At 44.1% G+C, this 257,433-nt stretch overlaps 1 protein-coding gene across 2 annotated transcripts; it reads right to left on the bottom strand.

Moving 5' to 3' along the window:
• Positions 1–43,142: 43,142 nt before the first annotated feature.
• KCNB1 (potassium voltage-gated channel subfamily B member 1) lies at positions 43,143–242,727 on the bottom strand. 2 transcript variants are annotated; one of them, XM_054045859.1, is made up of 3 exons: positions 242,641–242,727; positions 240,301–240,995; positions 43,143–46,039 (listed from the first exon to the last, which is right to left on the bottom strand). In XM_054045859.1, the coding sequence occupies exons 2-3, from the start codon at positions 240,865–240,867 to the stop codon at positions 44,024–44,026; spliced, it is 2,583 nt and encodes an 860-aa protein (XP_053901834.1). In that variant the 5' UTR covers positions 240,868–240,995; positions 242,641–242,727; the 3' UTR covers positions 43,143–44,023. The 2 variants fall into 2 exon arrangements, with proteins under 2 accessions (XP_053901834.1, XP_053901835.1); XM_054045860.1 differs by lacking the exon at positions 242,641–242,727 and having other exon boundaries at positions 240,301–241,041.
• Between the last annotated feature and the right edge of the window lie 14,706 nt (positions 242,728–257,433).

The following is a 257,433-nucleotide window of genomic DNA, read 5'->3' as shown; positions in this document are numbered from 1 at the left end:
TTTTTAATTGTATATTACAGACTCTCTTAGTGGACTAATGACTCTCAGTGAAATGACTTCATCTCAGTGTAGCAAGATGGGGGGGGGGGGAGGGCTTATGCTTTGCTGTCTCTGACATCATCTGTGAGTAACTGGCCTTTGTGGCCTCCTCAAAGATCCTTTCTGTTTTGTGGACAAAGACATGCTCCTTTTGAGGAATGACGTATGAATAAATAACGAGTGCAGTATTTGTGCTTTTGCAGTGAGTCATTTCTCTGGATATAGAAGTAAGTCTCTGTCTGTCTCTCTCTCTTAGAGTTATGTGATAATAGTAACACTTATTGGAAGGTTTTAAAGAGGCCTAATCCTGCACCATATGGGTCCAAAGGGAGTTTTGCTATTAGCTTCGGTGGCAGCAGGCTCAAGTGCATGTCAGTAGCATTTTTCACTTGCAAATTAGTGCATCCAATCCTGTGAGAGACCAAACCCCCACGTCCTGCCAGGTGCTGGGAGCCATCAACTCGTATTGCCTTCAGTGAGTGCAGTAGTGAACTCAGCATTCATTCAATATAAAACTTGTGGCCTAATTAACTTTCTCTACAAAAATTCTATTCAGCCCCAACCAACTCCTAATCTTGCAAAGCACCCCTCCCCTATGACTTCACCCACCAGCCAACTAAGTGTATGTAGACTGTTGCACACAGTTTAGATTATGGTTAGAAAAACGTTAATGAAATGTTAACTATACTACATCTGTGCATTAGAATACACATTAAAGAGGTGGTTGTGTAAAACTGTTAAGCATTTATTACTAGAAATCTCGTGTGGGCTTTGTTGTGAGACTTTCAGGATCTAGTGATTGCCACATGCCATAGTGACAAGTGCAGTATGAAGACCTTGATGGACAGAGATATATAGAACCTCCTCATGTCAGCTATGTGAGAGTAACTGTGAACACTGCTGTCTTGTTGGTACCGATAATTCTATTCTGTCCCAGGTGAGGTTGCAAAGAGATGCTGAACCTGATCCTGCAAGCCCTTCCTCTAGGGAACTCCCCCTGGTCTCAATGTGAATTCCATGCATGGAGGGCTTGCAGGATCAGCCAGTTAAGTAAGTGCAAGGAGCTTGGTGATGGGCTATGGCCCCTTTCAGTTCTACGTTGCTGGTTCAAGTGAAGCTCTGATAGACTGGAAGTTGCCACCAGCTGAAAGCTGTTCAGTGGCACATGTGACATGAAGTGGTCAGGTGTCCGTAGTATGAAACACTACCTGAATGGGCCCAAATGGGCAACTTTCTAGGCAGAGTCAGTGAAGACCGCGTCAGTGAAGACAGCAATGACTTATGATCCATTGAAGTCTGAATAAATCCCTCATCACCCTCAAGATGGTACCTTCGGCTCATGACTGAGGCACTTGGGTGAGATGACGACTTCAAATCTACAGGGCTGTCAATCTTGCACCACAACACACTCTCTCTCTCTCTCTCACTCACTCACTCACACACACACACACACACACACACACACACACACACACACACAAAACAAGAAGGGACTGTTTCCCATTGTCTGCCCCCGGTTTTCATCAATTTGAACCTCAAACAAAGCTACATTGAGGCTACATTCCATAGTGATGGTACCACAGCACATCCCTCAACATGTCCCAGAAGAGGGCAGTACCAGGCACCTGTTTAAATGCTGCCCCTGAGACACTCTCACAAATAAGCTATTGGTGAGTTTTGGGAGGGGAAAGCACAAATATTGAGAAAGAGAGACATGTATCCCATTAGCAGGAGAGGTTAATGGAAGTGATGGGCCAATTTCCCTAGCAATGACAAATGGATCCCTAGTCCTGCCTGCTGCCCCCCAGGGTTTTTATCACCATCCATCATCATAATCTCTGTAACATCTTAGAGCCTAGATCTAAGGGAAGACAAAGCTACTGGAAAGCCCATGCTAAATATTGCTGAAAAATGGCTTCAGATGGCAAAAAAGACAGCCAGCTTCCTCTTGAGCAAAAGGCTGTTTACTAGAGATGACAGTTGTTCCCATGACAACACTGTGAGCCTTTCACCATTAGGTGTCAACAGGAAAACAGCTCCTGCAGTGAATGGATGACACCAAGAGCCTTAGCCCAATAACTCAGAAATCATCCTGTTGGTCAAGAACAATCAGGAACTGTTCCTTGTGCATGTGTGCGGGGTTCACTTGTTAGCTATGGGTCTTTGGAGCAGTGAATGAAGGAAAAACCACAAGAATTCAGCTAATTTATCAAAGTTAAAAATAAAAGCCTCAGTGACACCTTAAGATGTTTGATTAAAAACCATGTTCTTCTGCCTGTTCCCCAGCTTTTTCCCCACTTAATTTTCTATGTGCTTGGGGCTTAGGGGGATGGGCTCAGTGGAAGGCTAAGGACTCTTTTCCTCATTGAAAATTTCAGCTTTTCATCAAAAACTTTCCAGCTTTTGGCAACTGGAAACCAAAAATTTAAGGCCAAAAACTGTAAGTATTTGGCCAAAACCTGATTTTCCTCTCACCTGGTTTTGCCTGGAAAAAATTAGCTTTTCAGGTCTTCGGCTTTTCAGTGAAAAGCTAAAAATGTTCAAGGGGAGCAGACACTTTGCATGAATACTTTAATGTTATTGAAACTGTCACAGTCACAAGCCAGACAAAACCACAGGCCACTTCCAGAGCAGTGTAGAGGCCAGTAAGTTATTTCTATGACAGAGGGGTCTGTAGATGGCAGGTGAGAAAGAGAGGCCCTGGGAATTTGTCATGTGCATTGTGTTCTGGTCTTTTAGCATAGTCTGTGATTTAGCCAGTCTTCTTCAGTATTGAAACACAAAGCAGCATAGGATCACACCTTACCATGGGGCCTTCATTGGTGTTACCAACTCTTGTGGGAGTCTCACAATACTGTGTTTTCCTTCAAGCCCCAGCTTCTGGGTTCATGTGAATGTGAGAATACCAGCTTTCCTTTTAAGGGAAAAAAGGTAGGTTTCTAGCGCTGATAATTGTGGAGAAAAGTTTGAAAATGTGACCCAACTGCATGTGAAAGGCTCAGAAGCTGGAAGGTAAATATAAAAACTCCAAATGTATTTTTTTAAAGTAATCTCAAGATTTTTGGGGGAGCAGAGTGGTTAATAAAGGATTAATACTGCTTCATGTGTGGAAAGGTTTCATAATTACTCTGCTAATGCTAGCTTTGAGAATTTGACATTTTTTGTCTTTTAAAACTTGTTGGAAACTTTGTTTTGGATTAAATTTTCCCTCCTACATTGGGGTTTGTGTTTTGGTAATGAACCTTGTGGCAGTTGCTCAGGGGATGAATCTCTCTGGGTTACTGAAACCTTTAGTTAATGTTATAAAGCACTTTCAGAATGTTAAGCATTACACAAAGTTCTAACCGTTACTGTTAAGGCCTTAGACTCATGTTGTACAATTAGTTGCTGTGGAGATGGCTGTCATGTTGCAAACAGAGGGTTATAATTGATGAGGCTAAGTGTCAGGAGTAGAGGAGATTCCTAACCAACAAAGATTATTTTGTTCTGTAAATATACATCTCTTACAATTAAAAAAAACCCCAAACTGACAAAGGAGAAACTAACTCTTTCACGCCCCATTTCCAGACTGAGAGAAATAGATTGATTTCTGAACTGACTTCAGTGTTTTCTATTAGTCACCGGATTTTTAAATCTAGGAGGGACCAGGATATTCAGGGACTCGAAGTCGCCAGTCTACGCTGTCAAGGATAACTTTTGTCCTGTGACATAACCACACAACTCTCAGTGGGACCTGCACAGGCATACCAAGGGCAGGATCTGCTTAGCTGCTTGTTAAAAATGTTCTCCATGCTATAAGAATAGAGGGAAGGCTGGAAGTTGCAAACCTGATGCTATCTATCCACATACATGTAATGAATGATCATAACATTATCCAGTTCTTTTCTTAAATCTAGCCATGGTATTTGATCTGATGACTTCATGCAGCAGTGAGTTCCAGAGGTCACTCATGCCTTCGTTAAAGAAGTATGCTATTTTCCATTACAGGTTGTAAATTTACTACCTCTTTAATTCCACTAAGTGCCCACTTCTGAGTCATCAGGGTAGAAAGGCTGTTTCCACAATGAGGTCTTGCCTCTGCTGAGGTCAGTGATACTATTTTTCAATGCATTAGGTTTTGCTGTTACTTTCTATGCTTAGTGCTTGTTTACCTGTGTGTTTTTGTGGCTTTTCATACCAATGACTGTGTGATTGAATTAGGGTGTGGGAGAATGTCAGAGCTAATGGGTTCTAGCTTTCTCTGCCTTTAAACCAATCCTCAGCCAATTTTTCATTTATTCCTTGACTCTGCACTTCAGACACTGACCCCTGAGGTGGAGCTAATGCCACCACTACTGTTCCTGTATTTTGCAGACAGCAAGTGCTTGGCACAGTTCTATTCACCATAAGTGCTATTGTTCTTCCACACTGTTTTCTTGTGAAAATCTATTGAGGGAACTATGACCTACTTCACAAACCATGTCCTCTGCACCGCCAGTGTTAAGACCATTTGGGAGACCTGCTGACACCTCTATGACCTCCTGGACAGAATTTACTGAGTCTTACTAGATCTGCAAACTCAGTCATATGGGTAACCAGAGCTCATGTTTCAGAACATAAGACTCAGTAGGGGTCTTATTTTTCCTCCATGGAAGTTCAGCATTGAACAACTAACTCTGCACATTCTGGATTTTTTTTTTTTAAACCTTCCTTTGAAGTAGGGTGACCAGATAGCGACTGTGAAAAAATGGGACGGGGTGGGGGGTAATAGGCACCTATATAAGAAAAAGTCCTAAAAAACAGGACTGTCCCTTTAAAAACGGGACAAATGGTCACCCTACTCTGAAGCATAATCTATTATCCACTTCTGGGGGCAGGATAATGGACTGGAGGGTCTGATCTGGTTGGACAATTCCCATGCTTCTGTAAATAATCTGCCATTCCACTAGAATGATGCTAGTTCCAAGAGTTCAGTGTATTTTGGATTTTCAAGACTGCTATTTTTCATCTGTTTGTTTCAACTCAAATCTAATGTGAATCCAGCAGGCTGGTACAGTACAGAAAGGAACCTGTGGGAAATGCACTAATTGGAATGTGATTTGAGGTAGGAGTTTAATGCAGAGAGGACAGGTAAATGTGTTGTTTCACAGATGACGCTAAAGGCACAGTTGACCACAATAAAATACCTAACCCCTACACAGCTGCCTATGTCCATGAGGGAAGAGCTATGGTACCCCCCCATCAAAACGTAACCCTGGGAGCCCTAAAGGGAAATAACTCATTGCAATGTACTTGCTACCCCTGGCAGCACTAGAGTTGCATTCTGCTGAGTTTCTCTGCCAGATGTATCCGGCTCAGGATGGGTTCCAAACTGTGAAAGTGCCTGGCTTTTGTGTGCTAAGCTCCTCAGCCTTTAGTACTCTGCATACTAAACAAACTCATAAGCTGTTCATTTTCCTAAGGCAGAAGAGCTGAAATATTTCCAAGAAAAGTATCACTATTTATCATGCTGGGCAAACTAGAAAGTCTCAACTCTACAGTGTGCTGCAGGTCTCACAGTGAACCAAACAAGGTGCGTGCACACAGGTGGACACACACAGAGTGAATGAAGAGGACGGTGAAAATGGTGCTAATCTTTTTTTTCTGCCTTTAATGGTTAAATCAAATGTCAGGGAGCTGTGCTGGAAACTATTCACAAAGGGAACTGGGAGGGAGCAGCAGGACTTTAGCCAGACAGGGAGGGTACCCCTAGGAATTAAGTTGTCACCAGTTTGGAGGCTACCAGAATGATTTGCAGTCTTCACACATGGCTCCCTTCAGAATGCTGGTGTCAGGAATGTCCTTGCACAACAAGGGGCCATCAGCAAAGGGCTCTGAAACGCATGTTAAAACACAAACGTTTCAGGTACATGACATAGTTTATTCCTGGTGGGCCAAGATTCTTTGCTTCAGAAACTTCTGCCTGTTGGGCAAAATGGACAAAATGAGCCTTTCTGGAGTATAAGGGGCAGTGACTGGCAGGTAACAGAGGAATCCGAAGGAAAGTCTTCCTGGTGTTACACCATTCTTTGAGACCGAAAATGAGCATGCAGAAAAACCAAACCTAATGGAAGAGAATTCACAAAACTTTAATGTTTTCTAACTTTTTGTTGTTGGTGGTAGCATAGATACTTCTGTTTAGTAAATCCCGTAATGAACTGCAGATTCTTTTGTGGCAGCAGCTTAAAGTTTCACAATTCCACTCCTAGAAGTCAGGAAGAGACATACGTATGGTCACAACACCTACCAGCAGAGCTGAAGGATACCCTTCTCCTGAGAGCTGGGCAGGAGGTGTTGGGAGGTGCTAGCTAAGGACTGTGGGTGGGGAGCTGCAGGGTGGGGGCTCCCCTGAGCTGCTGAGTCCAGAGACTGTGAAAGGGGAGGGGGGACTGAGGAAGCAAAGTTAAGCCCCTTCTCTCCCCTAGCCAGAGAGGACAGGAGAGGGATTGCCCAGTCAGCTAAACTGGCTATGCTGGGGATAGTGGGAGGCAGGGGGCTGTCTGGGAGGATGTAGGTGGTTTGGGGGCTAGGGGTGCCTGCAGGAGGCAGGGAGGATTGTGTGAGAGGTCGGGAAGGTGGATGCCTGCAGGAGGTGGAGAGACAGGAGCATCTCAGTTCATTCTCACCTCCTCCCCCATGCACATATCTGTCAGGTGTGGGTACCAAGTGACCAGCCACCCCCTACCTGTTACTCGCTAAATCCAGCGAGATGGGAGGCTCCTCCTCTTTCGAAAGATCTGGTACTCCTGCCGTGCATGTGCGCAGGGACCACTCCAAGCCAGGCAGCCATGCGGTTTGCCTGATCCAAACAGACTATACCAATGTGGTTCACACCAGGGTCTACATGGGTGGTTAGAGTGCTCTCCTCTTCACGTACCTGTGGACCGGTCTGCAGTGCCACCCAGACAGCTGGCTAGTTTGCCTATAATTAGAGTGGCCTCAGCTTATGGTAGCGTGCCCAGCTTTCGCTCTACCCCTTTGTGTATGCATTGTTGCACCTTTCATTATGCTATCTCATCATTCATTGCACAATTATTTCTTGAAAGACAGTATAGCAGACAATTAGATAGCACTATGTAAAACCTGTTTGTTCTTGTATATGCAGTCTATATTCATTGTCATAACAGCTCAATAGATCTTTAGTAGTTTAGACATTTTACATGCACTCTTCTCTCTCTAAGGTCTGTATTTCAATAATTAAGGCCCCTTATCCTTCAGACACTTGTACACATGCTAACTTTACTCATCTAAGTAATCCTATTGGCTTCAATGGAACAACTCTCATTAGTAAAGTTATTTGCAGTGTTGTAGCTGTGTTGGTCCCAGAATATTAGAGACACAAGGGGGGTGAAGTAATATCTTTTACTGGACCAATTTCTATGGGTGAAAAAGGAGCTTTTGAGCTACACAAATTCAGCCTACTGCTCAACACGACTGCTGAAGTTCAGCATGTAAGTCAGTGTTTGCAGGATAGGGGTTTTACTCAGCAGCCATGTGCAATTTATTTTATTTTCCAGTCAGCAGCATCACGTTCTTAGATGCAGTTCAGGGAATGAGGCGGGTAACCACCAAGTTCATTAATCTCCACACACATGCACAGCATGGCTGCCTCAGATGCAGCTCAGGAGATGAAGCAGTTAACTACCTAAGACTTGGTAGGGGTGAGGAGGCAAATTCACTCATGTCGTAACACCAGAGAGGTACCACCACCTGGAGAGGCTTGCATGTCCTGCTTCACACTGGATTCTCTAGAGACCAGCAGACAAAGAAAAGACTTTTGGATAAATAGGCTGAGTTTAAACTAACTCAGGGCCTGCTTTCTGTTCTAGCAAATGGACAGGACCGTCTGTCAGACCAAGGCCCCATTCCTTCCTGGGAAGGGTTGGAAGGACTTGACCTATTCATGGGGGGGTTCTTGTTCTGAACAAAGGGTATTCTGAACTTGTAACCACAGAAAAACCCCTGTGTGGGGTTTTAAAGACTGACTCCTACTAGATCCCCTGCTGTAAGTAGGTGGTGTGGGGTGAGGGGAAAGTCTCTGGTAAGCTTCTTAGCATGCATGTAGGTTCTTCTATTATTTTAATGTTTTTTCTGTAATGCTTTCACTTTAAGAATAAATGTGCTTGCTTAGAAAGGGCTGTGTGGTAACTTAACTGTGGACAATTACAGCTGAGGAGAAGGCAAAGCAGGGCTGCTTAGGCCATCTGGCTTGCCGGAGATATGCCAGTGATGGGAGGGAACTGTGCAGCCAGGTAAAAAACCTGGTCAGGATGGAGAGAGATGTGACACTCTAGCCAAGAGAGGTGATAGCTGAGGAGACTGAAGCCAAGAGTGGGTGCCCTCAAGGGATCATGAGGGGGAAATCCAGGTGCAATTGCCCTAAACCGTGACAGTCTGTACATGCCAGCAATTTTTCATTATTTATATTACAGTACACTTAATCCATAGTATGCTGTGCATAGTTTACTGTGTGTTTTTCATATTTATTATTTTAAATCTGCCTACACGAGAGTATTACATGATGCTATAGTTAAAACAAAAAGTCGTTCTGTACTATTTGAGAAATAGTGTGTGCTCATCTAATTAAAGACTGTATGGTAATTAGAGCTGGTTGCAAATTTTTGATGAAAATCAGAAAATAAAAAGTTAATCCTTTTCCACCCCCCATTCCTATCCCCCACCTGCTCTATCTCACATCCAGACAGTGGCAGGGCTAAGAAGTGTATGAGCTTAACTAGGTCATTTTCTGAATTTTAAATGCGTATTGATGATCCTGTACCGTTCTTTTAACTTCATTTTTTAAACAAATGAAATTTCCTTTTTTTTTTTTATAAATAAAGATTTAAAAAGAAATTCAATAATCTGGAAATACTGAGCTAGGCACCCCCACACTGCCATGTCCCGTGCACTCTGTCTGACCAACATCTCCTGTGCTCTGAAGGAGCTATGCAGCTTTTTATCTGACACGATGCTAAACGACCAATTTGCTGCTGCTTCCACTTTGATTATCCAGGGCTTTTAGCATTTATCATAGACTCTAGAGAGGGAAAAGACCTATTAGATCATCCTGCCCAATGAAACAGTGTTCCCTGAAGCTCATTTTATTGTGCTTTGTCCAGTTTGGTATTAAATGTTTCAAGTGAGTGTCTTCTGCTGCCTGCTGTATTTCATTGTCAGGAAATTTCTCCTGTAATTCAGCCTATATTTTCCCCTTCTTAATGTCTTCCCTGTCCTCCTCGTTTATAGCCTCCTCTACCACATGAAATTATTCCTCTCCATCACTGGTGTTTGCCAACTTCAGCTAGTTGTAGACTGTTATCCTGCCTCCCTTAATCAAACCATACACGATTCTCTCCTTTAATCTCTCCTCACAAAGCAATCCCCCAGTGTCCTGGCTCTTCTCTGAACTCCCTCCAGCTTGCTCAGATCTTTGCAGGCAGTTGTCCAGGTGTGGTCACCCCAGAGCCATGTGGACTCTGGAAAAGGACTGTTACCTGTCTTTCTAAATGACATGCTCTAATTCCTGGGTTAGCAAATCCGTGTGTGTGTGTGGTCACCCGCCCTTTTTTTATGGCTAGCTGGGATGGTGGGGGAGCAGGGAGGATCCTAAAACTTCTTTATTATAACATAGGGCACTGTAGAAAAGATTGAGAGCCATCATGCTAGTTCAATCCCAAGTTATTGGGCAGGATGTGGTAATCACTGGGTTAATATTTTTGGCCTGCGTTATGCAGGAGCTCAGACTAGATGTTCACATGGACATCTCCTGGCCTTAAAATATACTGTTGAAAAACTTGCAGCCCCTGTGAAGGGAAAGCAAAAGTGGCTTTTAGCCAGCTTTGCACCCTCCCGATTCTGGGCTGCTCTAAAGCCTGAAATGTCCCAGCAGCCCGTCCCCTCCTGCTCACGGATGGCAGCTCATCCAGAATTCCCATATCATGAGAAGTTCATCCCTTCCTGCTTCCCTCATGCTCTCTCCTGCCTACTGCACACCCCCATGCTGGGGCGGATGTGTAGGACAGCTGTGGCTAACAGCTGTCTGTAGCTGGGGAATTCTCCACTGTTACAGGGGTGGGAGTCTCCTTTTAGTGCAGTCAAAGGCCAGACAAACTCAAAATGATGCTCTAGGCTGAAACTCTTTATTATGTGGATTATAGTTGTACTGGCATAATGTGTCACAAGAAACTATACCTCAAACCTTCGAAGTAGGGAAGTTCCTCTGATCACAGGGCAAGTGTAAATATTCCCTTAGCACACCAGCTGCGTGGCTTGATTTTGTGTCCTACAACAAACAGACGGATGGCAGATGGGAGCTTTGGGTTTGAGAATTCATTCAGTTCCATTAGGCTGCTTTTCGACATTCAGAATTGCAATATTAATGGTGGTTAACACAGGTTTCCTGGAAACAAAGATGACAACTTGAAAGCAAATACGTGAACTAAGTGGATATGTTTGTGGGTGTGAAGAATAGTGGAATGTTTACAATAATTGAGAGGAGGCTGGTGACCAATATTTCTACAAGTGTTAAGACAACAGCGCATCCTACGTGTCTCAGGTGGAATCGCAACCTCGTCCAGTGGTACGCCTTTCCGGAGCGATGGGATTTGAAGCAAACGATTTAAAGAAATATTAAATGTTGGGTTAGAACTGCAAAGACCTAGATGTGGCACTTGCTTAGTGTAGGGAAGGGGATGACGGTAGGAACAGTGAGATTACTGATAAGAACTGGTGAGAGTAGGAAGCCGGTGAGCAAGCCCTCTTTAAACACAAAACACTTCCATGCTAATGGCCCTTAGGCAAACTTTCTCTGCAGTGAATGCAGAAATAACACAGCTCTCTGATGGTCTCTGCTGCCCTCCTCTCAGAAAGTGTCCTTCCATTCACTGAACTCAGTGGGATGTAAATTGAAATAGGAATATTCAGCAGCACAAGCAGGGAATCACAGCCTGGAGAGCGTGCTTTAGCTGGGCATGGGAAGAGGGGAATGGAAAGAAGCAGGGATGAGCTGTTATAACAAGGGAGCAGGAATGATGGCCATACACTGACTGAATAGCCAGCCAGATGATCTTAAACACCTAGCTAGTGACGGATCTGCAAGGAGGCTCCATCCTTTGGGGATTGGTCTTGTTGATGATGAGGAATAGAGGAAGGAAACTGATGACATGGTTGTTTATCTAAAGAATTGTTTTAAATCAATAAGTCCAAATGCATTTACATTCAAGATAGCACGTCTCCCCCTAAATGCCTTATTACATAGGGATGTAATAGCTGTACCTACATTTATTTTATTAGGAATGGTTTCTTAAACAGTTATAATTCAGCAGCCAGCACTACACAGCCATTTGCTTTATATTAATGGTTGCACATTTCATTGCAAATGGCCTAATGAGTGTATTCAAGTCATTTATTGTGAAATGTGGAAACCCTAGAATTAAGTAAATGCATTTTCCAGAGTTATAATTGTACTGTGCTCGGTACATGCTGTAGACTATTTGTGAGCTGTGTATTCAAACCTGTACACTATTGATAAGAAGCATGTAAGTAGAACAGGGGTGGGCAAACTTTTTGGCCTGAGGGCCGCATCGGGTTTCGGAAATTGTATGGAGGGCCTGTTAGGGGAGGGGGTTGGGCCTGGCCCCCACCTCCTATCTGCCCCCCTTCCCCCCCCCCGGACTCCTGCCCCATCCAACCCCCCTGTTCCCTGACGGCCCCCCCCAGAACCCTGCCCCATCCACACACCCCCACTCCCTGTCCCCTGACTGCTCCCAGACCCCTGCCCCTGACTGCCTCCCGCTGCCCTATCCAACCCCCCGTCCTTCCTGACTGTCCCCCCGGGACCCCTGCCCCCATTCAACCCCCTGTTCCCCCCCTGACTGCCATGACCCCTATCCACATCCCCACCCCTGACCACCACCCCGAACTGCCCTCTAGCCAACCCTCCCCACTCCCTGCCCCCTTACCGCGCTGCCGGGAGCACCGGTGGCTGGCGGTGCTACAGCCACGCCGCCGCTGCCACCATACAGCACAGAGCACTGGGTCAGGCCTAGCTGTGCTGCCCCAAGAGCTCACAGCCCCGCCGCCCAGAGTATTGCGCCAGCGGTGGAGCGAGTGAGTGAGCTGAGGCTGTGGGGGAGGGGGAATAGTAGGGGAGGGGCCAGGGGCTAGCCTCCCAGGCCAGGAGCTCAGGGGCCAGGCAGGATGGTCCCGTGGGCAGTAGTTTGCTCACCTCTGAAGTAGAGTATAAATATGGAGCACCCTGATAGATCATGAATATGAAAAATAAAGTTCCTGATAGTTTTCTTCAATCAGGAAAGTAATTTCAAGAAAAATAGCAGATTTGGGCCCTACAGCTGTAAAGAATTTGATTACACTTTAACACACATGCGTACCCTTCAGTCCAAGAAAAAAACCCAACTCACACAAACCCAACAACTTCAGCAGCTCTGGAGGGCAAAACAAGGTTAGGGTTCACATGAAAGATCTGGATATTGTTCAGAAGCAAGTCTTACTTCTATTTACCTTCTTGCTACTCAGTTCATCTATTCAAGATTTTATAGCAGGCCCATGACTGTAGTGTCTTGTAGGTGCCCAGGGTGAGCTTGTAGTGGAGGCAGTTATAAACTGGAAACGTCTCAGCTGGAGTAGTTGAGACACTTCTTACAGAAGTACCTTTCACAGCAGAACTGTGTTTTAAATTAATTTTCCATTTTCTGCTAGAAGAGTCCACTGTAGATTCATTTAAAAAGCACTTAAGTGAGTTAGGAGCTTAAGTCCAGTTTTTGAAAGTGACTCAGACTGCTATTTTCAAAGATGCCCAAAGGAATTAGGTGCTAACTCTCGTTGGAATTCAATCAAAGCTGAGCATCTAACTTCCTTAGGTGCCTTTTAAAATCCCAGCTTTGGGATTTAGGAGCCTAAGGGTATGTCTACACTGCAATAATACCCGCAGCTGACCCATGTCAGATGACTTGGGCTCACGGGGCTCAGCCTTCAGGGCTCTAAAATTGCAGTGTAGATGTACAGGCTTGGCCTGAAGCCCAAGCTCTTGCACCCCGTGACTGGGGATGTTTGGGCTCCAGCCTGAGCCCAAACATCTATTCTGCAATTTTATAGCCCTGCAGCCCGAGCCCTGCAAGCCTGAATCAGTTGACATGGGCCAGCTGCGGATGTTATTGCAGTGTAGACATACCCTAAGTCACAGAGATTTTTTTCAGTGAGACTTAGGCACCGAAGGGCCAGATTTTTAAAGATATTTTGGTACCTAAAGGTACATATTGGAATTTTCAAAAACACCTAAGCTCATAACGTCATTGATTTCAATAGGTACCTAGGCACTTTTGAAAATCCAACTAGGGACATATTTCCATCTTTACGTGCCTAAATACCTTTAAACATTTGGCCCTAAGTGCCGAAGTCACTTTTGAAAATGAGATTTAGACTCCTAAATCACTTGGGCACACTTTAAAATCTTATCCCAAATCTCTATTAAGAACACAAGAACGGCCATACTGGGTCAGACCAAAGATCCATCTAGCCCAGTATCCTGTCTTCCAACAGTGGCCAATGCCAGGTGCCCCAGAGGGAATGAACAGAACAGGTAATCATCAAGTGATCCATCCCCTGTCGCTTATTCCCACTAACGACTAGGATTTTTTTTCCTGATAAACAATTATGAGTTAGCAACAATAGACCTGGTGACCCTTGGATGGGCCAGTAACAAACTTGGTAAGGGATTACGAGGGGAGGAGGAAATGGTCTATGAAAATTTGTCTGACTCATCTCTTTCCTAAACACTGTGGGGCTTTCTGATCTACTCTGTGGGGCCCTAGTCACCCAAATAAAGTTAGTGGTATAAGTGTTTGCAGGTCCTGATTTAGCACAGTGTTTCTCTGTACTGAAGTACTATGATTTATGTGCACTGTGTAAGTGCACACAGCACTTCACAAAACATAAGGGAAAGTTCCTACCCCAAAAAGCTAACACTGTAACTTGAGGAAATACAATATACAGACACCAGTTCCAGAACCAGTCAGTGGGGAGACTTTGGTGATGAAGTGAATTAACATTATTAATATTTTATTTATTATTTATAGTGGGGGTAGAGCCGACAGGCCTCCGACAGAAGAATTTATGGGAGAAGAGAATTTTGAGGCGAGGATAAGTGCACTGGATCTGATTCCAAGCCCACTGAAGCGACAGAGAGACCCTGAGGTTGGATTTTTCAATGGAGATTAAAGGAATTAGGTGCTCAAATCCCATTGAAATTCAATGGGGGTTGGGTATCTAACTCCCTTAGGCTCCTTTAAAAATCCCAGACCCTAATGACTAGAATTGTGTTAGGATTTGACTCTTAGTGCATGGGAAGTGTGAAGCTGATCTGTGCATAGTGGATGCCCTCAAAGAAAAGGTGGAGCCAAGAGTGAGAGAGAAGCAACAACACACACAGTCAACATCACATTGTCAAATATTTGTTAAAGGTGAGGTGGAAGGCTTTCCAAAATCTAATATGTTTAATATCCCGACCCACTATCCAGCATGTCATCTCTCAAGTCACAGATACATTCATTTAAAAACAAATAATTGGAGATCAGGACTAGTCCTCTATTCACTTGGACTTTACATCCATTTGTCTGCATTCTTTGTAATAGAACCAGGTGGAGATGGTCAAGGTTAATAAGAGAATTAATTTTAGACAAGATCCCAGGCATGTAGATAGTTTCCTTGTAATTGGCTATGGTAATAAAGACTTGTCTGATATGCTCCTTGCCTTGATCTTCACATCTATTAATTATTCTGGAACAGTTCTAACTGATAACTCATTGGCGGTTTCTGCTGCTGTTCTGAAATGATACGGTTGGCAGGATGGGCCCAGACACGCACAGTTAATTGGGTTTTCTCAGAAGGAAATTACACAGTATAATAATGTGCCCAGGGTACCATAGGAAGTGTAATTTCTCATTGCCTTGGTAAATAGGGTTGGGAGGATGCAAGTTTAGGATTGCAAATTGCTTTAGAATTTATTCCAGAATTGCAGCTGTTTAAAAAAAATAACCCCACAGAGGCTGATTCACACCCTCCTCCCTGCCCTCCCTCCTGGCCAAAACCATTGTTTTCTCCATGGCTTTGATGGAATCACATTGTTTGTTTTTTTTCTAATTAACTTAACTGCTTTTTCTGTCTGGTCACACACTTATAATGTAGCCTTCTTGCTGGGTGGTTCTTTATAGGTTTGACAGAGTCGGATCAGTGGATCACGTTGACTTTAGATTTCTATCTTCCTCCCTCCCTCTTTCCATGTGCACACACTGGGACTAATCCATTGCTGTTATAACTCAATTGAAATCAGTGGAATTACAACAGGGTTTCATCTCACTCTTGTTTCCAGCAGAGCTGCTTAAAATTTTATAAATTTAAATTTTTGATGAAAAAATTTCATTGATATTTTAAATAAGAAAAAAGGGATTTTTTCGACACAATTTCCTGCCCTGTTTATTGACCAGCTCCAATGGGATAGTCATTATGATAGCCTTTAAGTGCCCCCACAATAATACTAATACTACCTGTCTGTCTATCTGCCCAGACTGCATCTCTTTTGCTTACATCTTCTTTGACTTTATAGTTGTCCCAGAGTTGGATTCCCATGTGGTGCTTTTTGGTTCTTATAGCGATGCAGAGCTGGGCCAATGAAGAGGAAAGCCTAAGTCAATTTATCCTGCTTGCTCTTTCCTCAGAATTACTGTACTCTTCCTCTCTTCACTCAGCATCCTTTGCCAGGCTGTCCCACTATCTACAACTCCAGTCTTTTTCACTAAAATCTTCAGGTGGCAACCACTGTGACAGTTCTTGGGGTACCCAGGACAGTAAATCACCCCCTGCCTCCATGTGTTAGGGAGCTGTCACCATCAGCCTGTAACCTACTTGAGCACTCTCCTGTGGGCTGTGCCAGCCCTGACTGAGCCTTGCAGGTTAACAATAGGTGCACCCCAGTCCCCGAGTCCCCTGGAAATGTTCCTCTGTCATATACAGCCCCTGACATTGGCTACTCACAGAAATCCCAGCCCCTCTGCCCCCAAAGGAACAGCGTACTCCAATTTAACCTTAAATCACCACTCTGTATAATGCACAGCACTTATAATAAAACAAAAAAAGGTTTATTTACGAAAGAATAGAGATTCCACTAGAAACAAGACAGAGACTGATGGATACAAATGGTTACAATACAAAACAAAATCTGAAAATGCAAACTAATGACCACGCTTATTAATAGTTGCATTTCCTATGTAATAAAGTAGCCCCCTCCTCCATTCAGTCTTTTGCAGAGCTAGCTGGCTGGCTTCACCGGAATGAATTTTTCATAAAACATTCTGCTCAACAAGATGTCTCCTCAGTGAATGGATACAGAGTGCCTCTCCCCACTCTGTGTTATAATCAAACAGTATGTTCATAGACAGGAACTTCCCACTGTCTGTTACAATGTTCCTTTTTACCCTCCAAGTGGTTTCAATCGTTTGCAGTTGTCTCTGATGGTTTTCCATTGACTGCTCTGTGATGGGGCAATGGTAGACAATAGAAGCTTGTATTACCTCACCAGCTGAGCAGGGAGGTATGGCAACTCCCTCCTGCAAGAATAGGCCATCACTGAGTAGTATTACTCCCTGGTGATGCTTTTAACTTTACTGCCATGAAGGCATAAACTTCAATATAGTTACTTTATGTCTTAAATATTACTCATACACACATCATGCCATAATTATGAACATCGATAAGTTGCAAGCTTTCAGTAATTTTTATTACTGAATTATAGTAATGTTTAGGAAAGTGCCTTTGTAACTGACCCCACTTGGGTCCTCAGAAGGGCTTGAACCTGGGACTAGAGCAGGTCAAAAAATGCTGGGTGAGCAGCTGCAGCTCTAAGTGGACATTTTTCAACTGGTATCTGCTGTCTGCTTCCCCCCTCCCCCATCTTCCAGCTAGTAAGTATCTGTTATGTTAATTACTTGTTATAGCTGAGGAGGTGGCATGTGCTCCCAGGCAACCTGTCTCACCAGTGCCCTGTGACCCCTTTACGCAAGCATCTGCATGCCCTCCCTTGGGCAATATCATCAGACAGGAGGCCTCCTACTAGACACACAGACAGCTCTAGATATCCTCCACCAGAGCCCCTGACATGGGGCATTCTCAGGCATAAGGGAGTGTGCAGGGATCCTTCTGGGAGCCAGAAGAGGTGTGGCTATGGCAGTCCTGCCCCCAGCTATTCCATGACTGTTGCAAGGTCCATAGGGACCTTGGGCAGTTGGATGCAAGACAAGCATTGCCCAAGAAAGACCAGAGGATGGTTTGGCCCTCAGTCGCCTCAGCGTCAGCCTCTGCACAGCACAGAGATGAGCTCAGCCCAGAGATCTAACTCTCCAGCCATCTTGGATTATCCAGTATCTTGGATCTTCCAGTAGCTCTTCAGCTTAGCAGCTCTCTGCTCCATTACACATCAGACCTGAAACCCCTTTGAATTTCCCCTTCAGTTTCTGCATCTCTTTGTAACTGTGCTGCAGATGACCTAATAAACCTTTGCCATTTCTCTATGTTTAATTGAATCAGGGCTGGGGAAAGTTACTGGATTGACAGCCCAAAAGGTCAGTCATCTATTTATCCAGATAATAGGAACAGCACTGACTTCTATTTATTCAGACAATAGCTCTCCTCCTGCTGAACTGCAGATATGTCCCAAGCATAACCTGCAGGGTGACAGGAGAATTCAGCTTCCACAGACCATTCAATCATTGGATTCTTTTCTGAGGCTGCAAATGAGGGTGCCAAATAGTATCCGGTTTTGTGATGTGCACAAACCCCTGTTCGCCCCTGTTCATTGGGCATTAAACTCATGTCATTTAACCTCCTGAACTTCTCTTAGATGTTAACAGTTTTAATCACCCCCGATCTGGGATGGCTTTGAGCTGTCGTCTCAGCGCTGGAAGGATGTGTGTGTCCCTAATCCCCATAATACACACGCTTTGTTGTTGTGGTTGTGAAGCAGTGAGGCCTGCTACACACACAACATACCTGACACCCAAGTGAAGCAAGGAAAGGTACAGTTTAGCCACATAACAGTGCATACCTTCTACTCGCCTTACTGTTACCACAGCCTGCACCCTTAATGGTGCCAGTCTTCAACAGCCTCTTAACCAAACTGTCCCTTCCAAACACATGGCACTACCCTTCACTGTGCTATGTCCTCCCTGTTGATGTGAGTTACGTATTGCTGAATGGGGGGGGCCTGTCTGATGTGACACCCACATTCACGTGCACCCAGAGGGAGGAAAGAAGGACTATTATCCCCATTTAACAAACAGGCAACTGAGGCAGAGGTGGATTAAGGGACTTGCTCAAGCTCACACAGGAAGCATACAGCTTGGCCAGCAGTTGAACCCGGCTCTCCTGAGTCCCAGGCCGGTGCCTCATCCACAAGGCCATCCTTCTAATCCAGTCGGGAATAGTTGCAGTGCAATAAAACAAAGCTTTAGATAGGAGCTAATATTGATTGAAATAATAAAGCAAACATAGGATGCTATGATGCCATTTGCCATTTAGTGTAACATCTTGTTAACACCCTCCCCTCCCCACCTCAGGCAGATTGTAAATTGCCATCACTTAGACATGCTGAGAGGCATTTCTCCACTGCCCTCCATGCTGTAAGCTGACGCTGTCTTGTTGGCAGCCAGAGAGGAGTGTGAATGCCAGGTCTTCCTCCCATCTGCTAGTCACACACTTGAGCTGGCAAGCAAGTGTCCGCGGCTGTGATCGGGTGTGAGGCTGCCGTGAAAATTAAGGCGAGGAAAACAGGGTTCTGATCAAATAAGAACAAGGCTCAATCTTAATCTTTGCTTTGAAGCAACCGATACTGGCACAAGCAGACACCTCCCTGCCTTCTCCATGTAACCTCAGCAGGCTCCCGGCCCTTCTGTGAACCAATCTCTGAACAGCCCAACTCCCCACATGTCTAAAATCAAGTGCTTAAATATTTTTGGATGGAAAATAGCTATAAAAATACAAGGCATACATTCCATTTACTGATTATTAAAAAGACTGCAGCCTGGCTCCAGGGCTGGCTCCAGGCACCAGCCCAGCAAGCAGGTACTTGGGGCGGCCAATGGAGAGGGGCAGCACGTCTGGCTCTTCAGCGGCAATTCGGCGGGGTCCCAATTGGACCGAAGGACCAGCCGCTGAATTGTCGCCGAAGACTAAAGCAGCAGCGGTAGAGCAGATCGCGATCGTAGCTTTTTTTTTTCTTTTTCTTTTTGCTGCTTGGGGTGGCAAAAACCCTGGAGCCGGCCCCGCCTGGCTCCCTCTAGCCCTTGTGAGGCCCCAGTAGATCTCTTCCTCCTTCCTGTATCCCTCCACAAGCTCCTGACCTGGGATCTTTCCATTCCTATGCCCCACCCTTTCAAACTTCTTTATATTTGAGCACTTGGCATGGCAGCCTGTCGTCTGGTCCTTGCTCCAGAGAGAGGTTCCCAGGAAGTCCAGGCCAGCAGCCTGTTTCACCCAGCTCTCTGAGCGAGTCTGTGGTGTGCTGGGTGTGCGCATTGGGACAAGAAGAGTAGAGGCCTGCTAAGCATGCGTGTGCTATGTGGGGGGATGTCCGAGAGGAAGGGCTGCAGGAAAGGGGCATTTGAGCCAGGCAGCTGTTGACAGGAAATGATTCTATGCCTCATTCACTTTCCTGACACTCAGCATGTTCTTTCAGCAGCCAGGTCTTCCTCTGCTCAGTTACTGCCATGAAGTAGTGCCATTTTTCCACAGTGGTTTTTCCCTTACAAAAGTGCATAAGAAAAGGGATGCCTAAAGTGTGTGAAAACCTGGCCCAAAGTATAGAGAACTCTTATGTTATGGCAATAAAATTTAGTCCACAATCTTTGACTGGAGCTTTGTTTTTGGCTGCCTGGTTACGTTAAATGTTTATTTGCAAACCCCATGAAATGTTACAAAAGCATTTTACACTCACTAGATTAAACGGCTCAAATTTCAGAACGTAAAACAATTTCTAGCTGGGAATGGGAAGGAATCCACATGTGCAGCCTCAGACACAATACTGCACACTTCACCAAGGCCATTAGAGCTAATTTGCCTTTCTCTGAAGTATCAGATACTGCCAGAGGAAAGCTATCCAACGAGGTGGACCTGCTCTGATCTGGTCTGGCAGCTCCTATGTTCCAAGGGTATTTTACATTTAGAACATTTAGTATAAAAAACCCATTTGGAAATCCCACTAGTGCTCTAGTGGATGTTCAGTGGGTCTGTTCTCAATGCACAGGGGCTCAGTACTGCTCTTCTTTACACATATGTAGCCCCATTGAGGTTGCAAGCATGTGACTGAGATCAGACGGTGGCTGGATCTCTGTAACAGCTGGAATAATGCAATGGATACATGAGGAAGATTTAAGGGTTTCCATTGATGCTAGGAGCTCTGCCAAATTGAGAACAAATATACATGACACTCTTGTGGATTTTACTAAGAACATGGTTGATGGTTTTTTTTTCCCAGTGCTATCATACAATAAAGACTGATGTCTGGGAGCTATTGAAATCATTATAATTGTCTTATGGAGGAAAGCAAATGTAATTAAAAGAGACAGTAGCAGTTTTTTATATTCAAAGCATAATGCTTTGCATTTGAAGGTTAGTTTGGTGGTTAGCACAGATGGTCCAATCCTAGAAATTTAACCTGATCTAATTTTGGTGTCAAATTGCTGAGGGGAAAAAAATTTAGTTCCCCATCTGATGCCATCTGACACATGTGGAGAGCTTAATGGGGGGAAATTAGTCAATGGAAGCAAGAGACAGCATTTAGGGATTGAATGGGTATGCCAGGGAAAGCAGGAAGGAACTCAGCAATACACAGTAAAAACCAGGGCCCACTTCAGTATGGCAATCAGCACCATGGAGAAAGAAATGGGGATGTTGTTATCTTAGGCAAGTCTGTGCATCCATCCTGCTACCTCCCCTAGAGATGGAATGAGATGGGAAAACACAGCATTGAATGACGCAGCCTGCAGATGGCATTTTTGCTGGTCACGAGCTGTTCAGCCACATGTTCTCCAGGACAATAAAATCAGTCATGTCCTTTTCTTTCTTTGCTTAAGTGATGGATCTTCTCTCTGTGCTGTAAGAAGAGGCGTTCCTTGGGTTGGCCAACAGGTGCCAGGATCGAGCTGTGTATTAGGGAGCCTGTTGAGCAGAAAGAAGGCAACTTGGCAGTGGAAATAGGTGGTGGAAAGGTCTAAGCCTCTGCAGCACCCAGAGTGGCAGTTTCACCTGGTGGTGTCGTGGGATGCGGGTGTGGTGAGCAAACTGTAGGGCTCTGTTTATGTGGAGAGGGAGAGAAGGGGCCAGGGCTTGGTGAATGGTGTTAGCAAAAGTCCACAAACTGGGTTGGAGATCTTCTTTTTTTTTTGATTGGACTAGAACTGGAACCCACCTGATGTGGGGTGGTTTCAGGATCCATTTTACAAAGGCTTAGCCCTTTGGTGTGCTGCAGGGATACCATTCTGAGGGGCTTTCAGAAAGACCTTTGAGAGTCGTGTACATAGAGCATAATTAGCTTCATATTCCCCAGAGTGCTCGGGAAGGTAAGTATTTGGGGGGTAAATAGTTATCTTGGTCGCTAACGAAAGTTGCCATCTTAGGGCAGCACTATAAAAATATATCCCTAAACCTCTGATTTTACTCTAGCCATATTTCCAAATTTTATAGATCAAAAAAGCAGGATGTGATGGGAGGGAAAGAGTTAAGGGCAGCAGTAAAGCTGCCAATTTTTGTTTCATCTCCCGAGATATCAAGGAGGATTTTTGCTGTTGCTGACTAATTTCTGAACACACCAGCAGTAGCTACAGGCGACGTTATCTTCATGATTCCCAATGAGCAGGTTTCACTTATTCATTGATTTGAACATGATGATATACTGTGGTTTGCAGCAGTTTAAGACTGATGTAACTTATGATCTTGAAGGAGGCAAAAAAGAACTATGTTACTGGCAGCTATGGAAGAATCTCACTTTGAGCAAGAAACAGAAGCATGTGCAATAATTACTGATGGGTAAACCCCAAATTTTGGGCATGGGGACAGATCCTGCACAAGGCTGTGACGGCAAATTGTTGTAGCAGAATGATTCTCTAGCAATGAGGAGGTTTCGGATGCTTGATCCACTCAGCAGGGGACACCTCACCAGGGTTTATTATTTTTCCTTTCATAATAGTAATAATGCACCTATTAACTTTTTATAACTTTTTAAAAGTTTAATTCTAACTTAGATCAAGTGCACTCTGGAAACCGTCTGAGCTAAACGTCATGGGTGAAATCCTGGCCTCGTTGAAATCAATGGGCGTTTTGCTATAGATTTCAGTGGGGCCAGGATTCCATCCCATCTTGCCAACAAGTTATATCACTCAACTGAGCTTAGACCCAGACTAGAAGCATGAATCTGAGTCCACTGTCTCATTGGTTGACCTGGAATCTTGAATTTGAACACCCCCATAAGCGGGAGAGAGAAGGGCTGGAATCCAGACCCACACCTGGATTCTGAGGCTTGTGAAAAGTTGGGGAGATTAGAATGAAAGAGGCAGTTGTTCTGATTAATTCTCTGGCTCTTGGTTGGCAACCCAGGGGTATTGCTAAGAGACTGAGGAATGTGTCATAGGAGAGAAAAAGAGAAGCAGATGGTGGATGGGAGTTATAGTGGGAGGAAAACCCAATTAGAAGTCCTAGCCTGGCTTGTGGCATGGATCGCTATCTTGCACCCTGGCTACCTGCCAGGAAATGAGAAGGACCCGACTTAGCACCTGTGATTGGGTTAAGAACATTCTCCTTTCAGTTAGAGACTGATACTAAGGAATCTTCTCAAAACTTCCAAGAGATTCTGTTCATTGGGAGACAGAGAGAGAAAGGGAGAGAGACTGAGCAAGAAAAAGGGTAGATTAGAAAGAGAGAGAGAGAAGGTAGATTAGCTGCTTCCATAATACAAGTTTGTTATTTCTATACAAATTGTTTCCTGGAAGGATGGTTTTGTGGTTAAGGCACTGGACTGGGACCCTGGAGATCTGTGTTCTACACCCTCTTCTACCACAGGCTTCTTGGGCAAGTCACTTAGGCCAAAAATTTCCAAAGGGGCCACTCATTTTGGGTGCCTCAGATTTTGGTTGCCCAAACTGAGACACCAGGGGCCCGATTTTAAGAAGGTATGAGCACTAACAACTCTAATTGATGTCAGTGAGATGAACACGCCACGCCTCACTTTCCCCATCCACAAAATGGGGCTAGTGACTTTCTTACCTCGCCTGGGTCCCATGAGGCTAAATTCATTGATGTTTGTGAGATGGGCGGATACTTCAGTGCTGAGTACCATAGAAAAGCCAATTCAATAAATAAATTAAAATTTGTTTTCAGCATAACTGATGAGACCGGGCAGGCTAGGCGCCATTTGGCATTCAAAAGTGTGACGTGAAAGCTGTAAGAGATCCCTCTAGCACGTGCTGGAAGGAGCTTTACAGCCAGAACAAATGAAGGGCTGGGAGTGTTTGCCATTGTGAGTTCTTTCCTTTTCATACGCCTGCTCAAAAGCAAGGAGCCTGATTCGAAGGATGAGCTGAGATTGGCTCATCTTGTCCTTGCTGGAAGGATAAATACATTGTCAAGCCCCCTCAATAAGTCACTCCAGGCAGAGTCCCCGGCAGTCCCTTTGTCCTCTAGTTATTTAGGGTCAAGTCCTGCCATTCTAACTCAGGGCCGGCCTTGAGGGGATTTCAGTATCTGCTGAGCATGCAGCTCCAGCTGAAGTAGATGGGAATTACAGGAGCCCAGAACCTTTCAGGAGTGGACTGTGGTCTTTATTCAGGCGTGAAGCCCATGGGAGTTCAGCCCGGGCAAAGATCATAAGCTTTGGCCCCTAATATTTGTCTTTTAGAAGTTCTGGTGGGATAATACCACCTGGATGTGGGTTGGGCAGGGTTTCCCTGGGATTTGGCCCAATTCTGTGAAGTGCTCAGCATCTTCATTTCCACTGGGAATTGAGGGTGCTCAGTTCCTTGCAAGACTGGGCCTGTTACTGGCACTGACTGCTCCCAAGGCAGGGTGAAAAATTTTCAACTTGAGTTGGCCTGAAACTGAGTCAACAAAGGGGCATCTTCTTCACTGCCAGGGATGAATGCTCTAGAACTTGCTGTCTCCCAAGGGTCAGATTAATTCTGTTGCTCAGCTACAGACACGTGGCCTTCATTTAAGAGAGTGAGGAGTGGTGTTTGTTCCCTGAATGTCACAAGCCACGCTGTCTAAGGAATGAACTTTAGCAGCCATCCAAGCTTAAATCAATCTCACCTGTCCAAGTGCTGTCACTGCAGCTCAGAGCAACCACCTGATGGATCGTTGGGCTGTGGTGTGCTGCAGGACTGGGGAAAGAGGAAAAGAAGGAGGGGTTCGAGGGAAAATACCTTTGCAGTTTTCTTAGCAATTTCCTCAGCTGTTATACTGATAGTTTGGTCCCAGAGTGCTCTCTCTCTTGTAATCTAATCATTTCTTCATGCTGAAGAATTATTACCAAGGCAGTTTCAGCACAAGACCCAAGTATACAACCATGTTTCCCAAATTCTGAGCTATCCACCTCTCAGTCCTTTGGCTTACTTACCGACCTTTGATTTCCACCCCTGTTCCACTCTAATCCTTACATTTTTTATTTGCTGTGTGTTTAAGTGTCTCTCATCTGCTCATGGAAAGAGGCAGATCTTCTCACCAGCAACATTTTGCACAACAGATTTCAGAAGGGGAAATGAACTGCTCCCCAACTGAAACACCAGCATGAATTTAGGGGAAGCAAAATGCAATAGCTCATATTAGCATGCGGCTAGGACCATATATCTCTCATGTATTGTTTTGGAAACTTGTTGGATTTTTCATGACCATAGGTGAAGTCCAGGCCCCATTGAAGCCAATGGCAAAATTCCACTTAATTTCAATAGGCCCAGGGTTTCAACCCATGTCTTTTTAGCTGCTTTTAATGTGATTTAGTTGCTGCAGATGGGGAGGAAGGTCAGCACCAGGTGGAACCAGCTCTCTGTGGAGTGCAAGTGCTTTGCAGGTCACTTGTAGTCTCTGAACCACAGGGTAGGAAGTGGTGTAACAGTGATTCAAATGGATATCAAACTGCAGCCATGTGGCACAACCTCTTTGCTTCCAGTAGCAGTGAAATGATTGAAGAAAGAAGACTGCCCGCTGCATGGAATGCTACAGATGCAATGTTAGGGGATAAACTAGATTTAGAAACAATGGATATTGTCTCTGTAAGAACAGAGGCTCATGATGGATAAATTTACGTGCCTGGCAAAAGCCTGACCCATGTGCTGACTGACACTGCCCTTGTTATGTGGACTGTTTTTCCAGTGGATGGCACACCACAGGTACAGAGAGCTGTCTACTTATTTTAACTGGTTCTACACTGTTCAGTAGGTTAATCTGGCACTGAGTAACTTTTTCAGCAGTTTTTTCCCCCTTATGATTTCTTCATCTGTGTCCTTGCAAGCCAAGAGTGAGAGAACAATGGAACAACAAGCTCCTGCCAAGGGAAGGCTTAGGGTCAAAGCAGCAGGTCTATCATACCATGGGAATCCAAAGTCTTCTAAATCACAGCTCTCCTGAAAAACTCATCCTCTCCTTTCAGATGGGTCCTGGGAGAGCTGCATGCCTTTCAGTCCAAGATCTGCTTCCAGGGCCTGGTGCTAACCTACAAATCCCTCCTTGACAATACCAGGGAATAAATTCTTCCTCCACAACCCACCACAATAGTTGTGTTTCGGAAGGATTTGTCAGCTGCCAGCCATTTGGGAGGCTTTCACCAGCAGCAAAGTACAAGTGTCCGTTCCTACACAGACTTGGAGGGGCTCTGTCCTTTTTCAACAATAATGGCTACTAGGTAAAATCATCCCAATGGATTTCTGATCCTGAAGTTATCAACATTAACGGTCAAGGATAACCTGCTTCCTCCCTATTTCAGAAAGGCCACAGCATCCACCCACAGTGAGATGACTTGTCACACCATCCCAATGATGCCTTTTTGTCTCATTTTTATAGGGGCACTTGGTAGTGCCCCCTATATTTAGTCTGCCTAAACTTTCCATTTCCAAGGATTCTTGGCATCTTTTCTTTGAGAAGTGCTCACTGCTCCATTGTTTGCAGCAGCCCTTTAATATTTGGCAGGGGGAATCTCCTCAAGCTACAGAGGTATTTTTTCCCCTTTCCCCCATGAAATTCTGTTCAGGTTTCGCTGAGCTATAAGCTGTTAAAAAAAATCACCATTACCCTTCTCTCGCTTGTGTCCCTCAAGCAAATTTTGGTTGTGTTCCAAATAAATTAATAAGTGAACACTAACATTGCGAAGTGCTGGACTCACCCTGCTGCCAAGGCAGCAGCATGAGCAGATGAAATTATGCTGGGAAGACCTGCTGGAGCAGTTGGATGGGTAAGAAGGCTGAGCTGGGCTCCCCTCACCTGGACCGGCCCATAGCCCCAGTGGCATCTCTGGGGGGCGCCACAAGTGCTGGAACTCCCCCCAACTCCTCAGGGGCAGAGGAAGAGAGAGAGAACTGGGCTCAGCTCCCCACATATCCAGGACCCAGCCTCTGGCCCCATGAGATCATCCTCCCACTCTGGGATAATATCCTTCTCCTGCTACTGCCTGATGTTTTGAATCCTATAGCTCAAGCAGTAGCAGTCGGTGCTGAAGGTTCAGGGCTCACATGTTGCTGTTTTTGCATCATGGGGATAGGCAAACTGTTACAGTTATGCACAATGGACTTTTACCTTTAAAAAAAACCCTAGGAAATTATGTACAAAAAATCCACATACAATAATATTATTTAAGTTGTAAAGTCAAGAACTCAAAAGTTGCAAAGTTAGCACTGAAATGTCAGATTTTTGGATGTCTGTGCAATCTTAATTTAGCCTCCTTATGCATATACATTCTGATACAGTTTTTAATTACACAATCAGATGCTATTTCCCCCCCCACAGGACTTTTGCATCATTCAGGGCACATGATGGATGCACAAGGGGGCAGAATCAAGGTTGCATGGACAACCATTAATCAGGCATGTCCTTATTTTCTGTTGTTTGACTTTACAACCTAGATAACATTCTTTTAACACAGATTTTTTGTTTGTAATATAAGACTAGCTTTGGTGGGTGACCTACATACTCAGAGTGTGAAGAATTTCAGCCCAACTTAGCAAAAATGAACAATCTGTAAGGAAATGGCTGGGTGTTCTGGGAACCCTTAGAGACCCCACCAAAAAGCTTTGGGAATAAATTAGTGAAAACAATTTCAGAGCAGTATGTAGCTATAGCAGAAAAGGAGGCTATTTGCATATTTCATTTATTCTTCTATTACTGTAGCCAGTTTTTGATTCTGAAACCACTGACACCGCAGTCTTAATAATGCTGAGCACTTTACAGCCGCAAGGACTTAATAGATATTAACCACTTATTCCCCACAACACTCTTCTGAAGTAAGTGTGTAGTATTATCCATATTTTACAGATGGGGAAACCGAGGCAACTAACTTGGCCAAGAAATATCAAGCAATCACAGAAAATGTTACTGTTAGACATAGGGAGAGAACTCAGGAGTTCTTGGGTTCCAGTGCTATGCTAAGGCTACCAAACCATTTTTGATTCTCCTGTAACAGGGGATGAATTCTGAGACTACCCTTAAAACCCTTTTGTTGTATCCGAAAAGAGCAAATCCTAAAAACTGCTGCTGCTGTACAAGTTCATTCTGGAATTCCTCTAATAGCTAGTTTGCAACCAGTCTCTCTTTTGGGCATGGTCCAGTCAGTACTGTATCAGATTCCAGCCTACAGTTATCACCCATCAAAACAGAATACCAAAGTCACTTAGTCAAGAACCAGGTGCCTACAATATATTACTTTCTTTTTCCTTTTAATTTTTGTCATATACCTTTTATATTTCTTGGAATGGAGACGTTGCACTTCTGAACACAGTCTGAAATCGCCCCAGCTAATGAGCTCATTTATATTAATAAGAATTCAATTTTTCCTCTTATCAAGGCTCCCAGCAGCACAGACAGAGGGGCTACCCCTTTAAAGTGCTGGCCTTCACACGCCTTATAGGAGCTCTTTACTCTGTTGAAATGCTGTTTGTTAGGGTATGTTATACTTCAGTGTAACATAATATTTCACGATGAGATTTTTTTTAGAGCGAGGCACAGGTGTTCTGGACAAGAAAGGGGCTTATTTTCTGTATATCATTGAACAACCCACTTAATATCTGTCGTCCAACGGCCAGCATCATGTACATTTACAGTGCTGTTAGTAAATATTTATCTTTTAGTGTGCTTTTTATAGCAAACGCTCATGATTTCTTGACCAGACATTGCAGAATCCTTTCTGTTAGCCAAAAGTGCTGGCTAAACTCTAATGTTAAAGAGGGTTTTGTTTTGAATAAATGAATGGCTTTGTCCTATTAGGCCTGTACTTTATTATCCACTCTGCTTTACTTTGAACTTTAGCTGACTCTGGTGTGCTAGCAATGAGTTGAATTTTAGCTGGAGTGTTGCATGTTAGTAAAGAATGGACTGTGTCCTCTTTTAACTCTACACTCTTGACCCTTAGGAAAATGTCCAGAAAGGAACCACTTGTACCCTACATGGGGCAGGTGTTGTTTGTAATTAATAAGATAATGATAATTGAAGGATGCTTTTAGCTTATCGGGAATTACTCTAACAGATTATTTCTGTCATAATGGCTTGGTTATAAGAGATCTTTTGTAATTGATAAAATAGTGGATGGTTACCCACCTGTCTTTAGCTTATCAATTATGTAAATCAGATACCATGAAAGATCAATAGTCTATTTTCTTTGTCTCTTTTCTGTGGACACCTATAGTAGTATATAAAGCGATGCCTTTATTATATATGTATGTTGTATTGGAGAAAATGATGAAATTGATAAGGGGTGCTCTGTAATTGATGAAGTTAGTAATTGACAAAATGGACAAGGAACATGTGGTATAGCAGGTGTGTTTTATAATCAATATATCAGCATGATATTAATATATGGAGTAATGTCTAAGTATTAAGAGTTAATTGTGGTCACAGATGGTCCTAGCAGTGATCAATTAGTTGCAAATATCATTGGCTTATTGATTCAAAATAAGCTCAAGATAGAGAGGATTTTTCTTTGTTTTGAACAGTATATAAGAGGTGAGTTTTAGGGAGCGAACTCAGGTAGGCTGCCTCATTTCTCCATTTTCAGATTTGGTAGGTAGGTTTCCTTTTCAGTATTCTGTATAGTGCTCTACTGTATTAAGAATTGCTTGATTGTCTTATTTAAGTAAGACTTCAGCTGAGTTAGTTGTTTGACATCATGACTTATTAAATCTGAACACGCAAGAGTGTTATATTAATGATTCATAATGAATAAACAAGGTTAGAATAAATGCTAAACCAGCTTGTTATGAGCGGGGACATAGGAACCCAGGAATTGCTATATTGGATCAGACCAATGGTTCATCTGGGCCTGTGTCTGACAATAGCCAGCACTAGATGTTTCAGGGGAAGGGGAAGAAAACCCACACTGGCCAAATATGGAATTATCTGCCACTAAGGGAAGCTTCTCCCTAAACCCTGTCTGTTGATGTTTACCTTATGCCTTGAAGCAATGTACCTTCTAATTTTTTTTTCTATCTCATAGAACTATGGATGCTCTTATTATCCATATATATGTCTACTGTCTTTTTTTGAAGCACTTGGGATGTCCAATCTTTGCCCAACAGAGGGGCATATTAGCAACTTCCCAGAAGCCTGATGGCCCATAGCGAACTGGAATAGCCACTTGGAGCTACCTTGCTCTTTAAGATGGCATTGAGGCCTGTGAAATTAACAGATCCCCCACGTGGAATATTCCAACACAATCCTGCCAGCGTTACTGTAGTTAATTTTAATTGGATCATACATTTCATTGCATAAATGAATGCTCTGAAGGGAGCAGGAATGCATTTTCCATCCCAACTCACACCCGCCCAGATACAGCACTGCACAACTGGTCAGATAGGTTAAGGGAGAGACTATCACTTTCCTACTAACTATGCGTCAAGGGGCAGACGCTCAGCTGGGTAAATGGTCATTGAACAAAGTCAATGGCACTATGACATGTAACATGCTGTTTCCTATTTGATTACCAGTAAGTATTATTAACAGCATAATTACTTATAAAATCAAATATAATTAAAAGGCAGTAGAAATCAGGAACACACTGTAGATTGTCAGTGGTAAAGAATGTGGATCCATTGTTGAATTAAATAAGGGGCAAAATTCGCAGACACATGGTTGGCTTACTTTCTGCTTTGATGGTTACATTTAGTTCACTGGACCAAAATCTTTGCCTGCTAAATAATTTGCTTCTTGTTTCTCATTTTTATTGATCTCCTTGGGGATGAGGAAGGAAAAGAGAGAAAGAAGAATGTCCCATTTTAAAAATACATGCCGTCCCCCTCCCCTCCCAAAGGAGTTTTCCCTCAGGAAAAATGTTGACAATTTTTTTTGCTGTTGAATAATTTCAGGTTTTCATTAAAAAAACAAACTGGAAAAAAAATCAGTTTTTGGGAACCATAAACCATTTATTTTTCCACACAACCAGAAAATTATGTGGTTTTCAGTTGCTAAGAATCTAAAACTTTTCAGGTTGTTCGTTTGTCAACAAACTACCCCGCACCAAAAAAGTCAAAGAAAACAGACATTATCTGTGAAAATTTCAGTTCAGTTAAAAAAACAAACAGTTTTTCATTAACAAACCATTTTGATGGACTTGCCTGCTCATCCAAAGGCCCAGTGTAGCTCGTTGGTTGGTTTCCATGGCAGTAAGGTGAACCAAAGGATGCTGGCGGTTCTGCCACTGGAGACCTATCTTACCTCAAATGAGAAAGAACTGGAATGAAGAGCAGTCTGGCTTTATTCTGACTGAGCTATGTGCCACCTCAGTTGGAGCGCAAAGGTGTGTCCCAAAGAGCCTTTAATCAGTGAGTGCCTGTGCTGCTAAGGAGTGTGTGGTAGGGGAGAGGAGATTGAGCCAATAAAAATGGCCACATGGGTTGGGCTAGGTGCTTGGTTCCTCCTGCTAAATAGCTAGTTATTCCTCAAAAATGGGGTCTATATCGAGTCACTTGCATTTCAGGAGCTACAGGCCAAATTCATTCCCAGTGGAAACCCCATTGACTGCAGTGGTGGTTTTACACTGAAAGGGTATTTGGCCCTCGTTTAAAAGAAAAAGTAGTACACCCCACTAAGGTTATTAAATGCCCCCCGGCCTCTAGAGCTCAGTATTTACCTGCTAGAAGGTTTTCCTGCTGTTGTGACCCTTCCGTTGGAAAGGACCCAGATTACATTTTTAGTGAGTGATTATAATTGCATTATGCAAAGCATTACATAATATAGTGATTTCAGAACACAGGGAGAGCTGGAGGCACCATTACAAGGAGCTTTTATACACTTTAGGCTCTTTCCCCATAGACAGGCTGCCAAAACACTGTGCAGCTTTTCTTACCATATGTGCTGATTTCTCTCTCCCTCCTTCTGCACAAAATTATGCTTAGGAGTAGATGGCACTGAGCCACTCATGCTTTGAAGCTGTTCAGTTCACTTGTTCCTTTACTAGTAGGGTTATGTGCTGTGCCTAGTAATAAGCTTCCAGTTTAACAATCCATTTTCTAAACATTGGTGATTATTGGCAAGAGGAGCTAGTGCTTGACTCCGGGAGCATAACGTGTTCTCTCACTCCTTTGCACTGGTACCTCCGCTCCAGCACACGGCGAGGAGCAGACGCGGCAGAGCTGCCACGTGCTCACTTAACAGACGTGTGTTGGAGAGTTGGGAAAGCTCCACCTCTTCCCTTCCCCCTCATTCCCACTCCTCTGGTAGCCTAGTTACATTGGTGTGTCAGGCGCACACAGGGTGCCAGCTATGGACCCAGTGCATCTGTCCATGGCGCAGTGGGCAGGACAGTGACTCCTCAGGCTAACTTGTAATAGTTAACATGTTTCAAAAATGGGCCTTTTGTCCTTAGAGGCACCATCCTGGAGCAGAGCTGTTACATCAAGAACCCTTCATACCGCCCCAATTTTGTTAGGTCTAGAGCAAAGGCCCTACAGCACCCTTCACAAATGAAAGGGGAATCCCTCTGCGCCTCAGGTTTGAACTATACAGAATCTCTGAAAGGCAAGGTTCAGATCCTGGTGGGGCTGACTCAGTCCTTTGATGCAGATTATTATTGTATGGGTGGGGGGGCAGTTTTAAGACGTCTTTAAACTGAAGCCCACGCTGCTGTGCTGCATGGATATTGCTGGCACTTTAAGAGCACGGGTTCTTGGTAAACCCTTGCAATGGCCTCAACCAACCATCCCCCTCCTCTCCACTGGTGTGAAGTGCACCACACTCTATTTGGTCACCATTCTTTACTGCTGAACTGTTAAAAACATAATTTAGCTACCTGTGTTAGCTCACATGCATATTATTATTATTAATTATTATTATTATTATTAAAGCGACCCATTCCCTACCCAAAAGAGCTTATAGTCTAACTAAGCTAAACATAAGATACAGGACAATGGGTCAGGAGTGGGAGGACAGTGAGACTAGTCGTGAGGAGAACAAGGGAGGCTGGCTTGCCTGGAGAGCGGGTGCTTGGCAGAGAAAGACAGGGAGAAGAAGAGGCTGCATTCCATTTGTGCTACACGTATGAAATAGGTAAAGTGCTTTGGGGTCCCTTTAGAGCTGTGAAATCTCATTCCTCTTTCAAGCCTGGCCAGCATTCCTTTTCTCAGTGCCATTTAGGGTGACCAGATGTCCCGATTGTATAGGGACAGTCCTGATTTGGGTCTTTTTCTTATATAGGCTCCTATTACACCCCACCTGATTTTTCACATTTGCTGTCTGGTCCCCTAGTGCCATTGTCTAAAACTAGGGCTGAGCTATTGCTGAGTGTGTAATGGCTAATGTTTTTTTGCCGGGATCTAACTCCTTACTTTGGCCATTGCCTTGACATACTGTGGCAAAATTGCCACTGTATTGTGCCCCCTACTGGTGAGAGATGGCACTGCAAAAGTGGTAGGTCAGTTTGCCCCATCCAGTTGTTGGCCTATTTTGGCTGTTGGCATCGCCTGATCCTCCAGCCAAGCCTCCTGATCCAACCCTTCACTGGACCTCAAAGTCCTTAAATTACAGTAAAACAGAAAATAGCAAAACCCAGGGTTTCAGGAAGGCTGCAGTTCTCTGATCGGCTCCTGTCTTCAGTTGGGCTTCCAACTCAGAGCTCAGTGTCCCAGGCTTCAATCATCCCACAGCCCAAGAGCAAAAGCTTCCATCTACCTCTTAGGTGACTTGCTTCCCTGGCTTTTCTTCCAGCATCCTTTTGCTCCTTCCTTTATGAAGACTCAGTCCCTCCCTTGCAGGTTTGATCACCAAATAGGCCTAATACTCCTCTAGGTGCAGCCCCGTGGGTTAACTGGCCTCTTAGGCCACTTTAACTCTTTTTTCACGTGTGTGGGGATATACCACCCATCACACATATGACATACTGAAAGTATTGAGAGTTCTCTGAAAGAGCCTAAGTCCCTTTGTATTTTAGCCGTATGTTTGTGGCCAGCTGAGTGCATTTTGATCAAAATAAGACAAGCCAGGGTAAAACTGGCTCTAGCAGGACACACACAAGCAGATTGTAGTGATCAATGAACCACAAATTAAACCCTTTAAATGCGTAGTACCACAGCCTGCTTACCACCAACAGCTCCTTTTCCTCATGCTCTTTTTTAAGTTGTTATAGTCTTTTATGTCAATAGACTGTAATAGGTCTGGCAGTGTTGTGGTCTAGAATCTGGATTTTTCCAATCAAAACAAACAATTTCTGTACATTGGCTTTAATTAGGGTAAAAGAATACTTAGTGCTTCTCACCTTCAAAGGACTTGACAAACAATCTGCCCAACCTGCCAAACCCCACAAAGTAGGCATGCTCCCAATTTGACTGATGTGGAAACTGAGGCGGAGCGAAGACTAGCATAGGATCACATAACAAGTTAGTTCCAGAGCCCATATTAGAGCCCAGACATTCCTGTGCTCAGATTATTAGACAAGAAAGAAGAAAAAATCAGTGGGAAATGTAGCCAAATTCTGTCAGAATTTTTTTTTTTTTTTTTTTTTTTTTTTGGAATCAGGGGTTTTATCTGAAATTAAAATTGTAAATTTGTAAACTTTCTCTTGAGTCCTAGTGCTTCGGTCTAATAATGTTAGATACTATCAGCTAGTGTGATACTCAAAAGATCATTTAAAAAACTTAAACTGAAAAGAGACTAAAAAAACAGAAGGCAGCTATTCAAAAGTGCCTATGCACATAATTTGACCAGATTTGACCATTTGTGCATATATGTATCCAATTTACATGTGCAAATGTGGTAGCTGCATGGACAAATTAGGTGCACAATTGTGCATGTATTGTGTACCTTTTTTGCCAATTTCCACATCCAGAGCTCTTTAGCTGCCAAACTCTGCTGTCATCCCATCTGCTTGTGATCAATCCTAACGTCAAGGTCAAAGCTTAAAAATGACAGGGCTCTCATCATTATGCTCTCCAGTCTGGTATCTGTAAATACATCACTATTCAGAATGGAATATTGTTTGGCGAGTGGTCTGTTTCACGGAGATGAGTTGTGGCTAAATTAGATCAATGTATATTTCAATGTACATTTCTAAAACACTTAAGTCCAGGAAGTTAGGTGCCTAAATACTTTTAAGGATTGGGGCCTTAGGCTCTGATTCAGAGAAAGCATCCTTATTCAGGTAAGCACTTATGCACACATTTAACTTCATGCATATGCTTAAGTCCCTTTGGAGTCAATGGAACATAAATACATGCTTAAAGTTCAGCATGTGCTTAAGTGCTTTCCTGAATCAGTGCCCTAGATATGGGAAAATAGGGTACTGTATAAAATCTGCTGTCAGTTGCAATGGTTTCAAGTAGCCTGAATCGCTGTGCCAATTGACCAGTTATTGTAGCGTTGGCCAGTAAATATGACCATAAAACAAACCAACCAAAGGCTCAGTTTTATCCATACCTTTTTATTTATTTCTGCAGTAGGGGACCATTGCTTTAAAATCTGTAGACATTTGGACATATTTTACAAGACAGTACAGTTTCTGAATGTCACACATGGATCACAGTTTCATACCACTACATGCATATAAAGACATTGATTTTTTATTTTTTTTTAAATTATTTTTTACAGAAACAACTGGAGTGATCGATAAACTTCAACAAAGAAGGACTAGTTACCAAAAACAAAGAAACAAACAAAAAAAACCCCACACCAAACCCTCCCTCTCCCCTCCCAAAACGTAAGACTCTAAGTGCACTAGTATATGGCTAATGGAATCATAGTTACCCCAAAACATAAGGGTCTTGAGTAGATATTGCTCAAATGGTGAAAAAACATCTTCTGATGCGCTGTCCCTTAGTGTGACCCCATCTAATAGAATGAACAACACATGCTGGCTGTGCAGAAACTGCTGGGGCAGTAGGACATGCATGGCAACAACTACCCTTCAATATACATTTTGGGCCTAATTTACTAGTGCCTCCACTTTTCCCAGGTATAAAATGACTAAACATGGAGTGTCAGACTTGATATTTTCTGCCCTTTCTCACTATCATTCCATCCAAATCTGCCAGGAGAGTCCCAGGAATTTTTTCCAGTTTTTATTTGGTGTTAAATACCAGCTTTACTGTTTAAATGTTTTTTTAAAACCTGTGCCATTTCTATTGCACCTTCGTACTGGTTAGTTTGTATGCCCCTCATTGCCCTCTAATGAATACAATCAGAACTGCTCATCTGTGGCTCATAGGCCCTATATTGCTAACGGAGAGTGTGTTTGCTGACAGGATGAGGGCCTGTGCTTTTGGAGAGGAGGAGATTTGGTCTATCCCTGCAGGCACTGAGAAATTCTGAATGGGTCTGATTTACAGCATAGTGAAAGACAGCTGTAACTTCCCTAAATAGTCATAAGTTTGTTACAACATGGTATGTCTTTAAGCGCACAAAGAGTAGTGCATCTTTAGATGTTTTCTCTCCATTCAAGAACCACTTCACTGGACTGTTTAAAAAGCAGGACTCTTCCATGTTAAAGTTGAGTACAGCAGATCAAAATCTTCTAATGCCAATAATATATAAAAAGGTTACAATTGGTACAATTTAGGAGCTGTGGCTAGCCTTTCAGGCTTAGGTATTAAGAATCACTCCTTATCATGGCTTCAAAGTTCAACGTAATATGGAGGATCTGCCACGGTGACAAACCAGCAGGGAATGTTTTATTGTGAAAACAACTCTGTACACCAACCATAAAAAAGCTGGCAAGGACTGAAAAGTGTCCTATCCCTCAGGGCTCAAACCAACAGAATATAAAACAAAGCTGGTGGTCGTATGAGGCAAAATGAGCTCAACAGTACTTCAGAAACAAGCTAGAGGAGGATAAACGACAAGAAATATGTCAGGGACAGATCAAAATTGAAATACTGCACAAAAACCATGAAGTACCGCACATAGCTCAGAACTGATGTGTCCTGACATGGTCTTAATTCAGATTAGCAAGGAAACTAAAAGGTGTGACCCAATCAAAGTAACTGATACAATATCTGTTGGTAACTACTCCTACAAATCAACAAGGCCTTGTCTAAAGTCCTGATACATTTTAAAAATAGGGGGTGAAATTTAGTCCCATTGACGTCAATGTGAGTTTTACAATTGACGTCAATGGGGGCCAGGAGTTCACCCAAGATGATCTTGCACATTTAAAGAGAAATAACAGAATGATCATAAACCAACAAATCTGAATGAAATGATTGTCACTCTCTTTCACACACTTCCATCTAATTATTACTGCTTTTCACCTCCCCCTACCCAGACGGTTTTCGACCAGGTGTCTTCCATCCCTGAGATCACACAAAGCCTTTAGTTTTCCCTAAAATATATTTGCTGGCATCTCAAAAAGATCTGAATATAGTGGGTCTTTGGTCTGAGTCCAAATTTACTTATTTTATTTAATGCAGCATAGCTGCAGTGTTATAAGCATCCCTTTAAAATTTCAAATGTTTCTCCTTGCTCAGACCTACGAATATCAATATAATAGTATTCATCTCTATTTTAAAATGAAAAGTATTCTTTTCTAAGCTGCTAACATGATTTATTGTGCGATGAAGCCAGAATCAAGAAAAGCAAAATTGAGCCATATTTACAGATATGAACAGTTGTGGCACCTGACCATTGGTGTCAAAGGACACTTATTGGTGGTTTAAGTAACATCAGCAACAAAGGGGAATATGAACTTTGAGCTTTCAGAAGATTTCTTTTGTCTTGCAGAAAAATAACTTTTCTTTAAGCCCCAAAGCCTAATTATATTGGTACATGGCTGAAAAACACATGCTGGAAAACAATCACCTTTTAATTGGTGAGATAACTGGCATTTGGATGTGTTCTTTTCTAATGCAAGAGAGCTAGCAGAGGGTCAAATTTAACATTGGAATAAGCAAATGCAACTTACTGCAGTGGTGAATTTGGTCCATAACATGTTGAGTAAACCAAGTATTTTATTGGTATGCCCGTTTGGATGGCATTTTATATGATTGTAGATGTCAAATGTGCAGGGTTATTGCGTTGGCTAGTTGGAGGTGTGTCTCCCTTTCAGAAAAAGAAACACACATTTTCCATTCATTTATTTCTGCTCATGGTAGCTGAGCCTTGTTAATGTATAAATCATGGGCAAGGCAACCTTTGCTGGTCATTACAAGCTTGTTCATACTGTGATTGCTGATTATTTATACATTGTCAAATGTACAGATTTCTAATTAAATCATGTTTCAGGTTTGCTCTCTAGAGTTGCAGGCATATACGAAAATTCCACAAAGAGACCATAGCTGTGTAAAGATAGAGCTGGGCTAACAGACGGTACTGCGCTAGACTTTCAACTCTGGAAAGAAACTGCCAATGTGCAAAGAGTCGCCTCTTCTTAATTTTATGTTTAAACATTTGGACCAATTCAAAAAAGTAATATTTGTGCATAGATTTAGGGCCAAAGCTATCCAGGCAAACTCCCCATTGACTTCATGGGGCCGTGAGATGGTATATATCAAGGCATTTGTTTTTCTCTTGTATTTTTGTTTCATTGTAGGTGACATTGTAATTGGGGAGCAGCAAAATGATTAAGAAGAACTAAGTACATGGACAAAACTTTGCCTTAACCAAACCAAAATCCAGTTCCTTTCTGAAACTTGTATATTTAGGAATTTGGATAAATACATGTTCTCCACAATTCTTGATTTTGCCCAGGACAGAAGGTGGCAATATCAAAATACAAAAACAATTGCTTGACCCTGCAGTCTTTACTTAGGCAAAACTCCCACTGGGTTTGGAATTTCAGTGGAACTTTATCTGAATAAAGAATACATCATCAGGTCTTCAGGTTGGACAAGAGCCTAAACTTTCAGTTTTGGTGCTTATCCCAACTCCATGGCTAAAACTTTTGTAGTTGACTCCATCACTAATTATAATGATGATGGTGATTTACAAATCTAGTCCCTTCTACACACAGGGAAATGTAAATCTGAAAAAACTCCACTGAAAGCAAAGGCTGCAGTTAAGGGTTGAAGTCAGTGGAGCTCCTCCAAATCTACACCATTGCACTTGTGATCACTGTCTGGTCCATCCTCTCTTTTTCCAAGAAAACACATCTCAGTTTCCATGTACTGTCCCTTCTATTTTGTTTATTTTTAAGGACCACAAGCAGGAAAATACAAATACAAGATGACATCAAAGAGACTCTGACCTTTTGCAGACCTACTTCAGGAGGGATGTTTCAGGTGTTCTCAGAACAGAGACATAACAAAAAAAAAACACTCAGGAAATCAGCTATGTAAATGAACACCAATAGCTGCTAATATATTATTCTGTAATACAAAAAGAAGAAATTTGACTTGTTTGCCCTATTATAAATTTGCTAAAAATACAGATCTATATTTATATTTTATATATATAATATTTAAAATCTGAACAGAAAAATAGACTACTCTGGAATGCATGAAAGTCACATGACTTTTCCATACATCAGATACTTATAGAGCCAACACAATGGCAAACAGACGGTATAGAGGTAACTAGAACATCTGTACTTTAATCAAGAATTATTTAAAGCCATATTCTGCCCAACTGGGTGATTCTAAAGCAATCTAAGCTAATGTTTGGTTCATTTTGGTTACCGTAAGTGTAATAATTGATAAAATGTGAGAGCTTTGCTAAAGAAATAGATATATGGGATGCTCCACCTCCCCATTTTGTTGACTGAGCTATATTGTACAACATAAATGTCATACAGTTTCCATTGTTTCATTACCTTACCCAGGAATTCTACTATTTGCTTAAAATGAGGTGTTTGAGAAGTCTGGTAAAAACTATTGGAGATAATGTTATGCAGAACTTATCAACAAAGAGAACCTGGCATTAGCAACCTTGTCTTTGTAATGAGTTTTAAATACCCTTGTTATTTATTATAAACTGTACCAGCCATAATTCTGTCAAAACATAAATATACAATAGATACAAATATTAACAATACATTACAATTTTACAGAAGAGAATACTGTTTTTCCTTAAAAATATTTATCATATTAGCTGCAAGGGAAGAAAAGGCTACAGTTTATCACAGCCATAGTTGCCAAAGAGACCAACCACGTAGGGTTGTTTCTACGTGACGTGCACAGATTAATATTCCCCAGGCCTTTGACACAGTATGATCAGAAAGAGAATATGTGTTCCACTGGCATTCTTTCTTCTTCTTCTTCTCTCTTATTGATTCTTGAACCTTTCATAAAATGTGGGTTTCACAGGAGATTCTGTTTTTGTTTTCCCTTAAATGTGCTTAGGTGAAGTTTCTAAGAAAAGGCACTGAGAAATCTACTACAATAAGTTACTGTTGTTTTCCTTTGTACAAAGCTAAAAGTCAAAAAATCTTTTGCCTCCTGGTTAAGAAAACTGCACCCATTCCTTCCACAAATATATATATATATATATTTAAAAAAGTTGTAGATTGCGTAAGATACAAGCAAGAACTCAGACATCATGTGCACACAGTCCTTTCGATTGTGATGCCCTTTGCTGCAGTAGATAAAACTCTATCAGCTTGCTTGACGCATGTTACACAGTGAAGGACCTGAATGCCAGATATTAGTGACTGATCTGCAGACTTTAGCTTGATGCAAGAGATATTACATATTTCTCCTCCAATTTTAGAAGATCGGGGAAACATTTATCAAATGAACTGTAAAATGAAGTTGCCCTTTAAATACCTATGGGATTTGCATTTTCAAAGCACTGCCTTTTCTTCTGTAATGAGTACAGACTCTCAGTCTAGCTTAGCTTTTCATTTGAGAGTAGATTTCCCAGTGCTTACATATATATATATGTATTATGTACACACACGCACACATATATATAGATATATATTTCTTATTCAGACTTTATTTCATTAAAATAAGTTAATCATATTTCATTTTTAACTGGGCACAAAATAAGAGCTACATCTTCACACACAAATAAGAAAGAAATGCTCTCCAAGCATATTATATGCTTAATTGTACATTATTCTCTTTCTATAAGAAATCTATAGGACTTTGGCCATTAAGACTTAAAAGGTAGAAATTTAATGATACTTTTGACAGCCACTTCAAAAGTGATTCAATAAAATGCTACTTTAATGGTAAGACTAAATAGACGAGATAAGGTGTGTGTCAGATTTGATCACACAAGGCAGAGAGAGAGGGCCTTTGGTTACAAGGAGAGTTGCACCAGTTGTTTTTATTAAAAAATGACAATTATTGAGCTATACATTTTTGTCAGCGCCATCTATAAACCAAATACATGACTTTGGATGAATGTGTGGTAAACACTACAGTGTATGCCTATATTTAAATATGATCACTTTTCTGATATGTAAAATATGACTTTTTTTACATGAAAGCATCAGCTTTAAAAATATTTAAATTGGAAATCACTATTATTTACTTTATCAAAAAAAAAAGTTATTTTTCCCTGAATTATTTTTTTTTATTTAATTTTTTACATTTGTGCTGATGGCAGACGTGGCTGATGACTGAAACCTCGAGACTGCTCTCTTTAAAAATTCACATTTCCACTCTATGGCCTAGCAGCCCATAGAATCAATCAATACTTAAAGCTTTATCTGCTGGAAAGTCACTTTAACTTTACTTTCTAATAATTACTTAGTCTTAACAAGTATCTCAGCAACACACTACATTAGTTCCCCTAAGTATACTTGTATTTACGATGGGCCAAAGCCTGAAGTCCTTAGTCAGGCAAAATGCCCGTTCAAATGAATGAGTTTTGTTTGAGTGAAGAACTGAGTAAAAACTGACTAATGATCCCTCAGGAATTGGCCCTATATAAGTGCTCTGAAGATGCTTCTGTACGGACAGGTACTTTTATTTATTCTGAGTACCTGCTGTGTAACATTTTGCATGGAATTAGGTCTGTTCTCCTGTCACTAGGCTAATTCTTGAGGTCCTTACTCAGTTTGTTCTGTCTGTCTTCTCACTCAGGAAATTTCCCAGGATTCAGCCTTATTAAGAAGTGAGTAAAAACTCTGAGGAAGAACCTCAAGCTCTAACCCAACATGAGGAGAGTAATCTGGATAATTGCTCTGCATACTGAGAGCAGAATCGATCCAAATATGTGTACAGTACTGTTCCAAGTACAGCCCTAACAAAGCTATAGTTACAACCCATAACAATTCCTAAAACATACATGTGCTTATTGCTTTCATCTGTACGTGCTGCATTCATTGTTACTGATAGACAGAAGTATAGTATAGACTTGACAGACAGTGACATTCAGGACCAACCAACAGCTATTTTGCAATAGAAAGGAACAAAATGCACCAGACCCAGGTAGTTTATCTTCCTAGAGATGTAGAGTATTCTTTATAAAGTGACACTTGATATTTATGTACCAAGACCTTGTTACATGCAAATAGTTACACCTCACAGCAGGTACTCATAAATATGCATCAAACTCTTATTGATATAAGTTATTTACAGTTTAGCTTTACAATAGAAACAGACAACATAAAGTGTTACCATCACAGTTATCACAGGACGGATTGTGTTTTGTTACAGGTGTGTAACAAATCACAGCCATAACAGGAGGCACAAATGAAGATAGTGCTTGTTTAAAGTGCTAGATTCTTACACTCTGGTTGGTTATTCCACCTTCACACACAACCCCCCCCCCGCCTCCCCCCCAAAAGTAAAATAATAAAAAAAAACCCCTCAACAGAAAGTGCTTTTTTTTAATATTAAAAATTAAAGAAAAAAATATTTTCTACACAAGTCAAATAACTTTATAGAAGGACAATGTTTAAAACCTAAGCTGGTTGCTGTTAGTTGCATTTGTTTAAAACGGTCATTTTTAAGAAAAAGATTGAATATTATTGAGCGATTTGACCTGATTTGCCTCTCACTTATATCCATTTTACACTAGTGTAACTTCATTGGTTTCAATGGAGTCACTCCTGATTTCACCAGTGGAAGTGACAGCACAATCAGGCCTGTTGTGTATAATTAAATAAGTCCTGGTTTTGCATATTTAGTTAACACTTGCATATCTAGTCATTCAACATCGACTGAGTGCAAAATGCTTCAGACTGACTCATTCCTCTCCTCCTACTTATGAGCTAGATTGAGGCTGACCCCTAAGTGAATATGGAAGTCAGAATGGGAGGGGCACAAGGAGCCATCACTGCCACTCTTTACATTCTGGAGTAGGGGCTAGCTGCAACACAAGCAGTATACAAGCCTAGAATGCCTGGACTCTCCAAACAGGGCAGCTCCTGGGTCCCTGCCTTTAGCACAGAACAGGCGGTATGGGGTAATGGACTAGTAGTAAGAGGGAGCATGTTACATCCTGTAAATGTGTCGAGCTATCACTCGGTGCATTCTCCCGCAGAACCCTGGAAGAATTCTGTCTGCGTCAGCCAAAGTGCCCCTGGAGAGTCCTACTTCTGCACGGCCCCTTCACACTCCTCCAGTGTGGGTTGTGGCTTAGAAGCCCCTCTATAGCCCCGGATTTGGTATTGGTTTTAGCAGAGAGTAAGTGCAAGTTTCACTACTTTCTAGGGGGTGTTTTAAATTAGATACAAGTGGTGCAACTCACCCTGATGATATTTCAAAATAAAACATCAGGTCCTACAGTATCTGGAAGAATTAAACACACACAGGGCATTTTAATAATTTATTTCTCTAGATCACTGTTATTTTAAATAGACATAAGCTTAGATTTACCCATAATGCAAGTGTTCCCTGTTACCTTTAGACACTGTATCCATCAGAAAGAAAGATGCAGATGGGGCTATTTGGAACAACTGCCCTGAAGCAATAAGTATTGTGTTTCTAATAACTTTATACCAACCCCAATAATTTGGTCCAGAGTTCAAATCTGGCTGCCTTGGTCTCTTCTATGGAAGTAACACAAACCAGATGTTAACACTTCCAAAAGGAGATCCATTGTACAAGGGGAGTTGATGTATATTTGGTCAGGCTGACTTCAATGAAGGACATGAAAGGAGATCAAAGTGTGAGCAAGACTTGCAATCTTTATTTTCATTGATATTTGTAGGATGAATCAGGCAACATCTTTATAGTTGTTCCAGAGAAGGATGTTTTCATAAACCCACACCAGGCCTCCCCTCAGACTTTTAGAAACAAGTGGCTTGCTTCAGTCAAAGTTCATGCCATGCAGAAGCTCTCGTTTGTTGTGTTGACTGTAAAGACATTCCTTTCAATGTTCAACAAGTTTTTTGGAGCACATGTCAGATGCGTTGATCGTGGGTGTTAGCATGTCCTCCACCACCTGGTAATATATGGACCTCGGGTGAAATGTGATTTTCTAGTCTGACAGTCTCCTGATTTCCCTGGGTTTTTCCAGTGATACTTTCCATGGAGTAAATGCAGTTTTGCCCTATACATTTTGGTGAAGTGGGTAAAGCAGCACTCTCTAGATGGTTCTTCTCCGTTCTATAAATGTTATCTTTTTGCTTTAGATAAGCACTGTTTGTAATATTGTATTTGGGACTTACATTTCCTGGAGGGCTTGAGTCGTAAAGCAACTGACCTTCATCATCAGTGTCAGCATCTATATATTTATGTATGCTGGCATCGTGAAAGTTGAAAGCTATTGCTATCTGCTTCTCTGGCGACGTTGGGGGTGTTCTAGCACTCGCTGTTGTGTAGATAGAAGTTTCTGGACTGACTAAAGATCGATCAGAGAGTAAGGAATTGTCTGCAGCAGCAGCTCCCCTATTCTTGAGAGCATCTGGATATATTCTCAGTACGTTTGATGCTGGTACTAATGTGCTGTTGTCATCTTCCATAAAGTTGACTTTCAGAGATCTTAATTTTAAAGGGTTACTGGCTTTTACAGAACTGTTGGGACTTTCTATGAAAAATGTAGAGCGGTGGCTGCCTTCTGGCTTTGGGTTTATCTCCATGAACCTGGTTCCACTTCCCTCTGCCCTGATTTGCTCCTGAATTGGATTAACACCTCCTTTGCAGGGAAGTGTAGCAAGTGGACTGTGGGAGAATTTCCCAGAGTCAGGGAAATCTGTAGCACAGCTTATAAAACTGTCAATGCTTGACATGCTCCTCATGTCAATGATCCCGTCAGCACGGGTGGTCAACAAAGGGACCGTAGGGCCAGGAATGGTCTCCATTTCTAGCTCTTCCTTTTGCTTTCCAGGGTGGCCTGTGTTTTTAGTGTTGAGGTTTGGCTGTGACTGAGTCTTTGCCATTTTGTTGTACATGTCCTCCAACTGTTGGACATTCAGGTGCTGAGGGCTGGAAGAGGACCGGGCCTTTTCTGGAGATCCTTGTTCCCTAGTTTCAAAAGATTTACTGGAGCTAGTTTCAGAGAGTGTTCTCTTGGTCCATTTCCACTTGCTGGGGGATAAATGATTGTCCTGAACTTTATCCTTTTTGCCTGTGCTTTCTCCATTCTTTTCAACCACAATATCCATCAGTTCTACACTACGGGCAAAAGCATCCTTCATATTCATGGAGACAATGCTGCCATTTCTTTTTGCTCTTTCAAGTGCTTCTCTGCGCTTGATGGCTTTCTCCTGCCTCTTCTGCTCTTTGTAGAACTCAGAGAAGTTATTTACAATGATTGGGATGGGAAGAGCAATCACCAGCACCCCAGCAATGCAGCACAACCCTCCAACTATTTTGCCTAAGAGAGTTTTGGGGTAGATGTCTCCATAACCTACTGTTGTCATGGTGATAGTTGCCCACCAGAAGGAAGCGGGGATGCTCTTGAATTTTGTATCATCCTCATCTTTTTCTGCAAAAAAAACCAAGCTGGAAAAGATCATAATGCCCATGGCCAAAAACAAGATGAGTAATCCAAGCTCATTATAGCTCCTCCTTAGAGTAAATCCCAAGGACTGTAAACCGGTTGAGTGCCTGGCAAGCTTTAGAATTCGGAGTATCCTCATGATACGAAATATCTGAACCACCCTGCGTACATTTTGGAACTGAAGTACACTTTTGTTTGATTCCGTGAGGAAGATAGTGACATAATAGGGCAAGATAGCTAGCAAATCAATAGCGTTCAGGGGGCCTTTGAAAAACTTCCATTTCTTAGGTGAGGATAGGAACCGCAAGAGGTATTCCATTGTAAACCATGCAATGCACACTGCCTCCACGTGGGCAAGCTGAGGGTTATCTGTGGTTTGTCCAAATTCATCCGTGCCTTGTAGTTCAGGAAGCGTATTAAGTGACAAGGCTATTGTAGATAATACAATGAACATGATGGAAATGATGGCCAAAATCTGCAAATAAAAGAAAAACTAGTTAGTTCATCTCAAAAGATATGCTCCAATATTTATCCTCACTGTTAATAATATACAGGATATTTTCACTGATGTATCTCAGGCTAATTCTGCCATTAGTGCGGCTCCCATAAATACAACTTAACAAAATATGATCTGAAAAGGGTTGACTCTGCAAACAGTTTTTAAATGTGTCTTGTACACAAAGAAGGTTGAACACAGATATTCCAAACCAATTTGCTCATCTCTACCTCTTCAAGGCACTTGTATCAGATAGCCAAACTGTCTGGAGGATTGTGAGATAATTCAGAGGAGTAGCTTTGTATTAGCCATCCACAAGGTACCCATTAAAGTCCACCTGTAGATGAGAGCCAGATTTCCATCCAATTTGGGGATGCAATTGTGTACACAAAATGCATGTGTAGTAATGCACCCCATTTAATGTACAGTTAACATAATTGTGTTCATTTGGTAACTGCACATGCATATGGCTAATAATACTCACTTGCATGTGTAAGCCACACATCTCCTGGGTGTGGTGCTCTGTCCCCTCTAATGGCACCGAGACCACTTAGAGATTAATGAGTCTGCTACAGTTTTAGCTAAGGGTCATGTGGCTTTTAGCTCATGTGGTAGAGGCTCATGCATTTAGATCCAGAGGCCTCAGGTTTGATCCCACCCGCCGACAACAGGGGTCTGTTGGCGTTACACAAGCACAATTATACCATATATGCCACATTTTGAATGACTAAAACCTATGGAAAACTGTCCTGACTGGTTTGAAAGCAGATAAAACTTTCCCAAGACTTTTAAAAGAGATTTTAGAATTCCAAAATATTCCATATTTTGCCTGATCAGCTATTCGAACTCATCATCATAGCCTGGGGAGACAGCTAACTTGCCTGTGAAAATCAAATTACACAACTTTGAGGGCATCAGGTCAGGTCAGCACCCACTTCCAGAGAGCACACCAGCCATTAGGAACCCATTCTTGGGACAAAGAATGCAATGAGAAGAAGAAAATGGCTAGGGGAAAAAAGTCTGTCTGTTCCCGAATCACTGATTGTGAAGAGACTAGGAAGTGGTACAGTGCTGGATTACTCTATGCTCATTACAACTTTAAGATTGTGTATCTGAGCTGTCCACCCGTAGCTGTTGTATACAGGCATTACAATGGATTACATTCACTTTTTTTCTGTTTCCCTGCTTTCAAGAGCCGATGACATTTTCTTTTAACTTATTTGTGGGATGTTCTAGAGTTGACGGACAATTTGAGATGCACCTTCTCTTGGTGATGAATTAATTCTGCTGCTTGCTAACTGGGTGAAAGGATATCTTGTTTCTTAGGCTACTGGCAAAATATGGAAGTGCATTCAAAACATACATGTCTATGACTATTTTTATTTATTCATTGTGCTGCAAGGTGATCCTTTATGCTTATTTTTCTGCTACTCTGCTTTAAAAACAACATAAAGTCAAAAGTTGCATTGGCTAAATATACCACAGTATACAATGAATTATAAAATCCCATGGAAGGACTTCAACACACTGAGTTGAAAACATGACAAAGAACTTACCCCCTCCCACCTCCTAATTTGACTGGTTAGAAATGTTAGCCTTGCTCACAATGACACTGTTTAATCAGTTTCAATGAGAAAGCATCAAGAACTACCATTAGGAGCATTAGAGAAAGAAACTCTTACATATCACATTTTCAACTGTAAGCAGTGCAAATACCATAGCAATCAGGATGCCCCAAGCTTTTGAACACATCTGCCTGCATGGACAAGAGCTAAAATGGAAAACGGTGCAACGCAACCCTTGCTGCTGTGGCAGAAGCACCCATTTTCAGTCATACACACCGCACCTGACTCTTATTCAAGGAGTAAAAAGTGGATGTGTTCTGCAATGCTTGGAGGCATTGCATGAGTTGGGCTGATGCAGTACACTTCAGCTGTGGTTTTGGAACAAAAGTAGATTACATATGCCTTGAAAACAAATAGGTAAAAGAGACACTGCCAGGTAATTTCGGCTCCAAAATGTAGATTTCTATGTTTGTTTGTTTTTAAGTGTTAAAACATCCATTTGTAATTTTAAAAAGTTTTCATGACTTTTTGCAAAACAATGTAATGCAAAACATTTTTTTAAAATTGGCTAAAAAAAATCTCCCCTGTAAAATTTGTAACCCATGCAGCCAAATGAAATGGAACAAATGAAGAGAACAAATGGTGAAAAGTATATTGGAGTTTTACAATTCCACCACTAGCAGTAACTAAGGTATTACTGGCAACATAGGTAGGAAACTTCCCCTTTCTAAGTGTTTCTTTCTACTGTGGTTAAATATAACTTTATTGTTAGAGAAATGGAAATGCACGAGTCACTAGAGACAAACTACCAACAGGAAACAGCTTAGAAATGAATGTAAATAGGTGTGTGAACTGAGAGCCAGTCAGAGGTAATCAGGAATACAATCAGACCATGAACAACAGAAAAGAAACAAGGAATAGAAAAGAAACAAACTACTCCAGCCCATACACAACTAATTTTTTGTTTTGGTGAACAAGGCAGTGAAACATTTTGATCAAAAATATTGGCACACTGAATTATATAAAAATGAACCCTCAGTTGGCAAGAAGATAATTTCTTCAGTGTCAGCTCTGACTTGGCATTGCTTGATAGATTTTAAGGCCAGAAGGGACCACTACTAAGGCCATGGCTGAACTACAAATTTTAGTTGACACAAGTTACGTCAGTGTACAGAAAGTGTGGTGTGCACCATGGGTAGGTAGCTCCATGTAGCATGTGCTACCATCCAGTGTGATGCCTTTTGGGAACTTTTCTCAATGTGTTGTGAGGTAGAAATGACTCTTATGGGAATCACTGGGCGCTAGGGGTCATATTCCCAGCTTGCAACTTTCTCCATCATGCCATCTATATCCCATAATTTTGTTGCCTTTTTTTAAAATCCCACAAAACCGCGCAGCACTTCTCAGTGTTCACCATCTCTGGCAGAAGCATGGAGCACACAGAGCTCTGCACTGTTCTCATTAAGGCTTCAAATACAGAATGCATGATTCTCCTGTATTTGTAGACCTGTAAGAAATACCACACCAGTGGGGGAAGTGGCAACATCTTCAAGGACAACTTGCTAAGGGACATAACAAAACAATCAGGTCAAGGAGGTTTGTGGCATTCACAGAGCAGCTGCAGCTGGTGAGCGCTGCTTCTGGGCCTGAGAAATGAGCACTGTCTGGTGAGATTGCATCATAATGCAGGTTTGAGATGATTAGCAGCAGCTGCAGAACTTTCGCCACATTCCCAGATCGGTGTGCCAAGCTAGCCCCAACCCTCCAGCATAGGGATACCAAAATAAGGGCTGCACTGACAGAGGAGAAGCGAGCAGCGATCACTGATCCAGAGTTTCAAGTGGCAGCTTGAAACTCTGGATTGCTTCCGGTCAGTGAGAACTCACTTTGGAGTCAGAAAATCCACGGTAGAGGCCATTGTTATGCAAGTGTTTAGGGCCAATAATGATCTCCTGCTACCCAGGACTGTGACTCTCAGTAATGTGCAGGACAGATGGCTTGATTTACCGCAATGGGGTTCCTGAACGGCAGCAGGTGATAGATGGCTCACACATTCCTATTTTGGCACAGACAACCTTGCCACAGAGTACATCAACAGAGAGGGCTACTGTTCTGTGGCTATGCAAGCATTGGTGGATCACTGGGGACACTTCACCAATATCAGTGTGGGCTGGGCTGGTTAAGGAAGATGCATGATGCTTGCATCTTTAAGAATACAGAACTGTTCAGAAAGCTGCAAGCAGGGACATCCTTTCCCAACCAGTGGATTACCACTGAAATGCCAATAGTAATTCTGGGGGACCTAGCCCCTTTGGCTCATGCAGTTGTATACCGGCTACCTCACAGCACCAAGGCAAGATTTAATTTCTGATTAAGCAATTGCAGAACAACTGTTGAATGTGCTTATGATAGATTGAAGGGACGCTGGCAGTGTTTATTCACTAGATTGGATCTCAGTGAGAAAAGTATCCCAAAAGTTAGCTGTCTGTTGTGCCCTGGATAATATTTGTGAAGCAAAGGGGGCAAAGCTGCTGGAGGGCAGAGGTAGAGCAGCTGTCTTTTAACATAAATTAATGGAATGGAACTTTAGAAGTGGAAAGGCAGCAAACATTTCTATTTCAGTGCACAAATGCAGCGGCTACACAGACACCAGCTGAGACTTGAGAAGCAAGTGGTGATCTCACTGTGGAAGCTGTGGTTTTCCTTGCTGTTCCCCAGCACAAAGTAGTAGGGATAAGGATGTGGGCCATGATGCCATGTGGTATGTTGGGAGGAGGGAGGGGGAGGTCAGGGCAAAGGGACCAGTGACCATGAAACTGTCTGAGGCCTGAAAAGGGTGAGGAATTCTGGGATTTTTAGACCTGTGGGTCAGCCAGAGTCTGCAGCATTTGGGTTTGCTGTCTGAGAAGACCCATTTCCCTCTCCTTGTCCTGCTGGGACTCCTGGACCTTTATGCTGGCTGCTCTTTCTTTCTCCATGTTGTTGGTCATACTGTCCCCCAACCCCTTTGTTCGTGGTCTGATGCAGCACTAGCTTGCAGGATCTCACTGAATGTGTCCTCCCTAGTATTCCTCTTTCTCCGCCTCATCAGGGTCAAGCATTCTGCGGAGGTGGTGGGGGCACTCCTCCGGGCCACCATGCCAGAAGCTGCTGATAAAAACACACAGATGTACAACTGGATTTACAGTCACAATGTAAAGGGGAAAATAAGTTTCACACCTCCCTTCTCTTATTCCCATAAACACATTTAATAAGAAATGATTATTGACACTTTAGCTTTGGAGTGCCTTTCCATGGCACTGGTCTCCAGCTCCCAGCCAGGTGAGTAGGGCCTTCCAGGGTTAAGTGCAGGCGAAGGATTTTCTGTTTCATGAAGCACTAAAATTTCAGTCCCTATTCCATGGGTGTGAGCACAGGGTAATGGCATTGAATACTGGAACTATTTTCCACAGCTGGTGGTGATTTGAGCTAATACCTAACTCCTGAGGGCAACAAAGGCACAGAGACCACAGCTACTACTGGCATCCTGAAGCCTTCGGGACTTATCTACCACTAGCCTGCTTACTGCAATGGTGCCTGGCAAACTCATTGCAGAGTGGCACGGGACCCTGTCCTACCATGGAGGGAGAAATAAGGCAGCCATCCCTGTGGGAGAGGATTGCAGAGAACCTCCATGGAAGTTTAAATCGAGATCTCTTAAGAGGATAAAAGGGACATCCTTATGTACATAAAAAAAGTGCTCTGCATGCCTCCTTCCCCCACCCACCCCGCCTAATCCAACAGGGAAATGAAAAGCAGATGCCCACTCTATTTCTGTTTGTTTTACTGCTACTTCTCCTCATGTGAGTAAAACACTGAACAGTCGATACCTGTGTCTTGTTAACTTGGCGATGGGCTGGGTGCCATCTTTAAATTTAAACATGGTAAGGAAAAATGCATGCACAGAGTTACCCAAATTCCTTTCTTCTTCATCAGGCTCATATGTGCTCATCTGGTAGGACTGGCTAGACTGAAGCAGAGTCTTGAACAGGTCCTAGCTCATGAGATGGCTGGAGCCCACTGCTGCGTCTCCCTCCTCCCCCCCTTGCTTTTCATGGCAGGGATGTCTATCTTGGGCTCCTCGGGGGTATTCAGAGTGGTCTGTAGGTGGGATCTTTGTCAAGAACGGCATGCAGCTTGTGGTTAAAGCAGCATGTCCACTGGCCATCACCAGATCCAGTGCTGACCTGCCTGTCCTTATGGTATCCCTTGTGAAGTTCCTCTGCTTTCACACGCCTGTTGTACCTCTTTCCCAGCATCCCCTGAGCAATCTGTTTGTAGATGTCCACGTTTCTACAGCTGCACTGCCTCTTCTTCCCACAGGCCCAGAAAATCCAATATCTCCTGTTTACTCCAGGCAGAAGCGTGTCTAGTGCATGGAGCTGGCATGGTTGGTTGGGCAGTTGAGCACAACAAGGTTGAGTTGGTAAGTATGTTTGCCATGCTGAGCAATCAGGAAAAGGCATTTCTAAAACATGCTGGGGGAGGGGAGGAGCCTAAAAAGGGATGAGCCCCGTAGGCAGTGGAGTTTATAACTGTGACCAGAGTAGTCTCTGTCGCAGGGCATGGTGCATTGTGGGACAATGTCTGGAGGACTATTAGGGTCAACACAGGTCATGCAGTGTTTACACTCACACCGTGTTGACCTCAGTAGGTTGACCATGGTTCCACTTCATTCGGGACAGTGATATTACTGCATCACTGTAACTGGGTGCTTATGTCAGCCAGAGACAGATCTTGCTTTCTGTTGTGATATGCACAAATAGGTTGATGCAAGGTGATTTATGTCGACCTAACTTTGTAGTGTGGACCAGTCCTTAGTCTGACCTCCTGTACGATACAGACCTCTAGACTTTCACCTAGTAATTCCTGCAGTGGGTGAACTATTCTTCTCTTCGATATAAATGAACATTAATAAGCCCAGTAGCTTGTGGGATGAACTGGACATAACTTTTAGAAAGACAGTTTGTTAGCTTCTCAAATGAGTCAGCTGTAGACAGCAGAATGGAACCCAGGCATTCTGGCTCCTAGTCCCCTACTGCATGAAGAACTGCAGTCTGGGGAATCTAAGCAAAAGAGCAGTATGTGATAGCAATGGGAATGTCCACAAAGGATGGAAGAGGTGCAAAAAAGAGTCAGAGGAAGACCAAAGGGCTGGAGGGGCACAGAGAAGGCTGTGAGTGCACTTAATGAGACAGGGGAAGATTAGGAGAAAGGCACCCATGCAGAGGACTGGTGTACAGCCAAAAGTCTGGAAGAATGCTGGGATGAGGAGACACATGCAAAGAGAGGCATAGTGGAATCACAGGAAGAAGGCTCAAAGAGTTAGGGGAGCAGTAGCTTCCAAATTCAGACTCAAAAGTTGAAGTCAGATATTCCAAGAGGAAATTGAATGAAATCCAGAATTTTACTATTTCAGTATTGTTATTTATTTAGTAAAAGTGCTTTCTCAAACAGCAAAAAAATGGCATTGTAAATCAGTGAATCATTTCAGGTAAGACCGTTTTAGTGTTCCTTGTTGAGATTTCTTTGGTGTGACCCAACATTTCTGAATAAGTTTGGGATGTTTTAAATGGTAATTCCTCATTGCTTGATGGGTTTAGTCTCTACCTATTATATACTGAAGGATTTATTTATAAACCTTGATATGTCTGGTGTGTTTATGTCCTTTACCTTCAGTTCAAATATCAATCACTGCACTTTTACTCATTGGATTGCATCCAGCAATAATTAGTGTCGCATCTTTTATTTCTTTGGATATACTCTCCTGCTTTGAAGATCAAGGCAATGCCAGTGAATGTTAATTTGAAAAGTAGCGCCTTAGGGGGTAGAATTTGTTTTTGGTTTATCAGCTCTGGTCACTGAGCTACGCAGTAAACAAAAGAAGCCATTTATCATTTCTCCTGCAAGTCACAGCAAGATGCCACCTAAACTACTAAGCTATATGATTTCCCCGTTTTTGATCTACAACCATTCTTTGTCTTTAGGAAGCCCATTAAGCTATGAGCAGCTTTTAAAATTAAACTTGTGTAAGCTCTCCTGAAGTGGGTAAAAGAATTTACATCCTGAAATATACACAGAGCTGTCAGGGATAACATTCTCTCCGCTCTCTCTGATTTATCACCATGGTATCTGGTTAAGATGGACAACAGCTATCAACCAGTGAACGCGTGCTAGTTGAGCAAACTCAGATCTAGCTGTTGTTATCAATTACTGAGCAATGACTGTGTTTGGTGCTATACAGATCTAGTCCCTATTCTGAGGTGATTGCAATCTGAACTTCTGCTATACTACAAAAATCAACCTGGGAATATTAATGTATCCCATCACAATTGGAATGGGCTGTTTCAGGGCAGTTTTGAACATGGTCAGGTCCTGTCTGTAACGCAGGATAGAAGTGTGTCTTGGCTGTGTTGGAGAACAGAGGTGTTGCCATTTGGTTCTGAAGAGGGAGGATGGGGTGTGATATGGGAACCATCAGCACTGGGAACAGAGCACAGAACATGAGCAAAGATGTCAGTGAAGGAGCAGGGAGTATATGAGATGGTGTCACAAAGGGAGGGAGAAGCTGCAAAGGAAGCAGTGAGGGTCAAGGACACATCAGAGAGAAGACAGAGGCTGCCATGGAAGTGGGGAGAAGGTATGAGAAACGGGAGGGGTGGGAAGGGGACCATTAAGAAGGCTCCACTGCTTCCCCCTAACCCTGTGATCATGGATCACACTTTAAACAGCCTGCTGAATCAGTCATGATAAAGCCCTTCTGGGAGAGATAGGCATATCTCCAGGAGTTCTTTCTCTAGTGGACAAACCAGGCCTCTGCAACACTATGTACCTGGGGAGCTCTGGGCTCATGGCAGCAGTAATTGCCTTTCCATTCCATTCCCAATCCTACCTACGTCCCCTTCCTTCTTCCCCACTCCTCCTTTCAGTGTTCACGGCTGCCTGGTGGACTTACTACAGGCTGGGAAAAGCCATTAGGTCCAATTGTGACATAAGCAGGAATAATTCCACTGAGGTGAATACAGTTCTGGCTGTGTCTGCCTTTGACGACTGGAGCCCAGTGTCCTTCAGATCTGCTCCTGAGCATTAACCCTCTTACCAACTAGTGAATCGGCTGCATATCTTCATTTCTAGATCCAAACGGTGTCTCTGTTTCTCTGTGCTACTGGCCTGCAGCTTCACTGCTATAGTATTTGAAATCCTTCAAAAAGACGGTGAGTGATTTAGCTCTGGGGAAAGGTCATGGATTGACAGCCCTGAGGCTGAAGTCCTTTGCAGCAGAAATGCAAGCTCTTCTTACATTGCACAGACAGCTGGAGAGGTGAGAGGGGATTTGATATCCCTGGCCTAGTCAGTTCTCTAGCTCTCGTGGGACTCTGTTTAGTATTATTTTATTGGTATTGCCGTAGCACCTAGGAGCCCTCGTGTGGTAGTGCCAACAGGCTCCAACCAGGATGAGGGCCCCATTGTGCTAGGTGTGGTACAAAACACATCGTCTGAGCTAGTCCCTGCTCTGCAGAGCTTACAGTCTAAATACAAGACAGACAAAGGCTGGGAGTGTGAATCAGAGGCATAGGAAGGGGAAGTGACTTGCCCAAGGTTGCACAGCACATCCGTGGGAGAGCCAAGAATGGAACCCACATGCTCCTGACTCTCTGGCCACTCCCCTAACAGCTAGACCAAGGCATCTGCCCATACCAGGTGCCCATTCGGGCCAGTTATGGCAGCCCTAACGGTCCAGGTCTGAGTGGATCTGTATCCCCAATACAGCCCAACAAGCTCACATACCCAATTCACATATAGTTGATATAACGTCAAACATACAATTCCTGCCAGGTAGGGTTTCAAGCCCCTTCAGCTAATTCATCTCGCATGTAAGTGTTCTCTCCCCACCAATCCCCAGCCTCCTTTCACTTTGTTTAACCGTGGGCTGTTATGATTCACCTGCCCGAAAGCAGCATAGATTTTGTTAGTTCCAATCAAATACTTCTCCAGGCATCTGCCAGAAGGTATTGGATTGCACTGGCTCTTAATGATATTGCTGTATTGGAATGTAAGTTTCAATAGATAACAGGCAGAATTCCAGGGACACAAGGAGGCAGTAGAGTCCAGAAAGCGTTGCCTATCCTAAATTGTTCCCACCATTGCAAAGATTTAAGTGAGCAAGCCTCTGATGGAATTTCTGTGACTGTTAGTGATTAATTAGTGCTAAGTAACCTTGGGGGAAAGCAGAGCAAGATTTGTTAATGAATACAAGCACGCAAAATGCACACCTATTGTGTATGTGTAATTATCATGTGTGCACATATGGGCTGGTTATGTGCAAATGAGCCTAAAAAGTCAACTGTGCACCCAGTCTGTGCATGCAACTGCTGTAACCAGGTCCAAAGATGCACCGCATTCACATCAATGCACAAAACTACTATAACCCTGGGCAAAGATGTTTCACATTCCCATTTGTGCACCATGCTTGTTCTTGAAAATTTGGCACGAGCCCCCTAATAAACCTGTCATGGTGATCATTCTTGAAACACTCCATTAGTGCCAATTCCTGCTCACTTCCTGTGAGTAACCCCAGGGGATCAGGATCAGGCCCATTGACCTTGTGGAGGCCTAGTGATACAGGCAAGATGAGCAGGGCTTGGCCCTTGGACATGTCCAACCTAGAAGGAAATCTGCTCAAGAATTTCTTGCTTCTCTCTTCCCCTTCCTGGCAGCAAAAGTTTGCAGGCAGCAAAAATAAGGAGCAAGCGCTTTCTTTCAGTAGGGAATGGGGTGAGTCTTAGGGAGGGAGGGATCTGGTGAGCATTCAGGCCTTGGGATGCTTATCACAGATTTATTGTTTGTTATTTGTATTGCAGGAGCATCTAAAGGCCCCAGCTGAGATCAAAGACCTGAACATTTCAAAGCAACCAACCGGATCTGGATACCCAATTCTCACTAAAAGGAATGGGAGATGGATGTCCATATTCCGTAGGTGGCTTGAAAAAAATCTCAGCTGAACCTTTGGAGCTTTTTCGGCTAATGGCAACATGCCCCCCACCCCTTTGTGTGTGTGCTTATATTTAGTAGTGAAGACGATCCAGCATGGGAGATGAGGAGAGAGAGAGAGCGAGTTGGCATTTGAAAATAGATCCAGTATTCTTGGAAATACAGTGAGAGAATTGTAATGTAATTGACAAGCCCAATAGCGCTTTGGTCTAATGCCTTTTTTTTCCTTTTTAAAGCTCCAGAGAGGCCTGCAGAAAAATAAACTTGGCACCAAGAACAAGTTTCATTCATGAAACCTTACACTCCATTTGCTAAGGGATTTCCCCCTTCAGTCTTCTTAGTTCCCTAAGGAAACAATATACTTTTACTCAGTATAGTCCATGGCTCTATTTCCCCTTTACCTCCATCCCCAACTACAAATAGTTCTCTGTCTACTCTAGAGCTAACCCACCTTTGGAAAATACAGAGCAGTGTGTGGCAGGAGTGACACCATGTGTCGTCTACATGCCAGGGCTATGTTGTAGATGCAGCTGTGCAATCCAAAAGTCCCTGAGGCTAGTTGCTCAGCCATGGTCCATACCAATGTTGGCTGTGAACACAGGCACTAGCCTGAGACCCCTGCAGTCCCCATGAGTTAGTGGTTTAAGGACAAGAGCAACTGCTTCAGGGGTCAAATGGGGGCAGCTGGTGGCAGTCTGGAGAGCTGGTACTTTTCTCCCCGCAGGGTGCCAGCTTGTGCTCAATGGGACTTAAGCACATGGTGAAATGCTTTCCTGAATCAGGGTCAAAACAGACTCCCGTTCATAAAGTAGGACAGCTCATCCAGACACTCAAAAGGACGTCACAGCCATTAACGAATGAAGTGTCCCAACACCCCTGTGAGGTGTGTAGTACCCTTTACGCAGACAGAGGGTAACATGACTTGAACCAGAACCCAGGAATCCTGACACTCAGTCCCTTGTTCTTAACCACTGCACATGCTGCCTTGCTAGCTATTTGTGGGGCTTGGAACAGGCTTCCAGAGCCTTTGAAAATCAAATAAGAACCTCCCACTTGTCTAAAGGCAGATATGCAGTCAGTACTTCTCATTCTGGGACATCTTTCGCCAGATCCTCAATTGGTGTGAATCTGTGTAGCCCCATTGATTTATCCCAATTTACCATCTGGCTCTATTTCTTCAATGGCCCAAATACATAGACTAATTTCTACAAACCATTAAGTTTGCCTGTGTTGTTCTATGCAGCCCAGCAGGCCCTGATACTGAACGTTACTACATGACATTTCATTGCCTCTTGTGTGATTACAATATTTTCAAAACATTAATGCACAGCTGAGGAAAATGACTGAATTGGGGCCTCATACTTGCTAGACAGGTAGCTATGCATATGTTATCTGTATGTGTTGCTCTCAGCTGGATTGAATGTCAGACCTGCCTGTACTACGGTATCAGTTGCTTTCCAGTGGTTAAATATTTCTACACAAGCTATACTACTGATATTTCTAAAGTGCGAGTGAGTACATAGGTGCATCTTGTGTAAGACTGAGCCCTTCTATTCATTCACAAGCACAAATGAATCATGGGTTGAATAGCTATAAATCACAAGGCAACTGGTTTTATTATGTTCAATTTTCTGTTCCTTGACACAACTTAGATTGATGTTTGACTATTTTAGTTTAGCTATAACTGTAGTCATTTTGTTTGTCATTGGATCCAATTTCAGTATGTGGTTTAAAAGGAAATAAAGGAATGTCACTAATTAAGTTTCAGCACTTCGTTTGCTTACTGCAGCTTTTGCACAAGATTCCAACTGCTTCTGATGCTGAGCGGAAGTGGCCGGGAAAATACCCTTGAAGCATGCTTGCTTGCAAATTCCTTAATGCTGTTAAGTACACGTTTAGTTGTCAGAGGGCTGTCAAGTCCCATTAATTGATACATGTTGTCAGTCTTCCCTCAGAGCAGAGTCTAGAGTTCCAGCTGCAATGGTTTGCAGGGAAAGTGGAAAATGATAAATGAAAGAAAATATCAAAAAGGCCAAATTCAAAGGCACATGATGTCCATGGATATAAATATGTTCCTCAGCTTCAAGGAAGGGACAGGAGGGCATCACCCAGGTCATCTGAAGTTCTATTTTATTCCTGCTACTTTTAGCACAGGACAACACAGAGGTTGGCTGAAGAACGCTGAGGCCTGGTTTACGTTACACAGTTAGGTCAATGTTAACTGCCTTGTGTCAGCCTAGTTGTGCATGTGTCTACACTTAAATCTGTCACCCACTGATAGAAGCACTCCATTATGGCGATGCAGTAACGCCACCTTCCCAAATGGTGTTAAGCCATGGTCGATGCACTGAGATGGACACAGCATGAACATAGTGCGGTATCTGTGTCAACCTTAAGTCTTCCGTCAGCTGTCCCACAGTGCCTGACAATGACCGCTCTAGTCACAATTGTGAACTTCACTGCTCAGAAGTCACAGAGACTGGAAGCTCCCCTTTCCCCCTCTTTAAAACCACATGAATTTTTGAAATGCCTGTTCCTGATTGTTCACCTTGATGAGCTCACCTAGCAGCTCTCCATTGTTGCATGCAACTGCCCAGCTGACCATGCCGGCTGCACACTGCAGACATGCTCCGGCCTGGATAGACAGGAGATATTGCATTTCCTGTGCCGGTGGAGAGAAGAGGCTGGACAGGCACAGCTATGGACCAGCTGTAGAAACGTAGATATCTATGAACAGATTGCATGGGGGATGCAGGAGACGGGGTACTACAGGGACCAGCAGCAGTGCCATGTGAAAGCAAAGGAACTGCGGCGGGCACACCAAGAGGCCAGGGAGGACAACAGTCGATCTGCTGCTGAGTCACAGACCTGCCACTTTTACAAAGAGCTGCATACCATGCTTGGCAGAGACCCCACCACCCTGCACACCCCCTGTGGATACCTCCAAGGAGCCTGAATCACAGGCCTCTGGCGTGAGCAGCATGGACGAAGAGGCGGTGAAGGAGGATGGGGGACATGCACCTGGGGGGCCCAGCTATGCCACAAGCCAGGACCTGTTTGAGACTTGACCGCAGTCCAGTACATCCCAGCAGTCGAGCATGGGTGAGCCCATAGAGGGGAAGGAACCTCAGGTAAGTGTGTAAATGTATATGCCATTACAATGATGAACTGATGGTGCTGTCAATTTAGCAGGACACAGCTACTGACTGTTCATTAATTTACTCATACTAGAAGAAGTAGTGGTACCACAAAGAGAGGGGGAGATCTGTTATCTGCCTTTCATTCCCCAGTAGAGTTGGGGGCATAGGTACCAACTTTTCCAGGCGACAGTGGGTGCTCTCCCCCAGCCCTGCCCCGCCTCCTCCTGCCCCCCCCCACTCCCATCCCAACCCCTTCCCCGCCCCATTGGACCCCTTTCCCCAATCCCCGCCCTGGCCCCACCTCTTCCCTGAGTGCGTTGCATTCCCCCTCCTCCCCCTTCCCTCCCAGCACTTGCTGCCACGAATCAGCTGTTTCGCAGTGGGAAGCACTGGGAGGGAGGGGAGAGAAGCGGAGCCGTGGCGTGCTCAGGGGAGGAGGTGGAGCAGAGGTGACCTGGGGCGGGGGGGACAGGGCGGGGAGCTGCCGGTGGTGCAGAGCACACACCAATTTTTCCCCGTGGGTGCTCCAGCCCCAGAGCACCCACGGAGTCGGCGCCTACGGTTGCGGGGAGGGGAGGGAGATGCGGAAAAAATGGTTTATGTACACAGGGTGATCCTTGAATCCTCCTGAAAGATCTCAATGAAAATTTCATGGAGGTACTCTGCAATCCTCTCCCAAAGGTTTCCAGGGATGGCTGCCTTACTTCTTCCTCCACAGTAGACATTTTCCCATGCCAGTTGGTGATAATTTCAGCAGTAAACAGGCTAGCAGCATAAGGGCCAGGTGGCTTCAGGACTCCACCAGCAGCTGTGCTCTCTGTGTGTCTGTCACCCTCAGGAGTGAGATATCAGCTAAAATCACCACCGCCTGTGGTAAATGGTGCCATTGCCATATCCTCATAGTTTCATGCAACTGAGCAATTCCTCCTCATTTCCCTCCCCCATGGGCAGGCCATAGTCACAATGGCTGGTGCGGTGGCGCCATGCACAAGCACTCTGCAGCAGAAGTGTCAATAATCAAGTCTTGTGTAAAACTTTAGGGGAGTAAGGGAAGGGAGTTCTGAATCTTAACTTTCACTTTCCATTGTGAGTATACAGACTACAGTACCTCTGTTTGTTTTATTTGTAGCTGCTGATGTTGCGGCCTTGAGGGATTTCCTCTCCGCACCTGTGGAACACTTGAGCCAGGTAAAGAGGAGAAAGAAGACGACTTGTTCAGTGAGATCCTGCAAGCCAGTGCTGCTTCAGACCATGAGCAGAGGGTCTGGAGGATAAATACTGCAGCCAATATGGAGATGGAAAGAGCAGATAGGCGAAAGGCTCAGCAGGAAAAAGAGAGGGAGATACATCAGGACATAATGGGGTTTCTCCAGCAGCAAGCACAGATGCTGCAAACTCTTGTAGTCCATGGAGAGCTCCAGGGCAGCACCTCCTCACACCCCCCTCAACATTCCACATGGCATCAAGGGCTGCAGCCCTACCCCTACCACTCCACACCAGGGGATATTAAGGACAATCACAACTTCACATACACTGACCTGTGAGAGCCACGACTGCTGTATGTGTAGCTAAAATGGATGTGAATGTTCCTTCTGCTTCTTTAAGCTCTGTTCCATAAATTTATCCAGGTTGTAGTGTATTTTGCTTTTAACTTGCACAGAATGTCTTTAAGTGCTTCTGTTACTCAATAAAACAGCGACTTTGCCCCCTTTGCTTCACAGATGTTATCCAGAGCGCAGCAGGCAACTATCACCACTGGGATAACCACTGCACTTGCTGAGTTGTTAGCTGAATCTTTCCTTGGTGCTATTGAGATGGCTGGTGTATGGCTTCATGAGCCAGGGCAGTAATAGGTAAGCAGGGTTCCCTAGGATCACTACTGGCATTTCAATATCGCCAATGGTAAGCTGCTGGTCAGCAAAGAAAGTCCCTGCTTGTTGCTTTCTGAACAGTCCTGTGTTCTTAAAGATGTGAAGAGTCATGCACCTTCCCTGGCCAGCCTACCTTGATGTTGGTGAAGCATCCCTGGCGATCCACCAGGGCTTGCATAACCATAGACAAACTGCCCTGTCTGTTGACGTACTCTGGGGCATAGTGCTCTGGGGCAAAAATAGGACTAGACGTGCCATCTTTCAGTCCACCACAGGTCGCGAACCCCACTGCAGCAAATCCATCGATTCTGTTCTGCACATTGCTGAGAGTCACAGTCCCGCGTAGCAGGAGATGATTAATGGTCCTGCATACTTGCATGACAACGGCCCCCCGCAGTGGATTTTCTAACTCCAAAATGACTTCCCACTGACCTGTAGCAATCTGGCATTGCAAGTTTCCACAGCGTGATCACCACGCAACTCTCCACTGTCAGTGCAGCTCTCATTCTTGTGTCCCTGCTCTGGAGGGCGGGGACAAACTCGGCACACAGACCCAGGAATGTGGCCTTGCACATCCGAACATTCTGCAGCCACGGCTCATCATCCCAAGCCTGCATTACGATGCGATCCCATCAGTCACTGCTTGTTTCTCAGGCCCAGAAGCAGCGCTCCACTGTTTGCAGCTGCTTCGTGAACGCCACTAAGAATCTTGAATTTGTTCTTGCTGTGTCTGAAAGCAATCTGCCCACTAGAAAATCGTCATGTTCCCCACAGCTCTTCTTGTGGCTCTGCAAATACAAAAGGCTCATGTGTCCTCTACTTGAGATGCTCATGACAATAGTGCAGAGCCGTGCCAGCTCCATTCTTCGGTCAGAGGTGGCAGACAGCAACGAGGCCTGCATGGGTTTGTGGAATTTTCAAAATAGTCATGAAAATGATGGAAAGAGATGGGGTGGAGAAAGTTACATGATGGGAACTTGACGCCGCAGTCCCTGTTACTCCTGTGTGACTTGATTCTGACTCACCGTGCATTGCCAAAACTTCCCAAAAGAGTGCGACGGGTGCTGGGGAGTTGCAAACTGGGATACCTACCAACAGTGCACTACACTGTGCGTCAGTGCAAATACTTGTGGTGAGTATGCACAGTGCTGATGCAAGAAGCCAAGTGTGCGCACACACAAGCAATATACGAACTGCGCCAGCTTTATGCCTGTGTAACTTCCTTTGGCAAAAGTTTGGCACAGAGCCATGCTCTGAGTGCTCCAAATATATCCTAGACTTCCGTTCTGACTGGAAAGATAATGCTTTTTAAAAGGTCAGGTAAGCCAGAGGTAAACAGAGTCATTACTAGATAACCCTGCGTTTTACAGTGCAGTTGCTCTCATCTTTAACATGGCTGTGTAGACCTTGAAGACTACAAATCCCAGCGGGCAATGCTACGTCTCATCCTGATCAGCCAATAGGGTCCATTGTTTCTAATTTATGTGGTCCAAATATTCCTAACAAACTGACACTCTTGCCAAATTTGTGGCCCTCGAAGTTAAGTATTATAAAAAGATGGATGTCTAATTACTCCATATCTGTAGTGACTCGATCGCTTTGTGACCTCCTTAATTTCACTGGGGTGTTTGTCAATAGAAAAATTGATCTGTAGCATTTTCATTGCCATCTTCCAGCTGGGGTCACTAAGTCTTCATCTTGCCTGGAAACATCCCATTATTACATTGTGCAAATGGACTGTGCTGAAATGTAGAAGGGTGTGTGTGGGGGGGGAAGATTCCACAAGCTATCTCAGGGGAGAGACACTTGACAGCTATTTTCTAAAGGAAAATTAAAAACAAAATCTGAACAGCTAACACTATGAGCACAATGTAATGAAACATCTATTGTCATGTACTGCAGCTTCGTACTGTGAAGGCTGCAATCATCTCTTCTATAATAACCTGGATTTTCCAGGCATTTATTAATTTGTAAAATATTCCTCTTGTTGCCCCTTGGTTTCTAGATGTGCTTCATCTCTCTCCCTACCTCCGTTTGATTTACCTTTCCCTCCATTTTATTTTCCTCACTATTCCCCCATCCAGTCTGCAAACTGTCCCAATGTTATTGTCTTTGGTCCCATGCCACTTGTCCTACCTGTCAGTTGCCTAGGTCTAATATATCACATTTTACCAAATGATCAGACTTTGAAATCTTGTTTTGATTGCCAGAATGAAGGCAATTCAACAGAAACTGGCGCGAATGGTCATGAATGTGGTATAATTACTTTTTTAATTATTTTATTTATTTGTATTGCAATAGCACCTAGGAATCCCAGTTACAGACCAGGACCCCATTGTGCTCACAGTGTCCAGACACAGAACAAAAAGCTCTTTCGTGCCCCCAAAGAGCTTACAAATTAAGTTTAAGACAAGAGACAATGGCTGGATACAGATAGACAAACATGGGGGAACACAAGGAAACAGCAATGAGACAATATTAGTAAGCAAGATAGGAAGTGGTCTCAGCACATCGGCAGCCTAACCACTTACAAATTCTTGTTGTAGGCCTCATGGCAAATACGTAGATGTGGTCCAGGTCAGCCCTCATGCCAGCTTTCCAGACACATCTGTCAATGCACCTCAGTACTGATCTTCAGCACTCCTGCCTTTCCTGCTAATCTTATCAAAGCGTACTGTAGTTTTGTAGTGTGAACAAATCTTCAACGGGGACTAGGATGGGACCAGACCACTTAATACTGCCATGCTTAACATTTGAGGTCAGGTCTCCAGAGGAGGAGAAGCAATGTACTAACTTCCCACACCAACCAGCTCAGTGTGAAAAGTGCTCTTGTCGAGGTGCTTAGCCGTTTTATCGTCTTCACACCAAAAGATGAAGCCTGTCAAAAAACCCGCTGCCCCTAGATGCTCCACTCAGCCCTGGCTGCTTCTAACAGGAAACATCAAGTACAAAATGGTGACATTGTTCAGCGGGATTTGGGGGGTTTTAGATTCCATCAGCAATGTACCAAGACAGCATGAAATCAACTAAATGTAATTAAGCAAAAACTATTAGCTTGATTGCTGAATCAGTCTTCCTCTTGTGAATATGCACAAGAATCATTGATATTAATTCCTTTGAAAAGCAAAAGCACATTATTACTGCATATTATACTGTGGTTTTTTTAAAGAGTAAAACAGTTCCACTGTCATGTTCTAACCAAAAGATATAATTATTTTTGCTGCTGGGAGGCACACACAGTTGTTGATATGACACAAGGCTGCCAACTTGTTAGGAAATGGGAATAGCTTGCGAGTGATGTTAGCTTGCACAAATGGCAATGACCCGTTAATATTTTTTCCACAGATGTGCAAAAGCACTAGATCCAATTGCGGACATTGAACATCTATGTGAATTTGTTAGCCCAACTGAGAGCCCTAATGAGTGTGTTAGTAGACCTCCGCGTCATCAACAGACAAGTGATTTCAATATTATATCATTATTTAGCATGTTAGGTAGTTATATGGCCTCTGTTGCCATAGCATCTGAGCACCTCATAATCTTTACTGTATTTATCTGCTCACCACCACCCCCAGCTAGGGAAGTGCAGACATTTTACAGATGAGGTAATGAAGACACAGAGATTAAGGCCCAGATCCACAAAAGTATTTGGGTACCTAACTCCCACCGAAATCAGTGGGAGTTAGGCACCTACATACCTTAAGGGAACTGGGCCCAGGTGATTTATCCAAGCTGACACAGTGAGTCAAATCTGGGGACAGAACCCAGGGCTTCAACTCCCAATACTGGCCTCTCTCTACCAGACTGCTCTTCCTCCCTAGCTATAGAGCTGGAGCTCCTTTCTTCCTAAATAATAATCCTTCCAGGTTGGGGCTGAGGCATGCTGGTGGGGCACTGTGAGGAAGCTTTCCCTGCTAGATGCTGCCTGCCTCTTCTGGAGAGAGGGGACTTCAGTCTCCCCGGCTGAGAGTCCAGCATCTTTCATAAGCATAACATTCATTTTAAAAAAGAGAAAGACCTACTCTCCTGGCATTCCCGTTTAGCTGCGATTTACGTGGCTAGGCAAAGTAAAGCCTGGATTAATTAAGCATTTTAATCATTGATACCAATCACTTGTAAGGGACCTCCCCACCAAAAAATCCTGAGAAGGGCGGAGGAAGAATGAGAGTGGGGAGGGGAAACAGAAGTTTCCCCTTCCTCCATAGGCAGTGCTTCAGGGACAGGTGTGGAATGCTCCCAGAGAGAGGTGCACAAAGCCTCCATAAATAAGTGCTGTTTGTGTTAAGGGGCCCATGGACCCTTCACCTCCGAAGAGTGCTGCCATTGAGTATGGGAGGGATGAGGAGGCTCCATCAGGATGATTTCTATTGTGGAAAAAATGAAGGCTGTGAAAGAAGCTTATTGGAACATCTCTGAGGGTGAGATTTTACCTGTAAACAGTTTCTTAATGTATTAGGTTTAGACTTGCGTGTTTTTGCTTTATTTTGCTTGGTGACTTACTTTGTTCTGTCTGTTATTACTTGAAACCACTTAAATCCTACTTTTTATACTTAATAAAATCATTTTTGTTTATTATTGAACGCAGAGTAAGTGATTAATACCTGGGGGAGCAAACAACTGTGCATATCTCTCTATCAGTGATATAGAGGGCAAACAATTTATGAGTTTACGCTGTATAAGATTTATACAGAGTAAAACGGATTTATTTGGCGTTTGGATCCCATTGGGAGCTAGGTGTCTGGGTGCTGGAGGCAGCTAACCTGCTGAGCAGTTTTTGGTTAAAGTCTGCAGCTTTGGGGACATGGACCAGACCTGGGTTTGTGTTGCAGGAGGCTAGCATGTCTGGCTCAACAAGGCAGGGTTCTGGAGTCCCAAGCTGGCAGGGAAAACGGGCTCAGAGGTAATCTCAGCACATCAGGTTACAGTCCCAAAGGGTTCTCTGTGACCAAACCTGTCACAATGTGTACCTATAGAGACCCAAAAACAAGTTGTTTTGAAGCAGATAAATCAGCCATGAAATGTACAGGAGTTAATATGACAAGGAAGATTAACTCCTTCTGGCTTTACATCCAGCAAAGAGAACCATGCATGCTGTGGATACCACTGAATGAGGGACTGTTTACACTGCCATTGGGACAGCATGTGCAGGCAACTGTGCCTCCTGACTGCTGTGTAGACACACCCTGAATGGAGCATATTTAGACCAGCCCAGTTCTTTAGGCAGTGCACCACCCCACACACAAGTGGTAAGAGGATGGTGGCTTAAAGGACTGCTGATAACTTCTAGAGACTTTGCAAAGCATTCTGGGTCAGATTTCTAGAATCTCTCCAATCATGCATTGAATTTGTGTGAGCAGTTATTGGGCCTGACTATGCAAATAGTCACTTCTGCCCATCCTTGCACCCATTTCCTTGATTTAGTCCCTGTGGTTTTAGGGTATTTGCCAAAAGACCCCTACCCAATAGGTTTATTTACCTAAATAGTAGAGATGGGCCAGGAGCCAAACCTATGCCAGACATCTATGCCACCAGTTTTGGGGGTTTAAAATCCAGATAAAAATTTTATGGTTGGTACCCACCTCTGCTGCACAAATTTCAGGATTCAGTCTGTGACCGAAAGAAATAAAGCTGAGACAACAGCCCAGCTCCAGGCTGTGAGGTAGGGCGCAGAAGTAACTTAGACCCCAATACTCAAAGATATTTAGGTCCTAACTCCCATACCTTTGAGGATCTGGGCCTTAGGATACGTCTACACTACCAGCCGGATCAGCGGGTAGCGATCTATCTATCAGGGATCGATTCATCGCGTGTAGTGTAGACACAATAAATCAATCCCCGATCGCTCTCCTGTCGACTGCTGAACGCCAGCAGTGCGAGAGGCAGAGCAAAGTCGACGGGGGAGCCGCGGCCGTCAATCCAGCGCCGCGAGAACGCGAAGTAAGTAATTTAAATTTGATTTAAGATACGTTGACTTCAGCTACGCTATTCTCGTAGCTGAAGTTGCATATCTTAGATCGATCCCTCCCACCCCCCAGCGTAGACCAGGCCTTAGAGTCTAACCAGGGACAGAATTTAGGCAAGGCTGCCAGTATCACTGCATCATGATTTTGGGGGAAATGTACTCATTCCATTCTGGGTCAAATTCTCAAACGGGCCTTCTTAAATGCAGCTGCAGTATTCACAGATGCAGCCACACTTGTACTTACTCAAACACCAATTTGTTGGTGCAATTCAGAATTTGCACATAGAGTCACCAGACCTGCATGAAGTGTGGAGCCAAATATTGCATATGTATACATTTAAGGAAGTCTGATGAAAAATTGGCTATATTTGCACAGGACTAATCAATGGTAAGAATACTTAGCACTTACCTAGATGTTACAAACATTAGTTAATTATCCACTGTGATCACCTTGCGAATTAGGCGAATATTCTTGCTCATTTTACAGATGGGGAAAATGAGACACAGAGGTGAAGTGAATTAGATAGGGTGACCAGATGTCCCGATTTTATAGGGACAGTCCCGATTTTTGGGTCTTTTTCTTATATTAGCTCCTATTACCCCACACCCCCGTCTCGATTTTTCACACTTGCTGTCTGGTCACCCTAGAATTAGATGAGATCACACAATGAGTCAATGTCAGAGTGTAGCGGGGTGGTTAGAAGCCAGGGTAGAAGCCAGCCCTGGGAGAGCACTAGGGGCTAGGAGAAAAAGCCCAAGCTGATTGGGGAAGTTGCTACACCTGGACCACTCCCCAATCAGGCCAGGGCAGCCGGAAGCTGAGAGAGTCTCTCCTCTAGCTGTGGAGGGAGACTGGCCTGGCTGCAGGGGAATAAGAGGGTACCTGGGAGTGAAGCAGGGGAGCTCCAGCCTGGTGACTGCCCAGGCTGCAGGGCCTGGTCCCAGGCCCATAGAGGTACTGGGTGGTAGAAGAAGGCAGCAGGTCAAACCCTCTTGCCTATGATGAGTGGCTTTTATACTGCAGTCTGCCCCAGTGAGTGGGTTAGGTGAAGACTGGCAGTAGCCCAGACTGAGCTGAGGTGGGGGGTAGTGGGTGGGGGTTCCCTGAGTAGGGGAGACCCACAGAAACTGTGGGGGTACTGCCTGGGGGCAGCACCTCAGAGAAAATGGGCACCGAGGTACGGGGGGGACACGGGGCCAAGTTGTGGTGGATCACCGGCCTGCAGAGGGTGCTCCGGGCTGGAAATTGAGCTAATTCCCTGAGAGACCAGCAGGAGGCGCCACAGGGGTGAGTCTGCACGCTTACACAGAGCCGCATTTTTAGATCTCAGGAGGTTCCTAGCTCTTAGTGTTTTGTTCTGACCCCACCTCGGGTTCTCGCTATCTGCTTCTTTTCTCTCTGTAATTCCTGTATTTATTTTTGTGTCTGGCACACAGAGCCTGTATCAGACGTAAAACCTTTGATTTTTAATCCTGGACACATATTTTCATGCAAGCCGATCCATTCATTCCAAGCTGAGGTCCCCAAAGCTTTCCTCTCACTCTGCTAGCTCATAAAGCCCTTTGTTAGGCTGTTGGTACCAATGCAAATGAAAGTGTTTTAATCTCAAGCACAGATGGTTCTTCTCTTTGAAAGTACTAACTGCTGGATTATTTATTATATATATGATATCTACCAACAACTGCATACAAACCAAAGCAGTTTAGAGCTAATCCTTGGTAATTAATCATTCATTTTAGCATGAGGCCCCAGTGAGTAGTAAATAGAGATAGTAGATATGGAGTCTGTTTAAAGGGGGGGAAAATCAAAACAAAACAATTACTGTACATCAGCATTTCAACAACAAAGTTTGATAGCGCCTCAATTAAGCTATTTTGATGCATTCTACATATGCATCTAGAAGACAGAAAATAAAGCACTGGTGCTGAATATGTATTGGCTTATTTGTAAGACTAATTGAACTAAAATACCATTTTAGGTGTCAGCTGGCAATCTTGAAATACTCTTCACTTGTGTGCTAGCTGATTTCCTATCTTAGTGATGGGAGCAATGTAATAATGTAATAAATAAGATCTTCAAAAACATAGGAAATAAGCACCTGTTACCGCTGTACAGCCTCTGGCTTCTTGATCTTTTCCAAATCTTTCACAATAGTACTTGTTATGCACATCCCAAACAGGCAACTCTCAGCCAAAGGCCAGCAAAGAAGTTAACCTGCTCACACAACAAAAGACAGACACAAGGGCCACAGTGTCAGCCATGAACATAGGGTTACCATACGTCCTCTTTTTCCCAGACATGTCCGGCTTTTCAGCACTCAAACCCCCGTCCGGGGGGAATTGCCCAAAAGCCGAACATGTCCGGGAAAATGCCGGCCAGGCTCTGCTCCTCCCCGACTCTTCGGCTCTGTTTAAGAGCCGAGTGCTACGGGCTTTGGGCAGCCCCCATACCTCCGGACCCTGCGCCGCCAGAGCCCAGGAGGGGAAGAGCCCGGCCGGGGGCGCAGGGTCCGGAGGCATGGGGGCTGCCCGAAGCCGGTAGCACTCGGCTCTTAAACAGAGCCGAAGAGTCAGGGGAGGAGCAGAGCCTCCGGCCGCGGTGGCTCTGCTCCTCCCCTGACTCTTCGGCTCTATTTAAGAGCCGGGCTGCCCGAGCGCTACCGGCTTCGGGCAGCCCCCTTGCCTCCGGACCCTGTGCCGCCAGAGCCCGGGAGGGGAAGAGCCCGGCCGGGCGCGCAGGGTCCAGAGGCAAGGGGGCTGCCCGAAGCCCAAGCGCTACTGGCTTCACGGTTTGCCGGGCAGCCTCCAGATCCTGCGCCCCCGGCTGGGCGCTTCCCCTCCCGGGCTCCAGCTGCGCTGGGGAAGCGCCGGCCGGGGGCGCAGGGTCTGGGGGCTGCCCGGCAAACCGTGAAGCCGGTAGTGCTCGGGCAGCCCATTTCGCGTGGCTGGGAGTGGGAGGGAGGAGGGGGCGGAGTTAGGGTGGGGAAGGGGCGGAGTTGGGGCGGGGCTGGGGGGATGGGCGGGGCCAGGGTCCGTGGAGGGTCCTCTTTTTTTATTTGTTAGATATGGTAACCCTAATGAACAGCCAGTGCTCTGGCCACATCCTCCTCCCCAGCATGCTCCATCCACCAGGGCCTGCAAAATAAGCCAGCAGAGATTCATCTTTGCTGGATCTACAGCAGCTGGGGGAGCCCCCTTATGTGGAGGACATTCCTTTTAGGGCCCCTTTGCCATGCTGGAGGCCTGGAGCACAGATTTTATTTCTCTATAGTGATCTACTGAATTTTATCCCTTAAGACAAAGTCCCCTGAAACCTTTTGGTATACAGGGATGTACCGCCTTCTGGTGTGTGGGAGGGGGTGGAGGGAAGATTTTGCTGTGAATGGCAGACTAACATTGCCGCATTGCATATTGTATTATGATGCACACACAGAACAGCAAAGATGAGTGTCTAAGATTAAGGGAAATGATTCACTTCAGAGCTTTCAGAGCATTTTGTATTGTTCTTTGTTTGTTACAAGTTAATGTAAGAGGATTCCATCCTATGCAGGAATTAATCACAAATGTACTCCTTTGCAAGGCTGATCCTTCTCTAGTTCTTAAAATTGAGCTGGTTTCCAGAGCAGCAGATTTTGGAATAGCAAAGATGAAGCTTTCTTGAACTTTGCTACATTAGAAATGTTTTGTCCCTGCCCCCAAGTCCACAGAGGATAATGCTCAGTATAATTTCTTTAACTAGTAGCTGTTTGCCAAACTAACATCAACATCATTCCTTGGCTAACAACATAACTGGGGGGAAGGGTATGTAAAGGAGCCAACATTTCTTTTTTCCAAAGATAGAACTTGTCACCTCAGTGACCTACACAATTCTGATGTCTTGGGAAACTTGGGACTGCAATTCTTTCAGATACACTGCTCCTGCATCTGAATGACTAACCAACATGCCAATCCTGTGCCTGCTGCATAAATGGTTTTGTTATATTTTAAAGAAAGAACAGTAGTGACTGAAATTCAAGCCCTTTAAATTTTGCATCCAGGGCTGAAACTTTGTGAGCGACTAGAATGCTGGACTGAGACTTATGAGACTTATGAGACCTGATTTCTAGACCCAATTCTGCTGCTGGCCTTTTGGACACAAGTCATTTTACTCATGGTGCTTCAGTTTCTCCCTCTGTAAAGTGGGATATGTGATAATGACCTCCTTTGTAAAGTGCTTTGAAATTTACTGAGGAGAGGTGTTAAGAGCTAAGTATTATTCTGTGCATTTAACTTGTGAATGCAATTACTGTAATTAGAAATAGAAAAATTGTGAAGGTCTTGATCTCTTAGATGACTTGTGGTAGGTTATGAGAGATTTTCACTTATGATTGCTGTTTCAGTACAACTCAGGTAGGGGATGACCAAAGGGTGCCACTGTGCTTAGTGGCATATGTGGAATGAGTTTGGCTGTCTCTATATTTGTCTGCCTACATATATGGACTTGGTCTGGTTTTGGTTTTGCAAAAGAAAAACCAAGGGAGGATTTGGTCTAGGTTCAATTTTTTTCTGTTCCCCCAAAGTTTCAGCCAGTTGTTCAGCTAAATGGTTCCATTTTTGATCCACTGCTCTTTTGAATGGTTTCATTTCTGAACATGGCTCTGCAGTGTGCAATTACTGCTTTTGAATCACAGCAATAAAGCAGCTATAAAGATACTGCAGCATGGCATGTCCTGATTATGAGTGAGAAACACCATGCTGTAAATGACCGATTGATAACAGCTGTACAACCAAATACACTGGAGGAGGGTGGCGTTTTGTTTAACCCTTGACTGTTAATGATTCTGTCAACACAAGTCAAATCCCCTCTCCTGAAGCTCTGATGGCCCCAATCAGATACCTTGACTCTGACCCATCCAGACCAGCTATTAATTCCTCTTACAAGGTCAGATAAAAGCCACCCTGTGAGTTCATCTAGCCACTGGATTATGCTCTGTCTACAGTCAGACCGAATTATCCCTAATTAGCACTGTCAGACACTTCAACACTCTTCTTCAACCAAGACAAACTAGTAAAATCCCACCTTCTGGCGGGCAGCATTTGGGTCTTTTTAAGCAAAGTCTATAACTAGTTTGCTTCACTCCCGCTGACTTCTGTTCATTTGCAGATGCCCAACAGTCAGCTTGTCTGCACAGACATTGTGATGGATCCACAGGGAAGCCCACATTTCAAACAGAGGCTTGGAACCCTGGGGCTCTTGGGGAAGAGCTCAGGTTCATTGGTTCATAGATTTCAAGGTCAGAAGAAACCACTGTCATCACCTAATCTGGCCCGTTGTAAAACACAGGCCATAGAACTTCCCAAAATAATTCCTAGGGCAGATCTTTTAGACAAACATCTTAAAAATTGCCAGTGATGGAGAATCCACGACCCTTGGTAAATTGTTCCTGTGTTTAATTCCTGGGGCTTTAGTTCAGCCTCCTCTCTAGTTTTGGACCAAGGCAGCAATGCTTTGATCGCACCATTTCCTGAGGATTAACCATAATTTGCTGATTGCAAGATGACACTGTAACTTGTACGAGATCGGGCTGCCAGCACAGATGATCACCTTACAGGCACATCTGTAAGGCTGCACATTGATTTCCAGGGGCGGCTCCAGGCACCAGCGCACCAAGTACGTGCCTGGGGCAACAAGCCATGGGGGGGGAGGGAGCGGCCTGCCGGTGCCGTGAGGGCGGCAGTCAGGCTGCCTTCGGCGGCATGCCTGCGGGAGGTCCGACCAGAGCTGGCGCAACCCCTTAGGTGAGCTACGTGGTCGCCTAGGGCACTAACGTTTGGGGGGCAGCGACTGTGGCGGATATTCGGTCGTCGTTGGCATCTCGAGGGCGGGACCTTCCGCTGCTTCTGTTGGGGGCAGGACCTTCCGCCACCTAGGGCGGCAAAAAAGCTGGCAGCGCTTTTGGGTCCGACGGTCCTGCTGCTTGGGCAGGTATGCCGAAGGCGCGGGACCGGCGGACCTCCCGCAGACATGCCGTCGAAGGCTGCCTCACTGCCATGCGTAGGGCGGCAAAATACATAGAGCCACTCCTGTTGATTTCTATAATTTTCCATCTGGACTGGGAATCCCTGTTAATACTCGGAAGTTTCCACATCACAACTGGTAGATCGGGCAGCAGTCAGGGAAAGTAAAATGAACAAAACTAGACAAGGAGCTCTGAGCACGTCTGCCCCATGCTCTTTGCCTTTACACCGCTCAGGAGACTATGCTGAGTTCTTAGCATGTGCAAGGCCTGCAGCACAGAGAAGCTGCATGGAAGCAATCTGCTTGGTTGCTTGGAGTGATAATGGAATCACCCACAGTGTACAGTGAGAACAGCATGCATAGGGGCCTGGCCTGGACTGACAAGGGGCCACTCACACCATATGTGGGTGAGGAGAACCAAGCATGAATTGGGGCCTGAACTGATAACCAGGGACAGGTGTAAAAGAAGGAACCTGTGACAGAAAACTGGACAACAGCAGTTGTACCAGTCCTCTCATCACTGTATCACCAATCAAATCTCCCCAGAGTAAACCTGAGGAGCAAAATTGTGCCTAATTGGCAGATTAGAATGGGCTGAGGAGAGTTAAAGCATTAATTAGCCCATTAGCTCAGGGAATAGAAGACAACCATGCAGGAAGGAAGTGGAAGAGGGGAGAGTGACTGTGAGGCAGGCTTTGAGAGGGAGCTCTCCTCCCTCTCCTGTCCTTGCTCTAAGGGGCTGAAGAATAAGGCTTGGTCTACACTAAACCCCCAAATCGAACTAAGGTACGCAACTTCAGCTACGTGAATAACGTAGCTGAAGTCGACATACCTTAGTTCGAACTTACCCCCGTCCAGACCCGGCAGGCAGGCTCCCCCGTCGACTCCGCGTACTCCTCGCGGCGAGCAGGATTACCGGAGTCGACGGGGAGCACTTCTGAGTTCGATTTATCGCGTCCAGACTAGACGCGATAAATCGAACCCAGAAGTTCGATTGCCTGCCGCCGAACCAGCGCGGTAAGTATAGACAAGCCCTGAGAGTCATTGGAGATAAGGTGCTGTACAATGCTGATGGGGGAACATTGTAAATAAACCACACATGGTATTTACAAGCAGAGAGTCTCCAAGCAGTTTGTGTGAGCAGAGGAAGACAGGAGCGGAGGGTGCGCCCTGTCATACTTACCTCCCCCCCCCCCAAATCTCTTCTTTCTAACAATTCCGAATGACAGAAAAAATCCAAATCCTATTTGTTGGACTGAATTGGAAATGGAGTTAAACAGTGTGGTGCTGCTATAGGGAAAATGATTTTTTTTTACTTAGCATCTTATTTATTGCTTCCTGTAATATTCTAGAAGGTCATCTTGCTCTCTATAGTGTTTCACTGGCAAAGGCTTGAAGGAGGGAAGACCCTAGCAAGCTACCAGCACTTGTATAACCTTTCTGTGTGGTGATTTAGCTAATGGTTACTAGAGTGGAAGTTCTTTGGGGCAGGGAACTTGTTTTTGCTCTATGTTTGTACAGTGTTAGTGCTAGTACAGTGGAGTCCTGGTCCATAAGCTGTTTGAAATTTCTTGAATGAAACTTCACCTGTTGTTGAAATATTTGCCTTTTTTTGGAATGCGTTTTTTTGTTGTTGTTGCAATAAACTGTTGACTTTTTCAAAAATGTTCATGTTTAACCATTTTTTTTCACAACTTTCTTAAAAAAATTTATCAAAACACTTTTTGAAATGCATCCTTTAGTGTACACCCATTTTTCTGGGGAAAACAGTCAATAATTGTTTCAAGAGCAGTTTTGATAATGTTTATGGGTTCAGAATTTGATTGAAATTTCAAATTAAAAATATTGCGAAACATTCTGAAACAATGAAAAATGGGTCTGTTTGAACCCCTATGAAATGGCGACAACTTCAACATTTTCCACAATTTCAGTGTTAAAACTTTCAACCAGCTCTCATGTTTATCCCAGCACTCAAAAGCAAGCCCATCAGTAGAAGACATGGCATGAAACCCTAGCTCTGTTGAACTCAATGGCAAAACTCCCATTGATCTAATGGGAAGAAGATTTCACCCATGGTCTTTTCTTTCATACTACTTGCCAATGCACAATAAAACTTGCACAATATTATTTTATTTATGGCAAAATCATGTCTAACACTGACAGCCATAGCTCAAACAGAAAACAAAATGATAGAGTGAAGCTTGATACTTATTGAAAGTATAAAGACTAGAACCAGCAAACTTCAATCTTAAATTTACAGTCCCAGAAATGATTCAGCTTCAGAACTCAATGCTCTGATAGTTAGAATGGATGTGCATCTGTGCACTATGAAACTCTAATAGACTGATAGACTGATAGACTCTAAGGTCAGAAGGGACCATTATGATCATCTAGTCTGACCTCCCGCATGATGCGGGCCACAAAAGCTGACCCACCCACTCCTGGAAGAATTCTCTCCCTTGACTCAGCTGTTTAAGTCCCCAAATCATGCATACACAACTCATCTGCTTTCATTACAAACTCAGCCAAGAATTGCTGAAAGGTCCTACTGGGTCAAATTCCCTGGGAGGGATTTATGGATTATTCAAAATAATCCCTAAACTGGTGGCTTCATGTGTTTTTTTACTCCAAACCAGGCACAATTTGGTAGTTTTGGCTGAGTTTTGCTTCTGTTTGACTCTGAAATTCAAACTATGGAACCACGAATGCACGTGTAGAAGGTATGAATACATCAGAAACCAAAACCAAATCCACCAATGTCCTGTGAGCAGTAACAGCCAAGTTTTACACACAACTATTTCAGAAAAGAAGGAATTGTTGATATTTAAAGACATTTCAGCCAAAGCCAGTCCCCTTCTCTAATGTTAGATTTTGCTCCACAATCCCTTTGGACAACTCAGGATAACAAGGACACCAGTTATCGAGGAAGAAGTGAGATAGCGAACAGATGAAGAAATGAAACTGGTAAATAAACACATGCTCCTGGTCTTATTTCCCTGCGCAATAGGAGAGCTTTAAAATGCTGTCAGTTTTTTGCATTCAAATTCCAAAGAGACTGCTACAATATTAACATAAACAGCAACATGCCAGCAGGGGTCTCTTTGCCACTGAGTGGCATCAAACCCTCTATGCTTTACTGCACTGCATCATTTTCTCTGTCACCCTCTCTCTGACACTCTCTCTCTCTATATATATATAATATTACAGACTGTCAGAGTAAGGGACAAACCCTTCAGCACCTGTAGGACCATAATGTAAGAGAGGCAAAAATCAAGAATTGTGGTCAAATATGTTGGTGTATTAACTCCGTGCTAGTATCAGTCACAGTGAAAGGATGAGCCTTGGCTAAATGAACAATTTTCAGAGCTTTAAGCAACAACCACCCCCGCACTCATTCTCCCCTCTCTTCTCCCCCGACCCCCAATCCACAAAGGAAATGAAGCTCTTAAATGTACTATTGGAATAAATATCAGAATACCACACTGTTCACAATAATGGCCCAAGACACTGTTATATCACTACTGTAAATTGTAGCAAATGGGACCATATGGGAATACATTTTATTAAGGACAGGTTGGCAAGAGGTTTATTAAGGGCAGGTTGCTCTGGCTTAAGTTGACCTGTAATGTATAGAAACGGGGCAGTATTTCCTTAAATAGTTTGTGAGCCCTCTAATGACTCTCCCTGTCTTTTCTACTTCAGAAGCCAGCAGACTCCTGCCAGAGCTGCAGTATATATATGCAGCTAGGCCATGTATGTTGTATAGAGTTATTAAACATAGTTATTTGGACCCAACTGTGCCCCTGTGATGTCTTCAAAAGTGCACACAGCACCACCAAAGGATAGTCTTGTCCCAGGTGACCTCCTGTAATAAAGCTCAGATCCTTTGCCGGAGCAACTGCTCCTCATGCTGGATTTTCCCTAATCCCAGGTTCTGTAGCACTATGAAGCCATTCAATGAAGACTTCTCTTTTAAGGCCTCTCTATTCCACTCATTGGATCTCCTGGACACTCTCTCCCTTGGGCCAACAATCTCTTGGAATCCTGCTCATCCTTTCATGATGGGACCACATTGATTCTCATGCCAAGGAAGCCACTGCAGCAGTTGAGCTAAAGCAAGATTTACCTTTGCTGTGTTTAGTTAAAGGTGGATGGTCATCTAGAATTGTGGGTCCAATTTTCTTCCATGGGCCCCTTTGACAGGAATTCTAGATCCTGCATTTGGATGGGCATTTGGGCTTGTAAGACAGAAACTTGGACCATGCATGACACAAAATGACTGTGCACAGAAAACATGAAAAAAATTCAAATTTTCTCCATGTAAAAATAACCATTTCTTCACAAGTGGGAGAAAAATGAAATATGAGACTTACCCATTTACACAAAGAGAAAGGGCAAAGGTTTTTCAAATTCCCACCTACGAGCCTGCATTGTAAATTGGTGCCATGTCTGATGCTCTTTGGGGGGATTTAAGTCAGACGCTTGCTGTCACTGTCTGTGTTTTTGGCTTCATTTCTGTTTTCGTATTTTATTATTTTGGAGAAAATAGTCAATCATGGATTTCCCTCCCAATATAATAGTCCAGTGAACACTCCATGGATGGACTCTAGGTGACTGGGTTCTGTCTCATCATGAGGTCATCTGTATTATCAACAGGATATCCCATACCTTCTGAAAAAAGGAAGGGGTGGGCATATCCCCATGTTGGCTATGCTATCTGGGTCTCTAATCACAGGAATGCTAGCCTGCTGGGCCCTAATCCTGCAATCAGATCCACACAGGTGACCACACATACTATGGTTGGGCCCATTTTCTTCCTTGGGTTTCCACGGTGAATCTGGGGTCTGTCCATGCTGTTTCATTTGCAGGATCACGGCCTTAGGGATCTATGAGATTTTTTTAATGCCCATTCTGTCCCAGGAGATCTACTCCAAAATCTGGCTTCGTACTGTTGTTTAGGATGATGCCAGCTTCTTTCCTGACTTTTCCCCTGAAGAGCCTTACTCCATATTATGTCCACCACATGGGGTTAAAACGAGTGCCCGACACACAATTAAGAGACTCAAATACCCCACCTGTCCACCCCGTAACAATAATGAGGAAGAGGAGCAGATTTAGTTGGGTGAATCCAAAACCGTTTTGTCTTTGCTAGTTTGCCACTATTGATAACCTGAGGTTTGACTTCAATGTTCGGATTTAATGCCGCAGAAGCCTTCATATGTGCTCTTGTGCAAGTATCAGCCACATGGAGACTGGACAGATTTTTCTTCACTGAATCTAACCATTGACCAGTCTACATTTCTTTCCAATGCCAGAAAAGCCAAGTCCTTATTGTGCACTAACGACCTTTGACATTTCCCTGTAAAAATTGAAGTTTTCTCACAAAAAGCACCTAACAGAAATGCTTATCCTGAACAAGTGCTTAGTAGTATTGTCCTCTCAGCCCCAGCATTTGCATGCACAGGGAAGCATTAGGTGTGCAAACTGGGTAGTTGCACACATTTATTTGTGCATGGCAAATGCACGATTTGAATATCCACCAGGTGCCCAGGTAACTTTTGCAAGTGCACTTTAGATGCCTGCACTTAAAAGTGTGACACTAGCTGCGCAGGGTGTTTTTTCATATCTGTAATTTAAAAAACTCCAAACATATTTTTAAGAAACCCTGTAAAATAATGTGCTGCCCGGGCAAGTGCTCCTGGTTAAATTATACATGCATGAAAATCATAGTGTGCAAAGGGAAATGCTGAAGGCTGACAGAGCCCTAATTATGGCAGCATCAGTAGGCGATACTGGAATAGTACTGTAGGGTCTTATCAAGTTGGCACTTTAAGGTCACCATTTGATGATGAATATTTTGCACACATTCTTTTGAACTGTGTTGCGGGTAAAACAGATCTACAGGTTGATTTCTAGGTTTTAAAATAAATGTTTTTTTTAAAATGACAAAACACATAGTTCACGTCAGATTTTTTTACATTGTTTTCTAAGTAGGCTATTTCAAAAACTACCAAAAAATCTTTTCTGCCCAATGTTTCTAGTAGCTGGCCCTTTGTGACAAGTACATTGTAAAATATATAGCTTTTGTGCCACTCATTCTCAAGGCTCCAGCTTGCAGCTTAAAACTAACGAACCTCTCCCCTCTCCCCCACACGTCATCTCACACAAAGCCAGAAGTCTCAGAAATCTTGCTGCCACATTGTTTATGATCTGGGCAAATGGTTTAAACGCTATGATGTAGGAGGAGTGAGGATCCCCTATCACTGAAAAATGTTGGACTAACAGGGTGATCTGTAAACCCAAGTAGCTTCTAATAGACAGGATATGGCAGAGCTGACTGGTATACTGAAAAGGACATAAACACTTAGTCCGTGCTTTGACTTATACAGTTGATTTATACAAATGGAGATAATTTTGCTGCTGAAAGAAAGTTTCAACACAGCTGCTCCCTTAAAGGTTCTGCTATTTGAAGAAGAGTCACAGAGCTGCGCACTGAAGATGCTGGCCAGCCTTTAACATGCACTATGTCTATCAGGTATTTATAGGGCTCCCCTACTGTACTATCTAATTACCTTTAAACTATTAATGAAATTATCCTCACAGTGCCCCTGTAAGGCAGGGAAATATTGTTACCCACAGTGTACAGACAGGAAACTGAGGCACAGAGAAATTAAGTGACTTGCTTAAGAGCTCACCAGGATGTTGAGCTGGGAATTGAACCCAGATCTCCTGAGTCAGGGTCCAATGCTTCAACCACAAGACACTGAAAGCCAGCTAGCATGCAGCAAAGCATGGGGTTATCAATGTCTGCAAACACCTTGGTACCATGTCCTTCTGCCGGAAGCTATTGACAGAGATCTGCTCCTAAAACTATAGATGGAGTCACATTTCCCAGTAGGGATGTCTGAAACAGCTCTCAGGATCAGCCAAACTGATCAGAAAAATCACACTGCATTTTCCATTTGCTAAAAATTTGGCAAAGGCTGTTTGAGTTTCTATAAAAAGTGCCATTTCACTGGAAAGTTCAGGTGAAAAGAGGGATGTTTCATGCATCGGAAAATTCATGACTTTGATCATGTGTGCCATATTTCACCACGGCTCTGTATGTTCACCAGCAGAGTCAGGGCAATTACTCACAGGATAAAATGCCCAATTCTTGTGAAAGTTTCTGGCGATGCACACAAAAACATAGGTAATCACAAGGCAAACATAGGTAATCTGTGTGGCTTTGTTTTCCACTGTTCCTTACTGTGATTCTGCATCACCTTTTGTTACTCTCCTGCCTTTACCTCGTTTTCTGGGAGTTATACAAATTAACAGAAAGGAGATGATTTATTATAACCTATGCTCAGGCTACAGTGATTTGAATTCTACCATAGTCTAGTGTAACTCAGGGTTTATATAATCCAAGGGATAAATTCACAAGTGCTACTGGAGAACAGTACTCACAGTGATTGTAATGCCACTGTGCTTTTGATGGATTTACTATAGTTCTATGTCCTACAGCAACTTAGCCAGGGATAAAAAAAACCCCGACCCCAACTCATTAGTTATTAGTGCCATTTTGGATTGAGATAGTGTGTAAAATCAATCTATAGGACTAAATCTAGGAATTCAAACTGTACGCATTAGGAACATTAAGAGGTTTGTAAAGATTAAGAGCACCGTGTGTGTGTGTAGGGGGATGGGGGGGGGTGTAGGTGTAAGTCCTGATTGTGCTATCAGTGAAGTTCCTACTACTGTACAGAAAAAAAAAAAGAAAAAAAAAACAGAGGTAAGAAAACCATTGTGAATCTGCCTGTTGGAAGGAGCATTAGTGGGATTATTCCCTCGCAGATAAGGTCTGTGTCCTTTTAACCTGCCTGATGTGACATTATCTCAGTGCAGTGCAGATTGAGCCCTGTGGTGTCTATATACTGGGGAGGGCTCAGGAACAGCACTAAAGCCACGACACCAGCTAAACTCAAACTGAAAGCCACATTATTGTTACTAAAGATATAGTGATAATTAGACTTTATGTTTCTATATCTCCATTCAAGCAAAGACATAGATTAAATGTCACGGCTCTCTGGTGGGTTACATAGGGTTACCATATTTCAATACTGCAAAAAGAGGACACTCCACGGGGCCCTGGCCCCGCCCCAACTCCACCCCTTCCCCAAAGTCCCCGCCCCAACTCCACCCCCTCCCCTGAGCACCCCGCATTCCCCCTCCTCCCTCCCGCCCCCCGGCTGCTGCTGTGCTGGGGAAGTTGCTTCGGCCCCCGCTGCGGTGGAGAGCGGCGGGAGCCGAGAAAGTTGGAGCCCGGGGAGGAGGTGGTCCCCTTACCATGCCTCCCTATATTCCCGGACATGTCTGGCTTTTTGAAAATTCCTCCCAGAAGGGGATTTGAGGACCAAAAAGCCGGACATGTCCGGGAAAATCCGGACGTATGGTAACCCTACCCCAGAGTTGCCTCCCGCCCACCCGCCGGACCCCCCCAGGCCTCACCCCAGAGCCGCCTCCCGCCTGCCCGCTGGAACCCCCAGGCCTCACCTCAGAGCCGCTTCCTCCCGCCCACCAGACCCCCCCCAGGCTTTACCCCAGAGCCACCCGCTCTCCACAGGGCCCATACTCAGCCTTCTTCTGCCTCAGTGCCCCCTCTCCTGACAGCCTGCCCTCCGCAACCCCCCCCACTCTCCACAGCCTCTGCCTCAGAGCCCCCCACCCCCTCCCATAGCCCCCACCTTCCATAGCGCCTTCCACAGCACCCCCACCTCAGTTCTCCCTTCACCTCCCTCCATAACCCCTACCCTTCATTTCCCCACCTCCTCCCATAGCCCACCCCCTCCACAGCCCCCCACTCTCCACAGCCCCTGCCTCAGAGCCCCCTACCCCCTCCCATAGTCCCCTACCTTCAGAATCCCCCCCACCTCAGAGTCCCCCACCCTTCACCTCCCTCAGGGGAGCCTCCACCCCGCTCCCAGCCAGACCCAGCAAGGCTGCGGCAGCTCAGGCTGCAGGAGGCGCTGCAGCGCGGGCCCTTCCCAGGTGGGGGAACTCCGGCTTCCGGGAGCCGCCTCCGCGTGCCAAGAAACTTTCTCTGCGCTGGGACACGCCCCCGGGCAGCGGCTCCGCTGGGGGGGAGGCAGCCCCGGCTGCATGGACCGCTGGCCGGGGGGCTCCTTGCACGGCCAGGACGGAGGGGGGAGACTGAGGCTCTGCGAGAGCCATGGGGGATGCTCGGAGGAGGGAGAAGTGGCCGCGGGTCCCCCGCACCAGCAGCTGGCTGCAGAGATGCCACCACTCCTAGCCATGGGGTGCAGGGTTGGAGCAGCATGGGGGGGGGGGGGTTGCAATCTGCAGGCTGAGCGAGCTGATACCCCAAGAGGAGGGGGGCAGTGGGTAGGGTTATCATACATCCGTATTTTCCTGACGTTTTTATATATTTAAAAAATCCTCCCGGACGGCAATTAACAACTAAAAAGCCGGACATGTCCGGGAAATACGGATGTATGGTAACCCTAGGTTACATATTATTATCCCCATTTTACAGAAAGTAAAACCCAGGCACAGACAGGGTAACTGACATGTCCACCACCATACAGAGAGTAAGAGCCAGGAAGGAACCCAGGAGACCTGATGTTCTGTTCCTGCCTCTAACCATCCCAGAATACTTCCTCCCATTTTCTACAATGACAGAAGTTCACACATCCTTTCTTCATCTCAAATATGTGCATTATTTTAGAGGAAAGGAAAGGCTACTAGCCAGGGACGAATGAACCCAATAAGCACTCACAGCTCCTAAAATGTTTTGTCTTCTCTATATTCTTAACTATTGTTTTAGTCCCACAGGTCAAAATGGTGGCAGAACTTCTACGTTGCAGCAGCTAGTTCTCTCCATGCACCCAACTCTGCTCAGCCAGCTTTGCTGTTCCTGTTCTGGCCTCTTCCCCTTCCCTGTGTTGGCCAACACAACTGCAGCTGCTAAATGCATATTAGCCATTCAATCACTCCATAGGGTCCTTCTGCCTCCCGTATCTCCCCTCACTACTGCTTGTATCATGTATCGAATTTTGTTCACAAAATTTCTGAACCTCTGGCATGAGCCTCTTGTTTTAGTCTAGACTTGTGCAACTAGTCTGCACTTCTACACCGGGATTTTCAAAGATGCCCAGCTCTTGGCCTAACTGCTGCCTTTAGAGTAAGGAGTAGAACTCCCACTGACTTCAACGGGAGCAGAGTTAGGGCAAGGTTGAGTGCTTTTGAAAATCCCATCCTTTTGTTTTACTCTAGTTTGGCACAGTCTAGACTCATCGCTTTTTTCCCATTCCTCACCAGTATTTGCCACAATCCACTATAGTCACTGCTGTTACTAACAAAGAAAACACTTAAAGCTGAGGGTTGATGTTAGCTGTTTCTTTGAAGGTCCAGGATTTGCAAAGCACTAGCTCCAGTATATTCTAGCACCATGGCCCACCTGTATGCACAGGACACAATTCAATCCTGTGCCAGCTGACCAAGCTATTCATCAAACAACAGAAACCCACTCTTGCCTTGTAGTTCAGTGAATCCCATAACCCACTCCAGCTGGTGGGAACACAGCTGCTCCTAGGCAGTTGAATTTGGCTGGCAGTCTAGAATATGGCATGGTTCCACAAGGGATAAATTCAAAAGGGGTCACATGGCTGAAGGGAGCAGCCGGAGTGACTTCTCCTGTAGTACACAGCTAGCTGGAAGTTACCAACATTTCAGCACAACGAAGACAAGATAGCATAGTCAGAGATTTCAATTTCAGGACCATGGGAAGCTATTAGAAAGCCAACAATGTGGCTAACCCAGTTTGTGATCCGGAATGTATATTATTTATAGGCTCTTGATCTGGAAGGAGGGGTTGTTACTGAAAATCAGACATTAAGGAAGTGTATTTCCCCCTAAATGTTTATAGCGTGCATAACCGTGCAGTAAATAAAAAGCATCCTTTGAAAAGATTTTCCTGCTGGGTAAAGGCCCATTAGGAAGACTTCCTGGCTTATACAGCTGTATATAGCAACTGTAATCCTATTATGCTGATCCTAAACTGTTCTTCACCGAACAGTGAAATGAACTTTACAGAACACTAAAAGCGTAATTAAGCTTTCTAGGCTGTTATGAAAAGCACAGTTCTATTTCTTTTTAACTGCACAATCATGTTATCCTGGAAAACATAATTGATAAACTCGCACCATATTCACACTGTATATTGCTTTACCCTCTTCCATCAGCTTGTTTTTAATCTATACAAGGAGAGTCCTTTGTAGGAAGGATCATCCTATTATTTCTATATTAAGAAGGGCCGATTCTGCACACACTAACACATGTGGGTAATTTTATTCTCCTAAGTAGCTACATTGAGATTACAGCAGTAAAGTTACTTGTATGCATGCATGTTTGCAGTATTGGGCTGTAAACTCTTCAGGGGCAAAGACTGTGTCCTTACTTATTTCTGCCAGGTGCCTCAGTCTTTTGGCTTCTGAAAATGAATATTAATAATCAGCTAGTGGTTCCCTAGGCCTGGCCCCTCTGTTGGTTTCTGAAGATCTTTACAGATTTTGTCCACATAGTTTCCTCTTTCACTATGAAATTATTTTCAGAGCCTTGGCTCAAATCATCTTTTTAATACCAGTGTAGAATGTAGAGAAGAACAGCTGCGTCAATCTTTGCTGCTGGTGGCCACAGACATTTATATGTCCTGGGCATTTAATTTCAATTGTGTACATTTAAGAACAAAGCCACATTTTTCCTGACTCTTTGATCACTGTGTTTACACTATACACTCTTTTAAAGAAGGAAGTGTGTCCAGGTAAAGTTCCCAGGCAGAAAACATGGGACCTGGCTATCTAGGCAGCCATTTATATTTTCCCTGGGTGAAGCCTCCATCTCCAGGATAGTGTAGCAATGACTGTAGGCCAAATGAATGAAACTTGAATGAGTTTTCACTTGGGTTACAGCCCTCCGTACTCACACTTCTCTGTCCCTCCCTAGTCCCTCTGTCACCTGCCTCCCCATTATCGCCGCATAAGGCACACATCAGCGGTGGATGACTTCAGCCCACTGCACAACAGCTGTTATATATTTTTGATATGACACAGAAAATTGATTCTCTATTTCTCCCTACTAATCCATGGGGCTATTCAATCCTTATGTTGTGTGCAGGTCATCTCTCTCTCGAACATTGCCACCTACTTTGAAACGCTCGTGAAAGGGTCGATATGAACGGGGATTACGCACACACACGCAGGGGAGATTGCATGGCTGGGTTTGCCTAGTTCAGAGTTGGCCTTAGGCCTGTGCCAAGTATGCTTTGGGGTGGGAAGTGGGAGGGGCTGCTTTCCCCTCTGACTGTACATTTTCTCCACCTATGATCCTGGCACAGCCTTGAAAGATGAACAATAGGGTCCAGCCTCTTCAATTGCTGAATCCCTCCCTATCAAGCTGATGAAACCCTTCAGGTTCCCCCACTAACAACATATGCTCTCATCTGTCACTCCCAGTTACTAAAACTCTCATGCCTTCCTGTAATGACAAGCATCCCTGACCTGCCAGCTGTCAGAGCCTCCCAGATGTGCTGTCTGGGTTATGAATGTCTCTCTGAAGCCCTGTACATATTATTCTCCCTCAAACCTTGGGCAAGCCCTAAGCTTTCCCCCTCTCAGGTTCTCATTCACTTCTCAGAGATGGGCAGCACTGCAGTTATCTTCCGTATGCATGACATTGTAGATGTGCCACAGCCAGGCAGACACAAACTGTTACACTGAAACCATAGGAGAATGTGAGTACTGATGCCAAATACAGCAGGGATACATGACTTTCGGGCATTATGTGCCCAATCTTGCAGATGCCAAATCCCCTTGACTCCCATTGCAGAGAGACTTTTTGGTGTGCATCCAGCACCTTACAGGATTAGACTTTATGTCACTACCTCTGCAATACGTAGGACAGCTGATATTACCTAATGTAGGGGTAGGCAACCTATGGCACGTGTGCCAAAGGCGGCCCGCAAGCTGATTTTCAGTGGCACTCACACTGCCCGGGTCCTGGCCACTGGTCTGGGGGGCTCTGCATTTTAATTTAATTTTAAATGAAGCTTCTCAACACTTTGAAACCTTATTTACTTTACATACAACAATAGTTTAGTTATATATTATAGACTTCTAGAAAGAGACCTTCTAAAAACGTTAAAATATATTACTGGCACGCGAAACCTTAAATTAGAGTGAATACCACTTCACACAGCACACCACTTCTGAAAGGTTGCCGACTCCTGACCTAATGTATGGTCAGCAACAGCTGTATCAGGACCAATAGCACCTAAGCACCAACAGATACTGGTTTTGGTAAAATTTACACAAGGACTGAAATCAAACTAAGACAAGACAGTTATGGAAGGCAGAGAAGAAGCCTCTAGAGTACAGCGCTGTATCTTGCCAAGGTTGCTGCAGACGGCAGTTCACAGAAGAAACCTTCAGTTGCTTAGTTGTTCTAGTCTGGGGGGTGGCAAGCCGGTCTTGGCATTGCCTTTTATATTAAGCAGCAGGTTATGCAGCTGTATTTCCCTGCCTCACTCCCTCTTCCCTGGAGAATGGCTCCATGGTTTCCTGCTAGAAACAAATATATTTAGATGGCTGCCATTTGGTGTAATGGAGGATGGCAGACTATATTTATATTTTGTGTTCTTGCCTTGCCCTGCTGCTAACCCAGATATTATTAGTGAAGCACAAATGGGTCATTCAAATTAATATTAGCATCTGCGTTAGTTGCCTTATTTACATCTCTATAGCTGTCAAAAGTAGTCAGTGGGTTTATCTGACTGCAGTTATTCATGTTGACACTTGCAGTGATATAGTGGGATTACCCAGGGCTGGCTCCTCCATACCAACAGAACAGGCACCCCCCTCTGGGGAAATAAAACACTAAGGGACAGCCAAATGTGGAGCAAGTTGTCTCCTGTGTTGATAAATATGGGGCTGTGAGGCACAGGCATTTTCCAGTTTGCACAGGCCAGCAAAAGACCCTACAAACAGGACTTAAACTAATTATTATTATTACTTATACAGTCCCCAAAATGTTCAAAGTGCTTTACAAATAAATAAGAAGACAAGGAACGCAATTTTCCAAAGAGTGCAGCTTCCATTTAGTCACCAAAATACACACCAATAGTTCTTCTGAAATCTGCCCCAAAACGCCACAATAGAAGATGTTGGGTTCTGGGCACTTCTAAATATCTGGCTCTTTTCAGTCAGAGCTGGGCTCCTTGAAAAATCTGGCATCACCTGTGGATGCCGAGCACTTGACAACCTGGCCCTGGCCTCCTTTGTCAATGTGGCCGGAGCTCCCTGCATTGAGGAGTTTACAGTCTATGCAGCCCATGAGCAGATGAGGGATGGGTAATGTGAGATAAGAAAACAAGTGACAGAATAAGGGGTGAGGCTCAGCATGTGGCTTGTGCTGGTTTTCCTACACTCTGTGTTTCGATCCCTCACCGTGGGGAGCTGCTGATCTCACAATTGTAACATTTCGTGGCCTGTGTGAAAATGAATCAGAAAGCCTTTACTCCAGTTCCTAGTGGGCATGTGCCAATAACACACCACCACCACAGCTAGCATTAACTTGTCGGTTGGATGACTATCAGGACAGAGAGGCGAAGGAGTGGGCCATGGAAACTGATTAACCATCTCCCTCCTCACAGTGACTCCTCCCAGTTTGGATGGAGGCGTATTTATAGAGCTGTGTGGAGCCGCTTGTATAACTCATTAGTGAGTGTATGTCACAGGTCCCCCTCTGTGCTGATCCACAGGAGATAATGACTTTGGTAGCGTCCCCAGCTACAGACCTGTGTCTCTTTGACTTATGCTTTTAGCTCCGGAGACCCCCAGTTCAGTCCCTGTTCTGTTGGCCAAGATAGCAGCTGTGTCACACTTGCCCTGCTGATGCCCAGGGCCGCCCAGAGTGGAGGGGGGGCAAGTGGGGCAATTTGCCCCGGGCCCCACAGGGACCCCACGAGCCCTAGCTGAGAATCCCTTCCCTAACTACTCACCCAGCGACGGTCCAGGTCTTTGGCGGCACTTCGGCGGCAGGTCCTTCAGTGCTGCTGAAGACGCAGAGCGAGTGAAGGACCTGCCCCCGCCGCCGCAGACTCGGAGCACTGCCCAGTGAGTACAAGCGCCGCAGCGGGTGGCACCTTTTTTTATGTCCGCTCCCCCGCTTTGCCCCAGGTCCCCTGAATCCTCTGGGCGGCCCTGCTGATGCCTGTACTGCACCTATTCTGATTGTAAACTGAAGACCGGAGTATATTTATAATGACACATCACGGTCCGCAAAGTCTTCAGTGTTACAGCGACAACCCGTGCCTAATCGCCATCTATGCTGTGTGTGACTGCTGCAAACCAATTCATTTACCTGAAAAAAGTGCTGTTAGTTAATTATAGGTCCTGCACATTTGAGCTTAATGGTAAAAATAATAATAATTGATGCCACTGTAGCTTATCTGGAAGTTTAATGCTGATCAGAAACTGAAAAAGAATTAATACAGAGGTTAGAACAGGAGAATGGGAGTCAGGACTCCAAATTCTACTCCCAATTCTGACACTAAGGGCTTGTCTACATGGCAAGTTATTGTGTGGCAAACCAGGGTGTGAATCTACAGTAACACTCCTTGTGGTCACTGCTACAGTGCAGTAAAAGTTCCAGAGTATCACTTGGCTTATTATGTTACAAGTCGTAGCACATCAAGCTGCACTCTGGGACTTTTAGTACACTCTAGCACTGTCCACATGGGACACTACTACACAGCAAGCTGGTGCACTGTAGCTTCACACTCTAGCTTGCTGCGCAGTAACTTGCTGTGTAGACAAGTCCTAGATCAATGTGTGATACTGCAAAAGTCACATGAACTGCTCTGTACTTCAGTTTCCCTACTTACCTAATTCAAAGGAGTGGCTTCATTAATAAATGTTTGTATAGCATTCTGAGAGCCTTTGGGATGATAAAAATTAAGTATTATGATTAATGATTCAATAATAGCTATGAAAAAATTCCTCCCCCGTTAACTCCATTTACTTCAATAAAGTTGCACCTGGGCTGCATCTGTCCCATTAAGAGTTATGATTAAAAGGTTGATTTTTAAAAAGGATGATCATTGGTTCATGAAGGAATTAATTAACTGTCCAAGTCAGAAATATTTCCATGAGTCCAACTGGCTCCTCCAATAGACAATTATACCGCAGAAGCCTTGATGTCATTTTTATTCAGAGTAGATTTACTTTGACAAAGTCAGGCGGAATTCTAGTGTACATCTTCAGATATTGATTGGTTTGCTTACCCAAAAAACTGTCGGAAATGGCTTTGAATGAATAACTTTCTGCAACCAAAAGTTTTGAAGAGTCTGTACAACTGATTTTTTAAGAAACTGAGTGGTAAATTGCATTTACATACCCAACTAGCATTGCAATCACAGTGATTGCGTGTTCAAACTGGGTAAGTGCACCTGCTTCTGATCAGAACGAGTGATTTGCACATGCAGTTGTCCAATTTGCACGTGCAATCATGGTAACTACACATGCAAATTAGGCATGCAGTTGTTTATGCACCCGCACACTCAGCCTTCAAGAAAAGTTGGCCCTGTATGAAAGAGGCCCTCAGACAACATTATATTTTTACAATTGAAATGTTTGCTTTGCTTTTTTCCCCCCCTCATTTTTTTCCAGTTTATGATAAGTACACGCATCTTTGTACTGTCCGTCTGATATTTATCCCCAAAGGAAGAGAGTACATATAGCTTTTCCATTTATTCTGATATCTGGAAGATGGCTTCAGGACAATAAAAACCCCTCAACCCTACAACAAACCGACTCTGACTCAATCTTCATTGCTATCAGCACTTCGGAGAGAGCATTATTTGCTTGTAGCAGTTCCCTAATAGGCAGATTCTGCTGCTGCCACCAATTTCTCTACAGGTATTTTAGCATTGATAATAGTCCCATTGATAAATAGTGTGGTAATTTAAGACATATCAATATTCCTCCTAAGGCTGATTATCATTCATTCCACTAGGCAAAGAGCAGTCAGTATTTCCTTTTAATTAACCTGAATCAAGGTTAATTAAATAGGGAAATGACTTGTTTAACCCTTGTCCCTCAGAAACCTTTTCTTTTTAGCTCTGGAGATGAATGTTCCGGCCACTATAATTCCTGAGTCAAATGTCACAGTCTTTAATTGTAGGAGAAAAAGCTTTCCCTCCAAGTACTCCAAGTAACGTTTTATTGCCCCCCCCCCCCCCCCACTCTGGGCGGCCAAAAACATTGGCTAAGCCATGCAAGGCCATCCTGAGGTTGAGGTGGGGAAGGAGTTCAGAATGCAGATGGTTGAAAGTGCAGGAGAATTTAATAGAAGCAAAAGCATTCTTGAACAAAGGAAAGGAAAGGGGTAAAACTGACCATCTGGTCTAATGAGCTGAGCAAAAGGCTGGGAGCCAGGATCCTGTAATTACTAATCCCAGCTCTGCTACTGACTCACTGTGTGGCCTTGGCTACGTCACCCAGGCCAGATTTTTAAAGGGATTTAAGTGCCTAAATAGGCAGATAGGACCTTAAATCCACCATGTAGGCACCAGTGACATTTTCAAAGCTGTGGCTCAGGGGCCACCTAACCCCCTGAGGTATCTGACTCCCCCGGGCTCCCAAGTTTCCCCTGGTCAAGGGCGGCTCCGGGCACCAGCGCACCAAGCGTGTGCCTGGGGCGGCAAGCCGCGGGGGTGGCCTGCCGGTGCTGTGAGGGCGGCAGTCAGGCTGGCTTTGGCGGCATGCCTGCGGGAGGTCCGCCGGTCCCGCGGCTTCAGTGGAGGCAATTCGGCGGCGGGTACACCGAAGGCGCGGAACCGGTGGACCTCCTGCAGGCACACCACTAAATGCGCATTACCAGCGGATCTCCCGCAGGCACGCCGCCGAAGCCTGCCTCACTGCCGTGCTTGGGGCGGCAAAATACATAGAGCCGCCCCTGCCCCTGGTCAGGTTTTTCAAATCAGCCTAAGTGCTGCTGCCATCCCACAACTAATGAACTGGCCAGAGGCCTAGCTCAGCTGGAGCCCCAGAGACCCTGAAGTGGGATTTTAAAACTAGGCTGGGCAATGCCTAGCTCATCAGCAGGGCCTGATCCTGGAGGCATGCTGCTCCTACATACCTGTCAGACCCCAGAGCAGAAGGGCTAGGTGCAGGCCACCAATAGGTGGGGGCAGGCAGCACAGCACCCGCACAAAATACAGCTGGGGACGTTGGGAAACGGAGGGCGCCTTTGGTGCCTAACTTCAGGAGAGGGTTTGTGGCTAAGGATCATGAGGAGAGGGAGGTGCCTATCTCCAGCCTCTCAGACGGGCTCACCAAGTCAGCTGCTTAGGTGCCTAAGCCCGTCTCCTTTCCCTGCCCTTTCCCTCAGCATTTCACTCCGGGCTAGCTTAGGTGGCTCCCCGCTCCACTCGCCGGCTTCTGAAAAATCCCTCTTAGATGTTTAGCTTCCTTATGCTCTCTATAGGGACCTTAGGCAGCATGGAAACACCTAGCTCAGGGATAGAAATTCCTCCAGGGGGGTTAGGCATTGCTCTGTTCAGCCGAGCAACACCTAAACCCCTTTACAAATCTGGCCCCCAGCCTTGCCGGGCCTCAGTGCCCTCCCAGGTAGAATGAGGGCTAATTAGTTAACATTTCCACGGTGCTTTGAAGATGGAAAATATACGGGAAATGCTAAGTGGGATTAGTTCTGCGGCCTCTAGGAGTTTACCCTATGGAACGCAAATCATTCAGCTTTCAAAGGCATTGGGGGTCTGTAACAGGGGCAAGACTCACCCCTGCGGCACCTCCTGTCAGTCATCCTGGGAATTAGCTCTTTTGACCCGGAGCGCCCTCTGCAGGCTGGTGCCTCACTGCTACTGGCCCCCGTGTCCCTCCCGGACCTGGTGCACCTTGTCCTTGGGCGCTGCCCCCTGGCAGTATACCCGCTCTCTGGGTCTCCTCACCCAGGGGAACCCCCACTCACATCCGCACCTCGCCTCAGTCGTAGGCTACTGCCAGTCACTAACTAGCCCCCGCTCCCTGGAGCAGACTGCAGTATAAGCCACTCATCACAGGAAAGGGGGTTTTGAACCTGCTGCCTTTCTCTGCAACCCAGTACTTCTATGGGGCCTTGGACACAGGGCCAGCTCCAGGGTCTTGGCCGCCCCAAGCAGCCCAAAAAAAAAAAAAGCTGCGATCAAGATCGCAATTTGCGGCGGCAATTCGGCGGAAGGTCCTTTGCTCAGAGCAGGAGTGAGGGACCGTCCACTGAATTGCCGCTGAATAGCTGGACGTGCCGCCCCTCTCCGGAGCGGCCGCCCCTCTCCGGAGCGGCCGCCCCAAGCACCTGCTTGCCAAGCTGGTGCCTGGAGCCGGCCTTGCTTGGACAAGGCCCTGCAGCCTGGGGAGTTGCCAGCCTGGAGCTCCCCAGCCCCTGTGGCCTTTCCCTAGCCCTGCCTCACTCTAGGAACCTGAACTTGCCAGCAACCAGGCCCCTCTCTCTCTGAAAGCAGAGACTGACTGCCCCCGTCCACTAGGGTTACCATATTTCAGCAAGAAAAAAAGAGGACGGGAGGAGCCCCGCCCTAGCCCCGCCCCTGCCCCTCCCACTTCCCGCCCCCCCAGAACCCCCAACCCTCCCCCCGTTCCTTGTCCCCTGACTGCCCCCTCCTGGGACCCCTGCCCCTAACTGCCCCCCAGGACTCCACTCCCTATCTAAGCCTCCCTGCCTCTTGTCCCCTGACTGCCCCAACCCTTATCCACACCCCCACCCCCAGACAGACCCCTGGGACTCCCACGCCCCATCCAACCACTCCCCACTCCCTCCCCAGAACTCCCAACCCATCTAAACCCCTCTGCTCCCTGTCCCCTGACTGCTCCGATCCATTTCCCCACCCCTGCCACCTGACAGCCCCCCCCAGAACTCCCAAACACTCCCCCCCTGCTCCTTGTCCCCTGACTGCCCCCTCCTGGGACCCCTGCTCCTAACTGCCCTCCAGAACCCCACCCCCTACCTAAGACTCCCTGTTCCTTGTCCCCTAACTGCCCCCTCCTAAGACTCCCCCCCAACTGCCCCCCAGGACCCTACCCCCTACCTGTACCCTGACTGCCCAAAACTTTCTCCACTCCCCCCAAAAAGCCCCCCCCCGTTTCTTGACTGCCACCTCCAGAACCTTCCTGCCCCCGGTCCCCCTTACCCTGCTGCTCAGAACAGAGTGTTGGGCTCTGTGCAGCCGAGCCCGACACGTGGCTGAGCTCCCCAGCACAACAAAACCCGGTCTGGCCCTGCACAACAAAACCCGGTCTGGGCCTGCACAGTGCTGCTGGACTGGGCTGCAAGGGAGCTGCCGGCTCAGAATGCAGGGCGGATCCGGCTCCTCTACAGCTGCTCCTGAGTCCAGCCCGGGACTTCCCTGCAGCCCTCCCAGCCGCTCGCTCTGCTAATCCCGGACATTGTGAGTGCTTTACAAATTCCCCCCGGACGCTATTTTTAGCACACAAAAGGAGGACATGTCCGGGTAAATCCGGACGAATGGTAACCCTACCGTCCACTGCCCTCTTATAAGGGCCAGCTGTGGCCTGATTGGGGCATGGCCCAGCTGTGGCTACTTCCCCAATCAGACCAGGTTTTCCCCTTTCACAGCCCTCTCCTAGGGCTGTTTTAAGCCCTTCAGGGCAGGAACGGGGTTACTGCTCCACTACAGGGTCCTTCTGCACTGACCCCTGTAGAAAGAAGGATGCAAAGTGGCTTAAACCTGTCTAGCCTCTTGGTCTTTCCCATTCCCCACTCTGTCAGGTCTGCTGAGTTGAAAGCGAGGCTTCAAATGTCACTCTTCTCAATGTACTACACAACGTAACTCTTGGCTTCCGGAAGCAGAACATGAATTTGATGCTGCATCAGCAACAATGGTCAGCAGCAAGCAAGCAAGGCACAGAACTGAAGGAGATCCTAGGAGATCCTCACATAATGGATTAGAATGGAATCAGAAAAAGGAAATGTTAGGAGAGTTTATTTCATGCTAGTTTAGGGCAGTGTCAGAACACACAGCTGCAGGCTACCAGGTTTCTTGAGAATCTTTTAGGAAAGTGGCCAGATTTTATAGCCTCATGATGCAAGAAAACATTTGTAATGGTGGGGTTTCTCTTGGGAAGTACTGGCAGGTATTTAGATTGTAAGCTCCTTTTCTGAGTGTGTACAGCGCCTAGCACAATGGGGCCCCATCCCCAACCCCTGTCACTCTCAGAATACAAATAACAAATAGTTACATGGGCCTGAGAAAACAGCAACGAGGGTGTAAAATGCTCCAACATTTTGTTTTAAAGTTCTAGTTTATCCAAACTGTAATCAAGAAATGATTTATTCAAAATTAGAAATCCCCATATCACACAAACTGATCAATAAGCAAACACAACAATGAGCAACTAGGCTGCCCTGGAAAGGTGGCATTTCTGACTATAGTGTTGCCAACTCTCATGTTATTTGGTGATTTTCCTTAAAGATCCAGCTCCTCGAGTCATGTGATTACATGAAAACATTGGCTTTCCTTTAAAAAAAAAAAAGAATAAGTTTCTAAATCTAATGGTTGTATAGAAAAATTTGAAAACATGAACCCCACAGGCTCAAAACCCAGAGGCAAATGAATGCAATTAAGCCAATTTTAAAATTTTGTGGCCTGACTCATGAGTTTTGAATGCTTGGGGTTGGAAATGTTGCCATGAACAGGGAAACATTCAAAAAATATAGTCTCCTTTGACTACAGTTCAGCTTTCAAATGTATCTCAATGATCCATGCACATTTGCATATGAAACAAGCACCTGAAGTTCTAATTGCCTTAAGATATTTAGTCAAGTCAGCACACTGTAAAATATTCATAGCTTTTTCAATTACTCTTTTATTGTTCTATTTTTACAGGGCGTGTAAACCTATAGGGCCCAGTTTTGTCACCCTTCCTCACACTGAGATGTACAGTGCTGTAATACGGGGCAGATTCAGCCAGCCCTACTCATGCCGAGTTGTACCTTACTCCTCGACTAGTTCCATTAAAGACCCAGATGCTGATACCCTTATTCATGGGGAGTAGCATTTTATTCTAGGAATTGCCCCAGTCGACAGCAATGGGTCGGCTTGTAGAGAGAGGTGCTACTCAAGGAGAGTAAAGGTAGTAGAAGCTGGCCGCACGCCAATAATCCTGTGAGGAAGGAGGCAGGAAAAAGGCCCTTTGGTATGACATCAAATCACACCATTGATTCCATATTTGTGGGACCTGTGGGCATAATCCTAACAATGGATGTTTTGCCCGTGCCTTCAATGGGTGCAAAGTCAGAACCTCTCATGAAAGGAGATACTAGATTTCCATGTTTTCTACAGTGTGGCACTTCTGCCTCGTCTCTAGCTCCTGACAATTTTGAGGACCTTCAGTTCTAAATCTAAAACTGCAATGATAAAGTAGGGCTCAAAGGGTGCCTTGAGAAAGCACTGTTCCTCAGAGAGACAATTCCTCCTGGGGCTCCTCTGTTCTGCTGGGAGGAGGGAGCATGTAGCACCTCCCTTTTTTGGGGTGTAGCATACACCCAGTCAGCTCTACTTAGTAGGTACCTGGGATAATGGAGAGGAGCCATGGGTCATAGAATCATAGAATATCAGGGTTGGAAGGGACCTCAGGAGGTCATCTAGTCCAACCCTCTGCTCAAAGCAGGACAAATCCCCAGACAGATATTTACTCCAGTTCCCTAAATGGCCCCCTGAAGGATTGAACTCACAACCCTGGGTTTAGCAGGCCAATACTCAAACCCTGGAGCTATCCCTCCCCGAAACTGACTCTGTCCTTTCCTGTCCACTTGCTCTCACGGGGAGCACCTTGAGTGCAGCCCTGTGTTCCCATGAGCTCCAGCAGCTATGATCTGGAAAGCCCTCATGAAGCCTGAAAATTATAGGGAATCCTCACTGCCCTCTATTCCCGCCATGTGGCTGTGTTAGGGCTAGGGACAATCTAGCCCTTACATTGGAGAAAGGTGGTCTGATTTTGCCTTGCAAAATGCTTCTAAATGTGGAATCTGCACTGGAAAATGTGGAAATATAGTGTTCTCCCCCCAAAATCGTGGGTTTGGGGTCTCAAATGTCAATGATATGCAGATTAAAGAGCCCAGTACCCAGTGAACTGGCCAAGTTAGAGTGATGGAGATTGCTGTGCAGATATGATAGTTCTCCTATATGAACCATGAAAACTTATTTTAGAAGTCTCTTATATTTTTGTCTCCCTTCTCTCTATAGAGGCAAATCCTAAAATCTTCCTGAGATCACAAAGGCAACATCTATTTTTTAAAATCAATCATTTAAAAATGCGATGGTCAAAGAGCCCAGAGGTATTTTTCCCAGAGGGGTTGTGATATTAACAGCTGATAAGGTTCTTTGTGCCTTAGGAAATGCACAAGAGCCATCTGGAAGCTCTGTCAACACATGAAGATTATGCACTTATTAAATAAAAGCAGAAATCTGTCCAAGGGAAAGCAAGGCCCTCCCTAGTACTGAACATATGGAAGCCAAACTGGACCAACAGAAATTCTGCCCTACTTATGATTGGCAATGTGTGAATGAGAAGAAAGTTTATAGATAAAGCCCTAAAATTAGAATCGGAGGGAAAAGACCGACTGTATTTCATCTGCAGTGGGTACTGTCTGTATCATGTACAGTCTTTGCAATGAAGTTGTTGGTTCTGCTACAAACACATGATTCAAGACTATTGGACAAGAATGGCATAGTCTCTCTCAACTATTATGGGCCAGAATCTGTCAACTTTACTCACATTGCATATACCTAACTCTGTGAGTATTCCCAATGAAATCTATGGGGGCTATTCATGGCTCATCTATTCAGCCTCTGTGTTGGCTCCAAGTGAATTTAGTGTTGGCAAGAGGTCCTGACAGTGCTGGAGACTTCCTGTTTACCTCCAGAACAAGGACAGCAGAAGCCGGAGTATGATCTTCCTTCACATTGCCTCACTTTTGCTGTGAGGGCGCTACTCCACGTAGCAGTGGAAGGAGAGTGCAGTCAAGTAAGAAGTCCCCTGTGGACTTTGTTTAGCTTAGAAAACCATCCCTGACTCCAAAAGAAATGTCCAATGTTGAGCTAACTGAATAGCTCGAGTGGCCCCTCAGCCTCTTTCAGAAATCTATCTGGTTTCCCTTGCATTTTGAATTTCTGTAACATGTTTTCCATATACTTGAAGAATTCTTTAGCCCTTAGGGGGTGTACTTAGATCGACTTACATGATGTCTCGCGGCGCTGGAGTACAGGAGTCGACGGGAGAGTGCTGGAGGGTCGATTTATCTCATCTAGAGTAGACGTGATAAATCGATCTCCGCTGGATCAATCGCTGCCCGCCGATCCGGCAGGTAGTGTAGACATACCCTTAGTATATTAAATTCAGGCCATGTCTACACTTACTGGGGATCGACGCTGTTGCGATTGATACAGCGGGGGTCGACCGCAGAGCGCTCTCCAGTCGACTCTGCTACTCCATCGGAACGAGACGATTAAGGTAAGTTGACCGGAGAGCATCTCCCATCGATGCGGCATGGTATAGACTTTGCAATAAGTCAACCTAAGCTATGTCAACTGCAGCTATTCACGTAGCTGGAGGAGCGTAACTTAGGTCGACTAAACCCTGTAGTCAAGGCCTAAGGCATAGATCTTCAAAGTGAAGCACATGCAATTGCACATGTATGTTTGCATGCACCTAACTTATGCCAGCAAATACTTGACATATGCATCCAAAAGCAGGTATCTGTGCATAAGTAACTGGTTCTTGTCCTTGAGCACCGACACATCAGTTATTTATATGAAAGCGGAAGATGTGCACAATTATTAGCATGCAATTGTACGTGACTGACTTTGGAAATATGTCCCTAAATGCACACTGCTCTTCACAATGAGCCTTTTCTTAAATGGTTTCAGTTGGAATTATTAATAATATTTTGAAATTATTTTTATTAATCACCAAACACCAATTTAACCATAAATTCCTTTATTAAATCCAAAGGCCAAATAGTATTTTTATGCATTTGCTCTACAATGTCTAACTGTCTAAATATAATCAGTCACTATGCCCAATAAAGGAACAAAGTATTCATAAGCATGTGATCAGTATACTACAAACAGGCCAGACCTAGAGATGACCATCTCATTCTAGCATATTCCAGCATAATTAGATAGGGTCTGAAAAAGACCCTTCAATTCATAACTCTTTAAACCTTTCAGCAAACAAATGATGTTATTTCCAATGACTAATTTCAGCTAAAAACCAATTTGGGACAAGTCACCCTTATTTCCAGTCAGTCCAGATAAGGTTTGCATTCTCCTTTCTTCCCAAGGCCTTTCCTCCCCTCCATCTTGCTGGGTTCTCATAGGCCCTACATTTTGAGATAACACTGGTGTGTGAATTGGTAAGGCCATGTTGGCTCATTATAAGACAGATTTCTTTTGCCTTATTTAAAACCATTTGTGGTCACCCCTACTGGTCAGAGGCCTTCTTTTTAGACATTTCCCCTTATCTCATTCGTTATTTTTGTGAACTAGACATCCTCCCTATGTCATTCCTTCTGGCCTTTTAACTCATTTATTTTAAAGGCCTGACTTCTACTTGCAAGCCAGGGCCTTTCTTTACAACGTATATATTTCCTTAACCAAACTTACACTAACTCTAATTCTTTAATTTAATTTGTATACTACAGTTTCCAAGCTACCATGCTTTTAATTCTTTTTCCAGTGCTTGTCTGCCCTTTTCTATTACCACAGCTCCTGACCGCATAAAACCCCACACTCTTTTACATAAAGGGGGAAGGAGGTTACCCTTAACTACAGCTGGTTGGGAATTTTTCGACAAAATATTATTTTGTTGGAAAATGCCAATCCGTGGACATTGAAAACTTTCACGGGAAAAAGTCAGATTTGACAAATTTTCTGTTTTTAACAAAAGTTCTGAAGTTTTCGAAACAAGGCGTTTCAACATTTTTGATGAAAAGTTCCGTTTTTCTGTTTGAAATGACTTTTTGTTTTGAAATTAGTTAATTTGTAGGTTTTTTAAAGGTAAAAATCAAAATGAAGCACTTAGAAATGATCAAAACAAAACATTTCAGTTGACCTGGTCTGAATTTTTCTCTTCACCTTTTTGATTTTGGGAAAATTTTGGGGATTTTGACTTTTCATCCCAATTCATGACAGGGAAAATTTTGAAGCCCATTTCCTGACCATCTCTACTTGTATCTTTCTTACACAGGCTCATTCTATGTCCAGTGCCAAATGTCTGCACCATCGATTGGCTTTGGAGTCTCTTCCTAATTCAGTAACCTCATATTATCCAGAAACATATCAGTGGCTTTTAATCACATAGAAAACCACCAGTTTCGATGACACAAATACACATTAACTTTACAAGCCTTTAGAAACAACTGTTGATAGCCCTGTATCCCTGTTTGTTATTACTTGCAGCTTGTGAGAAGACTCAGGATTTCTCCTAAATCACTGGGATTTAGATTTTCCCCTTTAGCTTCTTAGCATTGGCACCCGGGCAATTATGTCATATTCTGAGAGGCCTATTGGCTATCCTGCTATATAATTGGAATCACATATACTTTAGGATTCCTATACGGTCTGTTGTCATGGTCAGTCTGAAACCCCTTTTTACTGCACTGATAAGAAAGATGCAGGTTTTCCCCAGTTTCCTATGCATTCCACCATCAGTCATTACAACTAGCAATAGAATTTAGCTGTCTTGAACTAAATCTTGGCATTTATCTACCAGCCCCATGTCGATTTCCATCTCTGATCCCTGAGGAAAGCCTGAAATAATGATAAAACTGTACTTATGTTGGCAGATTTAACTGGCCTCAGCCCAGCTCTTTGGGTTCTGTCTCGCCATCTGTCATTTCTACTCTGCAGAGGCAGAACTATTAAAAGTTACCTCACCTTGTCTAAAGTCCCACAGAGGATTTCCTAACAGCTCATTTGTTATTACAGGACATACACTCCTCACCAGCACAACTCTTTAGATTTGATAGCTCTGCATTTTTCACAAGTAGCCTGAAAGCTCCCTTTTGAGTGATCAACTATTCGTCACTGATGGCTGATACCAATGTCCCCTTTCTGCTGAGCAGTAGCCAAATTCCAGGGTCTTTCACGCCAACTTCCCACAAGAGGAGAAATCAGTGATGTGGTGGCTGGGTATATTCTCAGTGTAACGTTATTTACACATATACACTAGACTGGGAACAGAGCAGCTTGCAGGAAGTCCCTTCCAGAAATCTCAGCCCAGGCAACAGTTCCTGGGAAGCTATTCTGCCCCAGAATTTAACTCTAGTTAAAGAAGGTAAAGGAGGGAGTAAATGCTCTCAAAGGACCTTTGCAAACCCAAACTACCACCACCACATTTCTTCGAAAGACTAAAAACTTGTTCATGTGCTAATAAAGGGAATTTAAAGACTACATACAATAGTGCTACTTGGAGACACCTGCCATCATAATGCACAGGCTGCACTAACCAGGCAGGGGAGGTTACTTTGGGGTATCAGTCCTCACAGGAAAACAAGTGTTGGCTAGGGAGTGCCAACTAATTGTGCCCTTATTCCTGAGCATGTGATGGATTTGAAAGAAGTTGTGATTGAGAACTGAGTACAGGACAGGAAGGGATGCCAGCCAAAAAAGCAGTACCCACCTTGGAATGACTTTTCTCTGGGTATGTCAATAGAACTGGTGATTTCAGTTTTTCCTTTCAGGGACTCACTTCGTCCATTCTTCCCAAGCCCACGGCCCAACACTCTATTGAACTACTGTTTGGTCAGGAAGTGGAAGTTGGGCAGTGAGTGCAGGGCTCTCTGGTCACTTCTAATGAAAAAGACTCACACACTGTAGTCTGGTGTTTCGGGCACTAGCCTGGGATGTGAGTTAAGTCCCTGCTCTGCCGAATTCAGAGTGATCTGGGATGAAAAATCCTGCTTTGAACCAGGCAGAGCGGGAAGTTGAACCCAGATCTCCTATATCCTAGGCTACGCTCCTAACTACCAGGCTATAGGGAGTAAGTCAATCTTGGGTTTGTCAAAAGTGACTGGAGACCGCTGGACCTAACCTCCCTGTCACAGATCAAAAAGCCCAGGTTCTGATCTGAAAAGAGACATTTAAACACAATTACATTTTCATGAAAATGTTCAGAAGGTTTTGTTCCAATGCAGAACAAAAACAGATTCTAAAAATGTGAAGGTTGCTACGAAATGGAACTGTTACCCTCTAGCTCAAGGATTGGCAACCTTTGGCCCGTGGCCCACCAGGTTTACCTGCCGCGTCCGCAGGTTCGGCCGATTGCGGCTCTCACTGACCGCGGTTCGCTGTCCCAGGCCAATGAGGGCAGCAGGAAGAGGCGCAGGCCGAGGGATGTGCTGGCTGCTGCTTCCCGCTGCCCCCATTGGCCTGGAGCAGCGAACCGCAGCCAGTGGGAGCTGCGATCGGCCGAACCTGCGGATGCAGCCTGTAAACATACCGGCCCGGCCCGCCAGGGTGCTTACCCTGGCGAGCCGCGTGCCAAAGGTTGCCAATCCCTGCTTTAGCTAGTTCTAGTGGTGACCTTTAGACCATGCTGAGGGGAAGAGATGGGGCCACACTACATATCTACCCAGGCTTTTGGAGAGGAAGGGACATGCACAATGGAATCTCTCTGTGTTGGGGAGAAGAGTCAATTGAGATGGGTTATTTTTGACTGAGAGCTGTGGAGTAGACACTGGCTTTACTTCTGTTCATTGGATTTTTAAATTTTGGCAAGGATGCATGGAGCCCAGGAGGGAAGCATTTTCGTATGTCATTATAAATCAAAATTAATATAAGTAAAATAAGCGCAGAAAAAAAATATCACATACTGACTGTATCTGCCAGTCATGGATTCTCCATCACTGACCATTTTTAAATCAAGTTTGGATGTTTTTCTACAAGATCTGCTCTGGAATTATTTGGGAGAAATTCTATGGTCTGTGCTAACAGGATGCCACACTAGATTATCACAATGGCCTTAGAGTCTATAAGTCTATGAATCTATCTAAGAGCCACAGCCTATGAATCACCACTTGAATAAAAAGGCATCTCTCTAAATGCTGTAATTCTTGAATGCAATATTTAAAGAATTGCAGAATGGACACAAGGATTCGGGTCTTTTACATCACTATATTCAACTCAGTTAAAATTCCTTGCAATGTATATCAATAGCTATTGCACTATAATGTCCAAACTGAAGAAAAGTCATTGAGTGCGGGCTTGAACTTCTCCTCAGATCCACAAGTACTGGGTACCTGTTGGACTGATGCTTGGAAATTCACAAGAATCACCTGTGCAAGATAATTCCATGCTGCCTCTCTGTGAGATGTCAATGTCTCACAACAACAACTCAGGATGATTCTATAGCACCTTTCAGCTAGACTATTCCCATACTGCTTTCAAGCCATACATCCTTGGCTATGGATCACTATCACCTCTGGTTTGGAATTTTAATTTTTAAATGATAATAGCAGCAGGGAATTTTCCTGGAGATTAATGACTTGCTGTAGGGGTCCCTGGGCTGTATTTCAGGACAATCAATTACTCCTAGCAAGATGTTAATCCTCAAGGAATGCCTGAGCTTCTGTTATTATTGTTTAAGTAGAGCAGAAGATAAGAGGTAGGCATCTCAATGCACTAATTAAAAAACAAGGCCTGGCTATTTCTGCTCTCTGACAATGCTGGAATGCTGGGGGTACTGGAAACTCACTGATTGCACTTCATCTGCAGAGTGGATTCTCTTGCTGCCCAGATTTCATTAACTGGATTCAGAGAAGAGGCATTTTTGAGATGCACTGTTCTTTTCTTTACTGTTTTCCAATGAAATTGAACATACTTCTAAGACTTCATCAAAGCCTGAGAAGGATTCGGTTGTTTACCCCCCATTTTTTCTTAGGTGCTGTATATTAATTTTATTTGGGATTGGAATAATAAGATATTAAATCACATGAATTTGTCTATGAGTTGATCTTCCAGCCACCCTGTGTATCGTTAAATGAGGCAAATTTGTTTAAGGTATATAAAGGGCACTGGGAGGTTGCAACATTTCACCAGCTGTTCATATGATTTTTTGTCAGCTCCCAAGATGTCATAATCATTCCTAACGTGTATACAGATGGTTCTCAAAAGCAGTGGAGAAAGCCTGTCATCCCTGAACATTTCCACTGTGATTTGTGTGACTTATACACTTGATCTTACAATTTAAAGGAAATATCCCACCCATTTTGTGCCCAGAAGTCTGTGTGTCCATAGGGCTTTGGTAATTCGGCCTGCGTTGTATAAGAGGTCAGACTAGATCATGTTGGTCCCTTCTGGCCTTAGGCTCTATGAATACCTCTTAGAATCATAGAAGATTAGGGTTGGAAGAGACCTCAGGAGGTCATCTAGTCCAACCCCCTGCTCAAAGCAGGACCAACCCCAACTAAATCATCTCAGCCAGGGCTTTGTCAAGCCGGGCCTTAAAAACCTCTAAGGATGGAGATTCCACCACCTCCCTAGGTAACCCATTCCAGTGCTTCACCACCCTCCTAGTGAAATAGTTTTTCCTAATATCTAACCCCACTGCAATTTGAGACCATTGCTCCTCGTTCTGTCATCTGCCACCACTTTCAACAGCCTAGCTCCATCCTCTTTGGAGCCCCGCTTCAGGTAGTTGAAGATGGCTATCAAATCCCCCTTCACTCTTCTTTTCTGCAGACTAAATAAGCCCAGTTCCCTCAGCCTCTCCTCATAAGTCATGTGCCCCAGTCCCCTAATCATTTTCATTGCCCTCTGCTGGACTCTCTCCAATTTGTTCACATCCTTTCTGTAATGCGGGGCCCAAAACTGGACGCAATACTCCAGATGTGGCCTCACCAGTGCCGAATAGAAGGGAATAATCACTTCCCTCAATCGGCTGCCTATATGTAGCCCAATATGCCATTAGCCTTCTTGGCAACAAGGGCACACTGTTGACTCATATCCAGCTTCTTGTCCACTGTAATCCCCAGGTCCTTTTCTGCAGAATTGCCGCTTAGCCAGTCGGTCCCCAGCCTGTAGCGGTGCATGGGATTCTTCCGCCCTAAGTGCAGGACTCTGCACTTGTCCTTGTTGAACCTCATCAGATTTCTTTTGGCCCAATCCTCCAATTTGTTTAGGTCCATCTGGACCCTATCTCTACCCTCCAGCATATCTACCTCTCCCCGCAGCTTAGTGTCATCCGTGAACTTGCTTAGGGTGCAGTCCATGCCATCATCCAGATCATTCCTCTTACTGACTGCAAAATGGGTTTGAAAGTAAAGTTTGTCATTATTGTACATTTAGCCTTTTAAACTTCTTGCTGGAGGTATCTGTCTTGCTGAAAGATATTATTTGTGACCCTGGAAGTGTGGGAGCCCAGAATAAGAGTATGAATGCAAATCAATTTGCACCCTGCCTTTAATACTGGTGGAAGAGAAGAAACACTGCCAGGTTTAATATTTCATTACATTTTTTAATTGTTAAACCCTGAAGCACTCTCTCTCACTCTTTCCTCTTTAATGAGAATTAAATCAAAATGGGGAAATATATACAGCATGAAACAGTATTGCATCCAAAAAAGCTAAACAAATGTTATACGCCCCCACCCATCACAGGATTAGCTTAAAAATCATAAGTTTTTTAAAAAGCCAGTAAATTCTGGATTTTTTAAATTTGTTTTCTGTTATTTAGGGTTCACATTGTCAAGCTTTTCTCTGGAACCGTGGTCCATGGGGACTAGAAACTTGCTTTTTAAAAAAAATGAAAGCTGAGATTCTGATGAAATCATATGACTCCAGAAGCTGGGACTTGCAGAAAAAACAAAACAAAACTACTTTATAAATGTTACGAATGAGCTGAAAAAAGCAGGCAGCATTTGCTTGGAATGGGCATATGCAGCAGGTTACATTTTTAAATGAACAAGCCACCTGGACTGACTAATGAAATTCCAATTAATAGGAAAACTATCTCTTGATGCCTGATCCAAGAATATCACATTTAACTGTTTGATAATGCTAGCTGAGAACAAAACTCTATGGCTTTCTCAGTGAAGACTAATCAGCATGGGAAGCCTAGGGATATTTTGAAAGAAAGAAAAAAAAAGAGTCTCTTGCCTTTTCAGTCACACCAACCAAAAGTAGATGCAGAAAGCTCAGAGCAATGCCACGTCTGCAGCTGCTAGAAAATTTTCAATTTTCATTTTTTTGGAGGAAAATATTCCTCAAAAGTTCAAATTTCAGTGAGTCTACCCCCTCAAAATGTTAAAAAAATATGTTTTATAGAAAATTATTAAATTAAATAATGTTAATAATTAAATTGATAATGTTTTTGAAAAAAATCAACAAAATACTCATGAAAATTGTTACTTTCCCCCCTATCAGCTCTAGTCATGTCTACCTAGGCTCAGATCCTCAAATGTAGTAGGCACCTAACTCCCACTGAAATCAGTGGGAATCATGTGACTAAATACCTTTGAGGATCTGGGCCTTAGCAGTCAGTGTGACTACCATGCAGCAGCTTGTTGACAGCCGCTTGAAGGATAGAGACAGCTACTTTAGCATAGAACATCCAAGTATCCTCCATGAGGATGCCAGGGCATGCACAGGCAGCAAGAGCTTGCTGGACTGCATTCCCTGCAGAAGGTCTCCATTATGATGCCTTGCCACACAGACAATAAGGACTTGCATTGTCCTGTAGCACGGGCTGGGCATCTCCACTACAATCCTGAGCACTAAGGCTGCAGCTGCACTGAACTTTCAGAAATTCTCCCATTGTTCGGGAGAATGCAGTTCTGCCAGTGCTGGCAATAGCTGGAAAGTGCACAAGCGTTTTAACCCTATGTCATTTATTCCTGCTTGCAGTGGGTCTAGATTGTCTCAGCAGTCAGTCCGAGCATTCGACGAGCCAGGCAGACTGAATTTCCCTTTCACTTAGGTTGGGAGGAAACTCATACTGCCGCAACCTGTGCTGTGACTGTTCTGTGGAGAAACAGGGGGCTTCCGTCTGTAGAGCTGTAATAATCTGCATACCTTTAAAAGTATCTGGAGATCTCAATGTGTGACATGCTGTTGTAATTGAACCCGAGCACCAACCATGTACTGTGAACTGAATTCTGTCCTGGGCAGCTTTCTGAGCATGTGTGTTGTTCACATTAGTTCCATCTTGCAGGCGCTCCTTCTGGAAGCTTTACATTGTGTACCTATCACCTTCCTCCTGTCCCTGTTTTTTCATTTGTTGTGGTCACGGAGTCACAATGCTCTGGAACTCTCCAAATGAAGCCAGTCAGGACTCTGGGGTAGCAGGCCTCCTCTCTCTGAGTATACTGTCACCAGGGCAAGAAGCTTACACAGTTTCGACCTTCCTGGGTCTGACCTTGGCGCATTCAGCATCCCCTTCCACACTGTGCACTTCCCACAGCGAGTCCGCACAGACGGGGCTCCTGGGGAAGCCAGAGTGCCATGCACCCCAACTCCGCAGTCAGCAATGACTCTCAGCCAGCCAGTAAAATGGAAGGTTTACTAGTTGACAGGAACACAGCATAAGACAGAACTTGTTAGCTTAGAAATCAGTGACTTTCAGCCAAGTCCATCTTGGGGAGTCCTGGGCAAGAAACTCTGGACTCCCCCTCTTCCAGTCCCCTCAAGCAGACTGTCAGCTTCCAGTGATCTGACCTCAGACACCCCCATTGCTCCTCCCCCTTTTCTTTGTTTCCTTTCCCTGGCAAAGAATAACCTGGTCGTTATCTGGTTGCATCCCCCTCCTAGGTCTCAGGCTATGAAGGGCACTGGTCATAGCATACGTGCAGACAGCTGGAGAAACCTCACCTGCCCCAGAGGTGTCAGCCAAAGTTGCACACCCCTATTCCCACCACCGAGGTATTGGTGCAGCACACAGGGAAACTGAGGCACACACAGTATTCATGCAAAACAGTAAAACTCACATAGGCTCAACAGTAAGACTCACATACAACATAACAACGGAAAATGCCCACTTCGTCACAGTTGTCCCCAGTGCTTCGCTGACTCCTGAGATCTGTGGCCCCTCCTTTATCTAATGGGGCAGGCCTTTTGTTGTTCTGGTGCATTCTGCCCCCATTCCAGGAATTAAATAGGCTGCTGCCTTTCTTGCACATTAATTCATGTATATTTTTGCTACAGAGAAAAGGATGCTGAAAAACTTCTGTGGTTCATTAATATATTTTATTTCCTGCTAAAGAATGCTTCCTGGTAATGTGATGCATTTACCCTCAAACCATGGCAGTATATATCATTTATTCTATCCTGGGACTAGCCTTTTCTAGTCAATACAATAGGGGATTAAAATTAAATCAGATCCCAGTGATCCCCATTTTGATACCTTATCTCCTCCTTTGACACTTTCAAACTTGATTACACATAAAAGGAATCCGTTGAAGGTCATCAAAATAATCAGGATTAACTCCTATATTGATTAGGTGGCTAGAAGGGATACAAGATTGAAAGATTCCAGTGCATCCAGAGAATGAATTAATCTCAGCTAGCATTTAGAATTGATGAAATGATCAGTCCCACTTCTCTGAGGAACAAACAGTCAAAACCCTACAGTTATTAAAGGCTAAGAACCGTGCTCTCTTCAGTAGTTAGTTTGGCAAAATGAAACTTTGAGTGCAAATTAATATAATTGGATGCAGTAGGCTAATAAAGAATCGAATATAAAAGTTTTGGTTTGCCAGATATGGTGCTAAAGCAAAACAGACCAGTTGTATATGTACTGTAGTACTGCTAAGTTAGAAAACAGGAAATAACACTGATACGAGAGCAGGGGAGTTGGGGCAAGGGGCACCATGAGTGACTAACCCAGGAGTTTAGAGGGAGAAGTCAATCCCAATTAGGGGATGAAGCTTGGTTTTGTGGCTAAAGAACCCGGAGTTAGGAAAAGGACCCAGATCTCCTGGCTCTGCCATCATGGACTTGGTCTGTGACCATTTACTCTCCTGGTGCCTAACTTTCTCCATCTGTACAATAAGGATAATAGTGCACACGGATATTGCAAGCGGTGAGAGTCAGGACATAATTTGGCTCTTAATATGTTTGTGAAACTCTAGGAGAGCTTCAGGTGGAAGACACTATAAAAGTCAAAAGTATGTATAATTACTATTCCCTTTACCCGAAGTTTAGCTCTGTCACCATGTTCAAAGCTAGCCAGAAGAGATTTGCAGACCATAACCACAATACCTTAATAATTTACATATAACACCATGTTTGGTTTCTACTTCAGTCCTCTCTAGTTTGCTTTTATCCCAATGTAAAGCACAGCAATATGAAATCTGACAGCTTTAAAAGCAAAAGCAGTGAAGAATGCGTATTCTTTCCATTCTTCATTTTTTTTCTTGATAAACCAATGCCATGGTGTTGTTTTGCAAGCCAGGCATTAGGAATATAACAGCAATAGGCTAGACCAGCCCTGCTACACAGAAAACCCTTTCTACCCTGGTAGAATGTACAGCAGGAACATTCAAACATTTCCCAACTGAGAACCACTTTGGAAGCTTGCCAGGAGCCTGAGGGCCAGGCCAAATTGCATGGAATGGAGCAGCCTGCATCTGTCCATAGTTTTAATGCCTGGCATGTTGAAGCTAGATGTCCCACCACACAATGCTGCTTCTTGATCTGAGCAACATGGGTTCCACCACAGAACCTCAGCTTGTGTATTTGGCCCATGGAGAACAGTTTGGTCAAAGCTAAAGTACAGGATGAATTAGCTAGTGCCTGTACAGCACTTTTAAGATATAACAAGGCAACTAAGCATGAAGGACCAGATTGTGCTATCAGTTACTCCAGTATAAATCTGGAGTAAAAAATAAACTACTAAAATTTTCTGTTCTGAGAACAGAATTCGGCCCCAAGCAGTCAGAAAACTTTCCCTCTGTTTAACTGGCAAACTTCAAATATTCAAATGCTAGGCAATTTTACATTGTCTCTCGTTCCTTTTGGTATTGCTAACACACCAGAGTCTCATGCAGTAGATCCCTCAAGATCTTCTACCTTCAGAAGCATAAAGTTATTTGCCTGATGTTTCTAATGAGGCACCTATTTCATTCACATGCACTAGGCTGCACCAAGTCACGTACTGCAAATTCTGCTAGTCACAGAGATTCTTTTTCCCTTGAACTGGTTAGAATGTTTTCTTCAAAATATGCTGTTTCATTGATGCTGAAATGTTTTGCAGAGACATATCGATTTCCATGAAGTTTCTGATAGGAATATTTTTGAGATCCAGAGCTCTCTGGTCACTTCTGACGAGAGAGCGGACAGACCCACATTCCATTTAGTGAAAACATTGGCAAGGTTTTGTTTTCGTTCCAATGTGGGATGAAAACCAATTTCAAAACTTCAGAAGTTGTTACACAGTGGGATTGTCATCCTCCAGCCAGTTCTACTTTCCACCAGGGCCGGCTCTAGGCACCAGCAAAACAAGCTGGTGCTTGGGGCGGCACATTTTTAGGGGCGGCATGGCCGGTGCCAGAATGCCACCCCTAAAAATGTGCCCCTGCCGCCCTAGCTCACCTCCGCTGCTGCTGCCACGGCGCGTGAAACAGCTGATTCGTGCGCCGCTACTCGCCCTCCCTCCCAGGCTCTCAAACCTGGGAGGGAGGGGGAGATCCCGAGCGGCCGTTTCGCGCGCCGCTGCTCCCCCTCCGTCCCAGGCTTGAGAGCCTGGGAGGGAGGGGGAGAAGCGGCGCCCGCGCCGCGGCCACTTGGAGTCTCCCCCTCCCTCCCAGGCTCTCAAACCTGGGAGGGAGGGGGAGATCCCGAGCGGCCGTTTCGCGCGCCGCTGCTCCCCCTCCATCCCAGGCTTGAGAGCCTGGGAGGGAGGGGGAGAAGGGCGCCCGCGCTGCGGCCACTCGGAGTCTCCCCCTCCCTCCCAGGCTCTCAAACCTGGGAGGGAGGGGGAGACTCTGAGTGGCCGTGGCGCGGCGCTGCTTCTCCCCCTCCTAGGCTTGAGAGCCTGGGGGGAGGAGGCAGGGCTGGGGATTTGGGGAAGGGGCGGAGTTGAGGCGGGGCTGAGGGTGGGGTAATTAAATAAGGGGGGGGACGGCCAAAATTGTTTTTGCTTTGGGCGGCAAAAATCCTAGAGCCGGCCCTGCTTTCCACTACTCTGAAATGCAGAAGTCACTATAGTGACTGAGATATCTAGGATCTGCAAGCAGCAAGTGACCTGTCCCAGAAGACACTGCATAGTATTTCTCTAAGCACTATTTATTGAGGATGATAAAGTAACTGCTCCATTCCATGGCAGACGGTTTGTGAGGGAGCTGGCTTTATGGATTGCTAAGGTGAACAATAAGCCAGCATAGACAGCAGATCAATTCTGACTGCTATACACCAAGGAACAGGATTGTTACATTTTTAGTGTCATGCTTAGATTTCTTTCTGTGTGTGGTATGTTTCCTCCCCCCCCCCCCAAGAGTTGCATGTGCTTTAAAAAAGTATATAACATTTTAAGAGCTTTCCATTATAGATTTTATTAGCAAAGATTAATAGCTCACCCTGACATGACTTGAGTAGTTCACATCATCAGTATTGCACTATCACAAGCAAAGTTTTGGAGCTGCTGCCAGCCACATTCCCTGAGCTGTAAATATTTTGGTCGTCAAATAGGAAGTGAGCGAGGAGTCAATCAGCCCATACTCAGACACAATGGCAGCAGGAAATAAATGGATGTTTTCACAAAGACCTGAGTGGTTCAGGAATCACAACACTGGCAGCAGCATCCTAAAGCGGATGATGCCAAGGCAGAATGAGTCATGCTTCCGTGACCCTCTGCACAGGCATTTTAACCAGAATTATGGAGATGGTTCTCTTAGTGTAAGTGCAGTCAGAGAGAGAGCAAGAGAGAGACTGTCGAGAAGGGAGAAATTCTAATGAAGAATTCTGCCTGCTTTGCACCTTTGCTCACTCTGGAATAAATTTTCAAGCATGGGTGCCTGGTTCATGTCCACACAATGTAGGCACAAAGCAGATAATTGTACACATAGAACATGTTTTTATGTGCTTAGGCTCCTGGTGTGCACCTGCTCTTTGGACATGCATGGGTATATTTTACAGGTCCACCTTAGACATGTATATTTGGAGCATAGACCCCTTCTTTCCACTCAAGTCCATAGAATGGGCTCAGCAGTATGCTACCTTTCTTGGTGGAGAAGCGTGTACACTACCAACGCTACTGTAGTAAGGGATTCATGTGATAACATGGTAGTTCCCTGAGTGTGGAACAGCACAAGTGGGTCTTGTCTGTACACATGACTAGAGCTTGGGGTGCTCAGCATGTATGAAAATTAAATTGGATCACTTTTATTCAGGTGCCTACCTTTGGATTTTGGCACCTAACGTTAGGCTCTCCAGACTAAAAATTGGCCGACGTCCATTTACTATATGATAATTTGTCTGTTAGCATATAATTGGGGTTATTTATCACTGATTTACGTCATTGCTAAGTGATGGACAGGATGTGGAAATAAAAATCTGCAATCCCTTCAAGTGCATCGTCACGCTGTGTATTGTAACTGAAACTGGGTATCCATGGAGTAACGGTATTACAGGGATCAGAGGAAAAAGTAGACAGAATTCCTTTCCTTTATTTCACCAGTTCTGACTGCCAAAATCAAGAAGTGGCAAGGAGATTTGAACCCAGAATCATGGGTATGAGACACGTATCACAATGCTTGGGGAAAGGTCTGCTTATTGTAGTGTGGTCAACGCTCTATCCCCTGACTGCTCTGTCTCGGCCAGGTTTCAGAGAGACCCTGTGTGGTGACACAGTCAATATGAGAGTTAAGAAACAGAACCACAGGATCTGTCTATGTCCAGCAACTTCAGTAAGTCATTACAGCTATGTCTTGTCTCTCCACTGCAAGAGATATCACAATGATGTGGTCAATAGCAACATTTTATTGTCTGATGGAGGTATAGCCATAAAATATACCATATGCTCTTCTTTTACTGAGCAGCACAGTAAATGCAGGTGGCCAGCTTGCTTAATGTGATGGGACATAAATCACAGGTATATCCACAGGCTAAAGTCACTTGTACATTCCATCCCCTATTTTCCCATCAATTTAATTTATTTTAAAGCTTTTTTTAAGTCAGAGCTAGGGGTGCATCTTTGGTCTGCTAACTGCACTGTCAAAATCGAGCAACCCTTAGGTATCAACAGAGAAGACTCCACTCAGACAGAGGTAAAGGACAAGTAAGGAAGCCCAAAAGCAAATCTTGCAAACAGTTTAAAAAAAAAAGGTCCTGTTATTTTAAGAGACGGAATATTTGGAAAAGTACCAAACAATTTCTTAGGAAAAGGACTTTCTAAATAGAGTTGAAGAACAATTATTGAAGGTCTGATTACTGTGGAATTGCACTGTATAATACAGATTACAAATAGCTTCATTATTCCCATTAGAATCTTTTTATCGGGGTTTAATCATATTTATCAGTTTTTAACAAACTTCATATACCTATTAGTTTGGATTATAGACTAGGAAAGGCTTTTATTGATTGAGAAAACAGAGCCAGTATTGTTGGATCATCTAGATACAGAGGCAAGTGGCAGGAGGGAAAGTGTCTTATTTACATTGGTTTGCAATGTGAGCACTACACTTCATTCAATATCACTTACTGTAATAAGCCTTTGCAAATGGGAGTGATTCTAATGTGCCTTTGAATAATGGACAATGATAAGGATGGGCAATGCCAACCTATTCACCCCAGTGGCAATTACTGCATAATGTTATTAAAGAAATATTCAAAAAATAATTCCCCAGTTAATGATGTTTAATTCATTATTAAATGCAGCTCATTGTTGGAAAGAAGACCATTTAGCAGCCATCAGTTTTGCTAATGTTGCTGTTTTTCTGTAGTGGCCAGAAAAGTGGCAGTGAGGAAAGAATTTTTGGCTATGTTTTTATCCCCTGCCCCACCACCCACCCACTCATACATATGAACACACTTTTCTGACAGAGTTTTGAGACAAAATTGTGTAACTAACAATCAAAATCTTCATTTCATCATAAAACTAGGGCCCTAAGTTGTTTGCTTCGGGAAGTAACATCTCCTTCTCGCGAGATTTTTAAGTACTAGAGTCCTGATTCAGGACACTATCCCTATTCAGGACAAGACTGCTTACATCCCATTGACTTCTATGGGACTTAACTTTAAGCACAAGGTTAAGTACATGTGTAAATGCTTTCCTGAATTGAGGCCAATATTTGCCATTGAATTTGCAGAATCCCCAAAACGTTACCGCTTCAGTTGTTTTAACTTCCTCTACTAGGACTGAAATACAGAGGAGAATATGGGAGCTAGCAACAGAGAAGGGACTTTATAACCCCAATATTTAACCTTATGATCATAATGGGGGATATATTGTACATTTTGAATTTATGGTTGCAGGATGTTGGAGTCTTGAGGTATTTGAGGTGATACTATAAAGTACTCCACTTTAGAAACTCATCAGTTGAAGGTGTTTAGGGACTCAATGTATAATACCACATTAATGTTCTTCTGAGCTCTGAAGTTAAATTCCTTGCTCTGCTCTCTGGCTGGAGTTCCAGTTTAGGCCTCGGTTTTGTTTTTATTTAATCCACATTGTTTCCAGTGTGAATTTCCCTTAGGTAATGAAAGTAAATGCTGCCAAAGTGAAGAAAAGGTGGGTGTGTGCCATTCACTGTTGGTATTAACATGCCAGCAACATACCGTTTGACACATTTGCATTCTACTGGCTAACCTAGAAACAATGCTACAGCAGCTTATCCAGGGATCTCAATAATAAGATCTAAAACTGAGACATAAAGGCAACCAAACATGTGACCAGAAAAGCTGTCAGCTCTCTGAATTTCCCATTTTCTGACTAGCCCATCAGTTTACCTGTGTGTGATGGTACCACAAAGCTTCACTGCTCATTAAAAAGGAAGATGAAGTAAAGGGACTAGGTGTCAGAAGGCTTGGGTTCTGTTACCTGTTATGCCATTGACCTGTCGTGTGATCTTGGATAAGTCACATCTAACTGTGCCTCGGTTTCCCCATCTGACAATGGAGATAATGGTACGACTTGCCTCCCTTTGTAAAACACGTTGAGATGTAGAGATGCAAAGTGCTACATCAGCGCTGGGTGTAGTTATATGTAGTAAGTAGTAACCTTGTTGTTGATGCAGCACATAGCAGGATGCAGTCTATTTATTAACACCACTTTTATTTGGGGATTTCTAATTATTTAAATGAAGAAAGCCTCAGAAAACTCCCAGGAGGGAAATGAGTAACATTTTTACCATAGACATACACAGATGGGCAGCTGATTAATCAGTAATTCAAACACACACAGTGAGGCAAAGGGTTTATAAGGTGCCCAACAATGTAAAGTCTAGGTATGTGATATCTGACTACTTGCCTATTCCTCTCACTACTCGACCACATTAAGGGTATGTCTAGACTGCAGTCACTGGGCATGACTGCAGCTCGAGCTTTAATCTCACTAGCTTATGTCCCGAAGTGCGAGGTCTGAACTTCAGTGAGGGCTGCACAAGCCCACCCAGAATCCGGTGTAATTACTCATGGAACCAGCCTGAGCTGAAGAGTATGTTGCCAGGGTATCACTGCTCTGGGACTCAAGCTAATGACATGAAAGTTAGCTTGGGTATGTCATCCTAAACTGCAATCACACCTCGCGATTGCAGTCTAGACCCTTTGAAAGTATTTGAATGTGTTTAGCTCATCTCTATATGCTCTTCGGTGCTGTTTTTCCCACCATTGAAATTACGGAACATAAGACAAGGAACTCTGCCACTACAAGACAGCATTTGAGTTGCCTAGGGAATGCAGATACCCAGTTCCTATTAATATTAATGAGAACTGGACAGTCACAGCTGTTAGCTCTGAAAAAATCTCAGCCTTTAGCTCTTTTCTCCAACTCACTCTCCTCCTATGGAATTGAAAAGAATAGACTGAACTGGAAAAAAAAAAAGTGCATTTCTGGCTCCAGTATGGAATTCCACGTTTATTTGTTCAACATTTAAAACAATGTTGTCACATCAACACCTGCATTATACTGCCAGTCTGGAACGAACATGTGAGACAATGTGGGTTGGGCTGAGGAGCCAGGAACTCCTGAGTTCTCATCCCAGCTATGACCCTGATTTGCTACGTGGCCCAGGGCAAGTCACATAAACTCTTTGTTTCCTCATGTGTAAAATGGGGACAGTAGTAATACTAACCCAGCAGGCCATCAGGGTTATTCCTTTAACTGGACATTGCTTTGACGATGTAAATGGCTTTCCAGTGAATAGCTACAATGCTCAGTACCTTGAAGACTCTGGCTCTGAATACAGGTCTGCTATGCCATTCAGCTCTGGTTTTCAGGGCCCCACTCCTAAGGGCAAAACATCAGCTCCACCCCAGTCTTGCAAATTCTGGTGGATGCTCTCAAAACATCTGTAAATGTGATCTACCTACCTCTGGAGAACAATACATTTTGACCGGAAATACAGGAGCTAGGTAAATACTGGAGCTAGACCTATACCAAAAGGACATTCCAATGATATACCTAAGATACATCGATGATATTTTCATCCTCTAGACAGAGAACTTAAACTCCCTCATAGATTTCCACCGCAACTTCAACAAACACCACCCCTCTCTGAAACGCTCTCTGACCAGCATTACCTGGATACCACGACCAGATTCAACAATGGAACCCTAGACAACTATATATAAGAAACCCATAGATCACCACACCTAACTTTATATATCCAATAACCACCCCCAAACACACCAAGAAATCTGTTATCTACAGCTAGGAACTCAGATACCACAGAATATGCTCTGAAGAGAAAGTTCGGAATATACACCTGAAGCTAAGTCCCCCAGGCAGGGACTTAGCTTAGCATCCTCTTCACCCTCTCCCCCGCCCTGGGTACTGCCCCCAGAGAGCACAGGGCTGCTCCGTCCCCTAGGCACCCTCACCTGCTGAGCCACTTCTCTGACCGGGTTCGCTGAAGCCCCTGCAGTCAGGTTCCCTGGGCCCTGGTGCACAATGCATCCTGAGGCTTAACTCCTTCCTGTCCACGCTGTAGCCAGGGGACAGGAGGTGGCTGGGTTATCCAGCAGCAGCCTGGATGTGTTAGCTGCCTTTTGTCACTGTGCCGGCAGGAAGGGACAAGCTGCTTCCAGCCATAGGGGAGCAGGGGGGTTGGGGGGAAGAGATGACCTCTGCAAAGACATGGGCCAGGTCATCCCTCCTCCCCCCCGCCCCCTCACAGCTGGAAGCAGCTCCCATCCCTTCCCTCCCACACGGTGCTGAAAGGCTGCTACTGGCCACATTCTGGTGTGAACCCTGGCAGAAATCTGGGGAGGGGGGACACGTGACCCTGTGTGCCCCCTCCCCCATGTGTTGCCTCCGGAAGACGTGGCATCAAGTACTAGGAGAGGCGGATCTGTGCTGGGGGCCCAGCCAGGCATAGAGGGTGGAGAGAGCCAGGCAGGACGTGTTGGTCAGTCACACCCGCCTGCCTCCCCCACTCCGTGTGAGAGAGGTGTACGGGAGTGTGTGTGTGTCACCTCTCCCTCTGTGAAACCCTAAAGTCTTAAAGATAAGAAGGTAAATAAAAAGAATCCAACTACGCAGTATTTCTTTTTAATAGGGGCTCAGTCAACTTGATGCTCATCTGAACGTTTGTACTGCATAGTTCTAATTGATTGCCATTGAACTCGCTTGAATAGGAGTAATTTTACCAGGTGTCCCGTATTTAGCATAGGGAAATATGGCCATCCTAAACATGTGGTGTACCTCATCCAGTGCACTAAATGCCTCAATAGCAACTATCACTACGTTCTTGAATGAACTCACACAGGAAAATGATAAAAGACAAAAACACCACATCACCTATGGGTGAGCACTTCTCACAAAGCCATCTCTCTCTATCTGACCTAGCAATCCTCATCCTCAAAGGAAACCAGCACAGCACTTTCAAAAGACGAGCCTAGGAGCCTAAATTCATAACTTTGCTAGACACTAAAAATCATGGACTGAACAGAGACACTAGATTTATGGCTTATTACAACAGTCTATAACCCACTAACAACTCCTCCTTCACTTCCTTTTCTCCCTATGACTGGAGAGGTATTAACAGGCCACTTCACCTTGAATGGTCCCTTGAAATGTGTGTTAACTACTTACGCTAAACAATCTGTTCCTCCTTGTATTCAGCTGGGACATAAGCTTCCCAGACCTGAACAAGAGCTTTGCGTAAGCTTGAAAGTTTGTCTCTCTTACCAACAGAAGTTGGTCCAATAAAAGGACCACGCCTCTCTAATATCCTGGAACCAATACAGCTACAACAACACTGCATACAACAGCGCAGTGATTAGTTGCAATCTATTCCACCTACAGCCCTATAGTGTTCATTGCAGAGATCCTGTCAGCTTTAAAACATAACTTATTTCCGGTCATTATGGCCAACTTGACAATAGCGGCTTGGGAAATATAAATGCAGCTAAGGCTAATAGAACAATTATTAACTGTTATAATGAGTGAGGAGAGGATTAGAGCCAAAAGTTTGCAATACAGTGATATAATCACCTGAAATATTCACAAAGGGATCCCAGAGAGAGCTTGAAGGAACTGTGCTGTTGTGGGAAAGACTGGCTTTATCTGATACAATGAGACAAACCCTGAGTTCCTTGCTCTGTTTTTCATTCTGTCCTTATTCAGGCAAAGCTGTCATCAAAGTCACTGGAAGCTGAGGTGCTGAGCACTTCTCAGGATTTGGCCTAATGTGATTTCACAATTATTGAGCTAAAGAAATTGTGCCGGGTGATGACAGGTTATAAAACAGACCCTTGATTTGCCTTGGTTTAATTAAGATAATGAGACACGGAAGGATGATGCGCTGTGGTTCCAAACAGAAAAAAAGAAAGATGAAAAGTAATTACATTTGGAACAGAAGAGATTCTACAGAGTTAGGGGTATGGGGAATAAGACCTGGCAAAGGTCTTAACGTGTACATTAGATTTATCAGAACCAAAAATAGACAGAGGGAGGGTTGGATGGCTTCAAATTTTCCATGGCATAGAGAGCCTTGTGCATCTACATCACAGATTCCAATCCTGTCCGTCATTCCCATCTGATAGCTGTTTGGGGGCCTGTGTGAAATGAGCTAATAGATCTCAGATACTTCTCCCAGATCAAAATCCACCATCAGAACCAGCACTAACTGGGAGTGGCAGTGAGGCTGAGGACAATAAACCATAGAGATCGAGCTCCCCACTTGGTCTTAGATTGCGCCCTCCTGGCTAGCACCACAGCACATTGTCCATAGAAATTTAATTTATTTTTTCCCCCTGAGCCTAGGCTGAGCTGTGCTACCAGTGGGGCTGTTCAGATCTTAAGACTATTTTGTCACATACTGAACAATAAGACAGATGTTACCAGTGACACTGGTTCCTGAGGAAAAAATGGGTGGAACATTCTTAACAATGGATCGGTTGAAAATATTCATGGATCCTACCAAATGTCTACATGTGTAATGTGCAAACTCACAGGAATCCAGAGATATAATTCCAATGCTACAGTACTACAAAGATACTGAATGCTGAAAATATGATGCCCATCGTTCTCATGTGATCAGAGTAGTTCTGAGGCATTTAATGAGGGGAGGTATTGTGATTAATGGTTAAAAACAAGAAACTGATGAGTTGGAAGACCTGGGGTGAAACCTGGCCCCACTGAAGTCAATGGGAATTTTTCCATTAACTTCAATGGGGCCAGGATTTCATCCATGGGTTCTATTTCTGAGTTAGCAATTGATTTACTATGCAAGATTTTGAGTAAATCTCTTAGGCCCCAATTCAAGAGGGCACTGGAGCACATGCCAAACTTTAAGCATGTGAGTAATCCCATTCTTATTCAACAAAGCGTTTAAGCATCTGTTTTTGTCCCTCTGATTAGAACTGAATTTAAACACATGCTTAACTTTAAGTCTATGTGTAAATTCTCTGCTGAATCAGACCTTAATCTCTCTGTTACTCCCAGGAGAATACTTCTTACCTACCTTTGCAAAGTGTTTTGACTGGATAAAATCCACAATGTTAGTGCAAAGTATTATTAGCTTCAGTAGCTCTGGATTAACCACTGAATAGCTTCAATACTCACTGGGGTAAGTATAGCCATTGCTGATGGGAAACAGACTATGAATTATGCGTGACAACCAAACATCTCTGTGAGCTCAGTAACTTGGTGGGGTTGAGTAATAGGATTGGCCACTGAGACCAGAGTTCAAACCCTGCCTGAGTCAAAAAAGAAAATGAATTTAGTTGTCTTTCTTCTATCGCCACATCACTATGTGATTATCAGCCTGTCCTAAGAAGAGGTAGAAAGTGGATGCTGCAAAACACAATATTTTCAGACCCTGTTGTTCTATTGTACTCTCACAGCCTATTGTCGTACTATAACGTCTGCAAAATCCTCCAAACTGCATAGTGGTATACCTCAAGGCAAATAATATTTAATAGTGTCATAGATGCCCTCCAGGGTTGTTCTTGGCACTAGATTGTCCTGTGCTTTGTCTAATTTAGCTTCCCACATCACATTCCATCTCTTGGAGGACTTTTCCACAGCCACCAGCCAGAAGACACTATTAAGAACTTTTGTGATAGATTCCTGAGGGTGGTCATCTGTGTTTAAATGCAATAGGACTAATCCCCTGTCCACATCCTGGTTGTTTTTGCTCTCTCCATCTTCTACTGTCCTTCCCCAGCTTTGACATCCCTTTTGTTTTCTCCTCTCCTGCCTTTGCCTCTTTTTTCCATGCTGCCTCCCATGCATGGAATGATCTCCTACTACAAGGGGAAGAGTATGACCATCCATTTAAAGCAGTGGAATAGGGATCAGGGTTTAATTTCAGGCTTTACCACAGACTGCATTTGAAGTCTTTAGACAAGCCTCATGGGGGTGATTTTTCAAAGGCACAGAGGGTATTAGGGGCACGTCTACACTACAAAATTAAGTCAACCTAATTTAGGTCAGCACACAGCTACTGCAATAATTACATCGCTTGTGCATATCTACATTTTGCTTCTTGTGTCGGCGGGGCGCATCCTCACCAGGAGTGCTTGTGTCGATTGTACTGTCAGTGTGGGGCATTGTGGGGTGGCTTCTGAAAGCCAGTAACAGTCGATGTAAGCAATGCAGCATCTACACTGACACTGCGTCGACCTAACACCATTGACACTGACTCTACGCCTCTCGTGGGGGTGGAGTTATTAAGTTGGTGTAGCGGGGCAGTTATACCAGCAGGAGCAAAGTTACCATCTCTACACTAGAAACCTAACAGTGGCACCACTGTACCGATGCAGCTGTGCCACTGTAAGATCTCTCCTGTAGTCGCTCTATGCCGATGGGAGAGAGCTCTCCCGTTGACATAATTAAACCACCCCCAATGAGCAGCGGTAGTTATGTTGGCAGGAGAAGTTCTCCCGCCGACATAGCGCTGTGCACACTACCACTTAGGCTGGCAAAACATATGTCACTTGGTGGGTGTGTTTTTTTCACACCCCTGAGCGACGTAAGTTTTGCCAACATAAGTGGTAGACATGACCTTAGTGTAGACACTTACATAGTTAGATTGACGTAAGCTGCCTTGTGTTGACCTAACTGTGTAGTGTAGATCAGGCCTTAGGCTCTTGAAAGCCCAGGTAAAATGGGTGCCTAGTTCTAATAGTGCCTTTGAACACCTCCTCCCTTCTTTTACACTGTACCTCAATTCCCCACCTGCAAAATAGGGATCATAGCTAAGGCCCTACCAAATTCATGGTCCATTTTGGTCAATTTCACAGTCATAGGATTTTAAAAATAATAAATTTCATGATTTCAGATATTTAAATCTGAAATTTCACAGTATTGTAACTGTAGGGGTCCTAACCTAAAAGGTGGTTGTGGGGGGATCAAAGGTTATTGTGGGGGGGAGGGTGTTCCGGTATTGCCGCCCTTACTGCTGGCGGCGGTGCTGCCTTCAGAGCTGGGCCGTTGGAGAGCGGCAGCTGCTGGCCGGGAGCCCAGCTCTGAAGGCAGAGCCACCGCCAGCAGCAGCGCAGAAATAAGAATGGCATGGTATAGTATTGCCACTCTTACTTCTGCGCTGCTGTCTTCAGAGCTGGGCTGTTGGCCAGCAGCTGCCACTCTCCGGCCACCCAGCTCTGAAGGCAGCAGCGCAGAGGTAAGTGTGGCAATACCGCAACCCTCGTATAATAACCTTCCGACCCTCCCACGACTCCCTTTTGGGTCGGGACCCCCTGTTTAAGAAGCACTGGTCTTCCCCATGAAATCTGTATAGTATAGGGTAAAAGTACACAAAAGACCAGATTTCATGGGGAGGGGGGGAAGAGATGAGATTTCATGGTCCGTTACGCGTTTTTCATGGCCGTGAATTTGGTAGGGCCCTAATCATAGCGGTTCCCTACCTAACAGGTGTTGTGAGGATAAGTTCAGTAAAGCATGTGAGGCACTCAGATATTATGTGATGAGGGCCAAAATAAGTACCTAAGACAGATACATATTATATCAACCCATCATCCTTGGCTCCCTTAAATCCTCCCTGAAGACTCACTTCTTCCTCAAGCTCCCCAAACTAGAATAAATTAATAAACAAACAAATGTTTAAAATTATTTAAGGTCACATCTCCCCCAGTGTGTCATGCCTCATCCGGACTTCTTCTAAACCGTGAGCTTTTCAGGCCATGGTCTTCAAGACCCCGTCTTGTATAGCTCCAAGAATACTGTTGACTCTTCCCTGAAAATAATATACTGGAAAGGAATTGGTGTTTCTGCATTTACCACATTGCAGCAAACACTGGCTACTTTCCCTTTATCTTCTTTTTCAATACATTGCTTTGGATAAATAGACTCATTAATCACATACTTTCTCTCTCCACAAAATTGTTTCAATGGTAGCACTACAGAAAAATTTATTCAAGGAAATCCAAATGCCATGCTAGAATATAAATGAAGGTAAATTCCACATGGGTCTTTACACATATGCTGCATAATTTAGCAATGCTATAATTAATTCAGATTGCTTAGTTTTACAAGGAGTCCTTTAGCAATGTAATTAAACCTATCAGTGATCAAATCTGGTCTGACTTCAACATTAGAACTGAAGTCAGATACAGTATCAATAACAACAGGTGGAAAAGCAAGAGAGAGTTTAGATGAGAGAGGTGAACCAAGACTCAGCATATGCCTCCTTAATAAATATGCATTTAGCTTCTATTCCAGTGTGACAGTCTTACTCACTTGTCTGATATTGTATTTCTATGCGGTTTTTATAGGCTGAATCCCAAGGGCCATAATTTATTGACATTACTTAATAAATCTTTAAAAGGCCAAGGGAGACCAACTTAATAAGAAAGAAGCATTTCCTCTTTATTTGGATTTGTTTGAAATCAGTTGCTTTATGCTTGATAAAATTTAAATGACTAATTATTACTTGATTTGCCCCCTCCCTTTGATTTGTAATCAGTGCTTTCAGTTAATGAAATTTCCATTCTCCAAGTACCATTACGGACTCAATGCTACTCACATGAATAGCCCTTATTTATGCAAGTAGCCCTGTTGACTTCAGAGCAGAGCTAAGTGTTTATTCATAACAAATAATTTATCTGACAAATTTGCCTTTTTTTTCTGTTTACAAACTGCCTATGGACAGATCAGAAAATTCCCAAATTTATTCATTATTCAGAATTATTTGTGAATTTTGTGAGTGAATAATCCTAGACCTGCAGATTGAATATCTGCAATGAAACAGTTTGTTAACACATTTTGCTGTGCTGGTTAGCTAATTAAATCACATGACATTGTTTTTGTTCTCCAGATGAATGATTTAGGTAACTAATGAACACTACTGTGAAGCGAGAATTTTACTTTCAAATGTACAGTTTTAAATTTGCTTCTGGAGGCTATTTGAACATTCAGGCTGGAAATTCTGTTTCCACAAAGATTCCACAAAAAGTCCTTAAATGCTTGAATGTTTTACTTCTGAGGGCATTCTGCGCCAAAAAATATAAAATTCTGCACACAATATTTTAAAATTCTGCAAATTTCAATTGTCAAATAAATGTGGAGGCTCCAGCATGGCATTGGGGAGCACAGGTCACTGGCTGCACAGAGGTGGGAGATCACTGTGCAGCTCCCCCCACCCCTGGGATACAGACTCAGCAGTGAGGCTGCACCTAACCCTGCCACAGTGCCTCAGAAAACACTCCAGGGTCCTGCCCCTCAGTACCAGGTGCACCAGGTGTGGGCAGGCAGGCTCAGCAAGGCAGGATCCAAGTGTGAAGGGGCTTAGCGTAGGGGGATCCAGGTGTGGGCTGAGAGGGTTCTGTGTGGGGCAATCTGGGTGCAGGCGGCTCAGTGGGGGTTCTGGGTTCAGGTGGCTCATCAAGGTGGTCCAGATGCAGTGGGGCTCATCAGGGGGGTTTCTGAGTGTGTGTGTGTGGGGGGGGGAGTTGAGTCATGGTGGGAGGGTTTGAGTATGAGGGGGTCTGGATGCATGGGGGTTGGGCAGGTGGGGGAGCAACTCCCTGTATAGGGATCCCTCCCCCTGCAGCTGAGGAGCGGTGGGTGCAGGAAGCAGGGAGGGGGGAGTTTGCAGAGCTTCCTGCAGCTGGGGCTGGCAATCTGGGGGGTGGGTCTAACCCGGCCCCAGATGCTGTGCAGGGAAAGAGGAAGTCCCATCCTCCTTAGCCCAGACTAGCAGCTGAGCCAGGCACAGGGTAGGAGCCACCAGGTGGGTCTTCCCCAGTTCCGCCTCCTGCCCCACAGTGATTTACCTCTCTGCCAGCTGCCCTAGGCACCCAAAACATACTGCTGGGGAGAGTTCCATGACCGCTCTTGTGGCTTCCCTTTGCTTCCCCATTAGAAAGTCATTTTTCTGCAGTGAATCAAAGAAATCTGCAGGGGACATAAATTCTGTGCATGCACAGTGGTGTAGAATTCCTCCAGGAGTAATGTTTGCAGAAAGCCATTGGATACAGTTGCAAATACAGCCGAGTTATGATCTGTAGTGCTATCAATAGTAAACATTTCCTACTATTTGCTCAGCTCCCTCAAATATAGTTTGCCCCTAAATCCCTGCATGCAGCTGATTTTGAGGCTAAGTCCCTTTGTATGTAGTTTAAAGACAATGCAAAATTACTGAGTGGCATCAATTACTTATACATGAGTCCAGAGACATTATGATGTATGTATGTTAAAATTAAAATAAATACACAGATCCATCTTTTATCCACCAGGGTCACAAAATGCCCAACCAACCACAGTTTAAGTGAAAAGTGCTACATAAATTCAAAGTATTATTATTCCTGCATTCACACTCATTTCTCCTGAAGCACACTCCACCAATTCCTTGGGTTACTCAATGATTGGAATTTTAAGCAGCCAGTGTAACCCTTCATTTTCCTAAAAGGATTTCAGCAGGTAATGTATCCTGATGAACATCTACATCAAAAAGCTTACACCTCGCTGAAATGTTGAACAGGCAGCCAAAGTGTTGTCTAATAAGGCAAGTGCATACCTCAAGCTCCAGTGCCATGGTTTTGATGCTAGAATTTTCAATAGTTGTGGAAATAGCACCTATCTGAGGTATTTCTAAGGTCTTGTCTTCACTGCTAAAAAAGGTGTATTTTTTTACCTCAGGGTAACAAACACATGTGAGCTATAGTTTGCCAGAAGCTGTGAACGGGCGACAGGGGATGGATCACTTGATGATTACCTGTTCTGTTCATTCCCTCTGGGGCACCTGGCATTGGCCACTGTCAGAAGACAGGATACTGGGCTAGATGGACCTTTGGTTTGACCCAGTATGGCCATTCTTATGTTCTATTTTGAGGTAAAAACACCGTGGAGACCAAGCACTTTAATTTTACGAGGTAAACTCACTGAGATCAACCCTTGAGTGACAGTTTATCTTGCAGTAAAACTAAAGTGCCTGGTCTTCACTGTGTTTTACCCAGGGATAGCTCATGCGTTTTAACTACCCCAAGGCAAAATAAAATAAAATAAAAAGCACCTTTTTCAACAGTGAAGAAAAGGCCCTAGGCTCCCTGGAATTGGTATCCCTGGAATCTCTCCCTCTCTCCCAACTATGACACTGCAATCAGAAGTAACTTGTTTGCGGAGTGCTGGTTCCCTCTTGGCAAGAGTTGTACACAAAAGGCAATTCATGATCATTTCCACACAAATAAAGTTCTTTATCCCTCTCTGAGTACACAACTGAGTAGATAAAGAAAACCAAACCCCATAAAGAGAACACTCTTTGCTGAGATGATTCTTCCAATTTGTCTGGTGAGGTATTTACAACTATTGATGAAAGAGGGCACCATTATGAGCCAGGCTAAGAATCAGAAATAGGTCTGAAACCCCAAATCCAAATACCTTCCAACTTGAGGAAAATTCTTCATAGGGACTGGAGCCAGCCCTTGACCATCTCTACTTGAAATCTTACTGAACACATCAGGGAGACAGGTGCACTCAAGGGATTTGAGGACAGGCCTAGGAAACAGGAATTCTGAGCTCTGATCCTGGTCTGGACATTTACTTTCTCTGTGATCCCGGGCAGGTTGCCTAACCTCTCTGCTAAGTTTGCCCGCATGTCAAATGGGAAGAATAGCCCTAGCCCTTAATGCCTAGGCCCAGACACTTCTTGCTCAGCACTGCAACACTGCTGTGAACCCTCTCCTGGAATTAGGCACAGGAGCCAAGTCAACTGCTTAGATAACCCATGTTCTAGCAGCTGAAACCATCTCTCTCTCTCTCTGCCTCCTGCTCTTGCTCAACACCTTTCTCACACTCACCTTACATTTCCCTGTGCTTCCAGCTGTCTTTTTTGTGGGTGCTGTGCTGCCCCACTCACCTAGCAGTGGTCTGCCTCTTGCTGCAAGGTCTGACAATAACATGTCTTGCGAATGCTCAGAGCACACTACAGGACTGGGCCCCGCAGATGAGCTAGGTGTTCCCTTGCCTAGTTTGAGATTCCTGCCTCGGGGTCTCGGGGGGCTTTCGTGTGATCTAGGGCTCCAAGCTGCTTGTTAGCTGTAGGATGGCAGCAGCACTTAGACAGCTTTGCAAATGCTGACCAGTGAAAATTTGGCACCCAGGGGACTAAGGGTTTGTCTACAGAGCAAACAAAAATCTGCCACTGGCCCATGCCAGCCGAGTCGGGCTGGGGCTGTGTGGGGCTGGGGACTTCTGGGCTCGGGCTGCAGCCTGAACTTTGGGACCCTCTCACCTTGCAGGATCCTAGAGACCAGGCTCCAGCCCAAGCCTGGACGTCTGCACAGCAATGAAATAGCCCCGCAGCTCAAGTCCTGCAAGCCCGAGTCAGCTGGCATGGACCAGCCGTGGGAGTTTAATTGCTGTGTAGACACACCCTTAGACACCTAGAGGGGTCAGACAGCAGCTGAACAGCAGCTCTGAACATGACACTGGATGGAGGACTTAGCGCACGTCCACACATCGAGCTGGGCGTCTAATTCCAGGGAATTCTAATTCCCAGCTCAACGAGACATCAGCTAACATTTGTAAAGTGCTATGCAGATGGACAGTGCGTCAGTGTTAACATTATTATTATGATGGCGACGACTGCTATGTTAGTATTATTATCATAGGAGAGCTACGATTTCTGAGCCCTGATGAACAACAGATTTTATTCAGGACAGGTCGCTGTGAACATCCTTGGGGATGAGTTAAATGCTGCATGTGCATGGTAAAGGCAGACAATAGGATCATTATCTGATGCTGAACAACATGCACTAGCTTACACTAGTCTTTCTAGTGAGGATTTCTCCACCCTTTGCACTAAATATTAAATGTAACTGGAACCAACTCATCTCCTGAGAGGTCTCATCCAGTAACGGGGGATGGGATAGAGGGAATCAGTAGAAGGAAGTCTGTGGATCATGCATGAAGAGATGCTATACCTACCCCATAGGTGGTGAGTCCCACTTCACATAAAATCCTTGAAAGATTCTCTGCTTCTAAGTCCACTGATGGTGAATATAAATTCATCTTAGATAAGTGAAATCTGGCTCTCTGAACTCTGGTCCTTGCTGGTTGCCATGGGAAATGGACAGACGCAAACCAGAGACAGTTTAAAGAAGAATTTAACTACATTGAAATTTTAGATGTAGAACCTGGTTCATCAGCCTGGCTTTGATAAGAAGGATAGTAATGTTTCCTTGCTGGTACAGCTATTTAATAATTGAACAGCATTATTGATCAACCATGCATCACAATACAAATTGGTTTAACTATGGTTTAGATGAATGCAGGGAGTGTGGGGAATGTAAATTTGATTAGTGCCAGGGTCTGCTCTGCATTGATATCAGTGGGTTCCAATTCAGGCCGAAAGGGATGCTAGCACCTTTTAATTACATTTTGACACGGTTTTCTATTAGCACTTGATCTTGTCAAATCAAAAGGTCATTCTGAGTCCATTTTGGAAGTATAAAGCAGCCTTGCCAGGCACCAGTTTGCCAGGGATTGTTTTTTAAGTACAGTTGTTTTATAGTAAATCAACATCCACTGGACAAGGACAACAAAGAAGATAACATGACAAAATAGATGCTGCAGCTGCTCTAACCTGGGCAGTGGGCCAAACCAGTGTCCAAGAAGAGGGTGATGGTAGTAGAAAGGAGGCATAAACCATCTCCATTCCCTCCAATGCCTCACCCCAGTAGCACCCAGGGCTGCTCCAGTGAAGTTGTGAATCTAGGCCATGAAGCAGAAATACAGCAGGGAAAGATGGTCATTGCTGACATGGAGGGAGTGTGATCTAGTGATGAGACCAAAAGACTAGGAGTCAGGATTCCTGGGTTCTATTCCTGCCTCTGCCCTTGCATATGACCTTGTCCTTGGGCAAGTCACTTCTCTGACCCTAAGTTTACCTGCATGAAACTGGGACTAATAATACTCCCCTTTATAAAGGGAAGAAGGTTTGTAAGGCTTCATTCGTGTTTGTAAATGGCTTTGCAACCATCAAATGAAAAGTGCTCGAGAAAGGCTGATGATGTTATCACTTCCCTGACCCAAGCTTCACTTAGCAACTATGGCCACATTTTTTTAAAAGTAGATGCCCATTAGGCAAGAAATAACTTGTTGCCATGACAGCAGATATTTCTAAAAGCACTAAGAGCAGCATGAGCTTTTAGTAAATGACAACTGACAGACACTGTTCACAAGTTGAGTCTCCCAGGGAAACCAGGTGAAGAAGCTCAAGTCATTTGCCAAAGGGCAAACAAGTCAGATACTTTTCCCCCCTTCTGAACACAATAGATATGTCATTGTCATTTCATCTACAACAAACCAGCATCTGAAGAGTATGCTCCACTGTATAGCGTGTAATACAGCACATGCCAAAGATAGAACATATGCAGTACACTCTAGTGCATTGAGCATATGCAGTACGATGTAATATATGCAGTGGACAGTATATGCCTGGTCTGTACAGTATCTGCTGTACATACAGAACTGTACAATGCAATCATTGCAACATATGCAATACAGAGACAAAACTTGAAGTCTGGACACAGGGAAACTTTTAATTGACTTCATGTTGCCTTTCTCAGGCCTTCAGGATTTGGTTCTCCATGCAGTCCAGTATAGTATATGCCAGTGAAGCTGTTGATCATAGGAACATAGGAAATTGCCACACCAGATCAAAACTAGTGGTCCATCTAGTTCATCATCCTGTTTCCAGTGGTCACCAACACCTGGTGGTTCACAGGAAGCTACAAGAGACCCCTGAGAAGGAAGATGTAATATATATCCCATGAAGGTCTCATCCTAACAGCTAATAGAGACTGGTTTCAGCCCTAAAGCTTGAGGTTTTATATCCTTTCCAAAACTCTTTAGAACCATTAACAATTTTAAAACTGGATGCATTTGGTTCCCATATGACGATTCAGTCCCTCTTTGGGTACATCTACACTTACAGTGGTGTGCAGAGTACAGACATTGCATGTCCAGCTAGCATGGGGATAACAACACTGTAGACAGTGAGGCACAGCTTAGATTAGTGCAATAAAGCAGACTGGCCTACCTGCCTGAATCCTCTGTGTATATATCTTACGTGGGCTCGCTACTTACTCAAGCAGTGCTTCCCATGTCTGCACTGTTACTCTCAGCAGTGCAGTGTCTCTCTACCTCCCTGCTGCCGGAGCCTTGCCCAGTAAAAGGCCCAATAAAAGGCTCTGGTAGCAGGGAGGCAGCAGCAAAAGGCTCCTGAGCAGCCGCAGCGCCTTTCCCCACTGCTAGAATCTTTCCCCACTGCAGCCTTCCACTGCAGCATGTAGCTACATGTATATAGCGCCTATACTCTACATGGAGCCACAAGTGAAGATAAAGCCTTTGAATCTTGCTAAATTCTCAGCCTCAGTGACATTCTGTGGCAATGAGTTCCACAGTCTAACCACCTGTATTTCCTTTTATCTGTTTTAAATTTGCTGCCTTTCACTGAATAATCCCTTGTTCTTGTATTATGAGAGAGGGAGAACAGAGTCTCCTGGTCAAAGGGCATGGGGAATGTGGCCAATCAGAATGGGGTGCCTCTTGGCAGAACATGCCCTGATGACTAATCTCAGCCCAACAGACAATGAATGATGCGCTCTCGGGACCCCAATGTGTCCAGCCAGTGATTCTGTGAACCTGGGCAGTTTGGGGGTTCCATAATTTTCCATCCTTTTGCTGTCTTTTTAGGGAGTCCAGGACTGGACCCTCCCACGGCAGAATGCACGTGTCTCCTATGGAAGTCAGTCAGAGTTACTCATATCTCGTGGAAAGAGAATTGGGCCCCAGCAGTGTATGTGGGCGTGTGGGTGGGGAAGAGGTTGTTTTTTTACTCTACTACATACATTGGGCGGGAGGGGGGGGGGAGTTTAGAACAAGAGATATTGATTCAATAGGGCAGAATATTGCTTGGGCTGGAATTAGATTCTGAGCTGCACAAACCATCTTGGCCCTGATTGTCCCTTATTAAAAAGCCTAATGAAAACATGGCAGCGGTTTTGTGTAAGTCCTTTCCAGTGTTTGGAGATATTCAGCCATCTAAAATAGCAACACAGCACCCAAATATTTGTGCTCCTGGCATATCAGATTTCTCTTCTCTCTATTGCACAGGCACCATCTCCAGATGCCCATTTAAAGAGCTTAAAATCCCTGATGATTACTTTAGGAGAGCTGATTTGCCTCTTGGCAGCAGCAGCAGTAGGGCTGGTATCAAGCAAAAAACTCAGACTGAGAAGAAAACAGGCAGAAATAAACAAAGAAACAAAAAATAAAACTCTCCTCCTCTTTACTGTCCTTTGTGTTCTGGCTTAGGGTATGCCAACACTTACCATGCTGTGGCGATCAATCCACAAGGGGTCAATTTAGCAGTCTAGTGAAGACCCGCTAAATCGACTGCAGAGCGCTCTCCCGTCAACTCCGGCCCTCTACCGGAATGAGAAGCGTAAGGTAAGTCATTGGGAGAGTTTCTCCTGTCGACCCAGCGCAGTGTAGACACCGCAGTAAGTTGACCTAAGCTAAGTTATTCACGTAGCTGGAGTTGTGTAACTTCGGTCAACTTAACCCCGTAGTGTAGACCTGCCCTTTGGGACTGACCCCAAGCACAAGGTGCAGCACAGCTCACCTACATCCTGATTTTAAGACTCTGTTTACTTAGAGTCTTGGACTCCTAATTTTGTGGGACACTTTACAAGGGCTTCTCTCCATGGGGTTAGTCTGCACTACAGGGATATAAGCTCTAGTGCTCACTAGCGTGTGTCTTGCACTAAAACGGGCTCACATGGCCTCTGCTCTGCCACTTCTTCCAACCTCCTAATCTCCCAACGAGCGGTTCTCAAAATGTTTCATTCTGCAGATCAGAAGGAAAGACCCTCCATGGAACTCCCTTTAACAACTGCTGTGATTACTAGAGCTGGTCAAAAGTTTGCCATAGAAAAATAAGGTTTTGGACTAAACAAAATTTTTCACAGGAAGAGTCAGAAAATTTTGACTTTTCATTGAAAAACCAAATACTCAAAGAATGGAACCTTTCTGCCAAAAACCAAAATTTTGATTCAGAAATGTTGTCCCGGTACCTCATGAGATTATAGTTGGCTGCCTTCTGCTCCCATTCTCCTCTACAGGCTGGGCCTCGTGGCTGGACTACATCTCACATGATGCACCACACTGGCTCAGCAAGAGAGGAGACCCTGGGGAATTAAGAAACATGGGTCAAAAAGCTTGACCCATAGAGAAGAATGGGGGCGAGAGTCACCTGAGCTACAGCTCCCACAAAGCCCTGTGGGGGCATGTCCAGATCAAAATGTGAGGTTTTCAACCTAAAGTTTTGAACCAAAAATTTTTGGTTTTTGTTTTACACAAACAAGTCAACATTTTACATGGGGGAAAAATCATTTTCCATTCAGCTCAAGTTATAACCCGTGTACCCCATTATTTAACAGGATACCCCATTAATATTATACTGTAAGCCTAGTGCTGCAAAACTTGTTTTAGTGCACGTTATCACCCTGACTGAACAAGGCACTTGAGCATATGCCTAACTTTAAGCACATGAGCAGTCAGTGGGACTACTCACGGGTTTAGGGACCTTGATGGAATCAGGGCCTAAAAGAGCATGTTGCCTTCACGTCACCATGTGAAGACGGGGCTGGCCCAAGTGGTTGATCCTATTCCATCTCTTTCTAGAAGAAAGATGTTCACGCATGTGAAGCTTTAAAGGGACTTTCCATTTTTCACTTATTTAAGAAAAAAATGATTAAAACAACTTAAAATGTCAAATCTCCAGGATGCTTTGTATAAAATTAATACCCACTTGTATAGTAACCTTGTTACAGCCAAAAATAAGACATAGTGCTGTCTTGTTCATGTTTCTCAGTAAGAATAAGAAGATTAATGTGTATGTCTGCATTTCTTTTGGAATAAGCAGCTTAGATATTATTGAAGGTCACTCTGTATAATAACTCTGTGTAATTATATACAGTTCTGTGAGGTTTTTGATGCATCTCCTGGTTAAGATTAGACCTGGTCCAAACTTGGAATTTACATTTGACAAGAAATTCTGACATTTCAGAATCTGTTTTCATTGCACACCAGAACAAAACCAAAACATTTACATAATTTATAATACAAAATAAAATAAATTTAGAAACAAAAAGCCACTTCAAAATTAAAAACTGAAGTGTTCCATTTTCACCTTATCAAAATGATATTTTTCCATTTTTTCTAACCAAGTTTTGATTTCAATGAAACATAATTTTCTGATAGAAAAATGTTTTGTCAGGAAATGTTTGATCAGCTCTAGTTAAGACTCTGGACATCATCTTTCATTTTTAATTATCTAGCTAATAGTAGTAACAATTCCTAAAAAGTGCTGTGCCCTTTTCAAGCCACATGAGCCTGCTTGAAATTCGGTGATGACGCACTGTTCTGCACAGTCAGCACAATTCTGCAGAGTATCTCCATTAAAAATGCAGTGTGTCCCCCAGAGAATTTTTCCTGTGTCATGTACTGACTAGTTATGGCCATTTTTGCATACAACTTTGTACTGTTGTGCTTTAAAATTCGGGCTCTAAAAGCTTGGAATCCAACATAGACCCTGTAGACTTTTCAGCATGAGATGCATTGACCAGAACCATTTTTACACCTCAAAAACTTCTGATTCTGGCAGTGTGATCTAGTTTATCACTAGCTTGAGCTAGATAAGACTCAGTGAGGGGGTGAAAACAGCTGTCCACACTAGCTCGGGTCAGTGCAATCAGTTAAAATGCCGATCCTTTGTTTCCAGAGTTCCCCAGTTACCTCATCAGTAATAAAGGTGGAGTCAATAAATATTACATCATATCTCAATTTCTGAAGCATGTTATTACACTGTATGCATGAAAGTGTTTCACATCTATGTTTGTATCACCCAGTAACATTGCCAGCACAGTGCTGAGACACAGCAAGATGCATTAGAAAACAGGTCAGCGCACTGCTTACTGAATGTGTCAAGGAAGAGATGTTTCAACATTACTTCATTTAACAGATACAGCATCCCATTCTGCAAAACTGAAAATTAACAGACCCAGGACCTGATCCTTCAAATGGTTAGTAATGTGAAGTAAAGGGTTGCAAGATCAGACCCCAATCTGTTATCAGTAAATACGCGATTATCAATAGAGGGTAACCCTCAGCTCCTTGTTGAATGGAGTACATGAATGGTGTATTTCTTATACATTGTAGTGGTTTTGAATGTATAAGAATTTAAATGCTGTCTTCTGTTTTCGGGAACTGAGTCTGCCCTCTGAAATACATAACTTACATATATCTATTTTGCACATGTTGTTAATTGTAAGCAAAAACCAAAAAGAACAGGTGCCCAACTATCTGATTTTCAGGCCAAGCCAGGACACTCAATGCATAACTACTAATATTTACACCCACAGTTAATTGCAGCTGTATGTATCTATGGGCACAAAATTAAACCTTTGGAAATGGATGGAGATTCTCCTTCCCCACATCCCACCCACTAAATGCCACTCCAGAAGGGGATGTGTAGGAGGCAGGCGGAATATATCCACACTGCGTGTGCTACAAAGATTCAGTGCTGTGGAGGTGGCCCTCAGAGGCTGCCATAAATTACAGAACCCTTGAGGCTGCTCTAACTTATGTTGGGGGTGCCATGCTGATGCCAAGCCTCTGTGCTGTGCTTTCTATTCTGCGCTTCCCAGAGATATAGCACTGACGTGGTCTCAGGGATTGGGGCAACGGCCATCTGGAAGTCTTGCCCTTAATCAACACAGTGAAATGGAACTTCTCTTTTGTAGTTCAGGTTAAGTACTGCTCAGATTTCTCACTTGCTACCTTCTACGCAATCAAGCAGAAATCAGGGTTTGGCTGGTCTAACTGAATTGCAGCAGTGAGGACCTTTCAGTGGCTGGAAAAGAAAAGCCACCCGAAGAACCGGATAGAGGCAGGTTAATGGATATATGATGTCGCTCTCCCCAATGCCCCAATGTAATGACTTCACAGGGTACCTCTAATGAACCATGCTTTTGAGAAACTTCCTCCCCTGCCAAAGCAAGCCACCACAGTTGAAATCAGATAGGGTGTCTGAGCAAAGAGTTCCTACATTTCAAGAAAGTAGCCTCTAAAGCATCAACATTACTCAAAAGTCAGCAGGAAAAAGCTGGTGATCAATTGCCTCGGTGCTAAGACTATCGGCTTTGGCCCTGGGTCTTTTTATCATTATCATTGCTGGTTGCTCTGGGATGTTTTGCCGGCACCACAGCATACAGTAGTTGTGACTTGACATTGCTCCGACAAATACAGGGAACAGGAGAGCTAGCACTAAACTGCTAGAAACACGGGATGTTTCATTCTGCCTTTCCAAAGACCTTTGATTTTCCTGTTTTACTAAATAGGAAATTAGTCAAACATCTGCTAAGAGATTCATTACATGTGGATCACTGATGTACAGTCCTCAGATAGGATTTCAGTTTAGGTCTTAGGGCCCATTCCTCCAGGTGATGAGCACTTTCAGTTCCTACTGAGTTTGACTGTTGAAGTCAATGAGAGTTATGGTTTCTGAGCACCTTGATGGACCCAGAAATACATTGGTGATTTCAGCCTGGTTTCTTGTGGATTAAGTGTCTATATCAGGGGTAGGCAACCTATGGCACGCGTGCCAAAGGAGGCAGGCGAGCTGATTTTCAGTGATACTTACACTGCCCAGGTCCTGGCCACTGGTCCAGAGGGCTCTGCATTTTAATTTAATTTTAAATGAAGCTTCTTAAACATTTCAAAAACCTTATATTTTTACATACAACAATAGTTTAGTTATATATTATAGACTTATAGGAAGACCTTCTAAAAACGTTAAAATGTATTACCGGCACGCGAAACCTTAAATTAGAGTGAATAAATGAAAATTCGGCACACCCCTTCTGAAATGTTGCTGACCCCTGGGCTATATCATTACCTCTATCCCAGTTGGCACTAATCGCTCCCCACTGGCTGCCAGCGTCAGCAGAAAAGACAAGGAATGAGTGGACCATACAAACTTCCCTCTCACCCTAAGAAGGTCAAGGTGTGTCTACACTGCAGCTCGGAGCGAGCCTCTGAGAGCGTGGGTAGCCAGACTTGAGCTAGCAGTGCTTGTGCTAGCATGCTAAAAACAGCTGTGTTGATATTGCCGCAATGCCAGAGGCTTGGGCTAACCATCCAAACTTGGATCCATCCCACCTCCTGGGTCAAGCTCAGGTGACTAGCCCAAGTCTCTGCCAGTACGGCTATGCCCACACAGCTATTTTTAGCATGTCAGCCTGAGCCTTTCTAACATAAGTCTGTCTCCTAGAGCTGGGGGGCTCACTCCCAGCCTCAGCCTAGACGTACCCTCAAGGTCTGAGGCATGTTAACTGGGGAAGATCTGGGGGAACCCCTTGCACTGTGATTGCCTGGGCTGAATGTGTTCCAGGGCACTTAGTCTTTGGGGCTGTAAATCTAGCACTTAAAAACAAATAACATCCCCAGTGCTTTTCAAGATGAATTGCTCTGCAGCTCAGAAAATCTTCAGTACAAATACACTCATTTATGTATCATTCCAAGATGCTGCCTTTTGAAACTGAGAACTTAATTGTGACCTCCTTTTTGTTACCAGCTGATGGAAGTTTTAGAAAGCACTTTGATGCTAATAATTCTCAGCACAAGAGAAGGAAACCACATTTTTCTTCCTTTTTTCCCCTCAATGATGACTTATTCTTCTAAGCACTGTGTCTGTCAACTCTCTCCTCCATAAATCAATTATTAATGCCAGGACTGATTAGGCACAACACACTCCAGCACTTCACATTCTCACTGGGTAGAGATGGGAATTAGATCAAAGTCTGAGCATTAAAAATATGGATCAGTGTCAAATGGAGATTCAAACTGAAAATGGTGAATCTTATGTTCTTAATCTCATGAGACAGAAGAACACCAGGTGACTACAATTCTTATTTACTGTGAGTTCCCAGGCCTGCCCATTCCTCCCACCTATGCATTGCTCTTTCTATGTTTTTGAGTAAACAGGTTGCATCAGAATTTTCCATCTCAATAACTTTTTCCATTGATCTCCCAGGCAGGAATTCCATGAAGATGTCTGGCTGAAACAAAGGGCCAGGCTTACCTCTGCACGACTGAGCTCTTTAGACCCCCCCAAGACTGCAGTAGGGACATTCAGCCACCCCCTGCTCTCTGAGCCTTGTATCTGCTTGGTCCATCCCTGCTCACTTTCAGGCTGCTACTGGTTGCCTGACTTTCTGTTGCTGCTGCAAGGTTATGCTAATATCCACCCCATTGGAAGCCCATAGAGACCCTGGGGTGAATCTGGCTCTATCACAAGAACTGTATTTCTATAACAGCCTCCATACCCATACTGTCCTGATAAGTATGTGATATTTCTGTACTGTAAGTTTGTCTCTTCATGGGCTATCCCAGAATGTAGTGCTTTACCATTTGACCTTGAGTTCACCAGGCTGGTTCAAGGCAATGAGATTAGAGTAGGGCAGCTGGATTTTTATCACAGCTAGAGGCTCTGAGGAAGATTTAAGTATGAGAGGAGGTCAGCTCAGGGTGGCAGCTGGCTTTGGGGGAGGGACAGCTGAGTGTAGGGAATGTACCCAGACCTGCTGTGGGGCAGTTTGCATTGAGAAGGGGAATGTGTCATTTAGGGGGAGCAAGAAAGGGGAAAGGAGATTGTGTTTTCTCAGTATTCTTATCTGAGGCAAACCTTTAATAAGGATTGGGATCAGCCCGGATAGAAGGAAGGACTAGCACTGATACAGTGAAATGCCAGTTCGCACTGGGGGAGGAGGGAAAGAGAGTCTGGACATAGCAGAAGACTAACATAGGCTAAGGGATGGCTGATGCACAATTAATCACTATCTTGATTAGAGAGGCGTTCACACCTCGGCATTGTTATTCTAGCCTTGCAAAACTGTGAGGAAAATGTACCAGCCCAAACATAAGACTCTACTCTCCATCTCTCAGCATCATGAGATTAATACAAGAAAAGAGAAGGTATTTTACACACCTGTCAAAAACATCTACAAAGAAATCATTCCTACTCACAGGTTAGCAGGTGACTAAGCTGAGTGACTCTGAATACCAAGGCAAGGGCATGAAAAGGTTCTAATGGGTTTGGTATGCACCTTCCCCCATCATGAGAGCTCCGGGTTCTCATTCTAACCTTTCCAACTTGTTTTCATTGAGACTTGAGGGCCCCGTGGCTTTACCAGGACTTACTTTCTTGTTCTGGCTGAAGTTCAATATTTTGGTGACACATATATAGCACCCCCTCTCTTGGCTGCCTGTCTCCTGCCTTTTTGAAAGACTAAGACCTCTGCACCCCACTGACTACTGTTCCTTCCCTGCAGGGACAGGAAGCTCAGGAACATTTTGGTCCACCCAGCCCATAAAGCTGATGAATTGAAAACAGCCTAGAAAAAATCCCAGTGGGTAACTGTATGGTCAGAAACTATTGGGCAGCACCAGCGTTTGGGCTAACTCCGGGGCAGATCATATTGGACCTATGGGACTTCTCAAGATAATACTAAGGTAGAAAAAATTTGCACAGAGCATAGCATAATGAGGTCCTGGCCCATGGCTGGGGCTCTAGGCACTACCTAATGGCAGAACAGCATCACTGAAGTCCCCCAGTGAGAGCCAGCTGGCCTCCAATAGAGGGAACATAGCTACGGCCATGGTGTTAGTGAGGCATTCGTGCAAAGTGTGTTATCCTTCTCCTCATCCGTTCAAGGCTGCTCTCGAAGAAGCAGAAAAACGAGGATTACAGATTACAGAAAACTCACTGGGTATTAGAGCTGAAGAAAATATCCATTCTGAGTGCCACTGGACTCCTCGTTATTCCTTCTCAGGGCCGGCTCCAGGCACCAGGCACCCAAGCACATGCTTGGGGCGGCACCTGGTAAGGGGCGGTGGGGGGAGCGCGGCGTGGCATTCCGCGGGGGGGTGGGCTACAGTTGCGCAGGGCTCCGCGAGGGGGCGGCGCGGGCGCGGCGCTGGAGGGGGGTTCCGGCGGCGCTTGGCAGGGGGCGGGGGCGGGCTCCGGCGGCGTGGCGCTGGGGGGGGGCGGCGCGGGGCTCGGGGCGGTTCCGGCGCTCGCCGGGAGGGCTGGGGCGGCGCTCGGCGGGAGGGCTGGGGCGGCGCTCGGCGGGAGGGCTGGGGCGGCGCTCGGCGGGAGGGCTGGGGCGGCAAAAAAGCTAGAGCCAGCCCTGTTCCTTCTGAGTGTGACTTTGTTGGAATAAGGTAAAGTGTGAGCAGGAGAATGACAGCAAAGTGCAGAGCACTTTCAGCAGCCCAGGGGACCTCAAAGGGGGATTCCATCCCCACTGCTTAGCCAAGACCTGTAAATTAGGACCTGTAAGTGCTGTGAAATGCAAGAACAACAACAAAGAGACCAGGCAGGGACACTGGGACAGGTGCGTCCTCTCCCATATAAAACTGTGTTTAAGGGGAGCGCTGTGCTCCAGAAACGTTTGTCCTTTGGAAAACCAGGGGTTTGCTGCACTGCCCTCTACCATCTGGCAGGCTCCCTGCAGTGTGGGAGCTGGGCCTACAAATCCAGCATAGGACAGCGGGAATGGCAGTGAAAAGAAGACCCCAGGGATCTCAGGCCACAGAGGGGTCCTCATAGGATTCATGCTGCTCCTGGCCCCTTTCCACATGACAATACAGGCATGGCTCACAAAGGTGCCTTGCAGCAACTTGTGAGGTCATTGCCAGTCCCATGCTTATGCTCTCTGCTTGGTGCAGGGGAGTCAGGAAGGGCATTACGGCTGCTGAGAGCAGCAATGCAAACCAACCTGCATCATGGAGGGAGGCCCTGCCCTGAGAAAAGAACGTGCCATATAAAGCTTTTGTTCTCCCAGCTCTTCCCCATCCTGCTGGTCACGCACATCAAGCAGTGGCTCTGTGGGTGGATGGGTTTGTGGGGGTGTTATTACTGCTTAGCCACCTCCCCACATTGTTCTACCCCTAAGTGCATATTTACAGCCTGCCTTGCACAAATACACACACGTTCTGGCGACTAGAATAACTTGGTTCAAATAGCAGAGAAGCTCTATCTCCTACTACTTGCAACACCGCAGGTAACTGAGACTGTGCCAGGGGAATGTGGTTTGTGTGATGGTATCCTACAGATGGGCAGTAATTCTCCAAGTTGCAAAGACAGAGCTCAAGAGAGAATAAAGCAATTCCAAACAGACCATCTGATGGCAAATTCTTAGCTCTGTAGCCCTGCCATTCCTGCCTTCTCCCGTATTCCTTCCTCGAGCTCTTCAGACACATCTCTGGCTATAATTTTTGCAGGAACTGGATTTTTAAAAAATGAGCATTAACTGTATTGCACACTCTTAGGGCCCAGTCCTGTGCTCCCAAGCAGGGACATCCCCCTGAAGTCAATGGTAGCACAGCATGTGTGCGGGTCCTGGGATCAGCCCAGCTAAATCAAACACAACAGCAGCTGCCCCCGGGAACGACTAAAAAGTTAGTTCTAATTCCCCACTGAGAAATGCCTCCCTTCTCCAGGAGGTCAGTGGTTTGCAGCTTGAGAAGCGCTACAGCAGACAGCAGTGCTGGGGCTGCCTGTGCCAAAAATGGATACTTTTCATGTCGCTCCACTGGCGGCTATGCACCAACTGAGCCCCTTCGTTCTTTCTTCCGCCATGGCTACAGCACGTGAACTGAACACAAGTCATGCCAAAACGACTCTTACTCTTATCAGAGGCATGGTCCAATGGATAGAGTCGTCTTACCAGGAGCCAAGAGACTAGGGTTCTGTTCTGGATCTCCTAATGACTTGCTCTGTGACTCTGGGCAAATCACTTGATTTATCTATGCCTCAGTTTCCCCATCTGTAACACGGGGATAATGATGCCCATCTTTGTAAAGTGCTTTGAGATGCAGGGATGAAAAGTGCTATGTAAGTTTTCAGTATTCTTAAAACAGTAGCTACTTTTTCTCTATATGCCACCATCTCTAAAAACTGCACCGGCAGTGGGTGGGAAGGCAAGACACTTCATGTAGAGATCAAGCATTATCGCCTTCATTTTGTGGATCACATGGCACAGAAGACTATGAAGGGAGGGCCATTGAGTCATTTGTAATATCTCTTCCTTTTGGGGCCAAATTTCCCAAGGCCTTCTTACTTAGCATCCTCAAACCTCCACTGCTTTTCATGCAACCCTGCCCCTATCTGCATGCACAATCACTAAATGATAGCAAATAGTGATGGAAAAGCCCCATCACGTCATCTAACTAACCCATCCCTCGGCTAGTGCTGTCATGTTCCCTACAGCACAATTTCTATTTTGATTTTTAAACATTCATACTAGGAGTACTCATCCCATGCTCTGAGTGTCCATGCCAACATATAAAAGAATTGCAGTGAACCACTAAATTCCATTGTGGACAATCATAATTCATTCCCACACACCACTCCATTATCTTGCAATTAACAACTGCTCGCCCCTCATCCACCTTCCATCCCATCTTCTTCCCCATTTCAGACTCAAGGGTCCGTCACCTTGTATCTTCTTCCCTCTGTATCAAGGGAGAGCTAGATTGGATGCCTGCACTGTACATTTGCAGATCCCCCTTGAAAACTGGGCCCCAAATGTTACAATACACCTGAGAGATACTGAACTGAAGAATAATGTAGCCAAAGCAATCAGTCACTCCAGAAATTCCTCACTGATGGCTCGGAGGTCTCCAAAGTGCTATTATTTCCTTCACTTGAAATGGCTTTGGTAATCAAAAGTCTTGTTTGGAAATTTCCATTTGTACCTTGTACAATCGTACATTCTGATGTATGCTAAAATCTCACTTTAATTATGCATGAAATGTATGTCTTGGGCTTTTAGGGACAGAGGAGACAGGCTCATCTTAGGAGTCACTGAGATTTATTTTGGCCTGGAACCAAGAATCTGCAGCCCTATTTTTGTTTCGGTTTGTTTTGGGTTACTTTTTAAATGCAAGAAGTTGTTTGATATGGGCCCATTTCATGAAAAAAAAAAGAAGAAGAAGAAGAAGAAGAAGAAGAAAGAAAGAAAAAGAGAATGCCAGAGTTTTTCTGCCAAATTCTCCCTCCATGCTGTTCCAAACAGAGAAAATCTACTTCATTCTTTGTGTATAGGTGTTTCCCCATCTCCAGAAATGGCAACATATGGGAAACAGGTGCACTGGGAGTTAGGTACCAAGGCACTTTAGGAAATCCCACCAGGCATGTATCTGTGTCTTAGGGAACCTAAATACCTTTAAATATCTGGCCCTAAATGTGTAGGTCACTTTTGAAAATTGGACTTAGGCTCCTAAATCACTTACGAGCTTTTGAAAATTTTATCTCTGGTTTTCAGTCAGGAATTATGCACCTTCTGTCCACATGCAAACTACCATGTGTGTTTGGGAATTGCCCACCTGCAAAGGCATGCACAGAGTAGGCACACAACTCCAGATATACCATTGCATGCACAATTTCTGCTTGAAAAACAGGCCCAGACATTTTGGAACCTTCTTCATGCTGAGGTTGTCTGAACCCTACTTTCCTATGGTTTGGCCTTGGATATGCTTGGATAGTCATGGCTGGGGTTTGATGGATTCACAAATATTTGCATGTGTTCACTGATAAATTGGAAATGGAAGTGTGGGGTTACTGACCATACATTGCGACTTGTGACTTTACCTAGTGAACATGGGTTAAATGTGCCTATGATCAGCTGCCTCAAAGAGTTTGCAGATATCCAAAAAAGAACAGGAAAAAAATCCAGTTGGTTCTTGGTTCTCAGACACACAAAAAAGTTATAAGGAACCATCTCTGGTTTGCAAACCTAGATCACACCCTAACTAAGGATGATCCTGATTCCTGGATGATCTCCATGAGTCCTGACCCCATTCTTCTGCTCTTACCACACCAGACATCTACTCTGTAAGTTCCTTTTCTCTGCCTCCATTTTACTTCTATTGTTTTCTTCTTACTCTTAAACCAATAGATAAGAAATCTTAGTGGCCTCTTGCCTTGCTTTCTACACACACAGCAAGTTCTCCTAATAGCATGTTGACCAAGCCCTGGCAGTATAGGGGTGATCCTTAGAAATATTTTCCCTGAGTCCTGAATTTTTTAATTCTTGATATGGAATGGAGATCATGACCTGGGGAATTTGGCCCCATTATGTTTCCCAGCTCACGAAACTCTCATCCCAAAGGGCTCTTAATCCGTAATGCACTATAACAGTACTGCAATGGGATGTGGAAGTGGTTTATATAGCTGAGAGTCCTCAGCTGGGAAGTTCCCCTGTGGCATATATAACTGTGGAATTGTTATGAGTTTGCTTTTGGTGAATTGCACCTTACAAATACATCTCTAGGGGCCTGTTCTCAGCAGAAGACGACTGCCAGTTTGTGAGGCAGACACACTAGATGGAGCATGTTATAAAGGAGAGATGCTGTCCTCTCCCACAGAGACCTCACTTTTATTTTTGGTTTGTTGTTTCCTCTTAATCTAAAATAAGAGTCATTCCGACGGAAAGTATGTGGTGGCTCTCTGTGTGTGGAGAATCATAACAGCTAATACAACCTCTAGGTCCTTCAGCCATGTGGCCAGATTCTGCGGAGTTGCTCCTGATGACTTCCATTGGCTACAGTGGGACCATTTGTGGAGGAAGGTACTAACGATCCAATGTGAGCGAGTTTTCAGAACCTGTCCCTGGAGGAGTTATAACAGACTGACATGGCAGTTTCCCACATCTGGTCCCTTTCTCACCAGCTTCTGGAAAGAAGACTAACAAATACAGGCAGTGTGGTCAGTGGATAGGGTACTACCTGGGGAGTTAGGAGACCTAGGGTCTATTCCTGACTCTGCCAATGACCTGCTGTGCGAGCATGGGCAAATTACTGTGCCTCTATTTCCTTCCAACTCTATGGCTATCTTGTCAATTTAGATCATTAGCTATTTGGGGCAAGGGCGGTCTCTCACTACATGTTTGTACAGCACCTAGCACAATAAGGCCCTGATCTTGGATGGGACCTCTATGTACTACCACAATGGAAATAATAATGATGTAGTTATACCGAAATGGGCTGAGTCAAATACAAAGCTTGCTTCACTAAAGGAAAAAAAGAGACAAGAAATCAAGTGCCACCTTTCACTACTGAAAATGTCTTGATAAAAGTCTTGCTACCTGACTTCTGGGCCACACAAATGCTGTCTATTTCCAGATTGTGCTTCTGAGGAAGAGCAAACAATGTGAAGCTGCCATGATATATTTAACGATGAGTCATCCTCTTAAAAATTATCAGCTGTGAAAGGCTTTCACCACTCTGGGGATAAGGCAGTGATGTATTTCATGTGAATCACAGCAGAGTGTATCCATGGTAACTCAAACCCAGCAGTTTGCCAGCAGTTGGGGTAACTGGACCAAAAGAGTTGCAGAAAACAACACTACATGTTATGGGCTTTTAAAGAAAGAATCAGTGCCATTCAGAATTACAAATGGCTCTTCTGTATGTTCAGTTTAAGCTTGTTTGACTGGCACATTGTGAGAACCTAATTGGCTGTAGTTATCTTGTGGAGCCTTCATTGTGTCATATCAACACCCGTTCCCCCTTCAGAGGGAACCGAACATCTGAGGGCTGCTTCCTTTGCAGTGTTCAAAAAAGTCACACATGTCACCCAGCGATAACAATCGCAGTTTCAAACCAGATTGTGATACATTCACCAAAGTGCAGGAGCCTGGAGCTTTCTGTATAAGCCAAACTAACCTAGATACCAGGTTCTAGGAGCTACTTAACTGAAAACACTGAGTCTCTGCAGGTACATAATGATAATACCCAATTCTTAGAGTGTTCTTTTTATCCATAGATCTCAAAGTCATAAAGCAGGTCAGTATCATTATCCCCACATGGGGAAACTGAGGCACGGAGCAGTTAAAAATAGAATTGAGGTCTCCTGGGTCCTAATCAATGCTTTACCCATTAGACCACACATAAACAGGAGATTTATCGATCCTGGGTATACTTCACTTAAGTCCCATTCTCAAAATTGACGTAGGCACTACAGAGCCTAAGTTCCATTGACTTTCAATTGCACTTAGGCTTCTAAGTCATTCAGGCATTTTTGAAAATGTTACCCCTTGTCTATAATGCATGGAACATCTACACAGCACTGACTACGCTCCCAGCCTGCAATGCGCTAACTGTAAAATCCGGGATGGATTCTCTGGGGGTGGTTCCAAAATTCTGGTTAGGGATCTAGAAGGCGTGGGGCTGCTTCCTGGACTTTACAATCTTATTTGGAACAATATTCCAGACCTAATTGCTATTTTGTCTTGTATATAGTTAAACTTTCCTCATGGCTTTGCAGGCACGGTATAGAACTACATACAGTACTCCAGAACAGCATCCTTCTCCAAAAGATATAATTATGAGAACTTTGAAGCTGAAAGATCCATTATCTTAATTATGAAACTAACAAACAACATTTGTTCCATGGAAGTCCTCCATGGACTTAAGAACACACCTAATTAATCAGAAAATTGTTATTTTTTATCCTGGAATCCAATTCAATTGGATACAATTGGAAGAACTTCTATGAGAAACACTGTAACCATGATCTGAGACTGCATCCATATTTTGGGCACATTGTTATACACCTCTACCCCGATATAATGTTGTCCTCGGGAGCCAAAAAATCTTACCGCGTTATAGGTGAAACTGCGTTATATTGAACTTGCTTTGATCCGCCGGAGCACGCAGCCCTCCCTCCTCCCCCCTCTCCCCCCGGAGCACTGCTTTACCGCGTTATATCCGAATTCGTGTTATATCGGGTCATGTTATATCGGGGTAGAGGTGTACTTAGTGTGGGACTCTGCTATATTTAGAAACCTCAGAGCTGATAGAAATGTGCAAAACTCTACAAATTAACAGTTCTGTCTATATTTTTGTACGTGTATTAAAGTGGCACATGGGTAAAACTCAGCCTTTCAAAATCTGGGCCTTACATGCAACAAAACAAAACAAAACTTAACTGCAATAGCCAGAAGTTCCTGTAAAACAACATCTCTAGGGCTGCTTGAGAATTGGATTTAGACAAGTAAAAGCCGTTTTTGTCCTACACTGCACACTGGTTTTGCCTTACTGAAGCTGTCAAAGCAAAATATGCTCCATTCTGCAATTTATGGGGCTGTTACAACCGTATCGGACCCTCTGCTAGGTTTGATTATGCTAATATAACCAAAAGAAAAAATGGAATTGTTCTTAATTATAGCAGGATTCATGTGGAGCTGCCTCAAACTAGCATCCTGCAAAGGTGTGAGGTGACTTTTTAATAGCGATCAGTCTATGTTCTATTTTTAAAAGGTATTTCCTTTAGCCCAAACCTTTTTAAATCCCTTCATAAACTCCTCCTCGCTGTGACCTCCCTCCCCTCCCCTCCCCCGCCCAAGGGCCGTACACAGTAGCACTGCAGATACAGTTGATCTTTAGGGAATGAAGGGGCCTTATTGCCACTAATCGATGGGGATGAGCAGACTGCTCTGGGTTTGCCACAGAGCAGGTCAATTTCAGAGGTCAGTAGCTAGGGATTGGCCTGAGCTGCAAAGTAGAGGTAGCTCTGACCCGGAATTGTCCCAAAGTTTGGGGGTAGAGGGCAATGTCAGGCTTTGGGCTCAGGCCCATCTTTAGTGGTAAGATAAAGGTTGCATCTGCAGGTTGAGCTGGAGGTATAATTTCCTGCTGGAGAAGCCAGGCATACCCAGGCTAGCTCTGATCGAGAGAGTGGGCTAGAAAACAGAGGTGTAGTTAGGATGACCATATTTCCCAAAGGGAAAAAGGGACACTGCATGAGGCTAGCCCAAGCCCCCTCCTCGTCCTCTCCTTGGGGCTGGCCCGAACTCCCCCAGGCTGGCCTGAGCCACTTGCCCAAGCCCCTCTTCCTGCATGAGGCTGGGACTGATGTCACTGCTCGCCCGGGCCTGCCTCCCCCCCACATGGGGTTTGCATCGCCACTTGCCCCTCTCAGCACGTTCCTCCACACCCCACTTTTTTGACAAAAGTGGGCATTTGTCCTGCTTGCTCTTGCCAAAAAAGTCCGGACAGCCGGGACAGGGCTTAAAAAAGGGACTGTCCTGGCCAAAAGGGGCTGTATGGTCACCCTAAATGTAGTCATGGCGGTGCAGATGGTGGGAGGGGCTAGTTGCCTGAATAAGTATCTAGTGTCTTGGCAAGGCTTGGGGAGGTTGGCCCCTCCTGCTGCTCAGGCTGCAGGGGCTGTACTCTGATTTTTCACGTGCTAGTTTAGTTAGAGCTAGTGCAGGTATGTCTCCTCTAGCTGGAATTTACATCTCCAGCTCAAAGTGTAGACAGCAGGATTATCAGCTCTCTGGTTTCCTCCACCTACAACACCCTATCACTCTCCCACGCATGTTGAGCTCATTCTGGCAAGTCCCCAGTTCAGCAAAGCATTTAAGTACACACTTAATTTTAAGTGCATGTTTAAGTCCCATTGAAATCAATGGGAGTTGTGTGCGCAGCGGGCTTGCAGAATTCATTCCCTAGGAGGGGTGGGGCTAGAACCCAGATCTGGTAGTATGGCATCATCCACAAAACCATGCTGGTCTCTCCAGGCTGTCTGCTGCCTGCTTCACAGGACTTCAGGGCCCACTTACCAGAAGGGGGTGCTCCAACACCCTGAAAAGGAGCTAAAGTCTATGGGTCTTCCAAGGTAAGACCTCCCCATCCACATGTTTTATCATGGGGAGAGGAGTAGATGGGCCCTATAAAACCACATAGCTTAGCTGTTGAGGGACTTGCGGACAGTGCATAAATACGGGCATCACCTCTGTGTAACATATTGTACATCTACTTCATCTATCTTTTGTGCAAAATGCCTAGAAAACTGCATCCATGCACAGCACACCAAGGGCCAACAAGCAGTGCTAATAAAAATTCTAGCCACAAGAAGATAAATATCTATCTCTGACCACGACTATAAAAGATGCTGAAGCGGCAGACTCATTTTTCATCTCTCCAGCTCCCTGTTCCCATTACGGTGTCTTTATGTTAATACATATAAAGTGCATACATTTATCCATATATTTCTCACTCAGCCTGTGCACTAAAACAGACATCGCCTCTATATAATGGATTAAGTGAGTCCAGTCCTTGAGGTCTGAAGATGATAATACTAAAGTGTGCGTAGGTCCAACCTGTAAATTCAGAATCCAGATCCAAACAACCACAAGAGCAATGGGCATTTGGGTCCGGAGTCTTGGTTTGGGTCTCCATATGCATTGCAGCGGGTGCTTTCATTGCCTCCTGCCAATCTGTGAGAGGGAGGTACAGTCCTTCATGGTACTTCACTCCCTCCACTGCCTGTGCCGCTGCTCTGTTCTGGCAGTTCCCATCTGTTTCCCCTGTTCTCTCTGCTGTTATTCATGCTTTATTGATAAAAACTCTTGGTGACCTCCTGCTGTGCATCACTCAACAAGGCTTGCCTGGAAAGGGAGTTTTTTCCCATGACTATATTTGACTTCTGCCACCAGCCCGCTCTTCTCCAGCAGGTTCCCTTTATGCAAGCCCATTTCAGTTTCAGCTGGTTACACCACTCAGCTGTGTTTGGTTATGTTAATAACCAGCAAATAAAATGGAATCACTCTAGTTAATAGGATTTGGGAAATGTTGACTATAATTAGCATTGCACACACACCTGAAGGCAGCTGTTTCAGCAGAAATGCCTAACAGGGTGAGTTCACCCAAAATGGACATGTGTTCACTACCCTCATCTGCTCAAACCATTTTGCAATCTTCTTGGAAACAACCATATATTTGTAATGGATGAAACCGGCCCAGTGCAATGAATTTCTGCAGGATTAGAAGAACTCACTGTGGTTTTCCCAGTACCATTGCCTCTCTGGAGATACAGAACTACTATCAGAACAATGCTAATAATATTGTTATATTAAAAAAAGCACAGCAACATGAATAATAATTTTACAATTAGTGACTCTTCATCACATACGATATAATAAATTGATACTTATTTTTAGATAAAAAGATATATTCTAAGGCTCTGATTCTGCATGGGGATCTGCGATCACAGACCCCGGCAATGCTGTAGAGTCCTATGAAGGCCTATACTCCTATTTGCAATGCTTTGTTGCTATCGAGTTCATGCTGGATTTCCAGAAGTGCACTTTTGTGTATGTCCAATTTGCATGCTGGTAGCCCCCCATGTACATGCTAAAGTTCTTTTCTGAAAATATGGCCCTAAATTTTCTCCTGAGAGCTAGAGAGTTGCAATTTTCCTTGAAGAACAAACTATGAAATGAATACTTTTGATGGGTTGTCACGATAGTATTGTCCTATTTTGTAGCATCTTATGTTCTAAAGTGATACAAGCTGAACTGGAAAATGAAGTAACCAAAAAAAGACATCAGGAGTGTAAATATACATGGTTGCTATGACAACTGGGATGCTTTGTTTAGATAAGAGTAAGTAGCCTAGAGGTGAGAATAAAAGATTGTGCACAAAAAATTTAACTCTGAATTTTTTTTTTATTTTTTTTTTTGGCTCATTTATTTATCATTTCTGTTGGCCATAAAATAAAATGCACACGGCAAGATTAAGCTAAGAGTCCCCAGCAAGCCACCAGCTGAAAACCAGCAGTAAACACAAATTATGATTACAGCACAGATGCTATTGGGAAGGATATTTAATTGCTTTGTTAAACCTTGTAATCAAGTAAATCCAGGTTTGCTTCAGGAATAATGCCCTGAACATTCTAGAGGCCGGAATCCTTCTTCAATGATTTAGTTGGGGTTGGTCCTGCTTTGAGCAGGGGGTTGGACTAGATGACCTCCTGAAGTCTCTTCCAACCCTAATCTTCTATGATTCAATCCTGTTTGCACTGCTTAAAGTTGTTAAGATACCATGTGAAGGCTACAGAGAGTCCTGTGGCACCTTTAAGACTAACAGATGTATTGGAGCATAAGCTTTCGTGGGTGAATACCCACTTCGTCAGACGCATGTCTGGTGGGTATTCACCTATGAAAGCTTATGCTCCAATACATCTGTTAGTCTTAAAGGTGCCACAGGACTCTGTTGCTTTTTACAGATCCAGACTAAAACGGCTACCCCTCTGATAGTTGACACCATGTGAAGGCTGGGACCCCTGGTATAGAGGGCATTCTGTTTGGGCTGCAATATGTAGGGTACATGTCGGGGGGCAGGAGGGGTTGGTCCAGGGATCCTGGCTGGGAGAATAGCTGTTACCCAGCACTGCATAAGTTCAGGGCTGCTGTTACTTGGCTGGGACTTGGTTTGGACCCAAGCAACCCTAGAATCAGGGGGTGGAAAGGTGGTGGAGCACACCTGTGCCTTGCCCCCAGCCACCAACTGGCCAAATGCTGCTTGGATGAATTTGGGCAACTAATCCAAGGTATTATTGCTAATAAAAATACTAATTATTATATAAAGATAACAGCAGCACATCAGGAGAAATGTGAAATAAGTATGTGCATGCTATCCAAAGCCATGCCTAACACATTGTGACAAGTCATCGCATGGTGTAAGTAAAGCTATGGAGCTCTCTGATCTCACTTACAGGAGGCAAATCTGTGGTTACTCCACTAGAGTCAAATTTAAACCCACGTCCCTGAGATCAGCACGTCCAACTTTTTTATTCATTTGTTTGTTTTCATTTTGAAGCCCCAACAGTAACCTCCGTTACTCGCAGAGAGCAGTAGATCTACATGAGGACTCTTGGTATTTCCAAATACTGGGATTTGCATGAGAAAGATAATCCCTTTCCCGCCTGAAATGTGGGCGATTGTAACTCTGAACACACTGCTGCATGGCAGAGGACTCAGCATGAGCAAACAACAATTGCTCAGCAGCTGTCATGCCTCCCTGATGCCACACAAAACCACCCAAGCAGAATCTAATAGGCTTCCTGGTCCATGAGTCTAGTCTGACTGTTCTTGCTCCATTTTCCACTGAACAAGCAGGTTACAAAGTCACAGCAGCTTCAGTGGTTTGTGCCTCCCCACGTCACACAAGCCTTAAAGTGGTGCTGGGTTTTTATGAGATCCATATTCTCTGCAAACAGAGGCAATCATCATCTCTGATTTCAGTAAGTAGAACAATGAGAGAGTCATAGATACGTCAATCAGCATCTTTCTTGGACAACACAGATACGAGCTGTGAAATTAAGCCATGGCAGTGGAGTTTATGAAGGGGAAGGTGCTGCAGCTTTGGAAAGCCCTGGGGAAAGATACAGCTCTTACTAAGTGGAAATGATGACATAATTTAGTTAATTTGGAACCAAGTACCATCCCCTGACAGAATGCAAAGCATAGCCCCCAAAGCATCAAACCGGGCCATGCGTTTGGTATTTCATACTTGTAATTGCGCCCTCCAATAATGAGCAGAAGAAACTCAATATTCTCGACTCAGTTGTTGTACCTACCATATCTCTGTGGAATTCAGTAGAACTGGCCAGAAAATGGAATCACCATTTTGCGAGGAACTGAATTGCCTTTACAAAACCTGTTTACATTCTGAATCTAAACAAAAAGCTGAAATTTTGTAATTACTCAAGGAATGGAAATTCCAAAAATGTTTTATTTGGAACCATCGAAACATTGTTTCAATAATGTTGACTCATTTTGGAAATGTCAAAACAAGATAATATTAAAAATATAACATATAATTTTAAAATTAATATTTTACTGTAATATAAAAGACCACATTTAATCAAACAAATGATAAAGTAGAAACAAAACATTTTACTTTATAAAAACAAATGTTTCAACATTATCAAAACAAAACAAGAAAGTCTAAATGATTCGACTTTTCACCTGCAGAAATTTTTGACGAAACCAACACCCTGCCACAAAAGGGTTTGATTTTGACAAAACTGCAGTTTCAGAAGGAGACTATGTCAATAATTTTTCAACCAGATCTGGTATTCTGGTTTTCAGGATCCAAATTATTCTCTATGTAACTACATGGAAATTACAGTATGGTTCGATATTACATAATATAACCAATGGTCTAACACACAAAATGCACTCTGCTTTTCCTTCTCAGGAAGATTTGCACACAGTGGAATCATAGAACTAGAACTTAACTGGGCTGCAGAAAGAAACCTAGCTGATTTCAAATGTTAGGTCATTTCCTGGCCTGTGTTTCTGTGGTAACAGAAACAATCAGGGAGGAAATGAAGTATTACAGAAATAGAGTTCATCATCTCCCCATCTGCTTCATACTAAAAGTTTTGATTCTATATAGCCATGAGTTGGCTATTTGCATTCAGGTGGCTTGTTGGACAATGGTACCTTGACTGGCACTCTTTGCAAAATGAATCTGGTTTTTAGCTTTGCAAGCAGGGAGAAAATCCTGTATTGCTTTGGCGATCCCTGTTCCTCCCCCTCCCCCCCCCCCCCCCCCCACACACATGCTTTGATTCTGAAAACCATTAAATATTTCCCCTGAGGTCCATGTTAATCACACCAAAGAGGTGTATGTGCATAGTGCACGCACTCTAGGTTAAAGCCACTGACATATGCCAGTGTGACATACATGCCTTTTGCCGCCATAAAATGATTACCCAGGAGGTGGTGCCTTGTGGTGGCTCAAAACCTGACATGTTTTGTTCACAAGGTATTTTGAAGCACAAGGTGTCTGTGTATTCTTAGGTTCTGACCCTGCATGGTACCGAGCACTAATTCCAGGGCAGCCGAGAGTACTCAGCACCTTCTAAGACTGGAACCTGAGGGTACTAACATCTGAATCAAGAGCTTTGGCACTGTATTCCATATACCCCTTGTGGAGAAATCCCTCACAAGTGAATAGGGATGAAACTTGTAGAAATTAATTGGGGTTCTATAGGAATTAGTCTACAAACCTGTAGATTGTAATAGTTATACAGAATTTTTAAACCATCTTCAAGGATTCAGTAGAGAATCGTATCTTGGCTGTATAACTCTACAGGCTGGTTTCAGGAAGTACATTATTAAATTCTATAGGACCTTTCCACAGGAGACGGTTGGGGTTCAAGTGGTTAATTTGGAACAGGAAATCTATTTTAACTAGAGCAAATTAGCAAACATACAAATGTAATTCCAAATGGAATCTGCTAAATATCTGAATATTTTTACATATAGTTTTCGCACTGTGAATGGAATAACATCAGGTATGCATTGTAAAAGTCATTGTAAAGACAAAGGATGTTACTCCAAAATATTGAAAAAATATGATATTTCCAGCTTTGTCCTTTAATATTCTAGGGAGGAAAGATTGTAATTCCTAATTTTTATGTTTCAATTTCAGGGCGTGTGTTTACACCGGTTTATAAAGCAGTGTCTGCGCCAAGCAATTATTTAAACATCAAAACAAAGACTGTGATTCAGTTAGGCTTCTTCCCTACCTTTGCTACTGGAGACAATTTCCCTTCTTACCCCGGGTTTTTTTTGTTGACTTATCCAGACACTGAAAAACAGCTGAGCCAAACATGATTTGCTAAGCCCCTTCTAGCCCATTCAGCCACAGGTGAGGTTAGGAAAACCCTCTTGAAAACAATTCTGTCACACAAGCCAAGGCATCCCCTTGCCTCTGCAGTCAGATCAGATGATCAGTCAACAGATCTACTGGCACAGTAGATGGATATTAGTAAATACCTGAGCAGAGCATAGTCCAACTAAAGCATCGGCATTCATATCAGTACCCTGGGTAAGTACTGCAACAGAAAATGGGGTACATGTTACTATAATCATGGCTCACCTTAGTTGAAGTTAAGGCACATGGGCAAAGTGTTCTGAACACCCAAAAGGTGGGATCTGTGTAATAATAATATTTAGCTATTACATAGCACTTTTCATCTGTAGTTTTCACAGCACTTTACATAGGAAGGTAAGTTTCCTTATGCCCATTTTACAGAAGGGAAACTGAGACACAGAAAGGTGAGATGACTTGCTAAAGGTCACGCAGCAGACCGTAGTATAGTCAAGAACTGAACAGAACTTGTGTAACTCCCAGTTGAGTGCCTATGCACGGTGCTAAAGGCTGGAGAATGCTCCTGCTTTTTTTTATTTTATTTTATTGCAGCTTGTTCACCTCATTTGCTAATCCGTTGCATCTGCCATCTTGGATTTCTTTTCTGCAACTGTGTTTAAGGCTTTGGTTTCTTTAAGGAATACAGATACCTAGTGTACGTGGGTCCTGTTGGTTTCACCATGATGATACTATTACAAAGATATTACATATATATGGCACTGTTGAATTTGAAACCTTGAAAATGTCTAGAGAAATCCATCTCTTCTTGGATGGATGGATGAGCCTAGAGTCCATCAGATAAACATACTGTGCAATGTAACTACAGAACTCTGATCTGTTGTCATGCATCTAGATAGACCTGATAGGCTTGGTCTACATAGCAGCAGGGCAGTGTAATTCCCGGCTCAGGTAGACGTACATGCATTAGCTCTGCTTGAGCCTAAAAATACTAGTCTTGCTGCAGGAGCATAAGCAGCAGCTCGGGCTAGTTGTGCAAAGATGTAGCCAGGGCGTGACGCAGCTAGCCTGAGCTGCCTCCCATGCCGTGGCGGCTACGCTGTTTATTTTTAGGTGCTAGCTGAAGCTGAGCTTGCGTGTACATCTCTCTGAGCTGGGAATTACACTTCCCCGCAGCTGTGTAGCCAAAGTCCCAATCACGATAGCATTCGGCAACGTAATCCTCCTCCTGGCATTCAAATGAAAACCGCTTGGCGGCTACAGCAATATCTTACATAGGAAGGTAACACTAGGAAAAAAATGAATGTGTTTTTTACTTCTTTTAATGAAATTTAACAGCTGAAAAAATAAGACGAGAGGACCATGTGACCAAGCCAACATTCTGAGAGTTCCAACCAAATCTCCATGAAGTACTGGGCAATGTCAGATCAATTAGGGAACAGATCTGTAGAGGAAACTAAAGTGGCTCATTTTTCCAAATCTTCCCATAGTTATTGCAAATTACATTTGAAATCTGTTGCTTTTTAAAAATTTCATTCTGAGTTTGAGATTGGTTTTATGCTCTTTTAACTTCTTTTTGCTGGTTTAAATGGCAGATATAATTGACCTGAAAGTCTTGTCTATAACAATGGCCAAGATCCTTGTTCGATTCTACTCTTGGTTATAGTGCGGCAACCCCACGACTCAGCAGGACTGCGCTGGCATAATTGAGAGCAGAATGTATGCAAGTGTCTGATCTCTCACAGTAGTTAGTCACAGGTTAAAGCAATTCCACACATTTGGCATATTAGAAACAGAATTGCATGGTCACAAGCACTCAGATACTGTGGTGATGAATGCTGGTATAGAAGATAAATAAATAGAAAGAGAGACAGATGGTGCTTGACCATGAATCAAAAATTCAGGAGCAGGCATGGATTCTGGGTAATTGACTATCTTCCCTGATGATGATAACTTACAGTTATATAATACCTTTCATTACAAAGTATCTCAGAGCAATTGAATAGACTATAACCAGACTATGTTCGTTGTTATATACATCATATATATAGGGATCACTTTATCCAGTAATTAAATTCAACCACCTCTGAGGTGAAGAGCATAACTTCTTAATACTGTCCAGCATCTCTACATAGCAGTTTAGGCTAGGGAGTGAAGAAGAACTCAAGGAGCAGGAGAACATAAGAACCAGAGAGCTGGTCCATCTAGCCCAGTATCCTGTCTCTGACAATGGCCTGTACCAGAGTTTCAGGGGAGTATATAGAACAGGGCAGTTGGAGAAATCCACCCCGTCTTCCCCTCCTGGCTTCTGGCAGTCAGAGGTTTAGGGTCTCCCCAAGTATTGGGTTGCATCTCTGATCATCTTGGCTAATAGCCATTGATCAACCTATCCTCCATGACTTGTCTAATTCTTTTTTGAACCTAGTTACACCATCACAACATCCCATGGAAATGAGTTCCAGATTGACTGTGGTGTGTGAAGAAGTAGTTCCTTATGTTTATTTTAAACCTGCTGCCTGTTAATTTCATTGGGTGATCCCTGTTATGTAAAGGGGTAAGTAACACTTCCTTATTCATCTTCTCCACCCCCTTCATAATTGTATAGACTTCTATCATGTCACCCCTTAGTTATCTATTTTTTTTGTCTCTCCTCACATGGAAACTGTTCCAAACCCTTGATCATCTTTGCTACTCTTCTCTGAACCTTTCCCAGTTCCACTATATGCTTTTTGTGATGGGGCCACCAGAACTGGACACAGTATTTAAGGTGCAGGAGTACTATGGATTCATATAGTGCAGCATTTCTCAAGCTGGAGTTTGGGGACCCTGGGGGTCTGTGAGGGTACTCCAGGGGGTCCACGGGCCCCGCTCATCAACTTCTCCCCCTCCCTCCCAGTGCCTCCTGCACGCGAAGGAATAGCTGTTCAGTGGCGTGCAGGAGGTGCTGGGAGGGAGGGGGAAGAGCAGGGACTGGATGTGCTCAGGGGAGGGGGCGGGAAGAGGAGGGGCAGAGGTGGAGTGGGGGGCAGGGGGGGGCAGGGTATGGCTTTGGGGGGAAGGGGTGGAGCAGGGGCAGGGCCTGCGGCTGAGTGGAAGGCTTGGGGGTTCGTGAAAAATTTAAATCAAAATGCGAGTCCTTGAGTTGCTAAAGTTTGAGAACCGCTGATCTAGTGGCATTATGATATTTTCTGTCTTACTATCTATTCCTTTCCTAATAGTTAGCCTTTTGGTCCACTGCTGTGCATTGACATTAAGTTTTCAGAGAACTATCCATGGTGACTCCAAAATCTCTTTCTTGGGTGGTAACAGTTTATTTAGAACCCATCATTATATGTATGTAGTTGGGATGATTTTTTTCCAATGTGCATTATTTTACACTTATCGGTGTTGATTTTCATCTCCCATTTTCTTGCCCAGTCACCCATTTTTGTGAGATCCCCTTGTAACTCTTCACAGTCGGCTTTGGACTTAACGGTTTTGAATACTTTTGGATCATCTGCAAACTTTGCCACTTCACTGTTCATGCCCCTTTTCAGATCATTAATGAATATGTTGACTAGCACAGCATCCCACTACTGATCCCTGAGGGACCCCTCTGTTTACTTCTCTCCACTGTGAAAACTGACATTTATTTCTACTCTTTGTTTCCTATCTTACTGATCCATAAGAGGACCATCCCTCTTATCTCATGACTACTTAGTTTCCTTAAGAGCGTTTGGTGAGGGACAATGTCGAAAGCTTTCTGAAAGTAAGTACACTATATCGCCGTAGCTGCTGACACCCTCAGAGAATTCTAATAGATTGGAGAGGCATGACTTCCCTTTACCAAAATCATGCTGACTTTTCCCCAACAAATCATATTTATCTATGTATCTGTAATTCTGTTCTTTACTATAGTTTCCATCAATTTGCCCAGCACTCAAGCTAGACTCACCAGCATGTAATTGCCAGGATCACATCTGAAGCCCCTGGAGAGATTTGATGATCTAAGAGGGCAGAATATTCAATGTACTTTTTAAATGTGTGATGGTGAAATATAATGCACAGATGAAAGAGAAAACACTTAATGTCTCATTCACAGATGGTAGGTGGATCGTACACAAATATGAAACAAAACTGCATGTTTGCATTAAAGAGTGTTTTTAAATCCTGACAGGAATATGGGACTAATTTTCAAAGAGGCATATACAAAAATGTATGCCTGACTGAAGCATGCAAATAGCCCAGTGCCTGTACCCAAACCCTGATTTGTGCACACATTCCATATCAGGGTATTTGCTGGACAGGAAGGATGGTATCTTGGTTAAGGAACAGGACTAGGACTCAGGAGGAGATCTAGGTTTGACTCCAGGCTGTAGCCTATGTGACCTTGGGCAAAGTCGCAAAGAATCAGGCTGACAACAGAGACAAACACTTTGGGTCCTGAGCCAGGTTGAGAATCTGGCCCCAGCTGTAAGTGCTGACCACTTAAAAATCTGGCCCTTAGTACCTCATCTAAGGCCCACTGTAGTCAATGGAAGGGCTTCCTTTGCTTCAGTGGTTTTGGACTGGGCCCCTAGTAGCTGTAGCTCAGTTCTTCATCTGTATAATGAGGGAAGGAGTCTCTCACTAGATGTAGATGTAGATGTAGATGTAGATGCAATGCCTAGCACAGCGGAGCCCTCATCTTGAATGGGACCTATAAGTGCTACTATAATAACAATAAAATAAAATAACTGGCATGCCTAACCTAGGCATGTGAAGAAGTGAGTGGCCCATAATATCTAAATTATCCATGTTATTAGTTCACACAAAGTCAACTACCATCAAATGTCCCAGTTGGGGATCTTCAGAACTAAACGCCTGAGCTGCTATAGCTTGAGCTAAAGAGCAATGGGGTAACTGGCCCTGTAACAGACTCACATCCTTTGCAGATTGGGCACTGAGGGGGTCCTGCAACACATGCTCACCAGTGGGTTACACCAACTCCCCCATTAATACACGAGGGACATATGAGATCTACATTAATGTCAATAGTATTAAAGCACAGACTCCCACTCGTCAAGGGGAGAGAAAAGCCAGGTGTACACCACATGTATACAGGTACACGATTAGATCTTCAGCTGGTGTAAATTAGCCTAGCTCAATTCACTTCCCTGCAGTTATGCTGCGTTACATTAACAAAGTAGCTGGCCTATTTGTTAAAAATTCAGTTATTTGAGTCAGACATTAACTTTGTAGTGATGCATCAGTATTACCTCACTGTTTGTTTGATGTGACATATGAGACAATAAGATATAAGTAACAGACCCTGGCTATTAATAATTGTTAATTTGCAGCTACAAAAACTTCTGACAAAACAATACCTACATGGATTCTTTAAAAATAGATTTGGCACCTTCACCAAAACAAATCTAGCTGGAAAAGATGAAGACCAGCTCTCACATAGAAACGCAGTTCAAACATGGAAATTCGCATCACATGGGAAGAATGCAGCACAAATCCCATAGGGAGCACTCAGAAACAAAACATGCTGATCCAGACCCTGAAACTGGCCCCTTTCCCTCCCAATGGGACAGCTGAGGAGAAGAGTTGATCCATCCACTCAATAAAGTTCATATCCTTTGCAGTGCTTAATTTGTTGGCTTGGCAGTTCATAGCCCCACACCTCTGGGCTTGCCGCATCAGTTATGAATGTAAAAAAATTGCTTGAGTCCCAGCAACTAATTGCTTGAGCCCCGGCACCTCTTTCATTACAAATTAAGCACTGATCCTTTGAGAAATCAGTCGTCTCTCTAACAATTTAGCAGACATGTCAACAGTAAAAATGTATCAGGATTGACACTAGCAATGCTCTGAAAACATTTTTGTTCTAGATAGACAGACAGATCACTGAAAGGAAAGGTCATTCAACTAGGTCCATGTACTAAAACACAACTCTGCAGAGAACCATAGATAGGAACGCAGCAAACGCTATCTGAATCTTCCACCTATTCAGCATCAGGCCCCAAATAACCAGCCTCTAGCTTTGTGTCTCCTGTGAATTCTTACCTAAACAAAGCTTAGTTCTTGTTTAGCACCTTTCATCTATACATCTCAAAGAACTCCAAAGACAAGTGAGTATCATTAGCCCCATTCTACAGGTGAGGTGACTTTAATAATGGAGGGTGACTTGCCCAGAGTCACACATCAGGTCAGTGGCAGTGCTGGGAAGAGACCCCAGTCCACTGCCCTTTCCACTGGACCCTGTCCCCTTTCTAGGGGCAGTGGAAATTATTTGGTTGCAATGCGATTCGTTCACTTAACACTTCAACCAAACCCAAAACTTCGTTGCAGTTCGGTTCATTTTTATTTTTAATTTCCACGTGGTGTCGAACTTCCTGGTCTACGCTGAATCGCCGTCATTAATACATGTTGTTCTCATAGCTTTTCTGACCTGGCTTTAAAAAAATAGGAACATTGGAAACCACATGGGAAAAATCTTATCTTACAAGAATCCCAGTTCCAAGAGATGAGTTCGGACAAGCTTCTGAGAAATAGCTGCTGGGTGATTTTCAGAATGGAGCTTCTGAGCAGCATGGAGATGTTGGAGCCGACCTAGGGCCTAATCCAAAGCCCATTAAAGGCAGTGGAAAGAATTCAATTGACTACAATGGGCTTTGGATCAAGCCTTAAGTGATCCATCACTTGCACTGGCCTAAAACAGGACTGATTCCACTGAAGTCACCAGACTGACACTGGTGTAAAGTGGGTGTGAAGTGAAATCAGAATCATTGCTACATAACAGCCCCCACTAGTGTCATGATTTCATCTGATGAAACATGAACCATGATGGGGCGGAAGGGGGAGGGGAATTTAATGTCTGGAAAAGCCAAGATTAAACTAAAAAGCAAACATTCTCACAAGGATAAAGACTTTTATTCTTCCTTTGAGTCAACTCAAAAGAGGAGGGAGACATTCAGAATAATTAGCCCAAATAATGTAGTTAATCCCAAACAGAAAGAATGCATTTGTTATGATTAGCTCCCTAGAGGAGGCTGAGAACATTTATTTTTTCTATGTAGTATAATGATTTTCCTTGCTGACTTGTTGCACTTTGTCTGTTTCTGCGTTCATCAGCAGCAGTCATTACCAGTAGCATTTCAGCAGAGTCTAGTTATTGCCTAAGTATTTCACATGATACTCACTGCTGCTTCAGAGCCAACATGCTGTAAATAATACACTTCTAGAACTCATTACTGTCTCTATTGCCAAGGCTAGCTGCTCTTGCTGTTTAGCACCAGTTTTAAATGGAAAGCTGGAAGTGATAATGGGCTTGGTAAATCAGGAGTATCTCTGTTGAAGCCGGTGGAGTTGTGTAAGTGAGAGGGGAATGACTGTTATTTGATTGCTTGTATTAAAGCACCAATCAGGTTTGCAGTCCCATTGTGCTGGGTGCTGTACAGACATGATCCTTGTGAACAATCTAATTAGAAGCACAGAGCACATCTTATATTTTTCTCTCTACCGATTTGCTCTGTGATCTTGGCTTCTCGTCTTGGACAGGAAGCTGGATGCGCTGACACACTGTGCAATGCTGCTCAAATCTTAGACAAGGTGGTAAGGAGCCAGCCTGCCTGAAACATGTTGCCTCAAACCATTGATAGAATCAACTGGTTCCTAAATCCAGGAGGCAAGACTCTACAGCTCTCAGCAAAGGTCTTGGGGTCTACACAGGGATAACCATCTTTCAGGCCATACAACAAATACTCATTGCACCATACCAAAGAGCCATGGAAAATATTAGATGCATGAGGCTAGTTGAAACATGGGCATGTGTAATTAAGAACCCAGGACATCTTCATGATGACCATTTCCTGTAAATTTCACCCTGAGACTACTCACTTCTTTGTTGTCACCACTCTGCCATTCTAAACTTAGGACCCAGTCCTGCAAATACACACTGCTGGATTCAGCCATAACTCCAGTTCACTGCACATGGCAGTAATTACTCTGCCCAGCCGTGTTTGCTGGCCTGGAATCTTCAATTGTCAGTTCTTTGGAGCAGGCATTGCATCTTATTTATCTGCAAAGTGCTATGGCATTGAATAAGCCAATAAAACAGCAAATAACCAGTGTGTGAAGAATGGCAAATGTATGGCTCTTGCTGTACAAAGATCTCCCCAAACATCTTGAGAATTTTGCTCATTTTTAGTGCAAGTGAAAAGCTGGGGGGACGTTTTTAGCCAACACTATTTTTATTATAACATTGGAATCCCGATTTTCTTCACCAAGAACGGAAACCAAAGGGCCTGGGGTGGGCTCCCTCAGCTCTGCTGTGTGTTTGCAGCGTGGCTAAGCAGCCTCCAGGCTCACAGCAGGAAGAGCTGGGAGAAAAGGACGTGGCTTGGGTTCCAGAGACAGAGCTTGGAGAAGTGCAAGGCAAAAGCTCTGCTTAAGCAGGGAGTTTGGCAACAGTCACTTCTTATTTCTGTTGCTATGTTTGGGGTGAGGGAGCTCTGTCTGGGTTTTGCCAGGGAGGCAGAGATTGTGGTGCAGACATTAATGCTGCAAGGGTCTGAATTATGTTCATTTCTGCCGGCATGCCTGGTAGCACTTCTGCTGGGGTTCTGCTGCAGCAAGCCACATGGAGAGGTTGCTTCCAGCTTCTTCCATGGTGGCCTGAAAATCTCTACGTGCACCAAGCCTTAACTGCACAGAAAGGTTGGAGGGTTGGGGAGAACAGAGAACATGATTCTCAATTGCACAACTGGTACACTGTGCCTCTTCCACTGTGATAGAGAGGGCCTTTCCACCCCCATCCACACTTCGCTCCTCTCCTTCACGCTGTGAACATTACTTGCCTTTGTTTAATGTTTACAGGCCCAGTTCTGCCAGCCTTCCTGACACAAGGATTCCCACTGACCCCAGGGTTGTGAGTTCAATCCTTGAGGGGGGCCATTTAGGGATTTTGGGAATTAGTTGGGGATTGGTCCAGCTTTGAGCAGGGAGTTGGACTAGATGACCTCATGAGGTCCCTTCCAACTCTGATATTCTATGATTCATGGTTACAGAATCAGGCTCGCTGTGGGAACCTAACTAAGCCCCATTTGTTTGCTCCAGAAAAGAGTCAAAATGCAGCTGCCAAACTCCGCTGATACAAGGAAACTGTCTTGGATTGCGTTCAAAGTCCCTCTGCCTCTTTCGGGGGCATAAGGGAGGAAACTTTTCTGCTAGGCTCTGGATTAGCTGTACCCATACAGAACAATTTTCAAGCCCTAAAAATCTATCCTATATCATAGAAATCTGCCCCTTAGATTCTGCCCCAAATGCTCCACAGCAGTTTCGCTGCTTGTCATCTACAGCAAGGCTGAGAAGCATGTAAATTCTATTGCTGCTCTTTCTAGCTCATCCAAGAAATAACTGCTGTGGGTGTTCATGCCATGCTAGAGTCATGATCTATTAGAGCGGTGACGGAGCTGACCTTAGCGAGAGGTGATCTAATTTAGGCTACATAAAAGGTCACCCCTTCATGCTTGGGGTATAGTGGGTCCTCCTTCATACCAGGACTTTCTTCCCTAAAGGGTAACTTTGCCATTATTGTCTGATGTACCGGGGGGGGGGGGGGGGGAAGGAAGAGCTGTGTGTGAGCTAACCTAAGCTGAAGAGCATGAAGTAGTCAAAGGTTGGGCTGTTGGTATGAACAGTGCACTGAACAATTGTCAGGAATGGTATCTCCTCTGCTAACTTCAAAGCACACCTTTTCAGCATGCTTAGAGAGCTCCCGTTTCAAGTCTCTTATGCGATGTTATAAGGGAGTAAACTCAGCCGAGGAAGCAGAGAAGCACTGTTGAATCTGAGTCCTTATCTCACCAATGCTGACCCAACACTCACAGCTACAGCTTTATACACTTGCACATGTGTTCATCACCCAGGCTGCTGTTAGGTGGTTAGAAGTCAAACTGTTTGCTTTGCCTATTAATTCCAATTGTAAAACACTGCCTGCAGGCAAGGCTCTGGGCACATGTACAATAAAAGCCATCAGTCATTCAGAATGAAGGGGATTTGCCTCCCCCTCCCTCCTGAAAGCCCGGGAGAACAGACAGTGTGCTAGAAGGTGGGCAGACGGCAGCTCTGTCAGACGAGGGAGGGAAATGTGTTCCAGAACCACAGGCTCCCTCACTGGGAAAGCCCTGCCAGCTGCCCCCTCTCTTTGAAACCCTGGGACTGTTAGCTTGAGCAACTCAGTTGACCTCCACTGCCAAGATCTTAAACAAGAAAAAACATGGCTAGGTCTCAAACTACTCACAGCTCTTGGGTGACAACTCAGTGCCTTGAATTGCTCCTGAAAAAATGAACTGGAAGCTGGTAGATAACATGTGGTCAGGTAGGGTTTATATTTCTGGTTTCAAATACTACAAAGTCAACACACAGAGGAATTAGAGCTCAGAGAGATGAGAATCTTTTGCCCTCTCAGCATTTGCAGCCATGGCTGTAATTGTGTTCTACAACGCCCATCCTTCCACATCTTCCTTAAAAGAAATTCTCATTAGTCTGATGGCCTTCCACCCTAAGCAGAGCTCTTGATCTCAGCATGCAATTTCAGGCACTAAGTTGGATGTAAAGACTTAGCAAAACTTTTAATGGAGATCTCTCAAATGTCTTCAACCTCCCTGTGGCAGAACTCTGACCTTGCCCCCGTGGGTCCTGTGCTTCTAGGTGGTATATGCTAGCCTCAGTGGCTCACTGTGTCCCTTCACGTAGCCCTTCTCTCTCTAGGGCCAGGGTTACACTCTACTGAGCCCTTTTCATCATAGGCCAGCAAGGAGGTTGGTGAGAGAACTCCCACAGTCTCTGTTGTCCCTAGTTTTAGAACAGTTTAGCCTCCTGTCTTGACAAGGACCTGACTTCCCCTCCCAGAAGGTGTTTCTCTAGTGGTGGGAACCCGGGTCCACCCTCTACTCCGGGTTCCAGCCCAGGGACCCTAATGGTAGCAGCTGTTGGCAGCCAACCTTTCACTGCCAGAGTTGCTACATTTCCCTGGGCCACTTCCCCACAGCTCTCCTGCTTCTCCCTTCTTCACCCTTACCTTAGGGCTCCCTTATCAATAACTTGAGGGTGTCTTCATTAACCAGCCACACTTCCTCTCCTCTGGCTCTCCTCTGCCTGACTGGAGTGAGCCCTTTTTATAACATCAGCGGGCCTTAATTAGAGTCAGGTGGTCACATTAGCGTAATGGCCTCACCTAACTCTTTGCAGGTTAATTGGAGTCAGGTGTTCTCATTAGCCTGGAGCAGCCCCTGCTCTGGTCAGTCAGGGAACAGAAAACTGTTAATCCAGTAGCCAGTATATCTGCCTTCTGCTATACCCAACTGGCCTGGGTCTATCACACTCCCATTTCTCTAATTTCTGTGTAATGAGACGGATAACCAGTTCAGGTCAGAAACAGCGGAGCTAGCTTCTCACCTGTGAATCATCAGGAGAGTTAAGAAATAGCTTTGAACCTCTTGCATTTGGAAGAGTTGTGCGAGGAATGCACATGCTGCATTTCCAGCTGTAAACTTTCACCACCCAATGACCTTATGTTGTTGCTGCCTCTTCTTTGTGTTCCTTCATTACTTCTAAATGATTACCCTTCCATCACGTTCTCATTTGTCACTGCATTTGGTCTTCGCTGTCGGTCTGGAAGCAGCAAGACAGGACTTGCTGCACGTGGGGAAAAGGGTACTAGACTAACAGCCTTGTTCTAACATTACTTAAGGCCCAGGGTATCTTCTCCTTGTGCACTTTTCCCCTGAAGAGGCTTAGAGGTGCATACTAAGCTCCTTCACCATCTCGTACAGCAGGGATATAATGTATATTTCACACAGGCTGTAGGAGGGGTTTAGGTCGAGGTGCATTATGGCTAAGCCTGCGATTCTGTCACAGAGGTCCAGGGCCGCCCAGAGGATTCAGGGGGCCTGGGGCAAAGCAATTTCGGGGGCCCCTTCCATAAAAAAATTGCAATACTATAGAATACTATATTCTCATGGGGGCCCCTATGGGGTCCGGGGCCTGGGGCAAATTGCCCCACTTGCCCCCCCACCCCCGGGCAGCACTGCAGAGATCACGGATTCTGTGACTTTCCGTGACCTCTGCAACTTCCGTAGCGGCAGTAGCCAGTGCGGCTGACCCCAGCACTGCCTGAGCTGGAGTGGCTCTGCCCCTGGGACCAGCCGTATCGCCAGCTGCTCAGGCTCTCTGGGGTCAGCTTCCCCGGGCTGCCTGAGCAGCGGCCGGTGCAGCAGGCTCTGTGGCTGCTCCAGCAACAGCCAGTGTAGCTTGCCCTGGGGAGCACTTAAGCAGTGGTGGCCCTGGAGGCCATCGGGAGAGCAGTCCCCGGGGGCCTTGTTGAAGGGGGGCCGCCAGGGGCAGTCAGCCCTCACTGCTGGAGCAGAGGCCCCCCAGAGCAGTGGGGCCCTAGGAGCAGAGATTTAGTCATCATGGGTATTTGTAGTAAAAGTCAGGGACAGGTCACAAGCCGTGAATTTTTGTTTATTGCCCGTGACCGGTCCATGACTTTTACTAAAAATACCAATGACTAAATCTTAGCCTTCATTATGGCATACTTTGCATAGGCATTTAGTACCACCTGCTTTTCAGCAAAGGAAGGAAATGTGCAAATATACTTGCAAGAGTTTGAACGAGCCCTTATCCTGCTCCCTGGAGATGTGTCACCAACAGATCATTTAGAAATGTTAAGTCATGCATCATCCAAGCGGATGTTAGTGTTTGAAGGCTAGTGGTGGCATTTCTAGGACCTAGCATTTGGGATGACAAAGAGTTTGTGAAAGGGGTGAGTCACTGCCCTGACGATACCGCCGTGCTTACAGCTGGGATTGTTCATGCAGTGCACTTCAGATGAGGCTGATACATTTGGTTCTAATATTATTTTAATATCTCTGAAATACACATATAATATATACAATACACTGCGGCCTGTGCTCTCCTACGTGTGTGAAGGGAATACTCAGGGCTATCAATCCAGACACTTTCACCAGCAGTTAATTCACTAAAAATACAGTTTGGGGTTTTCTTTAAAACCACATGCATCCTGGCACCCATTCAGTCCGTGCCTTTCCTGCTGTATGGGCCTGATCCAAAGCCCACTGAAGTTAGTGACAGTCTTTCCAGTCACTTAAATGGGCTTTGGATTAGGCCCTATGTTACCTGGAAAGTGGGAACTGAAAATAGCAGCGTGTGTTACATCATCCTCTAGAAGTCAACCAGCCAAGAGAAAGGGGATGATCCTTGAAGTCCTGAGATCATGGCTGTCGCCAAACAACCAAATATGGTGCCACCAAGTTGCCCTGCTGGCCCATGCATCAGACCTTTACACCAAGGGGGTTTTGCTAGTTTCCTTGTGGGCAGTTCCAGAGAGGATCTGCTGGAAGTGAGCGCTAGATTCCAGGAGTGAGTGCTGGCCCTGCTGTGCATTTTCACCTTTGCTAACAGGCATGACATTCAAGTATACTGCCGCGTATATATTTGTGAGAACCTTGGTGCTGCTTCGCTAAGCCCTCTTGCTACTTCCTGGCTGTCTCAGACACGAATCGGAGGCAGGGCAAAGCTGAAACTTGAAGCTGTTCACGATTTCTATCCATTTTAAAATTAGACATGCACATCTCCACAGAGCAGAGATTCTTGTCTTGACATTTCAGTGTCTGTGCCTGAAGTCCTGCCAGAAGAATTCTTTGAGGTGAGTTCTTACGATTTGTTCCGAGTTTCTAAGACAGGGAACGATATGAGCTTTCTTCTTCTAAAACCAAAAGCAGTATATTTTCCTCCCCTTTGCCCCTCCCAAAATATTTTCTGTCTTGGCACAAAGAGCCCCCTGAGACGTACTAAGGTAAATTCCACCTCCATGCTACCACTCTCATAGCTAGTTAAACTAATTTTTGCTTGTGAGATGCTGCAAACTGTATATATAAGCTGCCACAGAACTATGCAATTGGAGTAGGCCAATACCATACATGGCTGGGAGTCCTGGGAGTTTTAGGAAAGCTTTTACACAGACACAGGACATCAGAAGAGCAGCAAGAGTGCCATTTAGACACTGCAGTAAAACCCTGAATTGTTGTTCCTAAAGATCAGCCTGTGACAGCACTAGGGTCCACACAGCCAGAATAAACTCAGCAGGAGTCTCAGGTTAAACAGTAAATCTTCTCTCTGGGGTCTCAGGTTTATTTACAAATCTCCCTCCCCCCTCCCCCCGGGTGTGCAGCCAAAATACCACAAAAGTTAGCAAAGTTCCCAGACACATTCCCCTCAGGTAGTTTAACAGTCTTTAAATGCCTGAAACAAGCCATATAAACAGAGCAGCCATTATGGATCCAGAGCCCCTTGTCTTGGATTCTAATTAGGAAATCCTTTTCTTTATCCCAATTCTGAAAGGAACGGAGTCTCTAAGCCCAGCTAGACCCAACAGCATCCATCCATCCATCACCATAGGTATGGTACCTAGTGACCTAATTACCTCTGGTATGGGTAAGAAGGACATTTTCTAGCTATGGAGGCTCAGAAAATGAGCTCCAAGATGGTACTAAAAAACCCACAGACCGCCACACCAGTGTTTGACTTGACAGGACTACAGTGCATCCTCCTTGCACCCACATAGATATGTGCATCTCATTATACAGAGATAATCCAAAAAAATAAAGCCATGAACAATAGCCTCAAAGCAGAAATATTAGTTCATTCTAAGGAGTTGCAGGCCCTCTCACTGGAGCACACAAATGTCTACTCTCTAATCAAATCAGCTACAAACAGTCAGTTCTTGATGTCAGAATAGCAAATATGATATGCAGACTCTTTAGACAAACCTTGGAGTCAGAGTCAGTTTTACAAAATAATTCCATTGACATTGTGGCCTAGAAATGGAAAGCTAGGTCTGTTTGTGGGTGTACTAAATCAAGGGCAGAACAAGTCTAAATTTTCTATTTCTATTCATAGAACCTATAAAATAACTATATGCCAGCAACTCCCATAATGTTCCTTGCATAGAAAGGAAATGGGTTCACCTCACCCTGCTGCACTGTTTAATATGAAAACATTCAGGATCGCTCTGACCTAATTTCTTCCTAGCACAAGAAAGAGAGATTGGGGGAGAGGGGAATTACAGCCATGGACTTTCCAGTTTCTTTGTTCTAGTTTCACTATCCCCTTTGTAATTGATTTACTACTTCAACAGTGCTATAAGCACCAGCCTCCTACAAGACATTATGTACCAATACCTAATAATGGCGAGAGAGTCCAACACAGTACATTGGTGCTCTTAATTCCTGTCAACAATAATTATAGCAGCTGACAGACAATGTGAGACACATAGACTGGTCCTCGGGGTCAGATGATGTAATAAATTGAGGACAGATACTAAAATCCTGCTTATTTTTTAGTCTGTTTGAGGCTTGTAAGGTTTTCCATAGGAAGAAAGTCCCATATGTCACTGAACCAACCTACAATAACTCCTCACTTAAAGTCGTCCTGGTTAACGTTGTTCCGTTGCTGATCAATTAGAGAACATGCTTGTTTAAAGTTGTGCAATGCTCCCTTATAACGTTGTTTGGCGGCAGCCTGCTTTGTCCACTGCTTGCAGAAAGAGCAGCCCGTTGGAGCTAGCTGGTGGGGGCTTGGAACCAGGGTGGACTGGCAGCCCCCCCATCAGCTCCCAGCTCCCCTAAGTTCCCTGTGCGGCAGCTGCCCAGCAGGCTATCAATTGCCGGCAGTTCAGCTGTTCCTCCCCCCAATGCCATGTGCTGTTCCTGCCCTCTGCCTTGGAGCTGCTCCCGGGAGTCTCCTGCTTGCTGTGGGGGGGGGGAAGAGGGAGGCTAATGTCAGGGTGTCCCCCTCCCCCCTGCTCCTGCCCCCGTTTACCCCATCTCCATAGAACGGGGTCGGGGGGCACGACAGGGCTCAAGACGGAGGGAGCTTGCTAGCAGCAGCTGCTGTCTCAGCTTGCTGATCTACTTAAAAAGGCAATGTACTTAGACTGGGGTCAGCGTACTTAAAGGGGCAATGCGCATCTCTCTCTCACACACACAGGGTGTGTCTCTCTCTGACTACCATGCTGTCTCCCCTCCCTCCATTTGTGCTGCCTTGTAGAGTGTGAGGCTACATTAACAACGTGTTAACCCTTGAGGGCTCAGCTGTTCTAGTTCATCATTTAGCAGTAAGGCATTCCCTAGGAAATATCCCACCTTCTGACTTCACCACCTCAACCAAGCTTCACAATCAGCATCGCTGTGTACAGTATTAAATTGTTTGTTTAAAACTTATACTGTGCATTTGTATATATATAATATAGTCTTTTGTCTGGTGAAAAAAATTTCCCTGGAACCTAACCCCCCTATTTATATTAATTTTTATGGGGAAATTGGATTTGCTTAACATCGTTTCGCTTAAAGTCATGTTTTTCAGGAACATAACAACAACGTTAAGCGAGGAGTTACTGTACCTGCCTGAGAAGCTATGGGCTTTGCCTACTTCCAGCAATGGGAAGAAAATAACTAGTGGAACTTTACAAGAAGAAAGATGGCATTGTGGTTAGTTTATCAGACAGAGGCTCAAGAGTTCTGGATTCCAGTCATTTAATCTCTCTCTGTCTCAGTCCCTCCACATGTGTAAATGGGAATAATGTTTCCTTACCTCACAAGGCTGCTGTGAAGCTGTGATTCATTGATATGTGAGAGGGGGATACTATAGGGGTCCTATAGGGCCACACATAGAGCTGATCATAGCAACTGAATGTATTTTCAGGGCAATGGTCAGTCCTGAGCTGGGCTTACTCCTCTCATTCCCCTCTCTCTACTCTCTTGTGTAAGGAGGCACAATCTACCACTTAATGGATGCTGTTTCAGCCACAATAATTGGAAACCTCTAGTGGAGCCTCTGCTGGGTTGACACTATCATCATCTCTGCAGCTGAAAGCTCATACTTCAGCAACTTTCTTTGATGCTAAATGAAAACACACACACACACACACACACACGCCTTTCCTAGACTGTGGGCAGAAAACTGCCTTTAAAAAATACAGCAGTGAATGATGATCTCCACATGGAATTAATGGCCTAAGAACGTTTCTGAATTTTCTTGCCACAGTGATGTATTTGCAGTGGCAAGAACCAATAAATATAATGGATAAATGGTTAACGTTCCCCTGCAGATGTTCACAGCTTATTACTATTATTATATTATTATTATCATCATCATAATTCAGAGACAGGCAGAAGAAACTTGATTAGCAGCCAAAAATCTCTTGGATCTGAGTCTTGCCTTTCCACTCCACCAAAATCTTATCCCCGCATGCTAACTAGTGACTGGGTCAAAAACCTCCTAAACTGCACCTATAGCATCTGCACATGTACCCATTTGCACACACATGGGCACTTTTGTGGGCAATTACCTATTCTGAGCTCTCAAGGGCCTGTGCCCAGGCAAAAATGGATACCATAAAAGGTTTTCATGTGCAATGTTATAAGATTCTTTGGAAGTTTGTCCTGAGGGGGGTCTTTGGAAGACTTGGGGGTGCACTTTGATCCTGTCCAATTGAAGTCAAGGAGCTGAAAGCACTTGGCCCCTTTGGACAAGCATCCAAACATTACATATGAACAAAGAAAAGATTCCTGATTGTTTTTAAGCTCATAAGTAGGTCTGAAGTCAGTTCAGTTGTTGTTCTTGCCCACAAGCATTATGTTTCCCAGCATGTTTTGAAATACAGGAACTGCTGGGCACAAGTAGCTTGATTGTTACATTTTTCATTTTAAAAAGCACATATATTTTAAGATGGCCTTTAAAAACCAACAACACTGCTTAGTTGTGGAGAGAATGAAATACCAACATAGGGGATTGTCCCAGTTCTTTGTTCTTCTTCAACCAGTCAGTGGGAGTCTTTCAGTTCAGGTGATTAGAGGCCAGATAAAATACAGTGCGATTATCTCAGTTATACAGATGGGGAAACTGAGGTATAGAGCAGTGACGTGATTTACACAAAGTCACTTAGGAAGTCTGTGGAATAAAACCTGAATTTCTCATCTACCGGGCCAATGTCTTAGCCATAAATCCATCTTTTGTAAAGGGAAATCATGCCACAGCAATCAATTAGAATTCTTCGAGGGGGTCAACAAACATGTGGCTAAGGGTGACCTACTGGATATAGTGTACTTGGACTTTCAAAAAGCCTTTGACAAGGTCCCACATCAAAAGGCTCTTATACAAAGTAGGCAATCATGGGATAAGAAGGAAGGTCCTCTCATGGATCAGTAACAAGTTAAAAGATAGGAAACAAAGGGTAATCATAAATGGTCAGTGTTCACAGTGAAGAGAGTTAAATAGCGGGGTCCCCCAAGGATCTGTACTGGGACTAGTTCTATTCAACATATTCATAATGATCTGGAAAAGGGTGAACAGTGAGGTGGCAAGGTTTGCAGATGATACAGAATTACTCAAGATAGGTAAGTCTACAGCTAACTGTGAAGAGTTACAAAGGGATCTCACTAAACTGGGTGTTTGGGCAACAAAATGGCAGACGATATTCAATGTTGATAAATGCAAAGTAGTGCACATTGAAAAACATAATCCCAATTATACATAAACGATGGGGTCTAAATTACCACTCAAAAAAGATCTTGGCGTCACCGTGGCTAGTTCTCTAAAAACATCTATTCAGCATACAGCAGCAGTCAAAAAGATAACAGAATGTTAGGAACCATTAGGAAAGGGATAGATAAGAAGACAGTAAATATCATAATGCCACTATATAAATCCAAGGTACACCCACACCTTGAATATTGCGTGCAGTTCTTGTTGCCCCATCTTAAAAAAAGATATAATTGGAAAAAGTACAGAAAAGGGCAACAAAAATGATTAGGGGTAGAGAGCAGCTTTCACATAAGGAGAAAATAAGAAGACAGATTGTTCAGTTTAGAAGAGAGACAACTAAGGGGAGATATGACAGGGGTTTATAAAGTCATGAATGGTGGCGAGAAAGTGAATAAGGAAGTGTTATTTAGCCCTTCACATAACACAAGAACCAGGGTCACCCAATGAAATTAAGAGGCAGCACATTTAAAACAAACAAAGGGAAGAACTTCTTCACACAAAGCACAGTCAACTCATGGAACTTGTTGCCAGGAATGTTGTGAAGGCCAAAAGTATAACTGCGTGCAAAGAAGTATTACAGTAAATAAGTTCATGAAGGATAGGCCCATTAATGGCTATTAGCCAAAATGGTCAGAGATGCAACCTCATGCTCTGGGTGTCCCTTAAACCTCTGACTGCCAGAGGCTGAGACTGGGTGACAGGGGATGGATCACTTGATAAACTGCCCTATTCTGTTCATTCCCTCTGAAGCAGTTGGCATTTGCTACCGTTAGAAGCCTGGATACTGGACTATATGGACCATTGGTCTGACCCAGTATGGCCATCCCTATGTTCTTATATGATCTATGAAAAATATTCACAAGCTATTATATATCCTCAGATAATTTGCTTGAGTAGAACCATCATTTGCTTAAATTTAGAATTTGGTACAACTTCTAGCTTTTTATGACTGGTAAAACATTGTAAAGTCATCGCGTAATAAATTACTTACAACTGACCTATTTTTATTTAGAGCAAGTAAAGAAAAACTCTTTTTAAGAGTGCAGATGGGCTGTAGGAGACAGAGAGGATCAGAGGATGTTTATTAAATCGAGAGGAAGTCGAGTCTTTTGAACAAAAGATCCAGAGAAGAGGATGATCAGTTTGTTTCTCAACAATTAATTTTATAAGAGTAAGGACAGGGATGAGATAACAGGATTTCAGGAGCACAGATTGAAAAGAAACTTAAATTAGGAAAACCACCATAGAAGAAAGCGCTTTGAATCTGGCTGCCTTCCTAACCACAGCCCTGACTCAGCAAGACTCTAAGCATCTATGTAACTTTAAGCATGAGATTAGTCCCATAAATGTCCAGGGGAGTACTTTTGTGAGGGGAGGCAGTGTAACGAAGTGGAATGAGTACTGGACTGAGACTCAAGAGATTTGGGTTCAAGTCCCAGCTCTGACACTACTTTGCCGGTGACCTTGGACAAGTCACTTTGCCACTGTGTGCCTCAGTTTCCCTATCTGTGAAATAGGGGTAGTGATACTGACCTCCTTTGTAAACCAGTTTGAGCTCTATGGATGAAAAATACTATACAAGAAGTAGGCAATATTATAAAAAAGTTACACATGCTTAAGTACCATGATGATTCTGGGTCTTTGGGAGGATGCCAGAGGGTACGTCCAGACTACCCGCCGTATCGGCGGGTAGCGATCGATTTATCGGGGATCGATATATCGCGTCTCGTTAAGACGCGATATATCGATCCCCAAACACGCTCCCCGTTGACTCCGGAACTCTACCGGAGCGAGCGGCGGTAGCAGAGTCGACGGGGGAGCCGCGTCCGTCGATCCTGCACTGTGAGGACCCAAGGTAAGATCTAAGATACTTCTACTTCAGCTACGCTATTCACGTAGCTGAAGTTGCGTATCTTAGATCGATTCCCCCCCCCCGCCCAGTATAGACCAGCCCAAAGATTGATGGCAGTATTGCTCACCCTAAACATTCAAAATTCACGAGAGTGTCATAAAAAAGATACTTTAGAGGATTCTTTTTATTTGCCCTCTCTTTTTTCAACCTTTAGGTTTCACATTTTCAAGCTTTCCTCTGTAACCATGAGGGCTAGAGACTAAGGGCTCATTTACATGGCCCCACCATTCGGACTACAGGGGTGTGAATTGCAGGATTCACTGTGCTGTAATACCCCTGTGTATATGCTGCAGATGTGAACTCGGAGATACCTAGTTCATGTTCTCTCTAAACAGGACGAAGTTAACATGAACTAGTTACCCCTTCGTTTTCACCTGCAGTGTCCCCGCAGGGGAGATATAGCATCGCACGCTAGTGCGTGCTGCTGTAGTTCACACACCCCTAATTGGAACGTGGTGCGTGTAGACATAGCCTTAGGTTTTTTTTCAAAAAATGAAATCTGAGATTCTCATGTAATCACATGACTCCAGGAGCTGGGGCTTTAATAAAAAACATAAGATACCATGAGACTTATGATAAAAATCATGAGTGCATCTTGTGCAGGTTTCAATATAGTTCAAAGAGTTATTTTTGTCATAATTTGGTAGGTTACTCTACAGCTGTAAAAGCCAAACTTGTCTGTAGCAAGTAATATACAGAGACCAGAGTCTTAAAACTTGTTCTGGTTTTCTCTCCCAGATATATACATGTATTTTACTGGGTCCCATGATATTAAGCAACCATACACTAAACAGTTACCACAGGAAGCCCAGGCAATAAATTTACTCAAACAGTGGAGTTGTTTTCTTTTCTTCTATTATTCAGAACAATGCAGAATTTTACTGAAGATTTGCCAAATATCCTAAAATTAATATTGCTGCAGTATTCATGTACGGCACTTTAATCATTTGTTGCTGCTTCTGTAAACTGGCTTTGCTCAAGATCAGGACTCCATGGAAGTCAAAGGCAAAATGTCCATGGATTTAAATGAGGCGAGGACTTCACCCTAGGTGTCTGTTCTGCTAAATCAACAACAGCTGCTTCAATATTAGAGCTGGTCGGGAATATTCCATCAGAATAATTTTCCAACAAAATTGAAATTATCTGAAAGGAAATTTCAAATTTTCCTGAAAATCTTCAATTTTCTGTTAGGAAAAATTAATATGACAGCTCCCCAGCAAAAGGGGAAATTGACGAGAGCCTTCCAGGCATGTAGCCAGGCAAGCCAAAACATTACATGTCAGTTCTCCCAAAACAGAATTTTTCTGCAAATCCTTTCCTGCAAAAATCTTTGCATTTTTGACTTTTCACCCTGATTTGGAATGGAAAAATTCTCAAAACCATAAACTTTTTCAGAGGAATGGATTTCCATTTTCTATCCACTTCTATTCAATACAAACAAATAAATGGGTTGTCCTGATCATTTGGCTGCTGCAATGAATCACACCACATTATACGATCAAGCAATACCCTAAAATGATGGGATGCACTAACACAACTTGGTTCATTGGTAAGTGACATAACATGACACAGCTTGAATACGACATCAGAAAGCTGATGTTTGAATAATAATAAAAAAAAAAACCACCATCTTCTTTCAGAAAAAACAACAATCCTGACACTTAGCAGACAGCAAGGGACACCTTGCCAGTGCATGGCCTCCAGTTCTGCATGCACTGTCATTTACGCATTAGCAAAATCTCTTTATCAATTGTTGCTCACAGTGCATAACTCTGCTATTAATGATGATAATGCACTAGAATTAGATGTGCCCTTCTTTGCAGCTTCTTTTTACCATTGTGTATTTATAGCCTCCTTCAATCCAGATAACGTGGCTGACAAAGCAGGATTGACTTGATTAGCATGTAAGCAAAGTCCAATTGCTGCTACTTGATTGTCTGTCACAGTTACGTTTGGATGGGATTCTTGGCTACCTTTTCTATTGATGTCTTGTTTGTTGCATTTACAGAAGAGCTAGGTGAATAATGCAAACAAACTATTCACTGGAATTCGAAAGAGAATATCAAGTTGCTTGTTTCTGCAACCCTTCCAGGTTCACTTTCCACGAAACTAACTGCTCAAGCATCATGGTCTAATCTGAAGCCAAATCCATCAAAGTCAATCGAGCCGAACCCATTTACATTGACAGAGAATTTGGCCGATGTATTACTACTATTGCTACTTTTGCTTTGGATAAATAATATAATTAGCTGGATATTAGGATGTGTGGAGGTTCAAAATTAATCAGTACCCCAGAAATTCAGGTAACTGTACTATCCACCTTCTTTGGTCAACAAAACGAAGCAAGAAATCTCATGAGAACAGGTTCTTGTCTCGAGATTTCCAGAACTGATTTCCTGCTTCTGGCTGGGCCACAAACAGCAACAAGAACATCCTCCCACAGTATTTCAGCAGTGTACAACAGAGACCTTCTCTACCCTGGAATTTCCAGTTTCTTTGTGGAATGGAAATGGCAGAGGCCAATCAACAAACATTCACAAAAGTAAACGGAGCTTTCCTGACACTCTGCGTAGCTCAAAAACTTGTCTCTTTTGCCCATAGAAGTTGGTTCAATACAAGATATTATCTCACCCAGGTTGTTACTCAAAAATATATTCATTTTGGGTTTCACTTCAAGTGATGGCTGAAAGCATGGCCTGGGTTTGCATGTACAGTTATGAAAACCCGGATCACAATGTGTAGGAAGAAGATATGCATGGAGGAAACACTATTCCCCACCCAGTTGTACTCTGGAAACAGCAGATTGGCCAAGGAAGTATCTAACTGAGACCAACATGCCTTGGTTCTACTAAAAGTCGAGATAGAGTAGCTTTCAAGACTCCTGGCTCTCAAACCACAAGATCATGATGTCTCTCAAGTAAATTAAATTATTATTTCTTGCCTGCTAGGCATGATGCTTATTTGATCTAATCTGGGTGTATGGACTGATGGGAAACAGTCTGAAAAGGAAAACTAGCCCCTGCCTCAGCTGCTCCTTTATAAGTGCTACCAAACATCAGAGAAAAAGGTTGATCTGCTGGAGCAAAGGAGCAATCGTCTCAAGCCAGTTGTGCCTATTTCAGGGTTGGGGAGAGAGGGTACGACACCAGTTATGACTGTACTCTCCCCACACTGCAGTATGGAATGCAACTGCTTCTCAGTGGAACCTGCAGACTTGATTCTGACCTACAGCACCCTCCCTCCCCCATGGGAGGGAGGGGACATTGAAATTTGCAGCCAACACCCTTGCTCATGAAGAAATGCTGCCTCATCTGCTTGAATTGGATCACTTTGTAGTGATTCTGCTTGTTCCTTCTGGTTAGGTACCAGCAAGGAGTGACATTTGACGTGCCAGGCAATTCACAACCAGTAAAGGGAGAGAGAAAGAGCACAAGCCCCTGCAACTGTATGTTTTTTATGTAACTGTGTAGTGCCCAGATACTACAGCCACAGGCATTACAGATAAAGAGGGTCTAAACGGGTTATATAAGTAATTGATCCTTTATGTTTGCAGAGGTTAAAATTTGGGTCTCCAGAATAAAAAACAAACAAACAAACAAACCCTCATCCAAACGTGCTCTCCCATTGTCCTGTCAATTAAAGGTATAGGGCTGTTTTTAGCTCCCTCTGGCAGAGAACCATACATCTGCTGGGTTTTGCGCTAAACAGTTATAGTCAGAAGTCTGAGCTATGACAGTGAAAGATACACAGCAATAAGCATGTAACTGGAGACATAATGTTAGAAATCCACGATACAGATTGCAAGCTACAACTGAACATCCACTAAATCACCATCATCATCCATGTAAGACTTCAAAAAAAATGATCAAAAGCTTCATTCAAACCAAGCTAGAGTTAGCTGCTAAATGGCAGGACTAATTGTGTGTGTGTGTGTATGTGTGTGTGAGTGAGTGTGAGAGAGAGAGAGAGAGAGAGATATTTTTGCTTTCCCCACACTTACAAAGTTTGGTTTTCGTAGCAAGATGCTATTGTGGTAGCCAGGAGCGCCGCCAGCTTTTTTGCTGCCCTAGGCGGCAGAAGTTCCCGCCCCCAAAATGCCGATGACAACCGGGGCGGCCGAAGATCCAGTCGCCGCCCCCCAAATGTTAGCGCCCTAGGTGACCGCCTAGGTCGCCTAATGGGTTGCGCCAGCCCTGGTGGTAGCTACTTTGCCATTTATATATAATACTCCTGGGGGGATTCTGCACCAGTGTGCAAGTGCAGAATTAATGTCCTCCACAGATTCCCCACCTCCAACAGAATAATTGATTCTGACAGGGAAGTGAAGGGAAACTGCAATTATACCTTTCACCCACCAGGGGCTCTCTCAGGCTGGTGCAGCCAGCCCTGGAGAGGGAGCGGGCAAAGGGTACCTTCCTCACAGTGCCAGGTGAGAAGGCACAGGATATGGTGCGGTCGGAGAGAGTGGGACACGCGGGACTTCTGGGTGGTGTCACAGACTGGGGCTCAAAAGGGCTAGTGGGGGGCAGACAGGGGCTGGGCCACAGAGCTAGTGGGGTAACAACATTGAGCCAGTGGCTGTATGGTGAATGGGGGTGCAGGGACACATGGAGACAGGGGCAGATGTGCCTGACTGAATGGGAGAGACTAAGGGTCTGCCAGGGTCTGCATGGGAGAGGCTCCGCAATTTCCTAACATAACAATAAAAAACTGTTCCATACTTCTCCCACCCAAAACCAGCAACCCTTCAGGTTCTCTCCTAGGCTGCTTCCCAGCAATTACTTCCCTCTCCCTCAACTTCTCCATAACCCCTGACTTCCCCAAGCCTTTGCACTGCTTCTGAGGGGTGCAGGAAATATATTTCTGTATTGTAGTTTAAATGAATTATTACTCAAAGTTCTGTATTAATATGCCTAGTAAGGAATCTATTTGTCAAAAAACGTTCTCTGGATCTTTTTTGTTGTCTGTATTGTTAGACATACTTGCTGACAGGTATTTTGAAATAAATTACCAAAATAATTGAAACTGGCATGATTATATTGTGTTATTTTGACAAATAAAATATGCAGAATTTTAAATTATTGTGCACAGAATTTTTAACCTTTTGGTGCAGAATTCCCTCAGGAGTAATATAGGAGGCAATAAGCAAAAAGGGCCTGATTCTTGTTTACACTACGGCCCCTTTAGACTGCCAGAGAGAGGTGCAAAGGGGCTTTAAGTGAGAACCAGGCCCAAGCTCTGAAGATGAACTGTCATGGTGACTTGTTACTCCTCTATCACCCTTGGAAAGGAGGAAACTGCTTGCTAGTTGCATGACACTCTGCATCCTAGCCTGAATAAGTGGAGGTTTGTTCTATCATCCTGTATTCCCATACAGTTCGCAAATGAGCTGAGGGACTTGGTACAAAATAACTCTTAATAAGCTAGACCCTTGGTCTTCCTGGAATAGAAGGGGAATCAATGAGAATTGATTTTCTTACTCTGTTCGAGCACTAGGCTTTTGTCACGGCATTGGGACTGCCCAATGTGATGCTTTTTTTTGTCTATCAAGACGACAATCAGGCTGTTTCTCAAATAAAAAAGTACAAAGAATAAGCATAGCTCATTTCAGACTGAAAATCCCCTTTCAGATCAGAATCTTACACATGGAAAGCGTAGGTCTTACAAAGCAGCTATTCTGCTCTGATCTTCCCTGGCCTGCTTCAGAGAAAGATGGCTTTACTGATATTCAGACCATGATCTTGTAATGGTTTTGAACCACTGTGACTATTTTCATTCATTCATCTCAACAAAGCATCCTAATTAACTGTGAGCCGCTGCCTAAGAAACACACACAACTTCGCCAGCTGATTTCATCCTGGCCACTAGTTCCTTTTAAAAATTCTTCCCACCCTCAACCCCAGCCTTAAGAGGGTTGGATCAATTTGGAAAACTCAATTTGCAAAATTAGGGCAAAATTGGGGGTGACTCCTCTGAAGGAGTTCTTCATTCCCAGAAGCCATGGGATGAGCTCATGAAATATTAGACAGGCAGTCAGGAGGGGAACAAAAGGTTAAGGTCAGTCTTTTCCTTTTTCCAGATATACAAAACTGTATTAACAGTGGAGCTGGTCAGGAAATGGAATCTCCATTCCATGGGAAATTCTGATATTTCAAAATTCGTTTTGGTTCCAAGTAGGACAAAAAAAACTGAAATTCTGAAATTTACCATGGAACAGAAATTCCAAAAAGTTTTGATTTGGAAACGTCAAAATGTTTTGTTTTGATAAGGTAAAAATATTTCTTTTTGATACTGGTAATACAAAATATTATAATATATCATATCAATTATAGTATATAAATATAGTAAAATCTATATTTCAATATAATTTAAAAGTCGAAACAAAATGATTCAAAATCATAAGTCAAACTGAAAAACATTTTAACCTTATTGAAACATTTCAACATTATTGAAACAAGACAAAAAAGCTTAAACAATTTGTTTTGGGTAATTTTCTGCCAAAAATTTCAATGAAATAGACCTGTTCTTATGAAATGTTTAAATTTTGATGAAATTGTGTTTTCCAACAGAAAACTGTTCCATCAAAAAATTTTCGACCAGCTCTAATAACTTGTTTCCTTACTGTCTCAGGTCGTAGGTGGAAGAGATAAAGCGAAGTCTGGTCCAATGACTAGAGCTCTAGGATTTGGTTGGAAGACCTGAGAACCATTGCCTATTCTGCCACAGACTTCTCATGTGGCCTTGGCCAAGTCACTTAGTCTCACTCTGCCTCAATTCCCATCCATAAAATGGAGATGATAGTACTTATGAGAATAAAAGCAATTAATGATTGTAAGATCCTCAGCTAATATGTTGGTTAGGTTCAGATGAGGAACCTACAGTCTCACCTTCCATATCTATCTAAGGAACAGGGCTTTCACAAGACAACAGGTATTTACAAACCAACATCCCAGAGGACTCCATCAGGGATTGCGCAGCAGGATCTCCATCAATCCAGATTTCTTTCTCGATGAAGGTCAGTTTGCATCAAGCACACAGGAAATGTCGAGGTTCTCATTTTTTCAAGGAAATTTCATGAATTATGAAGATTCTGGTGGCAAAATGTCCTGGAACAAGCGAGGTCACGAGCAACTGCTGAGCAGTCTTCTGTACATTCCTCGCCCATTGTTTTCAATGGGAGTTGCAGGTGCTGAGCACTTCTGAGAACATGGCCTGAAATGGAGATTTTTTTCATGGAATTTGGCAAATTATTTGTGGTCCCTATGGCAAAGCTCTAGGGAGGAACTGTCCAAAGCACTTAGCCTCGGACAAACTCTGTTCCCATTGATATTAATGGGGATTTTTACCACCAACTTCAGTGGAAGCACAGGTAGGCCAACACTGAGTAGTTTTGAAAATCCCACAAGAGCTTGTGCAGAACCACCCAGCCAGGTGCATAAATTGTGCCAGGCTGTGGACTCCAGCCTATACAGTATTTTAAATGTTCCATAACACCATTGTTTGGGACAGGCACTGGAGCTGTACCTTTCATGTTACATTTCAGCACTGAAGCCCTGCAGTATAATACATCAGAAATTATAGATGCTGACACATCAGTATTTATCTCATAATGAAATTGATCAGATGAATCTCACTTTAAATTAGACTGCAGACTGCATGGCAGGGTTATATTATACAAAGGAGAGCACCAGCCAAAGAAGGTGTAATGTCACTTTCCCTCAATTAGCATTTTGTTAGCATCTCCATCTACTGATGGGCAATATTGTACTGCCAGCTGCATTCTGACACTCTGCAGTATTTTGAGAGGAACTATCTCCAACGTTAATTTACATTGGAGGGAAAGACTAAGACCCATACTTGCAAAAGCAGCTTCTGCATTTGTGATGGCATGTCCCCCCAAGCATTTGTTTCTGAGCTCATGTAAATTTGATTTTGTGCACGCATAATCTGCATCTGCGCATGCAAAGTAAACAGTTGGTTGTCTGATTTTATTAACTCAGATAAAACTCAGGGTGTGCAGATGTTTGCCTAGTTTGCATATATACATCTGGATACAAGGGTGCAAATCATTTGTCTGCACGTACGTGGCAATACGTCATTAACGTAACAAGGAATTTTTGTGCCTGAGGCAAGCGCCGGAGAGAAGGACTTGCCGCCGAATTGCCACTGAAGAATGAATGAAGCGGTAGAGCTGCCGCCAAAGCACCACCGATCGCAGCATTTTTTTCCCCTCCGCCCCGCTTGGGCGGTAGAGCTGCTCCCCTCTGCTTTGCGCGCCCGAGGCAAGTGCCTCACCCGCCTCGCCCTTGGTATGGCACCACGATACATATCTGCTTTATGCACATAATGCCCTGATTTGCACATGTACGTGCTTTATGGCTGCACACTGAACCACGTGCAGACATATATCCAATTGTGCACTTACAAAATAAATGCATCTTTGTATGTGCAGAAGTGCATGCCAGCCTAATCATTCAAAACAAAACCCAAACTCACAGTTTTTTCAGATAAACATTATTCTCTTTTCTCCTCCAGAATCTTTTCTCTTCACCTTTCAGCAGGACTTGTGCCACTAACTCCCTTAGGTGCTTTTAAAAACCTCGCCCAAAAGGTTGAATATGATTTCACTGTATGACAGGGAGATGTTGCAGTAGTATACACAGGCTTAGAATGACTAGACTTTTGTTGGTAAATGTTGATTTCACTGTATGCACACAAACTGATGGAAAAATATGTCCGTCAATAATCATCAAAATTTACAGATAGGCACAGAAAGAAAAAAGCTGCTTCAGAACTTCTTAGAGTCTGATTTAAGGATATTTACTTCGTATAATATTTTGACAAATTGTGTTTTAATGGTTATAAAACCTGTAACTTTTTGAATCTCAACATCTACTGTCATTAATTGTCTTACCCTCTAAAAAATTCCCCAAACTGTGAAAATGTAAATTGATAAAAAATGAAAAAAATTATTAAAAATAAATATTGATATCTGTTGAAATTATTTTAAAAAGATCAAATTCTGCCAAGCCTAAGTATATACCAGGATGCAAGCACAGACACGGAATGTTTGGGCAATGCACAGTTCTGTCTCTCTTACTACATGCTATTTTTATCCTTTGCGCTGGAGATTGGAAAAAAAAAGATGATTTTTAAGGGACTTGAGGGAAAGGATAAACTGGATGAATCTTTTTGTTATTTTTGTGCAATTTCCAGCAGCCGAGCCCCTCTCGCCACAACCTTGGACACCCCCCATCGCTTGTCCCCCTGCTCCCTCACCTGATAAAAGGCTTCACACTGTAGCTATCTTGTGTATTAGTTGTTTGTTTGCCTGTCACAAGCCATGAATCCCTTCCTCCATGGTTGGTGCTATCAGCGTGTCCCTGTGCTGCTTGCCATTTTTGGCAGTCAAGCCCAGAAATATGCATGAGACATAAATAATTCCTTTTTAGAATTTGGTCAAAAGGACACAGCACTGCCTCTTGCCAGAGGAACACTATAACTCAGGCCGAAAACTGCCAGCTCTGGGAAGGGAGGGTGAAGACAATGAGTGAAGTTAACTGATCAACTTTAGGCTTTGGGAAACATAAAAGATAGCTGCTTTAGAAGAAAATGGGTATGTGCTGATGTCTCCGTGCGTGGGTGTGGGTGAGAGACAAACACACACACAACATAAAGGGAAGCACAATGATGCCATAAGGAATTATGCAAGGAATCTTGTATAATTCAGCATTAAAGTTAGCACAAACATGGTTTACTGAATCACCGATTCTGCTCCCTTTCAGGTATGAATGGAGAGGAAAGAAAAATTGATCTGATGAACTCCCTGATTCTGAGAAACAAAACACTTTACAAATTATTATTATTATTAATTGTTATTGTGGAAGCTCCTGCAAGCCCCTGTTATGGGCCAGACCCTACTGTGCTAAGAGCTGTACAAGCACAGGAGAAAAATATGGTCGCTACCCAAAAAGCTTATAGTCGTTAATGTCAGATTTTTAGGATTCTCTGTCCTTCCCCACCACCTCATTGGAGTGTCTCGCAGAGTAGAGAAGAAATAGGAGTCAGCTGTAATGAATATCTAGAAGATCCTTTATTGAGGCTGCTGGACCCAGAAATAGCCTGTGGTTTTCTTGGGCTTGCTAAGTAATCATAAGCCACGGCTGCCCAGTTTCACCAGACAGGCTATCTCCTAAGCCCTGGTCCAAACAAGATGATTGTGGAAGAGAGTGCCAATTCCACTCTGTCTGCCAGAGCAGTGGGAAAGGGCTGTGCGTGGGCACTCCCTGCCCAAGGTCCAAGTAAACAGGCCAATAAGCCAACATATTGGTTCAATTCACGTAGCTGCTTCATGCAGGAGACGGATGCTCATGGAATCAAGCTGGGTCAGGAGGTACAAAGATTCAGAGAAGTGTTATGGCTTCCTTCCTAACAGCACCACACCATGCTGCTCTGATTCCCCTCTGGTGGTGGCTTGGCCACAGATAGAGGTTGATGAGCCTGCTGTAGCCTTGGCTAACAGAGATGAGTAATTTGGTCCAGGAAGAATGCATTTAGCTCCGGAGATCCAAGGTTCAATCCCTCCTGTTGACAGCCCACCCAAGGGTGTGGCATTGCAGACATGTCCCCACCTGTCACTCACCACTTTCTCAGAAGCCAGTTTGTGTTATCTGATGTATTATAAAGCCGTTATAAAATAAATGGGTGCGATTAGAAATCTGTACAGCATGTAGCATCTCTACAGCATGGGCCAAGCAAGCGAAAGGACAGCCAGACTGCAGCAGCGCCACCCTCAACAGGTGGGATGCTGCCCTGATCAGTGCTAGGTTCACCTGTTCTTTTAATGTGAAAATTGTGATAGTGAAAGGTGCCTTTATGGCATCAGAGCTAAAAGTTCTCTTTAGATGCACGAGATGTGCACATATTGCCCTGGCAAAATATTGCCCATGTTGAGGGACCACTATTGGGCATGCAAGGCAAATTTAGTTTCCATGGTCCATTCAATCCTTGCTCTCTCTATTGCTACTGCCAACGAGGGGACAACTCAGTGTTAGCTCTGATGGGTATATTTTGATGTGGACACACGTCTACTAGGAAAATGAACTGAAGCCAGCTCATTTTTGATCCACATGATGATCTTGCTAAGGACTCTCAGGGTGGGATTTAAGGTTGCTGCCCATCTCTGAATATGCAAGACAGTCCCAATTTCCATGGCTATACTCTAGGTCTAGCATACAGAGTTCTGAATTCAGTTCTGTAGACACTATGAACTTGCTTGCACATGTCATAAGGGCTTGTCAATACATGATAATAACACCCCCCCACACAACATTGTGCATTGATGCAATGTCATGATTTGAATGCACAACCTTGCAACACTCTGATTTCATCTTTGCTACAAATAAGTAGCAAAGAATTCAATCTATAGATGAAGCTCTTCCAATGCCCAATGATGGAATTTCATGCATTTGCAACAGAGTTTTAGGGCTGGGGCAGCTTGGTTAAATACATTTGTACCTCTACTGCTTCCTTCAAGGGGCAGGGGAGCATTTGGGGTGGGAAACTCTGCTCCCATTTAAGTCAATTGGAGTTTCACCATCTACTCCCATGGGAGCAGAAGTAGGCCAATGTTGAGTGCTTTGGAAAATCCCACCTTTTAAGTTATACTAGATGGAATCAGAGTGGATGCTGTGACCCTAAGAGCACCTCATTGCTCACTGGCAAAGGATTTATTATCATCTAATAGCAAGTCTCAGGGCTTAAACTCAGCCAGAGCTGTCTGGAGTAGAGCTCCGATAAATATTTCAACCCCCCTGGAGTTTTTATAGCATGTTGGGGGTAGGGGGGTCTCCAGGAAATACTCTGAGAATTTAAGCCCTGGCAACTCCTATCAGGCTTGACAAACTCACTACACTTAACACAGTGTTTCTCAAACTGGGGTCACCGCTTGTGTAGGGAAAGCCCCTGGTGGGCTGGGCCAGTTTGTTTACCTGCCCTGTCTGCAGGTCCGGCCGATCACGGCTCCCACTGGCTGTGGTTTGCCACTGCCAGTCAATGGGGATTGCTGGAAGCGGCGGCCAGTAAGTCCCTTGGCCCGCGCTGCTTTCAGCAGCTCCCATTGGCCTGGAGCAGAGAACCGCGGCCAGTGGGAGCCGCGATTGGCTGGACCTGTGGACGGGGCAGGTAAACAAACCAGCCCGGCCCGCCAGGGGCTTTCTCTACACAAGCGGCGACCCCAGTTTGAGAAACACTGACCTAACACATTGCTGTCATGGTATTTATCTATACAGAATGTTGTGCAAGGTATCAAATGAAAACATACCATAATGGGGTTGTCATAATCAGCGTGTGACGTATGTACGGGTAACAATTAAGAAGTTGTATGTGTATACTGAAAATATGTTTAAACCAAGCAAACTAAGTAGGGTTGATAAACAAGCTTTTCCTGGGCGAAGGAATGTTGATTTGTCTGCCTGCCTAGGTCTCCAATGTAAATCGACCATGGAAAAAGTCAACACAAAGAAAACTTTGTTTGCATATTACATCAAAGAATTAACAGAAAAACCAGCCTGGGCAGCAGCATGGTGTCCGCACACCAGCAGGGGAGAAGAACTTTGTTTGGGGGCATATGTCACAAGAATACATTTCAAAGCTTTGCTTGACTAAAAGAAGAAGGGGAAGGAACCCTCTGGGGATCCATTTCACTGAGGAACACGTCTGGTGGAAGCAAATGATTCATGGAAAATCTGGATCCTTATTTGACTGAAAAAATCAGCAAACTTTTCAAAAGGACTCTGAGGGTGAGAAAACTGCTGTAGTCAAAGGATTGTCACTTGCTAAAGTTGTTTCGCCTCTTAGAAGTGAGTTTTAGTTTTGTTTCATTTTTAACCATATTTGTATCTACTACCCTGGCTCAGTATCACTTGAATTTCTATCTTTGTTAATAACATTCTCTTTGTGTTATCTTAAGTAGATCTCAGTGCTGTAGTATTAAGTAAAGTGGGCATCCTCAGCTGAACTAACAGGCTGCTGTGTATACTATGTCTACGGAGAGGGCGGACTTAGTCATTTCTGTGAGTGTCCAGAGAGAGGGGCTGGTACTGCAGGGGAACGCTCCTCAAATCCGCCAGGATTTATCTGCTAGGCAAAGTAAGGGCTGGTATAGTCCTGAGCTTCTGAAGTTTGTCTGGGGTGGCTAACAGATGGAGGTGACAGGGAGCTGTCACTCACTTTAGCACAGGCAAATCTCCCTTTTGCTAAGGCAGAGGGGTATCAAGGTCACCCAAAGTTCTGTTTGCCCGGAGAAAGCGTCATAGATGCCCTGGTGAAAGTGTGGATTTGCCAACTGGGATGCTGTTGCACTTAGAAGGTAGAGAGCAACAACACAGCAGAGTCTGACAGGGTGCTGATTCCCAGCTGGTCATAGGCCAAATCCAAGAGCTAAGAACAGCACAAGATGGAGAAAAATGAACCCAGGATATCTATTTCCAACCTGAAATGCCCACAACTCCCATTCCCAGACAGGACCGGCTCTAGGCACCAGCAAACCAAGCACGTTCCTGGGGCGGCACAATTCCAGGGGCGGCATTCCGGGTGTTTTTTTATTTTTTTTGCTTCAGCAGTTGCGCTCTCGGAGGTTTTTTTTTTTTTTTTTTTTTTACTTGGGGCAGCAAAAAACCTACAGCCGGCCCTGTTCCCAGAACGGGCAGCCCTATTCAGTGCTTAGGGACACCAGAACTAGAAAGATCATGTTTGGGGCAGTCAGAGACATATGAGAAAATTGCCTAGGGGTGGGCCCCCTGTTGGCTTAGGGCCACTGCTTCAGACTCAATCAGCCCACCGCCTCCTTGCCCACTAGACAACTGTGCTGCTGGGTCTGTCTTGCCAAGCACCAAACCACCCAGTCCCTCCCCTACCCCCCACTTTCAGACCCTTCATATATGACAATGCTGGTGTGACAAACTAATTCTCCCCCCCCCCCGCCCCAAACAACCTCCTCTTGTGTAAAAGAACACACGCCCAGGCAGTTTCCAAAAAAAGGAAGAAAAGAAAAAAAAAAAAAGAATCCCAGCTCCCTGTGTTATTGTGTCACAGCTGCTTAATTCACCAATTCTGCCTTTCTTCCTTCCGTAGGTTAGAAAGAATAAAAACACACAGACACATGTACGGCGCCAGGGAGGCAGTAGGTTGGCGGCGATAAATGATTCATGAGCAGGGTTCAGGGAGGCATTTGTGACACACAAGATTTCCTGCCCTCACCAAACAAACAAGCAAGAGGGTTTGACAGTCATGGCAATAGGGAAGATTTCTGTCACACACACACACTCCTATCCCACTCCCCCACCCCCGCCCCCTTCCCTCTGCTGTTTCAGATACTCCAGGAATACTCCTCCTCACTGGCAAGTGTTTGGAAAAACACCCCGAAACCTCATCCATGCTTCTGGTTACAGAGCCTGAAAAATTCATGTTATTCCAAACTGGCTTGGTGTAATGTCAGGCTGTGAAAGAATCAGCTTTACGATATGCCACAGGTGACTCTACCACTAAGGGTATGGCGGCACCGCAATCACAGGGTGTGATTGCAGCACATGTAGACATACCTATGCTAGCTTTAATCTAGCTAGTGCGTGGTGGCTTCAATGGCAGTGAAGCTGCAGCAGCACATGCTTCCTTGTGCTGGCTGTACAAATCTGGCTGGGACCCTAAGTCCTCACTTGGGTGGCCAGCCCACGCTCAAGTCTGTACTATCGCAGCTTTGCTATTATTGGTATCCAAACTAGCTAGATTAACACTCGCTCAGGTATGCCTACTCATGCTGCATTCACACCTCCAGTTGCAATGTAGACATAACCTGAGTAATGAATGCCCAGCACAGTCCTCAGCACTGCAAATGCTTCCTTTATGCAAGTATTCATTTCAATTCTTGAGGTCACCTCTCAGAAAAAGCTTAAATGTCCTACTGGTGCCCTGAAAAAACATAGACTCAGGTTTTCAGTGCCATGGGACAGATCCTCAGCTAATGTAAATAAGCACTGACTTCAATGGAGCGCTGATGATGGACACCAACTAAGGAACTGGCCCATGTGTGCAAATACCATGATTATGCAATAGCATTAAATAAATTCTCTCCCTGCTACTAGCAAATGGCATGTCAATACAACCCAGTACAGCTGCCTTTTCTTAAGGTCTCAAGGACATATCCTGTCCGATACCATACACGCCGTTAATACATAAAAGCAGTAACATCTCTGTGTGTCTGATGTAGTGGTGAGACAGATGGCATGGAAGTAACAGGGTTACTCTCATTGGGTCAGACTCCCTGCTTGTGTTAACATGTGCAAGCCACTGAAATCAAAGGAGTTGCACCAGCAACTTATTTGGCCCATTCCCTGTAAAGGCCTCAAGTGGGCTCTTTTACTTCCCGCCTGCCAGGCAGCTGTGTGTGGCGAATTGCAGATTCCCTGTGCCCGGTGGGGCTCTGCGCTAGTTGTTTGCTCTATGCGAACCAGCAATCAAGGTTTCTTTATGTTGCAGAAACACCATGAAGAAGAAGAAATCTGAAGTTAACTCACTGTAAAGAATGTATTTGCTATAAGTGCTGTTTTACTAAATAATGAGTGACTAAGGATGCCCCAATGACACCAGTAATTCATTGCCCCTTCACATTCAGTGCTTCCTTTTTTCACAGTAAGCTCCGTTAATCACTAGATGCCAACTGAATTGACAACTTGCCTTAAAGCATCCAATGCAAATTACACATAGAATGTATGTAGGGTTACCATACGTCCGGATTTTCCCGGACATGTCCGGCTTTTTGGGCTCCAAATCCCCGTCCGGGGGGAAATCCCCAAAAGCCGGACATGTCCGGGAAAATCGGGACATGCGGGGCCGGCGGTGCGGGTGCTCGGGGGCCCGGCCAGCGGAGCGGTGCCGGGCTGGGGGGGCCGGGCCGGCGGAGCGGTGCCGGGCCGGGCCGGGGGCTCGGGGGCCGGGCCGGCGGAGCGGTGCCGGGCCGGGAGCTCGGGGGCCGGGCCGGGCCGGGCCGGTGGAGCGGGGCCGGGCCGGGCCGGGCCGGCGGAGCAGTTCCGGGCCGGGCCGGCGGAGCAGTGCCGGGCCGGGGGTTCGGGGGCCGGGCCGGGCCGGGCTGGGGGCCGGGCCGGGCCAGGCTGGCGGAGCAGGGCCGGGCCGGGGGCTCGGGGGACGGGCCGGCAGTGCCAGGCCGGGCCGGCGGGGTGGTGCCAGGGGCCAGGCCGGGGACCGGCGGTGCTGGGCAGGCCGGGGGTGCTCGGCCGGGGACCCGGGGGCCGGGCAGGGGACCAGCGGTGCTGGGCGGGCCGGGGGTGCTTGGCCGGGCCCGGGGCCGGCACCCCAGGGCCCGAGCCGACCCAGGCTGGAGCCGCCGGGAGGGCAGACTGGGCCGCGCCTCCTCCCCCCACACTCCCCCTTACCTGCTTCAGGCTTCCCGCGAATCAAATGTTCGCGGGAAGCAGGGGAGGGGGCGGAGACTTTGGGGAAGGGGCGGAGTTGGGGCGTGGGCATGGGCGGGGCTGGGGGCGGGGGTCCCATGGAGTGTCCTCCTTTTGGAGGCACAAAATATGGTAACCCTAATGCACGTCACCCATTTAATAAACAATTAGTTAATAATTTAGCACCGCTTAGAATGGCAGAGCTCTCTCTAGATATGACTCTACAGGGATGCTCAATGAGATCCTTTCAAAGCTCCTTTTCACCTAATAGACTGTTAAGAGTTTCCCCTGGCTGTAGATTCCATGCATGCTCCTTTAAAGCAGGGGTTCTCATTGCATCGCGACCCCTTTCTGACAACAAAATTACTACACTACTCCAAGAGGGAGGACTGAAGCCTGAGACCACCCAAATCCTCCCTCCCTCTGATGGGGTCCAAAGCCTGAGCCCCATCGCCCTGGGTGAGGTTGGGGTGGGAGGTGGGGGGTCAAAGCCAAAGCCCAAGGCCTCAGCCCGAGGCAAGGGGCCTGTAACCTGAGCCCTGCTACCCAGGCCTGAAGCCCTCAGGCTTCAGCTTCAGCCCCAAGCGGTAGAGATCTGGCTTCAGGCCCCAGCAAGTCTAAGCCAGCCCTAGTGACCCCATTAAAACAGGGTCGTGACCCACTTTGGGGTCCCAACCCACAGTTTGAGAACCACTGCTTTAGTGGAACAACGCCCTCTCCCTAAGCACAGAGTGATGGCAGTGAGAAATTCTCAGTCTGCACTATGGACCTTTCTCCTTTTGAACTGGATCCAATTTCAGGTAGAGACTGGCTGGTCATTGGCAGCTCTATAATCAGTAGCAGGCAGGGAGCTGAGAACAAACTGGGGTCTGCTACCTTGTGGGATTCGCAGGATACAAACATGAAGGGTATTTGTATTTTTCTTTTCGTTATTTTAATTATCCCTAGTCACAGCTCTCAACTCCCAGACTGGGAATCAGCTGCCATGGAAACCTTGCAAGTGCCCTTTTCTCACAGTTACTTCCTAAAACACAGTTGAAGATCATCTCCTAGCAGCTCAGCAAGAAATATGACTCTGAAATTACCCCTCCTGGTCTCTGTGGAATTCTTTTTCTGGCTGCAATATTAAGACAAATGGTTTAGAAACCTATTGTGAAGCGAATCAACCACAAATGGTGATGGATACGAAAGGATAAGCATCCCGAAATGCAGATTTATACCATTATATTTTAATCCTGTACTGGGTTAACAGGATTCCATTAAGCAAAAACAACCAAAGTGCAGGGTATTTCCTGGAACAGTGCTATTACTATTATAAAGCTCATAAGAAAAATAATAATATAGAGCAGGTATATGGATTTTTAAAATAACAGTAATATCACACCTGGGTAGCCTCTTTCATTAAAGCATCACAAAGCACATTACAACCTTCATTAAGCCTCAGGACACTCAGGTGAGGAAGGCAAATATTATACCTATGGGTAAACCAAGGCACCGAGAGATTATAGGCTAAATCATGCCTCCTAAGAAGCTGAGTTCCAATGGGGAGCAGGGGGGTGTGTGTTAAGCCTTTAAAAGCCTGAGGCCTCCTGGGTGCTGGTGGTAGCATGGATTGGTCAGAACATGTAGCAAGCACACCGCCCATTCCCCATCCTGAAGTGGTCAACGCTGCAGGCAGTCTCACTCCCTCCCCATTCTAAGGCATAATTTATCCCTAAGGGCCAGGGTTTCCAACATGTTCAGGTGATTAAAGATGCAGGCAGGCATCCAGTGGGATTTTCAAAAGTGCCTAAGCAGGTTAGGTTCCTAAATCCTCTTAAAATCAATGGGATTTGCCACCTGGGAGGGAGAGAAGAGGGTTCCTGTCCTTGCTCCGGAGCGCAGATTCTCTCACATCCCAGGTGAGTGCTCTAACAATGGGCTATTAGGAGGACTGCCTTATACTCTTTTGTGCGACTCAAAATGTTTCATTTGGACACTTCTGGGTTTTCCCTTTTTTTTATTTTTGCTAAAACCATTTGCCAAAACTGGACATGAATTCACGGAATGTTTCGGTCAACCTGAATCTCCATTTTTTGGTAAAAAAGTTTCACCTAAAAAATTTCACTCAGCTCTCATTTTAGGTACTTCACAGTCAAGAATGAAGCCAAGGTCTATGTCCAAGGAGCTGTCTAACTACACTGCTCAGAGGTGGGTGATGGGACACAAAAATAAAGCAAGACTCTCAGTGTTGCCAACTCTCATGATTTTCTTATGAGTCTCAAGATAATTATTGTTTTCCTTAAAATTCCATTTCCTGGAGTCAAAGTGGATATGTGATGATTCCAGCCTTCATTCTTAAAGAAAAAGTAAGTTTCTAGTTCTCGTTGTTGTGGAGAAAGCTTCAAAATGTGACCCCTAAAGGCTCAAAAAGCAGAAGGCAAATAAAAATCTATTATTTTTACATAATCTCATGATTTTTGGTGAGCCCGTCTCATGATTTTTGAACACTTGGGGTTGGCAATACTGCAAGTCACAGAGTGATGATGTTTACCACACGGCATAGTGTTAGCTCCAGGTTTCTTTAATTTAGTTTTGCTTGGGAGGCTCCAAGACTTTTTTGCCATCTGTTTAGTTCACACTGGTTTGAAGAGAGGAGTAGAGTTTTACAAACCATCCAAGAAAAGTTTGTTCTAATGCGTGGATGGAAATGAAGGCAGTGAGAGGTAGAGGAGGGGGAAACTAGTCAGTGAGGACACATGAATGAAGGCACAGGAATAGAAAGAGGACACTATTAGCAGTAAATATGCCTAATGGCCTGTGATGGGACACTAGATAGGGTGGGATCTGAGTTACTAGAGAGAATTCTTTCCTGGGTGTCTGGCTGGTGAGTCTTGCCCACATGCTCAGGGTTTAGCTGATCGCCATATTTGGGGTCGGGAAGGAATTTTCCTCCAGGGCAGATTGGCAGAGGCCCTGGGGGGGTTTCGCCTTCCTCTGCAGTGTGGGGCACGGGTCACTTACTGCAGGATTCTCTGCACCTTGAAGACTTTAAACCACAAGTTGAGGACTTCAATAGCTCAGACATAGGTCAGGGGTTTGTTACAGGAGTGGGTGGATGGGTGAGATTCTGTGGCCCGCGTTGTGCAGGAGGTCAGACTAGAATAGGGTTACCATCCATCCGTATTTCCCTGGACACGTCCGGCTTTTGTGTCTCTAAATAGCCATCCGGGAGGAATTGGTAACAAGGTTAAAATGTCCGGGGTTTTTTTCTCCCTCGCCTCCCTCCCTCCTTTCCATGCAGAGTGCAGCTGCTGATTGGGCGGCTTGGCCGATTGAGCTGCTCCCATTGGCTTCCAGTAGCCAGAGCCCTCCCCTGCTCCCCCCTCCCTCTGTCTGCAGCCCTGTGTAACACACAAACCGACCCACTGGGCAGCGTGTTCTGCAAACACGTGGAGCCAGAATGGTAAGGGAAGTCCGGGGGGCGAAGGGAGGAAGTCAGGGAGCATGGGAGTGTTGGAGGGGTCCCCGGCCTCCACCTGCCACTCCCCCTTGGGCGTCCACCCCCCCTTCCCTGCCTCTCCCTTGCCTGCTTGTACTGCCAGAGCCAGCAGCAACTGCTGTCTGCTGCCCCCAGGTCCTAGCGTCCCCCATCCACTAATGGGAAGACAGGCTGCCCTTACCCTGCCCTTCCACCCTAGCCCCGAGCCTCTCCAACTCCCCAAGCCCCTCAGCCCCAGCCCTCATCCCCCCGCACCCTAATCCTCTGCCCCAGCCCTGAGCCCCCTCCTGCATCATGAACCCCTCATCCTCAGACCCACAGCCCTCACCCCTGCATCCCCTTCTATTCTCAAACTTCCTCCCAAGCCCTCTCCCCCTTCCCACACACCCCCTCTTGCCCTCAAACTCCCTCCCAAAACCTGCACCCCCTCCCTTTGCACCGCTTCCCACCCCCAAACTCCATCCCAGAGCCTGCACCCCTCACCCCCTCCTGCACACCCACCCCCTGCCCCAGCCCAGATCCTTCACCCAGCACCCAAACTCTATCCCAGAACCTGCACCCTGCACCCCAATCCCCAGCCCAGGACCTGTACCCCAGACATCCTCCCCCACCCAACCCCCCTCCCAGAGCCTTAGGCAGGTGGTGGTTGGGGGGTGGGTTCTGGGCACCACCAAAATTTCTACAACCCTGCCACCCCTGCGAGTGGATAAGGGTCAGGGCAGTCAGGGGACAGGTAGGGTCCTAGGGGGGGCAGTTAGGGTGGGGGGTTCTCAGCAGGGGGCAGTCAGGGGACAAGAAGCAGGGGGGTTGGGGTTCTGAGGGGGGCAGTCGGGGTGGGAAGGAGTGGATGGGGGCTCCCCCCCCCCCAGTGTCCTCTTTTTTGATTGTGGAAATATGGTAACCCTAGATTAGAAGATCATAATGGTCCCTTCTGACCTTAAAGTCTATGAGATGTGCAACATGGGCAGAGAAGAGACCCTGGAAGAGATTTGGAGACAAATTTTCTAAAGAGCTCATGATTCATTTAATTTTTCTTCTTATCCCAGGTGTGTGGTGGAAGTATTTAAACAATTCATCTCTGACCATTGCAAGGAACTGTTGTATGGCAACAATTCATCAATTCTAGATACCTCCTTGTCATCTGCTATTTTGTTCACTTGTTGTGCTTGGCTGATCTGTCTTTAATCATTTCAAATTATCTATCATTCAACCAACATGCCATTTATAGACTTAAATTGCATAGCTCCTACCATTTTTTGTTGTTGCAAAGCCCTTTTTCTGTCAATCAGAGATGGTCCCTTGTTGTAAGATAACAACACTTAATTTGTCTATACAGAAGAAGAGACCTTGAATGCAATTAGCATCGAATTACTGGGGAAATAAAAGAAATGGGTAATATCTTCATCAAAATACTGTACAATGTGTTCAACATATAAAATAACCAAAGCTGAAAGCCTGGCTTCATCATACACTTTCCAAAGGCTCAGCTCAATCCTACCAGGTTTACATAACTCACCCTATGGTTCAGTGGATGCAGATGAGTGGAAAATCTGTGCATTCTCATTCATTTACTCAAGTACCAGGGTGATAGATATGTAAGGGAGGGACGGCATGTTCTATGGGTTAAAGCAAAACACCACGAGTCAGGAGACCTGGTTTTTGTTCCTGATTCTATCACTAGGTGTGTAAGTCAAAAGTCTTTGGCAAGTCACATGCACTCTCTGCACCTAAATTTCCCCATCTCTTAAACAGGCATAATAAAAAAGCCTACAACAAAACTTTGCTCAAGTTTGGATGCATAATTACAGTGATTGCAAGCACAAACTACCTAATCAATTAGCCATTTCTGCATGCAGTTACCCAATTTGCATGTACAATCAAGGTACATAGTGTGTGCAAATTAGGAACACAATTGGGTACCTAATTTTTCAGAAAATCTGGCTCTGAGTGTGTCTTGGAGATTATTGTCTGTAAACAGGGAGTGACAAACTGGTTGTTATTTAAAAGCTCTCTAACTTTGCATTTTCCCCCTCTTGTCTTTGTTGACCTATACATAAATCAGACTCATGCTGAACTCAGTAATGCTGCAAACTGCTTAAACTTAAAGGATATATTTCTCTACTTGCCAATTTCCAAAAATGAAAGTACTGGCAATAAAGTCTCATTGGCGGCAGGATAGACAAGATTTCACCACTGGGAAGACCTTAAAAGATTACTGTTTATTTTAACTAATTTGAGGTTTCCAGCTCAAAGGAAAGCAAAGATATTTTCCCCCTAAGTCGCCCCATCTGATGTTGCTTAAAAGAGGAGTCAGGCCTGTGTGAGGGTGTCTCCTGCTGACATAGGAGAGCAGAGGAGGAGTATATAAAATGCTAGAATCTGAAGAAAAGCAGAACCCGTTTGTGAGAGAGTACAGAGTCGGGCAGATCAGGGAGGTCAGACCTCCCTCCCAGTGGAAACCAACCCTTTGGAGATATTTGAGAGGATTCCATTGGCCTCTTCTCTATTCAATAAATTAAAAAAAAAATCAACTTCCACCTCTTAAGTGGTGATATCATTTTTTTCTGTTTTTAAGGACTAAAGTATCTTTTGCAGGTATCAGTTCTAAGCTGATCATTCCCATAACTGAATGTGTATGTACCGTAGGGTGTGCACCAATCAATATGCATCAGTGGGATTTCCAAACCTGTCAATCTACAGTGATGGCTACATTACATTTAAGACTTTGGTTTTTAAATATGTTTGAGGTGTACAATTGTGTGCCAAATCTGGACATGGACTTACAACTGCAAACTTGGTGTAACAGCACATGCAAGTAGCTGATTATTGTCATTTGTACACTCCGTTACCCAATTTGCATGCACAATTGGTACTCAGATTCCATGGTGATGGGCAGCATAGGAACGCTTATAAATTAATAACATTGGGGTAAATGTGTGTACAAATGTAATGTACAACTGCATGCTCATTTTGCATGCACAATTGCTTAGTTAGACTCTTTACAAATCTGGCTCCGATGATTTAAAATAAACCAGCTACTACTATGTCAGAATTTGACTACGTTGTGGAATATGCAGAGTTGGTAGCACCTGATTATACCAAGCCTCTTCAAGCAACCACACTTCTGCCCATCCCCGTTACCTTGATGGCTTGCAGCTCAGCGCTCCATCTAATAATTTATGCTGACAAGTCCTAATTGGGTTTCAGATACAGTGATGTGGGTGGCAGCAGGAGGCTTTTGAAGGTCTGAAAGGTGCTATAGTTACAAAGCTGGCACTTCTCTCAGCAGGGGAGAGGCATGTCTAAGAAATCGTGCAGTGGTGAAAAGTTGCTTATTTGAAGAGATTCTGCTGTAAGTGGGAGAAAGAGATGGAGTCATTAGAGGCTTTGAAACTCAAATCTTTGTTGTAAGTGGAACCAAAGTTAAAGCTTCTAATCTAATTGAAAAACAAAACTGCTAAGGCTTTTCTCAGATTTATGATTATTTGAAACCAACTCCAAATATCTTCTAAATTGCTGCTTTAATAAAGCCAAACAAAAGCCCTGCGTACAGATTTTCCTGGAAAGGAGAAGTGATATATTTGTAGTTTAACTTTCCCATTGTCTTTTATGGAGTGTGAGATATTCCCCTTTGGTCCAGTTCAGCTGGAATTTATTCAAAGCAGCAGTGCACCAGGTGAGAAAAAAAAAGGCTTTTTAGATGTTAACACACACAGTCTTCGAAATTCTTTGCCCACAGATTTACATACGTCTTTGATAACAGACTGTCCAGTTATTCAATCACTCTGCAAGTATTGCTTGCTTAGAGTTTCTGTAGGTAAAATGTCTTTTGGAAATGCACACAGGGTACGTTTATGATTGCTGTGATCTAGTTAGCACGAGTAACAATAGCAGTGTAGACGTGGTGGGACGGATTTCAGCGCTGGCTAGCAACCCGAGTATGCGCCCAGGGTTCCTGGCGGACTTCTACTGCGGCAGCTAGCCTGCGCTGAAGCCCCTACCACCTCCTCTTCCCTACTGCTGTTATTCATGCTAGCTAGATTGCAGTGCAGGTAGGCATACCTGCTCTGCCTTCAATCACACCTTTGTTTGCTGCGTAGACAAATCCACAGTCAGGATCTAAAATTTGGAAAGAAAAAGGCTTTTAAAAAAAAAGTATGAATTTCAAACATTAGCGTTTTAGGGCCAGATGAGATCTTGGCTCCCGTTTAGTCACCTAAATGATTTTCAAAGGCACTCAGCATGAAGCAGTTCCCATTGCTGTCAACAGAAGCCGCTGAGCATGGAACAATTTTGTCCCTTAATTTCTTTGGGATATTTCTCAAGTGTCTTCAGTTTATGGTGCCTTCCCCTGTCCAAGTTTTTGGTCATTTTGGGTGGAAAGGAAACAAGCCACCATCTCCATGTGGACCTGTTACTTCAAAAGTTTTACTCTCCAGCCAAGGGCAGAGAAGTCCTATTTAGAAGCAGATCTTTTCCCCTCCCAGCTATTATGGGGTGAATGAGAAGGATAGTCAAACAGTATGGAGCAATTCAGTGCTCTGAAAATTGTTGCATGTGGTTTCAGGAGTAAGTGAATTGATTTCAACTTGGAAATAGTGGTGGCCTCTTGCCAATGCTACATGAAAATTTGAAGTACATTTGTAAACCCTACTTTCCACTTAAACATGATCACATTTGCACACGCATATAAATGTGCGTGTGACAGGCTGCACTTACCTGTGGTACTGCATAGTGGGGAGGAATAGGGTCACGACATCCTCCATGCTACTAGAAGATCCCCCTACACCAAGGCAATCCTCTCATGGCTGGCCCCACCAGCTTTAGTGTAACTTTGCAGTAGTGGAATGGTATCAACCAACCTAAATTCAAGAGAATGTCTGGGCCATTACATTTATGTATCTCATTTCACGTCATTCAGAATTCACAGCAGAATAGCAAAATGTTATATGGAATGATGTTTAGGAATCAATAGTAATGGGATGAACATGAAATAGCCTACAGGCTAACATTGTGAAGCTTTGCATTACATCTGGCCTATACGAGGACAACAGAAGTCTACCTTTCTTGTTACCCACTGGTGAGTGAGCATTACAGGTCTTCCTCTGTGCTTGATCAGCAAAAGATACTGGTTGGGAGTTTTGTAATCTGGAACCATATGCCAAAAATGTCCTGCCTTTGCCCCTCGACTGACACTTCTCTGCTGGTGGCGGTGTCATGGTGCTTAACCCTAATTTATACACAAATCACACAAGGGCAGATTCTGATCGCCTTACTAATGTCCAGTACCACCTTACTTCATTGACATCAGTAAGATCACTCATGGAGTAAGGTGCTATTCAACATCAGAATCTGGCCCATAATTATTCTAAACACCAAATCTTAAGGGTTTGGAGGAGGAAGAAAAGTGGGAACAATTGGATGGCTCTTGATAGACCCCTTTATAAAAGAAAATTGGCTCACTTAAGTTCCCAGTCATTTGAGTTTTCATGTTGTACTAATTTTCTCTTTTAATTGTTTTCTTTCATAACACACCGCAGGCACAGCAGCACCAAAGGGAACCCCCCCCCCCCCCCAAGTGGGGAATAATGGTGTAAAACTAGCCAAAATAAGGGAATACGGAGGAAGGATTTGAAGGCAAGTGAGGTGCATGAGAGGACATCAGCTGTAGCTATTAGCTAATGATTGTTGGCCAGTCCTAAAATGCTGCAAATATGGAAAATGGAAACATTAAGAAGTTTTGAGCTCATAAGCACTGCTCCGATCTTTGCTAACAGATGTAGTATTGCTAGGCTGTTACTATAGATGGTCAAAAAATGGCTTTTTCTCCCCGTCCTCAAGAAGAGTTTGACTTTTAGGTGAAAACTCATTCATGATTTTATAGACCTCTATCATATCCCCCGAGTCATCTCTTTTCCAAGTTGAAAGTCCCATTCTTTTTAATCTCTCCTCATACGGAAGCTGTTCCATACCCCTCATCACTTTTGTTGCCCTTCTCTGGACCTTTTCCCATTCTAATATATCTTTTTTTGAAATTGGGCAACAGAACTGCATGCAGTATTCAAGGTGCAGGTGTATCATGGGTTTATATAGTAGAATTATGATATTTTTTCTCTGATGTATCCCATTCCTAATGGTTCCTAACATTGTTAGCTTTTTTGATTGCCACTGTACATTGAGCAGATGTTTTCAGAGAACTATCCACAATAACTCCAAGATCTCTTTCTTGAGTGGCAACTGCTAAATTAGATCCCATCATTTTGTATGTATAGTTGGGATTATGTTTTCCAATGTGTATTACTCTGCATTTATCAACTTTGAATTTCATCTGCCATTATGTTGCCCAGTCACAAAAGGAATTCTAGGAAGAGATGCTATAAATATTACCAATTTATACAGCACTTCATTTTATTCACAAGATTCTCTCTTAGCAGAACTCATGACCACAACTAGCCTCTGCCTAACTCTCCATTAACGAGTAACAATTATATACTCTCAGTTTTAGAGAGTCAAGTAATGAATATTTTATCTCCCTTTCCCTCTCATTAGATTGCAGCAGTTCTCAGGGCACATGTGAGAGGCAGCCTTTCTGCTGTATGGGGTAGCGAGGAGCCATGACTCCTACCTGTGTAGAATCCTTCCCTATTTCCTGTTATGCTACCGAGTAGATGTCAATTCAAGGGATGTTTTCTGTCAGGAATTAAAGTACCATGGTAAGCGGCTGCTTTCTTGGTAGTGCCAGAGAGACTGGAAATCATGTACGATTCTCAGATAAAATATCCTCTGACTCTGCTGCCGTTTATATACAAACTTCCCATGAGGGAATATTTACTTTACTGTCTTTTTACTGCTCTAATCTTGTCTCTGATCCAAACAGCCTGCCAGAATCTGCCCTCACGGCTCAGTGCGACAATATAATTTGCCTTAATGACAGGAGGAGTCACCCACTGGTTTTATAGTTTATAGGAATTGAGTAGTAGCCCTTTAAATAATTTCTTAGTCCTTTAGTGGTGCTCACTGTGTTCTGTTTTCGATGCAGCAGTATGTTAATAACTAGGGCTTCAATGTTTGTTTGTTAGGTTATTTGGGACACAGCTGTGCATGTGTGCATTCTTCATTCTTTATTTTTGTTGTGTAAAGAGCAAAAGACAACAGATTTCATTGGGCCAAGTAAGGCCATTAGGATAGAGCTCCTGGTGATAAATCATGCAACCAAAGCAAACAGACTGCATCAGGCACGGGAGAGTGGACAGCAGGCCAGAGGCCTGTTTTGATGGGGAGACACCAAACTGTTCTCTACAATAAAACATGCTCAGAAGAACTGAAGTGTCAAAAGAAAAAAGTTACATACAAAATTCATGGAAAATCTGCTTTTTTAGGCCCAAATCATGAAGAACCCCAGTCTGAGAAGCTGAGCTATGCACAGGGGAGTTCCTTGGAGGTTGAGAGGAAGGAATCCTTCCCTGTAGGCCTCGGAGCAGCTGTAGAACCACTCCATAGATATTATTGTAGCCTCAAGGTATGTGCATTTACTTGCCGATTAATCGGTGTAGTCCTGGATCCACTGGCCTGAGCTCCATGCCTGCCCTGCTGACAAGTTCATGCTACACTGGAGGAGGTGGGTTCCACTAAGCACAAGAAGTGTGGATGCCCTGAATATATTCTGCAACATTGCACCCTCTCTTCCACCCACTTTGCTGAGGGCAGGACCTTTCTCAGATATGGAGAATGGCGTGTGATTTGTCCTGTAATCATCAAGTCACTATACAGCTAGACAGACTGCTATCACTAGAAGGAACGGGATCCTGGACAGCATACTGAAGAACATTCAATAGTGAACAATCCTGAATGGGCTTGGACAAACGAACCTCATAGGTTGTTTCAATTGCTAATTTCTCTGATACCTCAGGAAAGTATTAAGAAAGAGCCCTTCCTTTGTGGTGGCAGTCTGCTAAAGTCAGGTGAGATACCAGATTAGTTAGCAGGTATTTTTTTTTCTCCTGGTAACTTTATACTCCTGATATAACATTCCCTTTCAAAACCCAGATTAGCTCACTAAATCACTGTTACTATTTACTTGTCTTAGAGTAGTGTCTAAAAGGTCCAACTGAGGTGCTGTACAAACACACGATAAAAGACAATCTGTCCTGGAGAGCTTACAGTCTAACTTGACAAAAAGAAAAAATAAAATAAAAAAAAGAAGGAAGACTGAGGCACAGAGAGAGGGGAGGCGATTTGCCCAAGGTCACCCAGCAAGTCAGTGGCACAGCCAGGAATCGAAGCCAAGTCACCTACGTCTAGTGACCCATCCACTGAACTACACCATCAGCCCCCTTGCAAGTTACCGCAAGCAAGGCAATTGCTGTATAATAAAATACCTGCCTAATACACATAGCCTCAATAACTGGGCCTCCTCCTGTGATCAGAATCAATGGCTCCACATGCACAGTTGACCCATTATATATTATATTATATTATATTAGCTTTCAACTTTTTAACATGCATTATTTCAATCCATTTCCTCCCTTATCCCCACTCAAATATGGCAGCTAGAGACATTTCTTGCTTCCATAAGCAGAACCTCATATTCTTATAGCAAAGCTCAAAAGTGCATCAAAAATGCATCAAAATAGCTCGCTCACACTGACGGACAGCATAAAGTTTGTAATTAACATTTCAAAGCTAGGATCGGGCATGCAGGGAAAAAGCAAATGAGGAGACAGGCATAAACTGTCAATTACACTTTATTATTTCAAAGGGGTTGGTGAGAGCCCCTTTGAAATTAGCACGTTGGGCCAAGCTCATTCCTGGTGTAACATTATTGAAGTCTTGCCTGTTTTCTTTTCTGCATTCTACTTTCCTTATCTATTTATGTAAAAAGGTTTAGTAATCCAGTATCCTGCATTGGCCAGCATTTTCATGCATTAGCTTAACATGACTGCCTGGCTAAGAACATATCTGTCCAGTTAATCATTTCGAAAATAAATAGATTCCACTGCAAGGAACAAAGAGTTGTCTGCAGATCCAGAGAATGTATGTAGACAGCTTACGTGACATGCAAAATACATAAACAAACAAACAAACATCACTCAAAGTAGACAGTATTATAGGACATTAAACGGGAAAGTATGTGAATGAGGATAGCACGACATAAATAGGGCTGGGAGCTATGGATTTGTCCTGCATTTGACCCTCTCTTTTGAAGGGCAATCTTTTCAGTTCCTTTTTCTGTGGATTTTTTTCCTAATGTCAAGTCAACTGTGGTTATCTATGTGCTTTTTTGACTGATTCATCATTTTATTTGTATCAAGTCAAGCCACTGTCTTCATTAGGCCAGGGATTCCTAGTGATTTTTTGCATAAATAATGAGTACCAGATCCCACTTTGTAGTAATTAATCTTAGAGATACTGCATAAATCCTCCAATAAGTTATTAGAGAAAAGTTTTATTCTACATCAGGAGAAAAGGAGAATGAGATGTATTCATATCATGCTAATCTGCTCTGTCTTTAACATCCTTCTGGAGAACTATGGTACACATTGTTTGCAGCAGGCTGTGCACACAATATAAATCCATCTCTATAAAAAGGCATAAAGTGGGTGCTCATTTCATTTGGAGATAAATTGATTTAAATAGCTATGATCTGAATTATTTAGCCTTATTTTTTGAGGATTTTTTTCCTCCCCAAATCAGAATCTCCTCCCGCCCCCCCTCAAATGAATGTTGTTTAGAGCTAATGATTCGTGATTGACAGCCACATTAAATCCTCTCTTTGTCCCAGAAGAAACTTGGCAGGAACAGAGGTGGTGCAAGTTTCCCCAACATTGCCCTGTCAGTGTGTGCTTCACCTCTGACCTGGAAGGAACAACTTTAGGGTAAAGCAGGGAGCTCAGCCTCCATTGTTGTGACAGAATATACGGCTGTGTTCATACCCTACACACTGTTGTAATAATTTGTGTACAAGGCATTCTTGTAAGATATCATTTGAAAATTCATACTTTGCTGGTCAGTGTCATCCTGATAAAATACATGTGGCAACACTGTATGGTAAGATTTTCCTGTATGATGTTAACAACACATGCGCCACACCTCACAGCCCTGCCCCAACAGAAGTCAGCGAACAGGTCTGTCTTAGACAAAGGAATGTGTACTTGCCTTAATTTGCATGTAAGCAATAAACAGAGTCATCAAGAAGGGAGGGAAACAAACAGGTGAGAAAAAGCCAGCAGGGAACATCCTTCCACATAGGCTCTTTGTTTCCTAGTGCCCAGCTGGAAATGATTTTCAAGAGGGGGACTGAAACTATAAAAAGGAAGGACAAACACCCCAAGGCATCCCTCTTTCTCCCTGTAGTAGAGTTGGCCGAGGTTCGGCCCTCAGTGGGGCTGTGGGGTATCCCACCGCCTCGCTACAGTCTGCCGTCCGTCCGGGTCCAGCGGCAGTCTGGGACAACAGACACACAGTTAGGGCTCAGGCCCGTAAGCAGGGGCTGAGCCAAGAGGTCGGAACCCAGGCCCTTATGCAAGGGCTGAGGCAAAGTCTATAGCAGGCCAGGCCCTAGGTCAGGGCGGGGCAGCAATTAAATAGGTAATAAGAAACCCAGGCCCTTGGGCAGGGGCTGAGTCAGTCTGTGCAGCCCAGGCCCTAGGTCACGACGGGGCAGCAAACCAATAGTCAAGCAGGCACCCAGGCCTTTAAGCAGGGTCTGGGTCAGTCTGTGGCAGCCCAGGCCCTAGGTCAGGGCGGGGCAGCAAACCAATAGTCAAGCAGGTACCCAGCCTCTCTAGGCCAGGGGAAAAAGGGGGAGTCTGCCAAGGAGTGGGTGGCAGGGGGGACGCAGGCCCTCCCACTCCATTGCGTCCCAGCCCGGGGCCCTAGCAGCGGCGGCAACGCACTGCTGTCAGTGGGGATCCTGGCCGCAACACACTGACATCGGCTCTGGCAGTGCAGCAGCCAGACTGGGTTCGGCTGCCCCCGGGCTACTTCCACACGCCCCCTCGTATGGTACCTGGGCCATCTTAGTGTCATCGGTGCTCTCCACCAGCATTGGCTCCTCGGGGTACCTGGCATGGGGCAGGCTTGGCCAGTCCTCCTGGGGGTACCTGGCACGGGGCAGGCTTGGCCAGTCCCCCTCGGAGTACCGGGCAAGAGGTAGGCTCGACCGGCCCGGTGAGTCAGCAGGCTGGTCGCGGCCTGCGGCTGTTTCCCAAGCAGGAGCTCGGCCGCGGACATCTGCTCTTTCCGCTGGCCTGAGCTCCACTGAGCTCTGCAGGCGGGCTTTTATACTTCCGGGTCGGGGCTGTGACCTCGGAGGGGTGGGCGCCGGACCCGGTGGCTCCGCCCATGTTGGTATTAGGGGAGGTTCGGCCCTCAGCGGGGCTGTGGGGTATTCCACGGCCTTGCTACACTCCCCCTGTCTATTGCATTCACTGCACCGGAAGAGAAAAGGAAGTAGGCATTGGACTCTGGGCGAGGGGTCCTGATCCACAGAGTTTGGTCAGTAAAACTTCAGGAAGCATGTGGTGAGAAACTTTGCTTCAATCCGATATATTTTGTTAAGTTAGGCATTAGTAAATGTCTTACCTTTATTTTTCTTATAACCATTTCTGACTTTTATGCCTCATTCCTTGTATTCACTTAAAATATCTTTGTAGTTAATAAAATTGTTTTACTATTTTATCTAATCCAGTGTTGAAACTGAATTGATAATAAAATGGCATATTATTCCCTTTAAGGAATAATAGACTTAAAATATTTGTATTGTCTAGGAAAGGGCCGGGCAGTACAGGACATACATTTCTGTGGGGAAATCTAAGACTGGGGGTGTCTTGGGGTCACCATGCAGCAGAGGTGAAAGTAAGCCGATATGGTCCAGTACAGCATACCAGCAAAAGCTAGTATGCCCTGCCGGACCGGACCGGCTTCCCCAGGCTGGCGATTTAAAGGGCCCAGGGCTCCCTGCAGTGGCTGGAGCCCCACGCCCTCTAAAGTGCCGCCTGAGCCCCACTGCCGGAGCCCCGGGGTAGTGGCGGCAGGGCTCTGGCACTGGTTTAAAGGGCCCGGGGCTCCGCTGCAGTAGCGGCGGCTGGAGCCCAGGCCCTTTAAATTGCCCCTGAGCCCCAGGGCTCCCAGCCACCTCTGCAGCTGGTAGCTCTGGGGGGTGATTTAAAGGCCCCGGGGCTCCCAGCCACAGCCAGAGCTCCTGGGCCTTTAAATCTTGATTTAAAGGGCCCGGGTATTTAAAGCCCCGGCCTCTTCTGGTTGAGACCATGCCTCTTCTGGTTGAGGCTACGCCCCCTGCTCAGGACTCCGGTGTACCGGTAACTCCTTTAAGTTACTTTCACCCCTGCCATGCATAACCAAGGCTGGTGAGAACCAGAGTGTAACCCAAGTGAGACTGGTAGACTGCAGTTACACACAGACACTCAGGGTGTGGCTTGCATGCAAGATGGCTGTTTGTAAGCAGCCCAGGTGGGAGCTACTACAGCAAGGCTATTGTAAGGCACCCAAGGTCGCAGGGAAGGGGTGACACAGTCCCCTACTGGTCTGGACTGTACCCTGGTATGTCACAATTGTCCATTCATCCATTAGCCTCTCTGCTGAGAATGCAGGTTCCAGGAGCTAATTAGTGCCAACTGAAGTGACAAGTTTTGTGTTGAACATCTGTATGCTAGAAACTAGCCTAAAACCCACCAACTCTTGTTCTGTTACCAAACCACCACAGATGATAATGGTTTTCAGGCACATAGATCCTTGATGGTCCCTGGAGACTTCCAGTCCTCTTGGAAGGTATGTTATAATGTATAACTCTTCTTTACAGTGATGCCTACAAAAACCTTGGCAAGAGGCAGCTGGTGTCCTGAGATCACTGCCTATCATGCTGACTAGTACTGTCTCCTTGTTTTGTTGTGTTTTCCCTGTCTGCCTGTATCCACCTGTTATCTCTTTCCTTGCACTTACAGTGTAAACTCTTTGGGGTAGGGACCATCTTTTTGTTTTGTGTTTGTACAGTACCTACTGCTACGGGATCCTGGTCAATCACTGGGGCGCCTAGGTACCACCACAATACAAATAATAAATAATAATATTGAGTTTGGCAATTAATGCCGCAAACATTTGTGTGTGTGATTTAGACATCTGAGTCATCCCCTGAGACTATTCAGTGAGTACACCACCGCATGAGCGTAAGGAACTGGATTATACATAATTAAATTAGTTGCCGTGGGAAGAATAATTTCAATTGCTACAAAGAGCAAATGTAGGAACTGTTGATTGAGTCTAAGTGCTGGCAGAAAATTATTTTTATCCACAACCTTGAACCATTTGCCTTTGTCATGGAAAATAAGACCAAATAAGTTATTTCCAGCTCCTCAGCTGGTATCAATCGGCATAGTGCCACTGAACACAATAGAGCTAGGTCCATTTAGACTAGCTGGATCTCTGGACACTACATAACTAAAATAATCTTTGAGTCCACAGCATTTCCCAGGCCAGTCCTCTTATTAATATTAAAGTCACTTTTGCCACATTTGCTTTTTCCCCATTAAAATAGCTTAACTTTTTACTATCAAAATGACTGATACTGTAGTAGTGTTGAGTCTATACAAAAAACAAAGACAGTGGACCAGATTCTTATCTGGTGTCAATCAGCATAACTCCATTGACTCCAATGCAATTAGACCAATTTATACCAGCGGAGGCTCTGAGCCAATGAGGAGATGACTCAGTGAACTAGTTTCTTGTAGGCACCCCAGAAGTTCTTCAGGGAGATTTGAATGAGGAGAGGTAATAGCCTTCTGACCAGCTCAGGAAGGGCATCCCATGCAAAGGGGAAGAACGCATGTAGGCAGTTGTGAGAAAAGTGAACAACTCATCACTAAAGCCCTTCCACACAAAGGCTTAAAAAGAAAATCAGAAGGGAACTTTGGGCCAACACTAAGATAATTATGGTTTGAAGGCGTGAGCTTGGCCATCAGCGGAATCCAAGTCGATACGTGTATCAAAAGGGGACTCTGCTCCTGTTTTCCTTGCCCCTTATCTGTGCTGTAGTAATGTGGTTACACTACACACAGAGTATATGGTAGCTCAGCACAGCCTTTTTGATTATACAACTGCTTGCTTAATGAGCCATTGCAGCACGGTCTACAATTTTTCTAAGGGTGTCCCTTAGCAATGGAATCATTAATTGTAACAGTATCACACCAATGGTTGTGGATTCGTAAGCAAGGTCTATTAATGGGACTATTAAAAACTATTTAAAAAAAAAGAGAGAGAGAAGAGAGATCCTGATTTTACATAAAACTGTCCAGCCCATCTCATGTAAGGGACGAGCACATGCTGGTTGTGGGATGGCAGAGACGTGAAGTTCAGGAGTGGTAACTGAATTGTGTTTGCCACGTGGCAGTACAGAGCACCCAGCACTGTGCCACAGAACCTTCCTTCTCCTACATCTCAGATCTCATTCTTCTCCATCCAAGCTTTTCTTCTTATTGTAGAGCGGACCAAACTAAAATCCATCAGCCACTCCTGCCTGGGTACCCTCACATAGATTGGTAGAGTCTGCCCAATCAATATCTGCCATATTTCCTCCTGCTTCTCTAAAAACCCACCTGTCTCCCGCCTCCCTGTTTCATAGGCCTTCAACTCCATGTTGAGCTTGTGGGATGCTCCATTGCATGTTTCAACCACGGGTGAGCTGGAAGTTGGCCAGACACTATACAATCTAGCAGCCAACAGTGTTGTAGGATTAATGAACAATCACCAGTGACTGCTGGGAATTGTAGTCCATTGCTGTATTTCTGCCATTGCAATCAGAAGCACTACTACTGAGTTTGCATCACATCATGAGCTGGTGGAAATGGTTAACAACTCCTGTTCCATTTTACAGACATGTTCCCAGCCTGTTAATATCCCAAAAATACCAGGCATCCCCCAGTTTTTTTGAGGGGCGAAGGAGAATAAAATGTAGAGGCTATTCCACCTTTGAGCTCAGATAAGTAGGAAGCTACCTATCATTTTAACTAAAGACAGACCCATATTGCAAAGCTCCCTATCATTTTAACTACAGGCCAGAGTATCCAAGCTTCCCCTCCATTTGGGTGTTTACATGCATGCAGCTCTTTGATTTGGGCCCATCACTAATTTTAATTGCAGAATGTCGCTTTTGTTTTTTTGGGGGGAGGGAGGGAGAGGGTTTAGTGGCAGTATCACTTTGCTTTCCGCCCAGATCATATCTCCATCTGTAACATCATCCCCATAGACTTCCACTGATATTGTTTTGTCTTTCTTCACCTCGTAACATCATCTCCACGGACATTGTTTTGACATCATTTCCACGAGCTGCCAACGAGTATTGCATTTCACTTCGTTCTGTTTTTCAACATTCTTTGGAGGAAGAGGTCGTCTCTGCTGTTATGGCCTCAAGAATTATGGCGTGGTCCATTAGAAAGGGAAAATAAAATCAATCACAAAAATACCCTGAGAAAAAGCATCCACTGGGCATTTGTTCACGGAACACATTTTTGAGACTTAACTATCCTGCCCACTTCACTAACTTTTTATTGTATTATAATTTTATTTTAAACAGAATATATTTGAATTGGGGGAAAGACTCTCCCTCTGGCAAGCTATTCCATAATTGCCACTTTCACCAACTGGGCCTTCCTCTGAAGCATCTGCCTCGGGCCTTTGTAGGATATTGGATTAGATGAACCACTGGTCTGATCCAGTCTGACAATTCCTGTTATTTAAGCAATAATTCCTTGTTTTTAAAAGTGAAAACTACCAAACTCATTTTTTTACGAGTGTTTGCTTCCCTAAAATTAGAGAGACAGCATTGTTCATGATAGTCATTTTTAACATGAGAAACTATGCATGGCCAGCCCATTAGTTTAGAGACAGCATTGTGTCCTCCCCCCATCCCCGTATCAGGGATCCAAATTCATGTCTCATTACCAGCCTCATGCCAATGAGGGGGCAGGGCCTGGGACCACAGCAAAAGGAAGGGAACACACATTTGTAGTAAAGAGGGAGCGCCTGGATATCTGGTGTGAAAGGCTCAAATATCCCCCTGCAGGAGGGAAGGTCTGTGAAATACAGGGACTTCTAGTGGGGGTGTGGTAAAAATGGAGGGAAATTGAGATTTTAGGGGCTTGAAGCCCTCAAACACATACACACACCCCTGCTGATCTTGTTACTTGAATTACACATTATATTTAGTTTAATGGAACTTCAAACACCTCTCTCCCCGCATTAGCCCAATTCAACTTTAAACGCCATAGAACTGTGCACCTAGGGTGACCAGCTATCCCGATTTTATAGGGACAGTCCTCGTATTTGGGGCTCTGTCTTATATAAGTGCCTATTGCCCCCACCCCGTCCCGATTTTTCACACTTGCTGTCTGGTCACCCTAGGTGCACCTGTCTTTAAAGGATGCTTAGAACTATACTGAAACACCCTCCCGGCTATGTGACCCCCCCCCCCCCCCCCCGTCAGGAAGAAGTTAAATTGCTCCTCTGGGCACAATCAGCCTCAGCCCGGCACCTGTAAAGCTTGTCATGCCTGCAGATGGGCAGGTCCTTATAAAGGAGCCTCCCTGCTCAGTGCAGGGTGGCACTCTGTAGGAGCAGGACTGCAACTCAGTGCTCCCCAGCCCCTGGAAGCAGGGTTGGTGACCAGGGAAATGGCTTGACAGTCTTGGCTGCCCAGGCCCTCCAGAAAGGAGAAGGATGGGTATTTTTCCCCTTTCCGCTTCCTAAAGGCCTAGGACTCTGCTTTTTGTGGGCTGTGGAAGTCTACTGACTCTGTCTGGACTACTTTAACTCCTGCTGCAAGGGGGAAGACACCCTAAGCAGTTAGCCAAAGGGCTGTTGCCCTGATTCTGCAGCCCTCTCCCTAAGGGGGCACTAGAGAGATGTTGTGTGAACAAGTCTGTAACAGGCTACAAGGCAGTGGGCAAAACTTCCCTTGTTTCAAGGGAGCAGAGACATAACTGAGTGAGAAAAACAAACCACATGCAAACAAATCTATGTTGTTTGTAAGAGATGGGAACCCACTGGAGGGACTCGAAGAGGAAAATGACCTGGTAGGAACACTGGGAGAGGAACACGACTTTAACAGCAGCATTTTGAAAAGACTGAGGGCGGGGCAATGGGGGACAGTGCGGCCAGACAGGAGAAGGCTAGTGAAATCAAGGTAAGAAATAACCAGCAGATGGACAAGAATTTTTGCAGTGGTGACAGTAGGAAAGAGCAAATCTTGGTGCTAATAAAGAGAACAAAGCAACTGAATTTAGGTAGCTCAGGCAGGATGTGGGGCTGGTGGATGGGGAGTACAGAAAGAGGAGTCAAAGATAACATTGCGATTACACGCCTGTGAGACAAGAAAGATAGTGGAGTTGTCAATGGAGATTGTGAGCTAATCTCCCTTCACTATCATCACACACTATATGGTAATTTAATACATCAAAGCCACATGGATTCCAGGTAACCAGCACCCAAATACTTCTAATCAGATCAGGCAAAATGATTCAATGCAGAAAGCAGAGAGTATTTCTCTCTATAAGGGCCTATTATCTCTCTGCAGTATCATCAACAACTACAAAGTCAATGAGACGGGGGGGGGGGGGGGGGGGGGGGGGGGGGGGAAAGCATTGGGCTGGAATTGATTTCATTGAATTGGTGTAGGCTTTGGATGGCATTGTAACAATTCAAAATGCACCATACTTCATTTAGAGTAGTTCCAAGCCGATTGCTGACTGCACACATGCAGACACACTTGCTCTCATTATACTGGATATTTCAGCTGTCGCGTCAGAACTTTTTGCTGGGAAAACCTAAATACATTTGTTCTCCGAGAGACAAAATCAAACACAGGAAGACAAGCTGTTGTGTTTTTCTCTCTAATAAGGTTCTTATAGTGACAAGTGAACCAAGGAGAATTAATGAAACAAATAAAGTGGTGTAAATTTAACAGAAAAATGATATGCTTCTGGGTATGTGTTATATTTTGGGGATTAATTTAGGAATGATGTATTCCTCAATTCCATCCAGCTCCAATATTCCTTGGGAAAAATCTGTCCTTGTCACTCCTGTGTTAATCCCTTCTGTGAACGTTCAGAGTAAGATCTAGCCAGCCATAGCCATGTCTCCTTTGGAAGCTTTTGCAAGTCCAATTTGCTTGTGGAATTTTTTTAATTTATTTTTTCCGTACAAAGATCCACAATGGGATAGATGAAATGTCAACAGTGCCTCAGGAAACCGGTAGTTGAAGCAAGGGCTTGCTCTCCAGCGATTCACTCCATGATCAAGTGACCAAACCTCTTCAACTTCATTTGTAAAGTCACTGTATTTACTAACTGGCCTTCTTTCATGAGATACTAGATTGTTCCAAACCCTAATGCATACAAGAAGGGTGTAAGGAGTTCTCTTGGGTCTTCCCAGGTGGCCATGCCATGGCTGCCCTGATTGTTGCCGTGGGCATGGGGAAGTGAGGGAGGAGAGCATGGTTTGTTCCCAATACCGTCTCCCCCATGAGAAGCAAGAAGTAGGTGGAGCCATGGCACGTGTGAGGGGAGCAGTTTGCTGCACCATATAAAAGGAAGCAGTACAAGATACAGAGTGATCAAAGGATTAGAAAACATGCCTTATAGAGTCAGACTCAAGGAGCTCAATCTATTTAGCTTAACAAAGAGAAGGTTAAGGGTGACTTAGTTACAGTCTATAAGTACCTATATGGAGAACAAATATTTAATAATGGGCTCTCAATCCAGCAGAGAAAGGTAAAACCAATGACTGGATGTTGAAGCTAGACAAATTCAGACTGGAAATACAGGTTAATTTTTTAACAGTGAGAGTAATTAACCATTGGATCAACTTACCAAGGGTCGTGGTGGATTCTTCATCATTGAACTTTAAAATCAAGATTGGATGGACTTTTTTTTAAAAGAGCTGCTCAGGGAATTATTTGGGGGAATTCTATGGGCCTATGTTATTCTCCCATCTCTCTAGTGCAAGAGGGGAGCATTCAGAAGACAAGGGTATCTCTGAAGCACAATGCCTTCTGCGGTGACTTTTGAGGTGGCACCTTTTATGCTTGCTCAGGCCACAGTCTAGTCCTTAAGTCTGATGAATACCAAAGTGCAGAACACAGGTGCCAAGGGAGAGGGGTACTGCACCACCTTGGGCAAAATACAATGCTTGAAAGGACACTGTTGAACAAGGATACTGTCCTGTACGCAACTGTATGTGAGCCTAGGAAATACCTTCAGGGAAGGGAAAGCTGCTAAAAAAAGGCATTTTCACAATTCAAAAATGAGCCTGTTTTACCAAAACATAGACCTCAGCCATCTGTTTCTATTATTTACAAAGTTCCCCCTCCCCAGTTCCCAACGCAAATTAACAGTGGGTCCAAGCTGTGAACTTCAGATGTGTATCCAGAACAAGAACATCCTCCTGGTTCACAAGGTGGGGACTGGGGCTGGGTTTACACCCAGGCTCAGCTCTGGTGAACACAAGCCCATTTCCAGTGGAAACTGTCACCTTCTGAGCAAATGGCAGCTTTTGAAACTCCAAATACTCCATGACTGAGACTGAACTGGACATATTTCCAGTGCAAAATCAGGAGAGCAAAAATGTGGAGCAAAATTTCATGAAGAAATTTCCCACCGGTTTCACAGAGCTCTAACCTCACTGGACAATGGGTATGTATGAGTGCAGAGGTGGGTGCACGCATGCGTGTGGTTTAAATGACAGGCTTCCCTTCCACTGAGGGGAAAATATAAGCACAGTCATATTTGTTTCAGCGTGGTGAGAGCTTTACAGGAAACTGACTTTGAGCCCTGATGGCACATTTTGTTTCTTAGTTAATATTTATACGGCTGTGTATTTGAACAGTGTTTTACAACAGGAAGAATATTGAGCACATAAAACAGTAGTAACCCCATATCCCTTACCCATGGAAGCAGTTCTTACACCTGTATGTTTGAAGTCAATAAGATTATTCACATACAGTCTATTTGTATGGATAAGGGGTTTGTAGGATGGGTCCATAAAGACAGTAATCAGTACAAACAAAGAATGTGATGAGGGCCACATTTTTTAGAACTCTGCCTGATCAAATGGGTCCCCAATTTGCACGTGCAGCTGCACACTTAAAGGATCAACTCTTCATCTGGCGTAAATCTGTATGGCTCCATTGACTTCAGTGGAGCTACGCAGATTTACACCAGCTGAAAACCTGCTTCAAACACTTTTAAAAATCTGTCTCGAGATTAATTTGTTTGGAACCAAGTAAAGAAAAATAACTTTGTGCAGAGATTTTTAAGATAAAAACAACAACCCACCGTACGTAATACACACTGACTTTTAGAAAACTGTGACTAGCTTTGCAAGTGTCGAAATGGTCTATTTTAAATAAAATAAGAGAACACGCTTTCCCTTTAGAAGACTTTTCCAAGATGTGCCTGGAGCAGTATTAGCTAAATCTAAATGAAGTAGCCATCTCATGACTCACACTTTCCAATCTCCATAATCTCTGTCCGTAGGTTTCAGACTCAAGAGTTTTTCTCTCTCTACAGTTTTGCCATAATTTATGCACCTACCTTTCAAAGAGTCCCTGAAAGTTTGACAGCAAAGAAACAAGCCATTTTTAGATATATGACAGAGGGTGTAAATAATTCCCTGCTGAATTCTAGATTACCAGGAAAATTGCTTATCTTCTGTGTGACTAACTTTCTATCAGGCTCGTAGTAAGCTTAGTAATCAAAAATAAACTACTGTACTAGTAATCCTGTCAGAACAAGTGCAGAGTTTAAATTAAAGAATAAGCAGTTCAATTCAGTCAGAGGTGTGTGGCTGACATACTAAACGGAGCAAACTGCTTGTTTTCAATATACATTTATGAATTACTTGCTAGCTTGTACACAAGGGCCTGATTCAGCACACCCTGAAACTATCCATTGATTTTAGTCGGTGTTGGCTGGGGTCCTATAAGACTCCCAAATATAATATGGATATCATTTTAGAAAATGTGTATTTACTTATCCCAATTGTACTGTGTCTTATAACAGTTAATCCATTTTCTTTAAGCCATTATAAGACTTGCAAGTTAATACTTCGAGTTTGCAGATCATGACCCTTTTCTCCTGAAAAACTAGGGTGACATCTTGGTCCCATTAAAAAATTAATCAGTGTTTTGGCATTGACTTGGGGCCAGGATTTCACCCCAGTCCCTGTGTTGGAGTTCTCAACTTAATCACTGTATTTGTTCTTCATACATCTCTCTCCAGTCTGTCTCCAAAACAACAACTGAAGTCACCTTCTTCTACCTCTCCAGTCATGGTAGTTCCCCTTAAAGCCATTGTCTGGCTTCTCCAAATGCCAGAACTTGAGGAATGGAGATGTCTACACAGACTCAAAGATGTCTAAGCTGCTCAACCTCTACTTTTGTATCAGCTCTTGTCTCCTGCTGTACCTCTGTGTATTATCACATCAGAGAAAATGTAGGTTAGGTAGTCTCATTGACTACAGTAGGGGCTGCTGGCATATCTGAGGGAAGATTTTAACCCTTGTAAGCTCTGGCTCCCATCCTGCAAAAAGAATGGCATGGGCAGACCCATACATTGGCCTGGGCTCTCACTGAAGTGAGTGGAGGTGTGGGCAGGAGCAGAGGTCTTTCTTTGCAAGACCGGGACCTAGAAAATTGCTCAATAAAACAAGCTGCCAAGGAAGTTTGTGGCACTACAATGACTGGAGATACTCAAGCCTAGACTTTATTTGTTAAAACTCAATGACTGGACACCAATCCATGGGTTAGGAATAATGCAATAAATACTGGAGGGTAATATCTGATGAACCACTGAAGGTCCCTCTCACATATATGATTCCATGATTCCAGATCTATAACATCAGGGGGAAATTTATCAGCAATATTAATGATATTCTCTGGTTCACTAGTCACAACAGCATGACACATAAATAAATGAACAAACACATCATATTTTTATCCACAATGCATAAAAGAGCTTCCTGATTATACAACTGTGGTTTGAGATGATCATCATGCCCCTGTAATGTAATATCTTTATTCTATGAAGCCTTTTATGATTTGAGCCATGGGTATCTGAGATACCACCTGTCTCTTATGTTTTAAGGTGAAAATTGGCATCCACTGGGATCCTCAATGCAACAGCCCTAAATGTGAATGGTTGGAGACGAAGTGAGCCCACTGGAAATCCTTTAACTCCAGAATTAGTTTCCTGTTTTAGAGACTGATCCAAAACCTATAAAAAACAATGGAAATACTCCAACAAAATGTGCTGTTGTTGTTTTGGATAAACTTCCAGGCCTGTTTACTCAGCTTTTTTTTCCCTAAGGGTTGAGTTGAGTGGACAATGTAGTATGATGAGTGAAACTGGAGGAAGAGGGTCAGGTTTTAGGAGGGAACCAGTTTGGTATGATACCATGCGTTAGGCGTGCAAGTTGGCAGTCAGTATGTCACCGGACACACACAGGCCTCTTAGCATGTAAACACTGGCCTCTCTGCCTTCTCAGAAAAATCTTTCCTATAAATCTGCCTGGTTCCCCCATCACTTATTGCTAACGAAACAAGGAGACTTCCCCTGGGTTGGTGAAATTCATTTAGTGTCAGTTTTGATAGTCTGTTGTCCTAGATCATTGTTGTATATTTTTAAAATTTCTTTGATTGTTCCATCTGCTAAGAGAGGGGCTGATAGGTGCATGGTATAAATTGGAAAAATAAACAGTTCTAGCTCTACCACCAAATTTCTGAAGGCTTTTAGTAAATAATTGTACCTGTTTCTAAGTTCACCCAATTCTAAAACGTCTATAATACCTACCTACCCCATGGGGCAGTTGTGAGACTTTGCTAATTAAAGTGTTTAGAGTTTTAGTGATGTTTGCAACGTATTTTTTTGTGCATCAGATGAAAGGTGCTATATGTGAAAATTATTATTTCTGATGTTTGGTAGAACTAAGGAATATGTGAACAACAGATGCAGGCCTGCTGTAAGTAGATCCGTTTATCTGCTCTATTTCTAAAAAGTCACATTACCAAGTATACAGCATATAAATGATGTCAAATAGCCAGGGTGACGAGCTATGGCAGGATATTAGAAACCCCCGTGATGATATCATAGAACTCCCGGGATTGATTCATTTGTTGGTAATCCCCTATATTATTCTATAGCAAATGAATGACTCTCCTTGAAATGCTTAATATCCTTTATTGTCCATAAACTCAATGGCTGTACATATTTCTTTAGGAGTGAGAGCTTTGGGAATTATTTGGCCCTCGGAAAAGTGCAAGAGAATTTAAAAGCACGTCATTCGTTGGAACTCCCTTCCCTGGCATTTGACTTTCAGACCTTTTACGCTTTAAGACTAAAAATATGAATAATGTAAAGGGCACGTTGGTGCCAGCAGGGACAGACTCCCAAGACGGTGGCTGTTCTACATTAGCCCAGTCTCAGACATCACCATGTTGTGTGTGACCTTGACAATTATTGCTGGTGTGAATAAATTGCTTTGTGTAAAGCTTCTTGTCTCATAAAACAAATAGAAAAGGAACAAAACTGGTCAATTTGCCGCTTCTTCCCCCTTCCCCCCGCAGTGGTTCAGTATTAGCTTGGAAACCTCAATTATAGCACAGATGTCAGTTCTATAATTAGATCAATTAGGTCATTTTAATGTAATGTGTGTTATTCACTTCAAATAACAAATACCCTGCAGTAACACCTACGCTTTGTGCACCTCCCCAAAGGCTCGGAAACACACACATTCAGTTCTTGATGTGCTGCTCAGTATTGTAGTGTGCAGCTCTGATGCCTGCTACATCATCATGTAGCTTGTAGCATACCTGGCCTGCAGCTCAGCCCAGATTTAATTAGCTATCCCACAGGTGAAAGAAAAAGATTGATTTTGTCACTTTTTTCTCAGCATGGAGCCCTGTATTAAAGGATTTAATCAAATCTTGTTGAAATTCAAGACAGGCAGCCTGGGCACTGGGTAACAGCAGCCCTGTGGGTGACTGCACAAAAAACCTGTGATCAGTGCAGTGTTTTCATCTTCTGTCATCGAGTGCTTTTGCAATCACACAAATGACAGTCAGCATCAAATCACTGTGTCCCCTCCTGTTGGATTCTCTCCTTTAATCATCTAACATCAATCTTGCAAATCACCTCAGATCACTGCAAAGTTACAGGGGAAACAAACAACACCAAAACATATGGTTTTAATCCTTAACTCTTGGTACCTCAATTTATAACAAGAGCTGAGGAAAATTGTTCATGGAAATAGTCGATTTGTCAAAAAATGCAGTTTTGGTTAACTCAAAACTATTTGTGAATTTGCCAGAAGTTCGCTAAATAGTTTCGGATAGGAACTCCCCCACCACACACACATTCACAAAACAGCTGAAGGGAGAGGTTTAGGCATCCCACTGGCATGTAGGAGACCCAGGTTCGAATTAGAACTCTGGAGCAGTAATTTGAATCCAGATCTTCTCGATTCACTGAAATAGTCTGAAATTATTGGACTCACATCAAACTGAATTTTTTAATTTTTTTTTTCCAGAACTGACAGCGATCGGGAAAATTAGTGATTTGCCTGGTTCTACTTATGACCCTATCCGAGGAATACTTTAGCTGGTGACATAAGGTATTCAATGGCAACCATCTTTTAGATTCTGACATCCATTTGTTCAATTCATCTTCTGTACCTTACTCTGAAAACCAGAAGGAATGACATGCTATTGTACCTGAATTTCACTGTTTGGCCTAATGGGGTCCAAAATGTATAACTAGTGATAGGGAAATCTAAAAGAAGCTTAGAGTTGAGATTTGTTTTGGATAAAATGTGGATATTTTCCTAAACCTTAATTGAACCAACCAAATCTTGAATCTGCAAAAATTTGCTACAAATCGTATAGCAACAGGCTTTTGCTTGAGATTTATGGCATTTCCTGCTTTCTATCAAAGTAGAAGCACCAGGAAAAACACTTCTCTTGCAGTATTTCTGCATTTCTGGTTCTGACACTAGACAGAAAAATAAACGGAAAAGGTACCTCAATATCTGAGAACCTTCAAAACATTTGAGAACCTTCAAAAATTAAAGATGGGCATTGGGTCGAAACCAACAACTGACATCAGAACACCTTCCAACTCTGAGGAGAGGTGGTGTTTGAAGTCTAAATTCAGAGACAAATTGTGCTAATGGCACCTATTTTTATAAGGTGTGGAACCAGAATCTCTAGATGCAAACACACCCAAACTTTGACAGGTTTTCTTTTTTAAACAAGATCTGAATTTTGGGTTCATATCCATCCCGCTCAAATCTCTATTGCAGGATATCCACTCTAAGTAAAAATATCCATACCCAGGAAAAGGTGCACAGACACACAACTATAGGACAGCAATTGCACTGATATTAGGAATGTGTGGTCGTATCAACAGGAGCTGACTTTTTTTTTTTTAACTCTACGTTCCTTTTATCCAGTTCCTATGTAATTTTTGTCTTTTATGTTACCCTGCCAGTAAATTAAGTGCTTGTGAACGGCACTGGATTGGCAGCTGTGAGGAGGGAGGAGCTGTATGTCATTTTCAACATAGCTACACTGACAAGTTAACAGCTAACCAGTCCTTTGCTAACATGCTGCGTGCCTGATCTAATATGAACACTTGCTGTTTAGAAAAAGACATAATTGAACCAAAGCACTTAAATCTAATCAAACTGTATTGATTTCGTTGTTAAGTCCTATGATCACAGGACTACAGAAATATGTTTTCCAAACTGTACAGGAACAGAGGTATCGGGTTACCAACATAGCAAATAATTCATCGAAACAGCAGCATTCATTTCACATTGAAAAAATATTGAAGTTGACATACTGGATTTGTATGTACACTGTACATTTCCTCCCACTTGACAATCATTCATTGCAAAATGTTTCCTGTCATTATATAATCAGATACATTTTAATACTACAGAAGGATGCATATTTTTCCTTAAGGGCGAATGCAAAGTGCCAAGTTCACCGGTAGAAACGTAGATGAATGTTGTAGCTGAATATATTGGGAGGAATGAGGAGGATGGTCTTGGAAAGAGATGATAATATTACCCATGTGACAGGGAAGAGAAAGGCTTTGGTTTTGGAAGTAGTTTCTGGGAGAGGGGTTGTTGGGTGAGAAGTGGATTCTCAGTGAGGGCATTGCCAGGGCCAGATAAAGGCATAGGCACTACAGATCAGTGGTTAAGGACCCAGCTAATGGAGTGACATAACGAAGGGCATAATCTCCGCTTTCTTTAAAAACCAAAAAAAAAAAAAAAAAGTTTCTAGGCCAAGTAGTTGCACAGAAAAGCTTAAAATATGACCTGAATGTAACTGATGCACCAAGGTCTGCCTGAGTCTGTAGACAGATTGAAACAGTAGCTGTAAGAGGTGTGACCTGCCCCATTCATCTTGATTGGGTGTGAATGTCAAAACCTACTGCTCTGGGGGGTTGCCAATACCATTCCAACAAAGGACATGGTGTGTAGCAGGGGGAGAGGGGTAAAATGGGCTAGGCCCAACCACTCAAGCCCATACACCACATTTGCTGAGGTAAGTTCTGAGGCATCCATTGTTGTCATGGCTGCCTCTCTGGGATGCTACCAAGTCAAGGGGAGCCTGTTACATGGGGATAAGGAGATCCTATGTCATTCCTGCATCTCTGGGAGAGAAAGAGAGCCCCTGACACTGACACTCCAGCTGGGTGGTGGTGGCGGTGGGGAATAGGACAATGGTATTGGGGTGGGGCCATGGCAACAGAGTGACGTGGGCACATGATGACATGTGTCATAATGTTCCTATAGCCCCAGATTGCATTAATCCAACCTTGCGTATTGATAACTTGGATTTGATTCAGGAAAGTACTTAAGCACATGCCTAAGTACTGTTGCTTTCAATTAAGGTTAATCAGGTACTTAAAGCGAAGCAAGTGCTTAAGTGCTCTGCTGAACTGGGGTTTGGAAGAGGTTAGTGGAGGAGGAATTGGTTGACTTTGTTTTTAAATAGAAATAATTATATATTTAGGCCTAGAAACTATAGCCGTGACTCTTTAAAAATTCCACAGCTCAGACAGACAGAGAGAGGTCCCCATTAAATGTCAACGGATCTCACACAGTCACAGTAGTAGTCCCCTACTCAAAGGCTTTGTCCACACTAGTAAGCGTTTGCCAGTATAGTTCTACTGCTAGAGTTTTGATGGCAAAACCTCTGCCCGGAGATGCAACCTACACCTGACAGAGAGTTCTTTTGCCAGTGGAGTTTATACCTGAATGGAATAAGTTATACTGACTAAAGGACTTTTTTTTGCTGGTATAAGTGTGACTACACTAGGGCTTTCATTGGTGTTTGTTGGTCAGGGACATGGATTTTTCACACTCCTAGCCAACTAGGCCAAAGGGGAAAGTATACCAGAGTACTGTAATGTCTGGCAAATACTGAATTTTTTAAAATAACCACTGTGCGTAGATTAATTGGAGATTTTGGCCATTTTGTATCTCCCAACTTTTTGCAATCTGTTGGGCAACAGCTTGCCGGTGTAATCCTCAGTACAGTATCTGGGGGTCTATAACACAATAGTCTATTTCTGTAAAGCCAGCAGATCTTCACCTTACAGTATAATGGGAAAGCACACGAGTGTACATTATCCAGAGAAAACAGAGCAGGAGTTGCATATTAATCTCTTGTGGCATACAGCCCAGACCAGGTTGCTACTCCATAATCAAGTAATAAATCTGTCCAAATAGGATTCTGAGCAGGTCTCCCTTGTTTATATTGCAGAACTTTATAACCATGTGATTCTTCACCTGCAGAGGAATAGTGTCACTGTGTAGCCAGTTAATGATCGAGATGGATCACTTGATATAAAATGGCCTCAGAGGCTGCCTGCGTCCATGACCCAGAGAGGGTCTGTACTTACTCCCTGTTGGCTGGCTGTGGCGCAGAATATTCTGACTGGCTGACACAGATGTTACAAAATTTCCCCAAAAGTAAAAAGTGAAAATAAAAGGAATGGTTGACTCATCTCTTACGGACGTGGAGGACCCGCTACTAGGGATGGTTTAAAAATAGAAACGTTTTTTCTGCAGAAGTTTTATCCTTTTTTCATTGAAAAGTTTCAAAATTAATTTTTTTTGACCAGCTCTATTTGTTATAAAAACATATACTGTCCAGGATCATTGCTCTAATTGTCCCTCTTGCCCGTGTCAAAAATCTGCACTGCGTATGTATGCACTTGGGATATTATTCTGTCTTTGGACAGCTGTTAGCACACAGAATTCTGACAGTTTCCAGACCATCTATCCTAAAATGGGACAATACTAATTTCCTTTGTAAAGAACTTTGAGATCTATGGATGAAGAGTGTTGTATAAGAGCTAGGAATTATTATTATCCTATAACTGTTTAGGAAGGCATGGATATATATATATCGACAAGAACCAAAAGGTAAAAGTTGTGGTGAGATCTTCATTTTGTAATCTCAGAAAACAGAGTTGAACATGAGCACTGCTAAAGCAGGGTGTGTGTGTCTCCCAGTTCTAGTCTGCACACTGTAGGCTTTATTTTGTGATTTTTCCCAAGAAAACTGAGAAGGCTCCAATAGGTATAAAACACTTCTGTAGATCCACTCCTAGGCACTATGGTAATACGAATAGTAATAATAATAAATAATAATAATAATAATTAAGAGGATCTGCAATGGCTTCTTGATAATTATGTAACAAATTGATTTTTAAACACCTTTAGTGATGTATACAATGGCAGCAGTGGGCCATACCCTGAGGGCCTCAGCTAATGTAAATTGGCATGGCTTCACTGAAATCAATGTACGTATACTGATTTACACTACCTGAGGCTCTGGCTTCCTGTGTCTAAATGCCTCACCAAGCTATTCAAAACTTAATTAAGTCGTGCTCTTTTACACCAGTGGGGAAATTGGCCCCTAAAAAGCAGCTATGTGGTTTTCCGTTTTTCTGCAGTCAAGATTGGGAGCACACTTCTGAATGAGATCCAAAAGGCATTTGGATCTTTTCACTTCAGATTGAAAGACCCACTCTCTATTTTGCAGTACTCTACCATAGCTGAACTGGTTCTTCAGTATTAATAGGAGTAACCAAAATACTTCTTAATCAAGAAAGTGAAAGGATATGACTTGAATGCTCATTAGAAAGCAGATCGGCTGAGTAAAGAGGTGCCTTTTTTTTTTAATCCTAACCACACTTCAAAGTTCTAGGATTCAGTCCTGTCCCCAGTGAGTTAGTGGAGGCTTTCCCATTGACTTCAGTGGGAGCTGGAAGGAAGAATAGAAAACTCTTTGGAAGACAAGTTTCAGAGTAGCAGCCATGTTAGTCTGTATCCGCAAAAAGAACAGGAGCACTTGTGGCACCTTAGAGACTAACAAATTTATTTGAGCATAAGCTTTCGTGGGCTACAGCCCACTTCATCAGATGCATAGAAACTAGTATCTTATAGGAGGTGATTGGGTAAGACTATTGTTCCTTTTCTTTTACTTCATCACCTCTAGCTTAATTACAGTTATTAGTATGAGGTGGGAGAAAGGAAGTATTATCCCCATTTTACAGCTGGGGAACAGAGACAGAAAGAGATTAAGTGACTTGACCAAGATCACACAGGAAGCCAGTGGCAGAGCTGGGGCCTGAACCCTTATCTGTTGAATACTTTAACCATAAGGCCATCCTTCCTCTCAATACTTCCTTGACCTGAATGGGATTGTATGGGGACATACCATAAATCAGGGCAGAATTTGGTCAAATGGTTCGGACCCTGAGAATTGACAGTTTAATTCAGATGTAAATGATACACAGTTGAAGTGTTTCTGGTGAAGGGAAGCAGCAAGGAGATCAGCACTGAAAGGCTCTTATTAAAAGGGAGGTCACTTTACGCATAGGAAGAAGGGGGCAGTACCAGGTTTAGGGTGTGTGTGGGGGGGGGAAACTGTGTAGCCAATGGAAAGAAAAAGCAAGTAGGTAGGTGCGGGGCTCAGTAGGAGACAGTAGAGAGACCAAAGGAAATGAGCAGAGATCTAGGCAGGGTGGATTTGGGTAACACCTTGATGGGAAAGAAAAGAAGATTGAATAAAACTAAGAAAGGAGATTTATTTAATTTTTCTTAGGATATAACATGATTGGGACACCTTTTCTGACCATTCAGATACACAACTTCACAATTATACATCTAATTTGCACACAGAGTTATCCTGTTTTTCCACAAGCAGATTTTGTAATACAGTACTTATGTAAAGTGTCAAGTATATTTGCATATTTCAATTACCTGATTTGCATGCTAAATCCCAGTAATTGTGTACACAAATTAGGTACTCATTTCTTTTTGCAAAAAAATGCGTAAGTAACTCATCCTAAATGACAGGCCTAGGTTTTGTCTACACAAAAAGTAGCAGTTACACACCGAATTAGTTAAAGCTGTGCAAAATCCCTGTGTAGATGCTCTTAAATTGATTTAAACCTGGATTACATCAATTTAGTTTAAACCGATTCCTTACTGAATGAAGCTAAATTAATATGCAATAAATGAGTATCCACACAGGGGTTTGCACCATTATAACTAAATGGTTTTAAAACACCCACCTTTACCTGTAGACCAGGCCTTCCAGCTCTCTAGTCTTTTCACAATTATCATGTTACAGAACCTGCTGATACAAGTTCTCCATTCAAAACCATAAAACTATTGTGGTGGATGAAAGAACAGGTAGGATTTGTTGGTATCTACTAGATAACTGAAACTTCAGAGAAAGAGACCAACTTTAAATTAGGTTATGCTTAAACGAATCAAATTATCTTTTCAACAGAAGATTTTTTAAAAACATCTATTATTTATTATTTGTATTGCCCTAGCGCCTAGTAGCCCTGAATTAGGACTCCATTGTGTTATGTGCTGTACAAACACAGAACAAAAAAGACGATTCCTGCCACGAAGATCTTGCAATCCAAATAAACTGTTACATGACTTCTGCAAGAGGTGCTGTCCATGGCCAAGTTATCTATAACTGTGTAACAAGTTTCCCACGCCAAAGAACAGTGTTGACTAATAGGCATTTGAAACCAATGTAGAACTCTACAAACAGCATCTTTAAAGACAATAATTCAATAAATCAAGGGGGATGCATTCGTGCACTACCCAGAAGTCAAAAATCCCTTATTCATTCTGCAGTTTAATGGGCACACAGAAATATGGAATTATATATGTCCCAGTGATCAGCTAAGACTGAATTGGAGTCAGTTGTCACTCAAGTGAGAGACCAGAGGTGTTTAACTGGCATGATAAAAAAGTCTTATATTTCACTAGGTGAATTGAATATCCTAAAGTGGCTATTGGCCAGTGCTAGAAACATTTAACGAGATCACATTTCACTTAGCTTCACTGACATTGGTGTGAGTCTTAAATTACTCCTATAAAACAACCTTCTATGTGTAAACATAGGTAAGGAATACACTGTACATGTCAATCAACAAAATGAGCTCCATTCCTTCAATTGATTTGAAATGCAGCACAGTTATCATAGTGGGGAAATATCTTTGTACCTTGACGGCAAGGTGAGGATACAGGCCCCCGAACCATACAGAAGGGCTTGGAAGCACTGGTGGTTCAAAAACAGCATAGCAATTACTGGAGCTGTCGACACCTAGGGAGAGATCCTGCAGCCCTTGCTTTTGCCAGTCTCCCATTGAAATTAACAGGAGCTCTGCTTCGACAAGGTCCCCAGTGTTAGACCCCAAATCAGTGGGAGTTTTACCACAGGACTGACTATAAATTAAGTATGGACTTCAGGATCGGGCCCTATAGGAGTAACCCACCTGATTCAAATTTAGCTTTGAAAACCAAAGTAAAAAATATAAAATCCAATTTCATTTTAGTCAGTTATCGATCTTAAGAGTTCATTGTCAAAATAAAAAGTTAATTGTCAGACATGCCATTCAGCAGCCAAGGACCTGATCTCAGAATTTCAGTCCTCTCCTACGGCATCAGTATAATCTGCCTTGATACATTGCAAAAGCAGACAGACATGCACTTGGTATAGTATACAAAAGCAGCAATTGTGTCTGCATTCCTTCAAAACGGTAACAGGTACCATAGTCTATGGACAGGGCTCTTGGCAGTTAAATGCTGCAGCACCTGCAGAGATCAATCAGAAGTTTATGTGAGAAAGATTAGAGGTTAAAAATAGCCATATGCGGAATGACCTAAATTTAATTCTGCTTGCTGGCAGCGTGTGTGAGGGGGGAGGTATTTGAGGACATTTGCTGACAGAATCGTATTTGGTATTTGTTTCTTTAATTCTGTTGTTTTCTGATTTAAAAAACAGCATGAAAATCTAAACTATACAGGAGGAAATGCCTATTCAAGAACCAGCCCACCCCGAAACGAGACGTGGTGAAGATAATAACAACCCTACACCCACCCGTCCAACCCACATACACACACGAGCTTTGCAGTGCGCCCTAAGGGATAACAAATCTTTTGGAGCAAGGATCGTAAATTCCAGAGTTGAGCATCCTTAACAAAAAAAAACACCACCACCACCCTGCTGCCAGCCTCCTTCCTTTTAAATCAAGGAGCTGCTAGATTCAGTTCTGCTGCCAACTGCAATGTTCCTCATGCTGGCAATGATAATCTTCCCTAGGTCTAGAAACATATATAACACAGAGTCCATCTTGGGCCTGGGTCTGAATTTAGTCATACTCCAGCATGTTGGCCCGTAGAGAGTACAGTGAAAGGCAGATTAGACAGACAAATTTTAAATGAAATATAACTGCAAAATTATAGGAGAAAATATTCTGTACCAGCTAGATTTTTTAGGCCAGGTTTGCTATTGTTTGTCTGAATTCTGAAGAGGATTTTTCTAGTTACTATTTCCTCTGAATTGCCATTTTTAAATGTAGACAGATAACAACAGATACCTAAAATCAGCAGGCAGTTGTGAGGCTTACTTAATTAATATATTTAAAGCACTTTAAGATCCTTTGATGAAAGAAGCTAAGAAGTGCACAGTATAATTAGTATGTATTATTAATAAACCTCTGGCACACTGAAAGGAGAAGAGAGACTTTTGTCCCCCAAAAGTTCTTACTTTTGATATGAAAGACAGAATTAAGACAAAATTTAAAAAGCAAGCAAACAAAAATGTGGAGCTCTTTATTCCAGAGTAGGTTGCAGGCTCTTCTGATAATAGAATCTAGAACCATCACCATATAAAGCAATTTATCATGCTACTTTTCTCTCAGGTTTTTGAGAAATACTAAGAATGGAATATGATAAGATACAAGGGGAGTTATTTTGCTCTCTGTCATGGGGGTGAGTGAATATAACTACTCTGAGAAGTTGTAAACAGAGATTATTAAATGCATGATCATCAGTAAGGTTAAAAACCATACAGAGTCAGAGAAAAAGTGCTCAAAGCAATGGCTGGATGCTTTGATACAAACGGGCACGTTAAAAAGAAAGTATGAGTCACTGTGTTTAAACCCCGTGCATGTCCAGTAGGGTCTAGATATTTTGAGAGGTCTGAAGATACTCGGTCTGAGGTGGATTCTCATGCAATTTTATAGAAATGCTGAGCTCTCTTTTCTGGCAAACCTACCTCCTGAGTGCTGATGGGTAGGATCCTGCATCACTGGAGAGGAAGGATGTTCCAGTGATTAGGGTGCAAGCCAGGGATTTAGGAGATTATATGGTGATGGGGGCCATATAATAGATTACCATTGACTTCAAATGTCATCAAATCAGGACATATACGGCCATATTTAAATGGCTGTTTTAAACCCAAATATACCCACTTCTCTATGTGTCTATTACTGATTTAAAAAAATGTGAGTGAATCAGTTACTTCAAAGGAGCTATGCTGATTTACACCAACTGAGGATCTAGCCTACTGTATTTACAAGAAACAAACAATCCCCCAGGAACGTGGAAGATTTGTAAGTTCTTGCTTAGATTTTTGCTTATCGTTATTGCTCTCTTGATGTTAGGATGATGAGAAGTCTTAAAAAAATATAATGTCAGAGAAATGAGAGAACATGTCCGGAATCCAGATTGGCAATCACAGAAACCTAGACTCTACCGTGCTCAGGGCAGAGCCATGATAAAGTTTGGAAGTTTTGTAATCAGTCGCCGATAAAGTCAAGCATGTATACGAGACTTCATATGTCATGAAATTTCCAATGGAAGTTATAAAGCTAGTCCTATAATCTGATGCCTGTACTTCAAAAGCCTTTGTAGAAAGGCTTAGACAGGTAAACCTTTGATAAATTATTCAACTTACTCTTTTAGCAGAATGATTAGTTTAAAAAATGTAGCCACAAGGTATCTTAATTAGAGACACCAATATTTATTTTAGTGTTGTGCCTTTGAAACAGTTTCACTAATCATTGCCAATCAGAAAGTATTTTTGGCATATATTCTATTTACATAACACAAATGACACTTAGAAATCCAACTTGTTAGAAGATGAGGGATGACAGAAATTAGTGACAGTTTGTGAATGGGAAAAAAGAGTTAATTTACAACAAATATTATTCACAATGAATCAACCAACCAGCTCTTACATCTCCAATGGTAATATTAATTTTCCTACACTCTCCGTATCAGTTCTGGCTGGGATGAGGAATCAAAGTCAACCTTTGCGTGACTGGACGCAACTTCACAGACTGCTGAATGAACTAGGATGCATACAGGATGACCAGATTATCAAGCAGATACACTGCAACTGTTGAGCAGCCTTCTAATTCATATGAAGGATGTTTTATCAAAATAAATGCTCTCATTTATATAGGGTGACGTTATTCCCACTTAGAACAGACCAACTCAGTGGAAAGGTCTTTTCATAACAACAGTATCATAGGTAGGCTTTATCTGTGGAATCTGAATGTCAAATAATATGAAAATATATTGATTGTATTATAAAACAAAGCTGAGGCCTTGCATTTTTTACTGTATTTTGAGAAAGGGAGGGGGAGGGGAAGGGGAAGGAAAGCAGCTTGCTACTGTTATAAAAAATGTTCTTAGATAAGTGTAATTACCTTAACTGTGTAACACCTTCCTTGAACAGGTTAATGATTTCAGTGTTTGATAAGAGCTACAGGAAAAAAATCCTGTAGAAATTAATGGAACATAAGAATATTTCCACCAAAGTTTTGAACTATTCTACAGGATTTAATCAAGAATTGTATCCCTATCATAGAATTCCATAGGATGGTTCTGAAAATCTATCAGTATAGAAAGGATTTGGTTCTATATTAAATGTCATAGGCTTTTAGAGTAACTTCTGTACAACCCTATTCAATTTCTATACAACCTTTCATTCCCTATTAAGTTCTACAAGACTTCTCCATAAGGGCTGGAATCCTTAAACTAGGTATAGCTACATGAAGACAAAGATGGGCTTAAACTGCCTCCCCAGAGTAAGGACATTCAGAGGGCAGCAAACTATAATTTCATCTTTGGTACATCAGCTAATGTCTTAGTACTTCAGAACACAGATTAGGTAAAATTTGGTACCTGGAAAACGTGTCTATACTAACAACAAAATCACATTGTGGGCAATGTGGTCTAGTAGTTACAACAAGGCACTGCGTGGCAGAATTCTTGGCTGCTTGTCCTGGCTCTGCCACTGATTTACCATATGACCTTTGGAAAGCCACCTAATCTTTTGCTTCACTTTACAAATGTATAAAATGAGATAATTGCATGCCACAGCTATGTTACAATGCATAAGCATTCAATCTTTTCAAAGCACTTTCAGAGCTTTGCTTGATAAATGCAGACATTATTATAGTAAAAAGGAACTGTTCCAGTGAAACTCAATGGGAGTTTTACCATTTGGACCCTTGGCTGATACTATGAGAGATAAATAGGGTTACCATATTTCAACAAGCAAAAAAGAGGACGGGAGGAGCCCCGCCCTAGCCCCGCCCCTGCCCCTCCCACTTCCCGCCCCCCCAGAACCCCCAACCCTCCCCCCGTTCCTTGTCCCCTGACTGCCCCCTCCTGGGACCCCTGCCCCTAACTGCCCCCCGGGACTCCACTCCCTATCTAAGCCTCCTTGCCTCTTGTCCCCTGACTGCCCCAACCCTTATCCACACCCCCACCCCCAGACAGACCCCTGGGACTCCCACGCCCCATCCAACCACTCCCCACCCCCTGACAGCCCCCCCCAGAACTCCCAACCCATCTAAACCCCTCTGCTCCCTGTCCCCTGACTGCTCCGATCCCTCTCCACACTCCTGCCCCCTGACAGCCCCCCCAGAACTCCCAACCCATCTAAACCCCTCTGCTCCCTGTCCCCTGACTGCTCCGATCCCTCTCCCCACTCCTGCCCCCTGACAGCTCCCCCCCAGAACTCCCAGCCCCCTACCCCCCACTCCTTGTCCCCTGACTGCCCCCTCCTGGGACCCCTGCTCCTAACTGCCCTCCAGAACCCCACCCCCTACCTAAGACTCCCTGTTCCTTGTCCCCTAACTGCCCCCTCCTAAGACCCCCCCCCAACTGCCCCCCAGGACCCTACCCCCTACCTGTACCCTGACTGCCCAAAACTTTCTCCACTCCCCTCCAAAAGCCCCCACCCATTTCTTGACTGCCCCCTCCAGAACCTCCCTGTCCCTTCTCCTGCCCCCCCTTACCCTGCTGCTCAGAACAGGGTGTTGGGCTCTGTGCCAGCCGGACACATGGCTGAGCTCCCCAGCACAACACAAAACCCGGTCCCTGGCCCTGCACAGGGCTGCCGGAGCGGGCTGCAGGAGGAGGAGCTGCCGGCTGGCTCAGAATGCAGGGAGGGGGGGGTGGGAGGAGGAAGCTGCTCCGGAGTCCAGCCCGGGACTTTCCTGCAGCCCTCCCAGCCGCTCGCTCTGCTCTGCCAGGGGAGGGGGAAATCCCGGACATTGTGAGTGCTTTACAAATTCCCCCCGGACGCTATTTTTAGCACACAAAAGGAGGACATGTCCGGGTAAATCCGGACGAATGGTAACCCTAAGATAAACAACTACCATGCTTTGACTATTTCTATATTAGCATTTACTATGGCTATGTCTACACTACTGTGGTAAGTCAGCCTAAGTTACGCTACTCCAGCTATGTGAAGTGTGTGTGTGTGTGTGTGTGTGTGTGTGTGTGTGTGTGAGAGAGAGAGAGAGAGAGAGAGAGAAGAAAATTCAAAGGCCCTGAATAGGAATGTCTGTCTCTCATGTGGGGTTTCTCTAGGCTCCAGAGCTAAATCCCTGCATCAAGATTCAGGGTGAGTACTGCTGAGTCATGCTGGTAGATATATCCAAGTAAGCTCCAGCAGGTTTCAAAGGGGACAGAGAAAACTAGGACACAAGAGAACCTGGGGGGAAACCACGGGAACAGCCAAGCTTGGGAAAGAAGATTAGGCTGAGGTTTGTGTTGTTGTATTGAGTTACCAATAAAGGGAAATCCCAGGGAAGGAGGGAGTTTGGACACTACCTCAGAGCTGCGTGCAGGGTACAAAAGTTAAGAGATACCAGAACCCTAGACATTTGAAATAGAAATGACCTATTAAATCATGTAGTCTGCCTGTGCTAAAAGAGGTATGTTTCCTGTCTCCTTTGGTCAGAATACAATTTTTATCTATTGCATTTAGTGGGAGCAAGGGATACCAGCTTCTTTAGACAGGACTAATATTAACATGTTAACCATACTGATTGGCCACATTTGCCTCTTCTGCTACTGCCAGGTACCTCCATAGAGTAAATCATATTGACTGTGTTTATTATAAGAACTAAATGATCAGCTGTGAACTTTCACTGACATAAATATTTTGCCATTAGTAATAACAAATAGCATACTCTTGTAATTGTGAAAGTAGCATTGGATTATTCTGCTTTACAAGTTAGGAGAAACCTAAAGGCAACACTGAACCAAAGGAATGGACAATAGAAGGAGCTGATAATTAGATGCCAAGTTTATTCCTAAAAACCAATGGTGGGGACATTTATCCCAGCAAATAAAATGAATTAAATTAAAGTTGTTGTTTTTAATGGAAAGGAACTGATTTCCACACAATTTAAGGGTGCAATTGCACACCCCATTTAGCATGCAGCTACAAATACGAGCATGCACAAATCAAGTAATCGCATGGGCTGCTGACCAGAACTGGCAATCACTGCATGCAATTATCTGGTTTGCACTTGTATTTGCTCTAATTGCATGCACATAACTATGTATATAACTGCACGTTTAAATTCTTCGAAAATCTAGCCCAGAATTCTTCTCATGAACAACAATCAGTAATAAACACCTGCAGTTAGAGCTGAGCAAAATTTGGAATTTCTATGCCCTAGGAAATTTTGACATTTACAGATTTTTATCCCAAATTGGGATTAAAAATTGAAATTTTTCAGAGAATGGAAATTCTGAGTTGCAAATGTCAAAAGTTTTCATGTTGCCATTTTTGATGAAAATATTTTGACATTCTCAAAATCAAAATGTTTTCATTTGTTGAACTAACCCCAAATGCTTCATTTCGAGTCAGTTCAATGTTAAACTGCATTTTTCCATGGCAGTGCATTGTCTTGTGGGAGCTGTAGCTCGGGAACTGGAGACCTCCATTCTCCCCTGCTGGAGTGTCATGTCTCCGTGATGCACAACACAGAACCTGGTCAGCAGGAAATCTGCATTACATCATGGGAATGCAGGGAGCTCAGCCTCCTCCAGGATCTATGGGCTGAGCCCTGGACAGAATGCAACTCCCATAAGGCAATGCGCTGATAAATAAAACATTAAACGACATTTCTCTAACTTATCCTATATGGAACATTTCAAATCTGTTCAACAAAACAAAACGTTCTAATTCAAATCAAATTGACCCAAAACAAAATATTTAACTTTCATTTTCCTCATGGAAAATATATATAAAAAAAATCTGCAAAACTGAGGCTCTCTCACAGAAAATGTTTATTTAACAGAAACTGCATTTTCTGCCGGAAAATAATTCTAATGGAAAATTCCTGATTGGCTCTATGTGCAGATGGAAGGGGAATAACCCCCCTGTAATCACCGAAGTTGCACTAGGGTTGAATTTGGCTCACTGAGCGTAAGACAGGCTTGCCACAGGAGACTGTAAACTCCTCACAGCAGGAAACAGACCTTTGGTGCATGTGTGTCTTGCACAGCACTGAGTACGTTACTGGCTTATAACAATAAGTACATTTAAATAAAGACCCCATTTTTAAAAACATGGCTACTTGGCTCTGGCACGAAGGTCAGGCAGGAGATTTCCAGGAAGATCAATGAATTAGAGAGGTTCCCCACTGCTGAAGGAATGAAACCATAGTCTGAGAGTCAGCTGAGTGAGTTTCTAAATGGGGCTGTTGAAAACACAGGAGACAGTAAAATATAGCAAACAGTGACTCGGCAAATGAGAAGACGGATAAGGGAGAAAGCCTAGTGCAGTGGAGAATGAAACAACATTTATGGGAGAGATTTTCAAAGGCAAAAATGGGAGTTGGTGCCTAACAGCCCTTCATGATTTGAAATTTTCACCCCTGAATATTTTGCACTTCTATAGCACCTGTTATCTAAGACTCAATATTAGCAAATAAGCTTCACAATCCCAGATGTGAACCCAGAGAAGTTAAGTGACTTGCTCAGCAAGCAGTAGAACCAAGGAGTCTTGCTTTCCATTCCCCTGCTCTAACAGCGAACCACGCTCCCTGGGAACAAGGTGAGTGTTGGCTGCAAACATGTAGGATTCAGATTGCACTGATGAACACTAGTGAGGAAGCTATGGAGCAAAAGCAGAAGAGAAGTGCAGCTAGCAGCACATCTCATTTGCTGGTACAGTTACATATGCACATCAGGTAGTTTCACATACAAATAAGTAATTAGATGTATTTGCTTGTGCAATTGCAGTCATTTCACAACCAAATTAGACAGGCAATTGCACACTTATCCTGAGAAAAAACCATGGCTTATCATGTGAAAAGAGACTGAGTTAATAGCATGCATGACCAGATAGAGGGCTCCAGTGAGGTGATAGAGAATATTTTTGGTGCGCATCAACTGAAACATTTCATTTGGATTTCAACATTTCTTTTTTTTCCCCCTTCATCTAATTAGCTTAGATTTCAAACCAAAAACCTGTTTCAAATGGAAAACCCAGAATGTTTGGTTACAAACAATGTCAAAACAAAACATTTTGACAACTCCAAACCTTTTTTCCAACTTTTTATTTTTGAGTTGGGAGATTCACTGACCTTGTTTCATGTTTTGTTTTTCAAAAATCAGCAGTTTTCAACCCAAAAAGTTTAATGGAAAAATACCCAACCAGCTCAATTCTGGGGATTGTAGTTCAGAGGAACTCTGGGAACTGTAGGCACAGTAAGGCATTCTGGGAAGGTTCCCGCGGCTGGGGGGGAAATATAAGCAGCAGAGAACACTGAAGGGAACAGGGCATATTGTTGGATCTCCCCAGGAAAAGCGTCTAAGTGGGGTTTAGTAAGAGCCTGGGAAGAGACCTAGAGATACAACTGAAGGACTGGGAAATGTACCCGAGGAAGGAGTGATGTTTGGGGCTAGAATAACCAGCAACTGGGAGGAGACACAGAGGGCGGCAGCTGCTTGTGCGTCTCCACCAAATTGCAGTGGAAGAAGCCCAGTGGGCAAGACTGTCAATGGCCCAAAAAGGAGGTGAATCCATGCACCAAGAGGTGGAGGCTTTGGACTGATGTTAGATTTCTGTTTACCTTGGAAGAGGAGGAGTTTACTTTGGTTTGATGAAGAGCTAAATTAACCTACACAGAGGAAGGGAACCAAGGCAGTAACCATGTTGGACAAACGAAGAAGGTAAACCACGGCTACAAGCCTTCAGCTGAGCAAAACGTAGACAGCCCTGCTTTAATGGAATGAGCAAGCATATCACCTGGCAACCTGGCTAAGAGATAGGAGATAAATGATGGGAATGGGAAGGGGAGAGTCTGATATACTGCTAGCTGCTGGTAGAAGTGGTGAATTCATACATAAGATGTTAGAGATGAATGAGAAATGGATGTCGTATGGGAATTTGAAGACATTTATAACCAGTTGTGTGTAAAAGCAGAATGTAACAGAAGTAGCATCTCAGATGGATTTTTTTATTTTATTTTTGTTATATTATAATAGTCATAAGGAAAGAAGAGAATTTATGGAGGAACCTCATTAATCCCAATTTAAGGCATCTTGAGATTAACAGCATAGAGCAATGAGCAACTGAGAGAAAAAAGTTGCTGTACAAATTCTAGAGGCCGGCATAATATGATTACTGAATTGGAGCTGCAATTTTTCAAGGATAAATCTGATATTATTGCAACAGCAGAAACCTGGTTGAAACAGGGAAATACATGGAAATTTAGCACGCCAGAATGGAGAGATTTATACTCCTAATAAAGCAAAAGGAAAGGACAGCATAAGAGAAGGATTAATATGACAATATGCAGAGAAGCTTTTTACAGACAGGGGGATGTGGGTGATTTTGACATGGTGCTCTAGGCCTGCAGGGCAGTTAAGAAAAATAAAATAAAATCAGATCATGCAGGAAAGTCTATAAGAAGATCAGAGGTTTATATTTTTTCCAGTGGAACACTAATTGTTCTGATATTGATCACGGGATGAATTTATGAAAACTAAAAGAAGAAAGGACTTTTTTCTTAAGAGGCAGGAAGACTGTTTCTTATGGAGCTGTTTGAAAGGTCTGGATGGTCAGAGGATTTTCAGGTCGTAATCTCTAGTAAAACGAGCCACATATGCTATTTCAACTTTAGCTGGTTTGTTTTGTAATTTATTTATATAGTCAAGCTTGGACCAAATGCAGTCTCTGGTTTCCAGGGAAGTCCTAGTATCTAGACGGTTTTATGGCTTGGCAGACTGAGACCCCAAGAGAATGAATATTGGGCAGAGGTCACTGAGTGAGTGAATGGATCAGCTGAGATTTAATCCCAGGGACCTCAACACCAGGGAACTGCCAGACTCGAAGGATGCCAATATCTCACATACTCGTGAGGTTCAAGTCCTGGAAAAGCAATATTCCCATCTGACTACTGGAAGGCTCCTTTTGGGGAATTGCAAGTGAAACCAACCTTTAGCCACGTTAGAAAAAGAAAGAGCTATTTAAGAAAGAATCTGCAACTCATCCAGGTTAAATCCAAACAGAAGCAAGGGCAACAGAGGCCAATGTGGTTAAGTAGGGATGTAGTGGGCGGTCCACTGTATAAGTAGAAGGCTTTTAAAAAATATAGACAAACTGGTAAGGAGGATTGGGAGATCCATAAAAATAAGCTGATGTAAGCTACAAGGATAATCAGAGGAGCAGAAGGAAACCTCGACTAAAATTACAGTGAATATTTCAGCTAAGAGTAAAGGATTCTGCAAAGTATAGTCACAACAGCCAGAAGAAACTGATCTATTAAAGGAATCAGTAGGAATTAGAGGCAAGAGATAAAGAAAAAATAGAAGACTTTGTTATACAGGTTTGTTTGAGGAATGGAGAGTAGTCTAAGGCTCTGACCCTGCAAACACTTATGAACAGGCTTACCTTTATGCATGTGAATAGTCCCTTTGAACACAACTGGACTAAACTGAGCTCAGTGAAACTACTCATGCATATAAAGTTAAATACCTGCATAGTTCTTTGTAGGACTGGGGCCCAAAGCTGCAATTGTATTACAGTATTGTGGGGAGGAGTGTAATGTGCACAGAAGAGTGGAAATGGATAGTATTTATAATATACATCTCTATAGAACCCATCATTATTGGACCTGGGTGCTTGGGGGTGGGAGTGCAGGTGGGGTGGAACAAACAAAGTGTTAAGAAAAGGTAGTACACATTTCTCAAGTCTTAAAGAAAATGACATCAACAATTAGTGAGACATAAACTGCTGTTTTGAGAAGTTCTCTGATACCAGCTCCGATATTTGGAGGCTCTCAAGGGACAGGATATTAGTAAATCTAACATTATTATTCCTATTTTATTTAGGCACTAATATGCTCAGCATTGTACAAGAGAAATACGACATTCCTTGCCCTGAGGAGGTTACAGCTTAAAAGCCAATCAAAGATTCAACAAGATGTATGGAGAAACCCAGAGGAGATGTTAATTTAATATGTTTATTTTTAGCTCATTCATGGAGTCTCTCTCGCTCTCTCTTTTCTTTTTATTTATTAAAGATCCCACTTCCACCCTGATATACCTATCTCTTCCTTTAATGGTGTTGAGACCAGGGCAAAACTGGGCCCAACATGTCTATCAGATATACTGCAGAAAGTTATTCTGGATTTGTTAGGTTATGAGTTGTAGAGAAAATATTAGAATAGAAACAATGAGGAGAGATTTAGTTAGGGAGCCCACCTTGAAAAACTTAATCCGATTAGAACTTGTTCCTTATCATCTAACTGAGAGATGGGGCAGAGCTGACAAAGGCAAAGCATGCAGAGGCAGGGAGGAGGGTTAATGCTTTGCTGAAGTCCAGCATTGGCTTATACAAAGGCTCGTGGTGCAGAAAGTTCAATAGTTTGTTGAATTATTTTAAAAATTGCTTAAGCAGGAAACTGCAACCAGCTTATATATGTGACATATTTAACTGGAAAGAATCTTCTACTGGGGAGCAACAAATCCAGAGACAGGAAAGAGTAAATAGCACAGATGAGAATTCTACTGACTCAAGAGATTTGGGGTTGAGAGGAGAGAACTAGAAAGAGGTTGTCTAAGTATTTCAGTCTAACCCAACTGTAAACTGTGGGAAAGAGGGATGAGACAGGAAATGCTGGTTTGCACCAGTTGAAGGACACTTTGGTGATAACTACTGGAATAGATTACTATGGTCCCCTTTCCATGGGAAAGCTTTGAATGCCCTGGAGAAGGCACTATGCTGGCAAAAGCAGAAATAGTCTCATTTTAAGAGGAAATGCGAAAGAGGGTGAAGCTAGCAGAAGAATTATTTGGAGATCGCCTACTCTATTAGAAGGACTTACATGTATGCAATAGCTGGATGAGGTGAGGCAGAGAGTCCAGATTCAGAGAATTCAGTCTTAAAGTCATGATAACTGGGCACAACTGTTTGATTCTGAGAATAATGGGTCAGACCCCAAAATCCTTACTCAGTCCTTTCCATGGCCAGCTCCCCAGTGACTTCAGTCAGACCTTGGCCAGTGTCAGGATTGGGCCCAATACATACAATAGGTGGATGAGCTCTCACAAAAGGTTATCAAAGCAAAGAGTACACGGGTGTGCAAACCCAAGAGCAGCGAGTGGGAGTGAGTGGAAAAGTATCCACAAGCAAGGAGGCAAAGGTTTCACTAGGCCTAGTAGCCTTTTTCTGCCTAATCCTAATAATTAATCATACCTCATTTCCTTGCTACAGTTAAAATGACTAGAATCTGTATTTGTCTTCAAATATTCCAGCAGTTCCCAGACAAATTACAGCACCACGTCAATTATAAGAAACATCAGAGGGACAGCTTAACATGGGAAGGGAAATAACGCATTTGCAATTCACTCTAGATTAGTCCAAAGCCTGCAGTGCTGAATGCACTTACTCCGAGAATTTTCTCAGAAGATAAACCTAGAGTGTATTTCACTTATAAATCACAAAAGACACTTATTTGGCAAGAGTGACCCCTGCTCATATACAATAAACCGTGAACTTCAACAGTCCCTAATGGATTTTGAGTCAGCGCCACAGACAGCTAAGCCCAGGGCCTGTGTTTCAGGATTCCATAGCTGTGTTTCAGGATTCCATAGCTGTGCCAAAATATGCCTATAAATTATTAACATCTTCAGCACAGTGTCCTCTGTGCCGTTTGAAATAAAAAAGACATTCTGTGTCTCCGCCTGTCATTAAAAAAGCGATAACCAATTCATCAAAGCAACACACCTTTCCTTTTCCCTGCCAGAATAAATCACTTATCCCACACACACTCTCTTCAAACTATCTTCCCAGAACTTTAAAGACACTTTGGTTCATACCTGCAATGCTGCAATAGAAACAAACCCATTTTTCAAAATCAGAAACAAAACAAAACAAAACATAATCCACACGCTACAGGGACAAAGATCCAATTTGCATGTAGAAATGTAAATCAAGCAGATAACAGTGAGAAAAATAGCTCTGCTTTCATTTTGCTATGCAGCAGTATTGCAGGAGCACTGGGCGCAGACATTTCAATCCTTTAATGTTCAGTCTCTTGTACTTTCCAATCCTTAATACGGCATTTCCACCCCTGTTAACCTTTATTTCTATCTCCACAGTTACAGAATAGTCATGTTTGTTTGCAGATGCTTCATCACTAATGAAAATGTGCAGCTGCCAGGACATTCTCTAATGCGGAGCAGCTAATTAGCTGTCAACTATGACACTAATTTCTCAGAACTATGCTGTTCTTTTAAAATTATATTAAAATAGAACTGCTGGATCCAAGTGTAACAACTTCAAACCAACCTGCACGTCAATCATTTATTATCAGCCAAGGAATTTCAATAGCATTGTATAGAGGGGAAAATTAAAATCTGCTAGAAGCAGGTAAGAAACAGATTTAAAACATTGTCCTCAGTAAAACTGAAGGCTAAAAGTGCATGGTACTTCCTTGGGGTGTTTGCATTTTACCCTGGAAAGTTAAGATAAGCCTTGAAAGGCAGCATTTATTAGCATAGCCATCGTTGCTTACCACTAGCTTGTTAGAAATGATTCTGAATAGCCCTATACTGAGTGATACACACTATCATATTTTTACTAGTTAAATTCAAGCTCATAGGAAACTTTATATAGATCATTACAGTTTTGGACCAAGATTGGACATCTACTGTGACAGTGCATCAAAACAAGACATAGGACAAGCACTAAATAAACCCTAACTGCTTCTCAGAGAAGGTGCCAAACCTACAGTAAAGCAGCCCATGCTTTAGATAAACTAATGAGGTTACACTTCTCACTGTAATTGTGCAGCTGTTCCAACTGGCCTCTGAGGACTGGATGGCTTCTGATGTTTATTTCCCTTTCCTCAACTCTTTCATCTACCCACAGATAATAATTAATAGAAAATCTTGCCCTGTTTTGCATGAGAAGGGTAGAACTGTGTGGGAGGCCCTCCCACTCTCCCAGCCTCCCTCCCCTCAAAAAACCAACCAACCAAACAAACAAAAACACCTTATCCAGAAAAGCAGAAGAGCCAGAGATTCCATGAAGTCCACTAGGGACTTGGCTATTGTTAATCAATGTTACATGGAAGGCACTCAAACCCTGGTGTGATGGGCACCAGTACAAATCTTTAAAGGCACATACATTTAAGCAGCATCCCCTCTGTTTGCTTATGATAGTTGGCTGCCAGGACCCGTTTCAGCCCCCACAAGCAATACTTATGGATGGCAAACAGTGAGCAGTGATTTGAGACGTTACCTTGGCGGCTACTGAAGAGTTGGGTTTCTCTAGAAGATCCCAGAGTTTTTTCCTCTTGTCGGCGCAGCAGGTGTTATCAAATTCCTCCCCTTCCCTTTCCCTCAGCGTCTCGGCTTCTCTCTTCAGCTCCTCGTTCATCTGCTCTTTCTTCTGGTGGTACCTGGCCTGGCAGCAGGACTCCAGGTAGATCTCGTCGATCCCCCAGTAGTCCAGTTCTTGGCTGAAGGACAAGGCGCACATCTCCTCCATCATGTGCAGCTTGCCCGTGCGGTAGAAGTTCAAGATGGAAGTGAATGCCCCCGGGTGCCGGTCAAAGAAATACTCGTTCTCCTCCAGGTTATAGTCGTCACAGATCTCCATGAGGGACTCGTGCGTGTTGAAGTCTCTCAGTTTGCCCAGCCTGGTCCGGGGCAGCCTGTCCAGGGTTCGCCAGAGAACTTCATGCGCCAAGCCCCCCACGTTGAGTTTGACCCTCCGGGAGCAGGCCTTGCTCCGAACGATCTCCATGGGGTCCGGAGGCAAAGAGGTAGAGGACCGAGATCCATGCTTGTTCATGCCCGCGGGCATCGCTGCCTCTGGAAGGCTCCGCGGGGCCGGGCAGTCACGCTTCAGAGCCGGCGGGCTTCACCTGTTCTCCTTCCCCTCCATGCCGAAGAGCTGCAAGAGAGAAGCCAAAGCCGCACGGGTCATTCCCCCTGCCCGCCGGCCGGCGCCGGGCGTTAATCAGAGCGGCCAAGAGCTCCGGCAATCGGCTCCAGGGGACCGCGCTGGCCGCTGTTCGGCCTCGTGGTGCTGAAACCGGCCCGCTCGGGGGAGGGGAAAAGCCGCTGTGCACGCGGGGGAGGCGGCCCCAGGGGCAGGGGGCACCAGGCGCTGGGGCACGCCCCGGGGCGAAACTCGTGGGGTAACACTCGCCTTTCCCAGGGCTACAGCCGGCCTGGCAGAGGGGCTCCAGGCGAAGGGAAGGCGCTGAGCGCGGCTCTGCCTTGGTTTGTGGAGGGCTGCGAGGAATAAGAAACACAGATCGGGGCAACCCCCCCCCCCCTAGCCCCCATGGGCTTTAGCCGGACTTGCGGGAGCCAGGACCATTATTCTAGGAGGCCACGGGAGAGGTCTGACCACACAGACACTAACTCGGCTGGGGGGACACGCACAGTTCCCCCCGCACACACTTCTGTGGTGACATGCCCCCGGGATAGCCACGCCGGAAGCGAGGGATAGTTACTCAGCTCTAAAGTCATGACAGGATCTGTGTTTTCTCTTTGCTTTCCGATTGCTTCTCCCCCTCCCCACAGATCCTCCAGGTTTCTTTTGTTAAACCCAGGTTAAGGAACCGTGAACTTAATATATATATATATATATATATATATATCTCCACAACCTTGTGTGGTGTTCAGGCCAAATCCTCCCGGGCTGTTCGCAGAAACCTGCAAGCCTCCAGTCCGGTCCTTTATTCCTCATCTGTTACCTGGTTATAAATTTAACCCAAAGACGTCAGGGATATAGGCTGCCGCTAAGGATTTACGTGATGACACGTAATTACGCCTCCTGCCTGAAATGCACAGTCCTCGGCAGGAAGAAAGTCTGGGGACGGGAGCAGCTACCGTAGATCGGAGCATGCATTGTATAGCGGGTGCTGAGAGCTCGTCCAAACGAGGGGAGCGGCTCTGTAGGAGACAGGGCTTCTTGCCATAAAGGGGGGGCGCCCTCCTCCCACGCCCCCCAAGATGTAGGGAATAGATTATGCACGTAGGGTCAAGGGGAACTCTGTTCCCAGCTACAGGCTAGTTCTCTCGCTCAAATGCAGATGCTTTTTATAACTCTCCGCTTGTGAATCTCCCGGAGGAGATTGGATTGGGGGGAGGGGAGAGGAGGGGGATGGATTGATTGCCAGTCACTTTAAACAACGCATTTCACTTTTGGGAGACTCTCCCAAGGACTCTCCCCCCCCTTCCCTCCCTCATAAATCAACGGAGGGTCAGTAAATAATAATAAACCCAGCACACATTTATTACGAAAGCAGCTGTCTTGCAACGTCCCCTGGCACTGTTGCTTACACAAGACAGCATTAAAATAAACCCAGTACAGATGGGAAGCAGTTCACACTGTCCTCCATGCCCAGCCTTCCAGCCCTATAAGGATTTCAAGGGTTCACAGGCGCGCTCTTTCGCCTCTCCTAGACAGTGCAGGGATCCTGGCAATCCATCAATCAAAGACCGACCGTGTCTTTAAACAGCAGCCGGGTCTGCTCTTTGACCGTGACCCTGGCTAGAGCCATAAACTCCGGCAAACGCTCCTAAACCTGCTTCCCCCTTTTCCCAGGCGAGCTGGGCTACCTACCTTCTTCGCCAAGGATCAAAGCCGGGCAGAAGGCGGAGAACAGGGAAACCAACGTGTGGCTACATCCTGCATCAGCCAGCAAGCGATCAACAGCTGAGGCCGTTTGCACTGGCTCCCCGGAAGCCTTAGGCAGAAAGATCACAGTAATATTCCAGTATGTCCAAGAACCCGAGGGCTGGGGAAGGGAAGCAAGGCAAATGGGTCCACAGACGCCTGAAAGCTGCAGATTATTCCCAGGATCCTTTTGCAAGCAGCTTCCCAAGGCCTGCACTTGGATGAGACTCTCTCCCTCCGCCCCCGTCTACATTCCAAGATGGAGCCACATTTTCTCGTTTTAAAGATACAAAGGAAAGCGCCTCTCTTTCCTTGTGCTGTCTCTTAATGGAGATCAACAAGTCTGGTCTGAACCTCCAGCTTTTCCCTGCAATTCTGGCCCAGCGTTGTTTAGAGTGAATGGGAAGGTGGAGGTTGATGAGAGGAGGGCAGCGCCACCATGAGCTGGGATGCAGCATTGCAGGGGAAGTTAACACTTGCCTGGCCTGGCTGCACCAGTCTGGGCATGATTTACAAGGAAGGTAGAGCCTGGAAGAACTTTTATTACCGGAATTTAGGAAGAGTGTGAGTAAGAGAGAGATTCCTGAGCATTTCTCCTTAAAAGAAGCTGCATCTCAGGTCTTTTATTCACATACACACCCAATCACACACACACACACAAAATCCCTCTGTTCCTAGACAAAATGAGACCACAAAAAGCCAACAAGGATTTGTGTCAGAATAGTAACTATTAGGAGCTGAAAGCAAAGCTATATTGATAAACATATCATGGCCTTTCCTGTTGCCCTGGCTTGTTGAGCTAGGACCTACTGGGAGTTGAGCTGTTAGATATACATCAGGTGGGGTTTTCTCCTTGTCTGTCATCTAGCCCTTTGCAACAGTGTAATATGACGTTACTCTGACTTCAGCAGGAGTTTGGTCTGAGTGAAGACTGCCTGATTTCCTCCATGGTCCCTATATCCCAGAATATATCTATATTCTACTAGATCTTAATTGTTGCATGCGTAAATTGATACTGAAGCATGGGGAGGAAGCAGATCTCAGATGTTGGTCTGGTTTATGAACTCCACTAAATAAAGCAAGAAGGAAATTTTCTTGGCCAGGGGGGGTAATACTGAAGAAACAACTCTGAAGCATGTGGCACTATCAAGCATCCCCACAACCTAAAAATTACTTAGAAAAGTTAGATGCCTGCAAGTCACCAGGGCCTAATGAAATGCATCATAGAATACTCAAGGAGCTAATAGAGGAGGTATCTGAGCCTCTAGCTATTATCTTTGGAAAATCATGGGAGACAGGAGAGATTCCAGAAGACTGGAAAAGGGCAAATATAATACCCATCTATAAAAAGGGAAATAAAAACAACCCAGGAAACTACAGACCAGTTAGTTTAACTTCTGTGCCAGGGAAGATAATGGAGCAAGTAATTAAGGAAATCATCGGCAAACACTTGGAAGGTGGTAAGGTGATAGGGAACAGCCAGCATGGATTTGTAAAGAACAAATCGTGTCAAACCAATCTGATAGCTTTCTTTGATAGGATAACGAGTCTTGTGGATAAGGGATGGATGTGGTATACCTAGACTTTATTAAGGCATTTGATACGGTCTTGCATGATATTCTTATTGATAAACTAGGCAAATACAACTTAGATGGGGCTACTATAAGGGGGGGTGCATAACTGGCTGGATAACCATACTCAGAGAGTAGTTATTAATGGTTCCCAATCCTGCTGGAAAGGTATAACAAGTGGGGTTCCGCAGGGGTCTGTTTTGGGACCGGCTCTGTTCAATATCTTCATCAACGACTTAGATATTGGCATAGAAAGTACGCTTATTTAGTTTGCAGATGATACCAAACTGGGAGGGATTGCAACTGCTTTGGAGGACAGGGTCATAATTCAAAATGATCTGGACAAATTGGAGAAATGGTCTGAGGTAAACAGGATGAAGTTTAACAAAGACAAATGCAAAGTGCTCCACTTAGGAAGGAACAATCAGTTTCACACATACAGAATGGGAAGAGACTGTCCAGGAAGGAGTATGGCAGAAAGGGATCTAGGGGTTATAGTGGACCACAAGCTAAATATGAGTCAACAGTGTGATGCTGTTGCAAAAAAAGCAAACATGATTCTGGGATGCATTAACAGGTGTGTTGTGAGCAAGACACGAGAAGTCATTCTTCCACTCTTCTCTGAGCTGATTAAGCCTCAACTGGAGTATTGTGTCCAGTTCTGGGCACCACTTTTCAAGAAAGATGTGGAGAAATTGGAGAGGGTCCAGAGAAGAGCAACAAGAATGATTAAAGGTCTTGAGAACATGACCTGTGAAGGAAGGCTGAAAGAATTGGGTTTGTTTAGTTTGGAAAAGAGAAGATTGAGAGGGGACATGATAGCAGTTTTCAGGTATCTAAAAGGGTGTCATACGGAGGAGGGAGAAAACTTGTTCACCTTAGCCTCTAAGGATAGAACAAGAAGCAATGGGTTTAAACTGCAGCAAGGGAGGTTTAGGTTGGACATTAGGAAAAAGTTCCTAACTGTCAAGGTGGTTAAACACTGGAATAAACTGCCTACAGAGGTTGTGGAATCTCCATCTCTGGAGATATTTAAGAGTAGGTTAGATAAATGTCTATTCGGGATGGTCTAGACAGTATTTGGTCCTGCCATGAGGGCAGGGGACTGGACTCAATGACCTCTTGAATCTATTCTCTGTATTCTTCCCCTTCGCCTGTTATTTGCTTCCTTCCTCACTCTCGGTCTGTATGTCAATTTAGACTGTGAACTACTCAGTCTGTAAAGCACTTGCATTGGGTGCTACATACATGAATAATAATTAAGAGATTAATCCTCCTGCTAATAGTGTTCTCCACTTATTACTATGCTTCTCTCACCATCCAGTCTCTCACCCTGGTACTATCAACTAATTAATACCTATATGTTAACCTATTATCCTTATGACTGAGAACTTCAAATCTTCTTCACATGTAAATGCCACTGAAAATCAAGACCGTGCCATACGCACAGGGCTTGTAGGGTCAGGACTTATTATCTCTAAAAGAATAATACCTAACTCTTACACAGCACTTTTCATTAGTACAGCTCAAAGCATGTTACAAAGGAAGTAAGCATCATTATCTACATTTTACAGACGGGGAAACTGAGGAATAGAAAAGTGAAGTGACTTGCCCAGGATCACCCTGGAGCCACTGGCAGAGCTGCAGATAAAACCCCTCCTGAGTTCCAGTCCAGTGCTCTATTCACTAGGCCACACTGCCTCAAAGAAAGGCTATCACTGTCATTAAAGCACATGATCTTCAGTCAGAAGATCTGGGTTCTGTTCTTGCTTCTACCACAGGCTGTATGTGAGACCTGGGGAAAGTCATATCAACTTTAGGGCTCAGTTTACCCATCTGTAAAATGGGGATAATAATAATATGCTGTCATGCATGGGATGGTCAGGCTAAATTATTAAAGTTTGAAAAGTGCTTTGAAATCTTCAGTTAGAAGGTACTATGAGAAGAGGTTATTTGCTTGTGGTACCATATATGATGTCCGAGGCACATAATCTTACATTATAATAAAGTCAGGCCTCTGTTTGCGTAAGATGAAGCATCTCTGAAGGATCGTAAGCATTAAACGGTACAAATTCAAATCAAATGGAGATATCCTTTTTCTAACTAAACAGGCCCCACTCTTTCAAATGGTAGCCCAATGCTAAAGTGGCACGGTCATCTGTTCCAAATGCCTAACAATTTCCCTGTAAGAATCATTTTCAACTTTGACCCAATGAAAGTAGGATGGAAAAGCCCTCCCTTGGGAGACATAAACCATGATGGCTGGACAGCATCAACAGATACTGGTCTTTCACAGGCATCCTATCCTGAAATGCATCAAATTTGGCTTAGAACAGATCATGGAGGTGCATAACACATTTGGTGACCTCTAGCTGTCCAACCAACAGCATGAGAACTAACCTCTGCCTGTTTAAGGGTGGGAGTAGGAAAGTGACAAATAATATATAAGACAACAAATCAGATTCAATGCAGATAAATCTTTAGGAGAGAGTCAACCCTTACTTTTATCACCAGAGCATTTATAACCTTCTACACCACTCTTACGACAGTGCTAATATCATTCACATGTTACTGTAGAAACTATGGAGTACTAGCTGAACAGATCATTGCAAGAAGGGGTAAAAGGATCCACAACAAAATAGCCTGAGACCAAGTTGGCAACACCATTGTTGATGGTTCACATTAGACTCCTTCCTGCCCCTTACTACTCAAATGAATAGTCTCACACTGGAGTCAAGGTGACTTCTCATATAAAAGATGTAGGATCCGGCCCTAAATAAGGAAGAAGGATTGCCAAACTGATTACACCTGAAAGAGTCTATTCAGACAGAATTTCTATTTCTGTAGATTTGCGTCCTCCCAGAAACTGCTCACTGGGTCGGCTCAGGCAGTTTGCCAGCAAGGGGCAGCATAGGGATGAAATAATATAATACACGCCACATCTTCTGGCAAAGTTCGCTAACCCGAGAGCACATAGTCTATCTGGATAACCTCTCTCAGTTGATATTTTTTATACCCAAAACATCACAAATCTTAATTTGTGGTTTATTCTTTCAAGGCCTATGGAGCCAGCCAAACACTTGAACAGCAATCATTGGCAAATCCCGTTCATTGCCAGGCATTTCTAGTTATTAACCAGGAGATTCCTTAAACCTCAAATACTTCAGAGAGCATGTCCAGTATATGGTTCAAATGCATTCCCCTGGGTTTACTATTAACTGAAATTACCTATCTACATATCCAGATTTTACCTGGTAAGTGCCAAGAAGGGTAAACCAGCCTCCATGGCTTTCAGCACCTTAATGGAATATTCTGAGGCTACCTGTGGAAATATCCTGCCGCTGGTCAGCCCCCCAAATGCCATTGACTCCCATAGGGGTTCCACAGCTGGCAGTGTGAAAGGGTTGCCCAGCTTAAAATCATTTCCAGCATCTCCCAGCCCATTCCTGTGGGGTTGAGGAAAAGGTTGATTTACACGGCTTTGCTGGACTTAACAAACAATACAGCTGTGAGAAAACAAAGGACTCCTTAATATAAGGCAACTCCAAGGTCTCTCATGTCAATGAATGATGGTTCTCAGACTGTGGTCTGTAGAACATCTCTGGGCAGACCATGAGGTACTGTCTGCTCACATGATACTAACATTCAAATGTATTAAAAGACGTCACACACCAAACACTTCTCTGGCATTGCTGTAGTTGTCCCAGAGATGTCATGCACTTGTGAATGGGAGAGGAAGTCACCCACAGGGCACTGTCCCTCTGTTAAAATGTGTTTCTCATTATGTAAATATAGGGAACTCTTGCCCTCTTAGTCATTCCTTTTGTTTCAAGGCCTTTTCAGTCAGGCCAATGAAATATCAAGGTATAACAGAGATTTCCAAACTTCTTGTTTGGAAGACCAGTGCACCTGCTCTTAAATGGGGAAAGAGTTAAAAAAAAAATCAGATTTCTCCCCAAGAGTCCCCAACGTATGTTCTAAATGAAAGACTTGAGATACACAGACTTTGAGAATCAAACAATGGCTTGTGCTAGTCACAGCCCAACTACTCCAAGATACTAAAATACCAGGGGAAAGTGCTGGTGACAGAGGGCCCAGACCTCTAGAATTCTTTCCCTGCTGAGATACAATTAAAAACAAACCTGTACACTCCTGGGCCCACCTCCAGAAAAAACATCAATGCCAACTTGATCCTCCTTTGCTCCCCACCCAGTTGACCTTTCCATCCTTACAGTTGCTTTCAATGAAAGTCTAACTACACGGATATGGGTTTCAGTTGCAGCTGCAGCCTTGTACTGACACCCAGTCTGGAAGACAACTGATCCCAAGCCATCAGATTTGCCTTTGAGGCTCCTCGGGGAAGTAATGAAGAACATGGGAGAGCTGAGCTGCTGCGCTTGGCATTTTCATTAAAGACAAAGAGCAATGGAGGGTCTCTGCTCTGGGAAGGAAACAAAGGGCAAGGGATGGGAGAAGGATCGAGTCATGAGGTAATTTTACTTGTAAGTGGAGTAGCAAGGCTAGCTGGATGTGAGAAGAGTGCAAAGTGAGTACAAGTTGCTTTGGGGAATGGAATCATGAGTAGTGCAGCTGTGAGAGAGAACACTTGTCCTATAAGGATTGGACATACCATTCAGGGTGCAGAGCGACAGAAAAATCCCTGAAAAGATTCAGAATCCAGGGAGTCTGGATACGGATTTGAAGTTTTAGGCTAACCTGAACTTTTCAGAAACTTTGTGAGGTTTCCCCCTCCTAAGCTACCAGCATCGTCGCTGCCTGTAAGGGTCCTTTCAGGCTTTAATTTTACACTGTAACTCTCAGTCCCAGGCAATATACTAAAATATGCTTCCAAAGAGTCCATAGCAGGCAAGATGGGAAGGCTGATAGGGTCAGAAGCCAGCCAGCCTAGTGTCTGCATTCGCTCTATAAAACTCTTTATCAGACTTAGTGGTTCTTAATCAGGGTCATGTTCCTTTGGGCTGTGAGGCTAGGCCATAAAGAAATTCCATTCTGATTTGGTTCTTAAAGAAGCTCTATTTTAAGTCACCAGAAAGTACATTAAAAGCCACCCCACTGGACTCCAGCCTTAAACATTTCTGTGGAGGAGGCCTCCCTTGCATACATTAAATAGTATTTCAGCACTTACTGACAATGGGCACACATACATTGCTGCCTCACTTCCTAAGAGTGATTCAGTAAGACCTAATGTTCTCAGGGTTGTTAATGAAGCTGTATCTGAAGAACTAATAGCTCTTAAGTGTTGCAGAAACACTGGTGTGTTCCCTAAGGTGGTTGTACATGTAAATCTACATTGCCCACAGCCACATTTGTCTTGGTCACATCCTGAACACACTGAATTTGAGACCGCACATAAACGCACGAAAGGAAGGAAAAAAAACCTTTAATGTTTCTTCTGTGTGAGTTTAACCCCCCCCACACACACACAATGGACCAAATGCACTCCTGGTGTAGCTGCAATGATTTCAATGACATTACCCAGGATATTTATTTAGCCCTATTTATAAACCTTATAGTCCTGATCCTTCTCCCTATCCATCCTGAAGGATGCACAAGGCTGGAATTGCAGCAGCAACTGCATGGTTTCCTCGTGACAGGCTCCACATCCGACATCCTTCACATGTTGTGGAGCAGCTTTGCAAGGCAGGATGCCCTGGTGACCCACAGAGAGAGGTGTTGGGGTAGCATAGGGCAAATGATGGGCATGTGGCCAGTGGGGCCAGAGGGTGTATCTGTCCCATTGCTTGACTCTACATCGGCAGGGGGCAGCTCTATGTATTTTGCTGCCCCAAGCCCGGCAGTCAGGCAGCTTTCGGCGGCATGCCTGCAGGAGGTCTGCTGGCCACGCGGATTCAGCGGCATGCCTGCGGGAAGTCCGCCAGTCCCACGCCTTCGGCATCCCCACCGCCAAATTGCCGCCAAAGCCACGGGACCGGCGGACCTCCCGCAGGCATGCCGCTGAAGGCAGCCTGACTGCCGCCCTCACGGCAACCGGCAGGCCGCCCCCCGCAGCTTGCCGCCCCAGGCACGCACTTGATGCGCTGGTGCCTGGAGCCGCCCCTGTACATCGGACAGGAAAATTTGATTCTCCCTACCTCCACTGTTAGCTCAGGCTTTGCACTGGGGAAGAACTTTCATCCTATGAGATTTGCCATCTAACATTTATCTTGAAGCTCTGAATTCTCCAAAGGTATTTTATTTTTATATTATGTAGTGACTGCAGATGCCTCGGTGAGGGTTTTTTAGGCCTATAGGGTTAAATTCTACTATTAGTCACAGGGTGTAAATCAGGAATAAAGCTATTGGAATCAAAGAAGTTACTCCATACTTGCATCAGTGTAAATGAATGCAGTAATTGCCAGGCAGCATTCACTATATTGGATCAAAGCATTGGTCAGTATCTTTCCTTCAACTGAGACCTGCAAGTGCTGATCGACCATTTTATACTGTTTGGGGTGTCTGTATCTCTTGGAGCTAGAACCCTCTGTGACCATTCTGTGTGCCACTCTGGTTCTGTGATTGTATAGGCAGTCATGAGCCAGGCAGGGAATCTCTCTCCTCTCTTGAGGTATATCTAACTAAACCAGGCTGTTGTTACCTAACTGCGGATCTGCAGTGCCTCTCTTCCCTTGCTGACACAAAGCCAGCACCTGGTGTTTCAAAGGAAGACAAAATCCATCATGCCTACTCCCAGCAAAGCACCCTGCCAAATACGCATAGCTGTGTCCTTGGGAAAAAACGTATTTCCTGACCAACTTATGCCCTGAAATATGAAACTGATTCCCTCTTATTTTAGCAAGCAAGTTTACAAGTATTAAACCTTACCTTGAGGAACCACAACTCCCATTAGCATCAAGACATTCAGTTGCTCCTCATCATCCATCACAATCAGGCCCATTAAAGCTTTCCATTGTCCAGTCCTCTTTATAACCCAGCTGATGCATTTCACTCTAGGGCTCTCTGTGGAAGTGAATTCCAGCCTTTCTTTCAATCCCACCAGAACCCTTTCTTCTCTGTAGCTTTTCAGTAAGGCCCTGCTAGCGCAAGGAGTTCCGTGCAGGCTATTGTGCGGGACTGGGATCCAAATTTGTGCCCAACTAGGGCAGGTGTTATGAGAAGAAGAAGGAACTGATTCCTTTCCCCCAAGGACCAACTGTGTCATCTCCATAACTGCCTGGTCTCTACTGGCTTGGGGAACAGATATTCTGAGAGTGCATCCAAACCCATGGCTTGTTCTGCATGGCAGCAGCTAATCAGTAGGGCTGGACCAGGCTTTTGGTCTTTGCCTTAGTCATGGGAGGCAGGGGGAAGCCAGCTAGGCTTAGTGGGAAATCAAATCTTAATAAGGTGCATTCAATAACGGGTCAAACTCAGAAAAAGAAGGCCCAGTGGATAGAGCACTGGACTCAGGAGACCTGGGTTCTATTCCCAGCTCTGTTACTGGCCTCCTGGGTGACCTTGGGCCAGTCACTGCCCTCTCTGTGCCTTACTTTCCCCATCTGTAAAATGGGGATAATGATATTCACCTCCTTTGTAAAGTGCTTTGAGATTTATCTCAAATGAAAAATGCTAAGTGAGAGCAAGGTATTTATTATTATGGTGATTATGATTTGGTATTATAATTATTATTAATCTTAATGGTGATATTATTCAGCGGGATCAGAGTTAGACCATAGCTGAACATTTCTGAAAATCTGAGCTTTAATGTAAAAATCACAGCAGCTTTGCTCCTAGCTGACTGAGGGGCTTTTGAAAATGCTACCTTTTATTTGCCTTTAATGTGATGAGAACATGGCTAGCTACCTAAAGAGAGATTTCTCTCCCTGCAAAGTGGAATCGTTCTATTTTCAAATGCATCATCAATAAAATCATTATATTTAAAATTTATAGCATGTACATTAAAAATACTGAGCCCATTAACCTGTGATCTGTCAGCCTCAGGCATTTTGAACGCACCCATCATTGTAGTATCTATTTCTAGACCTTACATGGAAAAACATAATACTAACATTCTTGTAGGATTTTCCATTGGACTAACCTGGCAGGATCCTGTTTCTTTCCTGCTAGGCTTGAATAACTGATACTTCTTCCTGGGGCTGCACAACCTTTTTTCCTCCCCTTAAAAAATAAATAAATAAGACATTGAGCTCTGATGCTTCCTACAATGTTACCTTCAGAATGACTGGAATATGCCCATGATTAGGTTAATAGCAGCTGTTTGTAAGAAAACATCTCCAGCTGATAGTGGAAATTCACACCTAAAATAATGGGTAGCTGCTGATTTTGGGCAGGCCTAGCAACCTTCAGTTGAGTGCAACAGGATATAAATAGAGATGTCGTTAGAACAAGATAAATATTATTGACCCTATTACATTTGTAGTAAGCACTGAGTATTATGTGTAATTGTATCTGATTCACAGGCTGTGAGTGATCTCTCTATCTGGGTGGGAGAAAGCCCTACTAGCATTTGGAAAGCCAGCCCCTGTTCTAGCCCTATAACAGGTGTTGTAAAAACCACTGCTGGTTACTGATTAGGGTATTGCGAGTAAAAGCAACGAGCAGTGGGGAATAAACTCTCCAGGGACAGAGATTATGGCTCAGTTGAAAGTTCTAGGACAGGATCTTTTTTGGAAAAGTTTAGGCAGCAAAGCCCGCCAAAGGGATAGCTAGTAGTCAAGTTGGTAAAGAGCTGATTTACCTGCACATACTCCATATTATGTTGCAAAATAGCTGTTGATTTAAAGGATCTTTAAAGGATGTCCTGTAAACATAGATACTCAGAGCTTCTTTGTGACAGCAGGAAATAAAACTTAAATTCTCCCGTCACAGAAGGACAGGATCTTACCCTTGAACTAAAGAAGAAACTCTATTAGTGGCTAACATTATAGGATCTATGACACACAGAAGCATGGTTCTGGTTCCATCCAGCAGAGGGCAGGCATGCATAGGCACACCAGCCAGTTCATTACAATAGATAGAATACAGTATAATACAGAGAACCCTCAGGTCCCACTGACATCAAGCAGAGTTGAGGCCACTCACGTCCAGAGCTTTGCCATTCAGTTGCTGATTTCAATGGGAGTTAGGTGCTTAAATACCTTTGACGAGTTGGGCCTCAGATTCTACCAAGATTAGGTCTGAGGTGCCAGGTCTACTGCCATTCACCTGTCTTTTTTCCCCTTGAAACAAATACACAGTTGTACTTACGCATCACTATACATAACTCCAAACAGAGGGAGGAAAATGAATTAGAGGTTTCAATATAAAGGTAGTATACAGATTAAATTAGGGGAAAAGCTTACGATTGCCCTCAGCCACCAAGGAGCTGGTTCAGGCTAAAATTAAAATTGTGCTATTAGGACTGATACAATCAAAACAGCTCAAAAGTAAAAAGACAAGAACCGAGTGACCAACATCTGTGTATTGAAGTTCACACAGTGAAGAAAAGCTGCGTTAACCAGGGCAGCTCCAATAATATTTGGCAGTTTTCATGGCCCCAGTCACTGCTAGGCAAGAGTTTCATTAGCTAGATTCCGCAGGGAGCTCAGGTTTAAAAAACGAATCCCCTCTGTTTTGCATTGTAATTCTTTATTATCCTGAAGTCCAGCAGCCCTGTGTGTCCTCTGCTTGTGACGTTGTGCAGTCTATATGGTTTTATAAAAACTTGATAATAAGTCAATATAATGTAACTGAGATAGTTTTAGAGAAAATACGGTAATAAGTGAATGTAAGTAACTGGGGTATGCCTCATGCAAAAGGTCTCTTGTAAGGTATCATTACAAAGCTTATAATCTACTGAGCATGATCATCTGATTTGTATAAATGTACCACTCTTGTATCTAAAACCAGAAATATAAAATGTAACTCTGAGGGCCTATTGTAATTGTGTAAAGTGTGGACCATTAATGATGGTTTGGAATCTTGATGACTCCCATTGTCTGCAGATGGCTGTATTTACCTGTGAGTCTTCCTGTATATGTGTGTGCTGGCAAGTGAGTAATGAAGTCTTGCAGTGACATGTGATCATGTCACCTGAACTGGAATCCATCTTTAACCTGGTGCTTTTCCAGTGAGGGGGCGTGGAAACCCAGAGAGACAAAGAGTTCCCGCCTTATGCAAAAGATATATAAAGGGGGGAAGAGAAGAGAGAGAGGGAGGAGCCATCATGAAGAATCCCCTAGCTACCACCTGAGCTGCAACAAGAGCTGTACCAGGGGAAAGGATTGTGCCCAGGCCTGGAAGATGTCCAGTCTGAGAAAAACTTACTGAAGCATCTCTGAGGGTGAGATTATCTGTATTTAGTTTGATTAGGCATAGATTTGCGCATTTTATTTTATTTTGCTTGGTGACTTACTTTGTTCTGTCTGTTACTACTTTGAACCACTTAAATCCTACTGTCTGTATTTAATAAAATCACTTTTTATTTAGTAATTTACTCAGAGTATGTATTAATACCTGGGGGAGCAAACAACTGTGCATATCTCTCTATCAGTGTTATAGAGGGCGAACAATTTATGAGTTTGCCCTGCATAAGCTTTATGCAGGGTAAAACGGATTTATCTGGGTTTAGACCCCATTGGGAGTTGGGCATCTGAGTGCTAAAGACAAGCATGCTACTGCGAGCTGTTTTCAGGTAAACTTGCAGCTTTGGGACAAGTGATTCAGGGTCTGTGTCTGGAGCCAGACGGGAGTGTCTGGCTCAGCAAGACAGGGTGCTGGAGTCCTGAGCTGGCAGGGCAAACAGAAGCAGGGGTAGTCTTTGCACATTGGGTAGCAGCTCTCAAGGGGGTTTCTGTGATCCAACCCGTCACAGTAATTCTTTATTATCCTGAAGTCCAGCAGCCCTGTGTGTCCTCTGCTAGACCCAGATAGGCACTGACCAGCTCCCTACCTGATTCTTAATCTTGTCAGACAGGCAGAGATAAAAGAGGACTCATTTGTCACCGTTCCAGCCTTGTACATAGCATTAGCAGGAGTGAGTTTGGGCAGACTGGGGTGCAGTCAGCATATACCCCCGTACCCCTGCACAGTCTAGTCACATGCCCCTGCCTTGATAGACCTTATCTCCCAGCTGGGACCCTTCTTTCCCTCCCACTCTCCCCACTTCTTGACTTCCATTTGCTCCTCCCCAGATCTGAAGCTTCCCAGCCCTACCCCCTCCCATCCCTTTTAATTGAGGTGATGAGAGAACGCATCCTAAAAGACAAATTTAAAATTTTTATTAAAGCTAATGTTACAATTATATAATACACAGGTTGAGAAAAGCATGTGTGTACATCTGGGACTAGTGCTTAGATTAGCAACAAATACAAATTTGTTTTTAAAGTCATAAGATACATATAGTGCATAATCAGCAATAACTAGCCCAACTGGTAAACTGACCAGATAAATCCTAGAGCAGGAGGCAATCCTGGAAAACTGCATTATACCAACCAACTAGGTAGGCCTTAGATGTTTCTTCCAGGCTATTGATGGAAATAATACTATGCATTTTCCCCAGAGGATCTCCAAGGGCTTGGCAAACACTACTTCATTTTCAAAGCATCCTTGGGAGGGAGATACTGTTTTGTCCCTTTTACAAATGGGAAAACTGAGGCAAAGAAAGGTGAAATGACCTACCCAAGATTGCACAGGAAATAAATAACCAAGCTTGTTACAGAATCAGGAGACAAAATGGGTAGGCTCTGCCCATGCAATGAGCTCTATATGGATGAACCACGGCAGCCATGCAGAGCTAAGTTAACATGCAAGGGGATCTCCCACTTGCACAGAGGGTGTAGAATGCCAACACGTTGCTCATGGTGCAATCAGAACCTTAACCCTTAACATTATTCTCTAACCTTGTCATAGCTTCTTCCAGCTAACTGGAAACTGCATTTTTCAGGTGTCAACAGTATAAGTGAGGGAAGCCTTTAGGGGATCGGTTACTTATGCACATACTTTAGTAAGAATAAATCTGAGATTATTTTCATGCATTTGCTTAGGTATAAGAGTATTTTGCAGTTAAATAGCAGGACAGTCTAGTGTACAAATTCTGCCTTTACCTACCCCTCCATGTTACCCCCATAGAGTGGCAATTGAGGGCAGAACTTTGCCCTCCGATTTTAATAAATGTCACTATTAATTTTCCTGTCCTGTAATATAATTCAACAATAATAAAAGTCACAGCTGCTTTGCAGTTTTGAATGTTTCATGCCAACAACTGTGAAGTAATAAAAGTAACAAGGTAATTTCAAGTGAACTTTTAATGATATGAGCTGTCAGTTACGGAAGAAATGCTATTCAGAGCCATGTCCATATGTGAGCAGAGTAACTGGTGCAGGAAAAGGGCAGCAGCAGCCTTGCAAAAGGGGCTTGCCAGTCACTGGATACACTCATGGCAAACTATGCTCCCCAAAATGCTAAAAACACTTGCTCTCCCCTTGTACAACAGGATACTTGTATAGCAAGGAGCTCCAAAGTCCATTCCCCAACTATATTCATCCAGGAGCTGGGTCTATTGCAACCACCTTTGTACAGCTTTCCAACATGTGGCTGAGCTAAAGAAGAAACTCCAGGATCCTCATTCTACAGCCAAAGTCCATTCTGAAAGGCTGTCCAAAGGCCAGGAGTGGATTAAGGCAGGATCTTTGGGGCATGCAGCTCCAGGGCCCAACTATGGTGAAAGCCTCCAAACTAGAGCTCAGGAACATGGGGCTCACTGCCTCTGTGGAGCATGGATTGATCAGTGGTTGATTTCCTTCATAGCACAAGGTCCTAAGGAAAAAGAATACAGCACAAAGATCTGGTGGTGAACCATAGCTGGCCAGGTTCTCCTGCATGTGTGGGATAACACAGAAGCGAGGCCTTTGGGTTTTAATCCTCACCCTGAGAATTGCAGTTGCAGGAGTGGTTCATTTCTCTGGACTGATTTGGGCTGCAATGGATTTTCTAGCTATTGGCTGTGATTACATCTCCTTCTTTTCCACTGATGTGCTGTACTGGGCATCCTTTGCCATGGTTATTATTTACTCTTATTATTATTTGTTTGTATTGTGATAACACCTCAGAGCCCCAGACATGGGCCTGGCCCCATTATTCTAGGTGCTGTATAAACACAGAAACAAAAGACAGACCCCGTGGGGACTGTGCCTTCTAAATCCCAAAATCC

This window comes from Malaclemys terrapin, chromosome 12 (genome assembly GCF_027887155.1).
Source record: "Malaclemys terrapin pileata isolate rMalTer1 chromosome 12, rMalTer1.hap1, whole genome shotgun sequence".
NCBI lineage: Eukaryota > Metazoa > Chordata > Testudines > Emydidae > Malaclemys > Malaclemys terrapin.
The sequence above is the reverse complement of the archived record's forward strand: the minus strand, read 5'-3'. Positions and strand labels throughout refer to the sequence as shown.

Excerpts from the sequence above, each read along its gene's own strand:
- KCNB1 (XM_054045859.1), bottom strand. The coding sequence starts at position 240,867 with ATGCCCGCGGGCATGAACAAGCATGGATCTCGGTCCTCTACCTCTTTG. Across the intron at positions 46,040-240,300 it reads ACTCTTCAGTAGCCGCCAAG|ATTTTGGCCATCATTTCCAT; the intron begins GTAACGTCTCAA and ends TTTTATTTGCAG.